This window comes from Panthera tigris, chromosome B4 (assembly GCF_018350195.1).
Source record: "Panthera tigris isolate Pti1 chromosome B4, P.tigris_Pti1_mat1.1, whole genome shotgun sequence".
Taxonomy (NCBI): domain Eukaryota; kingdom Metazoa; phylum Chordata; class Mammalia; order Carnivora; family Felidae; genus Panthera; species Panthera tigris.
This window is the reverse complement of record NC_056666.1, coordinates 41,082,355-41,332,931: the sequence shown is the minus strand read 5'-3', so window position 1 is coordinate 41,332,931 and position 250,577 is coordinate 41,082,355. Positions and strand designations below refer to the sequence as shown.

The window sequence follows — 250,577 nt, the reverse complement described above, 5'->3', positions numbered from 1 at the left end:
GGTAGTGTCTTGTTGGAGTGGGGAAAGGAAAAGTCCATGTGGCTTGATATAGCCGAAGGGAAAGGATATGATTTTCCTTGGCCCCGAAGAAAGAAGAAGACATATTAGGTGGGAAGAAAAGACGTGACAGAAGGATTAGGGAGGTGTCACTGAGCATATTTTTGTTAAGCACTTACTCTGTGCCAGGCTATAGGTACTAGGCCCTCATGGACAGTAAAACAGTCCCTGTCATCTGGAACCTTACAACCCACTGACGGGGTTAAATAAACGAGTAATTCCATATAATGAGACAGATGTTATAATGATACCTGAGCTTTTACTAAGCACCAGTGGATAATTTTATTGTACAAGTGTATACATAATATCATATACTCAGGGCAGTGATTCCAGACAGAGGAAGCACCTTTGGTAAGGCCTGGAGGAGAAAGAGCCCAGCCAATACCTGTGTAATGAAGGCTAGATACTCTGTGTCCTCTTTGATGACATCCTTCCCCCTAGAATGGTCTGAATAGAATCTCCTTGAGTTGTAAAAGTAATATTTAACTAACATTAAAATGCAAATAATACAGATGCCCGAGTAGCTCAGTTGGGTAAGTGACCGACTCTTGATCTTGGCACAGGTCATGATCTCATGGTCATACTGGGCAGAGAGTCTGCTTAAGATTCTCTCTCTCCCTCTTCCTCTGTCCCTCCCCCACTCACACTCTCTCAATAAATAAATAAATAAACAAACAAAATGCAAATAATAGAGAAGCATATAGAGAGGAACATACAAGTTCATGATCTCCCTCAGCATGACTCTCCTTTATTAGAAAAGATATAGATTTTTATTTTTTGTTAAATTTTCTTAATGTTTATTTATTTTTGAGAGAGAGAGAGAGAAAGAGACAGAGTGCAAGCTAGGGAGGGGCAAAGAGAGAGGGACACACAGAATCCAAATCTGAGCTGTCAGCACAGAGCCAGACATGGGGCTCGAACCCACAGACTGTGAGATCGTGACCTGAGCCGAAGTCGGACGCTTAACTGACTGAGCCATCCAGGCACCCCAAAGATATAGACTTTTAAAAAACAAAAATGGCATCACTCATACATACTATTCATCAACTGAATTATTTTCATTTAATAATATGTCTTGGACATCTTTAATTATCACTAAACATACATCTACCTCTTTCTTTTTTATAGTTGTCTAGTCTCTTCCATTATATGGATATATGGTAATTTTTAACTGTTTCCTATTGATGGATTTTATTTTTATTATTATTTTTTTAATGTTTATTTATTTTTGAGAGAGAGACACAGAATGCAAGCTGGGGAGGGTCAGAGAGAGAGGGAGACACAGCATCCGAAGCAGGTTCCAGGCTCGGAGCTGTCAGCACAGAGCCCAATGCGGGGCTTGAACCCACAAACAGTGAGATCAGACCTGAGCCAAAGTCTGACTCAACTGACTATCTGGCTCAACTGACTGAGCCACGCAGGTACCCCCCCCTACTGATGGATTTTAACTTTAAAAAAATGTCAACATTGGGGTGCCTGGCTGGCTCAGTTGGTAGAATATGCAACTCTTGATCTTGGGGTCATGAGTTTGAGCCCCATGCTGGGTGTAGAGTTTACTTTGAAAAAAAAAAAAAAAGGCTTTTCAAATTGTTTTTCCTGTTCCTGCCAAGTCTTTAACAAAATTTTTTTTTTAATGTTTATTTGTTCTTGAGAGAGAGAGAGAGAGAGAGAGAGAGAGAGCATAAACAGAGGAGGGGCAGAGGGAGAGGGAGACATAGAATCCAAAGCAAGCTCCAGGCTCTCTGAGCTGTCAGTACAGAGCCAGAGGCGAGGGGCTGGGGGGGGGGGGGGGGGGGGGCAAGGGGCAGTGGTTCAAACTCACAAACTGAGAGAGATGGTGACCTGAGACGAAATCGGATGCTTAATTGACTGAGCCACCCAGGCGCCTCTAACAGAACTGTTTTTAAACAGCTTTATTTTATTTCATTTTTTAAAGATTTTTTTAAAAAGTAATCTCTATACTGAACATGGGACTCAAACATGAATTTGCATGAGTTGCACGCTCTATTGACTGAGCCAGCCAGGTGCTCCTAAACAGCTTTATTAATACATAATTTGGGGCACCTGGCTGGCTCAGTTGGTAGAGCGACCGACTTTGGCTCAGGTCATGTTCTTGGGGTTCATGAGTTGAAGCTCCGTATAGGGCTCTGTGCTGACAGCTCAGAGCCTGGAGCCCGCTTTGGATTCAGTGTCTCCTTCTCTCTCAGCCCCTCCCCTGCTCGCACTCTGTCTCTCAAAAATAAATAAAACATTTATACATATATATAATTCACATAACATAAAATTCACCCATTTGAAATGTACAGTTCAGTGGCTTTTAGTATATTCAGAGTTGTGCAACCATTACCACAATCATTTTTAGAATATTTTCATTATCCCTGAAGGAAACCCTGTGCCCCTTAGCTCTCATGTCCCTACCCTCCCCCTATCCACCTCTGCTGCTGGCAAACACTAAATTACTTTCTGTCTCTAGATTTGCCTATTTTGCACATTTTATGTAAATGAAATCCTATAACACGTTGGGCCTTTGTGACTACCTTCTTTCACCTTAGCATCATGTTTTCAAGGTTCATGTGTTGTAGCATACATCAGTACTTTGTCCCTTTTGACACTTGAGCAATATTCCATTGCATGGTTTATACCACATTTTATTTTTTCATTCATCACTTGATGGATATTTGGGTTGTTTCCATTCTTTGGCTATTATGAATAATGCTACTAAGAACAGTCATGTACATATTTTTGTGTGGCCATATGTTTTCATTTCTCTTTTAATATCAATACAAAATTAATTAATATCAATACAAAAATAATACTTTTCGTATCAAAATACTGAATTCTATATTACAATGAATGGATTCCAAAGGAGGACATTATTCTTTGCCACATGGAGATTTCATTCTAAAATACTTACAGTATCAACCTAGTCATTCATTTATTCAGCTACATATATCGAGTGTTTGCTATGTACTAAACATTTACTAAGAGCCTAATACAATCCCCCTAATAAAATATTATATGCAAATTCCCAGAAGGAAACAATTTTCATTTGAAAAAATCTATTACAAATACAACCTGACCTCAGACATTTCAACTTAGTTTATTGGCAATTTTTTCCTAACCAGTGGAACTGTAAGGAGTGGAATCGCCAGATCCTATGGTAACTCTAAGCTTTTAAGGAACTGCCAAACTGTTTTCCAAAATGGCTGCACTATTTTACATTTCCGCCAGCAGCATATGAGAGTTCTAATTTTGACACATTGTGGCCAACATTTGTTATTATCTGTGGTTTTGATTATAGCCATCCTAGCAGATGTGAAGTAGTATTTTATTGTGGCTTTGATTTTCATTTCCTGGATGGTAAAGATGTTGAGCATTTTTTTAATGTGTTTTTTAGCCATCTGTATATCTTCTTTGGAGAACTGTCTATTCAGACTGTTTATTTTTTAACTGGGTTTTTGTCTTCTCATTATTGAGCTAACTAACAGAACTTTTATATTACTGGGAGCAACATTGTGCCCAGTTAAAAAATATGTCTCAGCCTCCACTGCTGACAGGTCAATGATATATTAGTGAAAGTCATCGGGTGAAACATCTAGAAAGCCCCTTTTTCCTCCTTCCTTTCCTCTTACTGTTTAAAACAGGAATGTGATGGCTGGAGTTGTAGCAACTACATGGGACCATCAGAGAACCCCAAGATTATAAGTCCCATGCTGAGATGCCAGAACAAATGTAGAGAGCAGCTTAAAAAACACAACATCTCATGAAGCTGTTATACCAACCCTGAACTGCCTTTCCAGACTTATTTTATAAAAGAGAGAACCCACTAGGTCTGGGGGGAATCTATGTTGTAGCCAAATGCAATTCTTAACTGATTATAACCAATTGTCGTAAACTTAGTATGTTAAAATGACATTCATTATTTCAGTTTCTGTGGATCAGGAATCTAAGAGTGGCTTAGTTGGTTTTCATCCAACTGCTAGCTGGGCCTACAGTCATTCTGAAGGCTTGACTGAAGCCAGAAGGTTTGCCTCCAAGAACGCTCACTGATATGGCTGTTGGCAAGATACTTCCTTGCCATATGGGCTTCTCCATAGGGCCGCCTGAGTGTCTTCACAATATGGCAGCTGCCTTCCTCCAGAGCAAGTGATCCAAGAGAGAAAGAGACCAAGATGGAAGCCACTGAGCCTTCTGTGACTTAGTCACCAAAGTCACATATGACCACTTCCAATTTATTCTATTCTTTACGAGCTAGTTGTTAAATCCAGCCCACCCAAGTGGAGGGGAATTAGGCTTCACCTCTTGAATGGAGAAGTATCAAAGAATTTGTGGACATATTTTAAAACCATACACAGATATATTAACTTTGTTTTTTACATCCTGAAAATATTTTCCTGGGTGTCCTATCACTTGGTTTATAGAGTGTCATCTTACAGTAATTTGACATTTGTATGTAGTCTTTACTGTCCATCTCTTCAATAAGGCTTCTGAGTTGTGTGTCTGCTTTAGAAAACCCTAGGGGCACCTGGGTGGCTCGGCTGGTTGAGCATCTGACTTTGGCTCAGGTCATGATCTCATAGCTCATGAGTTCGAGCCCTGCTTTGGGCTCTGTGATGACAGCTGAAAGCCTGGAGCCTGCTTCAGATTCTGTGTCTCCGTCTCTCTCTGCCCCTAACCCATTTGCATTCTGTCTCTGTCTCTCTCAAAAATAAACAAGCATTAAAAAAATTAAAAAAAAAAGAAAACCCTTTCTCCACCCCAAGGTTATGAAAATATTCTCCTGATATTTACATTTTTAAGTCCTTAATTCATCTGCAATAATTTTTGTGTATAGTGTGAGGTAGGGATCTAACATTTTGCCAAAAGTGGAGCCAATTTTCTCAGCATCATTTGTTGAATAATCCCATCTTTACCTACTGATTTGAAATACCTTTTTATCATATATATATATATATATATATATATATATATATGTGTGTGTGTGTGTGTGTGATATATGTTATATTGTGTATATAATGGGTATACATTATATTGTGTATATAGTGTGTATATATATACATATGCATATACATACATATGCATACATACATATATACGTATGCATATACATACATATACACATATATATGTGTATACACACACACACACACACACACACACACACAATATATTGTGTATAGTATATTGTTTCCAGACTGTTATTTTCCACTGATCTATATCTACCTATCTATCTCTTTCACTATTTCTGCTCTAGTACCACACTGTCATAACTATTGATATTTCTCTATATGTCATGTATCCTGCTACCTTATTAATTCTAATAAAATACCATGTCTATTGAACAGAGAGAAGTGGAGGAATAATAAATTTTCAGATGGTAAGTTCTTAAAATAGAAAATACAGATTTTATATGTATATATATAAACTATACATAGTTTATCATACACCATATATATGTGTGTGTGTGTGTGTGTGTGTGTGTGTGTGTGTGTGTGTATGAGGGCCTGGAGCAAGGAGGTAGGATGAAGAGGAAAATTTAACAATACTCAACAACTAATGGACACAGGGTAGGGAGAAGAGGACTACAGCGTTCCTGAGAAAATAGTATTGACATTGAAAGGAATACAGAGATCTGAATTTGGAGCTGTGGAATGTGGTCAGTTTCTTTGGGACTTACTGAGATTGAAATGATAGTTGAACATCCACATGAAGATGTCCACAGGCCACTAAAGACAGAGCTAAAGCTGAGCCTCAAAATTGGCTCATCTTTCCATTTCACTATGTTTTCCAGGACCCAGTCCACATACTGTCTTTTTTTTTTTTTAAGTTCATTTATTTATTTTTCGGCAGTGGGGGGGACAAGCAGGGGAGGGGCAGAGAGAGAGGGGGCAGATGATTTGAAGAGGGCTCTGTGCTGATAGCAGAGATGTGGGGCTCAAACTCACGAGCAGGGAGATCATGACCTGAGCCGAAGTTGGACGCTTACCTGACTGAGCCACCGGGGGTGCCCCTGCAGTCCTGCCTTCTATGACTTAGTCTTCCCATAGTCATGTGATGGCTGCAGGTAGCAATCAAGGACCCGAGTGAAGCCATTCACATTCTGCCAGAGTTCCTTACTGCTGCTTTCTCTTAAGAGTAAGGAACCCTCTTTTCCAGAAGCCCCCACTACCCCTGGATTTATTTTTATGTGAAATAACAAATGTCTTTATGAAATGTCCTTTAATACCACTTGGTCAGAGTTTCTGTGACTCAGTGGAAAGTATCTTGATACACTTCTCCTTGCGAATCACTGACACACAGAAGACTTTCTCTGTATCTGTACCAGTCATAGCTTAAAGTACTTCAGCAAAATAGTGGTGTGTGTGGGGTGTGTGTGTGTGTGTGTGTGTGTGTTTCACATTTTTCAAATTCAAATTATACTCTAGAGACTAAGTAACACCTATAGTTATGATGTGTGGTGTGTTGGTAAATGTCTAACAACAGCTGCTCCAGGGATAACAAAAAGCCTTAATTTTTAGCATTTGCCAATTTCTCTGGTGTAAACACTCCCACCATGGCTGACTTCACAAGGTAAATAACTTCAAGAGCATACATAACAGTAACATTGTTAGGGGCTGAATTTGCTCCCTCATCCATATTTTGAAGTCCTAACTCCCAGTACCTCTGAATGTGACTATGTTTGGAAATAGGCCCTGTAAAGTGATGGTGACATTAAAATGAGACCTTTATTGGGCGCCTGGGTGGCTCAGTTGGTTAAGCATCCAACTTTGGCTCAGGTCATGATCTCACGGTTTGTGAGTTCGAGCCCTGTGTCGGGCTCTGTGCTGACAGCTCAGAGCCTGGAGCCTGCTTTGGATTCTGTGTCTCCCTCTCTGTCTTGGCCCTTCCCCTGCTCATGCTCTGTCTCTCTCTCTCTCAAAAATAAATAAACTAATTAATTAATTAAAAAATAAAAAATAAAATGAGACCTTTAGGGTGGGCCCAAATCCAATCTGACTGCTGTCGGTTTAAGAAGAGGAAATTTGGGCACAGAGAAAAAGACTGTATGAGGACACGAGAAAGTACCTTTTCTGCAAGAAAGACCTCAGAAGAAACCAAACCTATTGACACCTTGCTCTTGGACTTCTGGCTCCAAAGACTTGTAAGTACTTTTTAACCTTTTCTAAGAAAAATTCAATTTATTTAGGGGTGCCTGGATGGTTTAGTCGGTAGAGCATGCCACTCTTCATCTTGGGGCTGTGAGTTTGAGCCCTCCATTGGGTGTGGAGATTACCTAAAAACTAAAATCTCGGGGCGCCTGGGTGGCTGAGTCGGTTAAGCAGCCGACTTTGACTCAGGTCATGATCTCGCGGTCCGTGAGTTCGAGCCCCGTGTCGGGCTCTGTGCTGACAGCTCGGAGCCCGGAGCCTGTTTCAAATTCTGTGTCTCCCTCTCTCTCTGACCCTCCCCTGTTCATGCTCTGTCTCTCCCTGTCTCAAAAATAAATAAAATGTTAAAAAAAAATTAAAAAAAAACCTAAAATCTCAAAAAAATAACAAAATAAAACATAATTCATTTAAATTTGTGTCTACGCACTTTTTAAAAACATAATGGCAGCCTTTAACAACTGGCTTAGCTTACAGAATTCATGAAAAACCATCGGCTGTCACAAGCCCCTACAACCGAGTTTCGGCACACCAGCGCGTATCCCGCCGAGTTCCAAATTTCTATTTCCAACCAAGAACTCTTTACTCAGTGCCAGGCTGACATAGCTAACCTCCTACTTCTCCATTTATGTAACTCACAGACATCTCCAACCAAACACATCCCCCGAACAAATCCTGTATCTTTCCCCCTACCTCTGCTTTTCTTCAGCGCTCCTTATACCACCATTCAGATGTTCAAAGCAGAAACCTTGGGGTCATCCTTGTCATTATTTTCTCCTTCGGTGACACTTTTCCCCACTGGCCTCCCAGTGAACATATCACAGAGTGCAATCCAGTCTACCTCCAAATGTATCTTTAATACATCTACTTCTCTCCAGCTGCTGTGACACCTCTCTGACCTTCACTTTTGGGCCCAAGCCACACTTGGACCACATAGCCCTCTCTTCAGTTCTTCCCACCACGAAGCCCCTTCCTCCTTCAGGGCTTTCACCTCTACTCTTTTCTTCTGTGTGGAACTCTTCACCAGCTCCTGCTCATCGTCCAGGCCTCAGAAAGGTCTTTCCTGATCTGGAATCCAAAGTAGGATCCCCTCTTACAGTTCCCTGCCTTTCCTGGATAGCAGTAAACACAATTTCCCTTAATCATCAGGTTTGCTCCAGTCTAGATGTCATCAAGGACTTCTAAGTTGGCTTCTTCCAACTCCAGCAGACCTTGAGTTTCACTCTGCATCCTGCTGCCTGGCACAGTGCGTGCCACATAAAAAGTGCTTAATAAATACTGGCTGAATCAGTTTTTTAAAAGTTGTTTTTGTCTTGGGGGGGCGGGAGGGGGTTTGAGAGAGAGAGAGAGCACGTGCATGCACATGCGCAAGTCGGGGAAGAGCAGAGAGAGAGGTAGAGAAATCCAAGCAGGCTCCATGCTGTCAGCACAGAGACTGATGGGGGCTCAATCTCACCAAATGGGAGATCAGGACCTGTGCTGAAATCAAGAGTCATACCCTTAACCCACTAAGCCACCCTGACTGAATGAATATTAAATGTGCTTTTAAAAAGTAATCAAGGACAGGGGCGCCTGGGTGGCTCAGTCCGGTAAGCATCCTACTTCAGCTCCAGGTCACGATCTCACAGTTTGTGGGTTGGAGCCCCGTGTCAGGCTCTGTGCTGACAGCTCAGAGCCTGGAGCCTGCTTCGGATTCTGTGTCTCCCTCTCTCTCTGCCCCTCCCCTGCTCACGCTCTATCTCTTTCTCTCTCTCTCAAAATAAGTACACATTAAAAATGGTTTTTTTTTTTGTTTTTTTTTTTGGGTTTTGTTAAAGTAATCAAGGACAGGGGCACCTGGGTAGCTCAGTGGGGTAAGCATCCAACTTCAACTCAGGTCATGATGTCACAGTTTGTGGGTCCGAGCCCCACATTGGGCTCTGTGCTGACAGATTAGAGCCTGGTGCCTGCTTTGGATTCTGTCTCTCCCTCTCTGTCTGACCCTCCCCAACTCGCATTCTGTGTCTCTCTCTCTCAAAAATAAAATAAACATTAAAGAAAAGTAATCAAGGACACCATTCCCTCAGTTTGGATTTGCACCTATAATTGAAACGTCCTTCTCTCCTCAAGGCTTCCACTTTTGAGAATCAGTGAGGAGGAATGAACCAAGGACAAGCCTGGGAGACACCCAATTAGGATTCACTAGAAGGAGGGGCACCTGGGTAGCTCAGTCCGTTAAGCATCCAACTTCAGCTCAGGTCATGATCTCAGGTTTGTGGGCTGGAGCCCTGCGTCGGGCTCTGTGCTGACAGCTCAGAGCCTGGAGCCTGCCTTGGGTTCTGTGTCTCCCTCTTTCTCTGCCCCTTCCCACTTGCAGTCTGTCTCTCTCAAAAATAAATAAACATTAAAAAAGAAAAAGAAAAAAGGATTCACTGGAAGGAGTAGAGGCCCTGAAAGATATAAAGGTGGAAGAAAAATTAGAAAAAGTCAGTATTTTTTAAATTAGCACGCATAAACAAAAGGGTATATTTGGCAAGCAAGACATTTGATGACTGCCTAATCTTGGTGAGGTTTGCAGAGCTGAAGAGGTTGTGGTTATTATACTAAGTGTGCTCCTTTATACTAGTTTCTAACATAACCTGTGTGTCTCCTACTTCTGATCTCCCTCTTCCAAGGTGAACAAAAAGATTCTCTCCTGTGGAGGGCCCCTAGACGTTACCTACTACCCTGAAGGAAGAGAGATGGAGATGCAAAGGAAAATTTTTTGAGGGATGGAGGAAGTGGGCCCTTTACTTGTAAAGATGTAAGCCTCGAATTGGAAACTGGCAGAAGCACCGGTCCCTTCCACTCGCCTCTGGAGCCCTGGACTGGAGCCGCCCCTCAGCGGCCGGCTTAAGAGGCCCTAGCCTTTCAAGCGTCAGGCCCTCGCTTCCGCCCTGGGGCCTTTGTTCAGGCGCAGAACTTTCCAGACGCTCCGGAAGGCGGGTGGCGGGGGCGGGAGCTGCAGTGCCGGGGCGGGCGCTAGCTTGAGGGCTCCTACCTCCGTCGGGGCAGGCAGGTGGGACGCGAGGAGCGCCCGGCAACGGGTGCGGCCGCTGGGGGGCGTGCGAGCCCTCGCTCTGGCGGCCCGCCCACGTGACCGCCCACGTGACCGCCGGCGGGCCGGGAGTCAGCGCCCCGCCCTCCGCCGCGGTTACGAAACGAGCGCCCGGGGCGGCAGCGGAGGGCGGGGCGGGGCGTCTCGCCCGGGCTTACAGGTTTTCTGCGGTCGCCATTTCGTCGCCGCCCTGGTGTTTTGCGAGTGGCTTCCCGTTTTTAAATCCTTGACGCTGTCGTTTACCAGCCCTGTAGTCTTGGGCGGGTCGCTTAACCTCTCCGAGCCGCGGTTTCCGAATCTGTAAAAATTGGGATATCGTCAGTGTGAGGACTTAGTGAGATACGTTGGGGTTTAATCATAGACGCACTTAACGCGAACTTCTTAAATAGGGGGCAGAAGGTTGCCTGCCACCGTTCCGCGCCAGTGTCAGATGGGAGACTAGGCCATGTTCTCTTTGGCTCCAGTTCTCGGCCTCTCCGTGCCTGTATCTTAGGAGGCTGACTGCGACTCCAGTGTTTCGTTTTTAGAACTAGACTCCAGAACAGATGCCTCTTTTCCATATAACACGACCCATGTGAAGGCAATCCAACCATTTTACCAAGGGGTGGTTATGTCCACCTCCGACGTGGCACGTAAATAGAACCTCAAGAAATTCACATGAGCGGTCAAGATTCAACAAATTTGTGAAGCCAGGTAGTAGGTCTTCAAGTTCTTGCGTAACTGCTTTAGCGACACCAAAGTAAGTGTGATGAACCTTTAATGAAGACTCAAAGAGCACAAATTTATTCCTGGAAGAAAGGAACCAAATATATGAGCCTAAGAATGGCAATACGTGGCAGAAACAAAAACACCAAAAAACAAAAACGGGGGGGGGGGGGGGGGGGGGCGGGGGCTCTTGGTCTCGAGGCCTAGTTCAACGTCCTGCCAGAGAAGAAGAGAGCTTCAGATGGAAGGATTTCAAAACCAGGCAAGGATGGCCTAACGTTCAGAAACCACTTCATCTTTTAAAACCAGCAACCGGTTAGTGAGGCTGTGTCTGTGGAGAACAGAGTAAAAGCCACCCAGAGCTACTAAAAACAATTGCTGGCCAAATGGCTATCTTTTAGAATATAATGAGGTTGGTATCTTGGGGGTGGGGGGGAATGCCCAACTGCCTTTATATTTCCAAACTAGAAACACAAGGCCCTGGATTGAAAATCATTAATGGCCTTGTGACCACCATTCTCCTCCTCTGTCATGGTGGCAGTGTAGCCCTTTCTTTAATAAAACCAGACGTGTTCTACAGGGATACAGATCCGGTGCCCTAAAACACAAAGCAAAACCAAACAATAAGCTTGTACTCCAGCAATCACATGCAAACTGCTAGGTGACCGCAGCACTTTCCACAGCTGGGATTTACAGTTCTACATTCTACAAGTAAGACCTCATAGAGGAAGGCCTTGGCATATCATCTGAAGTACCACACTCTTTATGAACGTGCTCCTAGAGTCATCGAAGACTACCTTTCCCAACATCACCGCTGTCCATCAGTTTGCTGACCTAAGCATGATTTTTCAGTCACATCCACGAGGCTGAGATTCCGGACTCTGACTCTCAGAGCCATGAATGCTGACCCTAATCTAAATGTGGTAAGGTTGGAAGAGTTGGACATTCTTCAGTCTTGCCGGTTACAACACTTCTATTGAACAGTCATGGCAATAATCAAGCTTAAAACAGGCCATGCATGTTGGGAAGAATGTGTTTAGGATTTTAAGGGTTTTCTATTGACAGGGAAGTGAAACACACTGGAGTGCCTGGGTGACTCAGTCGGTTAAGTGTCTGACTCTTGATTTCCATTCAGGTCGTGATTGCACGGTTGTGGACCAAGCCCCACATCGAGCTGTAAACTGATCATGGAACCTGCTTGGGATTCATTCTCTCTCTCTCTCTCTCTCTCTCTCTCAAAATAAACATTTAAAATTTTAAAAGGGGCACCTGGGTGGCTCAACTGGTTAAGCATATGACTCTTGATTTCGGCTCAGGTCATGATCTCATGGTCATGGGTTCTAGCCCTGCATTGGACTCCATGCTGACAGTGTGGAGCCTGCTTGGGATTCTCTCTCCCTCCCTCTCTGCCTTTCCCCTGCTTGCTCTCTCTGTCTCTCAAAATAAATGAACTTAAAAAAAAAAGTGAAACACATTGTTAAAATGGCCTAACAAGTGGGTCATGTTGGCTTTGTGAAAGAAATTGAAGGGGTGCCAGGGTGGCTCAGCCGGTTGAGTGGTGAACTTTGGCTCAGGTCATGATCTCTCAGTTCATGGGTTCAAGCCCTGCATCAGGCTCTGTGCTGACAGCTCAGAGCCTGGACCCTGCTTTGGATTCTGTGTCTCCCTCTCTCTCTGCTGCTCCCCCACCTGCACTCTGTCTCTCTCTCAAAAAATGAATAAACATTAAGAAAAAAAAATTTTAAAGAAATTTAAGAACTTTTTTTATTAAAAAATTTTTTTGAAGTTTATTTTGAGAGAGAGACAAACAGAGAGCACAGGGGAGGGGCAGAGAGAGAGGAAAGAACCCCAAGGAGGCTCCACGCTAGAACCAGACATGGGGCTTGCACTCACAAACCGAGACAAGAGATCATGATCTGAGCTGAAATCAGGAGTCAGATGCTTAACCAACTGAGCCACCCAGTCATCGGTGAAGAACTTCTTGAGAGCCACTGAGAAACGCTAAGAAAAAGCTTGAGGAACTGATAAAATCATCCCAGAAGACAAAAATATGATGAACAGGAAGGGATGACCAGATCAAATCATAAGTAGATTGAAGTTGCTGCAAAAATGCTGAAATACCTGACTGATTTAATTTCTGAATAAAATCTCTATGGAGGGAAACTGGAAAATCACATGTGATTAACATTATATTCCTTATAACTCAGCAATTCTGCGTGTAAGTATGCGCCCAACAAAAGTGAGTGCCTAGGTCCACTAAAAACTTATACAATACTGTACATAGTAGCTTTATAATAGCTAACAACTGGAAACAAATGGCCATCAAAGGTAGAATAAATTGTGGTATGTCCATAGGATGGATTAATGTATAACAATGAAAATAATGAGTTACCATTTCATGCAACAAGGTAGATGACTCAGTCATCATGCTGAGAAAAATAAGTCAGACACAAAAGAATAGACTATACCATATATATAATATATGGTATCATATGAAATTGAACAGGCAAAACAAATCTATACTGATAGAGGTCAAATAAGAGTTACCTTTACAGGTGCAGTGTCAAGGAAAAGGCAAGAAGGAGCCTTCTGGGATGCTAGAAATGTTCTTGATCTTTTTGATGACAGTCATTCAGCATACATAAAAATTCATTGAATTTAAGATTACATATCTGGGCGTCTGGATGGCTCAGTCAGTTAAGCTCAGGTCATGATCTCATGGTTCGTGAGTTCGAGCCCCTGCATCAGGCTCTGTGCTGACAGCTCAGAGCCTGGCACCTGCTTCGCATTCTGTGTCTCCCTCTCTCTCTGCCCCACCCCTGCTTGCACTCATCTCTCTCTGTCTCTTAAAAATGAATAAACTTTACCCAAGGGATACAGGAGTGCTGATGCATAGGGGCACTTGTACCCCAATGTTTATAGCAGCACTTTCAACAATAGCCAAATTATGGAAAGTGCCTAAATGTCCATCAACTGACGAATGGATAAAGAAATTGTGGTTTATATACACAATGGAATACTACATGGTGATGAGAAAGAATGAAATATGGCCTTTTGTAGCAACGTGGTTGGAACTGGAGAGTGTTGTGCTAAGTGAAATAAGTCATACAGAGAAAGACAGATACCATATGTTTTCACTCTTATGTGAATCCTGAGAAACTTAACAGAAGTCCATGGGGGAGGGGAAGGAAAAAAAAAAAGAGGTTAGAGAGGGAGAGAGCCAAAGAATAAGAGACTCTTAAAAACTGAGAACAAACTGAGGGTTGATGGGGGGGTGGGAGGGAGGGAAGGGTGGGTGATGGGTATAGAGGAGGGCACCTTTTGGGATGAGCACTGGGTGTTGTATGGAAACCAATTTGACAATAAATTTCATATTTAAAAAAATGAATAAACGTTAAAAAATTTTTTAAAGATTACATATGCTACATTTCAGTAAAAAGATAAAATGTAGCATTATGTAATATTTGAGCTATTATCAATACATTTGAGGGGGGCCTGGGTGGCTCACTTGGTTGAGCGACCCAGTCTTGATTTTGGCTCAGGTCATGATCCCAGGGCTGTGGGTTGAGCCCCACCTCGGGCTTGGTGCTGAGTGTGGAGCCTGCTTGAGATTTTTCTCTCTCCTTCTGTCCCTCTCCCCCACTTGTGCTCTCTCGTTAAAACACACACACACACACACACACACACACACACACACACACATACACACCCCAAATGTTTGAGCAGTTCAAGATTCTGGGGTAACAACTGGTGAATATTAAACAACGAGCAGCTGAGCAGGTGCACTTCTGAACCTGAACTAGACTCATCATGACCGAGGCTTGCTCTTTGTCCCCTAAGCCTTCAACCACGCAGTTATCACACAGCTCCTGCACTAACATTTTATCATAGGCCACTATCCATGGTCATGATGTCATTATTTTTGTCATCACACTGGCAAGATTATCTAGGTTAGGTGGATGACAGGTATTCAGGATCACATCTTTCCTTTTAATATGTTTTCTTCTTTGTCTTCAATTAAAATTATACAATTTTATTAATACGTCATTGTAGAATACTGCCACATACTGTGTTTTACACAAAACTAACATACGCTGTATCTAATAGATGGGGTAGGTAAGGGATTTTCAAGGGTAATTTTGACTACGAGACATGATTTCACCCTATCTCTCCCAACTCTCTATCCCCCCAAAATGTGAAGCTTGTAGCACAACAGCACCTGACCTACAGAAAATGCCAAGTCAGCCTCTTCAACCTAGACTCCCACCTCCCACATGTGCTCTCTCACCAAAGTTGCTAATGACCAAAAATTTCTTGTGAGTGATCAAGCTTGCATTTTCTGCTCACTGTGTCCTCCTTAACCCTCTTCTCTCTCTACACACTGTCTCTGGGTCCCCGCACTGATTCTCCACAGTTCAGCCTCTGGCTGAAGGCTGCGTCACCTCCCAAATTTATATCTCCAGCCCAGGCCTCTTACTACCCTTCAGACCTGCAGTTTTCACATGCGTTCTGAATGGTTCTATCTGGTTGTGGCTCAGGTCGGGCACCTCAAAAACATGTCCTAAAGTGCATTCATCTTCCCCCCACCCCCCTGCCCCGTTCCAATTGCTTTTCTTTCTGCATTAGCGGTACCACTTTCCAACAGTCTTCCAGGCTAGAAACCTCCCTTTCTCTCGCCTCAGCATTTATCAGCCACCAAATCTTGCAGTTTCATCAGTGTTTGTTGAATTCTTTTCTTCCTTATTTCTACTGCCTTATTTCAGACTCTTGCCACTTGTCATCTGGGCTGCTGTAACCGGTCTCTTCGCTTCTCATCGTATTTCCCTTGAAGCCTCCTCTACATTTGCTATGCCAGGGTGGTTTTTCTAATGATTTTTTTTTTTTTTTAAATAATCTCTACACCCCATGTGGAGCTTGACCTCATGAGCCCAAGATTAAGTGTCTCATGGTCTACTGACTGAGTGAGCCAGGCACTCCCAGGAGGGCTTTTCTAAAACGAGTATCTGACCATGTTCCTCTCCTGCTTCCCTCCTATGTGTCTCCCCATTACTGGCCTGTCCAACAAGAGAACGTTTGCCTTCTTTAGCTTGATCTACAAGGTCACTGTCAACCGGCACTGACTTTTTTTTTTTTTTTAACATTTATTTATTTTTGAGACAGAGAGAGACAGAGCATGAACGGGGGAGGGGCCGAGAGAGAGGGAGACACAGAATCGGAAACAGGCTCTAGGCTCTGAGCAGTCAGCACAGAGCCCGACGCGGGGCTCGAACTCACATACTGCGAGATCGTGACCTGAGCGAAGTCTGACGCTCAACCGACTGAGCCACCCAGGCGCCCCCGCCCCCCTACCCCCGGGCACCGACTTTTCTAGGTTTGTCTCTCCTGCTTCCTTTCTAGTTGCAGGGACACCAAAGTCTTCCCATCTACTGCTTCTGGCTGTTTTCATGCTACCCCTCTGTCTGGAGAATGTCTTCTCCATGCAGCACCCCAAACCTAGCCCCCATCCTGCAGAACCACCTCTCAAGCCAATTCCTAGTCATTCTTTAAGATTCAGCCCAGTGTTAACTTCCTCCAGGACACTTGCCTAACTGCTTGATCCTTGGTTAGGAGTTCCATCCTTTTGAGTCCCATAATACTTTCTTTGTATCTCCATAATTTCATCTACTACATGATAAACTGTTTTATAAATGTCCCTGTAACCTCCTTGGGATTCACTGCTGCATCTTCAGTGCTTAGCACAAATGATTAAATTTGAACCAGAAGCTGCTCTGAGTTTACATATATATAACCTCGCTGAATCCTCACTATGCCCTTTGCAGTAGATACCAACAGTATCTCCAACTTACAGAGGAAGAAACAGGCACTGGGGAGGTTAAGTAATTTGCCCAAGGTCATGTGCATACTGGGTTTCAGGTATTCACTCCCAGTTAGCCTGGCTCCACATTTGGCATCTGTCATCACTATATTACATTGCCTGTCTATAGAGTGGACACTCAGTAAATGTTAACAATAATAGTTATGCTTTGTGATTGCATGAATACACACCAGGCTCTGTGCTAAGTGCTTTACCTGGACTATTTCAACTCCACAACGACCCTATGAGGTGACTACTATCATTATTCCCATTTTACATAAGAAAAAACAGGTTTAGATAAGTTTGGCAACCTCCCCAAGGTCCTAGAGCTAATGAGTGACATAGCTTCACTCACAACCAGTCTTAAGCACTATATTCCACCATTTGAGACCAACAGCTCAGGAATGGATTGACATCCAAGATGAAGACTAGACCTAGGACACCTACCTCTGAAAACACAGTTCAAAGCCTCAGGCATAAAACAGACTCCCTTACAAGTGGGGCAGAAAGCGACCGGTCCAGAAACAGTGACCCAGAATCAAAAGGACATAGACATAGATGCCAGCACAACGAAAGCCCCTCCTTGACCCCATGCCCCTCATCTCTAGGGGCTCAGGAGTTGAGCGGCTCAAGCGGCTCAAAGGTCTTGACGATGGCGAATGCACTTCCTGGGATCCCAAAGCGGTGATCCCGTCAGAGTTCATTCTGAGCCTCGACAGCCTGGTGCAGACTCCGTGGCTGCCAAGGAGGGTTAACCACCCAGGAGGGTCTCCACGCGGGGCGGGACCTCGGGGCGGGCGCTAGAGGGTAACCGTCCGGGGATGGGTCCTGGGGGGGGCGGGTCCTCGGGGCGGGGCGTGCCCTCCGCAGCAGCGACCCTACTGGAGTGTAAACCTCCCGCGAGGAGCCCCGCAGGGGGGTGGCCACGGGGCGGGGCGCGACCTGGGGCGGCGACGAGAGGGTTAACCGCCCCGGAGGGCCCCGTGGGGGCGGGGCCTGGGGGCGGGGCGAGGCCGAGGGAGGTGCTGGAGGCGGAAGCGGCCGGCAGTCTGCGCCCTGCGCGGTTCGGCTATCTTCGGCGGGGTTCCTCCTGAAGGCCTGTGACTCCCGGCCTGGAAAGCCAAGCGAGGTGCGGGGGCGGTGACGGGGCACGGGGTGGGCGGAGGGGACGACCCCTGGAGAGATCCAAAGGGGGTGAACCCGCGAGAGTCTCGGGAGACCGGGACAGATGGGCGAGGGCAGGGTGATGGGCCTAAGAGCTTTGGGGCGGGGGTGGGGGGCGAAGAGGGAGTGGAGCGGTGGTGGGCAAACATGCACGAAAAGATGAGACGCCTGGGTGAGGAATCCCCGCCAGAATCCCGCCCTTTACACCCTCTTCTCTCCCAAGTCCTCTCCAGGTCAATCCCGAGCCGGAGATCAACTTTCAGAAGAGAGGAGCCCCAGCAAGATTCGGGGAGTCCTCCAAGCTCCTCACCTCCATGGGCCAGACGGCCCTGGCAGGGGGCGGCAGCAGCACCCCCACCCCACAGACCTTGTACCCTGACCTCTCCTGTCCCGAGGGCTTGGAGGAGCTGCTGTCTGCTCCCCCTCCTGATCTGGGAGCCCAACAGCGCCACGGCTGGAACCCCAAGGACTGCTCGGAGAACATCGAGGTCAAGGAAGGGGGGTTATGCTTCGAGCGGCGGCCCGTGGCCCAGAGCACTGATGGGGCCCGGGGTAAGAAGGGCTACTCGAGGGGCCTGCACGCCTGGGAGATCAGCTGGCCCCGGGAGCAGAGGGGTACCCACGCCGTGGTGGGCGTGGCCACGGCCCTCGCCCCGCTGCAGGTTGACCACTATGCGGCGCTGCTGGGCAGCAACAGCGAGTCGTGGGGCTGGGACATCGGGCGGGGGAAGCTGTACCATCAGAGCAAGGGGTTCGGGGCCCCCCAGTATCCAGCCAGACCTCAGGGTGAGCAGCTGGAGGTGCCGGAGAGGCTGCTGGTGGTTCTGGACATGGAGGAGGGAACTCTGGGCTACGCTATTGGGGGCACCTACCTGGGGCCAGCCTTCCGAGGACTGAAGGGCAGGACCCTCTATCCGGCAGTAAGCGCTGTCTGGGGCCAGTGCCAGGTCCGCATCAGCTACCTGGGCGGAAGGAGAGGTGAGGCCTGGGGCAGGTGTGGGGAGAGTGTTCTGTTACTGGTGGCTGTGGTTTGGGATGGAAGCTCATCACCTTACAAGAGCAGAGGGAATAGCCTGACCTGCCTCCAGTGTGGGGAATGGCTAAGGGTCTTCACGCATGTTACCTAATTGTCCCAGCAGCAATAGAGGTGAAAGTGAGGCTTGGGAAAGCAACTTGCTAGTAAGTGGTGAGTCCTCACAACAGAGGGAGGCGCTCCAGGGATTAGGGATTCACCGCAGATATCAGCTTCCGGAGCAAGAGGTGCACAGGGTTAAATGGGTGCTGGGCGAGGTGTAGGAAGAGAACTGGCAGTGCCAGACGCCCAGGGTGTGTACCAGATTCCCTGGGTTCTGATCTGTCTGTGCTACTTCCCTCCTCAAACCCCAGTAAGGGGCCTTTGGGGCCCTGGGCACCTGGAAGGAGAACACCCAAAGAGGCAGGGCCCTGGGAGGGGACTTTAGAGGAGGGGCCTCCTCTAGAAAGGGTTGGGGCCAGAGCTGGGGGCTGGTTGAACTGTTCTCTTGCAAGTTGCAGAGTACTGCTCCTCCCATGACCCATGGCCAGCTGTTGTAGAGTGGAGGAGGGAGGGCTCATCAGCCCCAGCTCCAAGGCTTTACGGAATCAAAACCTAGACGAGCTCCACCACTGTCAGAACTTGCTTGGCCTGTTGCTTGGAGGGCCTTAGCTAGAGCTTCACCCCCAGCTGCCCGGGATGTGTGAAGTTTGCAGAGCCTCCCAGCCCCGGGGGGCCTTAGATCTCCCTCTCAACGAAGACTCAGGGCAGGAAAGCAGAAGAGAACTTGGGCAGGACCCCGTAGTTTGAGGAGGTCGGGCCAGTGGCTGCACCCCTACTTACCTTCCCCTCCTTCTCTCTCCCAGCGGAGCCACACTCCCTTCTGCACCTGAGCCGCCTGTGTGTGCGCCACGCCCTGGGGGATACCCGGCTTGGCCAGGTATCTGCTCTGCCCTTGCCCCCTGCCATGAAGCGCTACCTGCTCTACCAGTGACCCCTGGGATACCACAGATTGTGCTGGGGCCTTAAAGCCATCCCTCCCCTGGGGAGTGGGGAGGAGGCACCGCTGGCCTAGACCAGCTACTTAAAGCCAGGAGGTGGGGTGGGGGGAGGTGAGGCTGGGCCCCTCCCCCAACCCTAGCTCTGGGGAGCCCTAAGGCCCTAGAGCCTTCCTGAGGGGCAGAAGGGAGGGAGCTGTTATCCGAGGCTATGGCGGCCTGGGCCTGGTATGCAGGACATTTTTTCAAGTAAAAACAGTAAGAGATGTGCTGTCGTAGAAACCTGTTTGTGTTTTTTTTTTTTTTGTTTTGTGCACAAGTGTCCTACGGCTGCCTCAGAAAGGAAAAAGAGGGGATGTGGGCAAGGACAGTGAAGAAGGACACACCACAAGGCTTAGTGCCAGGTGTTTATTTCCCCCACACGTGGGACTGCTCACATATACAACACACACAGGCGTTGGCACCATGGGAGAGAACAGCACCCCTGGCCTCTGAGGGGAGAACAGGACTTTCTCTCAGCCCTTGGCCTCATGGTGGGAGATGGGAGAGGAGGATGGCTTCTCTCTCCTGCCCTCACTTGGGGACCGAGCGGGGACCCATGAGCAAATTCCACCCCTTCCACCTCTCAGCCAAGGAGGAGCCACCTTGGTGACCTGTTTAGTTCCAACCACTATAGTCAGTGGAGAAGGGATTGGCCTGGTCCCAACCATTACAGGGTAAGGTGTAAACAGTAAGGAAGAGGTATAGTTTGGCCACGAGGGGGGCAGGTGACACCATCAGAAGCATGTGCGGGGTGGGGATGTGTGTGGGGGGATAGGAGCACAGTCACTGGGCTTCTGAGCTACCTAGTCCCTGGCTTAGCAGGAAGAGGAGGGGAGACGGATGGGCTTATTGTTTGGCATTGATGATATCCACAAACTCAGGCTTGAGGGAAGCCCCGCCCACGAGGAAGCCATCCACATCAGGCTGGCTTGCCAGTTCCTTGCAGGTTGCCCCAGTCACAGAACCTGGGAACGGAGAAGAGAGAGGGAATTGTCAGGGATGGGATAGGAGGGCTGAGTCCACCCCCATCTCAGGCTGGAGCCAAACCCACTTACCTCCATAGATGATACGGGTGCTCTGAGCCACCGCGTCAGAGACATTGGACTTAAGCCATCCCCGGAGCTTTTCATGTACTTCCTGGGCCTAAAACAAGACCCCAGACTATGTAAGCCTCTTTCTGCCTTTCACTCAAAGGCTAAAAGACCCTGGGCCCCACTGAAGAGAGGCAATGTGGTTTTGGAACAAGAACCCTGAGATCTGGGTCAGAATACCACAGCTCCAATTCCACCCAGGCCCTGGAATAGATGTCCTTGGACAAATCACTCTCCTTCTCTAGGCTTGGCAGGGGGTGGGGGGTGGGGGTGGGGGTCTTCATTATTATCATTATTATTTGGGGGAGATTTTATTTGTTTTTATTTTTTATTTTTTTATTTATTTTTTTTTTAATTTTTTTAAACATTTATTTATTTTTGAGACAGAGAGAGACAGAGCATGAACGGGGGAGGGTCAGAGAGAGGGAGTCACAGAATCTGAAACAGGCTCCAGGTTCTGAGCTGTCAGCACAGAGCCCGACGCGGGGCCCAAACTCACGGACCGCGAGATCATGATCTGAGCCGAAGTCCGCCGCTCAACGGACTGAGCCACCCAGGCGCCCCGAGATTTTATTTTTTAAAGTAATCTCTATACCCAATGTGGGACTTGAACTCATGACCCCGAGATCAGAGAATCAGACGCACTACCGACTGGGCCAGGCAGATGCGCTGGGGGCTCCTGTCTTTAAAATGAGGGGTTGGCTCAGGTGATCTCTGTGGCAGTCTAGTCCTACTGAGGCAGGGTAAGATAAGGGCAGAATTCCTGGGCTTGGTTACCTGTTGGGGTGTTGCAGTCTTGCCAGTACCAATGGCCCATACAGGCTCATAGGCCAGGACAACCTTGCTCCAGTCCTTGACATTATCTGTGGGACAGAGATCACAGATGGAAGGGTGAACGGGAAGGAGCTATCCAGCCCACAGCCCAGGGAATGATGAATGATGGTGGCCTAATGCCCCCTGGTGGTTGTTGGAGGAACTCCAAGTGGCATCTATACCATCCACGCAGGAACAGAAGTGGTATGGATGATGCAAGGGTTCTAACCTTCCTCCTTCCTTTCCTGTATCAGCATGGGATGGGGATCAAATTAGGCTGCAGGGCATCTCACCCCACCTTCTGTGCCTCCATAGCCCTGTCCAGGCTCAAAGGTCCCTTTCTACTGAGTTACCTGCGATGACCTTGGTTTGCTCGAAAACGACCTTCTCAGTGATGCCAGCTTCCCTCTCATCTAGCTTCTCCCCGATGCAAGCGATTACTCCAAGTCCCTCTGCCAGGGCGTGGGCCACTTTCTGTCCAATCAGCTGTTGAGTAACAGATTTGGTGAAGACGCCCCTCTTGGAATAAGGAATCTCCTACCTCCTCTCCTGATTACTAACCTCGTCAGACTCCCCAAAGACATGCCTTCTCTCCGAGTGCCCCAGGACTACCCACGTGGCTCCACAGTCTTTGATCATGCCAGGGCTAAAGGAAGAGACAGAAAGCCATGCTTCAGCAGAGAGCCCACCCTTTGGCTTTCCCCTCAATGAGGAAAGTGAGGGCAGAGCCCCCACACACCCCTCTCCTGCCTGCATCTCACCTGATCTCCCCAGTAAAGGCTCCATTAGTCACTTTGTAGCAGTTCTGCGCAGCCACAGCAATCTTGGGATCTAGCTTCTGCCTGGCAAAGTCGATGTAGGTGGTGGGGGGTGCACAAACCACTTCTGGAGAGAAGACAGCACAAGGGGATGAAGTCATAAGGAAGCCATTCTCCAGACTCCCATCTTGGGTTTTGGAGTCCCCTCACCTGATTTCTTAGTTCTGCTTTCCACTCCTTTTCATCCCGGCAGGATAACATTTGTCCACTTGCCAGTTCAAGCTGGGCCTGTACCCAACTCCTTGAGCCTTCCAGGTGTCCCTGGGAGGCCATGGCCCTTGCCCTGCCCTCTGCTCTTTAACAGCTGTGGTTCTGATTTCCCCAGGCTATTCTGGGCCTGGGCACCTCCTAGACTCAGCATTCTCTTGGAGCCAACCACGCCTCCCTTCTAAAATAGCCCATCCTTACCACCCCCAGGCAAGGATTTTTAGCAAAAGCAGAAGCAGCCAACTCCTGGGTTTGCACTGGGGTCTTTGGGGAATAAACCAGGGCCCGTTTTGATGAGGCCCGTGGTTCTGTGATTTAGGTGAGTGGGAGGGTAAAGACTCTGCCCGTGGGTGGCAGTGAGATGACTAGCTCATAGAGAGGCCTTGTGCTTTCCCGTTTCCGGCCTGGAGAAAAGTGTAGGATAGCTCCTCATTCCCAAATGGCCCATCTTGTTTAGCACCTGCTCAGCCCCTTCGTCGGAAGGCAGCAGTCATCCAGGCTGCCGAGGGCAAAGGATAGAGCGTGTAGTTCAGCAGGCCGCAGCCGCTAGTCTGGGGAACTCGGCCCTCCCAGCGAGGAGCAGGGAGGAGTCGTGGGCTACGTGCGGCGGCGCACGGAGCAGACGGTCGAGGGGGCAGGTAGCTGGAACCCTGCACGCAGGCTCAGCCTCCTCCCCCACACTCTATGGCTGTCACCAGCCTCCTGCGATCGTCCGCAGGGGCTCCGCTCCTATCCCCGGCTCCTGTTGGGTGCAGCCCAAGCCCGCGCCCCGGGGCCATCTTCCTCCCGGTGACCTAAGAAATCCCTTCCCGCCCCGCGGTCGGAGGGCACCATTAAATGTGGCCCCACCTTTCTTCCTCCGACGCACCCCCGGTATTGCGGCTGCAGGGACGAAGTCCGGACCCCCCAATAGCCCTTATCCTCACCCCTGCATCCGGGTCCACGCGGACACCCGGCTAACCGAGCTCGGGAGAGGGCGCTGCCACGCCCGACCTTCCCCACACCCCGGCCCCGGCCCCGATCCCGACCCCGACCGGGCGAGGGCTTACCGGTGTCGGCCGGCACCTTGGCCGCGTTCAGAGTGGTGATGAGTTCCCCCAGGTTTTTCTTCCGCCCATTCATCTTCCAGTTCCCCCCGACGAAGAACTTCCTGGAGGGCGCCATGGCGCTGGAACTGACACACTGAAGGTCAGTATCACCGCGCAGCCGCTGCCACTGCCCTCTTATATAGAGGGCCGTGAGGCAGAACTCCGCCTTCTCCCCGCCCTCGGCCATGGTTAGCCCGGCCCCCAGTCTGGAAATCCTTCCCGCCGCCGCCCCCACCACCTCCCTCCCGCCGCCGGTGTTGCAATGTTCTGACGTTGCCCCCGTTATTGTAGCAACGTTCCAGGGGCGTCCGGGGGCTCAGTGGCTTCAGCATCCATTGCGTGACTTTTGGGAGAAGGCGAGAACCTGCACTCAGAAGAGCCCCCGCTTCACGACTACAGTCTCCCAGAGGGCCAGAGGTGGCCTGAGATCACATTGCTCGCTGGACGGAGGAGGCTGTGAGGGGCACCTCTCCAACTCTGAGAAAAAGCCCTCCCTTCCCCTGTCAGAGGGGGAAGGACCGCCCACATTGCCTAAAAAACTGGGCCGCTAAGAGGGAAGCAGTTCAGAACCCCCCCACCCCTCCTCCTCTGGGTGTCCCACTCTCTGCTCCAGCTGGCCAACCCAACACACCGCAGGGCCTAGCGGATCTGGGACACTTGGGAAATACCCACTTGGGCCCCCTCCCAGGGAGACCGCCGGAAGGAAAGCGGGGCTCTTCACCCCCCATCTTTGCTCTGACAGCCCCCACCCCTCCGCCGTCTTCTTTTGCCCTAGTGCTCACTTCACCTCGTCTCACACCCAATTTCCCAAGAGTTCTAGAACTAGTGAAAAGTTGAGAAGTGCCAACGGAGGCGGCAAGGGGCAGGAGAGTGTGCGTGGGGTCGGGGGGGAACCTGGCAGACCCACTCACCTGCTAATCTCCCTTAAGGTATCAAACAGGACACAACTTAGCCATTGTACTTTTATTCACATCGTGTATTTTGGCATTTTCCAGAGAAGGGCAGGGAAGAGACAGGGTGGGGGAAAGACGGGCGGGAGGGCGAGGGGGATCCCCATTTCCCTCCCAGCCCTCCTTGCCTGACCACACAGGGAGCAAACACAAAGGGGGAGGGGAGGCACAGGCGCCCCCTCCTGTGGAAGAGGCTGCACAAAGCTACACCCACGCGCACACACAAACAAGCCCCCCTCCACACCAGGGGCCGGCAGGATTACACAGAGAAGCAGAGCACTGTGGGTTCAAGGGGCGGGGAAAGCAACAAAGTCTCCTCACTGACAGGTGGCCAGCCCCTCCCATCCCCTTCCTGCCCTATCCCCAAAGTCTCTGGAGTGTCCCCCGCTTTGCCTGGCCATTCTCCTATGGCCTCTAGCTTCTTCCCTGCTGCTGAGGACAAAAAGAAAAAGGGAACAGAGCAGGGGTGGGGCTGAAGTCCATTCCTCAGCCCCTGTCCCGCATGCCAGATGGTCTGTCCCCTGTCCTCAGTGGTAAGGGGTCAGGGCAGGCTCTTAGCTGGCCACTCTCTGGTAGAAGTAGATGTAGCCCAGGTCCTTGGGCGGCTTCTCAGAGGCACACACTTTCTGGTCATTGTAGATCACCCATCTGGGGAAGCAGGGGAGGGAGGAGAAGGATGAACACACAGGGCATCCACTCTGCATCAGCTTAGTCTCTGACATAGCCCCTGGTCTTGGTCCTGCTGATTCTGGAGCACAGGTTCCCAACATTCTCAGCCTGGGCCCCCACAACCTACAGTCTAGCTGCTACCTGCCTGAAGGGGGCATCCCGTTCTCATTCCCTACTCCAAGCCTTCAAATCCTCCAGTATCTCTACAGCCACCCCCACCCAGTCCTGCCAGGCCCCCGTCAGGTCCACAAACTTTTTCTCTAAAGGGCTGCACAGTAAATAGTTTAGGTTTTGGAGGCCATCCGGTCTCCGACACAATGACTCAATTCTCCTGTTGCAGCATGAAAACAGCCACAAATGATACATATGTGAGTTAAGTGCGGTTATGTTCATTAAAACTTTATTTCTGGGGCTCCTGGGTGGCTCAGTCAGTTAAGCGTCTGACTCTTGATTTCGGCTCAGGTCATGATCTCACAGTTCATGAGTTGGAGTCCCGTGTCCAGCTCTGCACTGACAGCACAGAGCCTGCTTGGGATTCTCTCTCTCCCTCTCTCTCTGCCCCTCCCCCTGCTCATGCACACTCTCTCTCTCTCTCTCAAAAATAAAACTTAAAAATAAAAATAAACCCTTTATTTACAAAAGCAGGTGGCCAGATGCAGCACTTGGGCTGTAGTTTGCCGATCCCTGCTGTCAAACATTCTAAAAATGTGTGGTGTATCTGTGCCCCCCACTCAGCAGGCCTTTGCCTTCTCCTGCAAATATTCTAAGGGCTCCAAGGATGCTCCCACTCATTCTCACCACCGCTCCCCAGTTTGGAAGGTACACGGCCAGCCCCTCACCTGCCTTCCTTCTTGATGTGGCAGACATAGTGACCACACATGGTAGAGGTGCCCATGTGGCTGATGAAGGCAAAGAGCTGATACTCTAGAGAAGGGGGGTGCAGAGAAGACACTGAGAGGAATCCTTGAGCGACATCCAAAGGTACATCCAACAGCTCAAACTCAGGACGCAAGTTTCAGGGAAGGTGGGGCATGTACTGAGTCACAAGTCTGTCTCCAACTCCCAGAATCCCCCCTTCAGAAGCCATGTCAGCAGAAAGAAGCTTCTGCCCCCCCCACCCGCCCCCCGCCCCCACCAGAGTTGCCTTGGAATGAGGATCTGGTAGCTGACTGGCTAGATTCCACTGGCCTGTTTCCCAAGGACACTCACTTCCAGGGCCATCCCGGACTTTAGGTCCCACTGGTACAGACTCGGAGATGGAGTCAGCAGCCGAGCGGCCCTCCGAGATGTCCATGGCGGCTTCTGCATCCAGGTCATCAATGTGACTGAAGATCCAGTCCACAGCCCTTTCTAAACTATTGTTCTTGGAAAGGAGGGAAGCATTGCTCTTTCCAACAAGTTCGGGGCAAGAAAAGCACCAGTGAACGGCTCAGCTCCTTCACCACGGCCACCAAAGGGTGGTGCCTCAGCCCTGGCCATACCACACCGGTTGCCCTCGGTCTTGTTGACAAAAGATGGAACCTCACCCGCACCCCCTTCTTTCCCACAGGCCCCCCAGTCCTCAGCCGGGGGACAGCCCATACCGTGGCCCGAAGAGCTTTCAGGGCCTGGTCCCGGGAGAAGCCCATGGAGACGATGGTGCTCACGCAGTCTTCCGGCGGGGGGTCAGCTGCCGCACTGGTGGAGCCAGGCCCGCTGGAGCCAGGCAGGATGAGGGGGTTTGCGAAATCTGCGGGGGTTGAAGGGGTTGAAGTGTGTGGGGGAGGACGGTGGCCCTGTTCCGCCCTGCTACCCACCCCCGCCTACCTGGATCGTCCATGTGTGACATGACCCAGTTCATGGCGGCCTCAGCCCCACTGTTGCCTGTGTAGTAGACAGCTTTGCGGCAGGCGTCCATAGGGAAGCCCATCTCCACCAGCTGGATAATGACGGACTCGTCCAACATGGGTGCTGTTGGGGGCAGAAGCAAGACGGTGACCCGACTCCTTGGGCCACGATCTGTTCCTTCTCCCTCCCGAAGTGCAGTCCCCCGGCCCTCTCCCAACCACCACTCCTCCCCTCCCCCCCGCCCCCGTTCCATGCATTTTTCTTCCACGGGGTGGCACCTTACTCCAGAACCTAAATGACAGCATGACATAACATGGGTCCAGCAGTACTGAAGATACAGAACTGAGGCTAAAGATCTCCCATGGAGATCTTGCCGTTTCTCACAGAATGGGCCCTATTTCTGGAGTATGATGCCTCGCCCCACCCCAAGCAATGAGGTAACGAAGTAGAGAGGCAGTTAGCCAGTGCTGCTGCAGTCCACACAGACAATGTGGCTGGGAGCACTCTACTCAGTCCTCACATCCATCAAAAGAGGGCAGGGGAAATTGGAAAGGGAGGACAGGAGAAAATACGAAGGACAGGGTCAAGGGGAGGCAGGCAGAGAAGACCCCCATCGGCAAAGGAGAGAGACAGGCAGGAAGAAGAGTCACTAACATGTCGGAGAGGAGAAGTGAGGGGAGCAGAAGGAGTCTTCGTCTTCGTTGCCATAGAAACCAAGGCTACCTTTGGGCTCATCCGGAGTGACCAGGGGTGGGGCAATGTCAGGCAGCTCCTCCTCTCCAGGCTGCAGCCCTGTACCCCTCAACTGGGAGATGTCTAGTTCCTCGGGCATCTCGATGGACACATCTGTAATTGGCATGGCAGGAAAAGGGTCACTTCAGCAGCTCCCTGGGGCCCTCCCTGAAAAAGCACTTTGGGAATCTCAAAGCCCTGCCCCATACCTTGGCCCTGCTCTGTAATAAGTTGCTGCTCAGAGCAGCACAAGTCTTAGGGGTCCTGGTGTAATACAATGGTGGGCCTGGGAATCCGGAGACCTGGATTCTAGTCCTAGATCTACCACACATGAGCTATGGACAAGGATAGGGGCTTCCCACATGTACAACAGGAAGACTTCCTACCTCTGCAGGCTCAACTGATCTAAGGAAATGAAGTTCAATTAGCAGCTCTCCAAGTCGGCAGGGGCTGTAAGACTCATGAGAACTGTTTCAAGATTATCTAAATGACAACATCTTCCCAAGTGTAAACGTAAAACTACGAAAATCGCTTTGAGTTGGAAATCACTGCTATGACAATCAAGTGCTTTCATAGTTTTAGTCTACGCTTTTCAAACGTGCCTTATCTTGAAACACTTAGGGTAATGTTTTCCTCCTTCAGAGGAAAGTTGGAGAAACACTCGTTTATACATGTTAAGGTCCCTTCTTTTTCTAGCATTTTCTGCTTCACCTCCCTCATTCGTCCCAGCCACCATACCCAGTTTCTTGGGCACCCAGTCCAAGCCGAAGGTGAACTTCTTGATCTGGATGACCAGATAGTCAGGGAAAGAGGCAAATCGTGTGGTCCTGGGGAAGAGAGAATGTCCTAGTACCCAAAGAATCCCAAAGTCCTCCTCTCCTGAAACCCCCACCCTGAGGTTCAGCCTCTCCCCAGTAGAAGCCCTGATGCCCAGAAGATACTCCACATTCTTATCTTGCCCTTGGCAGGCATCAGAGCATCTGCAGACAAGGAGCAGCAGAAGCCAGGGGCCTGTCAAAGGGTAGGGGGTGGGGGGTGGGGTGGAGTGGGGAATGGCTGAAATCCCTTGGAACCAAAGCACTCCTTCAGATCCCAAGCTTATGCTCATGACACAATTGGGCCCAAACTAAGTCCATTTGCTAGAAACCCAAATTCTGTCCACAACGGACACTACGTGCTTTCACCCTGACTGAGTGGACAAAAGGTGCACTAAAATGTGACCCCATACCACAAGAGAAGAGGGAGCCTCCGGCAGGGGCAGGACAAGGTAATATGGTCCATCATCCGAGTCTACTCCTGCCAGGGCCTCTTGATTCCCTCAGGGCCAGATTACCAGCCCCAACTGATGCTAGCTCTGAGAATCCAACCACAAAGGGACAGAAGGATGGGAGAGAGGCAGACAGAGTCTTTGGGATTACCCTGACATTGGCCCAAAACCTTGGGCGCAGACCAACTAGACTTACTTGACGGCTACTGATTTGGCCTGCAGGGCGGTGCTCCAAAAGTCGTCCACCTGCTCAGGGGCCCCATAGGCCTCCAGGCAGGAGCTGAAGGGCACCTGGGCCCGAACCAGTTCTGGTAGTGGCAGCTTCTCCTCTTCGGCTTGCCGCTTCTTTTCCTCATACTCCAGAAGCTCCTCTGGGGACAGAATTGACAGGTGAACCCTTCAGAGGGCACTGCCTCTTTCCCTCCTTAGCCCTGCCAGACTGGCTCTCTGTCCGTGACTACTTGGGCTCCTCCACTCTCCCCAAATCCACCTGACACACATCCACATACGATCTTGCCTCTCTTCCCCAGCACAGGTCTGACAAGCAAAGGTGATCCTACCTCCCCGAGATGCCCCAGCTTCGGCCCTCCAGCTGGGGGAGCAGGGCATACTGTGGGCTCCGCTCCCATTAAGGGGCCCAAGCACTCCTACACCCTGGAGCCCCACTGCACCCAGGCCTCACTGAGGGCAACCTGCCTTTGTTAAGGGCCGCGTCCATGGGCACAGGCAGCTGCATGATGTAGTCCACTCGCTGGGTGTACTTCACCTTCTCTGTGGCCAGGCACTTGATCTTTTCCTCCACCAAGAAGCGGAACACTTCGTTAGGATTTTCAGAGCTCCGGCAATTCCTCTATGGGAAAGAGGCAGGGTGGGGAGGTCTGGGCGGCCAGGGAATGAGATGGGGGCCTGAAAGGGTCACTAGGGCTCAGGGAGAGAGAGAGAGGAGCAGAAGGGAGTCTACCACTAGGAGGCTCTAGGGACTCAAGAGTAGAATCCTTCCCTAATTAGCTCCCCCTCTCCGACTCTGGTGTCTTCATGGCACTGGGAGACCGTGGTGGAACACGCTGGTATTTTTCTTTATAAGCAATAGGCATCTCCCTATCAGTTTCTTGGGTGCATCCTTCATTAGGCCGCAAGCCCATCCAGTGTAAGGATCACTGCTTGGCATTACTGTCCTCCCCAGGGGCAACTGCTACTCACAGGGAAGGCCCAGTGCATGCCCGCCGCCAGGTTCCAGGGGTGGGGCTGGTGGGGGCTGACAGGAAAGAATGAGCAGGAGGCAGAAGGGAGAGAACCACGGGCAGATGGAGGGACCATGGAGTGCCCTGCCTTGCCATCTTCCCGGCCCTTACCTCCACCATGTTGATAAGGTGAAGAAAGAACTCCTGGGCATCCTGCTGCCGGTTGGTGGAGAACTCGGGGTGACCCTTGCCAATGAGGGCCTTGAACATCCGAGGGGCAATGCCATCTTGAACTTCCTAGGCACAGCCAGGGCAGCGATTCAGCTGGGGCTCAAGTAGGCCACCAAGGGGCCTTCTTTAGACATCTCCCAGACCTCAGTTTCCCCATAATTCCAGAGCCTGAAAGGGATAGAGTCCCAGACTCACCTTTTGTTCTGGCACCTGCTCCCCATCGCCTGACTCCGGTGCTGGCTTGGAATATTCTCCCGAGAGAAGGCCATGGCCCAGTTTGGCCCTGCATTGACATCCAAGAGAACCACTTAAGCTTCAGTCAACTGTTGATCGTCTGACATCTATCTGTGCCTTTTCCTCCCCAACTCAACCCCGGCATATAGACCTCAGACAACTCTCTAGAACGTGAAAAACCTGAGATTCCCCAGGAACCCAACTCAGGGCAGACAGCATGGCCAGAGGCAAACGTCCTGAACTGCTGCCCACTCCAGGTGGTCATGGAGGAGAACGAAGGCATACAGGCTGCGAGGCTGTACACAGGACCTGGCTACATACACCTGGGTGCTGAAGTCCTGGGTAGGGTCCGTCGGGGCATTCTGGAAGATCTTCTCCAGCTTGTCCACATACCTAAGAGCCAAGAGAAGGATAATTGGAGGTGCTCTGGCATGGGTTCCAAGGAAAAGGGGACTATTATCTATTAGATTGGGGGAACAAGCAACCTTCAGAGTAGGGAGTCATGTGGTTAAAACACGGGAGTCCATTTCTTTCCAGCAACCTGCCCTTCCTCCCCTTCTCAACTATGCCAGCATGCAGTGTACCCTGATGCATTTTTTCCCCCCCGGCCTCCTCCCCAGGAGTGAGCCAGGGGAAGGGAGAAAGTTGCCTGGAACAGAACGTGTCACCACATTGCTAAGTTTTCACATGTGCATCAAGTCCTTCTCAATTAGAAAGCAGGCTCACTTATGCTCAGAATCTGCCGTTTTGGTACCTTAGTGACCCAAGCCCTCCCCTCCCCCAAGTGCTACATGTCCATGTCAGGTACTCATCTGATGTCACTGGCCTCAAGTAAAGACCACCACCTCACCCTTGAGTAGTCAGGAAGCCAGGGAGAGCCCCAGGATTTGGTGTTCTGCTCCCAGTGGGGCTTGTGTGGCTGGGTGACAGTGGGGTGGTTCTAGAACTAATGGGAGAGCGCTAGCCACAGTATAACAGGAACAAAGACGGAGCTAGCACACAGAGGTACTGAGGGTGGCTGAAGGAGGAGTGTGCCTAGAGGCTGGTGTCCAGGAGGAGAGCTGTGGAGTCAGGGGTACAGGGCCAAGGGGCCAGTCATGGGGAGAGGGCACCACTCACTTCCTCTGGAAGTCGGGGATGCTGAAGAGGACCTGGACCACGGAGTTGAGGTAGCAGCTGTTACCCAGGTTCCGGATGCCCGTGTAGCCAGGCCCAAACAGGGGCTTCAGTGGCACACTCGACTCCTGGATCAGCTCCCATTCGCCAATCCGCTGGTTCATATCTATCTCCAACTCAGTCATGGTCTTGTCCGTCTGCAAGGGAAGGGACGCTTCAGACAGGGCGAGACACTCAGCCCTGAATTTTTTACACTGATCCTTCACAGGGTCCGGGACGCTACCCTGCTGGAGCTCAGAATGTGTTCAATTATGGCCTCTAACATGGAAGACGCACTAGCTATTTCCAGTCCAAGTTCCAGAAGGCCTTGAGCGATTGTCCCGGAGGCAGTTTAGTGGTCAGGCCTCTGCCTGGGGGAGAGGAAGAAATGAATGCGAGTCCCTCCACTTGAAGTGTTTTTTTTCCATTCCGAAGCTGCCCCTTCTCACCCTTCAGGTCTCCGCTCCAGGTCTTCCTGCCATAAGCTACTGCAGCACCCTCTCGGTCTCTTTCACAGCGCCCTTCGGTTTGTGTTCATTCACTCATGTGCCTGAGCATGTGATTAATATCTGCCTTTCCATCTAGAGTGTAAGTCCCTGAAAGGCCACACCTGTCTTATTCACGCAGTGACTAGCACAGAGCAAGTACTCAGTAGTGGTCGATGAATGAATAATGGATTCTAGAAACCTTTTCAAAGGAAGCCCACATGTGTTGGGGACCGGGATAACCGTGGCAGCTCGCTCCAATGCGCTGCTTCAGCCTCAGGCGAGGCAGGGCCTGGCGGGCAGGGACGAGAAGAGTCTGAAGCTGCAAGGGGTCTCACCTTCTGCATCTTCAGCATGTCGATGCCGAAGTGGGACAGGTGCTCAGCCAGGTTGGGGTCCAGGACCATGTCATCCTCATCATAGGAGTACACATCTAGGGCAGGAGGCAGGGGTATCGTCAGAAGCGGTGGCTCTGGCCTGACCACCAGTCCCACTCCTTGCCCCGGGGTTGGGAGGGGGGGGGGGGTGGAGCGCTGGTGGGACAGAAGGATGAGCCTGTAAGGGTAACCCTCTTGGCTCCCTGACTATTGGTGAGGTCACAAGCCCTTCTGAGACTGGCTGTCAGGGAAGACGGGGTGAAAAGAGGCCAAGGGCTGGCGTTTCTTGGGGGCCCACCCCCAGGATAAGGTGCTGGGGTCAGATGGTTTGGGAAGGATACTCACTACACAGATTATCTTGGTAACCTCTAAGGAGGGGGGACTCGTATTTGGGGGGTTTAGCTGAAGCTCTAGTCTCGTCTGCAACATTCTCATTGTTTATCAAGAGGAGGTATTCCCGTGCTCCCCGAGTAACGGTTAAAGCCCACTCTAGCGTGGAGGCGGCCGGAGGAGGGGAGGGAGTACCGGCTCCATCAGGTGTGATGGTGCCCAGCTTGACGGCCAGCGGGTAGTTGGTCTCTCTGTAGTGTTCCACGGCGTGGTTGTTGCCCCCACTGCCATCGAAGTAGCGGCGGCCACAGAGAATGGAGCCGTCTGTCAGGTTGAGCCACAGGTTCTCTCTCATGTCACACTTGGAACACTTCCAGCCGCTAACCAGGAAGAAGAAAATATGCTGAACTATGGGGAGGGGGATATATGGGATTGGCCTTTCCAGTGTGAGAGCTCTCTCTGCTCCTCTCCTCTGGACGGCCCCTGGCTGAGTTCATCTCCCTCAGCGCCCCCCTCCTTAGCCTGCTCCCGATGCTCTCTCCCACCAGATCCCCCAGGAGGGTGGCCTCTTTGCCCCTGCTCTGGGGGTGGTGCCCCAAGGTGGAGGGGCCAGGCCTCACCAGGGAGGGATTCGAGCAGGGTTGTCCAGCTGCTTGAGGTTGAAGGCATGCTTAGACACCTGCCGTACTTCCCCATCCCAGGCCTGCACCTCCTGCTTGCGGGAGGCCGAGTCGGCTGACAGTAGGGCCTCCACCGCACTGGTCACCTGGGGGAAGCAGAGGGTCAGAGACGGGACCCAACCCCCGCCCTCTAGTCCCTCTAGCCCCTCAGTCTCCAGCTTTCTCAGTGCTTGCCCAAGACGTCACTGCTCTGGACCTGCCTGCCCCAGAGTCCCCGGCAGGGCAGGAAAGCATTCGTACCCGGTCTCTGACAATGTCAGGCAGTCCCCCCAACCCATCTCGGGCAATCTCCAGGTAATCCGGCAAAATAACAATCTTCACATCCTCATCATATTCATACTTCTCCTCGCTGAGGTCAAACCCGCCTTCAACACCTGGTGAGGCAGGGAAGAAGGAGGAGGGTAGAACAGCCACCACGGGTAAATGTCCCTCCTCCCAAACGGCATCTCGTTTTGTCCCCTCCAGAGCTCTAGGGCCACTGGTCAGGCCCATTCTTTGGGGGCCTTTCGAGTGCCTCTGAGGCCAGGAAAGACCAGCTCGGGAAGAACAGGGCTGAAATGGTGCTCACCAATAGCCAGCCGGGTGGGCTTCTTTCGGGGGGGGTCTCCAGTGCCTGCTGTGGTGTCCTCCTCTTTCTGCAACGAGGCAAGAAGGGCAGGATCAGCAGTGAGTGCCAGGGAAGGGACAAATGGGGAAGATGGACAGGACAGGGTGGGTTAATTTCAGAAGGGAGTGAAGCTAAATAAAACATGTGTGCTAAGTTTTAATGATACCAACAGAAACAGGCAAGAGGGGGAAATGCGGCCTCTGGGAGGTCAGAACAGAAGAGACAGATTCAAAATGAAGACCAGTGGGATGTGCCTGAAAGTCCCCGGGCCTTGCCCCCAGCTCCATGCCTACCGGGCGCCGGGTCCTCCGGAGGTGCAGGTAGACGCGCTGGCCCGTCTTGTTGAAATGTCTCTCCACATACTGTTTCCCAAAGCCCAGGAATGTGTTCATGCAGATGTAGAGGCCACCCTCAGACTCCTGCAGTGCAACAGGTAGGGGAGGAGACACAGGGAGGATGAAGCCTGGCTAGGTGGGGAAACCAAGACCTGGGGTCAGAAACTGGTTTCCACAAGAAAGGCTCTGTTCTCTACCACCATGTGGCTGTTGGCAAGTCATTTAGCCTTTTGGGACCTGGTACATGGCTAAGATTCTCCCCATTCTCCTATGACTTTGATACCAACCAACAAGGACACCAGGAGCTAAGCAACACCTGTCAGTCACCATTCCTCTTCCTTCTCGCTCCTTCTTTGGGCTTTGGAGCCTTCCAATCAATTGCAGAGAACTCCCTTTACGAGGCCAATGGGAATCAAATACCATGGACTTCCAGGGCCAGTGCTTACATTCAGAGGGAAAAAGGGTCCTTTCCCGGGAGAGGAAAGACCTGCATGTCAGACACTGAACCTACTCCCCACACACAACAAACCCTGCCTAATCTCCAGGATTCAGAAAACTTTCCAGACTGGAGGAGCAAAGATTCTAGCACCTGAACAATACACCCAGCTCCTGAGCCTGCCAGGAAGACCAGACTTCTCCTTTACAACATTCTACTAGGTCGTCAAATCCTGGTCCATGCTGAGTCCTCTCCCTCCTCTCCTGCTAAAGCCTGGAGCCAGGCTAACAGTGCCTTGTCTGGGGCTCACTGTTATACCTGGACCTGGTTCAGCAGGGACACGAAGACCAGCATTCTCCAGGCACTGCCCTGCTGCCTCCCCTCTGACCAATAACTAAATCCCGCACTGAAGTCCATCAACTGCCAACCTCAAAGCCAATCCCTCTCTAGAATAATCTAGCAATACCTGCTGAGACAACTCAAACACATATAACGCAGGGAGAAAACAGGGAGAGAAGGGTCCACCCTAAATCACAGCTAAGGAGGGAGGATGAGCTTCTCGAACACTGAGCAAGTCTCCCAGTGTCTTTGTGAATAGTGATGGATAAGGTAGAGGAGGTAACTGGAGAAAACAACAGTCTTCTTTCAGATCCAAACAACGACAGGCATCTTCTTCCTCGAATAAACGCCTCAGTGGCCTTGAAAAATTCTCTGCTGCGATATGAAAAATAGGGCACCGTCTAAGGCAGTTCTTGGTCCCATAGATTGCTCTGTACCACTCCCTAGAACAGTGTGGATTACAATGTTCATGGGCAAATGGAGCATTTTTCATCACAGGGGTCAAACAAGCTTTCTACCATAAATTGAATTTGAAGGTAATCAAACATGCTGGAAGTTGGTCAGGAAAGCAACAAGGCCACATTGGAGATCTCTTGACTTGGGATAAAAGAAGCAAAGTATAATAAGCTTACAAAAACACCATTTGGAAGCACTTCCTAAGGAGAGGCAGACAGGAGTGTGAAGAGGGAGCCACTGACTTCTACCATCTGTTGGTAATTAAGAGAAACCTTTCTCTCCTGAGAAAGACAGGACCAAGCCATGCACTTGATGAACTAGATGGCATGCAGGAGCTCTGCAGTAACCAAACTCCTCTGCTGGAAATAAAAATGCTGGGTTTCCCCAAGTCTTGGGAGCCCTGGAGCTCTGCTCTGAGCAGTCAGTCCTCTTTTGGCTCTGCCAAAGCCAGACTCCAGAGAAGCAGCACATTGTCTGAGGCCCAGATCAAAGCCTAGCAAACCAAGCAAACCACAAATCACAGTGATGATCCTGAACTGGGCCTTAGATCATGCTGCTATACTCAGCACTGGCGATGCATTAATGAAGCCTTTCCACTCTGACTTGCAGTTTTCCCTGCCACGAGCTGGTCTGGCTGAACACCCTGGGCAGGGCCCAGCGACCGCTTGACGGGAGGGGTGGTAAGGGGGGCGGATCCCAACCAGGCTGCTGTTGCCTTCTCAGCTCAGGCTCTGGCCAGGCCAAAGGCTAGTCTCTGCTTGACGGTGACACAGGAAGGCAGAACTGCAGGAAGGGAGGTTCCGGGTGGAGCCTACAAAACGTGAAGCATGGTGTGGGTGGAGGCTTTGTCTAACCAGTCAAGAGTGGGAGCGGGATGGGAAAAGGGTCTTAGTATCCTCCACGAAAGACACCGTCTCCCTGGGAATACTTTTAAAAGGGTTCCCTGTACTCTCTGTGATGGGCGGGAAAAGGGGGGCTGCGGCCATAGTTCACCTCAAAGGAGAAACGACTAGAGCTTTCCTCCCTTCTTTCCTCTCCTCCCTACCACCAATGACCCACCTCCCCGCCCCCTGTCCACATTAACCATGGGTGGAGTCTAAGTCGGCCTTTCTCAGAACCGCCCTTCTTCATGGTCACTTCCAGACTACTAGGCGCCCAGGAACTGCAATCCCCACCCTCCAACCCAAACCCCGGCCCAGAACAGTGCAGGGTCGCCCCATCCCTCCCACACGAGACTACAAAACCCGGAGAGCCGCGCGCGGCAGGCAAGGCCAACTCCCAGGCTTTCGCAGGGGTCCACTTGGGGGATGTAGTCCAGCGAGAGGGATGCGCCTCTACCTTGGAACGGCAATGAGGGGAGTGAGCGACTACGATCCCCACAGTGCTCCACGAGACGGGGAACGGGTGGGGCGGACGCGGAGGCTTCCGGGAGCGGTAGTCACACGACAGCGCCAGCTAATTAAAAGCAACGGCAGGGAGGAGCGTGGGAGACTACAAGTCCCATGGTGCATCGCAGGGAGGCGGTAGCCCAAGCCTTGCAGGCCCCGGCAGAATGACCAGGGCGATGGAAGGAAGTCGTGCTCGCTGCGGGCGTGGGGAATGGGCTTACCGGTGTGTCGAAGGAGAAGGCGCACTCGTCTTTGTGGACCCGGTCTCCAGCCTTAGGAACCCGGATCGTCGGTAATACTGACAGCAGCGCCTCCTCACTCAGCTCCGCCATGACACCGGCAGCAGCTCCTCCACACACAGCGGCTCCCACCGTTCCCAGTCCCCCACCCCCTAGTCTGGCCGTCCAATGAGCACTACTCGTTAGGTGCATGCGCTAAAAGGAGGACGCGCGAGAATGGCAGTTGGACGCAGCCTGCCTACTAGTGCTCCGCCCTCTGCCCTACTCTTGAGTAACGCCAATGAAAAGCGCTTCTAATGCAACCGATGGTCGGAAGAACCAATCCCACTCTTCCAGGGCAGAGCGCATGTAGAGCAGCGAGGTGGGTCCGGGAGTTTTGGACGCTTGTACTCTGGGACCCTTACAGTCCTTTCGCGTGCCTTCTATCAGAGCAGAAACTGACGGTTGTTTAAACCAATCAATCCCAGAAACTTTCCTGGGTCTTGTCCAATCGGAAAATAGAAGGGCAGTTGTAGTCTTTTTATTTGAAAAGGGGCTGTCCAATGAGGCGGAGTTTGAGAGGGTTAGTGTCGAGTGATTGATAACTCCGTCGACCAATACGGATTACCATCTCGCCTCAGAAAAACCTTCATAACTACAGCGCCAGCCAGTTATGTACATAATAGCGTCATAATTCATGATTCTATTTTTTAAATAAAATAATTTGGTTCTGAAACTGGAGGTCTGAAAACCGAAGACTGGCACTCCTCAGAGTCTCACGATGGACAACTCGCAGCCGGTGGTGGAACAAAAGTCGCGTATTCGGGGAGGTGTCACCCCTGAGCAAGCCAGGCCGCTGCTCATTGGCCCCACTGTCCTCATGACAGACGTCCTCCGAGCCCAATGGCCTCCTCACAGGAGGCGGGTCTCATATAGGGGGCCTATTGGCGTCTGCGTCGGCTCAACCAATAGGGTCAAGGCAGGGGGCGTGGCGGGAGGTTTGAAACTCGGCGTCGGGAGTTGAGGCTCGAGCTTCTGTGCATCCCAAAGAGGAATTGGGGCCCGGTAAGTGATTGGAATAAATTAATAAGTTAGAGGGCCCAGCAGGCTCACAAGGAGCTGGCTTGTCAGCTGCAACAGTCGTTGTTTCCACAGAGGCCTCTGGCCCAGCGGCGGGGAGGTTCCTGAGCTGGGAGCAGGGAAGATCGGGTGGTCTGGAGGCAAGAGATCGGACGCGGTCGCGGTCGCGGTAATGGCTGAGACCTGAGTCATTTCTCACAGGCGTCCCCTCCTCGCCCCGGGCCGGGCCCCGCCCCACCTTCTTTCTCCTGGTTGAGATGGGCTCAGCCAAGAGCTCCCCGGTCACTCCGGCGCGGCCTCCGCCGCACAACAAGCTTCTGGCTCGAGTGGCGGACCCCCGTTCACCTAGTGCCGGCATCTTGCGCACTCCCATCCAGGTACTCTGGGGCGGAGAGGCGGGGAGGGACGGGGGCAGAGTCTGAATTCTTGGGCCTCTGCCTAACCTGATTCTGAGAAAGCCCTCACACCCTCCTCCTCCCTCTAATTTGACACCTTATTTTCCACTTTCTTAATCCGGTTGGGGTAGGCTGAATGCCTGAGGGCCCTGGCAATACCTGCCTGGAATATCAGCCTGGGGCTAGAGACCTGGGAGGGAAGAAGAGTCGGGGTCCAGACTTGTTTTAGCTTTTGGTTCTGCCAGGTGGAGAGCTCTCCACAGCCAACCCTACCAGCAGGGGAGCAGTTGGAGTGTCCTAATGAGGCCCAAGACTCAGATCCCCGCTCTCCTACCCTTGGCATTGCACGGACACCTATGAAGACCAGCAGCGGAGGTAAATGGTGGGCCCAGGGAATTTTGGTAAGGCTGTCACCTAGCACCCTTGGGTTGGGCCAATGAAGCCATTTTCCCAGAGCTCCTGCTCAAAGGAGCCTCCATTCTTTTGATTGAGCCAATCTCACTCTTCTCTCAACATGTTCTCCCTCGATTTCTCTCTTCCCAATCAATCCCTCACCCACTAGAGCCTGAGTCCTAAAGTTCCTGTATGTATTCTTCTTGCTGAATGATTTGTATCATAGGGTCACTATCTCACTTGACTTCTGTTTAGAGCCCCCAAGCCCACTGGCGAAACAGCTGAATGAAGTCTTTGAGAAAGAAGCCTCCAAATTGAATCTTCCTCCAGAACTTGTTCTGCCCCTAGAGGCAACTTCACCTTCCGAATTGAACTTGCCTCTGGGCACCCAGTTTTCCCTTGAGGACCAGATGCCACTCTGGAGCCAGACTGAGCTCCCCTCCAAGCAGGTGTCCTCCAAGGAGGAAGCAGGACAGCCCTCACAACCCCCCACGGCCAGCCAGGGCTCAGACAAGCCCTTAAGAGACCCTGAGACTCCCCGATCTTCAGGTACAGAACCTAAGGGCAAGGATAGGGAAGAGAAATTGGGATAATGTCCACGGATGAGTGTAGGAGGAATAAACTGTAAACCCCTAATTTGGGTTTTGGCTTTAACTCCTTACCCACCCTAGGTTCTAAGCACAATAGACGGAAAGGAAATGGCAAGGTACTAGGGAGATCTCCCCTCACCATCCTACAGGATGACAACTCCCCCGGAACTCTGACACCACGACAGGTAAAAGGAGAGAGGGTGAAAGCTGTTACTAGGAACCCCAGGATAGAGAGGTAGAGGGTGGGAGTCCTTTCTACCCAATCTTCCCTGTCCTGAACAACCCCCCTCCCTCCTCCAACTCACACACTGCTTTTGGCAGGGTAAGCGGCCTCCTCCCCTGAGTGAAAATGCTAGGGCACTAAAGGAAGGGGCCATTCTGGGAACTGGACGACTTCTGGAAACCGGAGGCCGAGTGTGGGAGCAGGGCCAGGACCAGGACAAGGAAAATCAGCACTTTCCAAACTTGGTGGAGAACTAGGCCGTGCGTGGCCCCAGCACCGGGTTCACCAGGACCCTGGTGATGTTGTGTCCTCACAGCCCCTTCTTTCCCTGGGAGACTGGAAAGGCTCGTTGTCTTCCACTCCCCCTAAACTACCAACTCGGGGGACCGAGCACTTTCTTAGGCTTTATTTGTGTCTCGTGTGTTTCTTGTATATTAAAGAAAGTGATTTTAAATTATGCTTTTAAGTGTTATGCCTAAACCTTGTGCTGGGCTTCTGTATGTAGAAAAGCAGCCTGGGAAACTTGCATTCCCTGTCCTCCAGGCCTCTTCTGCACACTTCCCTTAAATCCTAGTGTTCCCCCGGGGCTCTTTCCTTGGCCTTTTCCTCTTGCTCTCTCTAGGTGTTCACTTCTAGGGTTTAGGTATCACTTTCTTATATTCTAGTAACTTCCAGATCTCTCTATCTAACCCTGACCTTTATCCAGGTGCCCCAGGCACTTCACAGGTAATTTGTCTACAGTTGAATTTGTAATCCGCCCTCCCCCCACCCCTGCCACCCCCAAAGCTATTCTTCATCCCCTGCTCTCTATCCCTGTAAATAATAACCACGTTATCCACCCAGTTGCCCAAACCTGAACCTTGGCCATTATCTTGAATCCTTCCCTCTTAACATCCCATATCCTGGCACTTGGCATTCAATCCTGGTGATTCTGTATTCTTTAACCTCTTCCCCATCCCTTTCCCTGCCCCCTGTCCTATGGCTCTTGCATTTCTTGCCATCTACCTCCTGCCTTGTTTCTAGCCAGTCTCGACTCTCACCTTTTCATCAACCTACACCGCTGCTAGGGCAACCTTTCTTTTTCTTTTCTTTTTCTTTTTTTTAGTTTTCTTTTTTTTTTTTTAAGTGGTATTTATTTATTTTGAGAGACAGAGCGTGAGCAGGGGAGGGGCAGAGGGAGGGAGAGAGGGAGAATCCCAAGCAGGCTCCTCGCTGTCAGCACAGAGCCTGATGTGGGCCTCGAACTCACAAAATGTGAGATCACGACCTGAGCTGAAATCAGGAGTCGACCGCTTAACCGACTGAGCCACCCGGGCGCCCGAGGGGTGACCTTTCTGAGAAGCACGTGACCGTGAAACTACTCTGCTCAAAACTCTTCAGTTGTTCCCCATTGCCCTTAGGATAAAGTCTACACCCTAGCCTGGCATTCAGGGTCTTTTATAACCCCATTCCTTCTCAACATAACCTTCCTGTAGAGACGCACCATAGGCAGGTTGTAGTGAACCATTGTGTGTATGCTCCCCCAGCCACCTGGTGAGCACCTCCTCCACCTGACCTGTCTCAGGCCTTCTCTGTGAGGCTTGGGCTTCTGCCTCCACCCTACTCTGCCCACAAGCTGTCTGGTACCCAACCTTCATCCCTGCACCTATAATGTTTTATTACTTGAGTTAGACCTGCATCTTTTTGGAACAGAAGTGGGGCAGAAGCCAGACATCCCAGACATCCCAGGCCTGTACACTTTATTGCAGGTGCTTTATGAGAGAAATAAAGAAGGTAGAAAAGGGAGAGATCATGAAGGAGACAAGGGACAGGATCTTAGTGGTGCCAGAGCCATAGTCACAGGGCTGAGTGCTCTCTGCCACCCAGATCTGGATAAAGGTAGTGGCTCTGGGGGGAGGAATTCTAGGGCCTGGGGCTTCAGACTGGAAGCCTGTTAGGCTTGCCAAGGGCTGGGGAGGGGTCAGTTGTCCTTGCTTATTAAGGGAGAAGCTGCAGGACCGTGGGGAGGGGAGACCATGGGAGGAGATGGGGCAGTTCTTTGCCCCCGTGTCCCTGATAATGCCTCCCAAAGGCAGACTCCCCATTTTTCCCCACCGCCCTCAAGGGACAAAGCTGGGTGGGAATGGCAGCTAGGGTATAGAAGAGAAAACTTAAAGAAACCTTAGAAAAAAATTGGGCAGGAGAGGGGCAGCTGAGTGTCTTCGTGGCCTTTTACCTCCCCTCCTCCAGCCTCCTTAGTTCCAGACTTTGAGGAAGCTGTCCCAGGAGCCAGTGGCCACAGCCATCCCATCCGCTGTGACCCCCAGGCAGCTGACCCTGTTGTCGTGGCCAGAGAGGACGCCTGAGAAAGAGGGAGAGGAGTCAGCCTGCTTTGGCAGACAGTTCATGTGCACATGTAGGAATTCTAGGTTAGACTGGCCATGGACTCTGAGCCCCTGGTGGGGACTGAAAGAGGATTAGCCCTAAGGGGCAGGATTTCTCTCAAGGCCAATGTCTGTGGAGGGTGGGCGGGGTGCGGGGCAGGGAGGGACAGGAGAAGGCTGGCAGTGTCAGTGTGCTGTGAAAAAAGCCAGGGGCACCTTGATGGGCCCTAGAAAATGGGGAGGTAGCTCTTTAGTCTCATTACTATGTTTCCAAATAAAGAGACTGAGGCCCAGAGAGAAGTGACTTGCCCGAGGGCCCTGAGAGCCTAAGGGACAGAATTCAGATTTGGATCCTGACCCTCTGGCCAGTGTTGTTTTCATTCAGCACGTGGCCTCTCCCAAGAGAAGAAGCCACCCCATCTGATTCAACTTCAGACCAGGGTGGTCCTAGATAAAGCCCCTAGGTTGGGGTCAGGGCCCTCAGGTCACTCTAGACCTCCCTGATGGGGCTTCTTGCAGTTTCCTGAGATTGCCCTTTCCTTCAGTGGATGCCCCTGAAACTGCAGAGGCCCTGGAAATCCAGAAGTGACTGGACATTCAAGGTTCACAGGTCTGGGGTGACACAGAAGCTCCTTTCACGGGAAGCAGCTATCTCATTAGGTGGTGGAGAAGGGCCACTAGAGAAGATGGCCCTAGATTGGGAGCCAAGGGGGACTAGATTCTAGGGATAGAGCTCAGAGTCATCCAGGAATTAGGGAACAGTGGTGAGAGGGTCCCAAGGAAGGGAGCTAGTAGGAAGGTCCTTCCAGCTGAGATGGCAGAAGTGGGGGGGGGGGGCGGCCCTTACCCACACGCTCGCCCTTCATGGAGTCCCAGATGTTGCAGTTGAAGTCATCATAGCCTGCGAAGAGCAGGCGGCCGCTGAGGGAAAAGGCCACAGATGTGATGCCACAGATGATGCTCTCGTGGGAGTAGGCAGTCAGCTCCTGATCTGCCCGCAGGTCAAACAGGCGGCAGGAGGCGTCGTCTGAGCCTGTGCAGATGGCCTCTCCGTTGGGGAAGAACTGAGGGTACAGGTGGCAAGGGGGTCAGGACTCAGACTTGGGCAGCCCGCTATCTCTCCTGCTCTCTCCCTGGCTCCCGCCCTGGTGGCTCCAGAACAGGCTCTTTCCCTCAGCCTCTCTGCCTATCCGTCCCGCAGCGCTCTTCACCGCTGACATTTATCCCACGCCAGCCACATGCCAGCGGCTCCCCTACACCCTTCACCTGCCCCTCACTACAGCGCAGCAGGCAGGCTTTATTTCCACATTGCAGGCGAGAGCCTGAGGCTGAGGGAGGGCGGGCAGCTTGCCCAGGGTCACATGGCTAGAAGGGCGGCGGCTGTCCCAGACTCCAGGCTCCAGGCTGGATCAGAGCCTGGAAGTACGGGGCCAAGTGCAAATGCATGACCTGAATCTCATCACGATGAAATGTCAGATAAACTCAAACGGATGGAAAGCCTAAAGAAAACTGGTTTGTACTCTTCAAAAATGTCAGTGTCATGAAAGACAAAAGTAGAAAAAAAGTTCCAGTTTAAAGGTAACTGAAAAGATATGGCAAGGAAATGCAATACACATCCCTGGACAGAAACGAAACAAAGCCAAACCGTTGCTATTATTTTTGGGATAACTGGTGAAATTTGAATATAGACGATAGACTATATCATGTCAATGTTAAATCTGATTTTAAGAAGTATACTGTGGCTACAGAAGAAAATGGCCTTGTTTTTAGGAAACATGCACTGAAGTATTTAAGGGGTAAAGAGTCATGATAATCTGCAACTTGCTCTCAAAAGACCGAGGGGAAAAAACTAATAAAATGTATCTGTAGCCACATCTAGGTGTATGTGTCTGTCTGTCTTTCCATGCTTCCTTCCCTCCCTCTACAGAGAGAGAACGATAGAGCAAATGTGGTAAAATGTTAGCAGTGAATCCCGGTGAAGGGTAGACGGGAACTTTTTTGGTTACTCTGGAAACTTCTGTAAGGTGAACTTATGGCAAAGAGGAAAGTTAAAAAAGAAAGGGGTAGGGAGCTTGGGCCGGGATGAAGGATGCATGTGTTGGGTGTGGTGAGGGGTTCCCGGGAGCTGGGGTGCAGAGCGGGGCTCACGCAGATGGCGTTGATGTCCGACTCATGGCCAGTGAATGTCTGCCGACAGGTTCCCTCCCGCACGTCCCAGAGCTTGGCGCTGGCGTCACAGGCCCCGAAATGAAGAGTTTGAAGTCAGGAGAGACGGCCAGACTCATGCAGTCCCCTGTGTGTCCCACAAACACAGTCTTCTGCTGCCCAGTCTCGATGTCCCACAGAGCACTGCCGGAGGAGAGGAAGCTGTCACACTGTCACAGAAAGGCCAGGACAGAGCTGCGCCCCAAGCCCCGGCACCCACGGTGTTCTGTCCTCACCAAGTGGTGTCCCCGGAGCTGGTCACAATGTTGTTGTCGTCCAGGAAGCGGCAGCAAGACAGATAACCTGGGGGTGGTCAAGACAGCGCCCTGGCTGCAGGCCCACAGCACCCTGGTGCTGGGGCTTCCCTGGGCTTCTCGCAACAGGGACTGGAAGAGAGGGTCTCCCACTTACCTGTGTGAGCAGACAGCTCCCGGCTGACCTTGACATTGCCCTCACGGGATTTGAGGCTGTAGATGGAGCACATGTTGTCCAGCCCCCCACATGCCACAAAGTTCCCTGACGGGGCATAGGCACAGGTCATAACCCAGGAGGAGCGCAGGGGGATGGCATGCACCTGTGGGAGGGTGGGCAGAGGCAGGACCTGAGCAGAGCTCCCAGGTGGGGAGGGCAGGGGAGGGTAGGCACAATGAATGCCCCAAAGGAAGGACAGGGGGATGGAGGGGTGGGGGGCAGCTACCTTATTGGTGGTATAGGTGTCCCATACGATCAGCTTCCCGTCTTGCGAGGCACTTACGAGCAGCCTGGGCAGAGAGCACCCCACGTCACCCAAGCCTCTCCTTCCTGCCTCCCCGCCCCCGACCTCTGGGTGCCTCTCAAGTCTCACTTGGAGTCGGTAGCCCAGTGCATGGCATAGATCTTGGCCAGGTGTCCCCTTAACGTCCGCCTTGTCCGCATCTGGACTCTCCCCACGACCTCTAGGCCAGACACCAGCTGTAGAAAAGGGGGCACTAGAAATCAGGGTGAGTAGAACACCTACCTAGATGTCAGTGTCGCAACCACTGATCTGCACAAGTTTCTGTTCTGTGCCAGGCTCTGGGTCAGGCCTCCAGCCTTAGAGAAATAAGTCTCTGCCTTGGAGTGGCTTCAATTGATGTGGGAGAGACCATGCATGGCTAGCGGCACGTCGCTAGGTGTTTGACAAGCACCTCTCCAGTGCGGGGTGGGGGAGGAGGAGACAAGAGAGAATGATTTCTGGCATGTAAATAGTCCCACCTTGACCAGTTTCAAGCTGCCAGTGTGAAGTCACCAAACACGGACTTGGGAAGAGACGCACACATTCGCGGTCCCAAGCCACTGGGAGCTGGGTCCCATACAACACCTACAGCATGGTTATCTCTTTCCCTGGGCACCCAGGGCAGCCCCATGACCCTGAACAGCACCTCCTGAAATTTGTGGTCCTATGTCTCTTAAACTCTATCCAGCTTCTAGACTTAGGCTCAGGCTCGAGTCAGTGGCCTTCACCTGTCATTTACTTGCTTTGGTATCTTGGGCAAGTTACTCGCCCTCTCTGATCCTGTTTCCTCATCTGCAAAATGAGGTTTGTAGCATCAACTCATGGTGTCGTCGTGAAAATTAAACGCAGTTACGTATCTAAGCAACTTAGCCCAGTGTTTGGCTCACGGCAAGTGTTCAGTAAATGTTCCCTCTTACTATTAACGTATTTAATCCAATATAAGGTGCCACCAACTCCTAGAAGCACCAGGCATCTAGGTATCACTGAGAAAGAAAACATGTTGCCCATTATAAATGTAAGGCATCATCTATTTTTGGACGCATCTTGATCTCAGAGATGTCACAATGTGAAAAGATGTGCCCTTAGAATTGGTGAAGGACACGATTAGAAAACTAGTAACTGGTCTATAAGGGCTTTGTGATTTGCAAAGCACCGTCCCTCTCCTCATCCTCACCACCCTGTGAGAGCATGTGATCATTCTTGTGTTATGGGTGAGGATAGGGACATCATCTGCATTCTTAGCTTCCAGTAAGGGGCCGGCCCACAGCAGATCTCACTAAATGTTTGTTGAATGAATTAATCAATGTGGTTCCTCATTCTAGGGACACGCTGTACTAAAGCTTGGGCACCAGGGAGCTTCCCTCCCCTCCCCTGCCGTGCCCTCCGGCCCTGCCTTAGCGGGTAGGACAGGAGGTCTCACCTCTGCCAGAGTAATGTCAGCACAGGCTTTCCGGGCATCCTGGGGAGGGGGCAGGTGGAGAAGCAGACATCAGGGGAGCATCAACACAAGGTGAGGGTAGTGGGTGCATGGGCCTCTGAGGTAGGTGGGCTTCGGGGCTCTAGGGTTTGGGGGACATCTCAAATTTGAGATCCACGTTCAGAAAGTCTCTGGCCATTCCCAGGTCAGGGGTCTCTAAGGTGTCACTCAAGAGTAAATCCAGCCCCCTTCCCCCACCCCATCCACACTCCCTCGTGTCCCCGGTTCCATGTTTTCTGGGGTCCCCTGTGGAAGGGCTCTGGGGTTACGGCAATCTGCTTCTTGAGCTGCTCCGCTTCCTGCCTCAGCTGCTCCATTTCCCCCATGGCTGATAGGTTGAGGGGTAGCTCCGGCTCCTGTCGGGAACAAGGGGTAAACATGGGGGGGGGTCCCCACCAGGCCACGTTTCTGTCCTCTCCCCCGCACCTGACTCAGGGGCTGGAACCCACTACAAGAAATTGAGAGACGACTGGGTGGCCTGCACCACCACCCCACCAACCCCTTCATGTTTGGAGCCCTGCACAGCCAAGCCCAGCCCTGCCCGAGCCCTCCCTGCAGCCCCAGCCCCAGACAGCCGAGCCAGGCCAGCCCCCTCTTACTTGGACTCTGACTGGACCTCTCCCAGGTTTCCAGGCGCTTCCTCACTCCCTCAGCTGCGACGCCAACCCGTCACCTGCCCCGGCTCTGCTGCCAGAGGAGCTGGCCTGGCCTGGCCCCAACTCTGGGGGGGGGGGGTCAGGGGGAGCACTGACAGAGAAGGGTAGGGCAACGACAACGACGACGTCAGGCAAATGAAATCAGCTGGCAACGGTGTGGGGAGAGGGCAGGAAGGGAGGTGTGCGGCTTCCAGAGAGACTTGGGCCCAGCCTGGGGCGGTGGGTAGGTGGGAACAGGGATGTGGGGCTATAGAGAGGAGCAGTCCCTCACAAGCCCTGGAGGGAAGAGGGGCTGAGGGGTGCTTCCTGGGCCAGTCTCCCTGTAGGCAGAGATAAGAGCATCAGGCCCCATGGGATTAGAGCAAAGCTGTGAGGATTAAAGTTTGGGGTTTGGGAGGGGGGCAGAAGAGCAGAAGCAAGCACAGCTCCAGCCCCCCCACCCCCCACCCCGCCAGGCCCTTGCCCCCACCAACGCTGATGATCGTGGCAGTCAGGGCCTGCCTAGCAACCAGTCCAGGAGCCAGAATAGGAGGGTGAGAGGTGGCTCATTGTCAATGCCCAAGATTTTGACTCTTAGTTCAGAGTTGTGGGGAAGGGGGGTAAGAGGGTTACGGTGAATATGGGGAGGGTGCAGGCAGGAGCTGAGATTAGAAGGGACTGATCTGGATAATCCTTCTTCTCAACAAACCCCAACCAGCTGCCCCTGGGTCTGATCCTGGGGGGTGGGGAAAGGCACAGGGGATCCAGAGAGGAAGATGGACGGGCCTGTCCCTGCTTTGAGTGGACCAAGGGTGGGAAGCGGGGAGCAACCCCGACCCCGCTCCCATCTGGGGTTTGGCCCACTCCTTGCCCCCATGACTCACGGAGTCCTGCTGGGGCTGTGAAGGCTGGAACCAGAGGGATCAGGCTGCCCTATGTCTCGGTCAAGCTCAGAGAGGGAAGACGGGGCTTAGAGTTGGAGGCCCAAGGAGCAGCTGTCAGGGGTTTAGGTCCATTTGCATGCGGGGAGCAGGTGGCCGAGATTTCCCTGACAAATCACAGGCTTTGAGTGGCCCCGCCTCTGGGAGGCCCAAAGACACCTGTCTCCTCCCAGGCCAGCCACAGCCACTCCCCTCTGCAGACACCAGAGAAACTGTGATACACTCCATCGGGCCCTGGCTGAGGGATCTTCAGCTCTTTATTACAGGCTGGGACAGGGCACTGGGGCTATCCTCCCTCTCATCCTCCACATTGGAAGCAGTCGGGTCCTAACCCTGCCATTTCTTTCCAGGGAGGCATAGTGTCCTCGGTCTGTCCTAGGGCTGGAGGTCCATCAGCCAGGCCTCGTGAGCTCTAGGCTCGTCTGTGCACTGTCCTCTGAGTCCAGGGCTGGACAGCCCTCGTGATCCCCAAGGGAGTAGGGGTGCAGGGACAGAGAGCTCGCTGTTCTGCTCTCATCACATGGGGGCTTCTCGTGGGTCCTGGCATCAAGGTGGCCCTTCACAAGTCAAGTGGCCACCTCCCCAAGGAGCTGGCTCAGTCCCTCACAGCTCCTCTCGGACCCGAGGTGGTTTCCCAACTCTGTCCTGGACCCGCTGAAGCCTGCGGCTGGGGGGTTCTGGGGAAGGGTCTCTGCTTGGCGTTTCTTCCTCTTCCTCCTCCTCCTCCTCTTCCTCCTCTGGCTCCTTCAGTAGCTCTTTGGCTTCTGTCCACTCCTAGGGAGTGGGGAGGAGAGTCTGGCCCAATCCCCTACATCGCCTTGCCCCAAGGACCCTCCCTGGGGCATCTCAGCCCCTGCCCCTCATCCTTCACACACCAGGAGGGCCATCCCTTCCTGCTCCCGCTCCTCCTCACCTGCTCCCTGTGCTCAGGGGCCCAGGTGTGCCACAGTGCCAGGGCGCAGCGCCGTCCCCGCGTCACAGCCCACACACCGTGGGGATTCTCCCCACCGGAGCTGAAGGCCACAAGGCGTCCACAGCGAGGACGAACCTGAGCCTGGGGGGTGAGGGCAGGTTCAGCTCCAGGGATAGGTGCTCTCAGAGAACTTGGCCCCGACTGCCTAGAGCAGGATGGGGGCAGGGGCACAAAATGTTCAGCTCTCCTACCCATCACTTCCCATTCCTGAATTCAGAGCCTATCTTGGGAGAAATGAGAAATCGGCCTCAATCTGAGGAGCACAAGTGCCAGACCAAGGCTAGAGGAGTTGGGAGCTAAAGAAAAGGGGCCTCCATGGAAGGCCTCCTGCCGGTCCCTTCCCAACCCCTGCCCAACCCTTTGGACCCAGGGTGATGCAATCTGAGGGTGCGAATGCAGTACCAGACTCTGGGTATTAGGGATAAGGGTCTTGGGGACATTTTTCCACCTCAAGGAGGCCTTGGATTATCAGTAGCTGGCATTAACGGAGAAGAAGCTAAGTGGGTAAAATGGAGAAATAAATGATGAAAACTCACTGCCCCTCTCCTTCTGCCCAATTCTAGCCCCTGGTTTATGCCTGGAATAGGGTTGGGGGTCCTGTGCTTTACCCACTCTACCTAAGGAGGTGAGGAAAACACTGAAGGCAGGGTGTGGAGGGGCCACTCGAGATCCCCTGAGGAAGGGTAATCAACCTCTAAGAGAGCCCCTGAACACAGACCAGTGGTGGAAAGGGCTGGGGAGGCCAGGAAAGGAAAGGGTTAAGGTGGTCCCAGGCCATTTCCCTGCATTTGCCTCTGGGAACCTTCTGTTTTGAATCCTGAGTCCACAGCTGGGCTCCCTGTGACACCCCCACACCCCCTACCCTGCTTACTGTGACCGTGAGGGCGTTAGGCTCTGTGAAGAACAGGTCCCCACCATGGAAGTCATCATTGAGGTAGAGGAGCCCACTGGAAAGGGAAGGAGACAGCAGGCAGTGAGACCCCCAACCCAGGCCCGCCTGCCTGACCCCTGGGGGTGGGGGGCGCCCACCTATAGTCACGATAGGTGTAGGCCGGGGGCTCCCTCCAGCACTCCCCAGTGTCGGGGTCCAGCACGCAATTGTCTGCATGCACCGGGTGACTCAGGTCCATGCGCTGCTCTTGCTCTCCTGGGAAGCAAAGGGGCCTGGTAAACACCCCCGGGGCCCATCCACTGCCATCCACACCCACCCTGCGGCTTCGGGGGATCACTGCCGGGCCGAGCAGCCAGGCCCTCACCGGGGCAGGGGAGTCAGAAAACCCACAGAGTGCGGGGGCTGCTGAGGGTGTGCAGTGCCCAACAGGGGCTCGAGGTTGGGGAGGAACAGCTGGGGTCCCTGGCGATTACCTTCTATGGCACTCCGGCACACCAGGTGGGTGAAGGAAAGATGCAGGGGCCGCTCCGGGGAAAAGTAGGCCTGTGTCAACGTCCGGACGCGCTCGCTCACCTCCAGAAGCAGCTTAGCCCCCTGACTGCCCACGGCCCCGGCCCGGGCCAGCTGCAAGCGGAGAAATGAAGGGCGGGAAAGGAGGGGACCATGGAAGGACAGCCCAGACCCAGCCCCTGCCCTACTTCCATTGCTCTCCACCCACGGGTTTGGAGTCTCAGCAACAGGCTCTGTCCATCAGCCCAAACTGCCCCTTCCATTGGCTCTGTGACCATAACCCAGGTCCCTACGTCTCAGAATGCCTACCCCACCCCCAACTCTAGGCAGAGGACTCGGGTACTCTCGGTCTCTGGAGAGCCCTTCCACAGGAGAGGCCCAGGCCCGGGTTCCCAGCCTCCTGCATACCCTCTTCTCCGGTTCTGGGCTTCAGACAAGGGCAGGGGGGCTTCCTCTCACCTGTGCAGCCTTGAGCACTGTGAGCCCCTCAAAGCGTTCATGGGGGGTGTGAGGGGAGCGGCGGCCACGATAGCCGGACCTGGCTCCAGCCTCAGCGGCATCCTATGGAGGGAGAGAGTCGGCTGTGGAGTCACACTCCCTGGGTCCCAGGCTATCTCCCACCTCACTGCCCACAGGGATACAAGACCTTCCTCCAATCCTCCCGCTTCCTGCAAGAAGCTAGAAGCCCCCAAGGTTCTCTGGTGGCCCCCCTCCCTGAGCTGCTGCCCTTCACGCAGAATGACTATCTTCATGTCTGTATTGTCACTCTCTGGTAAAGATATGGAATCCCACTCACGGGGCTTCTATGCCCAGAACGCTGGAGAGCTTCCTACAGTGGGGAAGGGGCCTCTGAGAGGCTAAGGGCTGTTGGGGAAGCGGGGCAGGAAGGGCTTGAGCATTCACTCCTGATGAGCTAATAATACAGGAGTCTCTCCAGAAACAAGGCCCTAGCAGGAGGTTTGATAGTCAGGCAAGGTCCCAACCAGCTCAAGGTGGGGAGACAGCAGGTCTCTGACCTTTTCCCACCTGACACACTCTTGGAGAACGTGAGGACCCTTGATGCTGAGTCCCAATTACCCAACCACCTACGCGAGTCTCATTACCTGGGGGTCTCCCGGTATTTGGATGTCCTTTTCCTGACACCTACCTGTAACCCTTTTTGAAACCACTACCTGTAACCCTGCATATAAACTCCATGGTCACCCAAGCCATCTAACCTTCTCTCCTTGTATTTATTCATTCAACAAATTTGTACTGAGTGCTTACTATATGTCAGGCACTGTTCTAGGAACTGAGTACACAACTGTGAACATGAAAAGGTCCCTGCTCTCATGCAGTTCATATGTTGAGATAATAAATGAATAAACAAGCCAGATCAATTCAGATGGTGACGAGTGGTATAAAGGAAAAAACGGAGGCATCTATGTGGCCCTATCAGCTTTAGCTCAGGTCACAATCTCATAGTTTGTGAGTTCAAGCCCTGTGTTGGGCTCTGTGCTGACAGCTCAGAGCCTGAAGCTTGCTTCCGATTCTGTGACTCTCTCTCTCTGCCCCTCCTCTGTGCATGCTCTGTCTCTCTCTCCCTCAAAAATAAAATAAACATTAAAAAATAAAAAAAAAAAAAGAAAGAAAAGAAAATTAAAACGGGGTTTCAACCTTGAGAGTACCCAGGCAGTGGTTAGGGGACAGCTAATTGATGAGGTGACATCCAAATTGAAAGCAAATGGTATGAAGGAGCCACTTCAACATGTGAGAGAGAAAATGTTCCAGGCTGCAGAAATAGTAAGTGCAAAGGTCCTGAGGCCTGAATGAATATAGTGTGATGAAGGAACAGAAAGAAAGTCCGATACTTGGGAGTTATCCCTGACTCTATTCTTTAGTCCTGAACTTCTCTATCTTTGACTTTCTAAATATTTTCTCATCTGTCCCCTCTCTCCATTTCCTTGCAATAAAGATCTAACCTAAGGCAGTGGCATGCTTGCATCACCCCAGAAGCCTCTCCCCTTACTTTCCTCGCCCACTGCATTCTCCACAGTGTCACTAGAGGGATCTACCAATTCTGCAGGATGGTGACTCAGGACCCTGCTCCTGCTGAGGGATGGGAACGTAAAAGTCAACCCCTCCTTAAATTCTCCAATAAGCTGTCCACCACCTACAAACTCCCTGGTAGGGTACAGGAGGCCCTTCGCCATCTCTTCTGTACCTCCACCTTTGGGTTCTCTCCCCTGGACCTCTTCTGGATGATCCACAGCCTGATGATAATAGCGATAAAATAGACAATGGCTAACCCTAAGCCCTTTTATATTCTTCTAACACCTTTACCATGTACTACCTCACAACAACCCTAAAAGAACCACTGCCTTTATCCCTGTTTTACAGCTCAAGAAACTAGGCTCAGCTCAGAGACATTAAAATCACTCACCCAGGTAATCACTGTCCCATGCTCTTAACTCCCGTGCTCTACTGCACTTGCCAGAGTACCCCCTGTCCTTCTCCCTTCCAGCCTGGCTTTCTTCCCCTTCTCTGCTTGTTAACTCATCCTTAAGACTGAGCTCAAATGCCAGCTCACCTCCCTCCGCCCAGTAAGCCTTCTGTGACTTTGCATTTTGGTGCTTCTGTTTGGATGGGTACATGTAGCAAACTTACCCCTCGCTCTAATTATGTGTCTCTGTGTCTGATTCTTTCTCTATGCAGTGAGGTCCTGAAGGCAGGTCTACGTTCATCTACCTCCCCCTGTAACCCAGTAGTTCTGAGTGCACAGCAGATACTCAGTGAGTGTGTGTGGAAGGCACACTGAGACTCAACCTGGTGAATATGGATCATTCAACCCAAACGAGCAGGGGATACAATGGATGGAAGAAGACGCCTGTGCGTCTGCTAAGCTATCAGCCAAGCCGATAATTAAACTCTCGGCTAATCAAGGAATCCTCGCCTGCACACTCACCCTTTTTTATCCCTTCATGGTTTTTGCTTTGTTCTTCCTATCAATTTCTAGCAAAATTCCTTTGTAAAGAGTGTCCACCCACCCCACCTCAGCTAAGAGGAAAGGAACTTGTCCACAGCGGTGAGGTAGTGGCAGGCGCAGGGCCCCTGGAGAACCAGAGATGGCAGAACAGGGGGCAGGCTGGGTGTGCTGAGCCTGAGGTCCCTAACTAGCCAACAGTGCCTACTCACAGGTCTTCTTACCTTGGCCAGCTGCAGCAGCAGCCCACACTCAGCTGGGGTGAGCAGCCCATCCAACACGGCCCGTTCTGACCCATTCAGCTGTCTTGCATCCTGGGTCAGGGTGACTCCCTCCAGGAGGAGGACATCTGCAGGGGAAGGAACAGGACAGAGAGTGTTGAGTGCCCCCTGGGGGCAGACCCAGCAGTAGCTGGCGGCCCCGGGGCCCTCTCAGCTCCTGCTTCCTGCTCTCCTGGGAACTTACCCTTCCAGTGGGTCAAGGGCTTTGGCTGTGGCGGCTCATGGTCCCAAGGCCTCTTCTCTTGATCCTCTCTCAGGGGTGAGAGACATACTCAGTGGATGCACAGGCCAGTCCAGACCTTCCAGGACCCCTCCCTCACCTTCCAGCTCAGGCCAGGCCACTCCCACCACAGGGCATCTCCTACCTGAGCTTTTCTCTAAGTGCCTCTGGGATGACAGCTGCTGGGGTCCAGGAATCCTGGGACAGTCAGGAAAAGCACCATCACCCACCACATCCAGCCTGAACCCCTGACATTAGACTCTGAACTTTCAGAGAGGAAGGTAGAGGTGAGAAAAGCCCCAGACTCATTGTCAGGAGCCCTGGGTGCTGGGCCAAACTCTGTAACAACAACTGCTTACATAGAACTATTTGTCAGGTGCTGTTCTAACAACTTTATACACAAAAGTGGACTACATGAAACTTTATTGTTTAATGTCCACAATAGTCTTATGAAACACCTTTTATGAAAAAAAATTTTTTTAACATTTATTCATTTTTGAGAGAGCGAGAGAGAGAGAGAGAGACAAAACATGAACAGGGGAGGGGCAGAGAGAGAGGGAGACACAGAATCCGAAGCAGGCTCCAGGCTCTAAGCTGTCAGCAGAGCCCGACACAGGGCCCGAACTCACAAACCGTGAGATCATGACCCAAGCCGAAGTCAGATGCTCAACTGACTGAGCCACCCAGGTGCTCCAGTCTTATGAAACACCTTGTCTTAATGTGCCCATTTTACAGTTGAAGACTCTAAGGAGTGTCTAGGTGGCTCAGCCAGTTAAGCGTCCCGACTCCTGATTTCAGCTCAGGTCATGATCTCACGGTTCTTGAGTTTGAGCCCCACACTGGGCTCTGCACTGACAGTGTGGAGCCTGTTTGGGATTCTCTCTGCCCCTCCCCTGCTCATGGGCTCTCTTTCTCTCTCTCTCTCTGTCTGTCTCCCTGTCTCTCTCAAAATAAATAATAAAACTTAAAAAAAAAAAAAAAAGACAGGGGCACCTGGGTGGCTCAATCAGTTGAGTGTCCAACTTCAGCTCAGGCCATGATCTTGAGGTTCGTGGGTTTGAGCCCTGAGTCGGGCTCTGTGCTGACAGATCAGAGCCTGGAGCTTGCTTCGGATTCTGTGTCTCCCTCTCTCTCTGCCCCTCCCCTGCTCATGCTCTGTGTCTGTCTCTCTGTCTCTCTCTCAAAAATAAACAAACATTAAAAAAAAAAAAGACTCTAAGACACAGAGAAGTAGAGTAACATGCCCAAGATCACACAGCTAGTTGGTGACAGAGTTGAGACTCAAACTAGCTTTAGAGGGGCACCTAGTGGCTCAGTCAGTAAAGCATGTGACTCTTGATCTTGGGGTCCTGAGGTCCAGCCCCATGTTGGGTGTGGAGCCTTCTTAAAATCCATCCATCCATACATACATACTAAACTAGCTTTAGAGGCTATGCTTTGAACCAGAGGATCTCAAACAAGGAGATTTTGCCCCACAGGGGACATTTGGCAATGTCTGGAAACATTTTTGATGGTCATGACTCAGAGAGTGCTATTGACATCTATCGGGTAGAGGCCAGGGGAGCTGCTGAACATTCTACAATGCCTAGGAAAGCCCCCTTCTGCTCCCCTACAAAGAATTATCAAGTCAAAAAAGTCAATGGTGCCAAGAAGGTTGAGAAAACCTGCTTTATGCTGTCATCCTAGCAATGAACAAAACTCTGCCCTTTCGTTTCCTCGTATGACTACAATAAAAAGAACAGTAACGAAAGCAGCAGCAACAGAACTTTCTCTAATTTCTAGCAAGTGCTATGGTTTCAAGAGTCCCATGAGACAGGTGTGATGTTCCCATTTTACAGGTAAGGAAATTGAGGCTGAGGCGAGTGAGGGTCCAGAGCTTGTTTATGGCAGAGAAGAGACCAACACCTAGGCCTGCATGACCCCAAAGCTGCCCTCTACTACAGGTACCTGCCTCTGTCCCTGAAAAACTGGGAATGCAGACTCCTCTCCAAGCCTCCCAGGGAGGGTGGGAAACAAATGGAGGGCATCACTGTTCTCCTCCTCCTGGGGGCGCACTGAAGGGTAGGATGGAGAGAAGGAGAGATACTCACAGGATCCTTGAAGCTGGTCCCCAGGTGCTCCATGGCGTAGTAGAGCTGTCTCTTCTCCCCCAAGGATCGAAGGATGAATTGCCGGATGTCCTGAGGCAGGGTGGGCAGCAGGGAGAAGGGGGTGAGACAAGGAGAGTGGGGCAGGGAAGTTAAGGCTGGAGGATGGTGGGGGGAGGAGTGTGTGTGTGTGCACGCATCTGTGTGCGCGCACAGGAGGACACATAAGGCAGGGGCAAGGAGTGGTGAAGTTCAGGGAAGGGGGATGGCTGGCACATGGACTCGGGAAGGAGAGTCTGAAGTGGGGAGCAGGGAGCGGAGACAAGTCCGATGCGGATCTGGGGTTGCCTGTAGTGGACCAGATGGGGAGACAGAGTCCGGGTGACTCCGCAGGTATATTTGATTTCGGGTTACCTCACAGAGTAAGGATGGAGCAGGGGGTTACCTCTCTTGGCCCGAGGCCAGGTCTCGGCTCTCCCAGCTGGGCCTGATACTGGTTGAGAGCCTTCTTGGCAGCCTCATCTTCCGGGTAGAAGAGCAGGACACTCAGGACATTTTCCATAGCCTGGGACAGATTCCCCACTGGAGACAGAGCAAGAGGGTGGGGGCGGGGCCCAGAGACTGAGAAGGGCAGTGATCCCTGGGCAGAGGCAGAGAAGACGGGGAGACAGAGGCCGAGCCAGAGAAGGTGGTCTCCCAATGCCAAACGACTCCAGAGCCCCCATTCCCCCTGGAAGACACACTCATCCATTGCTTCTTTCCAAAGCTTACTCAAACATACCTGAGCTGTACAGGCAGAGTTCAAAGGGGAGGAAGAGAGGAGAGATTAAAGGAAGGTGAGAAGCAGCAAGGGCAGAAGGAGCCCTGTGACCCATCTCCCGAGCTTTCCACAACGGCGCCAAAGGAGAGCAAACGAGAGTTCTCCTGAAGTGATGGTCCCCATGGAGCCCTGACCGACTAGAGATCCAGAGACAGATGGGAGGGATGCAGAGATGGGGCTCAGGATACCATCAGAGGCAAACCTTCACTTCCCCTGTTTCCAACCCCAGTCACCCTTCCCCAACTGACCCTGAGCATGGGCCTCGTGCAGCCGCCTCAGCTGGCTGGGAAGGAAGTCAGGGACAGGGAAGCTGCGGCCAGGACGTGTGGCTGCGTCCCCCACACAGCGCTGCCGGCACTGTAGGACCCGAATCCAGTGCCCTGCAGAGGACACAGGTGAACCATTCAGCTTGTGATGCCTCTCTCCGTGGCACCACGAACCCCCAGCTCCTTACCTGCAATGGTCTCATAGAGGCCCCCCTGGCCTCCAGTCCCTTCCTCCTCCTCTTCCTCCCTTCGCTGCTCCTCAGGCCCCTCGCAGCCAGCCCGGCAGCTCTCCACCTGGGCCAGGCTCTCCTGCAGGGCCTCCTCTAGCCGGGGCAGTGCCAGTCCTGCTTCCTGACGCCCCAGTAGCTCCAGGCCATCGTCATAGGCTGCCTGTAGGGGAGGGGGGTGGGCGGTCACTCGAGATCCTGGGGGCAGGGTGCCAAACAAGATTGGGGGGGTAGAAAGAAGGGGCGGGGCGTTGGTCTCATTTGGGGCATGGACTCCAGACCCCACTTCACCTTGGGGAATATAGGGTGGGTCTCAGGATCGGAATGGTAGAACACGGGACTTGAGTGATCCTCAGGAAGAAAGCTAAGTCCCAGAGAGGGACTCTCCATCCAGGGTTACTGAGGACACGCATCTCCTGACACCTGAGCTACACAGGTCAGAGCCCAGTGAGCCCCATGGACCTAGCCAGTCAAAGAGTCTCACCCAGTATGGGGGAGTCTCCAGGTCCCGGAAGCTCTGGGGCCGCACCCTAGACATTCGTCTGTACTTGGCCATGTCCTCCCGCATCTGGAGGTGTGTTGGGTTTGCTACAAAGAAGGTGTGTGCTGCGGCGGCTGCCAGGTCCAGCTTCTTCAGCTGAGAAGTGGGAAGGATGAGGAAGTTAGTGCCCTCAGGTATTGGTGTCAGACCTCTCTCTCTGCCCCTTCACTGGCCTTCCCATTCCACACGCACAGCAGGAACTGCCCCGAAACCATCTGGAAGACTTGTCCATCTCTCAACCTCCAGACCCCCTAGAAACCAGTATTCTGGGGAAGTTCAGGAGTCTGGTTGCTAAGGAAAGAGGGGTTTCAAGACTTTGGAGCAGGTGTGATATGGGCAGAGGGACCTCAGGGCCTCAGTTTGGGAGATAAGGTGCAAGTGATGGCTAAGTGCGGTAGGGAAGTGGGGGAGACCTGAGCGGCCAGTAAAACCCGCAGGTCTCTAGGACCCTGAGCTGAGGTGTGTGGGACCAGCGCCCCCCTCTCCCCAGCCACGTAGGCATTAGCTACTGAACTAGTAGCTGCGGCCCGCCCCCCAGACGTCCGGCCTCACCGCTCCTCAGCTTTGCCCCTGCCAGGCAAAGGCTCACACTCAACGCACCCATTCCCCCCCCCCCCCCGCCAATACTTCCAGTCCAACGGTGGGGTTTCCCCCCATCCCCTCCGCTTCGCTCCTAGGAAGAGGCTGCTATCACCCCACGTAGGTCTCAGGAAGACCTAACATTTCAGGCCCGTTCCCTCCGTCTCCGATCTATTTCCACCCTGTCTCAGGAACCCACCCAGCCCCGCTCCAACTTTGCTCCCACTCTCCCTTAGGCTGTCCCTCGGCGACCGCAACAGGCACTTGACGTGGTTTTCATGGGACCTGCTCAAAAGGAGAGGTCCGTTGACCGCCCTCACCCCCCCCCCCCCCGGCCCCACCCGGAGTCCCGGGCGCCGGCTTTCCGCCCTCTCCTGGCGAGCTCCAAGTAGCAGCGCAGCGCGGGTCGGGGCAGGACCCCGGAAAGGGCCCGGGCGGCTCCCGCACCTGGTAGTAGGCCCTCTGTAGGTAGTTGTAGGGCTCCCGGCGGCGGAAGGCGTCCCGGAGCGCGCTCCCCACGCGGAGCCGCGCCGCGCCCCCGGGGCCCAGCCTCTGCACCCCGCACTGGGTCAGGCACTCGGCCCGTCGGAGCGCGGCGCGAAGCAGCAGCCGCTCCCAGGCCCCCTGCGCCGGGCCGGGCCCGGAGTCCGGGGCGTCGAGCAGCACGGCGGGGAGTGCGGCCCCCGGTTCGGCCGCACAGCGCGCCCCGCAGTCCCGCCGCGCGCGGCCCAGGGCCGCCTGGCTCCGCAGCGCCTCCCGCAGCAGCGCCACGGCCGGCGCCCAAGCCCCGGCCGCGTAGGCGCGCAGCCCGTCCGCGTAGAGCAAGTCCGGGGCCTGGGGGGGCGCACCCGGGGACAGCCGGGCCAGGCCTGGGGGCTCGGGGGACCCCGGCGGAGGCAGCAGCAGCAGTAGCAGCAGCAACCGGAGGAGCCGGAGCATGGTGCCGGAGGCGCCGGCCGGCTGCCGAAGCGGAATGCGGGAGCCCAGAGGGAGAGAGAGGATAGGGGGATGGGAGAGGGAGGGGAAAGGAAGGAGAGAGGGAGAGGAGGGAGGAGAGATAGAGAGAAGGAATGAGCGGGGCCAAGGAGTGCTGATGGAGCCCAGATTCAACCCATATTGGCCACTATGAGAGCCAGAGAAGTCAGGAAGCCTGGCAGCGAGTGGAGAAAGCAGTCTTTAAGACGAAGGGTAGTGTGGGAGGCCGAGAAACAGGCGGGCCGTGAAGAGCAGATGGCAAAGGGCTGGAACTGGAGCGGGACCGGTGCTTTGGAAAACAGCATGGGGAGCCTGTTAGGACCCTCGACTCCAACCCTGAGGCCCATGGGGTGAATGTAGCTACCGCAGCTGTGTTCCCCTCCACTCTGTGCCCCGCCCACCCCCGCCCACACACTGTTGAGTCCAGGACGAGGAGTGTGGAAGCCTCCCATACACCTACCCACACACACTTTTGGAAAAAGACCTTTAAAATGCAACATGGGATGCAGGCCTGTGATACCAAGTCAGGCCCAAATCCTTTCCTGCCCAGAAAGTGAGGCCTTAGGTGGATCTGGGGGAAGGAGGAGAGCTGGAGCATGGCAGATGGAATCACACCCTGAAACCACCTTCCACCAATCTGAACAAAGATCCTTCACGCCCCAAACCAGCACACTCAAGTGTCCCCCCATGCCCATGCCCAGCACAAGATGCTCTTATATGCCCGTCCCTGTGGATGTCTTCATGTTTGAGTTTGTCCTTCTCCGGGTGTATTTCTGTGCCTCTGTCCACAGCCCCTGCTCTATTTTGTCCTCGCTGAGCCATTCCACCGCCCAGCCTCCAATCATATCCTTTACCACTCTAGTACAATGGACACCAAGGTTTCCATGGCAACACTTCAGGCTTTAATACAATTTGCTAAGGATGATGGAAGGTGAGTAGGACATCTCTGGTCATCGAGATAGGAGACAGCGGGGGCTCCGGGCCCCAGATCCAGCGCCCATCTCCCCGGAGTCTGGAGGCAGCTGCCCTAGGCTCAGGGCCAGAACAGGTGATACTCAGGGCCCCTCATCTGAGTCCTGAAGGCCCACTTGGGCTCACAGCGTCAGCTGGGGGAAAATGGGATTACCTGGGCCCCAGGATCCTCCCCAAGGTCTTGCACTCCCCTCACCTCCTGTCAGGGAGCAGCGTCTCCCTGCACTTAAGCCCAAAGGAAGTCCAGCGGCTCTGCTGTCAGGGGACCCAAGGGAAAGCCTGCGGGGTGAGAGGCCCAGGGGCCTGGGCCGGCGAGGAGAGGGCCCCGGTGAAGCAGTTGGAGAAGGCAGAGGTGTCTCATCAATGAAGGTGGTGATCTCTTCCCGGAAGAAGCCAGGACCCCGTGGGGGTCCCCCACCTGACCCCAACATCCCACCCTCCAGGAACTGGCGAAGGCTGGCCAGCCCCCCACCTTCAGCTTCTTCCTCATCCTCCTCATCCTCCAGCCTTTGTCTTCGTCCCAGGTACTCAGGAGGGCCCCCCAGGGCTCGGCTCTGGGCTGGGAGGACCCGGATGTCATCAGAGGATGACCACTTATGTAGGATGGAGCCTGGTGCCCGAGGTGTAGAGAAGATGTTGGTCTCATCATGGGACAGACGGCGGGACAGGGGGACCTGGGGAGAGGAGCAAGTAGACCCAGAGGGGCTATAGGGACAAAGGGGGTAAAGGCAGGAACCTAAGTGGGGATGCTGCAAGATGGCTTCACCCCCTTAAACTTTTGCAAAACATCCTCTGGGGGCTGCTGGGTGGCTCAGTTGGTTAAGCGTTAGACTCTTGATTTCAGCTCAGGTCATGATCTCCGGGTTTGTGAGTTGGAGCCACGCATCCGGCTCTGCGCTGACAGTGTGCAGTCTACTTGGGATTTGGGGATTCTCTCTCTCCCTGTCTCTCTGCCCCTCCCCTGCTCTCTCTCAAAAATAAACTTAAAAAAAAAAAATCCTCTGACGGGCAAACCTGGTTCTGAGAGGTCTGAAGGGAAGCCTCTCTTGCCACACTTTTCTTTCACCTACCCCTTAGGTGCCCTGCAGGCCAGGGCTAGGGAATGGGGAGTCAGGATGGCTCTCAGAGACTGGACACGAGAAGAACGGGGATACCCAGAATAGGAGGTTCATTCCCTAGTCCCATACCTGTAAGTAGTGGACCCTCTCAAGAGGGGGAAACAGCATGTGCCTTCCAGGCAACAGCTTCACCTGGGTGGGGTCCCTGCCCCCTGGTCCTGTGGCACCATTAGCATCAAAACGAACTTTGCACACTCGGCCATCTGCATAGTCATCACAGCCGCCATCTAGGAGAGAAAAGGGGCAGAGTGGTTACAGGCAGGGAATACCCACTCCCCTCCTCTCCCCCCCTTAAAACTTCCTGCGCCCTTTTTAAGCTCCCCAGAGAAAGGATTCTCTGTTCACACTAGTCTGTAAGCTCCAAGAGGAAAAGCAGGAGCGTCTAACATCTGTTGCATTCAGTGCTTAGTCCCTGGTGCTTCATACATACAGACGTATTTATTGAAACAGTTACAAGCCCACCCCCAACAACTGTCCCTGTAGCTGGGGGTGTGTCTCAGGGAGGCTAACCTCCCCTTAATTCCACAGCCTTCCTTTATGGTTGTGTTAGGACTCTGGCCTGTTTCTCAGGCACTCTTCCTGGAGAGTGGAGGCAAAGCTGGGTAGTGTGGGCTTCCAGGGGGGAACCGACGCCCAGTGGAAGGAGCTCCCAGTACATCTGGTTGCGTGATTAGGGAAAAGGGAGCCTGGAGTCAGCCCAAGGGTGGCGCGGGTTCCGTCCAGCAGGGGGCACTCAAGGACAGCCCATCCCCACACGGAGAAGGGCTGGTAGAAATGGGTAGAAGAGGGAGTCCAAGCCCCCGGGAAAGCCAAAGCCCGGTCCCTCCTCTGACCGTCGTCGCCATCCTCCTCCGACATGATGGCCACGCACTGCTCCCACACAGTGCGCACGTCGGCACGGTAGCGCTCGCAGGACCAGATGAAGGAGGGCAGCAGCAGCGTCTGCGCCATGGAGCACCACAGCACAGCCAGCACCATCCACGGCGGAGCCGAGTCCGACTTAAGGGAGAAGAAGCTCACCACCTAGCGGGAGGATGGGGAATGGCGCGGGGTCACGACCCAGAGCTCAGAGGTCCCACTTGACCCCAGATCCAATATCCTAGTGCAGTGGGTGGACAGGAAGGAAAGGATGGCCCGGTTCACAGAGGATCGTGACAGAGGCAAAGTTGGAGGTGGAATGGGATGAACAGAGGGGAAGGGACTGATTCAGAGGAAGATCAGGGGCAAGTAGTGAAGATAAAGCCCCCGAGGGGTTGGGGGAGAAGCAGAGGTGGTAGAGAAAACTTGAACACAGAGAGAAATTCAGGAAGAGGGACTAGACGGGGATGCAAAATGCTGGGGTGGTGGGTGAGCTCTCTGGGGTTTCCACCCAGAGTGCTGAGAGGCCCTGTGGTAACCGCAGAGTGGCAGGGAATGGAGAATGGAGGTCCAGGGGCTGAAGCAGGGAGACACAGGGTACCTGGTGGAGCTGGAAGATAGGTGGAGGCAGTAAAGGACGGATGACAGGGTTGAGCAGCAGCAACTGGGAAACAGATGATGAGGCTGGGGGTGACAGGAACCAGGAGACGGATGATAGAGGTGGGGAGCTCACAAATGTAGCAGGGGTGGGCAGAAAAGAGGAAGGTGGACGGCGGAGCTGCTGTATGGCTGATGACTTCGAGGTCAGGTGGTTGTGCTGGGGCCTGGATATTAAGGATAGCAGGTGGGGGACCCCAATCTCACCAAGATGGGCACCCCTGTGAGTGAGTCATAGAGAAAGACGATGGCGCTGACCAAGTTGGTGACCTGCAGGGATGTCTTGGCCGACTCAGAGCCGTCCAGCGAGGACCGCCGCTTGCCTCTGGCATCCTCCACCACAATGGCTGGCACCTCAAAAGCTGGCCGGGTACCCAAACCCCCTGGCCCACCCCCCTTGGCCCCACCCCCAACCCCCGCTCTCCGGGCCAGCCGAGCCCTCCGGGGCCGGGCCCACAACGTCTGGTAGAAGGTGATGGCCACACAGACCAGCCCCATGACAATGCCCCCAAGGAGCAAGAGGCTGAAGCAGACGCCAAAGCCCAGGCCAATCTTGGAGACTATGAACTGGCAGCCACGGGCGTAGTACCGCTCGCCATTGTTGTGCCAGCCAATGGAGGGCAGCGTGGAGAGGATGAAGCTGACCATCCAGATGCCCATGACAGCATGCAGCGCCTGCTTCTTGGCGTTGCTGAGGCGGTAGTTGACGGGCCAGCGCACCATCCACATGCGATGATAGGAGAGCGAGGCGACTGTGAAGCAGGTGGCCAGGGCCAGTGTGTAGTAGGTGGACACAAAGACCTTGCAGATGCTCTCGTTCCAGTCATAGTCAGAAGAAGCCTGCCGCCGTAGCTGCACCACGGCGAAGGTGGTGAGGGGCACAGCCGCCATGAGTATGTGTGTGCCCGCCAGGAAGCAGAGCAGTAACTCCAGCGGCTTGTGCTTTTGCTGCTTGGCCGAGATGCTGAGGATGATCCAGGCATTGGCCAGCAGTGCCAGGAGCCCACAGGCCAGCCAGGACAATGCGTTTGAGCGCAGGGAGGCCTCCTCTGCCCCTGCCCCGCCCCGAGCCATCCTATCCTCGGTCCCCCCACCCCCCCTTGAACTCCTGGGGGTGGGGGCTAGGTCTCACCCTGGAGCCCCACTCACACACACACCCATTATGTGTACAATCCTTGCCCTGTAGTGAAGCAGGCCACGGCTAGGCCTACCTTCCTGCTCAGCATTGCATGACCGACCCAGCTAAAGTCAGGTGTGGAGGGCAGGGGAGGAGGCTGAGGGTCAGCAGAGGTGATCCTCAGCCTCCATACCGGGTGGGGCCCTTCCTGAAGTATCCCTATAATTGAGGGGAAGGGGGAGGGGGAGGAGGAGCGGGAGGAGCAAGCTGACTGCTTTCCCAACTACGAGGCTGGCTGAGGAGCTCTGGTCCCCATGCCGGGACTTCCAGTTCTCTTCTTCCTCTGGTTCTTGACCAGCCTGGGATCTTCTGGGCACCCCAAAGGGTGTGGGGGTAAGGGTCAGCCACCTGGACAAACTGCAAAGGAGAAACGACATGTGGTGGGGGGAGGGCAAAGGTAGGGCTTGGGCTGGTCTCCAGCTGACTTCCTGTGCCCCCTTCTCTGGAAAGTATACGCAAACAACCTATTACTAGGGGTCATAGGGTCATTCAGAACATTCTCCTGGCTTAAACCAGATGGCCAATCACATAGCCCACACAGGTAAGAGCCCTGCTTTCCAGACCTTCAGGGAAAGAAGATATTCTGACCTCCTGTCTCCTACCCTTTTTCAGCCCTTTTTCCTCCCTCTGTCATTCCCTGGTCCCTTCTTCTTATATCCTCTGCTCAGTAGTATTCAATCCCTATCTTCATGTCCCTGAATCTCTCTTCAGGGCTACTGATGGCAGATACATGACTTGTTTCTTCTTGAGGGTTCATGGTAAACTGGGATATGTGTGCTAATACAGCTCCTCCCCGATGCTCCAGCTCCTGGGCCCAGGGCTCTTGGTGCTCAGCCCCATTTCCCCCAAGCCTGCATGATCCCCCTCTAGCTCACTAGGGACCTGGGAAGATGGGAGAAAGGAAGCCAGGGATGGGGGGGGGGGGGCTAGGGAACCCGAAGGCGGGGAAACCGCTGACATCAGAAGCATCCAGAAATGGAAAGATGGGGAACTAGGGGGAAGGAGGAGAGTTTGAGCAGAAGAGAAAGAAGGGGCAAAGTGATAGTATCTGAAAATAGAAGGAAAACCCCAGAGACCCTTCACAAGAAGGCTTATGAAGGAAGAGGGGTTGCATGGAACGAGGGAGCAGGAAATAGGAAAAAGCCCAATGTTGAATAAGGTGCAGCATCCCACTGGTAGACCTCCACTCTTTCCTCCCATGCCCCAGCCTCAGTTTCCCTCTGATGGGAAGGAGGATAGTCCTGAATTTCCTGAAGCTGAGCTTCAGTGAGCCCTTGGGAGGGGACTAAGAGGAAATCAGATGAAACCCTGAACAGAGTGGAGGCAAGAAGGATGAGCTAATGGCTTTGGGGGCAAATAGGGGTAAAAATGGGGCACAGAAGTGAGAGGGTCTACTTCCTGTGGAAGAATCTCAGATCCTAGCCCTCCCTGAGAGGTCCTAGTCGCCCCCCACCTTTGTTCCCTCCGGAGCCCAGCATACCCTAGTTGCCATGGCAATGGCCAGCCAGAGGGAGGTGGTGGAAGGAATTGGTCAGAAGCGCTCCCCCCCCCACTACTCTCCCCTACAGCCTGGCACCCCTTCCCACCTACCCTCACCCAGGCCCAGAGGGTGGGTTTAGGAAAAAAGAGATGGGGAGTCAGAGAGGGAGGGAGGGAGGAAGGATGTGAAGGACAGAGAGGAGGTGAAGGACAGAGAAAGATCAGAGGAAGGTGGGAGGGAGGATCTGGGGGACTCCACCGCTGTCAGGGGTCCCTCGCCCTTCGGGGTGAAGGGGTAAGGTCAGGCGACTCCTCCCTCCTGCCACCCACCGTGTTCTCCAGGGCAGTGACAGCAGGTGGCTGGGGAGGAGGGGCCGGCCGGAGGGGAGAGAAGGCGGCTGGGGTAAGGAGAGGAGGGGGCCGCGGGGGACAGGGCAGGGGTCGTCTTACCTCTGGCTGTGCCCGGCACTGCCATGGAGACCGCACTCCCGACGCGGCTCGCCCGGGCTCCCGCCGCCCGCCGGCTCCAGCTCGCCCGCCCTCCTCCTTCCCTCCCTCCTTCCCTCCGGGCCTCCCTCCCCCTCCTCGGTCCCAGCCTCCCGGGCTCGGTCCGCCGCTCACTCAGTCTCTGCCCTCCCCAGATCTGTCCAAGCCCCCCTCTCCCGGAGGCATGCCGCCCGTGAGCCCCGGGTCCGGGTCCGGCAGGGAAGCGGCTCGGGGGGCGCGGGGGCGAGTGCGGGGCGGGGAACTGGACGGCGGTGACTTGGAGGGGGAGGGGCAAGGAAGGCGCCGGCAGGGAGGGGGCGAGGACGCTGGCGGGGAACCGGCTTCATTGGTGAGACGGTTCGTGTCCTGCCCCCACCCCACCCCGGTTTTCCGCACGAACACAGGCTCAGAGAGGCAGCTGGTGGTGTTCGGGGACTGAGGAGCTGGCTGTTCGGGCGGAGGAAGCGTGTGTCACTGTGTGTATCCGTGAGGGCTGCGCCCTGGGTGTAGCTCAGTGGGGTATGTGCTGGAGGCTGTGATGGAGCTGGGGCTGCTGGGGGCGGGGCTGGTGGACACAGGTCTAAAAGAATATATCCACCCCCCACCTCCCCCCACACACATACTGCTTCCTTCTCCTGGAACACAAACTCACACTTCTGTTGGGGATGCACACCATTAGCATGCACACATTACAGTTTCTCTTGGTCCTTTTTTCCCACCACGCACATGTATGTGTAGAGCACACACAACCCCTGCGGCCTCTCCCTCTCAGTACATCACACGCACAGGATTACAAGGTCTTGGCCTCCTGCACACACAAGGCCCTGTGGGGTGGGCAGGTGGGTGATGGGCCTCCAGAGAATTTTTCCCTCCCGGAGGGAAACTTCATCTCCTTTCCCTGGAAGCCTGGCACCTCTCCTCTGGGTCTGTCTGATCCCAAAGATTGGGAGATCCAGGTAGGTCCCCAGAGACGAGTCTGTCTGTGGCTGTCTGTCTGTCTGTCTGTCTGTCTCTCTCTCTCTCTCTCTCTCTCACACACACACACACACACACACACACACACACACAAAGAAGAACATCTTCTTTACAGTAAGTTTATTGTATTTTTCTGTCAGCTCAGGGAGGCAGGGCGGGAGCAGGCAGGAATACGAAGCAAGCAGTGGGGAGCCTTGGTGTGAACTGGGTGTCCTCCCTGGAAGGGGCAAGCTGGAAAGAGAAGACAAGGGAAAGGGTGTAGGGACTGACACAGGTGGTGAGAAAGGGAAGGAAGGAAAGGCAGAGGAGGCTGAGGGTTCCTGAGAGAGATGGTTCAAGAAGAGGAGGAAAAATACTTGTAACCCCAATTTTCCTGCTTCCTGAATGGTTTGGAGGAGGGATGAAGGAAAGTGCAGGGCAGAGGGACTGAACCCTTCCACGAGGTCCTCTCAGAGTATTCTCTCTCCAGCCAGCTCCTCGCCCCCTCCCCCTGGCAAAGCTCACCTTCCAGAAGGTTCCGCAACAGGGTGAGTGGTAGGTCACTGGTCACTCTCTCCCACAGGGCCTGTGTTCCCAGCCTGTGCTCTGGTTAGGAGAACTGCCAGCTTTTGTCCTCTGGTAACAGGATTCTGCCACCAGCAGGTGAGAGAGAGGGATTTTAGGCAGGGAGGCCCTCTTCTGTGTTTCTGAACTCTCTGAGGCAGACCCTGAGTGGGGTGGTGTGCTTTTATGAATCCAAAGGTGGGTACTGGGCATCAGTGACTAACCAGATGCAGAGATTTGCGTGGTGTTTGTGTCTGTGTTCAGGAAACAGCCACAGAACTAGGGGTTAAGAGACCTGCGCTAGTCCTGACTCTGGCACGTACTAGCTGTGTGACCTTGGGCAATCATCTGACCTCTCTGAGTTCCATTTCCGGTCTATAAACTGGAGATGCTAATCTTGGTCCTGTCAGTACTAGCTCCGTAAGAGTTTCATAAGGTTTAAACAGACAAAGGATGTGAGACTGGCTCATAAACTGAGACGTACTGCTTGGGTGATAAAGGAATTGTGTCTGTGCACAAGGGTGGGCTATGTACATGGGTTTGTGTCCGGCGGTGCCTGTTTGTGCACAGGTCAGGATGTGAGTCCGTGCCCTGCCAAAACAGAGTGAGGAAGCGGGGAGAATAGAGCAGTGGACACTAGCAGTCAGGAGGCTTTTGATCTGGATGTGCCCTTGACTGCCTGTGTGATCTCGGGCTAGTGCCTGTCCCCTCTGGTCCCAAGGTCCTGTCCAATAAAATGGCAGCCCTATCCTTCATGCTTCAGATACCCACCCTTGCCCTCCATGCCAGGTACGGCTGGTCGCATGTGATTCCCTGGGCCCAGGAGGCAATGGGGGAGGGAGCTGGGAAGAAATCATGGATCAGGGGTAGGCTTGATGCAAAGGAAATGGGGAGGAAATGGTGTAAGCGTCTGCAAGAGGAGAGCCAATGGCCAAGTGTGGACAAAGAGAGCAGGAGACGGCCGGAAATGTTGGGGTCTGCTACATTCATCTGGTCCGCAGGCCCAGAAGCCCAGCAGGAAACGCAAGGGGAGACAGCTGGCGAGGCTGCACTGCAAGTGGGAAGCTCCCTGGTCCTGTGCCTCAAATGGGATTACATGTCTTCTGTAACCGGCTGGAGGAAAAAAGAAGAGCAAGTTTATTTCTCCCCAACTCCTTTGCCTCCTCACAGCTCCGTGTCTCCCATACTGCACTTTCCCTTCGTGCAGTGGTGGCCTCTGGGCCACAGCTGTAGGGCCATATCCAGAAATATCCCAGGCCCTCGGCCCCTTCTCCTCTGCCCTCCTCCTTCTTCCTGCTTCCTACCCCTGCCCCCCCCCCCACCCCTCAGCCATCCCCTTGTGCCCTTCTTTCCTCATCCATCACCTCCCTTTAACCCCCCTCCCCTTCCCCTGTATCCCTCCTCTCTTTCTTCTTTCCCACTCCTGCCCTCCTCTTCCCCTTCCCACTCTCCCCGGCCCCCTCAACCCATTTCCTTACTGGGAGCATTGGCAGGTTTTCTTCTCACTGAGGAGTCTCTTGATCTGAGACATCCGAGCTGCCTGGCGCTGTCCAGGAAGAAGGAGAGGAGTCATGAGGGTCCCAGGCCTCCAGAAGGGAGGTGCCCCTTGGAGGCAGGAATGGGGAAAGCTGGGAGAGGAGAAGCAGTTACTGTGGCTGAGGCCATCTGTCCCAGAATTAACCCTTTGCTCTTTCCAGTCTCTCCCTCTGCATGGGACCTGGGACAGGGCCCAGTCGCCCGTGAGGGAACTCGGTGCGCGGGCGGAAAGAGCCAGAGCACGAGTGCGTCGCATATACAGGAGATCCTTGTTGCTGTAAAGGTCTCCGGTGTTCACATGCCCTGTGGGAAGTGAAAGGGGGTTCTGGGGAGGCTCACTCACCCTGCGGTGCCAGCACTTAACACAGCAGTAGGCCCAGAGCCCAGTGAAAAGCACAAGGCCTAGGACCCCGCCCAGCACGATGGTCAAGAGATTTGTCCAGGTCCTGGTGAGCACAGGAGGCAAAACTGCAAGAGAGAAAGATGTGTTCAGCTCACTGCCCGCTGTCAGGGGGCCAGGCATTCTGGAGGGCCCTAGGAAGGCCTTACCGCCCAGTTACGCTTGGGTCTCATCCTTGGGCTGGGAGAACAGGATAGGGTTTGCAGGGCTCTCGTGACCCCCAGGGCTGAAGGGGAAAGGCTGAGGAAGGGGCCTTAAGGGTTGAAAACCATACAGGACACCCTGGGGACTAGAAGCAGCGGTTTCAGGCTGTATACAGTGCATGCGTGTGTGTGTGTGTGTCCATGTGTCCGTGTGTCAGGAAGGAGGCAGGGCGGGGACTCTTGGTCAGGTGGGCCCTATTCCAGGACTGTAGAGCTTAGGGAAGTGGGAACTTGTGGGACTCCAGGTAAGAACCTCACCTTGCCTTCCGTCCTGGCCTCTGTGTGTCCAGGCAGCATGAGAATAACCCACCTGTCTCAGAGGGATTGGGGCGCTGGGACTCTGGGTGGTGTCCACCAACCTGGGGAAGGTCCCACAGATGAAGAGAGAGGGGCTTGGGGTTAGGCCATGGAACCTGGATCCGTACTCACCCTCGGCCTTGGATGCCAGCAAGACTTTGTCCTTGTGACTCAGTAGACATTGCCATGTTCCCACCTCGGCGTCCTCCACCCTTACCATCTTCTGCTGCTTTGAGACCTTGGCAGCCTGCTCTTCGAGTTTCAAGCTCAGCGTCAGCTCAGGGGAGGTGGGTCCCAGCACCTCACAGGTCAAATTGTTCCCAGACTGAGTCACTGCAGAGGGACAAGAGCCTGAGGCTGGGAGCCTGGACCTCTGAGTTCCTGGCACCTCCTTGCTCTAAGGGGATTCGGTGGAACAATCAAAACACTTTACATGGCTACTCTTCCTTGAGCCTCTCAGAGCGCATTTTCATGCGGTTGTATAAAGCAAACACAGCTTTTGAGGCCGAGGGTCTTAGATTTGGATCCCAACCCCACTGCTTGCTGTGTCCTGCAGTCACCTGACAACCAAGCCTCAGAAAACAGTTAAATACACAATAAATTCACAGACACATGTAAAACGCTGGAGTGGGTCTGGCGTGTACTAAGCAGCAAGTATTAGCCGTGATTATTTGTGGAGTTATGATGATGGGGGAGATAAGGAAGCAAAGAGCTCAGTGGGTAGCCTGACACTACCCTCATCACGATCACCCTAAGAGCAGATTTTGTTATCTTCATTAGAAGAAAGAGGCCCACAGAGGCAGGGAGTTCAGTCAGGATCATAGAGGGTTGGCTGAAGGCAGAATTAGAACCCTGGTTCTCAGCTCATGCCCTTTGGGGATTCTCAGCAGATCCCACCCCAGGCCGGCTCATGGAGGTCAAGGAAGGACATGGGGACTCCAGTCTCAGTTTGAAACCAGAAGACCCTGGATCAGCTCTGTCGGGCCACCGGGCCTGTCCTGCTGGGCCTCACCCCTCCACCTTCGGCCCCTCTCCTCTGCTGCTCGGCCTAACTCCTCACCTCTCATCACCACGAGTTTTACTTCCTGCTGCAACTGTCCCTTGTCAAGGACCAGGGTCAGGTTTCCAGAACCGGCATAACGAGACAAAACGTTGGGCAGGGTAAAGTGGAGCGGGAGTGAGTCCTTCATCTGGAGTTTGGAGTACTGGTCAACCTCTTTCACAGATATCTTCTTGTTCTTCAAGGTGAAGGAGATCCAGAGCAGGGAGGAGGGAGCCCCCTCTGCCTTCCACCTCAGCTTCCCCGTCAGGTTTTCATCTTCGAAGTTGAGCGGGAAGGAAAACTCCACCTGCTCCCCTTCTTTCGCATAGACCGTGTTAGAGACCTTCTGGAAAGCTGGAGGTGGGAAGAGAGAGAAGCTGGGTCAGGAGATAGGAAGATGAGGGTGTATGGGGTAGGGAGGGCATGTGGTGGGGGCAGCAAAGAGATGGAAGGGGGCCGAGTAAGTTCAAACACTTAGGTTGCTATTTCTGGCCCTTAAATTCCCATCTACCTCTCCAAATCTCTCTGGTCTTTCCACCCCAGCAGATTCCCAAGGCAGCACCTCTGCCCCCTGGAAGCCCTCGTAGAACAGCCCAGCCACAGGGTCCACTCTGTTCTCAGGATCCCTGGAGCACAGGGGATGTTTGGCATGTGCTACTTAGGTGTATAATTCATCAGCCTTCGTAAGATAAGAGCAAATGCCCGACTAGGGCTTACTATGTGCCATGCACTGTTCTAAGTGCATTACATGAATCAATTCTCGCTGTAACACTACAAGGGAGGTATTATCACAGCGAGCATCATCTCTGAAACCAAGGCACAGAGAGGTTCAGTAACTGGCCCAAGGTCCCCCGGTGAGGTCAGAGCCAGGACTTAAGTCAGTCTGTGCACTTAGCCACCACATTACACTACCTTGTGTCACATAAGTACAGAGGGCAGGATCTGGGGTGGGACTTGCCTTCTGGGCTCTTGGTACCCGGCATCCCCCAACCAGGGTGCCTGGCTCACGATTTAAATTTTTTTTTTTTAATGTTTATTCATTTTTGAGAAAGAGAGAAAGAGAGACATACATGAGTGGGAGGGCAGAGAGAGACAGAGACACAGAAACTGAAGCCGGCTCCAGGCTCCAAGCTCCAAGCTGTCAGCACAGAGCCCAACGCCGGGGTATATGGGGGAGGTGGGGGGGGGGGGCAGATCTGAGATCATGACCTGAGCCAAAAGACAGAGGCTTAACTGACTGAGCCACCCAGGTGTCCCCCACCTCCCCCGCCGGCTCACGATTTAAAGGAGCAATGTAGAATTTCATCAGGGCTGGCTTGCTGGTGTTAGGGTCCCTAAGTAAGTGGATTTACAACTTAGTGGGACTGGGGAGCTGAGACAACAAAGAAAACAGATGCCCTTAACGTTGTTCCTCCTTTGGGGCCTCCTCCAGGGGGTTTGGGGTCCCTCACATCCGAGGCAGAGGGGAGACGGCGGGGGAGAGGAGCCCCTCTTACCCAGCACCAAGATGTTTGTGTTGAACACCAATGTCTTCTGGCTCTGGGAGACAGTGCATGTGCAGGTGCCACTCTCCTGCAACTCCAGCTGGGACAGTGAGAGGCTGTGGACCCCACTCTTGCTTTTATTCCCTGGACCTTTCCATTGCACCGAAGGGTTACTACCGGAGGGGCTCTCCAAGGTCAGGGTCAGGCTCTGCCCTTGCAGCAGGTGGATGCTGGTGCTGCTGGTGCTGCTGCTGCTGCTGCTGCCGCTGGGGTCCACCTTGGCAGTCACTGTGGAAAGGAGCAGGCCACCTGTGTCACATACACACTATCCCCAAGGGGAGGGAAGACCAGGAACCAAGAGTGTCTCTCCATCACCCCTGCTGACACCTGTGGGTCCAACCCCACCCCCACCCACCCAAGGCAGAGTTTCCTCCTTCTCCTCCTCTCCCTCCCTTTCTTCTGTTGCCTCTCTCCCTCCTTCCTCTGCCCCCTGCCCCTTCCCTCCCCCCACCAGGTTTCTTCCTCTCCCATTGCCTGACCCAAGGCCTGAGGAGGATTTGAGGAGATGTGGTGGCCAGTCTGACCCGTCTCTGGACTGTTGAGGTACCACTAGCTCAGGGCCTGGTTTGGGGGCACTAATGGGAGTCAGGGAGGGAGGCAGCCTGGCTAGGTGGTATCCCCGTGTACTCACAGCTGAACACCAGCAGTTCCACCTCTTTTTTCTTGTCCTCCACTTCACAGGTGTAAATCCCTGAGTCTGCGATTTGAAGGCTCTTGATGACCAGAAGAAAGGATCCTTGGTCCCACAGGATTTTTTTGCATTCAAAGCGAGTTTTCAGCTTGGAGGAGCCTGGGAGCAGAAGCCACGTGGAGGAGGTTGGGGTACCCTGAAGACACGACATCGCCGGAGAGGGCAATGCCCACAGCCTTTCTGATCTCAGTCACTAACTTTCTGCAGAATCTGTCCCTAATCCGAAAACCCCAGACTGGAGAGGAGGTCCCATCAACATTCACTTAATTGGCCAGGACAATGTCTCACTAATCCAAAATAAAACGAGACCCTTATTTCAAGACCACCAACTCCTACATGCCAAGTACTTTCCACGCATCATCGCAAGTGATCTTCACAATGATTCCAAGAAGTAGGTACTGTTTGGCTTGTTTTGTAGATAAGGGAACAGAGGCTCAGACTCTTACTTTACACATTGCTGGCAGGAACATAAACCAGTACAATTTCTTCAGAAGGTAATTTATAACATGTACCCGAATTATAAATGTGCATACAAAAATAACTGTCCACCAGGAAAGAATAGGTTAAGTAAATAATTCACCCATTCAGTGGAATGCTGTACAAGAAGGAAGCTCTTTCACGGTTAAGAAAGGAATAATAATTAAGACACGTCATTAACTGAATCGAGCAAGATATTGAACAGGCTACCATTTGTTTAAAAAGAAGGGAGAAATCTATCTATCGATATCTATTTCTCTATCATCTGCCTTGTATAGGAACAAATATTTCTAGAAATAAATGTAAGAAAATGGTAACCTTGGTTGCCCCTGGGGAGAAGTGAATACCTGTGAGACAGGTGTGGGAGCAGGGCTTTACACTTTTCTACCTTTTTTTTTTTTTTTAAGTTTAATTATTTATTTTGAGAGAGAGAGAGAGCCAGGGAGGGGGGAAGAGAGAGAGAATCCCAAGCAGGCTCCATGCTGTCAGGGCAGAGCCCCGACTCGAGGCTTGATCTCATGAGCATGAGATCATGACCTGAGCCAAGATCAAGAGTTGGATGCTCAACCAACTGAGCCACCCAGGCACCCCACTGTTTTCTACCTTTTAAATTTGACTTCAACAAGTAGCAGAGACAGGATTAAAATCTGGGCCTGTTGGGTATACTATACAGTACTGTCTCTGGAAAGTTCCCCAGACAGGGACAAGTGGCCTCCTCCGGTCTCTTCTTTCAGTATCCAACAACCACCACCATGAGGAAGTTCTTCTAAAGAGAAGAACTAATCACTTTCTGGGTGTGGCTCCAGAATTCCTGTAATGGACGGCTGTAAAGGCTAATCTTACATAGAAAATGCAGTTTTTACTTAGAATACATGTTTAGAGGGATGGGGCAAAGGTGGCTGAGAAAAAAAAAAACCCTACCCTCAATGCCTTGGGCTCTACTTCTGTCTCCCTGAGCAGTCACGGGCCCTCTCCCTGTTTCTACCTGGTGTGCAAGACTGGGTGTCAGACTGGCCTCTTGGCCCCTTCCCCACTGCTCAGTCTTCTCCTCTTTGGGAGACCTTTCCGGTTGAGCTGTAACCCTGGGCTCTCCCTCAGCACTCCCCCAACCCCCTTGCCCTTGATGCTTTGGGAGTTCCTTACCTCTGGCTCTTTCCCTGGATCTGCACTTGGCTTAGTTCTCCAGGTGCTATGAAATCCTGCTCCATTCCATTCACAGTTTACCAAGCTTCTTGGAGGAGTGCTCCCCTCTGGTTTTGCCCCCTTTTCCACCTTTTTTGTTCCCTCCTCCTATGTAAGCACCATTTCCTTTTCTTCCTCTTGGGCTCCTCTTCTGACATCTGCATTTAGGGGTTACCCCAGATCCTCTCCCCCATTCCTACAGATGTTCTAAATTCCAGGGCACCCCCTGTCAGTGCTGCGGCTGACTCCCAAATTGATATTCCCAGCCCCAACCTCTCTCCTCAGTTCTGGACCCACATTTCCAGTGACCCAAGGGATAACGTTATTTGAAAATCTTGCCATCACCCAAACTCACTTGGTTGAAAATGAAGTGTGTCACCCTTTCCCTAAAATAACGCTTCCTCCTTGCTCTCCTTTTCCTCTTCTGGGCCCTGTCATGGCCCTGTTACTTGTGCAGGATGTCACATACTTTGGTTTTTTGTTTTTTTGTTTGTCGTTTTTAATTTGAGAGAGACACAGAGCATGGGCAAGTGGGGAAGGAGGCAGAGGAGAAAGAGAATCTTAAGCAGGCTCCACACTCAGCATGGAGCCTGATGTGGGGCTCAATCTCATGACCATGAGATCATGACCTGAGCTGAAATCAAGAGTCTGACGCTCATGAGGCTCAACTGACTGAGCCACTCAGATGCCACAGGACGTCACGTGCTTTGAAAAGGAGATCACAAGGTGGTGTGGAAGGTCTAAGAGTACGGGTGAGTCTGGAATACGTCGTGGAGAAGACCTGTGTTGCACCAAATCTTAAAAGAATAGGCAGCGGGCCAGAACGAAGATGAGGAATGAGCATATCCAGGAAGTGGAAATGCTCCAGGAAAGTGGTAGAGGCAACCACCTCAAAGCAGTGAGGAAAACCCCCGGGTGTCCAGGTTTCCAGGGGGAAGCTGTGGGAAGTGGTGCCGAGGTGGTGAATGTCTGGCAGAGCCTCCTGGGCCTGGTCCAGTGGACTAGGGAGCGACAGGTAAAAGGCATTGCTTTGGAAGTCAGTACTGAAGCGGGTGGAAGAAAACCAAAGTAGGAGGGACTGGGAGCAGAGAGAATTGCCAGGAAGCTTCCACTGTAATCCAGGTGGGAGTTCTGTGGCCTTGGCTAATGATGGTGCCATTCTCATGGGAACAAAGATTGTTAAATAACAAAAATTCAACCGAGTGAATTGTAGGGATCTTACTGGCTTCATAATCCAGCCATGCAGGGGGCAGCATCCCATCTAGCAAGTGGAAGGGAGCTCCCAAGGGCTACAGAAAAAGAAAGGTTTTTAAAGGTAGAAAGGAAGTGGAAAAAAGGAAATTATTAGGGAAGAATCCGTTGTTTTAGGCAAGATCGCCTTTCCTAAGGAAAGCAGAAGGGGTGCCTCAGTAAATATCCTGGTGTTGACAAGGAAATTCCCATGTTGTCTGGTTAAAGGTTACATTTCTAGGGGGTTGAAATGGCAGTTAGGTTAGGTATTAAGTCTTGGTTTACTGACCAGGGGTTTTAACCTAAGTGACACCATTTTGGGCCTGTGGTTCTCACTTTAACAAGATGAAACAGAAAAACACTTTCAAACGAAGGAATCACCATCGTGGGTGACTGATGGGAAACCAGAGATTGAAGAAGAGAAAAATAACCTCTGACTCTCTGGTTCAGAAATTGGGGAGGTCAGGAGAGTGAAACTGCCCTTGTCAGAGATCAGGAAGTTGGGAAGGGGAACAGTTCTGGAGGAAAATCAAATCCTAGGAACAGAACAAAAGCACTCACACAAAAGACAGGAATTTTTAGAAAGGAGCACCTTGTTTCAACCTCAGAGGCAATCAAAGAAATGCAAATGAAAACAACAGTGATATATTTTTCAACTGTCAAATTAGCAAAGAAAAAAAAGCATTAAATACTACTACTCAGTTCTGGCAACATGCAAAAAGCACACAGTTAACTGGACTTAGTGTAAACAGATGGAACCTTTCTGGAAGCAATCTTACAGTATATGCCATCCATTATTAAAAGTTTATATCTTCAATCTCATTTCTAGAGCATTATCCTTAAAACAATAATTTAAAAATGCAAACTAGGGGCGCCTGGGTGGCTCGGTCAGTTGAGTGTTGAACTCTTGATTTTGGTTCATGTCATGATCTCACAATTGTGAGATCCAGCCCTGTGTTGGGCTCTGAGCTGGGTGTGGAGCCTACTTAAGATTCTCTCTCTCACCCTCTGCCCCGCCCCCCTCTCCCCCCCAAAATAAAACTTAAAAAATAAAATAAAATAGCAAACCAAAATGTAGATACAAAAAAATAGTGTCGTCAATAGGGTACAACATTAGACCAAAAGATAATGGCTGTATATTAGAGTATATTAATTTGATGGAATATTAGGTTAGCACCAAAATAACTAAAATAATTTATTTTTCTTTCTTCCTATTTAACCCATCCTCTCCACCCACTTCTGCTCTGGTAACCATCAGTTTATTCTCCATAATTAAGAATCTGTTTCTTGATTTCTCTCTCTCTCTCTCTCTCTCTCTCTCTCTCTCTTTCTCTCTCTTATTTTTTCCTTTTGCTTATTTTGTTTATTAAATTCCACACATGAGGGAAATCATATGGCATTTGTCTTTCTCTGATTTATTTCACTTAGCATTATACTCTCTAGCTCCATCCATGTTGTTGCAAATGGCAAGATTTCATTCTTTTTTTATGGCTGAATAAGATTCCATTGTATGTATATACCACATCTTTATCCACTTGTCCGTTGATCAGTGAATCACTTGGGCTGCTTCCATATCCTGCTATTGTAAATAATGCTGCTATAAGCATTGGGGTACATGTATCCCTTTGAATTAGTGTTCTTGTATTCTTTGGTTAAATACCTAGTAGTGCAATTACCAGATCGTAGGGTAGTTCTATTTTTAATTTTTTCAGGAACCTCCATATTGTTTTCCACAGTGGCTTCACTAGTTTGCATTCCCACCAACAGTGCAAGAGGGGTCCTTTTTCTCCACATCCTCGCCAACAGGAAACTGTTGTTTCTTGTGTTTTTGATGTTTGACTTAGCCATTCTGATGTGTGTGAAATGATATTGCATTGTAGTTTTGATTTGCACTGATTTGCATTTCCCTGATGATGACTGATACTGAGCATCTTTTTTTTTCTCCCTTTTTTTCTTCCCTCCCACTTCCACCTGGCTGCTAACGGAGTATCTTTTCATGTGTGTGTTGACTGTATCTGTCTTCTTTGGAGAAATGTTTGTTCATGTCTCTTGCTCAATTTTCAACTGGACTATTTGGTTTTTGGGTGTTGAGTGGTATATATGTATTCTTTATATATTTAGGATACTAACCATTTATGAGTATGTCATTTGCAAATATCTTCTCCCATTCAATAGATTGCTTTTTACTTTTATTGATTGTTTCCTTCACCATGCAGAAGCTTTTTATTTTGATGTAATCCCAATAGTTTATTTTTGCTTTTATTTCCCTTTCCTCAGGAGACATATTTAGAAAGAAGTTGCCACAGCTGATGTCAAAGAAGTTACTGCCTATGTTCTCCTCTAGGATTTTTATGGTTTCAGGTCTCACATTTAGATTTTTTTTTTAATTTTTAATGTTTATTTATTTTTGAGAGAGAGAGAGTGTGAGCAGGAGAGTGGCAGAGAGAGAGAGAGAGAGAGAGAGAGAGAGAGAGAGAGAAAGAGAGAGAATCTGAAGCAGCCTCCAGGCTCCAAGCTGTCAGCACAGAGCCCAACGGGCTCAGACTCATGAACGGTGTGATCATGACCTGAGCCGAAGTCGGATGTTTAACCAACTGAGCCACCTAGGCGCCCCAGTATTGAGTTTTGAGAGTTGTTTACATATTCTAGATACAAGTCCTTTGTTGAATAGGTAGTTTGCATATATTTTCTTACATTTTATAAGTTGTCTTTTCCTCTTCTTAGTAGACTTTTGCAGAGCACAGTTTTTAATTTTGATGATCAATTTGTACATTTTTCCTTTTATAGATCATGCTTCTGGTATCAAGTTTAAGAACTCTTTGCCTGGTCTAGATCCTGAAAATTCTCTCATATATGTTATACTTTTATACTTCACATTGAAGTTCATAGTCCAATTTGAGATAGGAGTTGTTGTTTTTTTTTGTACTTTTTAAATGTTTATTTATTTTTGAGGGGGAGGAGGGGCAGAGAGAGAGAGACACACACACAGAATCCAAAGCATCAGCGCAGAGCCCAATGCAGGTCTCAAGCTCACGAACCAAGAGATCATGCCCTGAGCCAAAGGCAGACCTTTAACTGACTGAGCCACCCAGCAGCCCCTTGAGTTAGTTTTTATTTATTTATTTTATTTTATTTATTTTATTTTTTTAATTTGTTTTTTCTAACGTTTATTTATTTTTGAGACAGAGCATGAACGGGGGAGGGTCAGAGAGAGAGAGTGGGACACAGAATCCGAAACAGGCTCCAGGCTCTGAGCTGACAGCACCGAGCCCGACGAGGGGCTTGAACTCACAGACTGTGAGATCATGACCTGAGCCGAAGTCAGACGCTTAACCGACTGAGCCACCCAGGCGCCCCAAGAGTTAGTTTTTAAATAAGGTGTGAAACTTAGGTCAAGGGTTGTTGTTGCCAATGGTGGTATTGCTTTTACTTATGGATGTTCAATTATTCTAACACCATTTGTTGAAAAGGCTATCTTTCCTTCAATGAATTGCTTTTGCACCTTTGTAAAAAAAATTTTTTTGTTGTGCATATTTGCAAGGATCTATATCTGGGTTCTCTATTTTGTTCCATTGATCTATGTGTCTACCCCTCCCCCAATACCACACAATTTTCATTACTCTAGTTATATAATAAGTCTGAAAGCAGATAGACTGATTTTCCATACTTTATTCTCCTTTTTCAAAATTGCTTTAGCTCTTTGAGTTCCTTGGCTTTCCATATAAAGTTTTGAATAATCTTATTTACATCTACAAAAAATCTTGTTGGGACTTTGATAGGAATTGTGTTAAGCCTGTATATCAATTTGGGGAGAATTGACTTTCCAATGTTGAATCTTCTGATTATAAACATGGATGTCTCTCCACTTATTTAAATCTTTGACTTGTTTCATCAGTGTTGTTTAGGGCATGTCCTGTGCGTGTTTGTTACATTTACATAAGTATTTTTTGAGCATTTGTAAATGCCATAGTACTTTTAATTTCTGTATGCACACATTCATTGCTAGTATATAGGAAAATAATGGATTTTTGTATGTTTCGCTTATATTCTGTAACCTTACTAAACTCACATATTGGTTCTAAAAGGGTTTTTTTTTAATATAGATTCCTTAGGATTTTCTACATAAATAATGACGTCATTTGCAAATAGGAACAGTTTTATTTCTTCTTTTTTAATCAGTATTTCTTTTATTTCCTTTTCTTGCCTTATTGTCCTGGCTAGGGATTGCAGTACTATGTTGAATATGGGTAGTAGAGCAGACATCTTTGCCCTATTTCTGATCTTAAGGGAAAGTATTCAGTCTGTCATTATTAAATAAAATGTTAGTTGTAAGATTTTTTTTTAGATGATTTTTAAATGTTCTCTCAATTTAGTATACTTTTATTTTTCTCTTGAGACTTCACTGTTGACCCACAAAAGCTGTTGTTTTCAAGTATTTGGCGATTTTCCTGTTACATTTCTGTTATGGATTTCTGGCTTGATTCCATGTGGTCAGAGAACACACTGCACAATTTCAATTCTTTTAAATTTGTTGAGGTGTATTTTATTGGCTCAAATATGGACCATCTTGGTATATGTTCTGTGGACCTTTGAAAAAGATATGCATTCTGCTGCTGTAGGGTGGAGTGTTCTAAAAATGTCAATGAGATCCTGTTGATTGATGATGTTGCTGAGTTCTTCTATACCCCTGCTGATTTTCTGTGGAGCTGTTTTGTCAGTTGTTGGGAGAAGGGTGCTGAAGACTCCAATTACCGATGTGGATTTGTCTATTTCTCCTTTTGGTTCTACCGGAATTCCTTCACATATTTTGCAGATCTGCTGTTTGGTGCATACCAATTTAGGATTATTATGTCTTCTTGAGGAATTGACATTGCCATTATTATATAATGTTCTTCATTGACTCTAATAGTTTTATTGATCTGACATTGACTTTATCCAATATTAATATATTGATTCTTGCTTTCCTTTGCTTAATGCTTGCATGGCATACCCTTTCTCCATCCTGTTACAGTCAACTCGCCTGTGTCATTATTTTTTGAAGTGGGCTTCTTTCTTCCTTTTTTTTTTTTTTTTAAAGAGAAAGAGAGTGTGAGTGGGGGAGAGGGGAAGAGGGAGAAAGAGAGAAGATCATAAGCATGCTCCACACTGAGCATGGAGCCTGACACAGGGCTTGATCCCACGACCCTGGGATCATGACCTGAGCCAAACCAAGAGTCGGACGCTCAACTGACTAAGTCATCCAGGTGCCCCTGATGTGAATTTCCTATAGACAACATATTGTTGGGTTTTGCTTTTTATTTATTTTATTTTATTTTTTTTAAATTTTTTTTTCAACGTTTTTTATTTATTTTTGGGACAGAGAGAGACAGAGCATGAACGGGGGAGGGGCAGAGAGAGAGGGAGACACAGAATCAGAAGCAGGCTCCAGGCTCTGAGCCATCAGCCCAGAGCCTGACGCGGGACTCGAACTCACAGACCGCGAGATCGTGACCTGGCTGAAGTCGGACGCTTAACCGACTGTGCCACCCAGGCACCCCGGGTTTTGCTTTTTAATCTACTGTGTCAACCAGTCAACCTGTTTTTTGATTGGTATATTTAGACCATTTACATTTAATGTAATTATTAAAAGTTAGGGCTTAAGTCTGCTTGTTCTGTTTTTTGTTTTCTTTTTCCTGTCTTCCTATGGGTTACTTAAACATCTTTTTTTTTTTTTAAAGATTTATTTTTATTTAAGTAATCTTTACACCCAGCATGGGGCTTGAACTCTTGACCCTGAGATCAAGAGTCACATGCTCTTCTGACTTAGCCAGGCAGGCACCCCTTGAATGTCTTTCTGTAACACATTTTCTTAGAAAAGTTTTAGTTTTACAAAAATATTGTGAAAATGATAGACTTTCCATGTACTCTATACCTAATTTCTCCTATTATTGCCTTACATTAGTATAGAACATTTGTTATAATACATCAATATCAACACATTTTTATTAACTAGCCCATACTCTACTCAGATTTCCTTAGTTTTTATCTAATGTCCCCTTTTCACCCCTAGATCCCATCTAGGAGACCATATTACATTCAGTTATCATATCTCCTTTGGCTCTCCTTGGCTGTAACGGTTTCTCAGACTTTCCTTGTTTTGGATGATCTTAACATTTTTGAGGAGTACTGGTCAGTTATTTTATAAAAGGTCCCTCTATTGGGGGGATTTGTCCAATGTTTCTCTCTCTCTTTTTTTTAAGTTTATTTTAAGAGAGTGAGAGAGAGCAAGGGAGAGGCAGAGAGAGGGAGAGAGAGAATCCCAAGCAGGCTCTGCACTGTCAGCACAGAGCCCTATGTGAGAAACACAAACTGTGAGATCATGATCATAGCTGAAATCAAGAGTCAGATGCCCAACCGACTGAGCCACCCAGGTGCCCCTCCAATGTTTTTCTCTTAGTTAGACTGGGTTTATGGGTTTGGGGGAGGAAGATCACAGAGATAAAGTTCGATTTTCATTACATGTCAAGGATACATACCATCCATGACTTACGACTGTCGATTTTGATCACCTGACTGAGGTAGCGTTCTTCAGGTTTCTCCACTGTAAAGTTATTCTTGCCCCCTTTTCCATACTATATTCTTTAGAAGTTAATAACTATGCACAACTCACACTTAAAGAGTGAGGAGTTAATGCTCCACATCCTTGAGAGCAGATTGTTTACATGAATTATTTAGAATTCTTCTACATGGGAGATTTGTCTCTTTCCCCCATTTATTTATTTATTCAATCAATTATTTTATCAGTATGGGCTCATAGGTATTTATTTTATACTTGGAGATGTAAAAATTTTATTTATTTATTTATTTTGAGAGAGAGAGAGAGAGAGAGTGAAGGAGAGGCAGAGAGAGGGGGAGTGAGAGAGGGAGAGAATCCCAAACAGGCTCTACAATGTCGTCACAGAGCCAGACGCAGGGCTCAAACTCATGAACTGTGAGATCATGACCTGAGCCAAAACCAAGAGTCAGATGCTTAATTGACTGAGCTACACAGGAGCCCCTGGGATGTAAATATTTTTAAATGTTTTAGAATCCATTTTAATTTATCTGTGGTAGTTTTGAGTGTATCTCTTTGTATACTTTTAGTGATTAATGTAGGTATTACATTATATGTATATATAACCTATCACTTAGTCTACTTGTGTTATAATTTTACCTTATGCCCCTTTACATCTTTTTAACATCCCCATTTATAATTAGTTATCTTAAATATTTCTCCTACATACATTTAGAAACACATAGATAATGTTATAATTTTTGTTTCAAATGTCAAACTTAGAAACTTAGAAAACTTAGAAAACTCAAGAGGAAAAGGAAAGCCTAATATATTTATCCATACATTTGTTTACTTTGTTCTTTCTTCTTGATATTCTAAGATTCCTTCTTCATTATTTCCTTTCTGTTTAAAGAACTTCCTTGAGCCATTCTTTCACGGTAGGTCTGCTGGCAACAAATTCTTAGTTTTCTTTCATCTGAAAGCGTCCTGACTTCTTCATTCCTGAAGGATAGTATAGAATTCTGGGTTTACTGTTCTCTTCTTTTAGTATTTGAATAATATCACATCACTTCCTGTAGACTTGCATGGTTTCTGATGAGAACTCTGTTGCCATTTAAACTGTTACCCTGTAGGTAAGGTAGTCAATCTTCTCTGGTTGTTTTGAAGACTTTTTTTCTTTTGTCTTTAGTTTTCACAAATTTCATTGTGATGCGTTTTGATATGGAATTCCTTTGGTTTATCCTGATTAAGGTTTGCTCAGCTTCTTGAATCAATAGGCTAACATCTTACCAAATTTATGGCATTTTAAGCCATTACTTTTTTTCAGCCATTATTTTTTAAGTATTTTTTCAGTTCCATTTTCTTTTTCCTCTCCTTCTGGGACTAAACTGACACAAATACTAGATTTTTTGTTATAGTTCCACAGGTCCCTAGGCTTGGTTCATTTTTTTTTTTTTTTTTTAGTCTATTTTCTGTCACTCAGATTGCACAATTTCTGTTATTCTGTCTTGTAGTTCCCTGATTCTTTTTTTTGTCCTTTTCATTTTTCTGTTGGATCTATCCGCTGATCTTTATACTTTGGTCATTATATTTTTCAGTTCAAAATTTCCATTTGTTCTTCTTTTATCTTTTATTTCTTTGCTGAGTCTTTCCATTTTGTTCATTTGTTTCAAGTATATTTGTAATTGCTTGCTGAAGGATTTTTTTTTTTTATTGTGACTGTTTTAAAATCTTTGCCAGATAATTCTAACATTTCTGTCATCTCATTGTATGGGCATGCATTGATTCTTTTTGTCATCTCCAGTTTGAGAAACTATCTCCAGTTTGAGATATTACTGGTTCTTGGTATCATGAATGATTTTTTAAATAACTTTCTTTTTTTAAGTTGTTGGGTTTTTTTTAATCTATATACCCAACATGGGACTGGTACCTGTGACCCTCAGATCAAGAGTTACATTGTTCTCCAACTGAGCCAGCCAGGTGCCCCTGATGAATGATTTTTTATTGGAACCTAGGCATCTGAATGTTATATTATGAGAATTTGGATGTTCTTTAAACCTTCTATTTTAACTGGCTTTCTTTGACATCACTCTGACAAGGGAAGAGCATGGTGCCACCTTACTGCTGCCAGGTGGAGATAGAAATCTGGGTTCCCCTCTCATCCTCCATTGCCACTAGAGGGGAGTGCTCCTTATCACTGGACAGGGTAGAAGTTCCAGCTCCCACAAGGTGTCCATCAACCCTGTGTTAGTGCCTTTGTTATTTCTGGGTGATGATGAAAGCCTTGACTCTCCACTAAACCTCTTCTGACAACCACCCAGCAAGGAGGGGTGCCTCATGACTGCGGGTGGAGGTGGAAATCCAGGCTCCTTATGTGATCTTTACTGACAATGCAGGGGGGTTAGGACCCTTTCCACTGGCTGGTGCCTCATTACAGCCTCAGGAGGGTTCAAGTTTAGGCTCTTCACTCAGCTTTTTCTGGCATGGGAAAGGGTGGGGCCCTTCTTCTGGTGTTTGACAGGAGTAGAGCAGTTACTGTCTATTACTTTGTCTTGCTAGTTTGCTCCTTTCCTGGTCCTTTGGCTAGAGAGAGCAGGCTTTTGTTGATGCTTATTTTTGTCTGTGTCCGTTGAGGCTTCTAGGTTGCTGGCTTCTTTAGCTCCAAGACTGGGATATACAAGGCAAAAGAAAATTCCCCACCATGTTGATCCTTAGGCCCCTGGGTCCCTACCAGTCTGCCCTCTTCTCTACATGTTTCAGAGTCTTCTTATGTTAGCTCTATAGGTAATGTCCAGGGTTTCCTGTTGTACTTAGTGTATTTAGCAAAAAGTATGTTACTAGGGACTGAATTGTGTTCCCTCCAAATTCAGATGTTGTAGCTCTAATACTCAATGTGATGGTATTTGGAGATGGGGCCTTTGAAAGGTAATTAGATTTAGATGAAGTCATGAAGATGGGGCCTTCGTGATGGGATTTGTGCTAAGAGGAGACACCAGAGAGCTTGCTTCCTGTGTCTCTGCCATGTGAGGACACAGCAAGAAGCCACCCCCTGTAGGCCAGGAAGACAGTTCTCTCCAGAACCCAACTGTGTTGACGCCCTAATCTTGAACTTCCAGCCTACAGTACTGTGAAAACATAAATTTCCACTGTTTGATTACCTAGTTTATGGTATTTTGTTATGGCAGCCTAAGCAGACTAATACATATGTCTACTCTATTTTCCTGAAAGCCCTAATTTTTTTAATTACCTGAATAACTTTCCACCATTGTACCATAGTTCAATTCTTTCCTCATTAATGGATATTCGGGTTGAATTTTATTCTTTCATGTTATAAGCAATGCTTATGACAACATTCTTGTGCAGATATCATGAAATATTCACAATTTTATCTCTGCCAAGTAAATTTTACAGAGTAGCTAGTACTTCATGTAAGAGTTTATAATTTTGTATTTACTAAACATTGGCAGATGACTTTAAAAATTTTTTAATGTTTATTTTTGAGAGAGAGAGAGAGACAGAGTGCAAGCAGAAAAGGGGCAGAGAGAGAAGGAAACACAGAATCTGAAGCAGGCTCCAGGTTTTGAGCTGTCAGCACAGAGCCTGACGTGGAGCTCAAACTCATGAACTGTGAGATCATGACCTAAGCTGAAGTCGGACGCTTAACCAACAGAGCCACCCAGGCACCCTGGCATATTACTTTTAAAAAATAGTCTAGGGGCGCCTGGGTGGCTCAGTTGGTTGAGTGTCCAACTCTTGATTTCGGCTCAGGTCATAATCTCATGGTTCATGAGTTTGAGCCCCACATCAGGCTCTGCACTGATAGTGTGGAGCCTGCTTGGGGTTCTCTCTCTCCGCCCCTCCCTTGTTCATGCACACCTGAGTGCTCTCTCTCTCTCAAAATAAATAAACTTAAAAAAAATAGTCTAATAATTGATTGTCCCATCATTATAAAATGTTATGAGGAAGTAGGTTAAAAACTATATACAGCATGATATCATCTATTTAATAATATATATATATCATATTTTCCACACTAAACAAAGCCCAGTAGGAAATAAATAAAAACGTTAACAGAGGGTATCTCTCAATGGTGGAAGTATGCATGCACTTGATTTGTTTCCTATTTATTTACTTATTTATTGGCCTCTGAGGAAAAGGGAATCTTCATTATTTATTCTTTTTTGCATTTGCCAAATATTCTGTAATGAGCACATAATACTTTTTAAATCTGGAGGGGAAAAAAACCAGCAACATCAATAAAACTTGGCTAAAGGAAGTAATATACTGGAAGGTGCAAATTAATATATAGTCAAATCTTACAGCAGACACCATTTGAGAGAAAGTTGTATACCAGAAGATATCTAAAGATCAAGCTGACCTGGCCCATCAATATTGCTTCTAGGAATTCATCTTGCAAAGACATTTGCATATATGCCCAGAGATGCAAAGTTTGATTCACTGTTTGTGATAGCAGTAAACTGAAAATAGCCTAAATGTGCAACAGTATGGGATTAGTCAAATAAATCATGGTCTAATTATGAAAAAGAATTATGCAGTCCCTGAAAATAAGTGAGGTAGAAATATAGACAGATATATATATATGTGTATATATATATACAAACACACATATGAAAATAGAAAAACCTTCAAAATATCTAATTTAAAAGAAAAAAAAGCAAGGTTAGAAACACTATACAAATTCTTCTTTTGTTTTCCACTATATTATATCCCCGGCACCTAATGTAGAACATTACCTAACCCTTGTAGGCACTCAATATATACATACCCATATATACATACGCATATATGATGAATTTATTATTTTATGTAAGAAAAGAAGGAACGGTATACATATATGCATAGATCATCTCTTGAAGGAAACACAGAAACTGGTTAAAAGCTGCCTCTGGGGAAGGGAACTGAGAAATTGAGGATCAGGAGTAGGAAGGAGATTTATTGTCACATATTAAAAATGAGACAATAAGCCCAAAATGGAGTCACTTATGCTAATCCCCACATCAGCAAACCAAGACTCTCCTAGGAATGTAATCTTTAATTAGTGAGTCTGGAGCTACCTGGTCAGCACTAGTGAAGAAGTCTGCCTGATACACACTCTCTGTCCCCCTTAGGAAGGTGACCTTGCCTGAAACAAGAGTTCTTTGCTGATAAACTTCCTTTTTTCTGCCCTCTTTCTGCCTTTAAAGCCTTTCATTTTCTATAGCTCCTTGGAGCTCCTATCTATTTGCTGGATAGGACACTGCCCAATCCATGAATCATTGAATAAAGGCAATTAGATCCTCAAATTTACTCAGTTGAATTTTGTTTTTTTCATAGATTTGGAGGCAGTGGTGGGATAGAAGGAAACTTCTGACAGCTTCAGGGACAATGAGAAACATAGGCTTGGTACTTGTGAACCCTTTTGAGTTCTCTGTATTTCTCACCATTTCCGAGAGCCATAGGTGAGTCCCTCTCCGCTCTGAGCTCTGCTCTCTTTGCATCAGGCTCCTGATCTAATTAACTTCCCAGTCCATTCCTCATTTGTCCAGAAACACTAGTTCCATGTTGGGTATTGCTGGTAATTTGGACCACAATTGACCATTTAATTGGAAACCCCAGCCCTTGATTCTACCTCTAGATTCCAAACTGGGAACTGCTGGCAATTTCGTCTGCAATTTCTCATTTACTTGGAATCCTTCCCTAGATTCCACTATGGCAACTGCTGTTTGGAATCAGCCCATGGTCCCCATTCTTTGGGGTTTTCTAGTACAATCCCTTCGCCAAACCCCAGTTTCACCTCAGGAGTTGCTGGTGGTGCACACAGGGCCTTGTCTTAGCCAGGCCACAGTAACATCTCTTGCTTAAGGCTGGTATGTTAAGATGCACCTGTTTGTTTTGTTTTGTGTAAAGGTTATTGCTAATGGAAATCCCAGAAGTAGCTGCAGAATTGATGAGCACGGGTTGAGCACTTAAAAGCTGTCAGAGGGGGCGCCTGGGTGGCTCGGTCGGTTGAGTGTCCAACTTCAGCTAAGGTCATGATTTCATGGCTCATGGGTTCAAGCCCGGCGTTGGGCTCTGTGCTGACAGCTCAGAGCCTGGAGCCTGCTTTATATTCTGGGTCTCCCTCTGTCTCTCCGCGTTCTCCCGCTCATGCTGTCTCTTACAAATAAATAAACATTAAAAAAAATTTTTTTAAACTATAGTTACATGATCTTGGTAGACTAACTGGAATTATTGAACTGGTAAGGCTTTCTGCAATATAACACAAATTCAGGACTTTGTGTGGATCGTTGGCATTGCTTTCTTCTAAATGAACACCCCTCTGTGAGTCTGGCTGTTCTACCTGTTGGCTGGCACATTGTTGAACAGCCTACACAAAGAGCATGGCTGAAAACCATGGTAGTCTTCTAGCAACCTGGACATTTTACATCCATAAAATAGGAATTTGGGCTTTGAACTAGCTGTTTCTTTTTATGTATTTTTCTTTTCCTCTTCCCAGGCTGGATGTAGTAAACCTCTAGCCAAAAGCATGTTGACAGGACCCAGCCGGTCCTGATCTCTAAGGTGACACTGCTAGCAGGCAGCACGTGATCAGGAGAATGGCATCAACTCTTACCAAGTGTTCTAGGAAGAGTTAGTATCTGTTCTTCTCAAACTATGCAAAAAATACAAGAGGAAGGAAAACTTCCAAATTCTTCTGAGGCCAGTATCACCCTGAAACCAGATAAAGACACCACAGAAAAGAGAACTACAAGCCAATATCACTCATGAATATAAATGCAAAAATCCTCGACAAAATATCAGCAAACTGAATCCAACAAGACACTAAAAAAATCGTACACCACTATCAGATGGGATTTATTCCCAGGATGCAAGGGTGGCTTCAATATTTGTCAAACAGTTAACATCATACATCACATCAATAAGAAAAAGGATAAAAGCCATGTGATCATTTCAATAGACGCAGAAAAAGCATGTGACAAAGTACAACACCCATTCATGATAAAACACTTGTGCAAAGTAGGTCTTGAGGGAATATACCTCAACATAATAAAGGCCTATATGAAAAATTCACAACCAACATCCTACTCAATGGTGAAAAACTGAGACCTTTCCCCCTAAGATCAAGAACAAGACAAGGAGGATGTCCACTCTCACCACTTCAATTCAACATATTTGCTTAAATCACAGCAAATAGACAACATAAAGAAATAAAAGTCATCCAAATTGGTAAAGAAGAAGTAAAACTCTCACTATATGCAGATAACATGATACTGTATATAGAAAACCTTAAAGACTCCACCAAAAAGCTAGTAGAAGTGATAAATGTAGGGGCGCCTGGGTGGCTCAGTCGGTTAAGCCTCCGACTTCAGCTTAGGTCACGATCTCTCAGTCTGTGAGTTCGAGCCCCATGTCGGGCTCTGGGCTGATGGCTCAGAGCCTGGGGCCTGCTTCCAATTCTGTGTCTCCCTGTCTCTCTGCCCCTCCCCCGTTCATGCTCTGTCTCTCTCTGTCTCAAAAATAAATAAATGATGGGGCGCCTGGGTGGCGCAGTCGGTTGAGCGTCCGACTTCAGCCAGGTCACGATCTCGCGGTCCGTGAGTTCGAGCCCCGCGTCAGGCTCTGGGCTGATGGCTCGGAGCCTGGAGCCTGTTTCCGATTCTGTGTCTCCCTCTCTCTCTGCCCCTCCCCTGTTCATGCTCTGTCTCTCTCTCTGTCCCAAAAATTAATAAAAAACGTTGAAAAAAAAATTAAAAAAAAAAAAAAAAATAAATAAATGTTAAAAAAAATTTTTTTTAAAAAAAAAGAACTGATAAATGCATTCAGTAAAGTTGTAGATACAAAAGCAATGTACAGAAATCTGTTGCATTCCCATACACTAATAATAAAGCAGCAGAAGGTGAAATTAAGAAAACAATCCCAGGGGCACCTGGGTGGCTCAGTTGGTTAAATGTCCGACTTTTGATTTTGGCTCAGGTCATGATCTCACAGTTCGTGGGATCGAGCCCCACGGCAGGCTGTGTGCTGACGTCCCGGAGCCTGCTTGGGATTCTGTCTCTCCCTCTCTCTCAAGCCCTCCCCTACCCAATCTCTCACTCTTTCAAAATAAATATACACTAAAAAAAGTTTTTTTTTTTAAAGAAAGAAAACAATCCCATTTACAATGGCACCAAAACCAATAAAATATCATGGAATAAACTTAGCTAAAGAGGTGAAAGACCTGTACGTTGAAAGCTATAAAACACTGATGAAGGAAATTCAAGATGATGTAAAGAAATGGAAAAACATTCCACGCTCATGGGTTGGAAGAACAAATATTAAAATGTCGACACCAGGTCACCTAGCTGGCTCAGTTGGGAAAGCATGCAACTCTTGATCTTGGGGTCATGAGGTCAAGCCCCACGTTGGGTATGAAATATTCCATAAAAATAAATAAATAAATTTACAAAAAAAATTTTTTAAATGTCTATACTACCCAAAACAATCTACATATTTAACACAATCCCTATCAAAATACCAACAGCATTTTTCACAGAACTAGAACAATCTTAAAATTTCTATGAAACCACAAAAAACCTGGAATAGCCAAAGGAATCTTGAAAAAGAAAAACAAACTGTAGATATCACAATTCCAGATTTCAAGTTATATTACAAAGCAGTAGTAATTATAACAGTATGGTACTGGCATAAAAATAGACACATAGATCAATAGAATAGAACAGAAAACCCAGAAATAAACCCACAATTATATGGTCAATTAATCTTTGACAAAAGAGGAATGAATATCCAATGGGAAAAAGACAGTCTCTTCAATAAATGATGTTAGGAAAACTGAACAGCCACATGCGAAAAATGAAACTGGACCACTTTCTTTCACTATACACAAAAATAAACTCAAAATGGATTAAAGACCTAAATGGGAGACTTGAAACTATAAAAATCCTAGAAGAGAGCACAGGCAGTAATCTCTCTGACATCAGCCATAGCAACATTTTTCTACATAATCTCCTGGCACAAAGGAAATAAAAGCAAAAATAAACTATTGAGGCTACATCAAAATAAAAAGTTTCTGCACAGTGAAGGAAACAATTAACAAAACTAAAAGGCAACCCACGGAATGGGAGAAGATGTTTGCAAATGACATATCTCATAAAGGGTTAGCATCCAAAATATAGAAAGAACCTATATAACTTAACACCCAAAAACTAAATAATCCAATTTAAAACTGGGGAGAAGCAGGGCACCTGGGTGGCTCAGTCAATTAAGTGTCCTACTCTTTTTTTTTTTTTTTAATTTTTGGAAATTTATTTATTTATTTTGAGAGAGGGAGAGAGCACAGGGCAGGGGCATAGAGAGAAAGAGAAGAAAGGGAGAGAGAGAATCCCAAGCAGGCTCAGCACTGCCAGCATGGAGCCCAATGCGATGAATTCATGAACCGTGAGATCATGACCTGAGGCGAAACCAAAAGTCAGACACTTAACCGACTGAGCCACCCAGGCACCCCTAAGTGTCCGACTCTTGATCTCAGCTCAGGTCTTGGTCTCAGGGTCATGAGTTCAAGCCCTGCATTTGGCTCCATGCTGGACATGAAGCCTACTTTAAAATAAAAAATCGGGAGAAGATATGAACAGACATTTCTCTAAAGAAGACATAGATGACCAGAAGACAAATGAAAAGATGCTCAACATCACTCATCATCAAGGAAATGCAAATCAATGTTTATCAAAGCTATACAATGTGACATCACCTCACACCCTGATGGAGTGTGAATGGCTAAATCAAACATCAAAAACACAGGAAACAAGTGTTGGTGAGGATGTGGAGAAAAAGGACCCCTCTTACAAACTAGTGAAGTGGTGGGAGTGCAGACTGGTGAAGTCACTACGGAAAACAGCATGGAGGTTCCTCAAAAAATTAAAAATAGAACTACCCTACTATCCAGGAATCGCACTACTAGGTTATTTAGCCCCAAAATAGAACACAGGGTGCCTGGCTGGCTCAGCTGGAAGAGCATGTGACTCTTGACCTTGGGGTCATGAGTTTGAGCCTCATGTTGGGCATAGAGATTACTAAAAAAAATAAATAAAACTTTAAAGAAATGCAGGAACACTAATTCAAAGGGATACATGCACCTCTATGTTTATTGCAGCACTATTTACAATAGCCAATCTATGGAAACAGCCCAAGTGTCCATCAACAGATGAATGGATAAAGGAGAAATGGTATGCATATAATGGAATATCATTCGGCCATAAAAAAAATAAGGGGGGATGAAATCTTGCCATGAGCAACAACATGGATGGAGCTAGAGAGTATTATGATGCTAAGTGCAATCAGTCAGTCAAAGACAAATACCATATGATTTCACTCATATGTGGAATTTAAGAAACAAAACAAACGAACAAAGGAAAAAAGAGGGAGAAAGAGAGAGAGAGAGAAGGAAACCAAGAAACAAACTCTTAACTCTAGAGAAGAAACCAATGGCTACCAGCGGGGAGGTGGGTGGGGGGACAGGAGAAATAGGGGATGAGGATTAAAGAGCACACTTGTCATGATGGGAAAAAAAAGAGGTTTCAAAATTCCAAAACACCTTCATTAAAAGATTCGTTGCAAAAAAACAAATGAGATCTCACAGTTCCTACGACTGAGCGCAGTGTTGGGGTCTGCACTGATAGCCTGGGATTCTCTCTCCCTTCCTCTCTCTCTGCCCCTCCCCCATTCATGCTCCCTCTTGCTCTCTCAAAATCAATAAACTTAAAAAAAAGGCAAATGAAAAATTAAAGACACAGGAGGTACCTAAAACAAAAGACTGTAAGACTGATGTAACCCCTGCTGCTCCCCTCTATCCTTCTTTATTTGAGTACTTAATGCTAGTAAATCCCCCACCTGAATTGTCTTGCCCCTCTGAAGAGACTACAAGACTGTAAACAAAAGTCAGCCAAGGGGACATCTGGGTGGCTCAGTCAGTTAAGCCTCTAGCTCTTGATTTCGGCTCAGGTCATGATCTCATGGTTTGTGGAATCGCAAGCTGAACCTCAGCCGGGAGTCTGGCTCCGTGCTGACAGTGAGGAACCTGCTTGACATTCTCATGCCCGTCCCCCCCCCCCCACCATCCCCCGGTCTTGTGCTTGTGCCTTCTCTCTCTCTCTCTCTCTCTCTCTCACCCTCTCAAAATAAATAAATAAAACATTAAGGGGCACCTGGGTGGCTCAGTCGGTTAAGCTCAGGTCATGATCTCACAGTCCATGGGTTCTAGCCCACGTTGGGCTCTGTGCTGACAGCTCAGAGCCTGGAGCCTGCTTAGGGTTCTGTGTCTCCTTCTCTCTCTGCCCCTCCCCTGCTCATGCTCTGTCAACTCTCTGTCTCTCAAAAATAAATAAATAAACATTAAAAATATTAAATAAATAAATAAAACATTTTAAAGCTTTTTTTTATAAGTTTATTTATTTATTTTGAGAGAGAGAGACAGACAGAGGGCAAGCAGGGGAGGGGCCGAGTGAGAGAAAGACACAGAATTTGAAGCAGGCTCCAGGCTCCAAGCTGTCAGCACAGAGTCCGACATGGGGCTCTAACCCACAAACCGTGAGATCATGACCTGAGCCGAAGTCAGCTGCTCAACCGACTGAGCCACCCAGACGTCCCAATAAATAAAACATTTTTTAAAAATCTGCCAAATGAGTGATCTTAGAGACGCCCCCACACTACCCTCACAAGAGGCTCCTGTCTGGACCCCTCCCAGAGTTGATGAAACTCTATGGGATTTTTCTGGTAAACTGCTATGTTATTCCCTTCAACAGCCAAGGGAAAACTAAATTAAAACTAATGGAGAAATTCTGGTAGATACCAGAGCTACAGATGGGATCCTGGAAAAACTGGCAGAGTCAGCTAAAGATAAGAATTCCTACCAGGGTCAGCTGTTCTGTATCTCTGACTGTAGTACCAAGTAGAGACAGGAAAATAAAATACCTTTTGCACCCTCTGTGGGGCCACCTCTTGCGTCTAAGGGGTTGTTCAATACTGCCAAGAATATTTACTGTTTGTCCTAGCTGAACACTGGTAAGATGTTTAAAAGGGTTCCTTTTAAGTTTTTCTCTCCTTTGCGCTAAAATGAAACTTTGTGCCCAGAGTGGGTGGGGGAACAACTTGAAGATAATGTAATTAGATGGCCACAGAGGCTTCTTGCTATCACTTAAGTTACAACCCAATTCCTTGGGGGAATTGAAAGCATCTGCCCTTACCTTCTCTAGAAATAGTTCAAATTCCGCCTATTCTTTTACCCATCCCCAAACCTCCCCTATTTATCTCGAAAGGCTTGTAGGAACTGCAAAAACACGGGGCCTTAGGAAACAAAAATTCTTCTTAGGGGAACTTGCCTTCTTCCCCTGTGCCTTTTCGATGTAAATCTTGTACCTTATCTATAAACTTAAGGCAGGTAATTCTTATCTATAAAAGGGAAAGAAAGGTTATTTGGGACTTGGGCAAACATCAAACTATTGTATTTGCCACTAATGTGAATAAAAAGCGTTAGCCATCTGACCAGGTGATCCTCACTTTTTCCAGCTGTTCTTTTAAGCTAGTAAGTTTTGTATTATCATACCTGTCTCATGGTAGTAATTTTAAAATGAAAACTATAGGTTTCTGTGTCTGTCTGTATGTTTACATCTGTCTGTATATATATACATGTTATATATAGATGTGTGGTATTTTCTACCTCCAGATGGTATTATCAAAATTCATTTGTGGAGGAGCTCTATTTAATTGGGCTAAAGAAAATTAAGTGCCTTTATGAATTATATGTTCATAAAATTCTTAGGAATGTGATAAAAAATGAAAGCGAGGGCTTTTCAGGTTCACATGATCTGAGGGAATCTTTAGTAATTAAAAGCTAGTTTAAGGTTGTTGGTTTAATTAAAATAGGCATGTCTTTAGAATTATCAACATTAAGGGGCGCCTGGGTGGCTCAGTCAGTTAAGCGGCCGACTTCTGCTCAGGTCATGATCTCGAGGTTTGCGGGCTTGAGCCCCACGTCGGGCTCTGTGCTGACAGCTCAGAGCCTGGAGCCTGCTTCAGATTCTGTGTCTCCGTCTCTCTCTGCCCTTCCCCCACTCGCACTCTGTCTCTTAAAAATGAATAAAACATTTTAAAAAAATTAGAATTATCAACATTAAAAACAATGCAGACATACAGCTTTTATTCTACCTGAGTTTACTAGTCAAATAAGTTCATGTTATCTCTGTTGGAAAACTTGTCAGCAAGAAAAAATAACCTGGTATGATGAAATTTTTATAATTAACCTAAAAATAATTGTTGAGAACAAGTACATTAAATAGATGTGAGATAAAAGTTTTTAGGTGAATTTTTGATAGTTTCCCCAAATCTTTTTAGTAACCTGAAACCTTAAAGTTTTACAAGTTAAATTAACTGATGGCTAGTCACTAAATGTCTATATATCATTTCTAAATCAGATAAGATACTGAAACATTAATTACTGAACATAGGCTTATTCACTTTTGGCTTCCTTTTTACAGAGGAACTACAGATATTTTCATGGATTACTAAAACATGTTTTGTGCCACATTAAGAAATTTACTATGAGAAAGCATATGTTTCTAGAAATTAGAAACATTTACTAAGCCATAGAATGCTAATGTGAAGAACACAGTTGCTTACTTCAGTTTCTGCTAGAAACCAGGTTTCTAGGGGCTAAAACAGTCTAATATATGTAATTAAAACTACTTGAAATAATAAGGGAAACCTCTCCATGTGCAAGGAGAGTAGGATGTGTGTTTTTGGTAAAAGAAGGTACAGTAACAGGGCAGCTGGGTGACTCAGTTGGTTAAGTGCCCAATTCTTGATTTAGGCTCACATCATAAGCTCATGATTTATGAGATTGAGCCCCACCTCTGGCTCTGCCCCGGGCATGGACCCTGCTTAAGATTCTTTCTCCCCCCTCTCTACCCCTCCCCCATGCATGTGCTCACATGAGTACTCTCTCTCTCTCTCAAAAAAAAAAAAAAAGTATGGTAAAAGAAAAAAGGGAAATGCTTTTTTTGTTGAGGGCAAAGAAAGTAATTTTGTCCTAAAATGAGGCTTCGGTTATTTAAATGTTATGTTTCACAGAAATGACCAGATTTCTTTGTCAATTCCATTACCATGAACTCTCATCAGATCTTTAACACTGAGCATTTTTTAAAAGTCTTCTGTCATTTACAGACGGTTTATGTTTTACTCAGATGCTTTTGCAGAAGTGTATCTACAAAAGTGCCTCATCAAGAAGATTCTTTGAGGGGGGCCTGGGTAGCTCAGTCGGTTAAGCATCCAGCTTCAGCTCAGGTCATGATCTCACAGTTTGTGAGTTCCAGACGTTCATTGGGCTCCCAGCTGTCAGTGTGAACCTATTTCCGATCCTTTGCCCCCTCCCCCACCCGCGCGCACGTTCTCTCTGAAAAATAAATAAACATTTAAAAAAAATTTATTGAAAGGACCCTAGCCAATACAGTTTCTGATAACTTTTAGATAAAAAAATGAACTAGGTAAGAGTCTCCAGAATTAATGGAAAAAACTGGATTCAAGCAAGAATTAATAACATGAGACTTAATGAGCTGAGGAGGATGATTATAATTTTTATGACTTCTTAATTGAAACATTGCTGGTTCTTTAATGTTTTATTTTTCCAGATTGAGGAAACTTTTTCACTTAAGTCATTTATGACCTATAGCAAGTTAGTAAAGTATGCCTTTGTAAACACAGATGAAACATTTACTTTCTTTCTCTAATCAATCCCTCCAGGATTTGAAAACTCTTGAGTATTCTTTTTATGACAAAATAGTTATTTACATAAGTTTAATGAGAATATGTTCTCCCTTGTAACAGGACATAAATGGAAACATTGGTTATATTACCAAAGCTTTGACTGGAATGTTCTATTTAAGAGAGATGGGCATAGACTCAGATATGACCAGACAGCTTTGAAGAAATAAGGTTGACTTTAAGGAGCTAATAAAGCTTCTTGGAAAAATTGTCCTGGTATCTTGTTTATAAGGTTCCAGCAAAACAGTCTTTAAAAAAAAAAAAAAAAAAAAAAAGCAGCTTATATGGTCAACTGCCATTCTTGCCACACTTATGTAAATAACCAGACCAAGTTTAATGCAAACAAATACGTTTTACCGTGATTATTTTTGATAAAAATTGGGATAATCGTAGAGAGAAAAATGCCGTTTGTACCTTCTGTCCACACTAGATTCTAATCCTGTTGTCTTTGAGGTTTTCTTATACACTGGACTGGGTCCTGAATTCTCGTTTCCTCAACTATCTGGCTACAACTCTCCGAACTAACATTTCCAATTTGCTTTCCTCCTTTTGATTTGGAATCACAAAGAACAAAGACTGCCTTTGAATCTCCTTGGTTGGAGCTAGGAATCTCCTTCCTTACCTAGCTGGCAGCCAAACTTCAGGGACCTGGGCCTTGGGGACATGTTTACAGCTGGAGAAGTCTCCTCCTGCCATTTGGCCCTCTGCACATCAAAATCTTTGAGCTGGAGACCTCAAAATCAAATTGTCTAAGAAGAGAAGTAGCTGACATTAAGGTAAGCTTCTTCCACCCAAGAAGCCGGATCAAGACTTCATACTTCAACTGAACACGAAACTCTTTATTCTTCTCTTTCTTTCCTTTACTCTGGCATTGGCTTGGAAAGGTAACACCATCATCTGTATCTCGCAGGCTGTGTCTAAATGGGGGTAACCCTTCAGACTGCTGGATTTGTCATGAAAAATTTTGATCTGTCCATGATGCTGGAAATGCCCTGGTCCATTTCCCTGTCTCTGGTTAACAATCCCAAACCTGGGAATCTTGCATCCAGGTTCTGTACAAAGAAAGGGACACAAAGCAAGGGTAATCAGAATGAAACCACCTGTGTGGTCTACAGAGCCTTAAATTTTACCGGTATCCACAGACTCAAACAGGAATTACCAGGAGGCATTTGTGACTCAATATTAGCTTGGTAGATGGATCAGTGTTTCCCCTGGCTAGTAGTAAATGCAAATGAGGCTACAATCAGGAACTTCTCATTAACCCTTGAAAGTATTGCAGAACCCAGTGTGAAAATAATAACAGCTGCCCAACAAAAATCTTTAGATTCTCTTGTCAAAGTTATTCTTGATAATAAGACAGATCTTAATTATCCTTTAGCTGAGCAAGGAGGTGTCTGTGCTGTGGCCAACTTCACTTGCTGTGCTTGGCTTAACACTTCTGGGGAAGTTGAAACTCAGGTACACAAGATCATTGAGCAAGCCACTTGGCTTTAAATGATCTCTTTTAATGGGGTCTTTTAATGCTGACTCTTTAATGGGGTCCTTCTTTGCCTTATTTGATTTTTATTGGTTTGGGTCTTAGGGATCATGACTCCGAAGTACACTCCAAACATTGGGAATTATCCTTCTTACAATAATCACAGAAGTTTCCCTGGTGCACTGTATCCTCTCAAAGGCTTGGAATACATGTTTGCAGCTGCTAACCACCAAACAAATGATCTCCCTGGGACTGGAACATCAGGAAAGTAACAAAAGGAACAACAAACTTAAAAATCGGTGAACCTGAAGTTATAACCTGTGCATATCATGGAGATTCGGGAGAAAAGTCATGACCTGTGAGTACCAAAGAATCAGCAGAAACTTCAAGAACTTCAGAGTAGTAGCTGGGAGTGGCACAAATGCCTTAGATTTTGACCACATCTCTCAGTTTAGCCAACAGTCGTGATCAAAAGAGGGGAACTGTTAAAAAAGAGCCAACAGGCCCAAAATGGAGTCACTTATGCTAACCCCCACATCAGCAAACCAAGACTAAATACCTAACCTAATTACATTCAGCTTCTCCCAGGAATATAACCTTTAATGAGTCAATCTGGAATTATCTGGTCAGCACTAGTGAGGAAATCTGCCTGATAGACCTCTTCCATGCACTTATGCAGGTCATCCTGCCTGAAACAATGCACTCTTTGCTAACAAGCTTCCTTTTCCAACCGATTTTCTGCCTTTAAAGACCTTTCCTTTCTACAGTTCTTGGGAGCTCCTTTCTATTTGCTGGATGGGATGCTGCCCAACTTATGAATCATTGAATAAAGCCAATTAGATCTTCAAATGTACTCAGCTGAATTTTGTTGTTAACACATTGTGTATCATTTGGATGGTTTTAAATGTTTACCATGTATCTGTATTACTTTTTTGAATCCTTTTACTTTGAAATTAATAAAAATAAATAGTCTCAGGTGATGGGCATGGAGGAGGGCACTTGTTGAGATGATCACTGGGTGTTATATGGAAACCAATTTGACAATAAATTATATTTAAAAAATAAAAATAAAAATAAAAAATACAGCCTCAGCTGAAAGTCTGCTTATTTCAAGAAATTTAGCAGAATAAATTCTAGGACAAGAAAATCACTTGCTGGGTTTGTGGGAGTTGTTCTGAGCTCTGCCCAAGGATGAAAATTACATAATGGGCACCGGGATCCCACAGGCCAGGGAAGGACGCAGGTTAGTTTGATCACAGAGTTCTCTTTAAACAGGGACATGAGGGAGAGGACATGGGCAGGCAAAAGGCAGTTGACCCGCTTGGTGTGTCTTTAACAGAAAGAGATCAGGAATTGGGGGTTTTGTTAATTTTAGGGAATGGCTTTGGGTCACTAAAGATCCAGCCCAATGTTCCCCTTTTTCTTCATGTCCAAACATGAAGAGTGGACATGGGTGTCTGAACTGTCACTCTAGGAGCCCAGCAAGAATCTCCTTGGCAAAAATAGAGGACTTCCTCCCACTGGACAGAGAGGCAGGAAGAGGAGACATCTGTTTTCAACAAAGATGGTTTTCTATGCACTGTGGCTAATTCAGTTTGCACTGAGGATAACTTTCCACAGGAGAGCCTAGGCCTGAAGGTTGAAAGACCAAAGCTCTAGCCCCAGTTCTGCCTCTCATGGGGCACAAACTTGGGGCAGGGACTTCTTCCTGGGTCTCAGTTCCCTCACTAGCAAAATCAGAGTCTTGGACTGGAGCCATATTTCCCAGACTTCAATCATTCACATATCTTACACATGATTTTGTCCAAATCTGCCTGTCCTATTAATGTAACATCTTTAAATGCATTCACTTTTTTGGATTAAATGAATTTATTTTATTTATTTTCTTATTAAAATTTTTAAATGTTTATTTATTTTTGAGAGAGACAGGGTGTGAGTCGGGGAGGGGCTGAGAGAGAGGGAGACACAGAATCCAAAGCAGGCTCCAGGCTCTGAGCTGTCAGCACAGAGCCGGACATGGAGCTTGAACTCATGAACCGTGAGATCGTGACTTGACCTGAAACTGGATGATTAACTGACTGGACCACCCAGGCGCTCCTAAATAAATTTATTTTATTATTTTACTTTATTTTTTAAATTTTTTAATGTTTATTTTTGAGAGAGACAGAGCGTGAGCAGGGGAAGGGCAGAGAGAGAGGGAGACACAGAATCCAAAGCTGGCTCCAGGCTCAGAGCTGTCAGCACAGAGCCCGACTCAGGGCTCAAACCCAAGAACTGTGAGATCATGACCTGAACCGAAATCAAGGCGCTCAACTGATTGAGCCACCCAGGCACCCTACATAAATTTACTTTAAAAGAAAAGTTTATATCACTATAATAAACAGAAAGTCGATACCATTTGATATAACCAGAAGGCAACTATTTAAAAAAACAAAAAAAATAAAAACAACGTTATTATAATTATCACTTAAAGCTAACCCTTGAGCCCATTAATTAATTAATCTTAATAACAGAAAGAGAATGATAGACATCACATAGCTTCTGATGTGATTAAATTGGTAGTACAAAACACTACCTATGAGACGATCTAATCAAAAAAATTAAATATGAACTTGATCAAGTCTCTAGATTTAATCATCAATCTATAGGAGATTCAAGGGACAGAGGAACATGGTGTTAAATAACACCATGGGAATGTAGCCACCTCCTATTCAAACATGCAATACTCCGCAGGACAATTGCCTAGCTTCTTCAACCAATGAGTTGCAAGAGGCAAAAAAATCTGAGGGAGCAAATATATAAATTCAAAAGGATTTGAGGGACATATCAATCAAACACCATGCATACATTTTCATCTGGATTCTGATTCACATAAACCAACTGTAAAAATAATATTATGAGGTAATTGGGAAAATTTGATCACAGACTGGATATTTGTCATCATTAAGGGATTATTTTTAATTTTTAATTAAAAGTAATGTGTGTATTTTAATTAAAAATAAAACTGTGGTTATGCTTTTTCATTTGTTTTTTAGGGTTTTTCTGTGGATATGTTTTTAAAGAGTCATTACATTTTATGGGGCGTCTGGGTGGCTCAGTTGGTTAAGGGTCCAACTTTGGCTCAGGTCATGATCTCACGGCTCATGAGTTCAAGCCCTGCTTCGGGGTCTGTGCTGACGTCTCAGAGCCTGGAGCCTGCGTCAGATTCTGTGTGTCCCTCTCTCTCTGCCTCTCCCCTGCTCATGCTCTGTCTGTCTCTCTCTCTCTCTCTCTCTCTCTCTCAAAAATGAACGTTTTAAAAAATGTAAAAAAGGAGTCATTACATTTTAGAGATACATACTGAAGTATTTACAGATTAAATGATATCATGTTTGGTGTTAGCTATAAAACAACGTGGTGGGGCATTGAGGGTGTAGATGAACCATTAATTGACCATGAATTGATCATTGTTGAAGCTGAGTGTGCTATGTGGGGGTTCATTATATAATTATTCTACTTTTATAGATGCTAAATTTTTCATAATTAAAAAGATGCTCAAAAAAAGCAAGAAGGGGCACCTAGCTGGCTCAGTCAATGGGGCATGCAACTCTCGACTTGGGGTTGTGAGTTTGAGCCCCACACTGGGTGTAGAGATTACTTCAAAATAAAATCTCTATAAAAACCTAAAAATCATAAAAATAAGCAATGAAATACAAGCAATGATAAATCTAATAAACTTTAAAATTAAAAAATATGTATTTACAGGGGTGCCTGAGTGGCTCAGTTGGTTAAGTGTCTGACTCTTGGTTTTGACTCAGGTCATGATCTCACAGTTCGTGGGTACAAGCCCTGCATTGGGCTCTGTGCTGACAATGTGGAGCCTGCTTGGGATTCTCTCTCTCTCCGTCTTTACCTCCCCCCTCCCTCCCCCCAAAAAAGAAAAATATGTATATTTATAAAAATACATTCCATGCCGGTGAGGTTTTTCTCATATGATGCTTCTCTTCAAACATGTTGAATTTAGAGGCCAAACATACAAGAAAGAAGAGTTATTTAAAGAAGAGTACTGGAGGGCAAACCTTAATGTGACAGTAAAACTCCTTTATTGCAAAACAATTGCAAAATACTTCTTAAAAAGTATTGAGATCTTAATTCCTTTTACTTTAAAAGGTGTAAAAAAAAATCCTTCTGTTGCTTTTAGTGGAAGTAAACAACACATCATCATGGGTCTGTAACAATAATATCCATGAAATTCGAGGTTATTTTCCTAACATCTGTTAAAATAAGTCTGTTCATATTAAAATCCTGAAACGATAACAGACCACCAAAAGCCATTCCCTCGGCCACCTGCAGTTGGCACAGGGAAGCTCTGGACTGAGAGAGAGTCCCTGAGTCTCTGTCAACCCCAACCCCCTGGGATCAGAGTTTACTAGGAGCAGGGCTCTGACACCAGGGATGTTCAGGCCATAGTGTTTTTCTCTCCCGATGAGGAGCTGGGCCATCCTACCTGTAAGGCATAAGGAGGGGTGCTGACTTTCCAGAATCTTGACCTGGGAAGAAAGTCTCCAGGTAAAGGTCATGTACTTCTTCTGGGATGCTTGGCAGGGCAGCTCTGCTGTGCCTCCTGCCTTCCCCAGCACCACTTCCTTTCCCTGAGTGACAGCTGCTTCGAGCATCACTAGGCGGAAAAGGGGGAAGTCAGGCCTCAAGGCTGTTAATGCCCATCCTTCACCCCATCCCCCCACCTTTGCATTTCCCAATCAGCCCCTCCCCGCTCTGGGACCCCAAGTCTGAGCACTCACCCAACTGCAGCACCAGGAGCAGGTGCCTAAAAGCAGCTCCTTGATTCATTGTGGCCTTGCTGAGGCAGGCAGGGTCCTGGGCCTTTGCGCACAAAGGGCAGGGCCTGAGGGAGATAATAATTATCAGTCAACAGGCATTTGTTGGGCCTGAGGCACACAGGGGTGATATGCACCTATATGGGTGATATGCACCCATACAGCCTAGCCAGGGACCTAGATGCCCATACTTGTAAACAGACGGCCACCAGTACACGCCACACGATGCTGTGCCCAGGCCAGGGGTGAGTTCTCTGCCAAGTGGAATCAGGAAAGAATTCACAGAGAAGGTGGCAAGCTGAAGGGGGTGGAGACGGGGGGACCAGGCCAGGTCATGAAGGTCCTTGAACACCATGCTGGGATGCTGGGCCGTGACCCTGGGGACTAGGGAGCCAGTAAAGGATTTTATGTCAAGAAGGACATGACTCGGGGCATCTGGGTGGCTCCGTTGGTTAAGCATCCGACTTCGGCTCAGGACATGATCTCATAGCTTGTGGGTTCCAGCCCCACATCGGGCTCTGTGCTGACAGCTCGGAGCTTGGAGCCTGCTTCGGATTCTGTGACTCCCTCTCTGCCCCTTCCCCACTCATGCTCTGTCTCTCTGTCTCTCAAAAATAAATAAACATTAAAATAAATAAATAAATAAAAGTTGTTGGGGCATGTTGGTGGCTCAGTCAGTTAAGTGGCTAGCTTAGGCTCAGGTCATGATCTCAGGGTCCCGCATCGGGCTCTGTGCTGACAGCTCAGAGCCTGGAGCCTGCTTCAGAATCTGTGTCTCCCTCTTTCTCTGTCCTTCCCTGCTCATGTTCTCTCTCTCTCTCTCTCTCTCTCTCTCTCTCTCTTTCTCTCTCAAAAAAATAAACATTAAAAAAAAATTTTAAGTTGTTATTAAAAAAATAATAAAGGATGATTCAATTTGCAGATTGTTTCAATTTGCAATTTCTCAGCTCCTCTAAGAAAGACAAGTTGGAGGAGGCTGAGCCCAGGAGGCAGGATTGCAACAATCCCGGTGAGAGAAGACAGGCCTAAACTCGGACAACTGAGAACTATGGAAATGTGGAAAAAAAAGATTGCCTTGAGGAGCACATCTGAGGGAAAATTCTCAGAACTTGGAGACAGGTGCTGTGTGCAGGGTGAGGGAGAGAGGAAGCAGAGGATATCTCCCTTCTCACTGTCAGACCAACCCTGTAAGGCCTCCGAGAGAAAGCAGAAAAATGATATTTCAGCGTTGGTTTCTGGGAGCACCTGAGGTGGTTAAGACCAGGGGAAGGGAGGCGGGAGGGGTGTAGACAGGCTCTGAATGGACTCTGAACAATAGGCAGCCCTAGGTTACAGCAACGACTCTCAAAGTTTGGTCCAGGTCAGCCGGTGCCAGGGTCACCTACCAACTTGTTAGAAATGCAAATTCTCAGGCCCCACCCCAGACCTGCTGGGTCAGAAACTGGGGGTGGGTCTAGCCGGCTGTGTTTTCACAAACCCCTGGGTGACTGGCACAGGCTCAAGTTTGCAAACCATGAGTTAGATGGAAAGGAAAGGGGAGGGGCACCCCACCTGGCAGCAGGGGGGCAGGCAGGGGGGCAGGCTGCGGGGTTGTGCTCTGGGCTGGGGGTCTAGAGGGGGCTCAGGAAGGGAGGTGGTGGGACGAGGGAAGGGCTTGGAGGCCTGATCGAGAATCCTGACAGGTAGGCTAGAAGGTCAGGGCTTGGTTCTGCAGGTGATTGGGAGGAACGGCTGACTTTTGAGCAGAGACGTGACATGGTCTATGTGGAGCTTTAGGAAGGGGACCAGATGACATGGAGGGAGTGGAGACTGGAGGAAGATGATGTCTGGAAGGTGGGCAGGAACAGGGCTCGTATCTTTGAGCTCCCCCTCCAGACTGTAAGTGGGCCTCAGAAAGGTGGCTGCTTTGGGAGCAGTGTCAGCGCGAACCTGGTCCAGAGCTTGGCAAGATGAGATCCCGCACCCAGATGTGTTTTTCTCTCCCCGCCGTCCAGCCTTTGCTGTATGAGTGCTGCAGCTAGCTGCCCAGTCTGAACTCCCACAGCACCCAGGTGACACCCTCAAGGGCACGTTCCCTCTTCCACCTCATGATGCCCTGATTCGGGTTCCCATCTCTCCCCCTCGATGCTTGATCTCTTCCAGATGATAGTCCAGCCAGCTCCCGGACTTGGGGTGGGACTTGGGATGTGTTTGGTTAACTTAAACTAACTTGAATTGCATGGAGGAGGGAAAATCATTGATTTCTTCTTTCTGTACTCAACATATTAATTCTGTTACTAAGGTGGGTCATTTAAGGGCGTGTACACACCCAACCCTGGCCTGGATGAAGCCAAATCATCCAACCCGTGCTACCTGTTCTTGTGCACCACCCACCACCCCTCCCCCCCCCACCCCTGAGCCACTCTCCATCCTCTCTGCCCTGCCCTCTACAAGGAGGCTGACCTCTGCAGACTCTACTGCCCAGGCTCCCTTGTCTTCCTGCTACTAGTTGGGGTTGGCTAGTGGGAAGAACCCACAAGAGATGGGAGGGTCAAGGAAAGAGGTTGGGGTATTTTTCCTACTCTCTTCCTACTGTGGCATACTTTCTGGCAATGGCTATTCTCCCTCCCTCCCCCTTCCTCTCCCCATGCCTCAGCTATAGCTCCTGTCATGTGGCCCTTTATCCACAGCTCACACCCTCACTGGGTTCCAGAAACATCATTTCATTCTTGCCCCTCCAGGACCCTGCCTGCTACTGCTGATGCCTGTGTGCCTCCACGTGCTGGCTGGTTCCCCCTTCACACCTCTGTAAATAATCCCCTTCCTGCAGTCTCTGAACCATCTGAGGCAGATTCTGTTTCCTGTTGGGCACTGACCCATGAGAGGGATGAAGTACTCAGATGGGTTCTGGGGTCCTGGGCCTCCTAATGAGGTTTCAGGGAAGATAGAAAAAAGAAAAATCCTTCTCCAGTCACTCCATCTGCCCGAAAGAGGAATTTCCCAGGGCCTAACACAAGGTAGGGGCTTGATAGAATTTTTTTAAAGGTTATTTATTTTTTCAGTAATCTCTAAACCCAACTTGGGGCTTGAACCCATGACCCCGAGATCCAGATTTGCATGCTCTTCTGACTGAACCAGACTGGCACCCCTGATCGAATTTTTTTTTTTTTTTTTGTAACCAGGGAAATAGGAAGTGAAGAGATCAAGAAGGTTTCCAGAAAAGGAGAAAAGAGGCTAGTCATGGGTGCAGTTGTTTACAAGTGAGCATGGGGCACGGGGGTGCTGAGGGGAAGGCTGCGGGGAGACAGTGCAGTATATTTAAGAGTGGTTCTCACTGTCCCCCAGTCCCAGACTCACTGTCCTTCGTGAGAAGAGAGTATAGGAGTCTCTGGGATATCCCTTCCCTGGGGTCTAAATTCAGTGTAGATGCCTCAGGAAGGCTAGGGACCTTCTTGACCCTTCCCCAAATGGTGGTCATCTCTTCCCCACACCAGGATCCTAGGGTCTGTGCAGAGGGCCACCTCCCCGCCTCCAGCTCCTTATACTGTGCCAACTCAACCAGGGTTCAGCTCTGTGGAGGAGGCTATGGGTTTCCAGCTGCTGCTTGCTTTGGTGACTTGGGCTTCCGCTGCCGCCCCAGAGAGCTGGCTTTTGATTCCCACTTCCTCATCCTCCCCAGAGGCGCTCTGCCCCAGTACAGTAGCATCCTGTACACCAGAGCCACTTGAGAGAGGCTGGGAGGGCTTGCTGGTCCCCCAGGTCCTGGCATCTCTCTCTCCCTCTCCCTCTTTCCCTCTCTTCTCATTTCTCTGCTCACATCTGTGCACTTCTGTCTCTGTGCCTGTCCACACTGATGCCTCCTGTCTTCAACTCCCCACATCTGTATCTCTCTTCCTCTCGGCCTCATATGTCAGGAACCAATTCTGGCTCTGTTGGTCTTGCCTACAGTGCCCCTTGCCTCTCCTTTTTCATCTCCACCTCCAGGGGCCACTAAGCTCTAGCCCCTTTGTGCCTATAAACAGGCATCCAGGCCTCTGGCAGGAAAGCAGCTTTCAACAAGCTTTGATGTGAAGGGAGCCTGCAGAGCACAGCCTGGAGCCGAAGGTGGAGGCAAGGGAGATGGCTGTAGGGTGGATGAAGGGAAAAGGAGAGATTATAAGAAATGCAGAGGTCCTAGGGGAGGATGACTGAGGATAAGAGGGAAAGAAGGAGGTAGGGAGAGATCCAGAGCAGCTCATTCAAGCAGCAGCTAGCTACACTCCACACAATCCCCAATCCCACACCAGGTCCAAGGCTCTACAAACCAGGTCGAGTTGGAGGGAAAGAAATGAAGACATTGTGGAAGGCAAGACACATGCCCAGAGCAGTAGACCAAAAAAAATCAAAAGAGACTAAGAAAACCATGAGCCAAAATGGCAACACACACACTCGCAAACTCTCAGAGCCCTTGAGGTACCTGTTGCCCTTGCCCTGGCCCCCCAGATGGGATGAGGAGCGAGACTGGGGAGAGGAAGAGGGCACAACCCCACCACAGCAACAGTCTGTGGTCCCACAGACACTTTCATCTTCTCCCCAGAGCCCCCAGCCAGCCCCTCAAGCCCCACCGCCGGGGGATGTGCCCCCCCCCCCCACTGCATACACCTCTCTCCTGCTCATTGGCTTCATATAAACTTCCTAGAGACCATGACCCTCTAGGGGACCCTTGTGGTTGAGTGGTTGCAACCTCCGCCATCCTCTTCTTTGCCTCAGATGCCCACCTGGGGGGAGCCGTGCCCTCCCTCCTTCTCCTATCTCCTCCAAAACGTGTGGAACGGAGCTCGGCCTTAGAGCCCTACAAACCCAGGCCCCTGTCTGCCCCCTCCCAGCACCCACCCCCTTCAAAGTTAGTTCATTCAACATTTATTGAGTGTCCAAAATGTGCAAGGCCCTTGGTCTACTGAGCCCCCCTCATTGCCACCTTACCATTATGGCCAGGATCGGGGCATAAGATTCTACAAGGCTTCTGCCTAGAACCACTTGGTGATGGGGGAGTTTTTATTTTGAGGTAGACCTCTTCTATATAAGTGCCCCTCCCCCAAACTGAAAGAAGGAAATCATGTCAACAGTTCTCTCTGACCCTGTCCTCTGGGAACCCTTTCATCTGAGGTTAAGAGGGCGGCCATTTTGTATGCGCCCACAGAATCGAACACAGCACAAGAAATTATTTTGTCAAAATATGAAATGGAGTGATCTCCCCCATCAGGTTTTACTCTCAGCCTTGCACCCCTGAACATTTAGGGACATTCAGGAAGAGCTAGCCCACCCAGAGGGAAATCTTTTGAATTAGCAATAGTAAGGCCTTTCTATTTGGAGGAATCTGACTGTACCGAGGAGGTCCCTCTCCCAGCATAAGTCTAGAAGAGAAGGCAGAGGACACCTGGGGGACAGTGCTGCAAGGCCATGGAGGTCTTAGGAGAGGGAAAAGGACAGAGAGAGTGCAGGTGGGAGAGGGGGAGTTGCACAGGGCATAGCATCTTGAGGAGTACCCCCTCCTGCATCCCCCCCAACACCCTACCAAGCTCAGGGCCTGCAAATCCTTTTCTAAATCCCATAGCCTCCTTTTCTAGAGCAAAGGAGACATCTAAAACTAATCTCTTAGAACCAGTTTTTCTAATGACGTACTTACCTAAGAAAATGTATCTATAACTTTTATAGCACTGCATACCTACAAGCTCAGTTTCAACCCTTTTTGAGAATTTCGCTAATCCTTTTAAAGCTCATGGAAATGGACATATTGTTCAAAAGTCCTTAAAAAATGCCCCAAAGTAGACAAAAATGTAGAAATACCGATAGACAGAAAAGATAGTTAAAGGAGGCTACCTTAATCACAGGGCTTATGAAATGCTGCAACGGTTTCTGGTGCGAACGTGGGGAGGTTGCATCTTTGGGAAAATTGATTTCGGGAGAATTGCCTCTAGACCGGAGTCCACTTCTCTCATTTTCTTGTTTTTCCTTTGTTGCCTCTTTTCATTTCTGTTTTTTTTTTCTTATAAGCATCCTTCCTCCTTAACATGTATTTACTCTTGCTATTCCTTTCCCACCCCTTCTTCCCTCTTTTCTCTCTCTTTCCTCTCTCCCCATCTTCATCTCTTCCAGTGCCCCCTTGACTTGTTGCCTCCCATGGCCTTTCTCAGCCCAGTGTGGCCTCGGGTCTCCATGTCGCCTCTGATCTCGCAATCCAGCTCAGCACCCCTCTGAGGAGCTCCTTCTGCTCCAGGCCCTGAGCTGCCATCACCCCGGCCTCTTGAAGCTCCCAGTTCCAGTGTGGAACACAAGAGAAGGTGGCCTGAGTTGTGGACAGAGGACTGGGAGTCCAGAACATTCCAGCACATCTGCTGCCACCGTTCCCCCTCCCCTTGCCAGACCCACGGAAAGGCATGGAGCTGAGTCCGTCCATCTTACCCCTGGGCCTGTGTCTTTCTTCCCCTCCGGCTTCTCGCACAGGTGTGTCTATGTGAAGGCTGGGTGCTCCGCAACCAGGAGCCCACCCAGGAGAGCGCTTGTGACTTCTGCAGAGACGTATGTAAACCTAGAGACAGGAAGCCTGGTGGTGAGGTTCCTCCACACCCCAGACCTGGGCCAGCCCCCAACGTCACCATGTTGGGCTGGGGTCCCCACCCCCTGCCTCTCAGGGAAGATGTCAAAGTAAAAATGCCAAAGTCAAGGGGAAAAGTTAAGCAGACTGAGGCTGGAACATAGTGTCTCTGCACTTCTCGTTGCATAACAATAAAAAGCTCGCATCGTGATGTTGTAATGGGATTTGGGCTTCAGGGAAAGAAGTAGGAAGGGAGTGGAGGGAGGGCACAGAAGGTAATTTGTGGAAAGTCGCAGACAGCTTCTCACTCTAGGGCCCTGAGGACATTTGTTCAGTGGCGTGGCACCAGAGGCATGATAGGTGGTTCAGTGTGGCAGAGAGGGCCTGGGCTGAGAGGAGGGTACCTGAGACCTGCAGAGTGACCCCCAGAGTGACCATGGACCAGACCCTTTTCCTCTGGGCCTTCGTCTCTGGCAGGCCCTCAAGTGTTCCTCTACCCAGGTCTCTCTCGAGCTCCAGATGTGTAGATCCATCCATCCATTGGACATCTCCACTTGGATGCTCACCCCACATAGCAAACCCAACATATCCCAAGCTACATTTATCTCCTGCTTCCCACTACCCTCCAGATCAACTTCCTGCAAGTCCCCCACTCAGCAGGGGCTTTGCCGCCTACCAGCTGCTCACGCCAAATAAACTGGGTGACTGGGTGTAATCTCTGACTCCTTCACCCACCCCCTCCCATGTGTTTATTTACCATTTCCTGTGGATGTTACCTTCACACTATCTCAGAAGTCTCTCCAAGTCACTCTGCCCAGCTACCACCATCCCATCCCCAGGTTACCACCCTGTGCCTGGACAACAGCTCCTGCCTCCTCACCAGCCTTCTGGCCTCCCCATTCTGTCTTCCTCTAGGCCACCCTCCTCACAGCAGCCTGACTGAGCATGTAAATACGCACAGGTGACCATACCCTTTCCCTATTAAGAAAAAAGTGGCTAGTTGAGCTTGCAACTCCAACAATTATTGCAGGCGCTTCTAACTTGAGACAACATTGTGATTCATTTGCAGCAGAAAGGCATTGTGCTACACCTCATTTTATAACACAGTGTACTGAAGGTTTGAGAGTCAATAAAATTAATATTTGTTGCTCATCAGAGGCATTCTTAAGTGAAACTGGCAGCAATATTTTTATTTATTTATTTATTTTTTTGCTGCAAATGCCTGGTGGTGAAGAACACAATGACTATAGCATGGTTTGGCTCCACTGCCTTGTTTTGTGCTAAGGCAGCGTTCTAGCCCAGATTGCTTTTGCAACATCATTGGAATGTCAACATAGTGACAAAAGCCAATAATGCCCTATTATTTTTATGAAAGTAGCTTGACCTCAAAATCTCCCTGCAAGGGTCTCAGGGACCCCATGGGCTACGGTTTGAGAACTGCTAATCTTGGAAACCTGTGTTCATTCTTTAGCTCTTCACTCTTTCTCGGCACAGACTTTAGTTGTCCCCCAGATGTTTTCTCTCTCTTCCTTAGTAACAGAATCCTCTCTTCTTAGCTGAGCTCATGGCTGCCCAGATTTAAGTGATGCTTAATCGTGGCCTCCCTTGCCTCTGGATTTGGCTAAATGACTCAATCTTGGTCAATGGATGTAAGTGCAAGTGTTAGGTGCAACTTCTAAGGACTGTCTTTCCAGGGAGGGTGTGTGTCCTCCTCAGGCTTCATCCCCTTCCTACAGGCTTGTTTGCGGCGGGCCTGCTTTTCTCATTTACATTACCTGGCAGAGGTCCTAATAGGCATTTATTCTTCTAACCCCTGATCTAATCCAGTTCTGCCCACTCATTCACATATTCAGCAAGTTGCATGGTTTTTTTTTTTTTCTCAAGATTTTGTTTGCAAGTAACCTCTCCACCTAATGTGGGGCTCGAACCCACGATCCCAAGATCAAGAGTCACATGCTCTACCCACTGAGCCAGCCAGGCGCCCCTACTCAGCCAGTGTTAGGTGTCTTCCGGGCCCAAGGGACTCTGTGGGTGCTGGGGATGTGATAAGGCTGACATGGACACCCCTCCTGCTTGTGTCATAGACCCTAAACCATTAATAATGCCATCACAATTGGACAAGTGCTACCAAAGAGAAGCTCAGAGTCCTGGGATCTTATCAACTCATTTCAACTGGGAGATCAAGACAGGCTTCCCTGGGAAGTGCGTATCAGAGAGCGTGTGCTCTGCTACAAGTGGAGGAACAGTCAACATAAAGTCAACAGCCCCTGGCTGTTGAATACTTAGGCTAAAGGTGATTTCTCAAAGAGGTCTGGAGGCAGGTGCTTCAGGGGTAAGGGAGGTGAGGGGGCACCCCGCCGTACCCTGCAGCAGGATTTGTGTGTCTGGATCTTGTTGCTTCGCCATCCTCGGTACGTGACCCCTCGTTTCCCTTAATAAGGTAAGACCTCCCAGGCCCCCGTGCTTCTTCGCCTTTGCAAGCACTTGTCCAAACATAATCATTATGAAATTACTGCTTAGAGTCTGTCTAGCTAGCTTGAGTGGTGAGTCTGTCTGACTTAGCACCCAGCAGAATGCCTTGGGCCTGGTAGACCCTTCATACTTTTTGAATCCTTTGTTCAAAATATTGAATCGTATTGATATTTATGGATGTTAAATGTGTTGTGGTAAAAGAGGAACACCGGAAAACTTACCCTGTTAACCACACTGAAGCCTACAGCTCTGTAGCATTAAGTACACTCATGTTATTATTATACATCTGTCTCCAGAACTTTCTCATCTTCCCCAGCTGAAGCTCTGGACCCTTTAACACTGACTGCCCATCCTCCTCCCCCAGCCCCTGACTGTTGATTCATTTTTGAGTGAATGACTGGAAAGCAAGGATCACAAAATCAAACGCCTGCAGGAGCCCGCTAGGTAATACAAGTGAGAAAGCAGGTTGACTGTAAACAGTAGGGAGGGGTGGGGACTGAAGGAAGTCGGCAGGGGGCAGGGAGGGGGCTACCGGCCTCATCTAATGAGGGCAGCCATGGACCACACAGCTCCAGCTGATAGGAGAGGTTGCACCAGAATAGGTGAACCCAGACTAGCCAGCTCTACCAGAATGTCAAGGGAAGGTGGAAAAAACAAACATTTCTATAATATCCCCTAACTCTAATGCTGGTGACAAACTTTCTGTTGTTGTTCTAATCCTGAGTAAGTCAAACAAGGCATTCCAAGGACTGGATCTAGCTTAGGGCCACCAATTTGCAAGCCATGGACCCGATGGACTGTGGGATGGCATCCAGCTCTTGGGTCTGTGACCTTGTCAGCCCATGATGATGGATCCTCAGGAGTCAACAGTCCCCAAGAACCTGGCTCTCCCTCTGGTTTCCACGGGGAACGATAACAGAAAGAGAGGAAGTTTATGTTGAACATTTAGGACCGCCATGTGCTTGATATGGTGATATATTTTATTTAAGCCTCACAGCCATGATAGGGCATAATTTTTATTCTTCACATCATACAGATGTGGAAACTAGGCTCAAAGAGTTTAAGAAAATTGCTAACAGTCACAGAGCTAGTAACTGTAATTGCTGGAACTGGGATTCCAACTTACCTACTGGGGCCCCATCCCTGGATTGTCCCCCTCATCCCACTGCCTCTCCTCTGAATTGAGAAAGGCCAAGATGGGAGCACCTGGATGACTCAGTTGGAAGAACCTGCGACTCTTGATCTTAGGGTTGTGAGTTTGAGCCCCATGTTGGGGGGTAGAGATTACTTAAAAATAAACAAATAAATTTAAAAAGAAGAAGAAGAAGAGAAGAAAGAAGAAGAAGAAGAAGAAGAAGAAGAAGAAGAAAGCAAAGGCCAGGATGATGGCTAAGAGAAGTCTTCTCCCAAGGTGACAGAGGGGTATGAGGCCAACAATCACATTTGGGGCTTCTGAGACTTCACACTACCACGATCCCTCATATGTATGGAGTGATTTTCCATTTTCAAAGCACTTTCATGTACATTAGCACAGGCCAGACTTTTTGGTAGGTATTACTATTCTTGTTTTACAGAAGAAGAAACTGAAGTTAAGTTGTCTGCTCCATCATAGGCCTATACCCATGGACCATGGGGATTTCCAGAAGAATCCTGCTTCTTGGCAGAGAGCTATTTTTGCTGCCTGTATTCTGTCTCCAGACTGGAGGAGGGGAAGGAGGCCAAGGCAGGAGAAAGATGGGGCACATCGTGGACTGCTGATGGAGTGTCGGGGACCAGGCTGTTGGAGAAGGGGTAGGGCAGCCTGTGGAGTAGAGAGTTGGAAGCCACAGGTGCAGTCTTGTGGTGGCCTCCTTACCAGAAACATCTGCAGCTTCACTGACACCCTCCGCAAAGGGGGCTGGGGGCAGGGCTTGGAGATGGGGGAGGTACCGGAGGGGCGACAGAGGCTGTTCTTTGGGAAGCAGAGTCTTGGAGGGCTGCCCCACCCCCAGCACAGCCATATTGTCCCTAACACCATGACCACTTTTGGAAACTCTGAGGGAGGTTCCTGGGCCTCCCACACCCCATGGGAGGTCTGAGTAGGCAAATTTCAGAGTCTGGCCTGGGCTCAGCCAGCTGGCACCTGCAGCCCTTGAAGAAACTGCCAGCCACAGAGTGGAGCAGCTGGAACCTATCCCCACCCCAACCCCCTTCCCTTCAAAGGGTTAACTCCACCTGGGGGTGGGCCTGAGCAGGGACACCTAAGCTCTTTGCTCACCTCCTTTGGTGGGGGCTAGGGGGGCAATAGCAGGGGCTCAGGCCTGAATCCTAACACCTCTGCCTGTCAGGGGAAGTGGGGCAGGGAAATTTCTGGGCCTGCCCTGCCCCAGGGAGATGAGAAGACCAGACCGAGGGTGGGGGACACCTGGCAAATGTGACCACGGGTATGAATGAGCACAACATGGCCTCTTGCCTAACACACTTGACTTGGCAAGGCCTTGGACCTCATTTGGCCTCCAGAACTTCTGGACAGTAGACACTGGAAGAGGCTGTTGGGCCCACTGCAGAGGCTAAGGGTGGAGGAACTCAGAGTTGCTCCTTCTCCTCATTTGGCCTCTCTTTCAGACACTGTTCCCCCATGAGAGCCAAGCTATCATAAGCAAGATGGCCCCCAATGATTCCTGCTACCTCCAGTTCACACCTTTATGTTGTCCCCTCCCATATTGTACCAGCGCTGGCCTGTGCAACCAATAGAATAGGGCAGAAGTGATGGTATATCACTTTCCAGATTAGGTTTTAAAGACATGGCAGATTTTATCTTGGCCACTCTCTTCCTCTGGGAAAGCCAGTTGCTATGTGGTGAGCAGCCTTATGAAGAGGCCCACACACCAGGGCACCTGGGTGGCTCAGTCCATTAGGCGGCCAACTTCGGCTCAGGTCATGATCTCACAGTTCGTGGGTTTGAGCCCCACATCAGGCTCTGGGCTGACAGCTTGGAGCCTGCTTCAGATTCTGTGCCTCCCTCTCTCTCTCTGCCCCTCCCCCGCTCATGCTGTGTCTCTCTGTCTCAAAAATGAATAAACATAAAAAAAAAAAAAATGGAAGAGGCCCACGCAGGGCGGAACTATAGCCTCTGGCCACCAGCCACCTGAGGGAGGCTTTTTGGAAGCAGATCCTCTAGCCCAGCCAAAGCTTCAGATTGACCATAACCCTGGCCCACATCTTAACAACAGCCTCACAAGAGATCCTGGAGCCAGGGTGCCTGGGTAGCTCAGTCAGTTAAGCGTCCAGCTTCAGCTCAGGTCATGATCTCGCGGTCTGTGAGTTCAAGCCCCACGTCAGGCTCTGTGCTGACAACTCAGAGCCTGGAGCCTGCTTTGGATTCTGTGTCTGCCCCTCCCCTGCCTGCTCTCTGTCTCTCAAAAATAAGCATTAAAAAAGAAAACTACTCAGCTAAGCTGCTCTTAACTTTCTATGTGAGATCATATGTTTATTGTTTCAAATTACTAAGGTTTGGGATGATTTGTTATGTAGCAGTAGGTAACAAATAGAGCTTCTGTCCTCTTTAACAAGTGTTTAAGATGAGCCCTCACCTCAGCCCCCACCAAAGGTTCCTGAGTTCCCTGCCTCTTTCATGCCCTTTCCCCTCAGGACCTCAAACTGGAACACTGGTTTATCAATAAACTTGGAGATGCAAGATGAATTCACCTAGCTCCCTGGGAGAGTTAAGAGGACAGCAAAAGGCAGGGAAGGAGGAGGTGCCTGGGTGGCTCAGTCAATTGAGCGTTGGGCTCTTGGTTTCAGCTCGGGTCATGGTCTCATGGTTCGTGAGTTCGAGCCCCACACTGGGCTCCATGCTCACAGTGTGGAGCCTGCTTGGGACTCTCTCTTTCCCTCTCTCTCTCTGCTCCTCCCCCTCTGTCGGTCTCCCTATCAAAATTAATTAATTAATTTTTAAAAAAGAAGAAGAAGAAGAAGAGAGGGGTGCCTGAGTGGCTTAGTTAATCCTCCAACTCTTGATTTTGGCTCAGGTCATGATCTTGTGGTTGGTGAGATTGAGCCCCGTATTGGGCTCCACGCTGAGCTTGGAGCCTGCTTGGGGTTCTCTCTCTCCCTCTGCTTGTCTACACTTTTCCCCTACTTACGCTTTCTCTCAAAATAAATAAACATTAAAAAAAAAAAAAGAGGTCAGCAAAACAGTCAGTGGTTATCCTGCTGGATTCAGTGGGGGGAGGTTGGGGGAGCTGAAGGGGGGAGTAGGGATGTGTCACCCCTAGAAGAGACTCCACAGAGGAGGGGGTGAGAATGAATAAAAGGAACCCTGTATGCACAAGCCCCATGCCCCCTCTTCCTTGTACCCTTTGCTCTTCTCTTCCTTATTGGGTAGAGGAACAAGGTGGCCTTTCACTCTGCCTCTGTCCCCTCCCTGTCCCCTTCATTCAGGAGCAAGGGGAAGTCCCCACATAGACGACAGTGAATCCTTGATGACTACTCTCATAAGCCCAAAGGGCATAGGATGTTACCCAGTAGAGAGGAAAATTGCCACCCACAGAACTTTCCAGGAAACCCCTGCCCCCATTAAAACATGGGGGCTTCCATTACAGCTGTGGAGAGCAGGGTCCTAGGGCAGAGCCGAGGGTCTCCTCAGCAGCTATCCCCAGGCCACAACAAGGGGGGACCTCAAGGCTTCTCAAAGGAACTTCAGGACTGCACTTGACAGTGTCATTATGGGCCAGAGTCTCTTTCTGTGCCACTGTTTCTCAACCTGTGACAAGATCACCGCCATACTAAGGCTCAGAACTTCAGGTTGCCTTAAATGCTTTGTTATTCAGGCTTCAGAGGGTGTCCCTCTACTTCTAAGGCTCTGCACAGAGGGATCCCAAAGGTATCCCTCTGTCCCCGAGTCTCTGGCCATCGTGTCTCCACAGGGATATGTCTTCAGCCTCATGGTTCGTGTCACCGTGCACATGGCACCCAGGCTCAGGGGGTACCTGGTGTGTTTGCCACAGTATGTGCACGTGACCTCCTGTGCCTCCTGCTCCTGCAGACTCACTCCCACTGCCTTTCAGTGTTTTTTCCCTCCTGTCCGTGCCCTGCCAGAGCTGTCTGCAGCCAAATCCAGAGCCCAGCACATGTAGCAGGCGGAGGTCTAGGTCCCTGGGGTGGGAGCTGCTGGGGGCTAAGGCTGTGTCCTCTGCTGCATGACCGTCTGCGTGGCCCAGGTGAATGTTCTCTCCAAGAGAGAGACAACACGGAAGGCAGGCAGGCTGGTGGGTCTTACGTACACTTCCTGGCATGACTGGAACACGGAGGCCGGCTGCCTCCTTCACAAATGGGTCATTAGACAAGCACACCGTGAATGGGGGACCTCAGTCTTCAAAGCCCTTTTACTATCTGGTACTCACGGCAATCCGTTTTAATGGGTCATTATCATTATTCCACTGAATATGAGGAAACTGAGGCTGAGAAGATCAAGCCCTGGTCACATCAGCAGAGATAGAATCAGAAGCTGGGTCTCGGGACTCCCAAAGCTGCACCATAGCCTGCTGTCTTGCTGGCCATTTTTCTCCCCACGTGGGGCCTTTGTTCACAGCACGTCCCTTTGTCAGACTTGGATCATAACCTTGCCAGGTCCGGGGCTATTTGTCCTGAGGCATGCATCGTTCAGTGCCTCTCCTGGATAGCGTACACGGTATATGACCACCGCTTGGTGCACACTCATATGCGGACCACAGAAAGTGAATAGCACAAAGATGGTGACTGCACACCAGGGATCTGTGCCTGTCTGGACCCCAGCGCCGTTAATCTCCTCCAGCCCGCCCCAGCCTGCCCGGTGACCTCCTGTGGTATGACAAACAGTGACCACTGGGTGGCAGTGTGTTCTCATGCCTGGGACCAGACAGGTTGCCCAGAGCCAAGGAACATGGGGGTGGGGTGGAGGCAAGCAGGATCCACACTGCCAGCTGTCCAGAAAGGTTGCAAGACCTGATCCCCTGGAGGACGTGACATGGCAGGGCTCCCCCGTGTGTGCATGTGTGTGTGCGTGCGCACCCGTGCCCTGCAGCAAGAAGGCCAAGGACAATGTGAAATGGAGCCAAGAGTGAGGTGGGGTGGGCCAGGGGAACAAAAATACGAAGGAAACCAGGGCAGCCAGCGTAATAGCAAAGGACACAGAAGAGAGCTGCCGAGGTAAGGGGTGAGGGCTTCTGGAGCATCAGAGAAACAACTATCCAGGAGAGAAAGAGAGCAAGAGAAAGACCAAGGCAGAAAGAATCACGAAGAGACCAGAAACAGAAAAGAGGAAGATAAGAGAGATTGGCTGGGGAAAGTAGGTCGGAAGGCTGAGGTGGGAGAAGGGAGCCCCCAGAGGCTGGGCAGAGACTAGAACCTTCACTGGACAAGAAGAAGCCAGACTCAGGATTGCTGCTGACAGGGAGTTTATTTAGACTGAGTTGTGAAGATCTGGCTGCCTCAGCTCCAGGTCAGAGCTGCTCGGGCTCCGGCTCAGGCTCCGGCTCAGGCTCCGGCTCGGGCTCCGGCTCGGGCTCCGGTTCCAGTTCCGGTTCTGGCTCCAGCTCCCCTATCTTGCTCTGGGTCTGAGGTGGGTGAATCTCATGCTCCAAGGCAGAGAATCTTCTTGGACGCCACTATGGGAAGACATGGAGGGTGGGTGGGGAGAAAGATGAAGGGAATATGGAGAATACTGAGTCTCTCTATTCTTTCCCAGTCCCCTGTGTTCCCCATCTGGTCCCAGGCCTTTTCTCAGTCCCTTCAAGCCTCTCTTGGGTCGTTTGGGCGCAAGGGGTCCTTGGAGAGGCTTATGAAGAAGGGGCTCTGCAGGCAAGATCAGGAGTCCACCTTGGTCATCTTCCCTGAGGAGAGGGTGCCAGACAACACTCAGAAAACTAAAGGGAGGGGAAGCCAGTTGCCAGGGCAGGGGGCCGGGGGTGGGGAGAGGCAGGGAGAGGTCCCTGGCTCACCTGTCTTCTCCAAAAGTGAAAGCCAAAGGCTCCAGTCATCAAAAGGAGCAGAAACAGGATACCAAGGATGAGAAACAGAGGGAGCTGGCCTGTCTTCAGGGGACCTGAGGCCCTCCCAGAGTGTTGGGCACCTACAGGAGTACAGCATTAGGCATAGGGTCATAGTTGAAAGGATATCTTGCCACACCCTCATATGTTACAGATGCCAATGAGACAGTGAGACCCAGAGTGTAGGGACTTATGCAGGATTGTTAGCTAATTAATAGCAGAAGTGAGTTCAGGCCTGGACAAGAGCTGGAGGTTAGAAAGAAAAGAGCTGGGATGGGGCAGGGGAGGGGTCTGGAAAGCGGGATCAAGATGGTTGGTCTGGAGCTGGCGCTGTGGCGCTGTGGGGTCTCAGACCTGGGCCAGACGGCTCAGCGAAGGATACCGCTGTCCCGAGAAGCCTCTCCCCCTGGTACACGTGGCACTGCCAGGGCTGAGAAACGAGTCTGGCCTGCTGCAACTCCAGCCAGGGTCCTGGGGAACTTCCCCAAGACGGCTTATCCAGGGGGCTCCACACAAAACGCTCTTGTCCGGATGCTGGAGTCACCTCACAAAGCAGTTTTCTCGGGTTGCCAGGTAACCCAGAGGACTTGGGAGTCACTGAAAAAATCAGAGGGAAGAGACCTTTGGGGGCCCGACCCCCTCACTTGAAACCACAGAGTCAACTCCCAAGTCTCAATTGCCCTGCACTCACCTGGGCTCTGATTGGGTGAGGTTGAGGGGAGGAGATCAGGGTCATGGCCAAATTAATCTTATCAAGACAAAGCTCTGGGCAGATCACTCTGCTTGCTGCCTCAAAGCTTTCCAGGCTCTCTAGTGCCTTCAGGGGACAGTTCAAACTCAAACTGGCCCAGAAGAATCACATAGCAAATACTATTTTGGATTCTTTTACATTACTTTCTACCCAAATGTTCAGGAACCCCAATATCAGTCAGGTATGTTGCCCCCCCCCCCCACCATACACCTTCCACTTTTCTTGTTTCCATGACTTGGCTCACATCAGTGTCCCCTGCCTTGAGGTGCCCCTGAATGAACTCTACCCCCCTTTCCGAACGTTCGGAGAACAGTGAACTGACCCACAGATGGCTGATCTACAGACAGCATCTCAAAGCTGTACAGTGAGAGATAGCACGGGTAAGAAGACACCAATGGTGAAGGGTCTTGAGTTGAGCATGGTGTACAGGCACCTGAAGACTTGGTGACAGACACACCTGACCTTAGACCCCGAGGCTGGTACTTCCCAGCTGTGTGATTTGAGAAATTCTGTCTCTGTAAAACAGGAGTAACAGTCTCTCCCAGTGAGCTGTCATGAGATAGCATGGAACACTAACACAAAACAGCTGACGCTCAAGAAGACCTGAGACAGGGGCAGTTGGGTGGCTCAGTCGGTTAAGCGTCTGACTCTTGATTTCAGCTCAGGTCATGATCTCATGGTTCATGGGTTCGAGCCCCGCGTCGGGCTCTGCACTTACATTGTGGGGGCTGCTTGGGAGTCTCTCTCTCTGTGCTCTTCCCCATCCCTCTCTCTAAATAACTATAAATAAACTTAAAACAAAAGAAGAAGAAGATGAAGACAACCTTGGATGGAAAGAATTGGGAGGCTTTGTCAACTGACTGGATGTGGAGGAAGTGGGAGGCTAAGTGTCAGGGCAAGTGGGATTGGGGCGGGGGGTGGGGTGGGGGGGGGAGTTACTGACAGAAAGGCTAAGTCAGCAAGAGGGCTCAGTGTGAGGAAAAGATGGGGTTCAGAGTGAGCCTGAGGTGTGGGTACCATATCTAGGTATCCTGGAACAGGTGGAAATTCAGCACTGACCCTCAGGAAATGTAGGACTGTTAACATATTCATTTATTCACTCAACCAATGTACTTTATTAAGCACCTACTATTCGGTACCACTATTTAGGGGCCACAGGTGAGCACGGCAGGACACAGCCAAGCTGCTGTGGCTCATAGTTACCAATCAATCAACACATACTTCTGAGTTTTGAGGGTTTTTTTTTTCTTCCTGTGTTTGTTTTATACTGTCTTAAAAAAAAAAAAAAAAAGCCCTTGCTCAGTAAATATTTGCTGACCAAGGGACTGATTGATTAACTCCTCCCAAATCCAGGCCACTTCCTGCAACTTTAACCCAAGCCCTGGTCCCAAAGTAGACAAGGATTCCAGAGCTATATTCCACCTCTTCTGAACCATTCAAGCTTTTGCCACCTGTCCTTGTAACTTCTCAGACCCTGCCCCCCCGCCCCCCATTCAGAGCAGGGTGGAATGTTCATCTAGTGACTCAGGGGAGACTTTCTGTTTCGGTGGTTCCTTATGTGGGGGCGAGAAAAGAGGAGGCCACAAGGGCAGCCTCTGCGACTTGTGCCCAGTGGCCTGGCATCCTGAAGAGGATTTGCCCAGTCTCTGCCCAGCCAGCCTTCCCTCCCTGTCCCAGCTCCCCTGGGATGGGACCTACTCCTTTCCCACCTGGGGCTGACCTGTGATGACTGCCAAGATGACAGTGACACTGAGCTGCTGCCCCTGCAGATGGACGTGGCAGGTGTAGGTCCCAGCCTGGGCCTGGCTCACAGCCTCCAGTGGAAGGGTAAAGTTGCCATTGTCTCCAGCCACCAGGAGGTCGGGGCCTCCACCAGGAGGGGCCCACTTGGCAGTGAGAGAAGACAGGGTCCCCAAACCGGGAGGCAGGTGGCAGGGCAGCTCCACCCTGGAACCTGCTCCAGCATACACAGTCAGAGGCACTGAGGGCTCCAGACCTGGGAAAAAAGAGAAGCCAAAGTTGACAGGAGGCACAGAGGGGCTGGAGCCCTGGAGCTGTAGGTAAGGGAGGCAGAAGAGGTGGTCAGGCTCTGAAGGGTGCAAGGGAGCAGATAATGTGGATGAGCTGAGGATGCTCTGAAACCCCCATGTGGGCTGGGCCAGGGGGGAGACCAAAGGCTGGCCAGTGAGGCCACAAGGAAAAGCCAGAAGAGGGGAAGGCGGTGAAAAGGCTGCAATGCGAGATACGAGGGAGTTGGACAGTGAGGCCCAGGCAATCACAGTGGGCACCAGCTGCCGGAGACCTGGTTTGGGGACCCATAAGTCAGGGGGAGGTGTCAGGGGGGCAGGAAGGGGTTGTGGTCAAGTATGAAGTCAGACTGGAGGAGTTACCCAGAACAGTGAGGTTGTATGTAATGGAGACATTGAAGCCATCTCTGTAGGTGAGGAGGCAGCCCCACGGCCCAGAGTCCAAGGGGCTCACTTGGGGCAGGAAGAGGAGGCTTCCAGCTAAGTGGTGATGGGGGGACTCCTGGACAGGGACTCTGCCTCGGAACCAGTGCACAGAGGCTGGCAGGTCAGGGCGGCTGAAGGAGCAGTTCAAGATGACCCAGTCAGAGATCCGGAGAGACCCTGGGGGGCTGGCAGTCACTGCTCAAGGATAAAGAAGGTGTGATTAGCTCCACCAGAAACACCTTCCAAACGCAGCAGGCCAACTAGGCTGGAAACAGGCCCCAAGCTGTAGACTTCTTTGTCTTTTCCACTCCAGCTCTCCTCCAGCCACCCGCCCCCCGCCCCGCGCCGCCCCAGTCCAGTGCCTGGCACATGGAGGCGCTTAGAATGGATGCTCAGGAATCTTCTGCCTACTTCCCCCCACCCCTGCCTCCAGTGCCTCCAGTTTACTCGGCTGGGTCTACCCTCCCCTTTCACCAGGCCTTGCCCGAGGATATCCACCAAGCCCACCCCCTGAGCTACAGAAGTCTGAAATGAGTCACTCTAGCCCAACACTCTCCCCCCCCCCCCCCCCCCCCCCCCGCCCCCCGCAACCCAGGGGTGCCTCCCCTCCTCCACCCTGGCACTCCCAGGGTGGGTGGGGGAGGGGAGTTCCAGGGGTGATAACAATCTCTCCCTAGGGTCCTCCCCTCCCCCACACACGTGCTTCTCTGGGGGCACCTTCCACTCTGCCCCCCCACCCCCTTCCGCTACCCTCCTGGAGGCGGGGGGGGGGGGGGGGGAGGGGGACGCGGGGGGGGGGAGGGGGGGGGCCTCTCCCGCCCTGCCCAGGGCGCATTCTTAGAAACACAGCCCCTGCCCCAGCCCTTCCTGCCTCCGGGGCGGCGGGGAACGCGGCGCCCTGCTCCAGCCCCCCTCCCCACGGCCCGCCCCCACCTACTGGAGGCCTGGCCCACGCGCAGACGGAGGCGGCAGGCGAGGGAGCGGTCTCGGAGGTGCACCGCAGCGCGGTACTCGCCGGCGTCGGCGCGTCGGGCCGGGCGCAGCCACAGTGAGAAGTCCCCGCGCTGGAGGCCGCGCTCTTCCAGCTGCACGCGGGGCTGCAGGGGCGGCCTCCCGCTGCGCAGGCCGCCGGGAGCCTGCATCAGCACCACGTAGCGGCGCGGCCCCGGGCCCTGGGCGGAGGGCGCCGCGGGGCGCAGGCTGGGCGCGGGAGCTGGCGGACCACTGGACGGGAGAGAGGGACGGGACTGAGAAATTCGAGGGGGAAGAAGCCCGGGGCGAGATGCAGCCCAGCCCCACTTCGAGGATGAGGAAACCCACCCAAAAGATCTCTTGACCGCTGACCGTCCCCATCCTCGTCCCCCCTCGGGTGGGGCCAGCGCCATCCACGCTTGGAGAGGCGGGCATAGAAGGGATGCAGGTGTGAGGGGAGCAGTCTTCCAAGGAAAGGCAGCGGGGGAGACCGAGCCACTGGGTTCTGGGGGATCGACAGCTCAGGGCAGGAGACTGGAGGCTGGCTTCGGCCTTGGGTTATGAGTCTGGGTGCCATTGCTGTTGGATTTGGGGGTTCTGTTGCCCAAGTTCGGGGTGCATACCTGTCTGGTAGATGGTGCCAAGTGACCCCTGCTGTTCTCAGAAGGCTGACATCCTGGAGGGGGATTGTGGGGCTGCAGGGGAGCTGGGCAGGAGCCCCCTCCTGGGCCCACACCACAGAGACCTCTGTCTCAGACCCTGGAGCCTCCACTGGGTAGGAAAAGAGAGGTCAAGGTGAGGGGCCATGAGCCAGAAGACAGGAATAGAGGAGCCTCAGCTACCTGAAGGAGAAACAGGACTGAAGTAGACATTGGGCTGCCCCTTCCCCACCCAACGGGAAGACCATGGAGAGGCTTTGGGACAGAAAGACTGCCCGGAGCAAGGCCTTAGAAGAATCCACCGAAGCTAAGGACCTTGGCATCTGTGAGGTCCAGAAACCCCTGCTGACCACCCCCCACCCCCGTCCCCATGGGTCTGGAGGGCAACCCTCCCAGAGGGTCAGCCCCATCTTACCTGGAGCCACCCGCTGCAGCTGCAGAAGCAGCAGAACCAGGAACTGAGCCTCCCACATCTCCCCCTTAGGCCTGGGCCACGCTGAGCCCCCCAAAGGGAAGAGGTCAGAAAGAAGGGAGGGACAGATGGACAAAAGAGGGGTTCTGCAAAGATACCAGGTAGAAAGGAATCTAGAAGAGAGACAGGGACAGAAGCCTGGTACAAGAACCAATGTACCAGACTGGAATCCAGAGGCAAGTCAGCCAGATTGGGCAGCAGGAGTTGGGGGAGGGGGTGGGGGTGGGGGTGTCCCAGCCAATGGGGCAAGGCAGTGGCAGAGAGCAGAGTGGAGGCCAGGTGGCTGTCTTGAGCTGGGAGGCAGTTCTGCTGCTCCTAGGGCCCTCGCCCCTGTCCTTCTGCCTTCCCTCCACCTTCCCCACTTCCCCTCCCCGTTGCCCCCCCACACACCCCAGGGCTCACAGTTTCGCTTCGCAGTGGAAAGTCTGAGGGGGTTGATTCCCAGCAGCATTACCCTCCACTTCTGTGGTGGCGCTCCCCTTGTTTATTTCCTCAGTCCTGGGTGTCCCCGCCAACCCTTCACCCCCCCTTCTCCCCCCCCTCCTCCCTCCCTCCCTCCGAATCCTTTCCCCAGGGACCTTCTGGTTCTCTCCAAAAGCCTTTTCTGCCTGGAACTACCTGCCGGCCCATCTCTAAGCTGCCACTCCTGTCCCACCATTAACACTTTTTTTTCTTAGCAAGCTCTTCCCTTGGTGCCATCTCCTCCCTCATTCCCTTAACCCCCCCAGACTTTCACTTAGCACAACACCGGACTCCCCACCTGCCCAATGGTTCCTGGGAGTACAATGAACCTAAAAGATGGTAGGTATGGGGAAGGGAACCCCAAGTCCGGGGGGCGGGGGAAGCTACATTATATTGAGCTTTCATTATATGTCAGGCACTGTATAGGACACTTTACATACAGTAACTCATGAAATGTGATATTTCCCCATTGTACAGATGAAGAAACTGAGGCAGGTTCAAAGATTAATTTGCCCTGGTCAGTTAGGGAGTATGAGCCAAAAGGTGTGTGTATCTGGGTGTGTAGTCCTGACGCTGGGTGAGTTAAGGGTGTCCTCTTGAAGAATGATGGGGTTGAGTCGCACACACCCCCCTCCAGCTCAGACCACTGTGTCCTCATCAGCTTCTCCCAAACCAGAGGCTTTGAACTGTGAGACAGGGCAAGGGTGATGTGGTGAAATGCAGAAATCCTGCAACAGAGATCAAACTCGAGAAAAACGGAGACAGAACTAGGGAAGGAAGCCCTGACTGAGAGGGGAACTCTTGCTCTCCACCCCACCCAGCCTGAGGAGCCCAGCCCAGAGGGGTGGAGTGCAGGTGCCAAGAGCCCCCACCACACCTGGGAACCCCAAGAGGCCCTGGACTTCTCTCCTCGGCCTGCCCAAGGGCTCATCTCGTCAGTGCCAGGTTAAGGGCACGTTTGATGCCAGGCAACTCTCACTCCCTGTCCTAGGAGGCCGAGACCCAGGCCTCCCAGCCCTCTCCCACTTCAGGGGCGGGACTTCCTGTTTCTGAGGCTGCTTCTTTGCCTGGTTCAGCACAACAGAGCTGGTAGCTTTCCACTGGGCTCAGCAGTGTCTAGACCTGGTGTGGGCTAGCAGGGAAGTGTGTACGTTCTGCTGGGGAGGAGAATCCCCAAGAATTCAAAACCAGGACAGAAGTTAGCTCTCAGAGAAGCTGTGCTCCCTGTCCATCCCTGGAGTGCTGATCTTGTCTTCTTGAGTGGTGGGTGGTAGGAGGGTGCAGCTGCTTTTTTACAGAAGAAAAGGGTCCTGATAGAACCTGACGTCAGCCACCCTCCTCCCTCTGCCCCGGGAAAGCAGGAGACAGGTTAAAAACAGAAGCGCGACCGTTTCTTTATTAAATTATACAAAAAGGGGAGGGGAGGGGAGGGGAGGAGGGCAGCTGTGGGGCTCGGCCCCAACCCTGGCCCCACCCCGGCCTGGCGCTGTCTGAGAGAAGGGGATCTGAGGGAGACTCAGGGATCAGGCAGGGTAGGGATGGGCAGGACACGAGGCTGGGATGCAGAGGTGAGGGAGGAGAGGCTACCCGAGGAGGGGTGGGGAAAGGAAGAGGAGAGCAAAGACAGGGAGAGGAGCAATTGGGGACCAGCTGGGGAGCTCAGATGGAGCAGGTCGGGAGGTGGAACAATGGCAGAGTGAGGATGGAAGGGGCAGTGTCTGGAGAGGCGGACATGAGAAGGCTGGGGACAAAGAGGGTGGCAGTTCTGGTGCAGGGCCCAGAGCAAGGAACCAGGTGAAGAGTGGCTGCACTCGTCTGTTCCCACCCCCACCTCCAGGCCCCGAGGGGCCTCCCACCCCCAGCCCATTGGCGGGGGGGCTCATGCCGACGCCCCATTTTCTGTCTTCTGCCGCTTGGGATCCGCTTCATCCTGTGGAGGGAGAGTTGGGGTAGCTGCAAAATGGGAGAGGGACCTCCCCCTGTCCCTGCCCTGCTCCAGCCCCCGCCCGGGCACCACAGGCATCCAGGTCCAAGTCCAAAGGGCTCCCAGCCCCTGCTGCAGCCCTGACAGCCCCTCAGGCCCCACAACCCAGCCCAAACCTCCTCTTCAGCAGCTCTCTTCAGCGCGGGCCCTTCGTCGTCATCTTCTTCTTCTTCCTCATCTGAGGAGCCAGAAACGGGTCATTGGGGAAGGGCAGGAAGCTCTGGCACAGACCCCCTGTGGTCGCCCTCAGCCCTGCTTCAGGTCTTCAAGCCCACCCTGACTCTGTTCCTTTGAGCCCAGCCTCCCCTGCCCCTCCCCACCTTCTTCTTCCCCCTCATCCTCCTCCTCTCCGTCCTCAGCAGTTTCTTCTTCTTCCTCCTCAGCTCCGTTCTCCTCCTCCTGCGGGGGACCAGGAGGGAGAGCAGTGTCAGGCTGGCCAGGCTGGCGGTATGCCTCCACCACCACCAATGGCAGGGGTGTTGAGGGCCCAAAGGGTGGGGCGCGGAGGATGGGAGGGGCCAAAGCAAACGCAGGACCCAGCCCCCCGCCCCCCCCCCCCGGGGTAACTGGAGGGGGGATCTGAGTCTCCACCTGACCCCTGCGCACCTCCACCACTTCTTTCTTTCGCTCTTTCCGGCTTGCCTTCTCCTCCACCTTCTCTTTCTTCTCCTTCAGGTCCTGCAAGAGAGAAAGAGGTCACCTTCCTCTCACCACAAATGAGCTGCAGCCGGTCCCTCTCGCCCCGTTCTCCCTCTGCAGTGAGCTTAGAGGAGTGTAAAAACGGAGGAGTTGGCCACAACAGCTCAGAGGCAGAACAGAGGTCCCCGGGTCCCTACGGCCACAAAGGGGCTGAGACCAGACACCTTCCCCAAGACTCAAGGGAGGAGAGAAAAGTGATGAAGATAGAGGAATGGACAGCCAAGGTAACTGCTCATGACCCCCATCAAGTTCTCCAAAACCTCCTGGGCTGAAGAGTTCAGCTCAGCAAAGCAAATCCCCTCCATCTGCTGGCAGCCCTGATGCCCCACCCCCTCTTGAGGTCCCTCCGCCTTCCTGGCCTGCCCCCTCCCACAGCCTGCCCTGCTCTGCCTTTTGTCTACCTCTGGGGCCTTTTCCTGAGTATTCTCTCTCCTGGGCATCCCTCTCGGCTTCCCCTCTCAGCCTTGAATGCCTTTGTTTGTCTGTGTGTCCCCCAACTCCTCAGCCTCCTACTTGGCCAAACACGACAGGAATAGGGAGAGCACCCCAGCCTGATGCACACCTACTCCAAACCAGTTCCGAGTAGTTTCCTCCTCCCTAAGCCCAGCCCCTGGTGCCAGCAGTGGTGTGGAAGGGTAGAAGTCACCATTTCCAGGGGGAACATAGGTAAAGTATGATAAAGGAAACATGGAAGGGAGAGGGTATCGGACATCGCAGATGGAGAGAAAGACAAACAAGGTCTGGGGTGGGATGGGAATGTAGTAGGGGAAGGTACCTGCCTAGAGTGCCCTCCCTCCACTGCCCCCCCTCTGTCCTTCACCCCAGGAGCCCACCCAGCAGGCACACCTTTGATGTCTTATTCTGATGTGGCAGACAGGAGTTGTGCATGGGTCCCTTCTCTCTGGACATCACACTGGCCCTTCCAATTTAGATTCCAGTCCTCTTTCCACACCCCCCCACCCCCACCCCAACCGCCCTTGGCAGGCACTGTTCAACTGTGGATGTCCCTGTGCCATCTGATGTGGTGCTGGTGTGCAACTCTGTGTATCTGATTCCATGTGGATGGAAGTTTTCTGTGTGAGTGGCTCTCCCGGGAGGGTGTGTCCTTTCTGGAACAGGATCGGGAATAGGAGTAGAGGTTGGTGCAGAATGGTTGACCTGGAGGGACACTCAATTCCCTTTTCCCTTTAAGAGGAACACAGAACACTGGACCCTCTCACTCCAGCTAGGTTTCTTCATGCCACTTCCCTGCCCTCATTTCCTTGCCACATGGTGGGGATGGCATTTCTACTACCTGGTGGGCTCTCCTCTACATCCTGGGCCTAGAGAGCCAAGGGCTAGTCAGCTTCTCTCTGGGGGCCCCAGCACCAGGTCTGTGCTGCCCTGGCCTGAGTTTCCCATCTGGCCTGATAAAGAGAGAGAGGGAGGGAGGGAGGGAGAACGTCAGGGAGGGAGGGAGACTACCAGAGACCAAAGTCCAAGGGGCCGGGCCCTCTCCTCCCCTGTCCTGTCCTTCTGGTCACTGTCCTTCCATGATCCCTTTTCCAGGAGGGTATGTGACCTAGGTCTTGTGCTAAGCAGCTCCCTGGCCTCATTAACTCAACACAGGCACACACACTGACACAGGCTGACACCGATTCACACACACAGCTACAGAGGAGTGCCCACGAGATCCGGAGACACATGGCCCGGTGTTTGGGCATCCTGGCACACACTCTTGAGACAGCACGAGAGCACAGCAAAGCCATTCGGCACTCACAAAGCGGCAACATGGCTCCAGAACATCTACGTCTCCACATGCACACATGTAACTGACACGGGCAGTCCCACACACTCGCTGGATTACAGACATACAAAGACACCTACTCAGTGAAGTCACATGCCACCGCACAGCCCACCGGAGGGCCACACGGCACACCTTATCAGCTCTCACACATAGCCCCTCTCTGCCACTGCCTTTAATCCCACTGGTTGCCCTCTTTCACTTCTGGGGCCTCTAGGAGACCTCTGTGACCTCCTCAACAACCAACCCTACCCCCTCCCCCAAAGTCGGGCTCCCAGCCCCCAAGCGCTGGCCGAATTAATTTCCCAAAGCGACACTCAGCAGGTTCCCTAGGGAAATTAGAGGAAGGCTGGAAGAGAGGCAAGGGCAAAGGGATGGGGCCAGGGAAGGGAGCTGATGAGAGCAAGGACGGCTCAATGCAATGCCATGTAACGCTGAGCTTCAGCTTTCTCGAAGGCTATTCCCGCCCCGCTTCTGATTTTTAGGAATCCAAGACTCTTTAAGCGTGAAGGGGGCGGGAGGGTGAGGGGAGAGGCTGGAGGGAGCTCTGGAGAGAAAAGAAAGCTGAAGGCCAGTGGGGTAAGAAATGGATATAGATGGAAGGGAAGGAAAAGAGAGAAGGAGAAAACAGACACAGGCAATAGCTGTCCGAGCACAGAAGCAAGAGGCGGTCGGGCCTCGAGGGGAGGGGCCCGAGAGCGGCAGCCTCCCAGGAGAGTCCTGTTTACTCTGGAGGATCTCAAACCGCTTAGGAGAGGAAAGGTGAGGTCAGACTGGAAGGAGAGCCGGGGAAACGGGGAGCGGAGAGACGGAGCGGGGGAGGGGCACGGTAAAGTGAGCCGGGGCGCGCTCCGACGGGAAGCGGACGGGGTAGAGGCGCGCGAGCCGGAGCCGGAGCCGGAGCCGGAGAGGGGTGGGGACGGCGGCGGGGGCCGGGCGCGGGCCGAGCGGCGAGGCCGGAGCCGCGGCGCGCGGCGCTCTGGAAGCTAGAGGGCGCTGGCGGGAGCCGCGCGAAGCGGGGTAGGCAGCGCCGGGCAGGGGAGCGGGGGGGAGGGCGGAGTGGGGTCCGCCGGGACCCGGCGCCAGGGCAGCGTGGGGCCGTCGGGGTTAGCGTGGGGCGCAAGACCGCGCGGAGCCCGGGGATCGCGCGCGGTCCGGGCCGCCGCCGTCCCCGCCCGTACCTTGGCGCTCAACTCGGCCGCTGCCTCCACGCTCTTCTCCGACATGGTGCCGGGGCCGGGGCCGGGGCTGGCGGGGAGCCGGGGTCCCGGGGCCGGGACGGAGGGGCCCTGGACGGCGGAGGGTGGCCGCGGCCGGAACCTGGCGCGGTGGCGGCGGCGGCGGCGACAGCGGCAGCGGCGGCCGCTCAGCAAGCTGGGTCTCTGGAAGAGGCGGCAGAGGCGCGCGGGGTGGGGCGGGGGTGGGTCTGGAGCGGAGACCCGCAGGGCTGCGGCCGTCCGGAGGGCGGGCGGAAGGGCGGTGCGGGCGGTGGCCGGCGCGCTCCGGCCGCGGTCGCTCGGTCCTCGGCTCGCCGCCCCCGCACCAGCAGAGCTGCCGCCGACCAGCCGCTGCCGCCCCCGGGCAGGGAACCCGCTTATAAAGGCGGCGCTGCCCGACGGGAGGGGCTTCCCAGGGGTGGGGCTGGCGGGAGCGGGGAGGAGAGGAGAGGGGAGGGGGATGAAAGCGGAGGTTGGCGAGGTGGGGATAGGAGGATGAAAGCGAGGGGAGGGAGCGCGCGAGAGGCGGGAGGGAGGACAGGACCAGGAGGGGAAATGGAGAGACTGACGGTCGAGGAGAAAAGGAGTGGAGCGAGGAGGTGGAAAGGGGTGGGGTTCCTGCGGGGAGGGACCTCTCCGAATCCCGACCTACTGCCTGCGAAAGTGGAGTCTGTCTTTTGGGGGCGGACTGGAGGGATGGCCAGAATCCTACTGACCCTCCCCCAACCTCCCCCCGCCTCCCCGCAAGAAATCCTGAGATTTTGCCAAGGGATGGGGTGGGAGAAGCAGATGGAAAGGCCGGGCAGGTATTTGAGAAACCAAAAGCTTAAAGAAGAGGAAGAGGGTGGCGGAGCTACTTCCACATCGCGCTGGCTTTCCCTTCCCGTCCTGCATCTCCATTCTCTGGCCTTAAGATGGAAGGGCCAAAAGGGCAGCCCACTCTCTGTCCTTCCCTAGGCTGACATTTGTGACCCCTACTGGGTTCCTCCCGTCCTGGATCTTTCTCGAGATCTAGAGGTGTCAGAGGCCCTCCAGGTTCCTTCCTTCTCTTCCATCTCGGACCGCTCTTATTCGCCCATCTCATCTCACTTGTCTTCGCCTGGTCCTTCTTTTTCTCTTCATCCCTGTTCATTCATCTGTACCCAGACCCCTCCCTCACAATTTATACCTCACATCTCTCATTCTTCGGTTGCCTCTTCACCTCTCATCTCCCTCTTCTACCCTTCCATCTCTGATCTCTTCCCCCCCCCCCCTCCCCAGACCACACTGTTCCTGTCCCATGTGAGTCTGTCACCTGGCCTTATATCCTTCGCTGATTCCCTCCAACTCCTCTCCAGGTCTTGATTGTCCACATTTTCCCTCTGTTTCCTTTTCTCTTTCCTCGGTTGCCATCTTCCCTAGCCTTTCTGGATTGTATTTGCCCCCTTTGCAAGGGGTTCAGGTCTGGAGTTCCAGCCCCGCCCTGTACCACTCATCCTCAGTTCCAGGCCCTCAGTCTTGGTATCTTTGGATGATTTTGAGAAGCTTGGAATTTCAGGAGCTGGGTGTGTTAACCGTCAGGAAGGTGGATGGAGTGGAAGGCTAGGGTTTGGAAAAAGATATCTTTGGTGTGTGTACACTCCCATATTTGTCTATCATTATCATTATTTGTCTTATTATTTTCATTTTCTTAAGAAGGACACACTGATCAATCATCATCATCTGGTATCTGAGTGTTTAAAAATACCATCTTTTGGGCCCGTGGTGTACACACTTCCCAATTTCTCTTTCTGACTCTTCTATCAGTTTCTCGGTCTCCATCTCCTCAAAAATCTTGGAGCCCCACCCAGGTTTTTCCTTGCCGGACAGACTCTGATCATCGTTCTCGGAGATCTTTCCATCTCTATCTCGATCTGTTTCTCTGACTCACTCACTGATGTCTTTAGCGATCTCTGACCCGCTCCATCTCTGTACTCTTCTTGCTTCATTTCTCTCCCTCTCCCCTCTCCTTTACCCCCCACCCAGTCTCCCAGTCTCGCTCCCTCCTGTCAGTCTCTTTCCTCTCCTTCCCACCCTCCTTTCCTCATCCCCTTTTCCACCTCCCAGCCCCGCCTGCCGTCTCGGACACCCTGCTGGGCTCTTACCCTGTTGCCCTGGTAACCGCCCCCCACTCCGGTCACCTCCACTCCCCTCCCCCCTCCAATCACCGCCACCAACAACCTCCATCCACCTTCCTCCTATTTTTCCTCAGAGCCAATAGAAACCCTGTTGCCAGGTGGAATGCTCATTTGAATCAGCCAATCCAAGAGTCTAACTGCTTGCCCTGCCTTATATGGGGATTTGAGGAGGGCCACTCCCCCCACTCCAGCCCCACAGGGGACCAGCCCCTCCACTGTCCTTTCTCCCCGCCCTGGAGAGAGCCTGGGACCCTCCCTCTCACCCTTGTAGGAGGGCCTGGCCTCCCATTTCTCTAACTGGGACCACCGGGGTTAGTGTGGGGAGTGGGCCGGACTGTGGGCTGGGCCTCTGGGCTGGGGGTGGGAATGAGGTGTGATTAGGAAGGGGAGGCGGAGGGAGCCGGGAATTTTGCCCAGGGAGGGGTGTCTGGGAGCGGAGGCAGCTGCAGTGGAAAATTCCAGGGAGATGGAGAGGCAGAGAATGGGAATCCTGCCCCAAGGCCCAAGGGAGTGCCTTGAGAATCTAAGAGTTTGGACACTAGGGTCCCCAGGGACCACAAGAAAAAGATCCAGGAAGCAGAAGGCCTGGATCTAATTCCCTTCCTGCATGGGAGAAGCATCTCTTATGCTTTCCTGTCTGGTTGGACAGCAGACCAGTCTCCTGAAGTCTTGGCTTCAGGAGAAAGAAGCTAGAAGTGAAACTTAGGATGAATTTGGAGTAAGCCGAGAGCTGAAAGCCTAACCCCATACCCCTTAGGGTTAGTCTCTGGGCCTCTGGGGCCAGTGGTGTTAAATGATGCCAGCTTGTGTTTGGTCCTTTCCAGAGAACTATTTCTGAGACCTTGTAGAGGCTTGCCTATTCATAGGGTTCTATTACTCCCCAGTCCAACTGAGATTTTCTCCCACTAGTTGAATGGGGAAACCTGGTGCTTCTTACAAATTTTCTGGAGGTTGGAAAAGGGAAGCCAGGTGAGAATAAGGGAGGCATGAGCCCCTGGAAACCAGGACTTCTGGCTTGACATCCTAGAGATGTACTTCATTACCCTCTGGAAGGTGTTCAATTCTAATTATTACCTTCTCAGTCTTTTGAAATGTGGCAAGTGGTTCTTCAGTTTCCCCACTAGAGTGTCAGCTCTGTGAGGGAAGGACCCAGGCAGACTTTTTATTTTTTATTATTATTTTGTTAAGTAATCTCTGCACCCAACCTGGGACTCGAACTTACAAACCAAAGATTAAGAGTCACATGCTCCACCGACTGAGCCAGCCAGGCGTCCCAATTGCTATCTTATTCCTAAGTGAATTCTTCCCTCTCTCCAGTTTCCTGAGGTTTTTCAGCTTGCCTGTTTATCTGATAAGTTAAGTGCTAAGGAAGGGCTAGTTATCAGTGAAGGCATTGGACAACAGAAACCTGAAAGTTGGACCTCCCCACTCCTCACTGCTTTTTTTATTCTCATTCCACTTACAAAAACTCATTTTCTATTCCTCATTTTTCCTTTTTTTTTTTTTTTATCTTTGCAAAATTCAGTGGAGAGTTGAGAGGAGAGGGACCCCTAGAGAGATGCCTAAACCAGCCTAAGTTTGCTCACGTTTGAGTTCATTGCCTACAGGAATGTTCCTTAAGAAATCCTCTTCACAGCGCGCCCCGTGGCTCAATCGGTTAAGCATCTGACTCTTGATTTCAGCTCAGGTCATGATGTCACAGTTCCGTGGGTTCGAGCCCTGTGTCCAACTCTGTGCTGACAGCGCAGAGCCGGCTTCAGATCCTGCCTCTCCCCTGCTCATGTGTGCGCACCATGCTCTCTCATTCTCTCTCTCTCTCCATCAAAAATAAATAAACATTTTTAAAAAAGAAAAGAGGGGCGCCTGGGTGGCTCAGTCGGTTGAGCGTCCGACTTCGACTCAGGTCATGATCTCGCAATTTGTGAGTTTGAGCCCCGCATCAGACTCTGTGCTGACAGCTCGGAGCCTGGAAACTGCTTCGGATTCTGGGTCTCCTTCTCTCTCTGCCCCTCCCCCACTTGTGCTCTGTCTCTCTCTATCAAAAATAAATAAAATATGTTTAAAAAATTTAAAAAAAGAAAAGAAAAAAAAAGAAAGCCTCCTCACAACAGTAAGGCACATCCATCATGAACACTACCCGTCCAGTTGTATCCATCATCATGTTCTATGCACTTTTAAGTAGAGGTAAACTTTTTAAATTCCAAGTTTTCTTTTTGCCCCCTTTATGAAGCCTGAACCCTTGCATTTCAACAAATTTTTATTGAGCTCTTCCTTGGTGTCAGCCACCACGCTCTGTGATGGAGACACAAAAGCTGAAAAATGGTCCCTGCCCTCAAGGAACAGATGGGGAGATTTCAAGGGCAACCTGAAAAGGGACATGTGTCCAGCACTCTATCTACCAGGCAAACCAGACAGCACATGGTCCCCTCTATCAGTACACTTTTCCAAAATGCCTCCCAGATCTCTCCTGGTTTTCCAAATCCTTATACATTGTTCCCAACTCCAAACAGCCTCTGTTGGTTCCTCCACCCTTACTGATGGTCTCCCCCATCCCTGTGCACTAGACCTAGCACGACTGGAGGCACCACAGAGGAAGAGCTCAATAAATCACTGAATTCCAAGCCCTGACACATCATTTCGGACCCATTCTCTGAGCCTTCTCTACCTTCTTCTTTGAGCAGGCCCAGGAAACACACAACCCACTCCCAGGACACAACCCACTCCCAGGACACTCCCAGGCCTCTCTCTCTGACTTGGGATTTTCTAACTACTGATGTCCTGGTGGTCACTGTCTTTTTATGCTATCATCGTCACAAACAAAAGTTGTGGGCTTTCTTACTTCCCCATGAACCTTCTCTCCAGCAAAAAGAATTGGTTTTACCATCCTACGTCTCCTCCAGATTTTTTGATTGGCTTCTTTAATTCTCCATGCCCTCTTCCTGACCTCCTTCACTTTTAGACCAAGCATAGTTTGCCACTGCCCGACCCTCTACTGTCCTCCTTTAATTTCTCTCCATGTGCGCTCTTTTCAAAAAGGCTTCACAGACCCGCTGAAAAGTCCAGAAGGAACATTTATAGGTGCTTTCTGGCTCTGTCCAATAAGATTTTCTGTGATGATGGAAATGTTCTATATCTGCACTTTCCAATGCAGTGGCCACTAGCCACGTGTGGTTATTGAACACTTGAAATGTGGCTAGTGCAACTGAGGAACTACATTTTTAAAAAATTAATTTATTATTATTATTATTATTATTATTTTATTTTATTTTAATTTGAGAGTGAATGCAAGCAGGGCAAAGGAGCAGAGGGGGAGAGAGAGAATCTTAAGCAGGCTTCCTGGGCCCCGGGATCCTTACCTGAACTGAAATCAACAGAATGTCCAGAGCAACTCTGGCTGCTGTGTTGAAAGTCACATGGGCCATTGTTGTTGTATACTTTACCGTAGGTGCACGTCCGCTCAGGGTTTCCACAGTTTCACAAATTTAACACACCATGTGGCTGAGGCAGAGGACAGAAAGTAAAAATGAAAAAGCTACAGGAAAATGTTACCAGGCATGACAGCTAGAGACTCATTTTGTGCAGAGGGAGGACTCAGTAACCAGGAGAAGGCAATGAATGACAGTGTTGCCCGAACACTTGCCTGTGACTCAGCCTCCCTTAGCGATTCCACATGTATTTCCCTGGTTTTAAGCCCCACTGCCAGCAAAGACCTCAAATATGGATGACTCTCAAACCCCTCTCTCTAACACTGGGACTCCTTCCCTTCTGTTCATCAATTCTTGGATCCTCTGGAGCTCTTCAAACCTGACGTGATCCAGGTGAAATTCCCTTGTTTTCTAGTTCAGTTAAAGGTACTGTCCTTCACCAGTTCATTCCTGCCGCAGAGTCATCCAAGACCACCTTTTCTTTCGCTCCCCAGGACTCCCACATTTCACTTTCTAAAGATTCCTTAAGTGCCTCCCCTCTCTCCAAACTCAGTCCTCACACTTGTTGACTTTAAGCTTAATTCACCAGGGTTTTCAACCATGATCTAAGAATGTTTGTATCTCCAGCACTGACCTCCCTATGGCATATTGGAGAAGCTCAAAAATGTTTCCTGAAATGCACAAACTGACTTTCTACCTAAAATACAAATGGACTGTTGTCATTTCCCTACATAAAACCTCTTGATAGCTTCCCCACACCTATAGGATGAGGTCCAGAAGCAAACAGGGCCCTTCAAGTTCTAGTCCCTTTAAACCTATGTACTCTTATCTCTCAACACTGTTCCCTCAAAAGTTTTGCTTCATTCAATGTTTTCCTCCTTACAGTTCTTCCCAAATGGAGCAAGCGTACTTTTGCACTGATCGCATATCCTGCCTGGAGTACTCTCCTGGATTCCCTACCCCAGTCCCCAGGTCACTGACTCCTTCTTCTGAACCACTTTTGCACTTTTAATATACACTTTTCTCTTGCAGCCTTCATCACAGGATTATAATCAAATCCATGCTGCCTACCCTTGCTAAGCTGTGAAACTTCTTGGGCAGAGACCATGTCTTCCTTGTTTTTTTATTCCCAGCACCTAGCACCATGCCTGGCACATAGTAAGAGTTCAGCAAATATTGACAGGAGCTACCGCACAGGTAGCACAAACTCCAATCCTTATGTCTATGTTAATCACAAGGCATTCTGCCTCCTTCAGAATGTCTTCTTGAAAAGATTAGACAATAGGAAGTTCTTAAGACTTAAAACCTCAAATTCTAATGCTGATTATTCACATTACCATATCTACTCAAGATGGTCTAACAACTAATACCTGTGGTCAAACTGCGTATAGAATTCACTTATTTATTTTTATTTTTTTAATATTTATTTATTTATTTATTTATTTTTTTGAGAGAGAGAGAGACACAGAATCCAAAGCAGGCTCCAGGCTCTGAGTTGTCAGCACAGAGCCCGACGCGGGGCTCCAACTCATGAACTGTGAGATCATGACCTAAGCTGACTGAGCCACCCAGGCACCCCTGGAATTCCCTTATTTCTGTTGTCTACATCTCCTTCTACTTTAAGGTAGTCAGCTGCTAAAGGTAAGACTATCTGGATCAGTTATCCTGTGTAGCCAGCCACATGGTCAGAATCTTACAGCCAGACACAATTTCAATATATTCTCAGACCAGTACTTGTATGTTCTCAGTACAATGGGGAAAGCAGAATGGTCATTTCTTTCTCATTCAGGCACCCAGGTCAAGAAACTTTGGAGTTATTCTTGACTCTTCACAAAAATAAATAAATATTAAAAAAATTATATATATGTATATATGTGTACATATATACATATATATATAATCTGACCACTCCTCCTCCTCCACTGTTTCTGATCTACTCTAAGGTACCGGCAGATCTCACCTGGATTATGGCAACAGCATGCTAATAGGTCTGTTTCTCCAGAAAGGGACTATTTGTCCCCCAACAGGGACGATTTGTCTTCCAATAGTCTATTCTCCATACAGTAGTCAAAGTGATCCTTTTGTAGGTCTTACAAAATCCCACATTATCTGGCTTCCTTCTTTCTCTGTGACCTTGTCTCTTACTACTGCCCTTCCTATCTTCCTATCTTCTCATATCCAATAGTGCTCTTCCTCAGTCTAGGCACATTGCCTTCTTTGTGGTCCCTTGAACACATTAAGCATTCTTCTGCCTCGGGGCCTTTGCTCTTACTATTTCCTCTGCCCAGACTGCACTCACCTCATCTATTCCTGAGCTTGTTAGGTCTCTGCTTAAATGTCATCTCATCAGGGGGAACTTCCCTAGTCACCCTAAAAAGCAACCACCACTTCCCAGCTACTTGCCTATTCCTCTATCCCTCGTCTACCTTGCTTTATTTTTCTCTCACTACTGTATCTCCAGAGCCAGGAATATTCCCTGACACATAGTAGACATTTAATAAATATTTGCTGAGTGGATACGGATATGAAAACAAACTGAAAAGTTGACTTAAGAAACATGCTCCTGAGTCACTTTTTAATCTTACCCTGTCCTGGTGTTCACAGTACAGCTTACTCTACCTAGGGCACCTTAGCACTAATTTTCAGGGTTTTTCTTGCTTCCCCAATACATATGTGCCTATACATACACACCGACACTCAATCACACCCATTCGCTTTGGCTCAGGCAGGAAATCCAGCCTCCCCTGACTCGGACATCATTGCCCCATCCTCATTCTGTCTTAATATCCAACTGTCCTGGGATTGCCCCAAATGCATGACCTCACAATCCAATGGGGGCTCCTTTTCTGGCCCAGCTCTACTCTCACAAGGACTTCCTGACTTTGACTCCATCAGATAGAGCAGGGAATGTGAGAACCACATTGTTTCTCTTCCTTCCCCAAATCCTATCCTCCTTGTGTTAAGCCTCACTCCTGGCAGGGTCCACACCCCTCCTACATCTTGTCATATAGAAGACAATCCAGTGACTGAAGAATTTCTGTTCATCAGAGTTCATTGGACAGAGATGGAAGGAAAGGGAAGGAGGGAAGGAAGGAAGGGAGGAAGGAAGGAAGGAAAGAAAGAAGGAAGGAAGGAAAGGAGGGAGAGAGGGAAGGTGTGAGGGAGGGAAGAAGGAAAGAGAAAGAGAGGGAGGGAAAGGGAGGGACAGGAAAGGGAAGGGAAGGCAAGGGAGAAGGGAGACAGGAACTCTGGTTGTGGGGGACATAAAGGTTACTTATAAAATTACATTCCTTCAATTTCTGGGGTAGATGGCTGCCTATGAAGTATGTCTCTGGGGACTCTGAAAACGAGCTCTTGCGCTTCCGTCTTCATCCCCACATATTCAATAATTTCTTTTTAACTTCAGACAAAGCCCAGGTTTGGAGCTTTGTCTCACAGTTAGAAGCTAAGTTGTAATTTGTAAATACTCTTAGGAGAGGTAATACACTGATTTAAAATCAGACAAAGGTAAAAATGACGGACATCAGATTCTTGTTTTGGAAGAAAGAAGAGAAAGTTTTCTACACACCTAAAAAGCAGTAGGTAGACAATAACAAGTAGTGGAAAAAGAAAAAAAAGAGGAGGCCAGATCTCCTATCCAATTCTGTGAAAGTTGGACATAATGGGATGAGAAGGGAGAGGCTGGAAGGTGAGGGACCACACTTATAAGTCTGGGCCACAGAATGCTCACTGAGAGAATAACTGATCACATGCCAAACTGCCTTTGGGGCAAGAGGAAAAGGGGCAGTTGCAGAGTGGGATGTCCAGAAATAATCTAGAGAATAAACTTTAAAGATGTGACTAAGTCTCTTCCCCAGAAATATCAATGAAAAACAAATTTTCTTTTATGCTGTCTTTGTCTTTCTTTGGTTTTGCCAGTCTGCCAGCTTCTAAATTATCTGTCCCCCTCTGTCTCCACTATTGTTTTTCCCTCTTTAATAATGATCAAGTCCAGGGGCACCTGGGTGGCTCAGTCGGTTAAGCAGCCGACTTCAGCTCAGGTCATGATCTCATGGTTTGTGAGTGCAAGCCCCACATCAGACTCTGTGCTGACAGCTGGGAGCCTGGAGCCTGCTTCAGATTCAGTGTCTCCCTCTCTGTCTGCCCCTCCCCTGCTCGCTCTCTCTCTCTCTCTCTCTCTCTCAAAAAATAAATTAAAAAAAAAATGATCAAGTCCAAAAAAACCTGACTGAGAAGCCCTGCTCCCAGTACCTTTTTCTGAGCCACCAGGAACCCCCTCCTCCTTCACCCCTAGTGAAGTACATATTGGGAACAAGTGTTTCACGTTGTCAGCCTCCACACAGCACTAATATGGCTAGCAGCCAGAGTAAAGAACCAGGGAGAGCTAGAGTTTGGAAGAGTCTGGTTTAAAGTCCCTCCCTAGACAGTCCAAATTCCCCTGACACCCAGGGGGAGGGCCCTTCTCTCCAGTGGGGCCAGATTTTATGCAAGACATTTAGTATGTCAAAGTTTCAGTCTTTGGCCTTGGAGTTGGGTCTTCTGGGTCTGATTTCAGCTCCACCCCTGGGTGATCCTGGTTAATGGAGCACTCCACCCCTTCTTCTCCCAAACTTTAGACCCTTGACCTACCAACCTACCTGCCTAAAGGCAAGAAAGATCAGTGCAGGACTCGGAGCTCTTGAGGACACAGCAGTCGGAGAAAAAGAAAGGGGAGAGACTGGCACTAAACTAAATGATTTCAGAACTACAACCTTTGCCCAGACCTACCCTTCACACAGGGTAACTGAGGGGTCCAGGAGCCTCGCCAACGCCAGTTCCCAAAGGGCTGTAGTTCCAGCCTGGCCGAAGAGCGCCATCTGGCGGCCAGCCCTCCCAACCTGGATTCTCTTTGGCCCCGCCGGAGTTCTCGAAGCCAGAGCTAGACAGGGGCAGAACTGTCACCTCCTCCTGTACGTCACTCCGAGGACCCCGCCCCTGCTTGGAACGCGCCTCCTCCCGACGGGACTGGCCCTAGCGCCTCCCCCGCAGAACGGCCGCCCTTCCTCCCTCTTGGGCTGAACGCCGCTCGGGTAGAAAAATCTGCTTAATGTTCCCCCCAGGATCCGCCCCACCCAGTCGCCCACAGGGAGCCCGCCCCTCCTCCCCATGGGAATCTGCCCCACGGTCTCTTCCTTCCCCTGAGGGAACGTGCCGCACCGCCCTCCCCCGCCCCGTCCCTCCCGAGGAAGGGGAGCCTCTGCTCCTCCCCCACACCCTCGCAGGGAGCCTTTTCCAGTCCACAGAGCCCAAATCCAGGTTAGCGATGAGGCCTCCCCTCCCCTGGTCCCCGGAAGACCCCGCGGCCGCAAGCTCCGCCGCCCGGGAAGCCGGCCCCAGCCCACTCCCCTCGCCCGCCAGTGGGCGGAGCTCCGCGAGCCCGGCCCCGGGGCGGGCTGTCCCATCGTGACGTCACTTCCGTCCGGGCCTGGCCGCGGTTCGGGCTCCGTGGGCCGAGGGGGGGTACGGAGGTGGCAGCCTTGGGAGGAGGCGGCGCGGGAGGCCGAGGAGCACCAGCCCGGACCAATCCCGCGTCCCGGGCCGCAACCCCCGATTCTGCAGCGCACCGAGAGGCGAGACCGGCCGGATGGGCCGCTGAGCCCGAATCGGGGACCGGTGAGGCTCGAGCAGAGCGGACAGCCGGGGCCAGGGCGGGAGCGGGCCCGCGGGGCTGCAGGGTCTGGGATGCGGGGAGGGGAGAGGGCCAGGCCTACCGCTCCGGCTCGCCCGGCGGTGAGGCGCGGGCCGGGGGAGCGGCAGACAGGCGCGGTGGGGATAGTGAGGCCGGCCTGGGGGAGGCCTGGAGGCGGCTCGGGGTGAGAAGGGGGCCAAGTGGCTGGGGTCATTGCTGGGGCGAGGGCCAGCCCTCGGGATTCGCATCTGGAACAGTGGCGTCGGGGGAGGGGGCTATGCTTCTGGCCAGGGCTCTTGGAAGAGGATGGCTGTGAGTGGGGGGAGGCAGGAGACTGCGAGGCTTGGAAAAATTTTCCACGGCCCTCCTTGAGAGGTTTGAAGAGCTCTTCTCTCCCGTGAGGGTGGTGTCGACCACCACCTGGAGAAGGGTCTCACTGGAGTTTGGGGGGTTCAGTTACAGCATTTGGAAGGGACAGTGTCCTGAGTCCCTTCACTGAGCCAGGTGTGCAAAAAACCTGGCTACCTCCGAGTATCTGAGCCTCCACATCTTTACAGCGTGGAGCCCCCTGGAGCTAAAATCAGGATGTTCCGTTTTATGAGGGACGTGGAGCCCGAGGATCCTATGTTCCTGATGTGAGTATTCCCTCCCCCTTGTGTTCTAGGGCGCTCATCCTACTCCAATTCAGGTCTCTAAGTGATTCAGACAGACATCTGGGTTCCCATTGCTGGCATTGGCTGGAACCAGCTGGATACTCAACTCTAGCTCAGACATGGAGAGGAAATAGGCGTCTGTGCCACTGTTTCCCCATGACTTTTCTTTTTTGCTGGGGGAGGTGGGGAGTGGGTGTTGACTGTTTGGCCCTTCTGCCATCCACACTGTATACTCACTCCACAGGGACCCCTTTGCTATTCACCGTCAGCATATGAACCGAATGTTGTCAGGTGGCTTTGGATATAGCCCCTTCCTCAGCATCACAGATGGCAACATGCCAGGGACCAGGCCTGCCAGCCGTAGGATGCAGGTAATGGTGCTGCAACATACCTGAGACCCAAAGGAAGCCTGGAGGGTGGTTAATAAAGTCCTTGATCTTTCTTGCGCTTTAGCCAGCTTAGCAAGTGGAATGATCTTTTTTTAGGAGTGGGGGAAAGGATCTGCCAAAAGGGTTTTGTGATCCCCTTTTGAGAGGAGGATGGAAAAAAAGCTGGACCCATGGGCTTGGGATTGTAATGAATAGGATGTGGTCTCTAATTTGTTCTTTGTGTTTTCCTGCAGGCTGGGACTGTTTCCCCCTTTGGGATGCTGGGAATGGTGAGTCCTAACATCTTTGTGTCCTTCCATCTCAGACACACTCTAGGCCCTTAGATATTATTTACAAATGTGGCTCTCTGGAATAGCTTTATGGGTAACCCTAGAATCTTTTTAAAGTTGATTTATTTATTTTGAGAGAGAGAGAGGATGAATCCCAAGCAGGCTCCGTGCTGTCAGTGCAGAGCCCGACTCTGGGGTTCCATCTCACAAAGTGTGAGGTCATGACCTGAGCCGAAGTCAAGAGTTCTGTCACTTAACTGACTGAGCCACCCAGGCGCCCCTACAATCTTTTTATAGTGTTCACAAAGCTCTGGTCCTGTTGTGTGCTCTGAGTCCTGTGGGTTAAAGATGTTCACTTACTGACCCCTGCATTCTAGGAGCAATACCTATTAGGGAAATGTGATTGCCTAGCAAAGTTTGTCTTCCTGAGGATTGAGACGCAGTTGAAGGGCCAGCAAGAGATGGCTTTTTAGAGTTTTTTTTTTGTTTTTTACTATTTCATGCCCATCCCTTTTTTTGTAGGTTATAATTCATTTACTTGGGTGTGCTTCTTTTTTTTTTTTTTTTTTTTTTTTTTTTTTTTTTTTTTTTAACGTTTATTTATTTTTGAGACAGAGAGAGACAGAGCATGAACAGGGGAGGGGCAGAGAGAGAGGGAGACACAGAATCTGAAACAGGCTCCAGGCTCTGTGCTGACAGCGGGGCTCGAACTCACGGACCGCGAGATCGTGACCTGAGCCGAAGTCGGCCGCTTAACCGACTGAGCCACCCAGGCGCCCCAACTTGGGTGTGCTTCTTAAAGATAGGAGGAAATAAGGCAGTCAGGAGAAAGAAGATGGGATCAGAGCAGCCATAGAGACTGAGGAGGAAGGTAGCAGTATGTGGGAAGGGAAACAGAGAGGAACATTCCATGTACTGGCCATGCTAATGAAGAGACAGAGCTGTTGCTCCGTGTGAGGGAAGAGGAGAAAGGGAATGTGTAGCCATGTGTCTAGTGGGTGCCTAAACAAGATAATCTGAGCACTGACTTTGCTTTCCTGACTCTGTTTTCCATCTCTTTGCTGCAGTCAGGTGGCTTCATGGACATGTTTGGGATGATGAACGACATGATTGGGAACATGGTGAGGCTCTTGCACCATACACTTTTGCAGTCTTGTTCTCAGTGATGGCTGGCGACACCTTCTTGAGTCCTCTGAGGCGGGGGCAGTCAAGAGTGCGCTAGGGAAAGGCTCAAGCCGGATAAAGTCATTGAACCCAGAGAGCATTGGGTTCCTTTATCTGTTCTCGTGGCCTAACTAGGAAGCAGCAGGAGTAGTCTTATTAAGCATACGATTAAGGCTCAGTCTCTAAAGGTCTTTCTTGTTTATTGTTGGACTCAGAGGAATTTGGGGGGTACTGATGAGTCCTGATGTTTTCTCATTTCTCATGTTTTGTAAGAAAGATACAGACAGGAACAGGCAGCTGAAATGTGGGATCCCTTCGCCAGAGGGACCGTTCAGTCCTGCTGTGTGTTTTCCTCCACAGGAACACATGACAGCTGGAGGCAATTGCCAGACCTTTTCATCCTCCACTGTCATCTCCTACTCCAATACGGGTGATGGTGCCCCCAAGGTCTACCAGGAGACGTCAGAGATGCGCTCGGCACCAGGCGGGGTGAGTTGAAGGGCTTCTGATATCCCAGAGAAGGCAGGGTTGAATGACACGCACGGAAACCCTGGCTTCTTTTTTCGTGATTGGGTTGGGGGTGGTTTGTCTATCCCGGCTTGGTGTAGCCAGGCTTTGGAAGGGACAGCTGTGTGCTGTGTTCTGCTTCCTCCCAGATCCGGGAGACTCGCAGGACCGTACGGGACTCGGACAGTGGGCTAGAGCAGATGTCCATCGGGCATCACATCCGAGACCGGGCTCACATCCTTCAGCGCTCCCGAAACCACCGCACAGGGGACCAGGAGGAGCGGCAGGATTATATCAACCTGGATGAGAGTGAGCCTTCTTTTCTTCTCATCACCCTTCTGGCTTCCGGGCCGGTAGCCACTGGTTCCGTTCCTGCGAGCTAGGAGACACCAACCAGCTTTCTCTCCTTACCTCTGTAGATATTTCTTGGCAAAGTTCTGGGTGGACCTCCTAGACCTCCTATTCTTTTTTTTTTTTTTTTTTAATTTTTTTAAACGTTTTTATTTTTGAGAGACAAAGACAGCATGAGTGGGGGAAGAGCAGAGAGAGAGGGAGACACAGAATCCGAAGCAGGCTCCAGGCTCCTAGCTGTCAGCACAGAGCCCAACGTGGGGCTCAAACCCACAAACTGTGAGATCATGACCCGAACCGAAGTCGGACACCTAACTGACTGAGCCATCCAGGCGCTCCAGGCCACCTATTCTGACCTCACTTGAGCCCTGTCCTGTCAGCTTTAGGGGCTAAGTCAAGCCCTGGCAGTCTCCTCGCCAAGGAGAGGCCAACTGTCGGGATCAGTTTTTTTCTTTCTCAAGTCAATAAGTATTTATTAAGTACTTATTGTGTGCATGGCACTGTGCTCCTTAACTTCATAATTACCCCGTTCCTGATTTCCTTCTTGAGTAGTCCTGCCTTAGGCCTGCTGGTGGCTTCCACATTGGAATCGCTGTTGGCTATTAGCTCGTGGAACCATATGGAACCCCAGACTACTAAGAAAAGAAATTGTTGGTGTCCCTCAACATGTCCCCACACATAGTTTCAGCCTTTGCTCTATTTGTTCATCTGAGAAGGCTGTGGCTCATGCTTGCCTCTGCTTCCAGAAGCCAGCCTGTATATTTAAATGTCACGTCTGGTCTCTGTGCTCTTCAGGTGAGGCTGCAGCATTTGATGATGAATGGCGGAGGGAGACATCCCGATTCCGGCAGCAGCGCCCTCTGGAATTTCGACGGCATGAGGCTTCAGGGGGTGGGGGACGAAGGGCTGAGGGGCCTCCCCGCCTGGCTATACAGGGACCTGAGGACTCCCCCTCCCGACAGTCCCGCCGCTATGACTGGTGAGGGCCCTAGGCCCTCAGCCTCTCTTGTAAGTATTGAGGGGGAGGAATTGTAAGGTGTCAAGCACGGAGGGGGGGTTGAGGCACATACCTGTGCACATTCCTTTGTCATGAGGCAGAAGGAGTCCAGGTGCCCAGCAATTACTGCCTTTGATGGTGTAAGTTTTAGTTGGTGTGAAGAGAAGAATGCTGCCACTGGAATGGGAGAGTAAACCCAACTCCTGGCCTTTACGTTTTGTCTTTTGACTCGCTCTTCTCTCTTTCCCTTCCAGGTACAGGCTGAGAGGCTGAGAAATCATCCCCCAAATAACTTTTTCCTCTCCAGCTCCCACTCCCAATTTAATATTAAATTAACAGGCAAGCTGGCCCCCTACCTCTCCCTGGGGGTCTCAGGGAGAACCTTTCACTGCCCCCTTTACCTACTTTTTCCTTCTTTAATCCCCTACCATGATGAGTCCACTTCTCCTGTATCTGCTAACTTGATTTTTCATTTTGCTGCTCCATCTTTGAGCCTCCTCACCTTCCCCTTTCTACCCTCGCCATGCATCGAAGGGGCTTTTGGGGTGAGCTCTGGGTTTAGGGGCTTCCTCTATCCCTCAGCTGCCCTGGATCTTTGCCCACCTCCTCCTCAGATCCCCCACTGCAGAGGCCATAGCCCTTATCCAGGGCTGTGTGTGGAGGGAGAGGACTGGCTCCCAACCCTTTCTCCCTTCCCACTCCCTGCACATCACAGAAACCTTCCCTACACCCTTCTCTGCCTTTATTTTTTGATTTGTGCAACTTGTAACTAGGTGTTTATGGAATAAAGGAGAATGGAAAAAAGAGCAAGTAGGATTCTGGCTTTACTTTTGATCTTTTCCCTGTTCAAATTCAACCCTCCTGTCTTCTCGTCACCTTCTTGCCTTCCCTCTGTCTCCACGTGTGGCCTTCTTAACTTGAGTTCTAGCCCAGTACTTCCGTGGTAACAACAGTGGGACAGTCAGAGCCCAGAGCAGCAGCAGCGGAAGTCAGTTGGGCTAGGCTGATGGGTGAAGACAAGCAGTTTTACCCTTGGCTGCTGTCTCCCTTGCTTTTACTGTAACTTCACATGTCAGGGAGAATGTAAGGCGTATCTCCTAGGTGCCTGAGGAATTTGGTGCCCCTTGTCCCTTGGGCATAGATTCTCCCCTGGACTGTGGGTGGGAATACGTGTGGTACCGAGCAGGAAGGCACAGGCCTTCGAGGGGGAGGCGCTTTGGAGTCAGCAATGTCCTTCCACCCTCAGTTGTTGAGAATTTGAGCCCAGGGAAGGAGACCAGAGAAGAAAACCAACCTGGAACCTGAGCAGTACTGGAAGGGCATGAAGTGCTCAAATTTCTCAAGACGTTGACTCTTGGCTTGACCTGGCTCGGCCAAATGGGTCACTCTGTTCTTGGGAACTTACTTAATGATAGTAAATGCTGGTAAGGGTCTGGTGATGGTTTCTTTATAACAATCTTTGGTTCTTCTCAGTTTATGGTAAATCAAAGTCAAAGAAACAAAACAGCACAGGCACCTGGCTGGCTCAGTCAGCACAGCATGCGACTCTTAATCTCAGGGTTGTGAGTTTAAGCCCCATGTTGGGCGTAGAGCTTACTTAAAAAACACCACACACACACACAAAAACAACTCCAGGCTCTGGTTCCTCTTAGGGAAGGGAAGATCTTTCCCGTGTCCTCTGTGAACAAACAGATTCAAGAGGATCTGTCTAGTAGCTGAACGAGCAGAGGGAGGAAGTAGAGAGCAACGATCGTGCATTGACGTCCTATTCCAGGACACGTGCCAAATCTCATTACATAGGGCTGGTGAAGATCCATGATCAGGGTCAAGGGAACCAACCCTGTGGCCAAAAGAATCCAGGAATCTCAGAAGTCAAACAAGTACACGCTCCCCCCGCTATCCGAAAATAGAGTGTTCCTGTGAAAGCTTTCGGAAGCTGAAATGGCATAAAGCGAACCGATTACTATTAACTTCTATGGAGAAGTGTTTGAGCATTCCCAGACCCAAAAAATAACGTTGAATTTTCTGAAACCGTCTTGCTAAGGGACGCACAGAGCAAACGGATGCTCACAAACAGCTCAGAGCTAGGCCTGATGCAGAGAAGCTGAGTATAGCTCTGGGGGAAGGAGCGTGGTGACCGCCCTCTTGCCGCTCTGGGCATATGGCACCTCTACAACTTGCTGCAAAACCAAAAGCTTGCCGAAAGCTATTTTCACTTTGTCTGGCAAAAGCAAAAATCCCCTTTGTATTTCTTTGTGTTAGCCCAAACCGGTCTTCTGCACGTGTGAAGTGGCTTAATGTAAACTTGTCAAAGGTGAGGGGTGCCTGTATAGATAATTCATCTCCCGGGTGGCTGAGTGGCTGAATTGTAGATGATGGGACTCAAAGCGTCCACAGCCGTCAGTCCCAAGTGTCAATCTGTGCTCTGTCCAAACACATATATGTCCTTCTTCTGGGAGTGGGAACAGCTTTCGTGAGTCTCCCGTGGAGCCCACAGGACAAAGAACCCTAGACTTGTAAGGGATGCCCAGAGGCTGGGTCCTCGGCTCTGCCACCAGCCCAGCCATGTGGTCTTGGGCAAGTTATTCACTTCCCTGAAGTTTCCGGCAAGCTGTAAAATCTTAGGCTGCAGTTCATGGCCAACCTGGTCAATCTGGATTTCACAATGCCCACACTCACAGGTATGGTTCTGAGTGGGGGCTGGAGCAGGGCAAGGGTTACCCGGATTTCAATCTAGGTGAGTCAACCTAGTGTTTCATGAGCTCTCCCATATGGGAACTGGCTTTCAGACACATGGACTGATTTTCACCCCTACTTCCTGCACTTGGGTGAGGACCACCCTTCAACTCAGTGCTTCTTACTCCTAGAACCCGTGACTGGTTCTCAGCAGGGATCTGTTGTGGGGAGTTAGTGAGCAACATTCTCCTAGTGAGGTGCCCAAGAACCAGCCCCCTGGCACTTGTTGACCTGTCCGCCACTGCAGGGTGAGGGCCAGGGGGCAGAAATGGGAAAGGAACCCTCGGGAAGGAAGCCAACATTTTATTTCTGGTCAACTCTCCAACTGGGCCCAGCCTCATTCACAACAGCCATCCCCCCAGCCCTTGGCCCCAGCATCCGGAGGACATGGTTGGACGCATTATTTTCCTCATGGCTGATATTTGGCTGGAGGTTAAGCTATCTACAGGAGTGAAATTATGAACGCAGCCTGACATGAGTAAGACCTGGCTCCACCACTTAGCATGACCGGGAAGAATTCTTAATCTCTCATCAGTTTCCCACTTTGTAAAATGGGCCTTTCTAGGCGCTTGCTGATGGCAGTGGAGACATGGGTCCATCCTGCAGAACTGAAATCCGTGATGTAGTATGCAGAAAGCATTTGACACAGTGCACGGGTTACAAATGACTGATTTCTCCCTGATTCCTCTGTCTTGCTCTTTTGATGCTCTCTGGTGATCCTCATCTCTGTGCCCATCCTCAGGACTCCTAAAATACTCCCAGCCACAACGTGGAAATCATCATCCTGGCCTCCAGCCCTCTGTGGTGCCAGCTACCCAATTATTATCTTCTGCCCTTTCTAGGCCTCAGCTTTCCAGACCAACAAGTAGAAGCAAATGTTTTGGGCCACTCTGACCCAGGCCTACTTGCAGTTTGGGATGTTTTCCTTCCTATGGTAACAAAGGGCCTCGGGTCCTACTGACACCCTTTATCCAATGTCCCTTTCCTCCCTTCTTCTGCAATCCAATGCCCAAGTCACAAACCGGTCACCCAGAGGACCAGGAGTTGATCCACAACAATAACCCAGTATTCAGGTCTCCCAACCCACATACTCCAAGTCCACTTAAATACTCCACATACCTGCCCTGCCCCGATGCTCCCAGTCCTGAGCATGGGGCCTCCCAACAGCTGACGGAGCAGCAAGGGTCAAGGTTTCCTTCTCCCAGTCCATTCCAGTTGGGATAGGGATTAAAAAAAAAAAAAAAGTCGTCTTTATTTCTCTCCTTAGACATTACTGGGGTCTTCAGATTAGAGGGGTGGGATCCAGGTGGGGCTGCACTGGAAGCTGGGGAGGTGAAGACAGGGACAGTTAGGCACAGGAGGTGCTAAAAGGTAAGAAAAAAACAGGGGACTGGGGACATGGGGAGGGAAGGCCTTGGGTATCAGTTCCCCCAAGCAGCCTCCCAGCTAGCCTCCATCCCTGAGGAGAGCCTGTGGGGGGCACAGAGCTGGCATGGCGTGAGGGACGTACATGGAGGGGCCTGGGATGCAGAAGGCCGGCAGAGCTGCTTTGGAGGGTGGGCAGGGAGCGCTGGCAGCTTTGAGCCTTCCCATCCTCAATGTCCACCCTTAAATGGGAGCTCTAGGGAGACAAGGACAAGCAGGTGGTGCTTCTCCCTCTGGGCTCAGCCCTCCCTGTCTGCACCCCCCTCCCCACCCCCACGCTCTGCTCTGACTGTCCCTGGGATAAGTTAGCACTCCAAGTTCCTTGGCCCTTGTCTGCTCTTTAGGATTTTTTTTCTTCCCTGAAGACATTATCTTTGGCATAGGAATAGGGTGCTGCCCCCAGTTCCCCTCGGCATCCCTCCCACCCTCTTCATCTGCTGTCACCTGCCACCCGGAGGGCTTGCAGGTTCTGGAGAATTACCTCCAAGATGTAAGTGTTCGCCAGCCAAGCGGCCAACCGAGTGTCCGCAGCTAGGACATTTGGACACATGGAGCTGGAAGATAGGAGAGGGGGGCATGGGATAGGGCCCTAGAGGTGGACTTGAGTCTCTAAAAAGGGGGGAGCAGAAATACCTTAGGAAAGGTCAAGGTCACACTGAGGTGGGAAATGGTTTGATGGAGAGATTCTTGGAAAACTGCTGGTGACTTTAGTGAAGATATCCTGGGTTTGTGTGTGTCGGGTGTGAAATTCCCAACTGACAGGCAACATGGCAGGGAAGGGCAGAAGCAGGTTCCCAATTCACATAGACCTTAATGTAAGCAAACCCCAGTTTGCTATATGCTATAAATAACATGCTATATGCTAAATATATGCTATGAATAACGATACGCTATAAATAACACTTTTAGTGTTAGAGACCTTGCGGCTCACCTTCTCTGGATGTTACCAAGTGTGGTAGCAGATGGGCATCACCACCCCGGACCTCCTGAAGCGGAATCTTGAGGTTGAAGAGGATTCCACACAGCTTAGCAACAATTACAGATGTCATCCAAACCCCAGCTCCTATGTCACTGCTTAAGAAACAGAGGTGACTGTTGACCACGCAGTTAGCTAGCTAGCAGCACTGCAAGAGCCAGGGCTCAAAATCCGGATTGACACAAAGGATACTAATGGGTTGTACAGAATGTGTCACCATGGGGTTCCTTTAAATAGTTCCTTGGTAATTTTTAAAAACTTTTGTATTAGGGGCACCTGTGTGGCTCAGTCGGTTAAGCATCAGACTTTGGCTCATGTGGCTCAGGTCATGATCTCGTGGCTCACAGGTTCAAGTCCCGCATCAGGCTCTCTTCTGTCAGCATGGAGCCCGCTTCGGATCCTCTGTTTCTCCCCTCTCTCTCTCTGCCCCTCCCCTGCTTGGACATGCTGTCTCAAAAATAAACATTAAAAGAAACAATTTTTAAAAAAATTTTTAGTGTTTATTTATTTTTGAGAGACAGAGCGTGAGCAGGGGAGGGGCAGAGAGAGAGAGAGAGAGGGAGACACAGAATCGGAAGCAGGCTCCAGGCTCTGAGCTACCAGGACAGAGCCTGACACGGGCCTTGAACCCACGAACCTTCAAGCTGTGAGATCATGGCCTGAGTCAAAGTCAGCCATCTAACCGACTGAGCCACCCAGGCGGCCCAAAAAGAAACCATTTAAAAATTACTCAAGTAATAACATTGCTTAAAATGATGAATACCAGTAGCCTATATGCCTGTTTTTTAAATCTTGTATTTGTTTTAAGTTTATTTATTTTGAGAGACAGAGAGAGGTGGGAGGAGTGGAGAGAGAGGGAGAGAGAGAATCATGCAGGCTCCATGCTATCAGTGCAGAGCCTAATGTGGGGCTCCAACCCAAACTGTGAGATCATGACCTGAGCCGAAATCAAGTCAGGCACTCAACTGACTAAGACACCCAGGTGCCCTAAATCTTGTATCTTTTAACATATAGTTAAATTGCTCTGTGTGTGTGTGTGTGTGTGTGTGTGTGTGTGTGTGTACAGTTCTGTGACTTTTAACACATGCAGATCTGTGTAAGCACCACCACAATCAGGATCAAAACAGTCCCATCACCCCAACCCCATCCTGCTGCTCCTTTGTGGTCACACCCTTCCTCCAATCCTAACCCTGACAACCACCAATTTGTTTTCCACTGCTATAATTCTGCCATTTCCAGAATGTCATATAATGAAATCATACATGAGAGAAGCTCTTTCTTTCAGCATAATGCCTTTGAGATTCACTCATGCTGTTGCGTGTATTAATAGTTTACTCCTTTTTATTGCTGAGTAGTATTCTGTGTGCTTATAGTCTGTTTACCCATTCACCTGTCCAAGGACATTCCAGTTTCCAGTTTGGGGCAATAATGGACAGAACTGCCATAAACATTTGTGTACATGTTTTTGTGTGAACATGTTTTAATTTCTTTAGGAATGAAATGGAGTGGGATTGTGAGGTCATATGGTAAGTGTATATATATATTTTTTTAATTTTATTTTTAATTTTTTAAAATTTACCTCCAAATTAGTTAGTATATAGTGAAAATGATTTCAGGAGTAGATTCCTTGATGCCCCTTACCCATTTAGCCATCCCCCCTCCCACAACCCCTTCAGTAACCCTCAGTTTGTTCTCCATATTTATGAGTCTCTTCTGTTTTGTCCCCCTCCCTGTTTTTATATTATTTTTGTTTCCTTTCCCTTATGTTAACCTGTTTTGTCTCTTAAAGTCCTCATATGAGTGAAGTCATATGATTTTTGTCTTTCTCTGACTAATTTCACTTAGCATAATACCCTCCAGTTCCATCCACATAGTTGCAAATGGCAAGATTTCATTCTTTTTGATGGCTGAGTAATACTCCATTGTATATAAATACCACATCTTCTTTATCCATTCACCCATCGATGGACATTTGGGCTCTTTCCATACTTTGGCTGTTGTCGATAGTGCTGCTATAAACATGGGGGGTGCATGTGTCCCTTCGAAACAGCACACCTGTATCCCATGGATAAATGCCTAGTGTAATTGCTGGGTCGTAGGGTAGTTCTATTTTTAGTTTTTTTGAGGAACCTCCATACTGTTTTCCAGAGTGGCTGCACCAGCTTGAATTCCCAAGGTGTATATTTAACTGTATAAGAAAATGCCAAACTTTTCCAGGGTGGCCGCACCATTCTGCAGCATTTTGCATTTTTCAGCATTCTCAACAGCAATGTGAGAGAGCCCAGGTTGCTTTGCATCCTTGCTAGCACTTAGTATTGTCATTTTCTATTTTATTTTACCCCATTCTATTAAGTGTGTAGGCATTCTTCTATTTATTCTAATAGACATCTTGTCTATTACAAGTTTTAATTTGTACTTCCCTAAAGACTAATGATGTCGAGCATCTCTTCACGTGCTTATTTGACATCAGAGTTCTTTATATATTCTGGTTAGAAGTCCTTTGTTAAATAGGGATTCACAACTAATTCTCTCCAATTCTGTAGCTTGTCTTTTCTTCCTCTTGACATTTTCTTTTTCAAAGCAAAAGTTTGTAATTGAGATGAAGTCCAACTTACCACTGTTTTCTTTTATATCAAATTTTGGATGTCATATCTAAGAACACTTTGCCTAACTCTGGATAACTAAGATTTTATCCTATGTTATCTTTCAAAAGCTTTGTAGCTGTACATTTCATATTTACATCTCTTTCTTTTTGGATGAGTTTTGGTAGCTTGTGGCTTTCAAGGAGTTGGTCCATTTTGTTTAAATTGTTGAATTTATGTGTGTATTATTGTTTGTAGTATTCCCTTATGACATTTTAATGTCTGTGGGGACTGTAGTGATATCCCCTCTTTTATTCTTTTTTATTTTTAAGTTTTTTAAGGATTTTTTTTTAATGTAATCTCTACACTGAACGTGGGGCTTGAACTCACAACCCCCAAGGTCGAGTCACATGTTCTACTGACGGAGCCAGCCAATTGCCCCTCCTTTTATTCCTGATATTAGTATTTTGTGTCTTTTCTCTTTTTAATTTTTTAATTTTATTTTTGGGGTGCCTGGGTGGCTCAGTCTGATAAGTGTCCAACTCTTGATTTCAGCTCAGGTCATGATCTCACAGTTGGTGAGTTCGAGCCCCACGTTGAGCTCTGAGCCGACAGTGTGGAGCCTGCTTGGGATTCTTTCTCCCTCTCTCTCTTTCTCTGCCCCTTCCCTGCTCACACACTCTCTCACTCTCTCTCAAGCAAAACAAAACAAAACAAAACAAAACAAAACAAAAAACCTTTAAAAAAAGATTTTATTTTTAAGTAATCTCTACACACAACATGGGGCTCAAACTCACAACCCCAAGATCAAGAGTCACATGCCCTACTGACTGAGTCAGCCAGGCTCTTCTCTTTTTTTTTAATTAAAAAAAATTTTTTTTTGGTCAGTATGGCTAGAGGTTTATCAATTTTATTGATCATTTCCAATAGTTGACCTCTGGTTTCATTAATTTTTTTCTATTTTTCTGTTTTCAATTTCATTAATTTTTTTTAAGTTTTTTAAAATTTATTTTTATTTTTTAATTATTTTAATTTTAATTTTAATTAAAATTATTTTTAATTTTGAGAGAGAGAGAGAGAGAGAGAATCTCAGCAGGCTTCACACTCAGCACAGAGCCTGACATAGGACCAATCTCACAACAGTGAGATCATGACCTGAGCTGAAATCAAGAGTTGGGCAATCAACCAACTGAGCAACCCAGGTGCGCCAAGATTTTTTATTCTTAAGTAATCTCCACACTCGATATGGGATTTGATCTCACAACCCTGAGATTAAAAGTTGCACACTCTACTGAATGAGTCAGCCAGGTTCCCCTCAATTTCACTAATTGATACTCTTATTATGTTTTCCTTCTGCTTGCACTCTTATTATGTTTTCCTTCTGCTTGCTTTGTGTTTATTTTGCTGTTCATGTACCTTCTCAAGGTAGAAGTATAGATTGTTGACTTGAGACCTTTCTTCTTTTCTAAGATTTTGATGCTATAATTTTTCTTCTATATGCTATAATCATTGCCTTTAACCACATCCCACATATTTTGCTACTTTGTATTTTCTTTTTTGTTAAGTTCACAATATTTTCTAATTTCTCTTGGGACATCCTTTTTGATCCATGGGTTATTTAAGAGCATGTTGTTCAGTTTCCATGTGTTTGGAGATTTCCCTGTTTTCTGTTCTTGAGTTCTAATTTTAATTCCATAATGGTCAGAGAGCATACTTTATCGGACTTCTTTTAAATTTGTTGAGATTTGTTTTATGACTCAGGATATAATCTATCTTGGTAAATGTGCCATGTACCCTTGAAAAGAAGTTGTGATTCTGCTGTGTTGGGGACATGTTCTATAAATTTAAGTTAGATCCTGTTGGTTGATGGCATCATTCAGTTCTATATACTTCGTTACATCTGCTAATTTTGTTTATTTGTTCTGTTGGTTACTGGGAGAGGAGTTTTGACATTTTTAACTATAATTGTGGATCTGCCCATTTTTTTCTTTGATATCTATCAGTTTTCACTTCATGTATGTTGAAGCTCTGCAGTTACACACAAAGTCATTTAGAATTATGTCTTCTTGGAAAATCAAACTTTTCTTCGTTATGTAATGTTCATCTAGTAATTTTCTTTCTTCTGAAGTTAATTGGCCTGATATTACTATAGCTACTTCAGGTTTCTTTTGATTAATATTTTCATGGTGTAAGTCTTACCATTCTTTTACCTTTAACCCACCTATTTTATACCTAAAATGGGTTTTTTGAAGGCAGAATATAGTCAGATCTTTTGTGGTTTTTAAAAACCCATTTAGATAATCTTTTAATTGATATATTTAGGCTATTTACATTTAATGTAAGTATTAATACGTTTGGATTTACTTCTATAACTTTATTATTTCTGTTTGCTCCTCCATTGATAATTTAGCTATCTCCACTTTCCAGCCTTCTTTTGGTTTATTTGGATATTATTTAGTATTTCTCTTTAACCTGTTTTCACTGAATTTTTCTTTTAGTTTTTGTTTGTTTGTTTTTGTTTCTTAAGTGGTTGTTCTAGGGCAGGAATGGCAAGCTGTTATCTGTAAAGGGCCAGATAACAAACATGTTGGCCTTCGAAGGTCACACAATGTCTCTTGCAACACTCAACTCTGGTGCCATACGCTGGTGCAGGCACTGTGGAAAACAGTATGGAGATTCCTCAAAAAGTTAAAAATAGAACTACCCTATGAGCCAGTAACTGCACTACTGGGTATACACCCACAAAATATGAGAATACTAATTCAAAGGGATACACGCACCCAAAGAGACGCACTCCTCAGGATGCCCTATGTTTAGAGTAGCATTATTTATAATAGCCAAGATATGGAAGCAGCCCAAAGAGTCCACTGACTGATGAATGGATAAAGAAGATGTTGTATGTATACACAACGGAATATTAATCAGTTATAAAAAGAATGAAATCTTTCCATTTGCAATGACATGGAGCTAGAGAATATTAGGCTAAGCAAAATAAGTTAGAGAAAGACAAATACCATATAATTTAACTCATATATGGAATTTAAGAAACAAATGAGCAAAGAGAAGAGAGAGAGAGACAGAGAGAGAAGCCAAAAAACAGACTCTTAACTAGTGAGAACAAACTGATGGTTACCAGAGAGGAGGTGGGTTAGGGACTGGATGAAATAGGTGATGAGGATTAAGGAGGACATTAGTCATGATGAGTACTAGGTAACATTTGGAATTATTGAATCACTATATTGCACACCTGAAACTAATATAACATTATATGTTATCTATCTTGGAATTAAAACAAAACAAAACATCTGGTGCTATAGTGTGAAAGCAGCCAGAGACAATATGTAAATGAGTAAGCTGTAACTATGTTCCAATAACATTTTATTTACAAAACAAGCCTGTGGAATATGGCTTCCTAACCCTTGCTCTAAGGCTTATAAAATACACACTTATCATAGTCCACTTAGATTTTGTCCTTCACCACTTCAAATTAAATGTAGGCTTTACCACCATGTAGGTCAGTCCCTTTATTGTCTCTCCTTTATGTCGCAATTGTCTTATGTATTACATCTACAAATGCTGAAAACCCCACCACAGTTTCATAATTTTTACTTTCAACCAGTATAGACATGTTAAAGAACTTAAAAGGACAATCTATATTTACCATTTCTGTTGCTCCTCCTTCTTGATGTCCCCAGTTTCCTGTTATCATTTTTCTTCTGTTTGAAGAACTTTCTTTAGCATTTCTTGTACAGCAGCTCTGCTAGTGACAAATCCTTATGCTTTCCTTCACCTAAGAATGTCTTTATTTTATATAACTGCTGATTGACATTTTCATTGGATATAGAATTCTGACTTGACACTTTTCTTCCAGCACTTTAAGTGTTGTTCCAGCTCCCTCTGGATTCCATAGTTTCTGATGAGAAATCTGCAGTTCTCTGAGTCACTGATTCCTTATATGAAATGGATTCTTTTTTCTAGATGTTCTTTGGATATTTTTCTATATCTTTGATTTTCACCAATTTGATTATTATGTCCGGTCATAGGTTTCTTTGAGTATATTCTGTTTGCCGTTCACCAAGCTTCTTGAATCTGTGTGTTTCTGCCAAATTTGGAACCAAACATTTTAGCCATGAATTCTTTCAATAATTTTTCTAAATCATATTTTTTCTCCTCACCTTCTGGGACTCTGTTGACACAAATGCTAGATACTTGGTCTTATCCCGCAGGACTCTGAGGTTCTGTGGGTTTTTTTTTTTTTTAAACCGGTTTTTGTTTGTTGTTTAGGTTGCATAATTTATATTGATTATCTTCAAAGTCATCTCCATTCTGCTATCCAGTGAATATTTTATTTTGGTTACTCCTATTTTTCACTTCTAAAAGTTCCACTTGGTTCTTCCTTATGTCTTCTATTTCTTTGCTAAAACTTTCTATCTTTCCATTTATTTCAAAAGCATTTCTTCTTCCAGTATAGTTATACTAACTGCTTTGAAGTCTTTGCTTTAAATTCCAACATTTCTGTCATCTTGGGGTTGGTTGTCTTTTCCCTGGAGAGTACTTTGTAGGCTGAGTAATTTTATGTTGTATCCTGGATATTTTGAATATCGTTTTGAGCCCCTAGATCCTATTAAAATCCTAGTGAGAGTGTTTTTTATTTTACCAGTCTATCGACCAGGTTTGGTTCAAGCAGCCACCTACCTTCTTTGTATTGTGGTTCTGATGTCAGTTTAACTTTGTTTGTGGTGCTATCTAGATCAGTCCTTTATGTGTGCCACCCAGTGGTCAGTCAGACCTAGACAGTGGTCCACCCTGTAGCTCGTTTCATAAAGCTTTGGTAAGATGTTGAAGGTCAGATCCATGCTTGTGCAGCTTTGAGGTGAGCCCAAGAGTTCACACACAACTCTATGGGACTCTCGATTTCCCTCCTCTCTGTGATCTGACACTCTGATTCTCTCATTCTTCTTTTCCCAATCCTTTGCCCAAAAAAACTGGGGCTTTAACTTCTCTACTTTGCTGAGCATTTCCCACTATATGTCTGGGCTAAGCATCAAGAGAACAAAGAAAGAAAAAAGCAGAGGGATTTGATTCACACTCTTGGGACCACAGCTTGTGTGGTCAAAGGAGTTCTCAGTTTTCAGTGCCTGCGCAGTCACTGTTGCTGTCATTGTGCTACTATAACTACACCACCATGGTACTGCCTGGGGCTAACGGGGGAAGAGAAGGAAAAAAGAAAAGCAACGGATTTCCCCATCTCGGACCCTTAGAAGTCCCTTTCCTGCTCCTCAGACCTGCAACAGAGGGCTCCAAGAGGAACTCTTTCAGTTCATACCTGAGGTACACTTCCAGGTTTGGGGAGGCCTTTTAGTGCATTCTGGGTGATAATGGAGTTAGGGGGAGGGGATGGTAAGCTCACCACTGTTTTCATGGAACTTCAAATTCTGGTTCCTTCCTCCCTACCATTTACTTCTCTGAAATCTCAGATAGCTGTCCCATGCGTTCTGTCCCGGAACATGGGAGTGATGGGCAGAGGATGTGCCTTCTCCACTTATGATGTGTGTAATCTCGAGCAAATTACATAACCTCCCTGTACCTCTTTTGTCATCTTTAGAAGAAAATAATGGCACAAACCTCAGTAGGTTGTGTAAATGAGTTTATATACATAAAGCATTTAGAATAGTGCTTGACTAAGCACTTAATAAATATGTCTTTATAATTATTAGCAAATATCATAAAAAGATTGGAAAACAGAGACAGGCAAAAAAACAAAAATCACCCAAACCCCAAAGCCAAGAGGTATAACATACACATCGCGGTTTATTCTAAATTTTTTTTAATGTCTATTTTTGAGAGAGACAGAGTGTGAGTGAGGGAGGGGTAGAGAGAGAAAGGGAGACACAGAATCTCAAACAGGCTCCAGGCTCTGAGCTGTCAGCACAGAGCCCGATGCAGGGCTCGAACTCAGGAACGGTGAGATCATGACCTAGGCTGAAGTCGGACGCTTAACCGAGTGAGCCACGCAGGTGCCCCCACTGTGGTTTATTCTATTTCAGATTTTTCAGCCAAGATATATTTGCCAATTCATTGAATAGACAAATGAACATTTAAGTAAAAGAATAGAATTATATTCCCTGCCCCATTTCCCAAATTATTTAATTGGGGAGAGGCAGTAGGTCACAGGATGGAACCTTTCTGCCTCCAGGTCTTCATCCCACTATCCTCCCTCCCTTTGTCAGGCTAACTGCCACATGGGCTTCTAGTTTCAGTGGAAAGATCACATCCTTGAAGGCTTTCCTGACCCCAGGTTAGGTGTAGATCCCTATGTTAAATGCTGTCATGTCACTCTATACTTCTTAGCACTTATCACACTTTTAATTATATCATCATATACTTAAGAACCTCAAAGGACAAGTCTTCTCTCTTGTCCTGTACTTGAAGTTTCACCTTTGCACATCCTTCTCTTCCAGATGGTGACCTTGGGCCTACTTACCTGTCCTCCAAGGCCCTGCAGTAAAAACCTTTTCAGCTGATCCAAGTTGGCACTGATCTGGGTAAATCTGCTTATATAAACGGGACTTCACAGCTCAGAGTGGAGTCAAAGAGGGCAGTGAAGGGATATTTCCAGTCCACATCCTGGAGATTCGAATTCAGTAGGAACTGAAGTGGGAGGAGGCTCCAGGAATATGCATTTTCAAGAACTCCCCTGATGTTTCTGATGCTGGTGGCCCACAGAAACATTGCCTGTAGTAGGAAAATTCCAATATGGCTTCCAATGATCCCTGACTTCTGACGGTCACTAGACTGGACCTGGTGACTAGAAGTAATGAGATACCTCTTCCGTGATTAAGTTACAAGACTGATTCCGCTTTCCTGATGTGGTCTCTCTGGCTCTTGCTCTGATGGAGAGGGCTATCTGGGGTGCCTCTGACCAACAGACCGGAAAGGAGGTCCTCAGTCTGGCCACCTAGGTGGTAGTAAATCCTGCTGATAATCAAGAGTGTGGCTGGAAGCAGGTCTTTCCCATTGGAACTTTGAGGTGATATGGCGCCACCTAACACTTTGATTACAGCCTTATGAAGGACCCTAAGGCAGGAAATAGTGTGCCCAGATTCCTGAATCACAGAAACAGGAAACAGATTAAAAAAATGTGCATTGTTTTAAGCCACTAAATTTTAGAGTAATTTGTTACACAATGTTAGATAACTTAATACACTGCCTAGACTGCCCCTCTAAGCTCCCGAACATGTTGGAAGACACATCTAAATGGAGAATTTCTAATCTTTCTTCAACAGGATTTCATGAATACTGACTATAGACGTTGTCTTTGCTCTTCTTGTGCATAAAGATGTACACTAGTCCAATTGCTGTTTTTAGCGTCAGAGACTTTGGTTTAATCTTTTAAGTGTCACCTTTTCATATGCATGAACTCTGAATTCTCATAAAGGCAAGTCTTCTTCCTCCTTTTACCATAGTGGGCCAGCCCTAAAGATCACCTAAGACTGCTGTACATTAGGGATCAGTATGAGAGTATGCCAGTGGTGGTAAGAGTCTTGGTTGGAAATTTTCCTGGTGCCTTGTGCTTGATTATATACGTAGGATCCTTAAATCCTGAACCAAACTTCACGGTCAAAAACTGAGCCCCCAAATAATCTGTTGCCCCATCTTCATGCTTTGGTAGCCAAGGGCCCTGTCTTTGTAAGTCAAACACAAACTTCATTTGCATGTCCTTTTGAATGTGAATGGTTCCCCTCCTGCTTTGGGTGTTAAGCAAGGAGTCCCAGCTCAGCCCACAGTAGACTTTGGAGCCATCCACTGAAGGCTGGCACTAAGAGAGGTCAGGGAAGTAATAGAGCCATTTGCTGGAAGTAGCTTACAAAAAAACCCAAGATACTAAGTTCAAGTGAAAAGTTGGGGCAGGGGCAGAGGTGGGGGGACAGGTTCAAAGTGCCATGAATTAGCAACTTCTACACATTGGAGGGTGTGGGAGGAAGAAGGAGTTTATTTTAAAAAAAAATTTTTTTTTAAATGCTCATTTATTTTTGAGAGAGAAAGAGCACGTGCAAGAGGGGGAGGGGCAGAGAGAGAGGAAGACACAGAAACTGAAGCAGGCTCCAGGCTCTGGGCTGTCAGTACAGAGCCCAACACGGGACTTGAACTCACAAGCCATGATGAGATCATGACCTGAACCAAAGTCAGATGATTAACTGATTGAGCCACTGAGGCGCCCCTCACCCAGTCCACTTTTAATCAAAACCTCAGGATCTCACTCCACTTTCTAATTCTATGACTGAGACCTTTAGCACCAGTGAAGAGTGGTCTATCCTAAATCTCCGCCTAGAGAATAACACAACCTCTGGAAAGCAGCTCAGTCAATAGTGGGACCCTCAGGAGGCAATTGCTTCACGTGCAAGTGGGAGGAGGGGAGTTGTCCCTTACACCAGAGTTCCCAATTCTAAAGAGTGCACAGCACTACACTAGACGGAGGAGACCAATCCTCCCAGCACAGCAAGTTCTGCCTTGGACAGCAGACAGGAGCCTGCTGCTTCCTACTAAGATCTCAGAGTTCTGTGTGGTTCTGATGCAAAACCTGAAGGTTATTATCAACTCCCCCCTGTATAAGTCTATAAGAAGGAAGGCAACAGGCTGAACTCAAGCTCCTTGAAAGAAGGGGCAGTGACTGTCATTTTGCATCTCCAGCACTTATCACATGTTGGTGCTAAGTATCCAACTGCTTCTGACTGAGTGCTGGGTTACTGAGCAATTTGTCCCATCATACAACTCAAGATCTAGGACTCTCGGCTCCTAGGCCAGGACTCAGCACATAGTATCTGGTTCTCTTCTTCTTCCAGTACTTTGCTTTAGAGGGGACTGACGATGAACCTTCTTCCCAACCATGAATACCAAAGACAAAAGATACCCATTTCAGGACATGTTTGTAGATAGACTTCTCATAGATTTATTTCTGTTTCATGTTATATATAGATATACGTATATATACTTTTTTTTTTTTTTTTATACAATCTATATCCCCTTCCCTTCCCCACCAAACTCACAAAAGGAAGTATAAATCCTTCCAGGATTGCCATCAGGCTTTCGAAGATAGCCAGGGCTAAGAAAGAACCATCTCTCAAGATCTCAAGAGACAGCTGCCCTTCTTAGGCTCTGGGGTCATTGAAGCAGCAGCATTCCCAGGACCCAAGCGGAGGAGAGAGGAAAGGAATAAACTGTAGTGTGACAGGATTCTAGGATGAAAGTGTCCAGTGACTCCTAGAATGGCAGACTGGCTCCCAGAATTCTCCGGGTGGGAATAAAGATGGGAGCCCTATGGCTCTTCAGATGCTGCCCAAATAGGCTGGGGGTAAGGAGTACAAACTGGGCATTAAGCATGCAGGGGTGGAGAGGTACCAGAAGAAACACATGTGGGTTATGCTGGAGAAGCAGTCCCACCTACTCAATGATATATAAGAAACAGGGAGAGATGTTGCTGCCCCCCCCCCTTAAAGAAATAGGGGGAGAGTACAGCAGGGAGGTGGAGGGAGACAATGAGACACATAAGAAAGCCACATAAAGCAAAAGTACCAACAAAATCATGACTTGTACTTGCCTCCTCCCTAGAGAAGGTGTGATATATGCTTGGGGGTCACGGAGAGGAGAGGGAGGTTAAGGGTCATGAACCTAGGATTATCAGCTGGCCAGGGGCACAGGAAGGCTCTCTGAGGACTCCTAAGGGACAGGCAGGAAGCTGGGACCCCACATCCCCAGGGAAGAAATGACAGTCCTTTCAGTTCGACTTGGACCAAATCTTGGCACTCCCTCGGAGCCTGGCAAGGGGAAGAGAGAGAGAAAGGCTGCAGGGAATCCCCTAACGCCTGAGGGCTCCCCCCATATCCTACCCCCATGCAAATGACTGAAGGGCTGAAGACAGCTAGGTCTCTAAAGTAAAAGCAGGGCACCCCAGAAGCAAGTGGTTCCTGCCACAGTGGCTCACCCCTTGCCCTTTGAGGCTTTCTTGCTGGGCTGGCGCTGGTTGGTGCCAGGAGCAGGTTCCCTCAGCTCAGTCAGGTGTTGCTCAGGGTCCTGAGAGGTAGCCGCGGCGGCTGCTGCTGTTGTAACTTTAATGGTTTTTTTAAGGTTGGCGACCTGCCAGGATGAAAAGAAATGGGGAACAGTGAGGGAAGTTCCAGAATCTGACAGTCCCTGCCTGTCTTGTCTATCTGCTACAGCCACGGTGCAAACCCCCCTGCACAGGATGACTGGCCCAGGCTGGAGGAGCCTGGGTCCGTCCTGATCCCCTGCCTGCTCACCTCGCTCTCGATCTGTTGCTTCAGGCCTAGCTGCTGCTCCTTGTGTTGGTTGGCACGGCTCACCTGCTCCTCAATGCCTGACAGCACCACCTCACAGCCCACACACCTGCGAGGATCAGGAACGAAGAAGTGTCAGTGGAAGGCAGCGGTGATCACGCACTCGTGAAAAACAGACTCAGGATATCCTGCAGCCAAACCCTTGTCCGAGTAAGGAACCCTCGCCAGGGCACCTGGAAACCACCGGCAACAAGAGTCCCAGGAGCCACAGAGACACTCAGGTCGGATACGAGAGGTATAGGAAGTGCCTGGAGTAACGTGTAACATGCGAGTAGGAACTTAAAACAAAATTGGGTAGACGTTGGAGAAAAAAAATAAAATAAAAAAGGTATATTAATGAATTTAAGCTAGACAAGAACAGAAAGAGAAAAACGGAAGTGGAAGAGACCCATGGCCTGTAGACAGTGCAGGTTACAGTACCGCTCCTCCTCCCTTCCCCCACTTACTGTACCAAGGACACTGCCTCTGGCCTCCTGCCTCCCAGGCCCTCCTCTGCTCCCTTCTGCCCTCAGAAGCCTTTGGAGGAATGAGCTCATTTCCCTTCAACGTCTAGGATTCCACCGCTGCAGCCCAGCCCAGCCCAGCCCTCCCTCCTTCAGAAGCCCTCCCCCTTTCTTGGAGTGAGAAGAGAAGGAACAGGGCCAGGACACAGGTCTCACCACTCCTGCAGGGTCCGAGCAATGGCACTGAGGTCCTGGCGCTGGATGTCCCGCCCAATGCTGTAGTCAACCTCTAGCCGCTGATTGCGCTGGTCCAGGGAGCCGCGGAGAACGTCGGCATACACAGCTTCAATGACAAGGTCTTCCAGCTGCCGCACATTGCGCAGGGCGAGGGCCTCCAGCAACACTGCATATGGGATACACTGGGGCCAGGGGCGGGGGGGGGGGGGGTGGTTGGGCTGGGATTTGTGCAGTTCTGCAAGCAGACAAGGGCTTCCAAGATTTTTCCCTCCTTTCCCCTCCTGCCCAGGCTCCCCTACCTACTCTCCGCTCCTATTCCTGAATGATTTCCTCTAAAAGGCTGGTTCTAAAGCAAAATAAGTAAACGCACTGCCACCTGAAAAATAACATCCTGAGAAGAATAGCCAGAAATAAAATAGAAGATTTATATTCCCCTTCGACCTTATTCCTCCCACGCCACAGAGGAAGAAAGTAACATCTGCCTGGGTGTCACTCCTCTGGCCACAGCTCAGGACAGCACACAGACCTTGGTCCAGATAAGCCTGACAAAACGGGAGTATGTGGTGTGGGAGGGATCTGGAGTTACTGTGCATCATTTATACTCCACCTCCTTCCAAAGAGCATCTCACAACAGAGAGACACGTGATTTATGTAAAACCATGAAACAACAAGAGAATCAAATAATAATTGGGAGAAGGTAGACAGGTGGAGAGGGTATTTAAAAAACTGAACCTGCAGAGATATTTCTAGCAAACAGAAGCCTAGCACTTCACCAGAAGAGAGAGTCTTGTTCTCAGATCTGCAAGCTGAGGCTGTTGGTGTGGGACTTTCTCTAGCGGGGAGGGTGATTGTTAAACAAAAGAATGGCATCCCAGTTGCTATTTTGACCCAAAAGGCAAAAAGTGTTGAATGAAAAACAGAAACAAAACAGAAAACTAAGAGAATAATATTCAGGCTGAAAGGCTACAGGCAGTAGAGTTTACATACCTTGGAGGGACAGGGTGGGGGTGGGAAGGCAGAACTGTGTGGACATAGGCTGTCTGAGTGCAAATTCCCTTCAAATAGGCCCTTTGTGAAGGGATATAACTCTTGGCTCAGGACTGGGGGCAGGGGGGTGGGGGCAGGACTCTTACTCACCTTGACTTTGGCAGCCAGGGTGACAACTGATAGGTGTCGAAGCTTATTCTTCTGAGCCTCTGTGAGTGGGGGAAGATTCCGGGCTTCAGCTACGAAAAAAGGAGAAAGTGTAGGAAGTTCAGATTACGCTTTTGTGGGAAGCCCTAGCCTCTTCCTTTGCCTTCTTTTTTTTTTTTTTAGTTTTCTATGCCAATTCAAGTCTTAACCTTGACCTATGTACCCCAGGAGGGTATCCCAGCAAATCCTTCTAAGTTCTTTGAGAAATTGCCCTTCTGGGGGCACCTGGGTGGCTCAGTCAATTAAGCATCCGACTTCGGCTCAGGTCGTGACCTCACAGTTTGTGAATTCAGGCCCCACACTGGGCTCCACGCTGACAGCTCAGAGCTTGCCTGGATGCTCTGTCTCTGTCTCTCTCTCTCTGCCCGTCCCTCACTCACACAAGGATGCTTGTGCGCGGTCTCAAAAATAAATAAACATTTAAAAAAAAGAGAGAGAAATTGCCCTTCTCCCACCTCCACGACGCCAGAGCTCTAGCCCTCCGGTTACCTAAGTAATCAGCATATGTCCCATAAGCAAACACTGTGAGCAGCCGGAATGTGGAAGCGAAGTCACTCTCAGCCAGCTGCAGGAATAGGAAGGAAGATGTGACAGGATGGGCCTCTCCCCAGCCTCCCAGCCTTACCCTGTTTTGAATTCCACTTTCTGGCCCCATCTGGCCCCTCTCCCATCATCTCTCCCAGCTCACCGAGAGGACCTCTCTGCCTCTCTGATCACTCTCCCTACGGGAAGGCCTCATTTCTACCTCACGGCCTTTGTTTACACTATTCTCCAAATTCACCAGGCCCTCTTCCTCCAAACATCTTCAATTCCTACCCTAAATTCTGAATTGAAAACAAGTGTTCAGCAGCACGTGCACATGCATGTACATGTATACACACACACACACAGTGTTCTGGTCCTTAGGGTGTGTTTCATATTTCCGAATCTGAATATCCTTTAGGCAGTCTGCTGTACTTTCTAATTCACCCAACACTCCTGCATTAGCCTTACTCATCTCTGACAGCTGCATGGCCTCAGCAGGTGCTGGAATTTGTGGCCTCTGTGTCAGACCTGCTGCACCCAGGAGGCTTTCATCACCCAGGTCAGTGCACCCAGATCTCCTCTCCTATCACTGATCACTCATACTGGCACTTAATTTAGGCTGTTACCTAAGAATATCCTTCTTTTCAGTAAGATTACCAGTCCCTGGTATCCCGCTTAGGTCCCTTACCAGTCCCTGGTATCCCACTTAGATCTAGAAGAGCTATGTGTGTGTTTGGCTCTCAATAAATACTTGCTAAATAAATAATTTACACATCTATATCCATTTATCTTATCTCTGCAACTGGAATATAAGTTTTAGAAGAGTAATAAGCACTGTGTCTGCACTGTGTCTTGTATTTCTCTGGTATTCCCAGATGACTAGCAGAGAGATAAACAAACACCCAATAAATACTTCTTTTTCTTCACCTTAATGGACCCTCTTTAGTTCCACGGCCTAGGAAAGCAGGGAGAGAAAGCCAGTTTTCTCCATACCAGAGTGGTCCCAAAAGGTTAAATCCATTGACTCAGTCAATCACTGGCTCTCAAAAACTTAACACAGTTTGCCCATATACCAATGCCATAGCATCTCAGGACTTGGGCTAACGTCAAACATTTTTGTGATCCACCCACTCTAGACTTTAACTCTTAACCCTGCCTCTTCCGTGTGAATAGTTCTCTCTGCTCTGTTCCTAGCATCTTGCCACACATCTCTGGGGAAAAGACACCTTCTAACACTTCTAGACATTTACCTCACTTAAGTGAATTAGCAAAGGGGACAAAGTGGGGAGAGGAGGGCATGTCAGTTTCATGTTCGTTCCTTCCATTTGTACTGGACTTTATACTTCCCATAATCTCACCTGATTTCTATAACAGTGAAGGGCAGTGTCCACTCCAATTTTAAAAGAGAAAACTGAGGTCCTAAAGTAAAAATGACCTGATCAAGGTGACATGATTTTATTAAGGGCTACTACATTGGTGGAGACAGGCTGGAATCAGGTCTCCTTTTCTGAACCACATGTTCTTTTGCTTAAAAATGAAAAATACTGGGTTTTACAGATCACTCATCACCAAAGGGAACTAAGAGGTTTACCTGCCTACTTATTTATGCCAGCTGCTAACTAATCATCATCATATTCTAATTCAACTGAATGGTTATGGGGTTGCCAGTGAGTCCTGCCCACCCATTCTCAAATTCAAACTTAGACCCAAGCCTCCCTGTGGGCTATCCAGGTCAGGAACCCACCTCTCTAACATTAGGCATATCCAGCAGTTCCCCAAACACGTAGACACCAGGAGCCTCCAGCACCTGGTGGATGAGTGTGGCCAGCGCTGCCCCCTTGGCTGACTTGGCCAGGAGCAGAAATTGCTCCTGGTTCTGCCCTGTCACCTTCACCTCGGCACTCATGGCTGCACTGAGCTGGGGGGACCTGGGCTCAGGATATCTGGAGCTGCAAGGAAAGAGGATGTGAAGCTGGAGGTCCCTGAACACTGAGAGGACGAGAAGCACTGGGGTCAGGGGCTGGATTGCAGACGCACTGAGTCACTTCTGCAAATGAGGAAACAGAGGTGGAGTAGTTTAAAACTCGGATCTAGGAATCCTACAGTTGGCCACTTTGATGGAAACCTGACTGAGACAGGGTTGCCACGCCCCCTCCCCCATCCCTGGGCCAATCCCAAGCCCCAACCACGTGAACCCCATTGAACCCCCTAGGCACAGGATGTAGTGGGGGAAGGGGCGTTACATGGTGTACACCCCAATAACAACAGTCCCTCAAATTTCCTTGGTGCCCCGCAAGTGCCCCCAACCACGTGACCTCACCCTCAGGATCCTTCCGCGTGGCTCCGCCCCCTCCCTTAAAGAGGCCGCCCAGGGACCGCAGGCTCACGCCGACTGCCCAGTCGTACCCTGGGTCAGACTCTGCGGGCCGGCCGCTACCTGGAAGCTTCGTCTTCCAGCACACCGGGCGGGGCCGCTGCTCCGTCACCTCCGGCAGCTGTTCTGAGCCTTTCCTGCCACCTCCCTGCAGAGTCGCTCTGGCCACTAAACTCTATGGCTGGCTTCCGGGTCGTACTTCCGCTCTTAAGAGACCGGTTTGGGGCGGGACATGCCCCTCCCCTGCCTTCCGCCGGCTGAAGCTCCTGCGAGCGCCAGTCATTCTACTCTCTGACTGGCTGTTGAGGAGAATGACGGGCGCCTTTTTTCCTGTCCTGTTTCAATAAAACTTTATTGTTGGGCGAGCGCCAGACGCTAAATGTAGAGGGAACCCCTGGTCTCCAGCAGGTACCGGGTGGCTATGTGTCAGATCTAAGCTGCCTGAAATCTGGAGATCCGCGGGGCTGCACACTGTGCCTGAGGGACAGGAAAGCTGTAACGGGAAAGAGAGAGGGAGAAGGGAAAGGGGGAGGGGTTGCGGGAGAGAGAAATGAGGAGGAGATGGGAAGGAGACAAGAATCAATGATAGAAGTTTAGCAGCAAGGATCACCTGGCTATTTTAACCACTTTTTTTTTTTTTTTTTTGAGAAGCAAGAGGAAAGAAGTGGAAAAAGTAAAGGAAATAATAATAGATAACGTGTATTGAGTGGTTACTGTTGGTCAGGTATCTTATCTCATTGAATCCTCATACCGCATCCCTAGTGTGACTCCAGGACACCGTTTATCATGGTAGAGTGATGCTTTGCTGTGCATTACATCTTTTAATTCTTCAGAGAGGAAATACCTCTAGGTGGAAGGAAGGCATCTGTTATTATTCTCATTTTACAGATAAGGAAACTGAGGCTCATAAGAATTTAGAGATTTGCCTGAAACTCAGGTTTCTTCAAGCCTAGACCATTCTTCCATGTCACCATGATACTTTAGGGAAAATAATAAACAACTAACATTTCTATAGTGTTTAAATTTCATACCAGGCTTGCTTGCAGAAGGTCAAATGAGAACAAAGTTAATGACATCTCAGAGGCCTTTGTGTTAGGCGCTGAACTAAGAGCTTTACTTAATTCATTTGATATTGATAACAATCTATTATTGTTTCAATTTTCCAGATGGAAAAGCTGAGGCCCAGGGAAGTTAAGCAATTTATAAGCAATGAAATGAGAAGAAAGTGGGGGGGGGGGGGAAGAGAATATAAATGAAGGGAGTATCACAGGACTGTTAGACTGCTGGAGCTGAAGGGACTTCAAACTCAAAGTTTATGGTCCACATGGCTTGGTTTATGATAGCAAATGAGAAGCAGAACCAGAGTAAGGAGATGAGGGGCAGGGAGAGAGAAAGGATCAAAAAAGGAGGAGGAAGAGGCAGAGGAGAAAGAGAAGAAAATAAGGGAAGAGATGACACAAAAGTGAGGAAAAGGAATCAAAAGCATACCAAAATATCCAAAGTTTGAAAGAACCAAAGAATTAAGGAGTCCAATCTTACCAACTTAAAGAGGAAAGGAAAGGGGCACCTAGGTGGCTCAGTTGGTTAAGCATCCGATTTCGGCTCAAGTCATGATCTCATGGTTCATAGGTTCAAGACCTGCATTGGGCTCTGTGCTGACAGCTCAGAGCCTAGAGCCTGCTTTGAATTCTGTGTCTCCCTCTCTCTCTGCCCCTACCCCGCTCACACTGTCTGTCTCTGTTTCAAAAAATAAGTAAATAAGCCACTAAAAAATTGTTTGAAGAGGGAAGGAAAAAGAAAAATATGAGGAAAGAACAAGAGTCCACATATGTTCTATTATGTGCCATGTCTTTACTTATTTGTTCAACTTTCAGACTTTTTTTTTTTTTTTTAATTTTAGAGAGTGGGGGAGAGGGGCAGAGAGAGAGAGAGAGAGAATCCCAAGCAGGGTCCAGCACAGAACCTGACATAGGACTCCATCCCACAACCCTGGGATCATAACCACAGCCCAAATCAAGAGTTGGACACTCAACCAACTGAGCCACCCAGTCACTCCAAGACTTTATTTTTTAGGGGCACCTGGCTGGCTCAGTTAGTAGAGCATGTGACTCTTGATGTCAGGATTGTGAGTTCAAACCCCATGTTGGTATGGAGCCTACTTAAAATAATTTTTAAAAAATTTTTAATACTTTATTTTTAGCTTTCGGTTTACAATAAAATTGAGAGTAAAGTACAAAGATTCCTCATAATAAGTCCTGCTCCCACATATGCCTAACCTCCCCATTAACAACATTACTCACCAAAATGGTACATTTTTTTTTTTTTTTTACCAAGGATGAATCTATATTGACCACATCATAATCATCCAAAGTCCACAGCTTATCTAACGGTTCAGTCTTGGTGGTGTACATTCAGTAGATTTGGATAATGAATAATGACATATATCCATAATTATAATATCATACAGAGTATTTTCACTCCCTGAAAAATTCTCTGTGCCCTACCTGTTCATCGCTCCCCACCCTGGACCCCTGGCAACTACTGATCTTTTTTCATTGTCTCCACAGTTTTGCCTTTTCCGGAATGTCATAGATTGGAAAACATACCATACCATATGTGGCCTTCTCATATTGGCTTTTTGCACTTTAACATTCCTCCCTATCTTTTCATGGCTTAATAGCTCATTTCTTTTTATTTTTTTTATTTTTTTTATTTTTTATTTTTTTTTAATTTTTTTTTTTTTTCAACATTTATTTTATTTTTGGGACAGAGAGAGACAGAGCATGAACGGGGGAGGCACAGAGAGAGAGGGAGACACAGAATCGGAAACAGGCTCCAGGCTCCGAGCCATCAGCCCAGAGCCCGACGCGGGGCTCAAACTCACGGACCGTGAGATCGTGACCTGGCTGAAGCCGGACGCTTAACCGACTGCGCCACCCAGGCGCCCCAGCTCATTTCTTTTTAGCACCACTAGTATTCCATTGTCTGGATGTACTACAGTTTATCTATTTACCTACTGAAAGACTTCTTGTCTGTTCCAAGTTTTGGCAATTATGAATAAGACTGCTATAAACATCTATGTGCAGGTTTTGGTATAGACAAAGTTCTCTGTTCCTTTGAGTAAACATCAAGGAGCATGATCACTTGATCATATGGTAAGAGTATATTTAGTTTTGTAAGAAACCACCAAACTGTCTTCCAAAATGGCTGTACTCATCAGCAATGCATGAAAGTTTCTTTTGCTCCACATGCTGGCCAAACTTTGGTATTGTTAGTGTTCCAGGTTTTGGCCCTTCTACTAGATATGTAGCGGTATCTTGTTGTTTTAATTTGCATTTCCCTGATGACATATGATGTGGAACATCCTTTCATATACTTACTTGCCTTCTGGATGTCTTTAATAGAGTATCGGTTAAGGTCTTTGGCCCATTTTTTAATTGGGTTGTTTGTTTTCTTGTTCATTGAGTTTTTTGGGGTTTTTTTGTTTGTTTTTAATTTTTTTAACGTTTATTTTCTTTTGAGAGAGAGAGCACAAGTGGGGGAGTGGCATAGACAGAAGGAGACACAGAATCCTAAGCAGGATCTGGGCCCCGAGCTGTCAGCACAGAGACTGACATGGGGCTTGAACTCATGAATGGCGAGATCATGACCTGAGCCAAAGTCAGACGCTTAACCGACTGAGCCACCCAGGGGCCCCAATTGAGTTTTGTTTTTTTTTTAAGTTTATTTATTTATTTTGAGAAAGAGGGAGGTGGTTCAGAGAGAGGGAGACAGAGAGAATCCCAAGCAGGCTCCTCACTGACAACACAGAGCCTGACACAGGGCTCAAACTTACGAACTATAAGATCCTGACCTGAGCTGAAACCAAGAGTCGAGCGCTTAACTGAGCCACCCAGGGCTCCCCTTCTTGTTTGTTGAGTTTTTGTATATTTTGGCTACCAATCTTTTATCAGCTGTGTCTTTTGCAAATATTATCGACTAGTCTGTGGCTTGTCTTCTAATTCTCTTCTCTAGTTGGTCTATTGCAGAACAGAAGTTTTTTTATATTAATTAAGTCCAGCTTATAATTATTTCTTTCATGGATTGTGTCATTGGTGTTGTATCTAAAAAGGCATTAACATACTCAAGGTCATCTAAGTTTTTCCTTTTATCTTCCAGGAGTTTTGTAGTTTTGCATTTTGCATTTAGGTCTGTGACCCATTTTGAGTTAATTTTGCCAAGGGTATAAACCCTTGTGTCTAAATTTCTTTCTTTCTTTCTTTCTTTCTTTCTTTCTTTCTTTCTTTCTTTCTTTCTTTCTTTCTTTCTTTCTTCATGTGAATAATACAGTGTTCCAGCATCATTTGTTGAAGAGACTATCTTTTTTTAAGGGGAGAGGATCAAACCATTTTATTGAGGGCCTTCAGACAAAGGTCGAAGAGTTAGGAGTACAATGAGATCCAACATCCTTGGCCAGGCCAGGATCTCCCCATCTTCACAGTCACCAAAAGTGAAGAGATTATCTTTGATCCATTGTATTGCTTCTGCTTTTTTTGTCAAGGGTTACTTGACTATATTTATACAGGTCTATTTCTGGGCTCTCTATTCTGGTACACTGATCTAGTTGTCTATTTTTTCACCAATACTACACTGTCTTGATTTTTATAGCTTAAAATTTTTTTTAATGTTTATTTATTTTTGAGAGAGAGATAGAGCTTGAGAAGGGCAGAGAGAGGGAAACACAGAATCCAAAGTTGGCTCCAGGTTCCGAGCTGTCAGCACAGAGCCCAATGCAGGGTGTGATCCCACAAACCACGAGATCGTGACCTGGGCTGAAGTCGATACTTAACCAACTGAGCCATCCAGGTACCCCTTGATTACCATAGTTTTATAGTTAGCCCTGAAATCAGATAGTTTCAGTTTCCTAACTTTATTTTTCCCCTTCAGTATTGTATAGGCTATTCTGGGTCTTTTGCCTCAGTTAATATCCTTAAGATAACTTTCTGGGATTGGGATTGCATTGACTCTATAGGTCAAGATGAGAAGAACTGATATTTTGATAATATTGATTCTTCGTATCCATAAAGATGGATTATCTTTCCATTTATTTAATTCTTCTTTGGTTTTGTTCATCAGAGTTTTATAGTTTTTCTCAGATAGATCTTATGTACATTTTGTTAGATGTATACCTAAGTATTTCACTTTTGGGGGTGCTAATGTGAATGTTGTTGTTTTAAATTACAAATTCCACTTGTTCATTGTTGGTATATAGGAAAGCAATTGACTTCTGTTTTTCGTTTGTTTATTTGTTTGTTTTTAAGATTTTATTTTATTTTTAAGTAATCTCTACACCCAACTTGGGGCTCGAACTTACATCCCTGAGATCAAGAACCACACACTCCACCCACTGAGCCAGCCAGGGACCCCAAAACTTGCTATACTTGCTTATTAGTTCCAAGAGAGTTTTGGGGTTTTTTTAGGAGAATTTTTTTTAATCAATTTTTTCAGATTTCCTACATGAATGATTATGTCCTCCGTAAACAAAGACAGTTTTATGTTTTTGTTCCCAATCTATATACCTTTTATATTTTTTAAAATTTTTATTTATTTATTTATTCATTTATTTATTTATTATCTTATTACATTAGCAAGGATTTCCAGTGCAATGTTGAAGAGTGGTGAGAAGGGACTTCCTTGCCTTGTACTTGATCTTAATGAGAAAGCTTCTAGTTTCTTACCACTAAGTATGATGTTAGCTGTAGGGTGTTGTTGCTGTTGTTATTCAATCTTTACAACAACCCTTTGAGGTGCATATCAATATCTTAGTTAACCTGTGGGGACACTGAGGGTCACAGAAGTTAAATAATTTATTGAAGGTCAGTATAATTAGCTGAGATCCAAATGCAAGTTTGTCTGATTTTGACACTGTGTTAAGAAAGAGAAGAAAAAGGGTTGCCTGGCTGGCTTAGTTAGTGGAGCCTGTGACTCTTGATCTCAGGACTGTGAGTTTGAGCCCTATGTTGGGTGTGGAGATTATTGAAAAAAATAATAAAATAAAATCAAGAAAGAAAGAAAGAAAGAAAGAAGAAAAAGCAGAAAGGAAGGAGGGAAGAGAGAGACAGAGATAATCTGAGATCTAGTCCTTGGGCGCCTGAGTGACTCAGTTAAGTATCTGACTTTGGCTCAGGTCATGAGCTCGTGGTTTGTGGGTTCAAGCCCCACATTGGGCTCTCTGCTGTCAGCACGGAGCCTGCTTTGGATCCTCTGTCTCCCTCTCTCTCTGTCCCTCTCCTGATCTCTCTCGGTCTCAAAAATAAATAAACATTTTTTTAAAATCTTAAAAAAAAAAAGAGGGGCGCCTGGGTGGCTCAGTCGGTTAAGCGTCCGACTTCAGCTCAGGTCATGATCTCACGGTCCGGTCCCTGAGTTCAAGCCCCGCATCGGGCTCTGTGCTGACCGCTCAGAGCTTGGAGCCTGTTTCGGATTCTGTGTCTCCCTCTCTCTCTGACCCTCCCCATTCATGCTCTGTCTCTCTCTGTCTCAAAAATAAATGAATGTTAAAAACAAATAATTTTTTTTTAATCTTAAAAAAAAAAAGAAAACAAAGGAATAGAGATGAGGAAAGAGGATAAGGGCAGAAAAATAAAGATCTCCAACAAGAAAATGGGAGCTAATGAAATTTAAGCAAAGCCTACAAAGTAACCATGCATTCACATGTTACTGACAGTTATGTACAAGGTCAATGGGGAGAGGGGCTGTGCTCTGTTTTTAATGTTAAGGATGGAAAACAAAATGCACTGAAATAAAGCTAGAGAAGCTGACTGACACCAAGTAGTCAGACACATAATAATATATTCATCGTTGATTCAAAAGGTTATACATTGAGCACCTCTTATAGCCAGGCATTGTTCTAGCTACTAGGCATATAGATAAAATACCTTGGTACTTACATTCTTGGTATTTACATTCTTGTGTTGAGACTCAGGTAGTACATACATATGTACATTAATGGTCAGGAGGTAATAAATATTATGAAGAAGAATAAAGCAAGGAGAGGGGTAGGGAGAATGTAGGAGACATTTGGTATTTTATTTATTTATTTTTAAATTGTAGTTTATTTTAGAGAGAGTGTGCACATGTGAGTGGGGCGGGCAGAAGGAGAGAGAGAATCTTTTTTTTTTTCAATTTTTTATGTTTATTTATTTTTGAGAGAGAGAGACAGAGTGTGAGCGGGGGAAAGGCAGAGAGAGAGGGAGACACAGAATCTGAAGCAGGCTCCAGGCTGTGAGCTGCCAGCACAGAGCCCGATGCAGGGCTCGAACCCACAAACTGTGAGATGGTGACCTAAGCTGAAGTCAGACGCTTAACCGACTGAGCCACCCAGGCACCCTGAGAGAGACAGAATCTTAAGCAGGATCCACACTCAGTGTGGAGCCTGACGAAGGGCTTGATCCCATGACCATGAGATCATGACCCGAGCCGAAATCAAGAGTTGATGGTGCCCCACTATTTTATATATTGTATATATATTTTATATATATATTATATTTTATATAATATATAATTATATAAAATTATATAAAATTATATTTTATATATTATATAAATTATATAAAGTATATAAAATTATATAAAATTATATAAAATTATATTTTATATATTATATAAATATATATTTTATATATTTATATAAAGAAAAGACCTCTCCGATAAGGTGACAATGGAGCAGAGATGTTAAAAGAAGACAAAGGAGCAAGTCCTGGGGATTTCTATGGGGACGATATTCCAGGTAGAGCCAACTACAAATATAAAGGCTCAAGATGAGAACATACTTGATGTGTTTGAGGAACATCAAGGGGGCCTCTGTGGTTAGAGCAGAGTGAGCAAGGGGAGAGACTTAGGGGATGAGGTCAGAGAGAGAACAAGGTGACTAGCTCTTATCAGGCCTTGTGGATCATTGTAAGGACTTTGGTGCTTACTCTGAGTGAGATGAGCAGCCATTGGAAGATTTGAGCAGATGAGTAACAGGTTCTTACCCGTATATTTAAAATAGGAAGGCTGTGGGGCACCTGGCTGGCTCAGTCAATGAAATGTGTGATTCTTGATCCCAGGGTCATGAGCTTGAGCCCCACACTGAGTGTAGAGATCACTTTTCAAAAATTTTCTTTTTTAGTATGATGGCTGCATGGACAGAAACAATGAGTCCAGTCTGGAGTCCACAGTAATTACCCAAGTGAGAGATGGCTGTGGGTTAGATGAGGGTGGTAGCAGTGGAGGTGAGAAGTAGTTGGATTTGGAATTTAATTTAAAGCTCGAATAAAGAGAATTTGCAAATAGATTAGATGTGAGGTGTGAAAGAAAAAGAAAGAGTTAAGAACAACATCATACAGGCAAGTAGCACCAAACTGCCAAAGTGCAGATCACATTAATCTTATATAAATTTTGCAGAAAATAGGAAAAGAAAGGACTCTCCTCAACTCATTATATGGGACCAGAATTGCTTTCATAACCAAACCAGAAAAGGGCAATATTAGAAAGGAAAATTATATAGGCCAATTTCATTTATTAATAGAGACACAAAAATCTTCAATAAAACACTAGCAAACTGAATCCAGCAATGTGCTAAAAGATAATACACCAAGACTAACTTGAATTTATGTCAAGAATTCAAGGGTAGCTTAATATTAGAAAATACACTCATTCTATTCATCATATTAGTACCTTAAAGGAATAAATCACACAATCATCCCAATAAATACAGAAAAAGCATGTGATGAAATCAACATGCATTTTTGATAAAAAAATTTTTTAGAGGGGCACCTGGGTGGCTCAGTCAGTTAAATGTCAGACTTTTTTTTTTTAATCCAAGTTAGTTAACATAATGATACATAATAATGTATCATAATAATAACATAACATAATAACATAATAATGATTTCAGGAGTAGAATTTAGTGATTCATCACTTACATATAATACCCAGTGCTCATCCCAACAATTGTCCTCCTTAATGCCCCTCAACCATTTATCCCATCAGTCCACCCAACTCCACCACTAGCAACCTTCAGTTTGTTCTCTGTATTTAAGAGTCTTTTATGGTTTATCTCCTTCTCTGTTTTTATATTATTTTTACTTCCCTTCCCTTATGTTCATCTGTTTTGTATCTTAAATTCCACATGTGAGTGAAATCATATGATATTTGTCTTCCTCTAACTTATTTTGCTTAGCATAATTCACTCTAGTTCCATCCACATTATTGCAAATGGCAAGGTTTCATTCTTTTTTTTTTTTTTTATCTCTGAGTAATATTCCATGGTATATATATACCACAACTTCTTTATCCATTCATCAGTTGATGGACATTTGGGCTCTTTCCATACTTCGGCTATTGTCATTAGCGCTGCTATAAACATTGGGGTCCATGTGCCCTTCGAAACAGCACTCCTGCATCCTTTCAATAAATACCTAGTAGTGCAATTACCGGGTCATAGCGTCGTTCTATTTTTAATTTTTTGAGGAATCTTCAGACTGTTTTCCAGAGTGACTGCACCAGTTTGCATTCCCACCAGCAGTGAAAAAGGGTTTCTTTTTCTCTGCATCCTTGCCAACATCTGTTGTTACCTGAGTTGTTAATTTTAGCCATTCTGACAGGTGTGAGGTGGTATCTCACTGTGGTTTTGATTTTTATTTCCCCGATGATGGGTGATGTTGAGCATTTTTTAAAGTGTGTGTTAGCCATCTGGATGTCTTTTTTGGAAAAATGTCTGTTTATGTCTTTTGCCCATTTCTTCACTGGATTATTTGTTTTTTAGGTGTTGAGTTTGATAAGATCTTTATAGATTTTGGATACTAACCCTTTATCTGATATGTCATTTGCAAATATCTTGTCCCATTCCATAGGTTGCCTTTTAGGTTTGCTGGTTGCTTCCTTCACTGTGCAGAAGCTTTTTATCTTGATGAAGTCCCAATAGTTCATTTTTGCTTTTGTTTCCTTTGCCCCCAGAGACATATCAAGTAAGAAGTTGTTGCAGCCAAGGTCAAAGAGGTTTTTGCCTATTTTCTTCTCTAGGATTTTGATGGCTTCCTGTCTTATGTTTAGGTCTTTCATCCATTTTGAGTTTACTTTTGTGTATGGTGTAAGAAAGTGGTCCAGGTCCATTCTTCTGCATGTTGCTGTCTAGTTTTCCCAACACCATTTGCTGAAGAGACTGCCTTTTTTTCCATTGGATATTCTTTCATGCTTTGCCAAAGATTAGTTGGCTATACGTTTCTGGGTCCATTTCTGGGTTCTCTATTCTGTTCCATTGATCTGAGTGTCTGTTTTTGTGCCAGTACCACACAGTCTTGATGATTATAGCTTTGTAATACAGCTTGAAGTCCGGAATTGTGATGCTTCCAGCTTTGGTTTTCTTTTCCAGGATTGCTTTGGCTATTCGGGGTCTTTTCTGATTCCGTACAAATTTTAGGATTGTTTGCTCTAGCTCTGAGAAAAATGTTGGTGTTATTTTGATAGGGATTGCATTGAATATGTAGATTGCTTTGGGTAGTATCAACAAACATCTGACTCTTGATCTCAACTCAGGCCTTGATCTCAGGGTCATGACTTTGGCCAGCACTGGGCTCTGTGCTGGGTGTGAAACCTACTTAAAAAGGTATTTTAGAAAACTCAAAGAGAACTTGTTAATCTGATAAAGGAATCCCTGGTATCACTAATTCTATTCAGTCTTGTAATGGGGATCCTAACCACAGCACTAAGACAAGGGAAAAAAGGATAAAGGATGGGATAAAAAAGAAGCAAAGCCATTGCCATTTTTAGAAAATATTAAAACGTGATAGCATATGTAGAAACTTCAAAAGAATGGAGGTGCCTGGGCGGCTCAGTTAGTTAAGCATCCAACTTTTGATTTCAGCTGAGGTCTTTTTTTAAATTTTTTTTTTAACTTTTTATTTATTTTTGAGACAGAGAGAGAGCATGAACGGGGGAGGGGCAGAGAGAGAGAGGGAGACACAGAATCAGAAGCAGGCTCCAGGCTCTGAGCCATCAGCCCAGAGCCCGACGCGGGGCTCGAACTCACGGAGGGCGAGATCGTGACCTGAGCTGAAGTCGGCCGCTTAACCGACTGAGCCACCCAGGCGCCCCTCAGCTGAGGTCTTGATATCACAGTTTGTGAGATTGAACCCCGTGTCAGGCTCCACACTGACAGTGCAGAACCTTCTTGGGATTCTCTCTCTCCCCCTCTCTCTATCCCTCCCCATCAATAAATAAGTAAACTATAAATCAATCAATAAATAAATACCTTGCAGAAGATAATATAGAATATATTCATGAATTCGGAGTAGGGAAGTATTTCTTAAGACTCAAATACACTAACTATGAAGAAAAATATTGATCAATTTTACTACATTAAAATCAAGAACAGGAGCCCCTGGGTGGCCTAGTCAGCTGGGTATCCAACTTTTAATTTTGGCTCTGGTCATGATCCCAACATTGTGGGATCAAGCCCTGGCTGAGTTCTCTTTTTTTTTAATTTATTTTATTTATTTTAATTTTTTTTAACGTTTTTATTTATTTTTGAGACAGAGAGAGACAGAGCATGAACGGGGGAGGGTCAGAGAGAGAGGGAGACACAGAATCTGAAACAGGCTCCAGGCTCTGAGCAGTCCGCACAGAGCCCGACGCGGGGCTCGAACTCACATACCGCGAGATCGTGACCTGAGCCGAAGTCGGACGCTTAACCGACTGAGCCACCCAGGCGCCCCCCGGCTGGGTTCTGAACTGAGTATGGAGCCTGGTTGGGATTCTCTCTCTCGTTCTGTCCCCTCTCCCCTGCTCATCCTCTCTCTCTCTCTTTTTTTCTCTCTAGAATAAAAAATATTTTAAAAAGAATGTTTAAGCCTATGATTAAAAAAAATCAAGAACATCTGTTCACCAAAAGACAGGTCCCAGAACAGAAAGAAGTATTTATAACATATATAACTAACAAAGGATGTATCCAGGATGTATATAAGTTAATAGGAAATATTACAAATTAATAGGAAAAAACTTCCTAACAACAGAAATTATAAGCATGAACTAAAGATTTAAACTACAACTTCACAAGAGGTAATCCACAAGGTCAACAAACATGAAAAGTTGCTCCCCTTCATTAGTAACCAGGCAATGCAAATTAAAGCCATAATGAAATATCACTGTATGAACAAAAATAGCTAAAATTGAAGTCTGAAAAAATCAAATGTTGACAAGAATCCAGAGTAAAAGCAATTCTCATATATAGTTAATGAGAGTACAAGTGGTTAAACCACTGTGGAAAACTGGTTAGCATTATTTAATAAAGTGGAAGATGCCCTATGATGCATTAATTCCACTTCTACATACATAACAAATACATACAGTTTTATACATATATCTTCAAAAGCAGACAAAAGAAACTATATAGTTAAGGAATGTACACACATATGAGGAAAAGCAAGGAAGTAATTGCCGTAAAAGTCAGAATACTGCTTACCTATGGCGAGGAGGGAATGATGTATGAGCAAGCAGGAACACACAAGTCCTTTTTGAACACCGGTAAGGTTTTTTAGTTAGCCTGGATGGTAGTCACAGGAGTATTTCCTCTGTAAGTTTTCCCTTTGTAAGTACTCAATATATTTTATATTTATTTTTGTTGCATTTGTCTTTACATGTGTCACATTTCACAATAAAAATGAGCTTTAAAGAGCATTTAATTCAACACCCATACAGGACAAAACTCTTAGCAAACTAGGAATAAAAGGGATTTTTCCTTAACTTGATAAAAGTTATTTTTAAAAAACACACAGAAAACACTATTCTTACTGGGAAAACATTGGAAGCATTTCTTTTAAAACCGGGAACAAAAGGAAGATGCCAGCTATCACTGCTTGTATTCAACATTGTACTAAAGATCCTGGCCAGCACAAGAAAAGGAAATTATAGGCATAGTATCAGAAAGGAAAAAGCAAACTGCCGTCATTTGCAGATGACATGATTGTCTTTGTAGAAAATTTAAAAAGTCTATAGAAAAATTATACAGCAGAGAGAGCTTATCAAAGTGGTTGGCTCTAAAACCAATATTGAAAATCAATTGCATTTCTATTTACCATCAAAAACCAATTTGAAATGTCATCTTAAAGATACCATTTACCATAACACAAAAGCAATGACGTGCCTAGGAATAAATAAAACCAAAGATGTGCATAATCTGTATGCAGAAAATGACACAATATCATTGAAAGACATTAAGGACCTAAATAAAGGAAAAGATATCCCAAATGCATGATAGGAAATTTCAGTATCCAAAAGATGTCAGACTCAAATTGGACTTTGGATTCAGTGCAATTCCAATCAAAATCCTGTGGAACTTGACAAGTTGATTCTCAAATACAGCAATGGCCAAGAAATGGCAAAATATTCCCCCCAAAGAGTGTATTGGCAAGGTGGCATTTGCTCTAGGAGATATCTAGGTTTATTTTAAAGCTGTAGGACAGTGTGCTATTGGTGCAGGTTTTAAAAAGTTGACTAATGAAACAGAATAGTGTCCAGAAACAGATCCAAGTAGATATAGAACTTTGATACATAACAGAGTTAGCAAAGCAGATCAGGCAGAAGGGAGGGACTATTTAGTAAATAAAATTGGGATAATTGATTTTCCATATCAAAAAATGCAAAATAGATTGTCATAAAAATCCATTACAGAAAATCAATTCTAGGTAGACTTAGGACTTAAGTATAAAGAGCAAAAGTTTAAAATCTTTTGAAGAATATGTAAGAAAATATTTTTCTGACCAGGAGGGTAGAGTGATTTTTTTATATAAGATACAAAAAGCATAATCATAAATTAAAGGTTGATGAATATGCCTATATTAAAATGAAGAACTTCTGATAATCAAGATACATCATGAAAAAAGTAAAGGACAGGTCACAAATATCTCACAAAAGAGAAGATATTTGCAATATATAAAGCTGACAAAAGATTTGTAGCCATAATAGATAAAGAACTCCTACAAACCAGTAAGAGTCAAAAAGAAAAGGTGTAGGGGCGTCTGGGTGGCTCATTTGGTTAAGCATCCAACTCTTGATTTCGGCTCAGGTCATGGTCTCATGGTTCATGGGTTCGAGCCCTGAGTTGGGCTCTGTACTCACAGTGTGGAGCCTGCTTGGGATTATCTCTCTCCTTCTCTCTGCCTCTCCCCAGCACTCTCTCTCTTTCTATCCCCCTGCCTCACAAAATAAATAAATGAACTTAAAAAAAAAAAGGAAAGATGTAGAATAGTATACACAGTATGCCGATTTTTATGTAAAACACACAGGGGAATAAGAATTTATATTACTATTTGCTTGTGCATGCAGAAACTGAAAGAATGCATAGAAATTAGTCACACTGAAGGCAGGGTTGGGAACTGGAAAGATGGTGGGTGGGGGAAAGAATGAGAACTCTCACTATACAATATTTTATATATTGAAAACTTCTCTTGCACATGTGAGTGTATTACCCACTCAAAATAATAAGTTGCAAAAATTAAGTAGTTGAATTTAAGTTAGTAAAAGAGAAAGAGAAGGACTGGGAGGAGAAGAGATGATGAATAGAGACCATCTTCTGAGATGCTTTGCTATAAAGGGAAACAGAGAAGGGCAGACACGGAAGGGGAAGGTGGAGCTAAGGAGGGCTTGTTTTCAGCTGTAATAAATTACAATACGCTTACATGCTGCTGCGATAATCAAGTAGAAAGGACAGTGATGCCAAGGAGAGGGAGGAGAGCCACTGGAGTGAAGACTTTGGGTGGTTGAGAGGCCTGAGACCTCCCCTCACCCAGAAGGAGACGTGGGCTAGGATGTGGAGGCAGGGGTGGGGGTGAGGAAGAGTTCTCTTCTGTCTGCTTCTATTTTCTCAGAGAAACAGCAAGCAAGATCATCAGCTGGGAGTGGGAAGAGTTCAGAAGGGCGTTGGACATTTGAGGACAGGAAACAGACAGAAATTTACCCTGAGAAATCCTGGGAAACCCCAATGAGCACAGAGATAATGATAAAGATACCAGCAGAGGCAGACACAGGGAAAGAATTTATAGATTGTGGAGTGCGGGAAGGTTCTCAAACTCATCTGAAGACACATTTATCACTCTGTATTTCATTGTCTCCTTCTCTAGATTCTAAGTTCCATGAAGACAGTGGTGACTTTGTTCTTGCTCTCCACTGTGTCTCCAGCCAGCAGCACAGTGCCCAGCACGTAGTAGGTGTTCCAAAAAGAGTCGTCAAAAGAAGGAAAGAATCAAGAATAGTAGAAATATGGGGCACCGGGGTGGCTCAGTCAGTTAAGTATCGGACTCTTGATTTTAGCTCAGGTCATGATCTCACAGTTCATGAGATAGATCCCTTTGACAGTGTGGAGCCTACTTAGGATTCTCTCTTTCCCTCTCTCTCTGCCCCTCCCCACTCATTCTCTCTCTCTCTCTCAATAGAGAAATAAACTTTAAAAATAAAAAGAATACTAGAAATAATTGATAATGATCCAAAGTCCTCGGTGTGAAAAGCACTTACACGGGTAGTGAATACTGACTTGATAAATTTCACCCACACCCATCATTTAATGAGTCCTCTTACAGCATATCCTCAGGCTATGGGGCTTAGTGGGGCCCAGGATATGGCATGATTTGCACACCCTGCCTCACATAGTCTGGTTCACATTCACTGTGTACTGTTTTTCCCTGACCACAGGGAAACACTAGGAGGGTGGCTCACTCACTGCTGTTTCTGACCATGGAATGAAGGGCTGTCAGGGACAGACAAACAGGAGGGCAACCGCTGCAGATGCTGGTCAGAACAGCAGGCTTCCTTCCGGGAGGCGGGAGTGCCAGGCTAATGACAGTAATAATGCAGACGATGGAGGGCAAGAATCTGGAGGAGCGTGGGTGTGAGCAGAGACTCAACCTAAAGCACTCAGCACAGGGCAGAGATCAGGGATGGCAGGCAGACAGAGAGGAAAGGCAAGAGGAGAGCAGAGAAGAGAATGAAGAATTCAGAGTGGGCAGGGGTCCCAGGTAAAATTTACTAAGCAATAAATATTGAACATCTACTATGTGCCAGACTCTGAGGTAGGATACAGGGTGAACTAGCTAAATGAGATCTTTGTTCTCTAGTGTATGGCTGGTAGGGGTGGGGGGAGGCAATGAACAGTAAACAAATATAAGATCATTTCAGAGAGTGATGAGTTGGAAACATATTGATGAAATAGGGGTGCCTCGGTGGCTCAGTTGGTTAAGCGACCAACTCTTGATTTTGGCTCAGATCATGATCCCAGGGTCATGGGATCAAACCCCACATTGGGCTCTGTGCTAAGCAAGGAGCCTGCTTGGGATTGTCTTTCTCTCTCTCTCCCTCTGCCCTACCCCCTGATTGTGTGCACGTTCTCTCTCTAAAATAAAATTTTTTAAAAAGGAAAAAAATCATATTGATGAAATAAAGTGACTGAATAACAAGAGGGAGCCAACCAGGTGAAGAGCATGAGGGGTGGGCAAAGGTTTTCAGGAAGAGAGAGTCAAAAGTGCTGGGGTGCTGAGGAAATGATTTCAGATGTTCTAAAACATCAAGAAATCTGATCTGGCAGGAGCATTGTTTGAACACGGAGGAGGAGTACAGGTTAGAGGGCCTCTCCTAACAATGAGTTCAGATTTATTCCAAGTACAATGAAAAGCCACTCAAATATTTTAAGCAGGAAAGAGCATGATATGATTTAGATTATAAAAATATTACTAGATATTGTGAAGACTAGTTTGTAAAGGGCAAGGGCAGAACCAAGGGGCCAGCTAAGAAGCTATTGCCCTCTTCCAGATGAGCGACGATGGCTTGAACCAGGATGGAAGTAACATAGAAGGAGAGAAGTGGAGGGATTCAGGATATATTTTGTATGCAGAGCTCACCTTGCAGAACTTGCAGGTGAATTAGATACAGGGCAAGAATCAGTGAGAAAAGGGAAAGGTGGGGAAAGATGTTTCCTGGGTTTTCAGCCTGAACAACTAGTTGCCATGTCCCAGCATGGGTCACACGGAGAGCAATGGATTGGCAGGGGAAGACTTCAAGACATTTATTTTAGCCACATTAGTTTCACATGGCTATTAGACGTCCAAGTGGAGATGTCAAGCAGGCTGTTGGGTAAATGAGTCTGGAGCTTTGGATATAAATTTAGGACTCGCTGACATTTACATAGTATTTAAGGCCTGGGACTGGATGACATCACTGGACAGAGAATGTGGAAAGAGAAGAGAGCCAAGGACTGAGCCCTAGCAAGCACTAACATTTAGAGGTCGAGCAGAAGACTGGGGAAGGGAAAGCCAGTGAGGTTGGAAGGAAAGTAGGAGAGCGTGGCATCCTAGGAGCACAATCAGAATAAAACATGGTAGAGAGGGATGGGGTAGGATAGAGTCAGAGGGGAAGCTACTTTTGATAGAGAGGCTAGGGAAGGCCTCTCAGAGGAGGTGACATTGGATCTCAGTGAAATTTTAATGAAAAGAGTGAGTCATTGTGAAAAGCCAGGGGAAAACATTCCAGGCAAAGGGAACATAAGTGCCAAGGCCCAGTGGCAGGTTAAGATCCTCTAGTTCTAGGAACATAGATCAGGTTCAACGTGGCTAGGGCATAAGGAGGGTTAGGAGAGGAAATCAGAAAGCAAACTAGTGGACAGGTCATATAGGGCCTTGTAAGTCACAATAGGGAATCTGGATAATCTGAGTGCTAAAAAAGCTGAGTAATGCAACTCGATCTACTTATTTTAAATAGCATTCGCGTTGCCTCGGAGAGAATGCATTGTAAACAGGACCGGAGTGGAATGGGGGATCAAGCCTTGGGATAATCCAAGGATGGTTCGAGGTCTTCACCACCACCCTCAGCCCCACCTTGATCCCCAGAGCTCTGCCATCTCCACCAGGGACCGAGACGCGGTTAGGGACGCAGAGCCTTAGGTGACTCAGAATCTCAGACGCCGACGGGGATGAACATGGATGTCCACGGAGTTGGGTGCAAGGGGTGGAGAAGCCCGCCACCATAACCCAGGGGATCAGACTGGCGGTCATCCTCCGCTGCCCTCTCCAACCCTCCACCTGGGACCCAGCTGGGCGCACTCCTGCGGCACGGCAGCAGGAGGGTTAAACGGTGCGGGGCCCACCGCGGGAGGGGGAGAGGCGGAGACCGTGCTCTCGGAGCTGCCGCGCCGAGCCCAGCCGAGCCGAGCGCAGCCCGAGCCGAGCCGAGCCGAGCCGAGCATCTCCCGCCGCCGCCGCCGCCGCCGCCGCCGCCGCCCCGCGCCCCGGGCGCCCACCCCCCCCCCCAACCCTCTCCAGCGCCCCGGCTGCCGGCCAAACCCCCCGACCATGCCCCGTGCCCCACAAGCCCTCTCGACCCCCCAGCCCCGCGCAGCCCCGAGCGCCCGCAGCTGTCGCGCCGCCGCGCCAGGCATGCAGGTGAGCGAGAGGGACCCCCCCCACACACACCCCCGCCCGCGGGAGCCTGGCCCTGCCCTTCCCCACTCGGCGCCCTCCGCCCCCCGCCCCTGCCGGCGCGGTCCTTCGCCCGGGCTCGAGCAGCCAACCCCTAGGCGCGCCTTCCCCTCCGAGCTCTCCATCCCTCCGCTGGTCCCGACTCCATCCTGCCCTCCTGGCGCAGCGGTCAGCGTCCCCGCGGCTGCCTCCATCCCGCCTCCGGCTCAGCCCTCGGCTCTGTGCATCCTCCTGCCTCGGGTTCCCTGCGCTCGGCGCTCCCTCCCTCGGAGTCCGTTCGCTGACCTCCCGGTCCTCGCCTTCCCCCCACTCTCGCCGCTTTCCAGCCTGTCCGGGGAGCGCGGGCCCGTGGGAGGGGTGGGCCCGGGGCAGCCCTGGGGATGGGGCCCAGTTCCCCCACCCCAAGGCTCCCGCCCCACCCCCAGCTCGTCTCCTGCGCACAACAGGTCGGTGAGAATCGAAGAGAGGGTGGGGGTGGCGCGCCAAGCTAGGGACTGCGGGCTTCCTGGAGGGGGTGGCTAAGAGGGTGCGGGGCTCGGGGATTGGAGTTGACGTTGGTTTTGAGTGGGGGGGATGCACAAGGCAGAGAGGCAAGTGAGTCCTGGAGTCAGCTGGCCACAGATGTCCCCTTCAGCCCTTCTTCGCTTCACTGGTTCGCTCTAACCTCCTTCCTCCCTCCTTCCCTCCCTCCTGCTCCCTTCCCTTCCCGTCCCTCTCTCCCTTCAGCCCATCAGGCTGAAGGCTATCTCTTTCCATAGCTCCATATCCCTTTACATTTGAAGAAACAATTTCCAACTCCTCCATCTTTGCTGCTCCGTGTTTCGTCCCCCATCCCTTCCTCTTCTCATTCTGTCCTCGGTATTATGTTCTCTCCTTTTTCCATTTCTTTTCTCCCCGTGCCTGGTCTTCTCCACCCCTTTTCTCTCTTCCCCTTCCACTCTTTACACTTCCCATTCTGCCTGGACCTTTCCTTCCCTGTCCTCCTGCCCTTCCCTCTTCTTCCCCTGATCCTGCGACCCCTTCACCCTCCCGGTTTCCCTCTCTCACCTGTATTCTTATATTGTTCTTCCTTTAGCATCCTCCAAGCTTCCTGTCTTCTGTGCCCACCTCCTTCCCAGTCGGTTCTCTTTCGGGACTGATTACTCTCCCTCCCCCTGTGCGCTGTGCCGGCTTCCTCTTCACCTTTCTCCTCTCCTCACTCTTAACCACCCCTCCCTCTCTCAGCCTCTTACCCCTTCACCTCTTCCCCCCACCCCCGGCCGCTCCCCCTTTCCCTTCCCCAGAATCTCCCATCATATTCCCCTCTTATTCTCTGGGGGTACTTAATGTGCAGAATCCAGAGGACCCCGCGTGTCATATCCTCATCCACTCTGGGGAGCCTGGCCCCCCAGACCCACCACCCTCAGCTCCGAGAACATGTCCTTCCTCTCTCAAAACCAGCCATCCAGATTCTCCCTGGACTCTTCACCCAGGAGAGTTACATTTGAGGGGGTGGCCTCTCCTTAGCTCCACCTCCCTTCAGAGAGCACCTATGCATTTGGATGATTTAACATTAAGCGAAAATTATACTCTGTAGTTTTTTCCCCACCCACCTCTGTCTTTCTTTCTTTCTGGTCTTCCATCCCCTATTCTCCTTCCCCGGAAGATGCAGATTCCCGGGCCCAGCATAAGAGAAATGCTTGGGACCCCTAGCCCGGTGGGCAAGCTGGGAGGCTCCCCTTGGGCACACCACGCACACATTCACACACTCGCTCAGATTGACTTTCTCTTCCCTCCCCCACTCTCAGACTCCCTCCCTAGTGGTAGGTGCTCAAGGAATCACAAGGTTCTTGGCTCTAAATTAAGCTCCAACAAGAGCTTGGAGCTGTGGGCAGAGGAAGTGAGAAGGAAGGAAGCCAGAGAAGAGAGAGTAGACCCTGAGGTGGGGAAGTTACCGGGATTTCTGGGCAGTAGTAGATAAGGGGCTGGGGGCTAGACAGGAACCACTCTTTGAGTCCCCTCCCCCCTCCCCGCGCCCCCCCCCCCCCCAAGGATGCTAAGCGGCAGCTGGCAGCCTGAGAGGGCAAATGGGGATAGGACTGGTGGCTGAATGAGCTGGGGAAGCACTCAGGACAGGGTTGAGATGTGACGACCCTCCCTTTCTCCCCCAGTAAAGGCTGAAAATCTGGGTCACAGCTGAGGAAGAGCTCGGACATGAAGTCCAAGATGTGGTAAGTTTGGTACAGCAGAGGGAGGCTGGGGGCCACTTCTCCTGGGGTCTGGGCCCCTTCCCTCCTAGGTCCACCCAGGGCCTTCGATCCCAAGGGCCAGACCCTAGGAAGGTAGGAAATGAGGCCAGTCTTTCCAAGGCCCACCTGCTTTTCCAGAGAAAGCTGGAGGGAGGCAGCCTGGGATCTCTGGTAGGAGCCTGTGCTCCCCACATATAAACCCAAGACAGCCTTGAGTCGCACCCACTTTCTCTCCCTTCTTGCAGGCCTGCACTGCTGCTGTCCCACCTCCTTCCTCTCTGGCCACTGCTGTTGCTGCCCCTCCCACTACCTGCTCAAGGTTCCTCCTCCTCCCCTCGAACCCCACCAGCCCCAGCCCGGCCCCCCTGTGCCCGGGGAGGCCCCTCTGCCCCACGCCATGTGTGCGTGTGGGAGCGGGCACCCCCACCAAGCCGATCCCCTCGGGTCCCAAGATCTCGTCGTCAAGTCCTGCCAGGCACTGCGCCCCCTGCCACCCCATCAGGCTTTGAGGAGGGGCCACCCTCATCGCAGTACCCCTGGGCTATTGTATGGGGCCCTACAGTGTCTCGAGAGGACGGGGGGGACCCCAACTCTGCCAACCCTGGATTTCTGCCTCTGGACTATGGTTTTGCAGCCCCCCATGGGCTGGCCACCCCACACCCCAACTCAGACTCCATGCGGGGTGATGGAGATGGGCTCATCCTTGGAGAAGCACCTGCCACCCTGCGGCCATTCCTTTTTGGGGGCCGTGGGGAAGGTGAGTAGGAGTGGGGGAGGCTGGTAGGGGGATGAGGGGTGGGGAGGCTGGTTGAAAGCTCTAAGGGCGGGGACAGAGTCCTTGTCTGTTAGTTCTTCCCACAAACGTGTCAGGCACGGTGCCGGCACAGGAGGCAGAGATGAACTGCCATCTGAGCCCTGGAGGAGCTCAGGTCCACTGGAGAAGACAGATGTGTAAACACTCAGGGATGAGTCAATGTAATAAGTGCTCTAATAGAAGCATACACAGCATGTTTTTAGGAAAAGAGGGAAGGGAGAGATTACTTTTGCCTGGGGATCAGGACACCTTCCAAGAATTGACATTGGAGCTGGACCTTGAAAATGAAGTGGGAGTATTCCATGCAGAAGAACACCGTGGAGGACAAGGGCCTTCAGGGTGACATCTCAGCTCAGGGAATGCCAAGATAGGGCCAGTAGTTTGGGGGTGGGGCTAGGACACAGATGAACATTCCTACCCCTTAGTGTCTGTGCAGAGAGAGGGGTTCTCTCTGACCTTGCAGCCTCCTCCTCGTCACATGCATACAGATTTGGGAACGTGGAGGAAAGGAACTGAAAACTCCAGGGAAAGCGGATGATAAGAATAAAGGGGGGGGGGGAGTCCAGGAAAGCAGAAAGAATTGGACAATGTGGATTCAAATGGCGACACTCTCTAAGTTTAAACCTGAAGCCTAATCCCACCCCCACCCCCTCTTGGCCCCTACCACTTCAGGCCTCCCTAAAACTTTCTCCCCACCCCAATCAGGTGTGGACCCCCAGCTCTATGTCACAATTACCATCTCCATCATTATTGTTCTCGTGGCCACTGGCATCATCTTCAAGTTCTGGTAAGCTGCAAGGAGGAGGGTGCTGGCAGATGGGGACCAGATGTTTAGCAACGTTTGGCTGGAAGGAGGGCAGGAGCAAGGGCAGTGTTTTTGCTGGATGTGGGATAGGAAGTGGTGGGCTATGGCAAGGAAGACCTTGGGAAAAAGTGGTAAGAATTTGGGGTTGGGGAGACAGAAATCAGGGCAAATTACTTTTCCCAGGGAAATACAAGGATAATGGGAGGCAGGGGACTTAAGTGCACTGGGGGCTAGCAAGGGATGCCTTGGTGGGCATTTCCTCCAAGACAGAGAAAACTGACCTGTTCTGCACAGCTCCTTCCTGGGGCTGCCTGGGGGGGGGAAGGGAGAAAGTCCAGAGCTCTTTGTATGCATTTAATAATGGGTCGCTCAGTCCTTCACACTTTACTGAGAGAATCATTAGACTCAGGTGTCCAGGTCATTAGCTGATTTTGAACTAGAACTAAACCTGCCAGGCGCCTGCTGAAGAGAGAAATGGGTCTTCTGGGTACACATGGGGGAGGGAGCAATTCTGCGGGACTCTGTGTTGGTGGGGAGGAGGTACTGATTCTGTGGACCTGGACCAGGTCTGGAGGGTTTACATCCCTGAGCCCCCCCCCGGGGGGGGGGGCGGGTAGGGAAAGTAGCTTTATGGACACTTGGTCTCCAGAGATTTGATGTAGGGAACTGTTAAGAGGCCAGTTTTTCTGCTGTAGGATGTCGGGGTGTCTGAGGGAGGGTGGGGGTGGCCAGCACTGCAGGCCCAGGATGGGGGCTTCTTAAGTGTGTGAGAGAACCTCTTTCTTTCTGGTGCACCAGTTGGGACCGAAGCCAGAAGCGACGCAGGCCCTCTGGGCAGCAAGGTGCCCTAAGGCAGGAGGAGAGCCAGCAGCCACTGACAGACCTGTCCCCAGCGGGGGTCACTGTGCTGGGGGCCTTCGGGGACTCGCCTTCCCCTACCCCTGACCATGAGGAGCCCCGAGGGGGACCCCGGCCTGGGATGCCCCAGCCCAAGGGGGCTCCAGCCTTCCAGTTGAACCGGTGAGGGCAAGGGCAAAGGGCTGGGAGGGCCGGGAGGGCCGGAGCGTTGGTTGGGGGTGCTCCCTACTGGGTGGGTGGGGAGGAGACAGACCTACCCGCCACAGCTCCTGGCCCTTCCTAGGACTGGACCAGCTCCTCTCTGGGGGACCCTTCCTTCTCCCCCTCTCTGTGGATCTATGTCCTGTTCTCGCGCTGCCATTTAACTCAGCTCTGCCCTCTTCTCCTTGAGTCCCTTTCTTTGCCTCGGACTTCCTTTTCAATTCTGGCCTACCCCGTGGTTCCTGACTGTGCCCTTTCCCTCTTCCTCTCAGGATTCCCCTGGTGAATCTGTGACGCCCCCCAATGTTGGGGTGCCGCCAAGCAGGAGGCCAAGGGGCCAGCACAGCCCCCATCCCACTGAGGGTGGGGCAGCTGTGGGAGCTGGGGCCACAGGCACTCCTGGCTCCTGCCCTTGCACACCACCCTGGAACACTCACTGGCCCCATAGGTGATCTTACCTGCTCACCCTCCTTCAGGTGGGGGCCTCACATATTTGTGGCTTCTGGTCCCCCATCCCCGCCCTTGCACACTCACATGAAAGCCTTGCACACTCACCTCCACCCTCCCGGGCCATTGCACACACTTGTGCTCTTGTACAGCCAGTCTTCTGCACCCTCACTCCACCCACACCCCCCCTCCCCATCCCTCACCTTCTCTGTTTCACACTTTCACTTTCTCTTCTTCCCACATTCCATGCTCAGTTCAGTCACTCAGTGGTCAGCGGGTGACTTTCCTGTTATGTCTCACATGCACTTTCTGGCCCCATGTTGTGGTGTTGTATGTTGTGCTCACACTCTCCCTCATGCACACCCACTGACCCGGTTTCTGTGGCCCCTGCATGCTGCCCCAGAGGTGGGTGGGAGGTGAGCTGGGGGCTTCTCATGCCCCCACCTGTCATGGTCCCATCCCAAGCCATGTTGTGTTTCATCATCTTCCCCATCCCACTCCAAGGGCGTGCTCATTACCCTGAGGGCTCCCCCATGGGAATGGGGGTAGTGAGGCCCCAAAGTCCTCCCCCACTCCACTGCTATATTGTTGTCTGGGAGATGGGTTTTTGGGGAGTCACCTGCTGCACTACATGAGAAAGGGGCTCCCATTTGCCCTTCCCTTCCTCCTAAGTCCCTCTTGTCTTGTTTGTCCTGGCTGTCTGTGTGTGGGTCACTCTCTGGAATTCAGAGCCCCTGAGCCAGTCCTCCACTTTCCAGCTTCCCTAAGGGCCTCCCTAACTCCACCTAGGCTGCCAGGGACTGGGGCCAGCTGGTTCAAGGCCATTGGGAGCTCTTCCTCCCAATCTCTCCCTCCCCTTCCTGGGCTCCCTCACCCTCCTTCTCCCCTCCCTCCATGGTTCTTCCACTCTCCTTCCTTTTGCCTGTCCCCCCCCCCAACCCTCCCCTCACATTTGTCCCTAATTCTCACCATTTTTCCACCTTCCTCCCTTCTTCCTCTCTTACCTGGCTCCTATGCTGTGATATATATTTTTGTATTATCTCTTTCTTCTTGTGGTGATAATCTTGAATTCTTGTGGGATGTAAGTTTCAAAATTTTCAAATAAAGCCTTTGCAAGATACCTGAGTCCCCTGGTTCTGCTTATGAACCCTGGAGAGGGGAGAGGGGAGAGGGAGAGGAGCAACAGGAAGCCAGGAGGGAGGAAAAGAAGGGTGGTGGGTGGGTGGGCTGGGGGGGAAACCTCTTAAGCCCCAGTGTGACCTGGCCTGCTTTAACCTGGAGTTAGGATTCTGGGGCTTTGACCTGGGATAGAATGGAAGGAGAAGCTGAAGGGAGCAGCCAGAACAGGAGGAGAAACTAGAAGAGTGGCTTGCCTTTAACTTGCCGGTGAAGGTCAAGAGAGACCATGAGAAAGAAGACAGAGGAAAGGGAAAATTATGTAAAGGGACAGGCAACGGAGCAAGCAAGACAAGGAGAGAGCTGATAAGACAGATGGAGGGTGAAGGGTGAAAGGAGAAGGAAAAAAATGGAGCAATGGGGAGGAGATGGGAGGGGCCACAGGGAGGAGGCTGCTCTGCCTGGTTTATCTGAGCCTTGCTCCCTAACTTGCCCGCATCCACAGCTGCCCCCCCAAAAGATGTGCAGCACCGGAACCCCTGTGGTTAACTCTCACTAGCTTTCCCCACTCTGCTCTCTCTTGAGAGAGAGACACTGCTAGGGTGTGGGAGTGGAATCAAGGGGTATATTTGGGGGAGGGAACACAGGCTGCCCAGCTGGGATCAAGTCACCTCTGAGCCCCCATTCTAGGTTTGGCTCTAGTGACAGCCCTACGAAAGCCCACACATCAGCCTCTCAGCTGTTGCTAGGCTCTGTTGCCATGGTAACCACCCAGGTCCCATTTCTCCCCCGCCCCCCATCTGTGCCCCACTTGCTCCCTAGAAATGGGGAGCTCCAGGCCGGAGAGGAGACTGTAATGTGCCAGAGCTGGGCTGCCCTGGACTCTGACCACCTCCATGTGTTTATCTTTGCAGCTTCAATTAGGACGGTATGGGTGTTGGTAGGTGTGTGTTTTAGGTGTTGGGGAGCTTTATTGTGTACTCGAGGAAGTGTGGCTGAATCCATATTGCACACAATGGTAAGTGGGGAGGAGGAAGCCTATTTCTCAGGACCAGAGCAGTATGTGCAGTCAGAGGATCAGACTCCCTAAGAAAAACAGACTGCTACAGAGGAAAAAGGCAGAGCAGGGCCAAGGAGTGATGAACCAACTAAAAGCAGAGGTGCAAAGCCAACAAGCTGCTGAGGGCTCACAGTCAACCTAGTGGGACCTGAAGAGATCCCAGCAGGAGCTGGGGGAAGGGAGAAGGCTGGATGGAACACGAGGGTGCAGGAAGAGGTGCTGAGGACATGGGTGTGTGGGGGGGGGGGCAGTGAGGGAGGGATCCGAGGTGGATTCCCCTCAGGAATCTAGTCCTTGTCAGGTGAGGGTGGGGGAGAAGAGGAGCACTGGCTTAGAAGGGGGAGGAGCTCAAGTGCCTGGAGAGCACACCAGGGCTCTCTCACTCTCTGCAACTGTAACTCTTCAGAGGGACAGTGTGACCCCGAGGCTCATCCATATGCAAAAGGCACGCATGAAGGCCCCTAATGAAGAGGGAATTAATTATTGCCTGATTAGCCTGCTGTTTCTCTAAATTTAAATAAATTAAAATACACCAGCAAGACACTGGGAAATCCTCACCTGTTCCTTCTCCCTAAATATCCTCCTTCCCCATGGAAAGTCAGAAGGCAGGGAAAGACAGAGGAGAAAGGAGATGTCCTAGTCTTTCCAATTGTTCTGAAGGAAATATCTCAAACCAAATCACATTGTAGTGATGACTATGAAGCGTTGGGCAGCCATGGGGACAGATCTTAACCTTTATCACTCATAAAGGTGAAACAGACTATGGGGCCTTTGGAGGTCCTTGCAGGCTGTAAGTGGTAGAGGCAGAGTCATTGCTTAGTTATAGAACTCAAACAATGGCCACACTACCCTTTTGGTTCTTGGAGGCCACACCTCACAAGCACCACTGGGACCAACGTCTCTCATCACTATGCTTTTTTTTTTTTTTTTGCCTCCTGAGCTGTGCATCAAATGACTCAGCCAGGCTTCTCTTAAGCATTTTTCTGGAATGCTTACCATTATGGCTCAGACCGAACCAGGAAATGGGGAAGCCCCCAGGAGGAGGGATCTCCCAGGCAGAGCTCAGGGTGTGGAAGTGATTCAAGATGGAAACAGCGTGCCAGCTGGAAAACCCCAGGCTAAAATTAACAGCCCTCCTCCCCCTACGCCCCACATTTATCTCTAAAGCTCTTCTCTAAGGAGTTCAAAGCACTTAAAACTTGCTTCTTACAGCAAGGGCAGGAGCAAGGGATGACAGTTGGAGACACTGAGGCTCAGGGAGCACCCGTTAATGTAAACAGGAAAAGAAGAAGATGAGAACTGGGACTGAGAGTGATCACCATTATTTTGCTCCCACTTCTCTATCTCAGCCTTCAAAGTCGACGTTTCTGGAATCAGCAATTTCTAACCCATGTAGCAACTAGGTCTGGTCACAACTGAGCCCTTAAGATCTTATCCTGCCAACTGTTGCTACTCAGTTTAACATAGAATGAGTGCCCAAAAATGTGATCAAGAGAGTAGACACTTCCAAAAGGATACAAACTACAATTACAAACCAAAGAAACATATCTTCTATTTAAACATTTAACTTAATATTTTTAGGTGTCCTTTGCTAACTTCCTTGCTGTGACTTTGAAAAAAAAATCACTTAAATCTTCACAATCTTATTTTCATTATCTGTAAGGTGGACATTACAACTGTTTCTATTAGGGTTATTTTGCTTTCTAAGCAAGGAACTATTGCTGTCAATAGGAGGGACTTCAACTGCTGCGGTCAAAATAGAGCTCAGCCCAGGGGGATTCTGGTCAGATCAGGGAGCAGGCTGGAGGCAGCATTCATTTACTCAAATAGCTTATATTTCTTCAGCATCTACTATGTTCTCAGCAAAGCAGTGGGAAGGATACCATGTAGGAGACCGTTTATTTCCTGAGGAGCTGACAAGCTTGCTGAAGAGTCCTATATACGAAATAGTTAAAAGAGTAACAAAAGGTACAGACTAAATGCTGTGGAAATTCAGAGAAAGGGAACCATTTATACGTTCAAGCAATCCGGCAAGGCTTCCTTAAAAGAGTTCATAGTAAGTGTTCATTTATGCGACGACAAACGTTTACTGACCACTCACTAAATGCCAGGCTCTGAGGATACAGCGGTGAACAATTCACAAGCCCTTGCCCTCACGGACTCGGATATTCCAACGGGAAGAGGTGGACAGCAAACAATATAATATCAGGTGGTGGCGAGTACAATATTTAAAAGTAAAGCAGCGTGAGGAGATAGAGACGTGGACGAAGGCAACAAGAACATAGAAACCCAAAGCCAAGAGTACGTGATGTGGTCAGGGAGAGGTTACCAGTTACTCTTCGGGCCTAAGTAGGGACCTCAAGAAAACAGGTGACACATCCTTATCCTTTCCGGCATATTCAAAGCATGGAGACATTCTTAAGAGTGTAACAAAAAATAATGGTAACTTCCTATATCAACCTATTCTACGCTGAAGGAAGGTTAACGGACCCATAGTGTTTTAAGAATTCCTACCTCCTCTCGTACCTGATGCATAATTCATAAACCTGTCGGTTTCCACCCTCCCACTTCCCCAGAAGTCCCTTCCGGAAGCCCGGGACCGCAGTTCTGAAGGTTCAACTTCTGCCCTTAACGGAACCCGCCTTCGCTTCCGTTGTGACGTCACATCCACACAGGGCTCTACCGCGTCGCTGGGCAGAAGCCACTTCCGCCCTTACTAGTCGTAACTTCTGCCCTGAGGATGTCGGAGCGCAGGCAGCGCCGGATGTGCTCTGACGCTCCCGGAAGTGACTCGACCTTTGCGTTTCCCCCCCCTTTTCCCATTGCCGCCCCCCCTGCATTGCCATTTCCCTCCCTCCCCCCTTTTTCGTTTCCGGCGCTCCCGCCTTCTCTCCGCCGCAGCTCTACTCTGAGCCCGTGGGGGGAGGGAGGGAGGGAGGGGGCGTGGAGGAATCGGGGTTCTCGGGAGCACGAGCTGCAGCACCACTTCCGGGTGAGTGTTAGGGGAGGGAGGGAGGGAGGGGGCCACCCACTGCCTCGCGCCCCCGCCCTGCGGGTGTCTCGCGCGCATTCCGTGCGTGTGAGTGTGTGGGTCTGTCTCGCGCCGAAAGTGCGTGCCCGCGCGCACCGCCTCGCGCTCCCCCCCTCCCCTCGCCCCCTGCTGGTCCTCCCGCCCCATTCGGCTCCCTCCTTTCCCAGCAAACGCCGCCCCTCCCGCGCTCTGGCTCAGGCTCTGGCGCCGCCGCAGCCGTCGCCGCCGGGTGAGTCTCGCGCCGCTGCTGCCGGCGCGCGCCAAGCTCTCTGCTCCTCCCCCCTCCCCTTTTCCTTGGGGGGGCGTGGAAGGGGGGGGTCCTCGGTGTGACTGTATGTGTGTCCGTCCCGGAACCGGAAGTGGTTGTGGAGGAGCGGGCGATGGGGAGGAATGGGGGGGCTTAGGGGGCGGGTGTCTGTCTGGTGGGTGGCAGAGTTCAGCTCCCTGGAGGGGAAGGAGGGACGTCCCAAAGAAGGGTGTTTGAGGAAGGGGTGGGGGGCGACATCAGGAGGAGGCTCCCAGGGGCTGTCTCAGGGGAGCGAAGGTTTTCTGGGAACAGCTGGGGTCTCCAGTAGATAGACCACTGTGCAGGCTGAGGGAGGTACTTCTTGGCGCAAGGCCTTGGGTAGGCAGGGGCGAAGTCCTCGTAGAAGTGGGGGGGAGGCCAGAGGAAGTGGCTGGGCCTGAACTGGCACTGTGCCTGACACAAGGGCTTGTGCATCCCCCTAGTCTTCAGCTTTGCCTTCTGAGCCAGTCCTCAGGGGCAGGGGCCCTTCTCTTCTGCCACCTCTTCTGTTCTCTGACCCCTGGTTACCTGTGGCCCTGTGGAACGAAGAAGAACCAGTGCCTGAGCCCAGGAGTGGAACCCAAGCACTGGTGATAGAGTTCATCTTAGTTCCTGAGAATTGGATTTATTTCCCTGTATCCACATAGTGGGTGGCACTACACTCCTTATTATACGATTGCATCTTTGGATTGCTGGTTGGGGGTCCGCCTGCTTTCCAGACTAACTGCTGACAGTCCAAGAATTCCTGAGGTTCTTCGCAGTTCTCAGGTGGCTGCACCCTTACTGGTCCCTGTAACCCAGACAATTTGTTCACAGAAAGTTCAGGAGCCCTGGAAAGGAGAAGGAATAAGACGACAGGAGGAAGAGAGAGAGAGGGTAAGACAATTTTGGCTTAATGGCTTTTCTGGATTGGGGGGAGAAGGGGTCATGATTAAATGGGCTTCTTGGGGACACTGTGACAGAATTCTTCAAGTAATAGCAATTGTAATACTGGTGTTAGCTGGGAGAGAAAAATTATCTCCTGACAATACCCAGGAAGTTTTTGCGTAAAAAGGTAGCGCTGTATCTCATCCATTCCCACTAGTACTCAGAAATGAATTATGAAATGCTCAAGTGAAATCACTAAGCGGGGTTACATTGTGTCCAGAGGAGAAATTTATTCTGCTTTGGGGACAAATGGGCCCCAGTCTCCAGTGTGGTCCTTGTCGTAAAGCTTACGGAATTGTTTTCCTGTATTTGGAACAAGCAGAGTTGAGTTTAGCGTGGGGTTCATATTCTCAATATCGCAGTGGAGTGCTTCAGGTGGATCTGTTGAGTGGTTAGAATCTGACACAGGGTTATTTTAATTTGGTGTGTCAGGATGAAGTTTTCAGGAAAAAAAAGAAAAACAAAAAACGTGGTTTGTGGGTAGTTTGAAGTAAAGTAGATAAAGTTGTATGGAGTGGACTCCAGAACTAGGTCTGCAAGAATTCAAAATATGAAGCTTGATGGGGATAGTGTGTTAGGTACTCTGAAAATGACAATGTTGAGACCCAAAAGAGTTTGAGTTCCAAGCTCATAGAAGTGTCTTCTAAGAACCGATTGCAGGCTGGTTTATAAAATTTATTTCCCATAGGTTTCTGAGCCAAGTTGATGATTAAATATTACGTGCATATCCCCTCTCGTCCAACTGCCCCGCCCCCTTTCCCCTGCCCACTTTATTTATTTATTTATTTATTTATTTATTTATTTATGGCCTCACATTTCCTGGATCCATCATTTATAATGGCATGGGCAGGACCAGGGGAACCACTGTGCCCTTCTTCCCACAGGGTACTGAGTACCATTGGTCCAGCAGTCCCCAGGATAGAAGTTGCTGGCTCAGATTAACAGCTGTGGGGTGGTAGTGGTTCTGTTGGTGTGTTTGGGATAAACCTGTTCTGGTTTATTTTGTACTTGGAAGAGTTCACAGGTAGTAGGAAGGCCCCAAGTTCTATTGGGATGGTCCTTCTTGAATGTCCTTAGAACTGGAGGAAAGAGATTTTGTTTCCTTACTGAGGCGGGGGGGGGGGGGGGGAGTCATTGTCTGTGTTTCTTCAAGTTGTTAGCTAATATTGCAGCCTATCTACAATTGTGCTTTTTGGGACAGTTTTTCTCACTAGAGTGTCTGAGATCTCTGAGTCAAGTTCTTTCTGTAGTTGAATTTGAGCTGATTGTTCTTTGCATCTCTATTGTTTGTACTTCTAGTTGATGATTACTAAGCTGTAGGCTATAGATCTGATACTTTTGGGTAGTACCTTTGTCATTATGTGGTTTTTATGTAATTGTCAGTGATTGTCACTGGTAGTGCTCATCACATGGAAGTATTTCTCTAACTCTCTTCCATTCAGGAACACTTCAAAGCATTTTATTTAACCCCCCTCCCCTTTTTTTTAACTGCCTCCCATCACCATATACCTTAGGAATTTGTTTTAAGGGGTTTATTCTCCTCCATCCTCTACTCAGATAGAAACTTAGTAGAATGATAAATTATTCAGAGTCAACCACTGATGTGGGACCTAGAATTAAATTCCAGAAGTCTTAGTTTCTAGGTTCATTCTCCAGCTACTGCACTTGGTTGGCACAAGTCTTTCAAGATTTTGTAAAAGTTTGTTGTGTTAAGAGAATATTGCTTTCCTGAGGAAATGCTGTGCTTTATTTGAAAAACAACAATTGTAGAGAATGTAGTAAGTACCAGGAAAGAGATGGTGGTCTTAACCAAGTCTACCAAAAACCACATGCTGCAGGCAGTGACATCTTTATTTCTGGATGGCGGGTGGCACTATGGAAGGGTGGACAGATGGACAAAGCTCTGGTGCAAGAGTTCAAGTCCTACTAAACGTTTCATGGGTGTTACTTAACGTCTTTTTTTCTGCACCTCATCGGTGCTTTTGAGATTTTGTCTGAGATTGGAAAAGAAATATGTAGTTCTCTGACCCTCTGAAAAAAAAATACCATCCAACTTAATTGTAGTAAACCTTATATTAACAGGATAGTTGAGGTATAGTGCAATAGTAAAATTGAAATTAGAACTCAGATTTTTAATCTGCCAGCATTCTTTCTACCTATTGTTTTTCCTTCTTTCCTGTTCTTCGGGTCTATAATAAAAGCCTTTCACTTCCTTCCCAATGTAGGGTAAACTAGTTCTTTTTATTATTATTAAAATGTTGGCATAATCATCAAAAGTGGCACTCTAGGGGCGCCTGGGTGGCTCAGTCGGTTGAGCATCCGACTTCGGCTCAGGTCATGATCTCACAGTCCGTGAGTTCAAGCCCCGCGTCGGGCTCTGTGCTGACAGCTCAGAGCCTGGAGCCCATTTCGGATTCTGTGTCTCCCTCTCTCTCTGCCCCTCCCCTGTTCATACTCTGTCTCTCTCTGTCTCAAAAATAAATTAAAAAAAACGTTAAAAAAAAAAAAAAAAAAGAAAGAAAGATTAAAAAAAAGTGGCACTCTATGTAGAAATGAGGTTTCCCTGTACTATCATTGGGCTTCTTCAGGTGTTAAGAATGTTGGTATATACCTGCTTGGATGTTGGGATGGTTTGGGGAGAGTTCCTCCATGAAAGATAGAAAGTTAATGGGGCGCCTGGGTGGCTCAGTCAGTTGAGCTTCCGACTTCGGCTCAGGTCATGATCTCGGGGTCTGTGAGTTCGAGCCCCACATCGGGCTCTGTGCTGACAGCTCAGAGCCTGGAGCCTGCTTTGGATTCTGTGTCTCCCTCTCTCTCTGCCCCTCCCCTGCTCATGTTCTGTCGCTCTCTGTCTCAGAAATAAATAAAACATTTAAAAAAAATTAAAAAAAAAAAAAAGAAAGAAAGTTAAGAGGTTAATTGGTAAAGTGGACAGTAAACAGCTATTTGAGTGATCTGGCACCTGTTGCCCTGTTACACAACTCCAGGGGGCGCCATTTACATGGTATTCTGGCAAGAGCCTTCCTTCTTGGCTCTCCATTTGATCTCATTTCAGGAATACAGAGATCTAAGTCAGCCTTTTTAGAACAGTAGTATAGCATTTCTCAGATGTCACTTTCCAGGCAAATATTGCTTCTAGTTGGGTGAGCAGAACTTTCCATGTACCCTTCTTTTGGGTGGACATATTTATCAGAAGCCCACAAGGCACATTTATCATTTTGTCCTAGGACTAGCTGTGGTTTTCTGATCTTCAGTTTTGTTCTCTTAAGAACCAAAGCAGAGGGACAGACTGGGTATCCAGGGAAGCAGAGGAATCTTTTATTCAGTTTATCCCTCTGGATGGTCTGTTCTTTTTACTCTGATTCCATCATTAAGGTGTTTTGTTTTTTCAATGTTTATTTATTTTTGAGAGAGAGAGCGCAAGCAGAGGAGGGGCAGAGAGAGAGGGAGACACAGAATCCACAGCAGGCTTCAGGCTCTGAGCTGTCAGCACAGAGCCCCACGCGGGGCTCAAATCCATGAACCACAAGATCATGATCTGAGCCGAAGTTGGATGCTTAATCGACTGAGCCACCCAGACTCCTCCCGATTCCATCATTCTAAAATCAGTTATCTTAATGGCCAAGTGAAGTCTTACAGGTTGTGAACAGAAACTATCATCTTTAACTACATTTTGCTCTTACCAAAATTCCACTTTTGGAAACATTTATAGAGAACTACATGGAAAATGTATAATCCATTCCTGGACGTGTTGTAAATTTTAATTGATGCATCAAGTCATAATATCAGAGAGTATGTACTTCAGTTGTAGGGTTTGGTCTCTTGTAGCACCCCCATTCTTAACTGGCTCTTTGGTATCTGCATTCAGATCTCTTTTCTGATATTTACTGTTTGACTCTGTGACTTCAGTTTCTTCATTTGAAAAATGGGGATTACAGTACCTACTTCATAGAATTGCTGTGGTAATTAAATGATACGATAGTTGTGAAGTGCTTAGAACAGTGCCCTGAACACAATAAGCACTTAATAGATGTTGATGGTGATGTTGACCTTGTCCTGTCCTCCACATCACTTTGTATGTCCCCTTTATAAGAACCTGCAGGGTCTATTTCCCTCAGAAACTTTCTCCTGAGCCACTTGTAGGACAATATGAGTGGATGTAATCTTTTTTGGTGAGGAGGGGCATTGTACACAGGAATTCTATCTGAAGATATTATTTTCAGGCTTTCAGTTCCTGCCTCCTAAATTTTCACATCCGTAATGTGTTTACTTCCTTGACTTTTTAGGGGGAAATTATAATTAGATCCTCCTTTCTTTATTCTCTGGCCTAATTCTCTACTTCATTTCCACCGTATGTCATGACTTTTCTGTATCATTTCTCTCAGCTCGAAGGTTAGACAGATGGGGGTTGTGGGTTATGGTTTGAGCCCCTAGCATTGTTTTCAAAATCTGTGTGTACAGAGTCCAGTGTCCTTCAGTTTACTAAATACAGAATTGCTTACTGGGTGATGAGTCCTATCTTCGAGACAATGGGTAGGTCCAAGATGTGATCTCTGCTTCCCAAAAAGCTCGGCAAGATTGGATCCCCTCAAACCGTGATTTGGTCATTTCTTTTTCAATGTTTATTTATTTATTTCTGAGAGACAGTGCACGTGTGCACGCAGGGGAGGGGCAGAGAGAGAGGGAGACAGGATCTGAAGTGGGCTCTGTGCTGACAGCAGAGAGCCCAATGAGGGGCTCGAACTCACAAACTGCAAGTCCATGACCTGAGCCAAAGTTTGACGCTTAACCAACTAAGCCACTCAGGCGCCCCTATCATTTCTCGATTTCTGTTGCCTAAGAAGGACCTGAGTTAATGCTGGAAGTTAATGCTAAAGTTAATGCTGAAAGGAAAAGGTTAGCACCTGTTTTGGAGACTGTTCTGATGTGTTTTATGAGTTGGGGAGCAGGATTTGTCTGGGGTTGATCCTCAAATCAGTTAATAATGAGCCTTATTTGTGTGAAGTTGTAGTCAGATTTGATGCATTCCTCTCCTCTGCTACTTTTTAGGAAAGAGTAGGTTGAAATTCAGTAGTGCTTCCCTTTATAGGTTTTATGAACATTGAGAGTGCTGTTTAATAGAGCAAAACATGTGATGAGATTTCTGGAGAAGGATAAGGAATGCGGTTACGTCTAGAGTGATGTCCATTCTGTTTCTCCTCCTTTGTTACAGATCTTTCTTAGTTTCCTTAATCTACTTCTAACCTGTTTCTGTGTCCAGTGTACCTTCTAGCACTTAGTAGCTCTGGTATCTATCTGCCTCCAGAACATCCTCAGCAGGAACCCCCCATGGCTGTAAGCCACGGGTCCTTCTTTCCCACCTGAATCTTGGTTGCTTCTGGTTCGAAAAGCAGCATAACGATAATGTTTATTTCTTGTTGTTCGTCATTTCCCCATTCCATCAGTCTCTTACTCCCTCTTCACCTGCCTTCTGCTGGGCTGGATCCAGAATTTGGGGAAGCTGTTCTTGAATAACTGCAGTTAACATACGGTCTTGCTAGGAGAAGTGATCAGAGTGGGAAAATGAGCGGTGGGATGCCTAGGTTCTGTACCCATCATGATTCTGAGGGTTACTTTTCTTGCTTATTCCTCCCAAAGTTTTAGCTTAATTATCATCCACATACAGAGAAGAATTTGAACGCTTAGAAGCATCATGTGTGAGATATACAGAGCAGGAGTCTAGTACTGTGTATGTGTTTTGGTGCACTGTTGTCCCTATTCTGAATCCCTGTAGGTAGAGATGTGGGGTGCTGCTACTCCCGGCACTGGAACCCTCTTTTAAACTGGTAGTTCCAGGTTCTCACTGCTTGGCTTCGCATGTGTGGTACCCAGTGTGGCACCGTGGGTGTTCTTGGACCTTGGTGGGATCAGTGGGGCATGGTCCCCAGGTAGCATCTGGTACTCAGAAAATATCTTGGTTGTGATTTCCTGCCAATTTTGCTCTTTAATTCCCCTGCGCATTTTGTGTTCCAGCCTAGCTATGTAGAACGACAGGTATGTCAGTTGAAACTCTTTCCCAAGGAAGCTATGTTTGAAGGATAAAGGAAAAGAGCGGGGATAGGTACCCCGACTGTTTTTTAGCCAGTCAGTGATTTGCTTTGTGTGACCTTGGGTACATCCCTTCCCTGCTCATGCCTTCAGCTCCTCTTTTTGTCACCGAAGAAAAGTAATACTGAGTCTCTTTCTAATGGAAGACATTCTGTGGTTAAGCGAGATGTGTTTAAGTTCTTCCACCAGCATCTTGAGAAGGATAGGCTCTGTTGCTCTGTTGGATTTCATGCTGAGTGGCTCTCTGGAACTAATATGGTAGATCCAGAGATCTTCACCGCAGATTCTCAGCCATGTGGTCAGGTCCTGAAGAGGAGGTCAGGAACTCCTCATTGTCTCCTTCTCGGTTGCCAGGTTACTTCAGATTTATTCCTCACTATGATGTGATCTCTCTTTCTTTCTTCAGGTAGAATGGAAGAATCTCACTTCAATTCTAACCCGTACTTCTGGCCTTCTATCCCCACAGTCTCAGGACAGGTAGGTGGTGGTGGTGTTTTTCTCCTCCTTCCCTATCATGTACTTTTTTCAACTTTTGAGTAGTGAGTTCTAGTACTGTGGAGACTGAAGCAAGATAAATCACGTGCTGCTTCACCAGGTCCCCCACCACCGAGAATTCTAGCGTTTCTGTTTTGGCTTCTCTGGAAGCACAAAGATATGAACTATTTACTCCTTGGAGGACGGACATCGTAAAGAGCTCGGGGAACAGACAAAACCAGGTTCTTTCTGAAGAGGCCGCTCGCCTCCCCTTTCCTTTTCTTTTAGATTGAGAACACGATGTTCATCAACAAGATGAAGGATCAGCTGCTGCCGGAGAAGGGCTGTGGGCTGGCTCCACCCCACTACCCCACCTTGCTGACAGTGCCTGCCTCCGTGTCCCTGCCCTCAGGCATCAGTATGGACACAGAGTCCAAGTCAGACCAGCTGACCCCACATAGCCAGGCGTCCGTTACCCAGAACATCACCGTGGTCCCTGTGCCGTCTACAGGACTGATGACTGCTGGTGAGCCACTCTGCTCTTCTCCAATCTGAGGTGTTGATCTTCCATGATCAGTACCCCAGGCTGGAGGGCTCCAAGGACATGGGGAGTGGGATATGTGTTTGATTACTCAATCACATTTTTATTAAGTGCCTACTGTGTGCCTAGCAATGCGCTAGGCATTGTGGGGGATACAAAGAAGTAGAAGATGCGGTCCCTGCCTTTGAGGAGGTGACATTCTTTCCTTCTCTGAATCAAGGAGTCTCCTGTTCTCAGAGGTGGAGAAGAGAAGGGAGTCAATCAAGGGGTAAATCTCACTGTTACTGGGGGTGGGGTGGGGACAGGGGTTAGGAGACCATTATTTTTCTATAGGGTTTGGGGTTTCCTATATACTCTGGGCTGGGGGGGCGGTGGTGAGGGGTTGATTAGACAATGATCTGGGGGGAAATTAAATAGGATTAGGATGAGGACTGGACAACATGACACCATCTCCTTTTTCTCCCAATCCTAGGTCCCGGTTTGGTAATCACGTCCCCCTCAGGCTCCCTTGTGACCACAGCCTCATCAGCTCAGACCTTCCCCATTTCGGCTCCCATGATTGTCTCAGCTCTTCCCCCTGGCTCACAAGCCCTGCAGGTGGTCCCTGACCTCTCCAAGAAGGTAGCATCAACCCTAACAGAGGAAGGAGGCGGAGGTGGTGGTGGAGGTGGCAATGTGGCTCCTAAGCCCCCTCGGGGCCGGAAGAAGAAGCGGATGCTGGAATCAGGGCTGCCTGAGATGAATGACCCTTATGTCCTCTCCCCTGAGGATGACGATGACCATCAGAAAGACGGCAAGACCTATAGGTAAGAGTCAGAGCCAGGGCAGTGAGGGGCAAGGATCACGGTCTCAGCTCACCTACCCCTTTGTGTCTTGCCCCGGATCAGGCTCCACGCCGACAGCTTTCCACCTCAGGTCCACTTGCATGTCAGGTGCTCTCTTGTGGGGGAGGAAAGTGGGGCTCTTAGCACTTCTCGAGTGACTCTTCCCCAGGATGCAGACCCATTTTACTCCTTCCCTTTTGGGGTAGTCAGCAGTGACTAATTTTTGAATGACATAATGGAGTTTCTTTCTTATGGTAAGGTGTTAGGCTGGCTTTCAGACTCTGTCTCCAGCTCCTTTTTGCTTTCTGCATTTTCCATTCCTATTTTTCTAAGAAACTTTTCTGAAAAGCCCCTGACCTTAACCTGTCTGCCATCCACTGGTTCTTGGGCCACATTTAAGCACTGACCCTGCATGGTGGGGATGATGGGAGGGGTCTCTATAAAAAGGTGGGAGGAATAAGATATCACCCTTTGGCCCTTGGAATATATGCTTATAAAGTGCCTGTTTGCTCACTTTCTAATTCATGAAAGTCATTTTGATTCTGGACTTCCCTTAAGTTGTCCATTGCCAAAAAAGTGTTCTGTTTGCATGTGGTGCTATACGAAAATAATTACAGAGGTAGACTCCCCGCCCTTTGAAAGTTGCAAGTCTTTTAATCCCCTTGAGAACTATCAAGGGCCCTAGTGGGTTTGGGAAATTTGGTCCCGGTGTACAGAGTGGGATAACCACTGTCACAGCTTTGGTGCAGACAGGGGCAGATGTGCATGGCTGGGAGACTGGGTCTGTCCTTAGTGTACCGAGATGGGCAATGTTGTTCCCATTTTAGGAGCGAAGGGAACTGCGGCACAGGAAATGGACAGAGCCTTGGGCTCATGGATTCAGTTCCCGGCTCCACCACGAACTTGCTGTGTGACCCTGGGCAAGTCCTTTCCCCCTCTCTGGGCCTCAGTTTCCTCATCTGTAAAATGGGGAGAATTCTGTTTATGCCTCCCATTTGTTGGGAGTATATATCAGATAAGATTTGAAATGTTGGGAACTTCAGAAGAAAGAGATAAGAAATAGTTGTCATTTAGCATTTATTTTTATTTCTGCTGTATACGTCTACTGTGGAGAGTAGCCACAACTACAGAGTGTTTAAGTTCTTCTTTGTAAGTGAAGAGGAGGGGAGTTGCTATGTAGAAAGTATTGAGCATTGCAGAATCCCAGCCCATAATCTGAAAGTTCATTGCAGCTTTATTATTACAGGTGTATCCCACCTTATACAATAAAAGTGTTCCTGGAAAATGTTTACATCATATCATTTTATAAAGGTACCTGACAAGTTTGATTCATTTAAAAGCATCTTCTATATATCATTTCATAAAATGAAAGTCCCTTTTATTTTATATAAATCCGGATTTTTATGTATTTGCTTAAAGTGAGGTCATTGTGACATGGAGATACACCTATATAAAGTGTGTCATTGTAAGACTGATGGGCTAGGTCCCTGACATCCTATGCTGCTTTGCACATGGATCAGGGTCCTCTGATTCTGTCAAGGGTTTTTTTTGTTGTTGTTGTTTTGTGGTTTTTGTTTTTTGTTTTTGTTTTTTTGCTTGCTTATTTTTTGGACCCACATTAAAGCTATTTCTGGACTTCCCAAAGTGTGTCTATGGGAAGAAATGTGAATATGCAATTGCAAGGAAGTCCTGGTAGCATTTTCTACACTCTCAGTGTATTGGGAAGTCTTGAGAGGCCCCACACCCAGGTGACTAAAGAAAACTGAAATTTAAGGGCGCCTAATTATATTCTAGGTGAATGGAATTTCTTCAGAAACTCAGAACTCTGAATTTTCAAAGCAGTCTTTTTAATCACAAAAAATCCCTATTTCCATGCATGTTTGAGTCAACCACATTCATTCCTGTGGTCAGTGACATTTGACTGAGTATTGTTGGACTAGGGTTCTATTAGTCTGGGCAAGTCAACTTATTTCTAGTTCTTTGTTCCCATCTGTAAAATGGGAAGATCAGTCATGGCCCCCATCTATCATGTGTTTTTGAGGGAAAATCAAGAGTATTTGAAATTATTTTTTAGTATCTTAGGGAAAAAAATGGGATGGTAATTCAGTTGTTATTGTGAACAAGGTCATTGCACTGTGTGCTTCCAGAAGGGCCCCATTAGTATGTTGGATGTGAATGGTGCCCCCTGGAGTTGTGCACCTAGCTATATGGGGTGGTAGCTTTTCTGCCTCCTGCTATCTGCCCACTGCCACAATACTCCTAAGTCGGATTTCTTTCCAGCTACAACACCTTGCATTAAAAGACTTGGACTCTTTTATCTGGCTTCATAGCATTTCACAGTTGGAAATACTTTAATGGTCACCTAATCCAGTTTCTTCCCTGTAGTTTAGTCTTCTACACATTCCTGGCAGATGACAGTCTGCCTCTCCTTGAATACCTCTAGTGTGAGGAATCTTTAAAATTAGGTTAGAATCATAGCTTTGTAGTGAATAGCTGTTTGCCCTTTGGCAAATTACTTAACCTTTCTGAGCCTTCGTGTTCCTTTCTGTAAAACAGGGATAATGCTTGCTAGGCTGTTGTGAGGAGTGGAGACAGTGTGTTTAAAGTGCCTAACGGGTGTGGTGCCCTCACAGTATCAGGCACAACAACAAATGGCAACTATGATTTTCATTACTCTGATCATTGCTGTACCTTCTACCTTTCGAGAGGGCTTATTTTGTTGCCAGTCCATTGTCTATGACTTTAAGTTTTGCGGATTCTCTAGTTGAACTTTGATGAAGAGGGTTATTTTCTCTTTTATAGTTAATTTCATACTAAGGGTGCAGTTGTGTGTTCCACACTCACACACAAACTATGAGCTTGTGTTTGAGTTAAAACGGTACATGTTGTTCCACTTGTCTGAGGAATTTTAGCAACCAAGGGAAATTATTTTGTATCTTCAGTACTGTTCCCCTCAAGTGACAATGTGTCCAGTTTCTGACTTCAGTGAAATGTATACTAGCATGAGCTCATCCGTCAGCACTGGTATGTTAACATTAGTGCAATTGAATTATTAGAGAACACTTGGCTTACCTTTGTTCTGAATATTTGCTGGCCCTGGAGGCAGATATGTATCTCTCCATTTTACAGACCAGAAAATTGAGGTCTAGATTGATGAGCAAGCCTGTAATCGAACACTGAGTAGAGCCCAGGTGTCCAGACTAACATTGGCTGTGTCCTTTGGGCCATACTAACTATAAACAGAACCTCCCCACCACCCATATAATGGCTGGGCAAGCCAAACAACAGCCAAGGATTGGTAAACTGGGAATTGGATTTCCTTCATAGTTACCAAGTGACCAGGGAAATAGAAATTGACCTTAACGATTGGAATTTTAGTGGAAGCATTAATATAGGAGCCACACCTCCAAGTACCGTGATATTTTTTTTTCCTCTGAGGAATGCAGAGTTCTTTTTAGTCGTGATCTCAGTTATTTTCTAAAGATTTCTCCTGGGATCCGAAAAAAGCCGAAACCATCACTCTGCACCATCCCCAGCCCTGATGATAGGGAGAAGTTGAGGAGGAACCAAAGCAGAGGGACTTTTTCCCCAGTTGCCTGGCTTCCAGGTGCTGCCCTTTCTGCCAGCTCACACTGTGCACTGTGGGGTTGTTTAGGAATGAGAGCATTCCAGCTCACACACAGATAGCACTTCCTCGATAAAGGCTGAATAGTTGTGGCTTATCCTGCTCAGAGGCCTCCTTACTTGATGCTGTTGGGCAATGTCAGAACAGGAAGGATTACCAACCAGGTGATGGGGGAAAGTGTACCAGCTGCTGTTGATGTTATCCCCGAGTGCTGACTTGAGCTCCATGTGCTAGGGAAGAGGAAAGGTTTGGCATGGAAGCTCAGACATGGAAGCTTGGAAGATTTCACAAATCTTTTCCTCCTCAGTGTTTGAGGGCGACAGCCCACTTCCAACAGCAACCTCAGCTCTTTGTAAAAGCGGTTCCCTCACTTTATCGCCAAGGGGCTCAGGGATGGTGGTGGTCGGTGGAACATCAGATGCACAGTGGAGGCCAGATGTATATGATTTGGAAAAGCCCCTTCCACGTAATTCCGATCCTTTTCCACCCCTATCCCTCTAGGAATCACTGGCAAAAAGGAAGTAGGAGAGAATCTGAGAGAAGACAATTATCTGAGGAGACAGGAGAGAAGCCCTTCTGGGGAATGTAGTCAGTTTGTCCTCATTATCGTCTCAGGAACTTGGGAGATACCTGAGAGATGTACTTTATGCATGGGAAGTTGGGGGAAGGAGCTCTCTTTTAAAGTCTGAAATAAAGTTACAGGCAGAAGGAAAACAGAAGTTAGCTGATATTGCTGGCCCGATGAAATCCGCATCAGCCTAGAGCCGATAATAAGATTTTCCTGTCTTTTCTGGTTGAATTCTTGTTTCTGTACACACTTAGGGAGTCCAGTCACTCAGCAGACATGTACTGAATATTTGTATTGTGTGGGTCTGTATTAGTTTAGTCTATAAAGAGGAGTAGAACAGATCCTCCCCTCAGGGGCCTTACAACATAGTTGTAGTAAGAGAGATCAGATAGGCTGGCTTCTGTGGAAGTGGAGGGAGGGTTCAGCAGTGCTCTGTCAGTGGGAAGGTTCTAACCGCTGCCCTCGCTTGGCCCAGGTGCCGGATGTGCTCACTGACATTCTACTCAAAGTCGGAGATGCAGATCCACTCCAAGTCACACACCGAGACCAAGCCCCACAAGTGCCCGCACTGCTCCAAGACCTTCGCCAACAGCTCCTACCTGGCCCAGCACATCCGCATCCACTCAGGGGCCAAGCCCTACAGTTGTAACTTCTGTGAGAAATCCTTCCGCCAGCTCTCCCACCTCCAGCAGCACACCCGGTAAGGCTGCTCTTGGTTTTATCCCATCGCCCGGCTGCAGACCCCTTACCCTAAGGCCACGTTGCCTGAGCCTTCTCTTCTGTCCTCGTGGTTTCTTTTTTCCCTTGTGACTTTGCCCTTTGGGAGCCTCAGTTCGCTCTCATTACTGTCTGTGAAAAATAAACTATGTATTTTAGCAGTTTGCAGGGGCCTGGGAAATTGTGGTCTCCAATCCCAAAGTCTGGAACGGTTTTTGTGGTTTCTCTCTTTGTTTGTGTTTGGAAATCTTCTGCAGAGCAGGCCCTGCTTATACTGTATGCTTCAGTTCAGAGCCAAGGTGTGCATTCAACTTCAGGTCCATGGGGAACAGGCGGTATTTGGTCTTTGTTGAAAGTACTGTTTGGAATCAGGGTATATGTGGTGAGTGTGTAAGCTTAGAACAAAGCAGAGGGCTGACAAGACTGAGACCGTTAAGGTTACCAGGAGCCAGGGGCCGCGGCTCTGCATCACCTCACTGCCATTCTAGCCACCGACGTAAGATCAGCAGCGACCTAGATCTGGGTGTCCTCGCCATTAGCCTCTCCAGGCCGGAGTATGTTTGGGAGGAGGGAGGAGGGGGTGCTCTCATCCGTCAAGCAACATCATTTCACCCAGCAGAGAGCTGAGCCCGTGGTGTCGAACTGCTTCCTCCTCCCCCCTTCCCTCCTCTCCTCTCCTCTCCGGCAGGATCCACTCCAAGATGCACACGGAGACCATCAAGCCCCACAAGTGCCCGCACTGCTCCAAGACCTTCGCCAACACCTCCTACCTGGCCCAGCACCTCCGAATCCACTCGGGGGCCAAGCCCTACAACTGTTCCTACTGCCAGAAGGCCTTCCGCCAGCTCTCCCACCTCCAGCAGCACACACGGTAAGGGAGAGTGGCGGGCTACTGCCCCCGCCCCGCTGGCATGCCCTCCCCACCCCCGCCCCGGACACACACAACAACCCGCATGCGGGGGGCGGGGGAGAGACCTGGCCGGAGGAGCATACGACTGGCGTCTGGGAGAAGAAGAAACAACAACCCTGGAGTGGACGCTCGAGAGAACCTTTCTGGGGCACAAGCTGCGCTGGGGAGATGCAATGACTGTGTGGCTTGGGAGGAAGAGACTCAGCTGGAGCAGAGACAACTTCTGCCTTCATTTCTCTCCCTGAAAACACCAATACGCACATGTTGCAAGATTTTCTCCTGGATGCCGAAGCAAGGGCATTTGGTTGGAGAAGACCATACCTCTAGCCCTTAGGGCACCATGTATGAACAGAAAATGTAATCAGACTTTTTTCGCTGGGTCTCAGCCTGGTGACACTTACGGCAATAAGCAAGGCTCTGAGGGATGCCAGGAATAGAGAAGAGAACGAAACATGTCTGAAATGATCACAGAGAACCGGCAAATGAAATGAAAAAGCTCCTGCTTCATAAGGATGCCCACTGTTTGTCCCATGAATCTGGAGTGACTAGGAGGGAGTGAACCTGCCACCTGGAAGAGTTGATGACATCCTTCATCAGTATCTCAAGTTGAACTGCAATCCAAAACTCTTACTGGCCAGAGGCCTTCTCACCTGGCTGTTTCTGGACATGGTGATCCCTCTCAAAGTGGTCAGATACCTTGTTTTGCGAAGAGGAGAAGTCGGGCTTTCCTCACAAGGAGACAGACTCGTCCTGTGATGTTTCCAAGATTTTATACTGGAGGTCCAGAAAAGCAGCTGGTCACAAAGATAGTTCTGAAGTCCCCGATAAGTAGCAGGTGTCTGCGGACCCTCAAGTCCTTGGCTTATCTCAGTGGAGGGCCCTGTAGTGTTTGGGAAAGAGGTCAAATTGGTACTAAAGTAGGCATCTCCTGCCGTTAGGGGGCTGGACTCGGAAAAGCCCCAAGGAGTTTCCATGAGTATTAATATCACTGCTGCTCTCCATAATTAGCATAACTCTGCTGTTCTTTGACACCAGAACTTTTTCTGGGAGTGGTGCTCAAGGCTGAGGGCATAGCTTCTGGTTGTATTGTGGGGGCCAAGGAAGAAGTGTTCTGTGTTTCTTTTCAGTGTGTTCACCGTATGTTTTTGAACATTCATCAGGGACAGCTACTATAGTCGCTGACTTGTATGCCAAATTAGGGACTGCCTGTCTCTTGGCTGCCAAGCTGCCGGTTCCTCCTCCCCCGGCAGAGGAGCCCAGCTTGAACTGAGTGATGGAGACAGTGAGCAGAGATCAGGCACTATGGTGTGATCCGTGTCAGAGAGGAGCTGAGGCTGGGACCTCCTGGAAACCCAGCTTGAACTCCTGTAGGAGGGCAGGCATGACCTTGAGGAGGTTTGTGAACGAACTGATCCCTGAGTGGCCTTGCTGACCTCCTTTCCCTTTCTTCTTTTCTCATCCTATGCAGAATCCACACCGGTGACAGACCATACAAATGTGCACACCCAGGCTGTGAGAAAGCCTTCACGCAGCTCTCCAATCTGCAGGTAAATGTTCCACCTTCCACATGAGGCCTTGTGTCTGACACTGGGCTCAAAGTGCCATTTGACTAGTACAGTGGTTCCTGAACTTTTTCAGGACCTGTTTACACCCTTAATAATTATTGGGAAACCCAAAGAGTTTTTGTTGATGTGAGTACAGAGAATGTAAAACTGAAAACCTTGAAAGCATATTTAGTGACTCATTTAAAGATAACAAACCCATTGCATACTAACATTAACCTATTTCCAAACATATGCCCACTCCCCCCAAAATGGAAAGAATGGCATCGTTTTACACTTTGCATGTTTTTTAGTGTCTAGCTTACCAGAAGATGGCTACCTTCCTGCTGCGTTCAGTCTTTGTGACATCACGCATTGTGTGATCTCTGTACAGTCATGAGAGAATGAGCATGAAAAGGCCAACATAGTCTTATTATCATTTTGAAAGCAGTTTTGACTTTGGGGGCCCTGTGGAAAAGTCTTGGTATTCCCTAGTGTCCCCTCCGCTTCGCTTTGGGAACCACCGGGCCGGTGGAGCCAGTATAGCCATCCTTCTCACTTTCCAGGATCCTGGGATGTGCTGCAGGAGATACATACACCTCTTCCCTTTGCCTGTAACTCCTCAAGTTTTACTGAGCAGCTTCCCAGGGCGCCTGGGTGGCTCAGTCGGTTTAGCATCTGACTTTGGCTCATGATCACACGGTTCCTGAATTCGAGCCCTGCATTGGGCTCTCTGCTGTCCACACAGAGCCCGTTTCGGATCCTGTCTGCTCTGTCTGCACCTCCCCTGTTCACTCTTTTCCCTGAAAAAGAAACATTAAAAAAAAAAAAAAGGCAATTTGCATTGCCTTCCGATGGAAAGAGAATCTGGAAGGCTGACACCCAGCTCGGGGCTTTTCCATTAAGGTCACAGAGGCAGGAAGGAAGAGCCCAAGGTCCTCATCCTGATTCTTTCCTCATTTTCCCAGTCCCACAGGCGGCAGCACAACAAAGATAAACCCTTCAAGTGCCACAACTGTCACCGGGCGTACACGGACGCAGCCTCACTAGAGGTGCACCTATCTACGCATACGGTGAAGCATGCCAAGGTGTATACCTGCACTATCTGTAGTCGGGCATACACGTCGGTGAGTGCGCAGTGCCTTCCCTTTACTTCCCTCTGGGCCTGTGAGACCACACGGTCCACTTCGCCCCACCTCTCTGGATAAAGAGCTGTTGCCTTGAATATGCTTGCTCCCTAGCTCCCAACTTAACTGGAATCGATAAAGAGAACAGAAATGACATAGACATGTAGCTCGGGAATTGAGGGGGATGCCTGAGCTCTTAAGCCTATAGAGAAAGATTGCTAAGCAATGATTCTTTGTTTTGTTTTGTTTCGTTTTTTTTTTGTTGTTGTTTTTTTTTTTTTTTTGGCTAAGCGGTGATTCTTAATTTTACTTAAATACAAGGCAAAATAATGCAACTTGCAACTTGCAGTTTTGGGAGAAAGATTTTTTAAATGGCTCCAGGAAAAGGTGGTAAAGTTGTTCCATTCAAAGATCTTTGAGAAAATGACCGCTTTCCCTGTGCCAACTGAATGCCCCCTGTGACTCCAAAGGTCTCCCTCTCCTTTCTGCCCAGTATTGAACACTGAAAGAGTCTTCTGGAAAGAATTTGCCCGTGGCTCCAGAATGTCCCCGTATAAGTATGGCTATCTATTTGAAGTAAAGTAAGAGCCCAGGATGCCAGTTATAAGTAACCTCTTTTCTTCTCTTTAATCCCTCAACTCTTTTTCACATCTCCTTCAGGAAACGTACCTTATGAAACATATGCGCAAACACAACCCTCCTGATCTCCAGCAACAAGTGCAGGCGGCAGCGGCGGCAGCGGCGGTGGCCCAGGCCCAGGCCCAGGCCCAGGCCCAGGCTCAGGCCCAGGCCCAGGCCCAGGCCCAGGCCCAGGCCCAGGCTCAAGCCCAAGCCCAGGCTCAAGCCCAGGCCTCCCAGGCATCGCAGCAGCAGCAGCAACAACAGCAGCCACAGCCACCACACTTCCAGTCCCCTGGGGCAGCCCCCCAGGGTGGGGGTGGTGGGGACAGCAACCCCAACCCTCCACCCCAGTGTTCCTTTGACCTGACCCCCTATAAGACGGCGGAGCATCATAAGGACATCTGCCTCACTGTCACCACCAGCACCATCCAGGTGGAGCACCTGGCCAGCTCGTAGAGACCTGTGCTGCCACCCACTGGGAAGAGGGGAAAGAAGTTCTGGTCCCTTCTTTCTCCAACTTCTCTTGGTGGGAAAAGTCTTCTTCCTTGACAGGCCTTGCCTCCATCTCCTTGGGCCTCAGGCACGGCCTTCCTACACAGGATACCATGCTTATTCTCAACTCCTCTTCAAAAGGAATATCAGCCCTCCTGATTGGCAAAGGAATAAGGAGCTGGTAGTGTAATCCAGCAGCCTCCCCTTCCAAGCATAGCTTTTCAAAATTGGGGGTTGGTGCTCAAGGGAGGGATTTGCTATGACCTCATAGAAACGTTTCCAGTGTGGGCACTTACCCTCTCGTTACCCTCATAATCCTCAAAAGTTGGGGCTGGTGGAAGACTAGAGGCTGGTCCTCCCAGATCTCTGAGAGAAGGGAGCCCTAAATGCAACCAGCCTCCTGTTCTGTTCTTGCCTGCAAAAGAACGGAGGTTTCTCCCACGCCCCGATGAGCGGGAGCCGTCTTCCCCTCGTGGTCTCACTTCACTTCCTACCTAATGCTGGAAGAGGGAGATTTCAGTGGGGGTCAGACCCCCTTTATTTGTAAAGGGGCAAGGGCTGAGATGTGGTCCCCAAGGGGCCAGAGATCCCCAAAATGGTCAAGGGTGGCTTAGAAGCGTGGGTTATGGTTTTCCTTGGGGCCTCCCCTTCTCTGCCAGCCAAGGCCCTATACTCGGTCTCCCAGTCCCAAAGCCAGAGGAGCTGTGGGAGCTTTGTGTTCTTTATGAAAGCCCAAAACAAAGGGTGTTGCAGAGAAGGGAGAGTTCAGGGCAAACACAAGGACTGGACTTAGCTCCCTAGGTGCCACGGTCAATTGCCGGACACGGATTTATATATAAATATATATATAAATATATATATATACCCACTCATCACGGCCATCTTTGTTGTAACCATTTCTGTGTTTATAAATGCATTATCTCTCAGAATTTTCATATTTGATGTTTTGTTTATTTTTGTCTTTTTTGTTTTTCTCCACCCTGTCTTCTGGCCAACGGCATTTTTATTTCCTTTTGCCCTTTTTGTTTGTTTTTAAACCATGGCAGATTTCAGAGAAAAGACAAAATGAAAAAAAATCAGGAAATCAGTTGTTATAAAGCAATTTAAAATGAAGAAAAAAAAAACTTATGTACAAACCAAGGGGTGTTTTTAGAACCTTGTATAGAAATAAATTCGTGTAAAAGGATCAGAGGCAGTGGAGCTACTGATGTGAGCGAGCATGGGAAGAAGCTATCTGGGGAGATGTTCAAGGACAGTACTAAGGATTTACACTAGAGTGTGTGTCTGTGAAGAGTGAATGCTGTGTGATGAGGCTCTGTGTGTGTGTCCCCTAGTGTAAAAGGGCACAGCTTTGATAATTCAAGTGAAATCTTGGTTTGAGTTTCTACATACAGATCTTGTCAAGGGGACTGTGATGCCTAAGTCTGTGACAGCAAGGTTTCAGTCATGTGTTAATAAAACCACGAAGCTCCCTGTCAAAGAAATAGAAGCATGCCCTCTTGAAAGGGCCTACGCTCCTGCCTGAGCATCACTGGGCTCGGTTGTAATTCCAACTGGCAATGTGTGTACATACATGTATCTATTATCCTATCCATATACGTAGGTTTGCAGTGGTGGAAGCCATAACCAGAACTGAGTAGCGAGGCAGGACAGTTGTAGTGCTGAGCAGAATGTGGTCAGGAAACCTGGACTTTCGCCTTGGCTTTACCGCCAACCGGTGTTGACTGAGAAGCTTCAGCCGTTAAGGGATTGGACTAGATCACCTCCAAGATTCCTTTTTGAGAATTAAAAACCTTTAAGCACTGAAAAAGTTGTGACAAAGCGCCCAACACCCAACGGTGTGGCTGTCCTCTGTGTACGGCTGGGGAACTGTGCTCATTACCTGGTGGGATTTGTATAGTCAATGAAATGATGCCCACTTAAGTTTTGGGCTCAGCTAGTCTGTTGGGTGGACATCCAAGATCTCTCAATCTGTGGTGTGGCACTAATGAATGTATCCCATATGACAAAATATGTCCGTGTGTGTTAGCTTCCTGAATATTACTTTTTTCGCCTGCTCTCACCAATTGCTGAAAATGCCCTGACCGTCCTATCTTCACCACAAGTATTAGAACCAGAATCTACTCTTTTTAAGAATTCATTCACACTCACTCGTAGCAGGAACTCTATGAGGTAGGTCCTGTTATTCTCACAGAGAAGGACATAGGCACAGAGATTAAATTGCTTATCCAGGGACATGACAGAGTGGTCTTCTAGATCCAACTGCTGTATCTTACCACCTGCTCAGTAGTAAACCTGAGGTTTCACCTTACCCTTCTTCACATACTTGGTCTAAATTAGGTGGTTGAAAATCTGTATCATTAAAGCCCTGCCCTGCGGCATTGATAATTATCAAGAATTTGTGAGGGGTGACAATCTCCATAATGCGATTTTACTAACGCCACTATTAGGTTATGTGCTTTGAGTTGTCTCCCAGTGTGGTGGCAGTCAGTCGTGCACTGGATTGCTTTCCATCCTCATAGAGGATGAGTCCTCATGAGGAAGAGTCCTCAATCTGTAGCTGACTGGGACGACAGCTGTCATCTAACTGGCCCAGTTGTGAGCTCTGTGCTCCAATCCTTTCCAAATCGTGGTGTTAGTTAACATCATATATAAACTGGGGGGGGGGGGGGGAGGGGAAAGGCGGGGGGGGGGGGAGACAAAAATAAGAGGGCAAGGCCGCAAGTAGTATGTCATTTTGTGTGTGTGTATATGTATTCAAGTATAAAAGGACATGAACCCGGACAAGAGGTGTGGAGAATTATAGCTTTATTGTGTAACTCTTAGTAAATAGAGATTATACAAAAAATAATCCAGGAGAGCTGATGTGAGTGTGAGTGAACAGAAAGGCGGAGGGTTTAAATCTCACAACACCAACTATGCCTCCCCAACTTCGTTAAGAAACTAGCTACCTTGAAGAAAGTCTGGATTCAGCCGGGACCTGCTCTGGTCACTAGACTCATACCCGGCAAAAAGGAAAAAAGAGTCTCCAGACGCTGAAAAGGGATATTTATGGAATACAATCCTAAAGAGACAAGGATTTTTTTCTCTCACATTACCGCACATCGCCTTTTTTGGAGGGAAAAAAAGTTTGATAGGTAATGCAAAATGGCGACCTGCAGTGACGTCATGCCTGCCTCGGTCGCGTACTGGGGCCTCAGTAAGGGCGGAAGCGGGCTAAAGCTGCCTCCAGGTACCTCAGTACGGGCGGCCCCGGCTACCTACGCAAAAGGGAAAGTATGAACGTCGGGCGGATGTGTCCCAGCGGATAATTTAGTGAGGGCGGAAGCTCTTCTTTTAAGGGCGGAAAGGCTCCAACCCAAGGATAATAGCTTCAGCGCCTGTTGCGATTCAGTCACTTCCGGGGCGGATCGGAAGTTGCTTTGTTTTGCTTCAAGATGGCTGCGGGGATGTATTTGGAACATTATCTGGACAGTAAGAGCAGGCTGGAGGAGGGGGTCAGGGGTCATAGAGTGGCGGTGGGGGGCGGGAATCGGGACTGAGGAGCCGTACGGCCCCGAAGTCCCGGTGGTCAGAAAGTCACAACTGTGAAGGGGTTCGGTGAGAGAATGTATTGGACGGTGTGAAGAAAGAGGGGGCGGGGCAGCAGGGTCGAGGCCTGGCTTTTGGGTGTAGACGAGGGAGGGGCTGCGCGGTAGGACTGAGAGGATGGCTCTTGAAGGACTAATGGGCAGAGCTGGAAAGATATTTGCCGACCCCATCTCCAGGGCCTCCAGCTTCAGGATATTTTTTTTTTCACCCCGAATCGTTCCGAATCGATTGTGTTAGTGTATCACCCACTGCCATTTGGAGCGGCGACAAAGACCTGCTCGCAGCCACTCCGCTCAGTTCTTTCTCAGAAGCGGTCTCTCCTGGGCTAGGGGGCTATGAGTGGCTGTCAGATGATCAACTGGAACGCTTCTCTTCTTGGATCCAATTCCTTTCAAATAGAAATCTGGTGTTATGTTTGCCATTTGTGTAATCCACCCCTTCACAAAGCCTGTCACCCCTACGGGCTTACATTTGTCTTAGTGTTGGGAGTCGTTCATTCATTCATTCATTCATTCATTCATTTATTGAGGCCCTGCTCTGGGTCAGACTTAATGGCAGCTACTGCGAATATAGCAAAATGAGTAAGACAAAGACCCTGCCCTCAAGTGCTCATAACAGATTCTGATAATAAATGATTACAAAACAATGTGATGAGTGGAATCATAGAAATACATTAAAAGGACTTGGTAGCACTGGAGAAAGAAGGGCTAATTACCTAGGGGTGTAGGTACAGCTTTACCAGAGGATGTGATATTTGAATAGAGTTTTGAAGACTGAGTGTTTATTTGCCAGTGTGGAGAGAGAAAGGAAATTGCTGGTTGGGAAAAGCATCAGCAAAGGTATGATGGGTTTATGGCAGGTCAGGGAAAAGTGAAGTCAGAGTGTTTGATACATAGGACTCTAAGGTGGAGGATTGGGAAGTGGCTAGAAAAAGAGGCTGGGGCTGGATTGCGCAAGGTCTTTTAAGCCAAGCTAAGAGGTTTGCATTTTCAATAGTGAAGAACCAACAGATTTTCTTAAGTAGAGTGATTTTAATAAAGGAAAATAACTGATGTATGAGAAGGTCAGGTCTGAGAGAGTGACAGGAATATTTAGGAGCAAAAAAGACAGCACTGATTGAATGAGTAGTTGAGAGAGAAGGAAGAATCTAAGGTGATTCCTTGATCTCATGCTTGGGAAATGAGATAGACAGGATGCCATCAGCAATATACTTAATTCAACTTCAGGAGTATAGCAATATACTTAATTCAGTTTAGACTTAAGTTTAGGCATGGACTGTAGGAGTGGATGAGATCAAGTTCATTCAGGGAATACAAGTAAAGTGAGAAAATGAGAGGATTAAAGTATAACCTCAAGAAAGCATTAACATTTAAGGGACAGGTAAAGAAACCATCACTATTGGAATTATCAGAAAGTATGTGATGAGACTTGGAATCCTAAGAGGAGAAAAAGTTGCTGAAGGCAAGAAGATGGGGCCATCTGCTGCAGACATATTTTTTTTAAGATAGGACTAATAACAGATCGTTTGATTTGGTAAGTCATTGGTAACTCAAAGTAATCTCCGTAAACTAGTGGCAGCAGACTTGAGATTATAGGTTAAAGCAGTGGAGGCATTTTAGAAGTTTGAAATGGAGTCACGAGAAGAGATTTTTCTTTCATGGGGAGACAAGTATAGATGCACTTGTTCAGGTATTTATTTAAGACCCTCTGTCTGCAAGCCATAGCAAAATAAGAGAGAAGACAGACACTTCCAGAAGGAAGGCTAGGGAGATAGATACCAAATAACTGGTTGCACAATTAATTATTAATTGCAGTTGGATAAATGCGAACAACGGTAGAGATAGAATAACTTGAGAGCATAATCCAGGACACCTGGAGTCTGGAGAAGTCCAGGTTAGGCTGAGCTTTGAAGAACGAAGAGTTTAGTAGGCCAACAGATATGGTGGAGGTGGGATGAAGAACCCCAAGCAGCGCATTCCAGGCAGAGAAAGCAGGAGACAAAAAGCCAGGTAGCAGGACAAGCCCTGGCAAGTTGGGGGCACTCGGAGAAGACCAGTCTGGTCAGATCAGACAGAGCACAAAGGGGGACTGACGTGAATGAAGGCTGGTGTAAGATGAGCATGGGCCAGAAAGTGCAAAATGGGAATAGGAATTGTGTGATAGGAAGTCACCAGGTGATTTTAAAGCAGGAGCATGACTTGACGAGGTTTACATTTTTTTTTTTTTAAAGCACATTCTGACTACGATCTGAAGACCAGAGTGGAAGTGTGTGTGTGTGCACGCACGCGCGTGTGCATGTGTGTGTGAGGAGTGCTAGAGGATACCAGGAGGGTATTTGGGTTAACGGCAAGGAGCTTGGAGGCAAAGTTTGAAAGTCAAGGAAAGGGAGGGGCTGATTTGTAGAGTAAGGTCCTTGAGGGGACAAATGGTGGGAAAGCTGTGCAGAAATGGCAAAGTTAGTTGTGGAGAGACACAGACACAGCCTCCTCTGAGAAAGGAATGATGAGTGCTGTTCCAGATAAATCCAATGGTTCCAAGGAGGGAAAACTGAGTCCCGTTTTGGACCTGCACTTTAAAAACAACTGTTAGGCCTATGGAGTCCAGTGATTCTCAGTGTCTTTTCTTCTCCCTAGGTATCGAAAACCTCCCATTTGAACTGCAGAGAAACTTTCAGCTCATGAGGGACCTGGACCAAAGAACAGAGGGTACGTACAGAGTAAGGGGTTTGTGTGTATAAGGAGTGTGGATGATCATTTCTTTTTCTCTTTGGTGTTACCATGTCATCTGGTCTGATCTGGAGAACTGTGGCTTCTCTCTTTTTTACTCTCTTGGAATTCTTAAAAGGAGAGCAGTGATGAACTGCATTTCTATATCCGCTTCTCATAGTAAATAGAGTATTGCGACAATGCCTCAAGAATTCAAAGATGTTATGTTCTTTATATCTGCAAGAAGAATTCAGAGATAAGGCAACCCTAGAATCATTTCTGTTCTCTATGTTCAATATGTCTATAGGAAGATTGTCGGAAGACTAGGATGTTTCTGCTCCACTGGATTGATAACGTTACTATCAAAAAATTCATTGTGGCTGTAGACCGCAAGTCATGTTGGTAGAGAAGTCCTTAAACAGAAGGAAAGAGAGAAAGAAAAAAAAAGAAGAAGGAAAAGCAGCAATTAACATCAGGATCTCTACACTGTATTCTTCAACCTTACAGAAGCAGTAGATACCATCTGTGGCTTCTTTTGGATGTTGAGCGAGTTTGGCTGCATTGAGGCATTCACTTGGAGCCTGAGGCTACTCTACAGTGGTCAGGTTGGTCTCTTCAAGGTCAAAGATGTCGTCCGTTGGAGCCAACCCCCGTACCTGCTAAAGGATATATAGGTCTTATCTTCCACCCTTAAGTAGCCATGCTCAAAGATGTGACAAGCTGGTGTTAGAATACCCAGAGCTGTGATTTCAGCTACCCTGGGTAAGTTTACTCACGAAAAGGTGAACATCATCTAAAATCCTGGATGCAGACCCCTGAGAACTGGCTGCCAAATGCTGGGAACCAGCTTCGCATCCTTTGTAACTCAGTTCCAGCTCTTGAGTTCATACACAGAAAGACAGTTGGAGATTATCAAACTATGTGCATTTTCAGCTTTCTCCAAAGGCCTCAGATGAAATGGGGCACAAACATAGTATGTACACAGATCCTGCCAGCTGTCTGTCGCTGCACCATGCTACAGTCATTCTTTTGTCTCTTTTCATCGACATGCTTTATGAGCCTTACCAAATATTAGGCAGTAGAAAACTACACTCTCGCTGTCTTGGGACATCACCAGCCTTCCAGTATGAAAATGTTCGGAACAATGTCTAAGATGAACAAACAGAAAAAAAAGTGATGGGAAATACGAACAGGTTGATGAGCAAAATAGGGTAGAAGAACTGTTACATAAATGAACTAGGGCCTAGTTTTAAATGATGAGTCACAGATGTACAGACCTGGAAGCCGGCAGCAGCAGATGACCCAGCCGGGTTCGTAGCACTCAGAGCTGTTGCGGAATGTTTTTGAGACAAGGAATCGGGAGGCTGTGAGACAAAATTCATGGTTCGAGAAGCAGCCAGCCCTGCAAAGAAGCATCTTCAGACATCAACAAAAATATACTTTGGTGTTAATGTGGTGTGCAAAGGCTCCCTCCCTCCTTATGTTTCAATAATTTTAAGTTCCAATGGTGCTAGCCATGTTTTCAGCACCTGAAGGCACCTCTAAGACAAATACTGTCAATATGTTGCATTACTTGAGTAAATGGCACAGTACCTATGAACTTTCAGGGCATTTTAGTTCGAAGGTTATGATGATCAGTGGAAAAGGTCCAAGAAACAAGAGGAAGAAGTGTGTTTCACCTAGCCAGTCAGGGGCCATAGTGACCAGGCCTCTGTCTCTGTTGTAGACCTGAAGGCTGAAATTGACAAGTTGGCCACTGAGTATATGAGTAGCGCCCGCAGCCTGAGCTCCGAGGAAAAATTGGCCCTTCTCAAACAGATCCAGGAAGCCTATGGCAAGTGCAAGGAATTTGGTGACGACAAGGTGCAGCTTGCCATGCAGACCTATGAGATGGTATGGCCCTGTTCACGGCTCCCCACTTACCTCCCATCTAATCCTTGGGGTCCTAGACCCCTCCTTCAGCTGTATTGGGATCTGTTTTGGGTCTGGGAGATACATAGAATCCGCCTTAGCTTTTTTGTCTTTTACTGGGACTACCCCTGTACCTCTCTCTTTTCCTTCCTTCTACCTAGGTGGACAAACACATTCGGCGACTGGACACAGACCTGGCCCGTTTTGAGGCTGATTTGAAGGAGAAGCAGATTGAGTCAAGTGACTATGACAGCTCTTCTAGCAAAGGCAAAAAGAGTGAGGAGGGGGGCGGGGCTTGAGAGGTGGGCGAGGATTCAGAGGGAGAAGAAGCAGCTCTTCAGCTCCTAGGGAGGGGCAGCCGCGTGGAAGGAGGTGGAAGAAGGAAGAGTTAACCCATCTTTCTGTCTCCCTGCCTTCTGGCTTCCCCCCTCTTTCCTAGAAGGCCGGACTCAAAAGGAGAAGAAAGCTGCCCGTGCTCGTTCCAAAGGGAAAAACTCAGATGAGGAGGCTCCCAAGGCTGCCCAAAAGAAGTTAAAACTTGTGCGCACGTGAGTATATAAGGGAGCGCTTCGCCAAATGACGTATTTTTTTTTCTCCCGCCCCACGCTCATGCCTCACGCTGCCCCTTGCCACTTTCTCCGTCTTCTGTGCCAGTAACTTCTCCTTATCCCTGTGGTGTCTGCTGGATGGAGAAGAGAAGCCACAAATCCCTTGCCCCACCAGGATGTCTTTCTACCACCTGTGTAGTTTCCCTGCCTGCGGATGACACGTTCTCTTCCTCTTGGCATGCAGAAGTCCTGAGTATGGGATGCCCTCAGTGACCTTTGGCAGTGTCCACCCCTCTGATGTGTTGGATATGCCTGTGGATCCCAACGAACCCACCTATTGCCTTTGTCACCAGGTCTCCTATGGAGAGATGATTGGCTGTGACAACCCTGATGTGAGAACCAACCGTTTTGCCTCCAGATGGGGTTCTGGGGGTCATGAGGGAGTGGGTACAAGAGGGGAAGACATGGTTGAATAGTGGGACTCCAGGATAAGACGAAGGCGGAGTTGGTTGGCCTTGGGACCTCCAAAGAGGTATTCTCCAAAGAGAATACGGAATACGGGAACACTGTTCTCAGGAATCTGTGGAGGGAACTTCTTTTCTTTCCTCTGCCCTTCCCTGGCCCCTGACTTCTGCTTCTTCCGTCTTCCTCCTTTTCAGTGTTCCATCGAGTGGTTCCACTTTGCCTGTGTGGGGCTGACGACCAAGCCTCGGGGGAAATGGTGAGTGAGAGAGTTGCGGTAGGCGCTGGGCTGCCCAGGAGCTGCGTGGAGGAGGGCACTCTCCCTTTCACTCACTTTCTCTGCCCGCCTCTCTATCACGTTGCTTTCTAGGTTCTGCCCACGCTGCTCCCAGGAACGGAAGAAGAAATAGATAAGGGCCTTGGATTCCCACACAGTTTCTTCCACGTCCCCGGCCCCGGGCTAGTGGGGAGAGGAAAGCCTGTGTTGGGGCCCGGGGGCTCAGGGAGAGCGGATGGCGCAGTGTTGTCACCCCTTCTCCTTCCCTCTCCCCACTCCTGGTGCTGAGGCTGCATCCAAACCCTGGTAGGGAGGGGTGCTGCAGCCGCTAACTGTTTGTGCTCTCATTCAGCCTGCCCCCCTCAGAGGGAAGTGGTTATGCCCACTGTCCTTTCGCCTCCATGCCGAGGTTGGTGCTGTATTTCCGAGGAATGGTCCTCTTTACTCCCCTTGTTTTGTATTTAAGGACTTGGGGCAGTAGCATGGGGGCACTCCCCAGCCCTCCTAATTCCCTCCCCTGTGGGGGGCTGTGGTGTGATAAGCTTTCTTTGTTCTCCTCCTGCTTTTTCCATGGTAGGGGCGCCCCCAGAGCATCTGGGCAGTGGCCTTAGTTGAAGGGGCACCGCTTCCTCTGTGCCAACAGGATTCATCCTGGCCTTGTGAATGGGAGAGGGGGCAAGGTGGAATGCAGATCGCTCACATGTAAAGGAATTTGAGTAGGTGAATAAAAGCTCTGCGTGTTGGTCTGCTGTGTTTACTGTAGACACTATTTTAGTACATGTGCTAATTAAACTTTTTTTTTTTGCATCCTCCGGGTTGGACTAGAGGGGGGAGGATGACAATGCCAGAAGTAGAACGAGACATAGAACCAGAAGTGGTACCCCTGCTCCAGAGTCCACAACTCCTCACCATGGGGAGGACAAAGCTGGCTGGGGGGTGTGCCTCCAGGGCTTTCCAAAACTTTTTACAATTATGCATCTTTTCTCCGTAAACCATCTTTCACTTGATTTCCAATAAACGTGTATTTGTGTTTTGTGCATGTACCATTACACTATTAGCTTGGTTTCTTGTTTTAAACACAAAACAGAAAAACACTTTTCCCGTATGAGGATGGATTGTCTTGCTCACTTCCCACTGGGAAACCACTTCCTTAGACTGAACCAGCCTAACGCCTGAGCACCTCCTCACCTGGACCCTGCTTGCTTCCCCTTTTGGCTCATTTCTTACCTTAAGGGCCCCTCTTTAGTTCCCACGCAGGTAGACCCGGACCTTGTTTTGTACATTCCGTCCCTGCCTGCCCCAGAACCCTGCCTACATTCACATCTAGGCCTCTCCAAACCCCGGTTTTGTCACCTGTGATCTAGGGATAATAGTATCCGCTTTATGGGATTACCTTGGGAATAAGGGAACAACGTGCAAAGAACAACACATGTCCCGCTCCATCGAAGGTACCGAGTCAATGACAGCTTTTGCCATCCTTATCCTCTCGAGTTGGAATATGACACGTGAGGACGCATCCACCCCTGCTGGCGCGGTGAACCCCGGAGCGCGCGTCAGTTTCCGAGGCCCCGCCCCCAGCCCTTTGTGACGTCTGGGCCGCACCTTCCACTCCCCGCAGGCGAGCCCGAGCCCGCGCCCGCGCCCGCAGACTGTCTCTGGCTTGGCCCGTTAGAGGCCGCTTTGGTCCGGGAAACGCGGGCGGATCGACTGGGGCCATGAGGAAACTACTCGCTGGCTTCCTTCTCTCACTCCTGAAGGGTGAGAGGTTCCCGCCCACTGGAGCAGTCTCTTTCACCCGGGGCTCCGTCCTCAGACCCCCAAGAGCCCTTGCTGCAGGGTTTTGAAACGCTTTCTCAGAGTGGTCGCGTTGGCTTTGCTCCCTAGCTACTTCTGGGGTCACACCTTAGCCTCTGCCCCTGGAATCTCCTCACCCTGATCGCCGGCCAGACATCCCCCAGTTTCCAATTTCCACGGGGCCCCACCTGCCATTCGGTCTGTCCAGGGACCGGAGCCGGTTTTGGAGTTCGGTCCATCCATCCGTCTGTTTCCCTGCCCCGCAGTGCTGCTCCGGCTTCCGACATCTGCCCCAGCCCAGGATTCAATTTCGGCCTCCACTCCAGGCAGCCCCCTCTCTGCCACCGAATATGAACGCTTCTTTGCACTGCTGACCCCAACCTGGAAGGCAGAGACTACCTGCCGGCTCCGTGCAACGCACGGCTGCCGGAACCCCACCCTCGTCCAGCTGGACCAATACGAGAATCACGGCTTGGTGCCCGACGGTGAGGACCAGAGTAGTGGGGGCAGCCCCGTGCTCACTTGAGACCAGGGAAGGGTATGGGCTGCACCTTACCCTGAGGCCATATTCTCCACTCTGCCGACCATAGGAACCCACAGCCCCCTCCAGGAGGGAGATCCCCCTAGTGTATTCACTTTCTGTACCCCCTGCCATTCTCAGGCGCTGTCTGCTCCGACCTCCCTTATGCCTCCTGGTTTGAGTCCTTCTGCCAATTTACTCAGTATCGTTGCTCCAACCACGTCTACTACGCCAAGGTGAGGCTCCAGAAGAAGGTTGGATCTGGTGTCCTAAGATCTCCGGAGACGTGGAGGGGGTGAGGAGTTGAGGAAGGGTTCCACCAGAGGCCATCCTTAGATCCTCCCTCCCTGCCTCTTTGCCAGTCATGTGCTCAGACTACACATGAATACGGTCTCGCCTTGGGCTTTCAGATCTGGGGAACAATCTTGTTACTGCGAGAAAAGTAGGGATGAGGCCAAGAGACAAGCCCTCCCATTTCTTCCAACACTTGAGTGACTTCACTCAAGTCAAACACCAGAGTGAAGGCAGAGGTGTGGCCTAGACACAGAGTCTTATCTCACAGGGGAACCCTTTCTCAGGTCTAGAGGGTTCCACCAGGGACCATATCCCTTCATCCCTGCCCAGCAACCGAGAGAGAGGACACATGCCAGAAGAGGACTGAGGCGTATGCGGGAGTAGAAGTCTGCCCTTTGGGAAAGGCATGCCCACTGTCCTTCTCTTCTTGCAGAGAGTCCGGTGCTCCCAGCCAGTCTCAATCCTCTCACCCAACACTCTCAAGGAGATTGACGCTTCCTCTGACATCCCACCCACCACGATGACCTCCCCCCTCTCTTCTCACGTCACAGGTGAGACCCTCCCAGCCTCTGGGAGGCTACCAGCAAGCCCTTCCACAAATCCCAGACCCCCAGAGTTGAGTTAAGGCATCCATGGTAGGAAATGGGGAAGAACATTGAGCAGGGTAGGGGGTTGGCCACAGGCAGCTATTTATGTAAGCGAGGAACCTGCCCTTTATGAATACAAGTTAGGGCTTTCCCCTCCCAGAGTATCATCTGACATTGCTTACAACTCTAGGAAAAATTCACTTTTCCTAGCTCCCCCAAACATTCCTGCATCTGGAAGTCCTCTGGGACTTTCATAAGCTCACAGTTTCACTCTCAAAAGGATTAGCTGCTCGCTTTTCAGAATCTTTGGTGTTGCCTCAGTGAGAGGGACGCGAGGTGGGATTTGAGATGGGAGTTAGGGAAGAGGAGCACTTGTAAGGGAGGTGGAAAGGAGACGCCACAATCGCCATGGTAATTATTCTTTTGCTGTGGTATTTGTACCCCCCACGTTTTGTGCGCTGCACGGTGCAAGTAAGTGTCATTTGGGCTGCTGTCCTGTGCTGTTGTGTCTGTATGCGTCCCCCTGTAAACAAAGACACTCAGGGGCCAGAAACCTGACTGTTCCTTTCCGTTCTCTTTCTCGGTCTCCCAACCCCTGCTGCAGCCACAGAACGACAGGCCTTCCAGCCCTGGCCCGAGAGGCTCAACAACAATGTGGAGGAGCTGCTACAATCCTCCCTGTCCCTGGGGGGTCAGGAGCAGGGGTCCGAGCGCAAGCACGAGCAAGGGCAGGAGCACAAGCACGAGCAAGGGCAAGAACATAAGCAGGAGGAAGGGCAGGAGCAGGAGGAACAAGAGGAGGAGCTGGAGGAGGAGGGAAAGCAGGAGGAAGGACAGGGGACAGAGGAGGGGCTGGAGGCCATGGCTGGGCTGCAGTCAGACCCAGAGGTCAAGTTCCAGTCTGAGTTTATGTCTTCCAACCCTTTCTCCTTCACTCCCCGGGTGCGGGAGGTGGAGTCCACGCCTATGATGATGGAGAACATCCAGGAGCTCATTCGGTCGGCTCAGGAAATGGATGAAATGAATGATCTGTATGATGAAGAACCCATCTGGAGAAAGCCAACCCGTGACAGGTACAGATGGTTCTGACTCCCCCCACCAGCCCTACCTTCCCTGCTGCCTTTTTTTGGGAAGGAGAAGCTCCCTGTCCCTGCCTTTGGCTTCCAAGACCCACTAAGGCCTGGTTCAGCTTCTGGGCCACCTAGCAACTGTCTGCCCCACCTGTTCTGTCACCAGTCATTGGCTTGAGCGCTACCCTAAGATGCCCATTCTCTACATGATGTAGCTCCTGTTCCCGAAGCTACTAGGCTTGGGGTCTGGTCTTGTCTCTGCCTCTGATGAACACTGCAACTTTGAGGAAGATTACTTCCCCTTTCTGGACCTCAGTTCCTCATTTCTAAAAGGAGGCAGTTGGGCCAGAGGCCTCTAAAGCTCCGTCGGCATGCTGAATGTGTGTGACTAAGAGCGGACACCAAAGGGGAGGGGAAAAGAGTGGATGTGGCTTTCTGCTCCGGTCCTCTGTCCCATCCCCACCAGCCAGTGCTGTCTTCTTGCAGCCTCCTGCAGATGCCTCATGTAGAGGCCTTGTTGGTGCTGTGCTATTCGATTGTGGAGAACACCTGTACCATAACCCCCACAGCCAAGGCCTGGCAGTACATAGAGGAGGAGATCCTTGGTTTCGGGAAGCCGGTATGCCTGCAATGCCGTTTAATGGATACATGCTCATTGACCATCCTCTGGGCCTGGCACCGGACTGGGCCTTGAGAGTAGGGGGAAGGCGGGGATACAGAAAGCCCGGGCATCATTTCATTCTCTCCGAGTGAGAATCCCTTCCTTGGAAGGATATCTCCAGTTCACCTTAAAGGAAGAAAGCTCAGTAGGGTGCCTGGGTGGCTCACTTGGTTAAGTGTCTGACTCTTGATCTCAGCTCAGATCTCAGCTCAGATCTTGATCTCAGGGTCATCAGTTCAAGCCTCGCATTGGGCTCCATGCTGGCCTACTTAAAAAACAAAACAAAACAAAACAAAACAAAAAACAAAAAAACGGAAGAAGACTCAAGACCTAGTCTGGAATCTGTTCCAGTCTGGAGTTCATGCTTCAGCTGAGTTGTTGTTAGGCTTGAGTCATCTCCTGATCTAGTTCACCATCTTCAATACTTGGCCTTGCCTTAGATGTAGCTCCCCTTTCCAGAGGAGCGATAGGACCCATTCCAAGGATGTGTAGAAAGATCCCAGTCTCGGTGTTTTTTGAGTGTAGGAAGTTCGGGAGTCATGGAGAGGTCCCTGGATATCAGGGTCTGGTTAAGGGAACAGCAAGAAACATTTTACCTGGAGCAGAATGGCAGAAGATAGAGTGAGAGAGAGAGTAAGGGTCATAAGGCGAAAAATCTCAAAGGGCAATCTGAAGCATGTGCTCGGGTCATGGTCTCATGGTTCGTGGGTTCGAGCCCCGCATCGGGCTCTGTGCTCACGGCTCGGAGCCTGGAGCCTGCTTCGGACTCTGTGTCTCCTTCTCTCTCTGCCATTACCCTGCTCGTGCTCGCTCTCTCTCTCTCAAAAATAAATAAGCATTTAAAAAAAAAAACCCAACTATAGAACAGGGCTCTGATGAAAGCTAAAGGAGGTGAGGTGACAGCATTTATGGCCATGGTGCCTAGCACTGGGTCAACTCTGTAAATGATAGCATTATCATTAGCAGAGAGAGGGAGAGACAGGGAAGGTCAGGAGTCTTTTTCAGAGAGTCTAAGTTAGGAGTGATTGTAGGTCATCCGGTGATCGACATCTGTCAGGCACGTGGCAATGAGGATTCGGAGCTCAGGAGGGAGATCCGAACTGATGATGAAGAGTTGCGTGTTGCCTGCAGAAAGATGAAGCTTACCTGGGCGTAGACACCTCATCCGGGAAGAGGGTGAAGAGATAGAGAGCTGAGGAGAGATCCTGGAGGAGCCCTGGGGGAGGGGTCAGGGAGAAAAGCTAGAGAAGCCTTTGCAAAAGCTTGAACGCTAAGAGGTTCTGTGGGGACAGCGCTGCAGAGCTGAAAGGGTCTCGGCCTCAGTCTGTCAACCACACTCCTGCCCCAGGTCTGTGACAGCCTTGGGCGGCGGCACTCAGCCACCTGTGCCCTCTGTGACTTCTGCTCCCTGAAGCTGGAACAGTGCCACTCGGAGGCCGTCCTGCAGCGGCAGCTGTGTGACAACTCCCACAAAACACCCTTCATCAGCCCCTTGCTCATAGCCCAGAGCATGTCCATCGGTACCCAGGTACCTTGCTGGGCGACCTGCAGTGGGGGAGGCCTCAGGCTCCAGGCAGGACTGGGCAGTGGAAAGGGAGGCCTGCTGGCTGGGGGGAGGGGGCAGGGGCGTGCATGTCTCCTCTGTCCCCTGTGCCACAGGTAGGGACCCTAACATCAGGCCGCTTTTACGGGCTGGATATGTATGGTGGGCTCCGCATGGACTTCTGGTGTGCCCGGCTAGCCACAAAGGGCTGTGAGGATATTCGAGTCTCCGGCTGGCTCCAGACTGAGTTCCTTAGCTTCCAGGATGGGGATTTCCCCACCAAGGTCAGAGCCTTTCCCCAAAGTTCAACTCCATCCCACTGATCCCATTTCCTTGCTCTAAGTAGCCCTAGGATGTGCAAGGGGGCTAGGCCTCGGGCTTCTGGGAACCAGTCCTCCCTGCCTGCCTCTTTCCAATAGACGCCCTTCCACCTCCCCCACCTCCAAAAAAGAGAGCAGGATTGTGCTTGTCAAAGGAGCAGGAATCAGAGGGGCGGAAGGGTGGGAGAGCACAGGAAGGCAGGAGACAGGGGTTCTGCTCCCAGCTCTGCCAGTTAAGGGGCTTTGGTCAAGGCGCTTCCCACGCTGGCCCAATGTTCTACTCACCTCTACAACAAATGACTAGGTGATGCCCGAGGTGTCACTGACCTGTGACCCAGTGTTTCCCTGCTTCAGTGGCATCAACTTTGCTCCCCCTCTCCCCAAAGTTACCTCCCCTATGGAGCTCCCCCTGTAACTGACGGCCAAGTCCCTCCCTTCTGTGGCTTAGCAGGGAAAATCCAGGCAAGGCGATAGCCAGAACACCTTAAGAAAGGGCTGATAGCTGAGCCGACAGACCCCTGCTCAGCTCTTCTCCCTGGGCCCCTAGATCTGAAAAGGTTCTCCGAGACTGTCCCTGTTCCTCCCCTGGATTTATGTAGAGATGGGGAGGTGAGATCCACAGAGGAGGGTGATTCACCCAAAGTCACACATGATTCTTCTACCCTCTCCCTCACTTAGCCATCACTAGAAGGCTCCCTGAGACTGGACCACGAATCAGACCCCCTTCCCCCTTCCTCAGCTGCTTTCCCAGCAAGCTGACCAGCAGGGCGGCCACTTATTCTCCGGCTCCTGGCTTTTCAGCACCAAACTGTGACTGAGGGTGGGGCAGGAAAAGCCAAGGGGACAGAGGCCTATTCCTCAGGGAGGGGGCACCCCCATTGTGGAAGGTCGGTTCTGGAGGGCTATACCCCTGGCCCTGGTTCTGCCATTTTGGGCATTCACTGAAGGGCTGGTGTCCTATAAGGTTTCTCATGTCTCCCCGCCTCCCCATTCCTGGCTCCTGGCTTAGATTTGTGACACAGACTATGTTCAGTATCCAAACTACTGTGCCTTCAAGAGCCAACAGTGCCTGATGAGAAGCCGGGATCGTAAGGTGAGCCCCTCACCCCGCCCACCCCCTTCTCCCATTGGCTCCTCGATCTGTCACCACAGATCGGTCTGTTCCCAGCACCCCCACACCCTGCTCCAAGCGGCAGGGATCAGAAGAGTTCCCTGTTTGCATCTCTGGGCAGAGGCCTCCACCAGAGCACTCTCTCCCACTCCTCCTGTCTTAGAGCGAGTGAGGCCCTCCCAGGCCAGGGGGTCCAGAAGGGATGCAGGGGTGAGGGCCCAGAGGGCATGGCAGCAAGAATCCCTAGCCGGGTTGGGCATTGGCTGTTGAGGTCTTGCTCTTGCCTCCCGCTCTTACTCACCAAGTAGTCTGGAATAAGTCACTTCCTCCTCCATCTTGAGACTCCTGGCTTCTCAAAGGAGGGGGTTGGTCTCCTTGGTGTCTCTTGCCAGCCTTAAAAACCCACATCTGTTTCCTCCTTCCTTCTACTGCCCTGCACCCATGCCTGCTCGTCTCTGGTTCTTGTGGGGATGTCTGACACCTCCCCACCCCTACGCCTCTGCCTCCAGGCTCTGTGACACAGGCTGTGTGTACCCAATCCCTGTGTAGGTGTCCCGTATGAGATGTCTGCAGAATGAGACTTACAGTGCTTTGAGCCAGGCCAAAAGCGAGGACCTTGTGCTTCGATGGAGCCAGGAATTTAGCACCTTGACTCTAGGCCAAGCAGGATGAGCTGGGATCCATCCTGTCTCCACCGCAGCCCGACCCTTCCACATTCTCCATTGCTTTTAGACCCCATCTTGTCAGTTTGCTTCCTGGCTGCCCCTTATGGGTCTCTTACCTGGCCCCTACTCACGTTTTCCTTGGGTTGGGGCAGCAATCCCAGAAGGGTCCATGATGGAAACTCCACCCACCTTAAAGGATGTCTTTACATAAAGTGTTTATTTTCAACCTGTGTGGCCTACTTTGGTTACGATTCCATCCTCAGCACTGCCTTCCTGCCCCCTGGGAATCAACATTCCAAACCCTGGGATTTATGGATCTATCTGAAGGTGAAAGAACCTCATGAATGGTACTCAAAGAAGTAGCCATATTCCCGGAGAAGACCTAAGAAGTCAGGAAGTTGGATTGAAGAAGGCCATGACTGGGGTCTGAGGGGTTGTGTGGGCCATGCGGGCATGTGTCTTCATTTCTGAAGTCCATGACCACAGATGAGTATGGGCTTGTCCCTCTGGAGGATAAAGGCCAGAGCCTGACTGAGATAATGTCCTGGGGGTGGGGGTGGGGGGACAACCCCAGGGAAGTAGGGCAGAACTTACATTTTATCAAGAGAGAGGAAACGGCTGGGGCGGGGAGCTCAGGAAACGCTTGATTTCACATCCAGTGATGGGCCAGATGGTCTGAAGGTTGAGGTGGTCACATTTTGACAATATACATTGAAATGTGACTCCAGCATTGGCCTTTAATAACTTGGGATCTCCCAAAATGTGTTCTAGGGACACGTATGTTTGAGAACCTGTATAGTCTCTCCTTCTACAGGAGCACCGTGATTAAGAACATTAAAAAAAATTGGGGAACCTGGGTGGCTCACTTGGTTGAGCATCTAACTCTTGGTTTCAGCTCAGGTCATGATCTCATGGTTTGTGAGTTTGAGCCCCGCGTCAGGCTCCATGCTAACAGCTCAGAGTCAGCTTGAGATTCTCTTCTCTCCCTCTCTCTCTCTCCGCCTCTCCCCTGCTCACTCTCTCTGTCTCTCTCTCAAAATAAATAAATACACTTTTAAAAAAATTTAAAAAACAAAAACAAAAAAAACCCCCAACTTGTTTATTAACAGAAAAGTTGAAACACAAAAATATAGTATAATGCCCCCATGCACCTTCATCCGCTTCAATTATGAACACATGGTCAATCTTTTAATGGTATGTTAAAGGCTCTGAGAAGCCCTGTAACAGAGAAACCTGTTCAGTCTGGTGTGTCTCAGACTTATTTGACTACGACATCCTTTTTCACCTACCACTCAAAAACTTTAACTTGTTTTTGTGTATTGAGCATGGACAACATGCCTAGCCTTGTTGATACAGAAGACAAGGGGCTCAGCCAGAGGGCACAGAGACGAGGGACTGTCCCCCAGCCCTCAGAGCTCACAGCCTGAGGGAGCCAGACAGAAGCAGGGCGGAATGGCCCTGGGAAGGGTGGGGAATGGCCATGAGTGGATAGAGTGAAACCGCCTGCTGGAACCCAAAAGAGAAAGAGACACCCAGGGGGAACTGGTGAGTACAGTGAGAGGTTGGTGGGTTAGTCATCTAGCATCAGTGAGTGGGTGTGCCAGTTAAGCTTCCCGGAAGCTAGGGAGTGTGTGAGCAATGGGTGGGGGGAATCATTAATAGGCAAGGGTTGGGGCTGGATTAAGTACCATTCTCTGCTGGGATTTCTTCTCTGGCCACCTCCGAAGGCCACTGAGGGCGCTGCTTCCTCTCTCTCCCAATCCCGTGTGTGGGGTTGGGTGAGTGCAAGGAGCTGGGACCTGCTGAGATCTGCCAGGAGAGTGTGTCCCCACCCACCTCAGGAGCAGGTCCTACCAGCCCAGCCCAGCTCAGAGCAGGCAGCGGAAGCCACAGGGAACACAGGTATGGGGGTGTCACGGGGTGGGGGGGAGGGGGTTGAACCTCGTAGGGGGCACGATGGGGAGCATCCCTCCTTCAGAGTGGGGTTTGTGGGTGGGATGGAGATGAGGGTGGGCCATGGGCCCTGGAAAACCTCTTTGAATAGAGTAAAAAGCTAAAAGGGGCTGCCTCAGGCAGACAGGCCTTTTGGGGCCAAGCCAGGGGAGACAGCCACCACGCTTGGCACACCCAGGAGTGCCCCCTCTGAAGTCTGAAGCCCCTACACTGGGGCATCTTGGGGGAGATGTGACCTCCCCTTCACACTGTAGGCCCCCACCATTATGCTGAACGTTGGGCTTCCCACGGCCACTTAGGAGGGCTCTCTGGTGGGGGGCGTCCAGCCCTTCCCCACCCTCAGATAAAACTTAACCCCCCACTCACCCTCCGAGGCCGGGCCCTCTGCTAGATGACAATGAACTCATCTTATCGGACTCCACTAATGGGCTCACTGGCACAGATGTGTTCTCCTAGTTATCCTTCCCAGCTAACCAAGGTGCGTTTTAACGGGGCTTTGAGAAACACCACCTTAACCCGGTGCGCTCGTCTTCTATATGAGAAGATTAGATGAGATGGTCTCTAATGTCCCTAGAATTCTGATAGAATGTGACTCATGAGTGGCATGAAGGGGATGAAATTTCAGATATTGAGCACAGGTGGGGGAAATATTTGAGGGTCAGCAAGGCCTTATGATACCCTCGTATCATACTACTAAGGGCAACTGCCTACCTATTACCTGTGTTTGGGGCGGGGGGACGTCCCACCAGGTTGTATCTTGAGCTCCTTTTAGGCCGAGTAAGTCTTAGACCCAGGGGGAGATGGAGGTAAGGATTGGGGGGAAAATAGAAACTCACTCATACCTGTAAGCCTCACTTCCCGGGAGGCACCAGAGCCCAGCTCCTGCTGTTTCTGCCTAAGGCTGTCAGCCCTCTCTAGCCTGCTGCCCTCTAGCCTGTGCCCCAGCCACATAAACGCCTTGTATGCCCGGGCACCCGGAGAAGGAGGGGACGGGGGAAGCCGGGGTGCACAAATGCCTCCCGAGGTCAGAGCAAGGTCAAAGATGCCCAAGGGCTCCAGATTTCTCTGAGGGGGCAGGACCCACCCAGCCCCCAAAGCAAGGGTAAGATGCATATAGACTACTCCTGAGTGTAGGGCCGTATAGGGCTGAGCCGGTCTGAGTGACTTCTCCGGATTGTAACTTTATTTCCTGTTTTTCCAGCTCTTGAAAGCAGGGTGGAGGGAGATGTGCAGGTGGTGAGGCGACATCCACACACAGGGGGAAACGAATTACTGAGCTGTAGGCCACCTTTGCTTTCTGCTGTTTCCCAGAGAAGAATGGGAGACAGGAGGTCAGAATACCCAGGGAGGAAGAAGACGTGGCTGAGAATGATATCAGATGGGGAAGCCGGGGGGGGGGGGGGGGGGGGGGGCGGCGTGAGGTGGGGGAGCGAGGAGGAGGGATGATGGAAAGAGGACCCAACTCCCCCCTGGAGGCCTGTTTCTGAGGCTCTTCTCCTTGAGAAGAATGTGGCCCCTCGGGTAGGAAGAGGCTGTCCACTGAGCCTGGCGACACTGTACTATCTCCACACCACAGACCCCTCAGATGAGCACGATTCATCTGTGTCCTCCAAGCAGCTCCAGGACAGAGCTTTTCACAAAGCCTTCAGACTTGGTTAAGCTTCTGCTGGAGGCTCCAGCATAGTTTGGACCCGTTGGAGGAGCGCGAACATTCAGGTAGTAAGAGGTATAATTTACAATTAAGCCTGTCTGTGGGTAAAGGGTACATCCTCCTACTGCTGCCTGCACACAACAGCAGAAGTGGATTTAGCCGACAGGATGGTCAGAACCCACACCGTGTAGGGATGGGACACACTGGCTGGCCATGACTCCCAGCTGTGGCCTCTGGCATCGAAAATGAGGTTTGGGGCTATTCTAGAACGGATCTTCCAGGGCAAGGAGGAGGAGATCTGAGATTCCTTCTTTTCGAACTTCTGGAGGATGTGAATTACTAAAAAAGAGGAGACAGAGAGAGCAAGGCATTTGGTGGATATGCAAGAGGGACAAGGGGGGTGTGCACAGGGAGTGTGGCGGACAGGAGGAGTCTGGCCGAAGAGGAGTTATTTCTCTTCCCCGCCCTGCCCCCATCACTGTCTGGGATCACCTATTCCTTTCTCTTCAGCCCTCTCTGCATGGCTGGTCAGCCGCCAGAAGGGTGGATAGCACAGGCAGGTTGCGTGGAGAACAGGGAGGAATGGCCATGACCTAGCCTCCTGACCATTTTGACTCACATTCTCACTTCCTGCCTGGCAGAAAATAGCTCTGCCCCTCTGGCTTATCTCAGCAAAGAGCAGCGCCCAGCCCAGCTCAGAGGGCAATGGAACAGGTCCAAGAGGACTAGAGGACCTAAGGAACCTGGGCCTTGGATGTGCCCACGGGAAGCTGAAAGAGACCGAGGGAGGAGGAAAGTGGCCGTCCACGCTCTGGTGTGTGAGTGGTGTGGAGGGCGGGTGGTGTGGAATGGCCAGTTCCCGGGGCCTCCATATGCAGGGTCCCTTTTTGCCCCTCAGCGTCTTGGCCCTGGGATCTATTTGTGCACCTCTGCATGGGTATGTGCTCCTGAGGCTGCCTGACTCTGTATGTCTGGATGTGTAAGAATATTGTCCCTAAGGCAAGGGCTGGGTCTACTCTTCCTCCTCTGGCCCAGTTGTCCGTGCCTCCACACATGCACATACTTGTGTGGGAGAGGGTGTGGGCGTATAGTGATTTGTACGTTACGAGGGATCTCGTGTGCACATCTCCTAGTGTACCTACACCTCTCTGTGTCCTTGGCACATGCACGTGTGCGTAGTGGTATGCTTGTTACCACATCCGTGCGTGTTGAGGTTACTAAGATTATGTGGGCCTCCCAGTCCCTCCTCCTCTCTGGTGAAACGGAGCCCCAGTGTTCATTTTTTTCTGGGGCAGCTGCTGTTTTTGCTTCCTACGTTTCCCCCACAACCTGACCTCTTTCTCAAGGCAGGACTGGGGAGAGATCCTGGGGCTGCCCCTCCCCCCCCCCCCCCCCCCCCCCCCAGCTAGAGCCCTCCTTCCATTTCCTGTTTGCCTTCTTTTTGGCAGTTTTTCCCATCTTTGCCATCTGGCCTGGCACTGTGCCCATTCAGCTCCACTGACAGGAGCCCCAGGGAAGCAGGCAGATGGGGTGGGGACCAGGGCAGGGCCTGGCAGCCTCTCAACACCCAGCTTGGGCCATTGTGTGTGTGTGTCTGTTAGAAAGGGGTGACTTTTTGACAGAAAGGACTTCTCCACTTTGGAATTCAGTAACGAAGGCATAACCATCTGCTTTATGGGTCTCTAACTGTACCTTTATTTTATTTTAATTTTTTAATGTTTATTTATTATTGAGAGACAGAGAGACACAGAGTGTGAGCAGGGGGAGGCGTAGAGAGAGGGGGAGACATAGAATCTGAAGTAGGCTCCAGGCTCTGAGCTGTCAGCACAGAGCCCAACGCGGGGCTCGAACCCACAAACTGCGAGATCATGACATCATGACCTGAGCCGAAGTTGGTAGCTTAACCAACTGAGCCACCCAGGCACCCCTCTAACTGTGCCTTTAAGCAGAAGCTCACCTAGTACCTTATGGTCTCTTTAACATTGTAACTTTATTGACAGAAATACTTGGGATTCTTGGAAAATAATTACTCATTCACTCATTCATTGTCATGCATGTGCCTCCCAGTTGTAAGAAGCTATTGATTCTTCAAGCAATGGTTCAGAATGATAAAGTGTTACTGTAGTTATAGTGTAAACTGTTTTTGAAATTTTAATGTAGGCTGTTCCCGAACAGGCCTTTTAGGGGACATGGTCCTTTACTAAGTGAGTTAGACACGTGGACAAGATAGGAGTGTGATAAGAAGCGGTTGACTGACTGATTGATACAAAAGATATTGCAGCAAGATTACAGGATAGGTGGATATTGGGGGTGGGGGAAGATTTCCTTCCAGGGGGCCAATGACTGTCACAAGGGCCTGCTAAGCAGACTGAAGTGTTAGTGAGCTTGGGAATAAAGCGATGGAAGATAGGGCCCCACCCAATGACCTTACCATCTAGGTGGGGATAATGGAATCAAATAAACACACATAAAACAACCGGAGGAGTTCAAGGCAGCAAACTAAGTGCTTAAGTAGGTAAGAGGACATCCTAAGGAGGGGCACACTTGTGTGTGTGTGTGTGTGTGTGAAAACAAGAGGACTCTGTTACCAGTGTTTGAAAGTCGAGAAAAAGTGGGCTATTAAAAAGTATATATTGCACCTGGGCAAATAAGGAAGTAAACACAATTTATTTGTGGGCACAGATTTCTTTTTTCTTTTTCTTTTTAATGTTTATTCATTTTTAGAGAGACAGCATGAGCAGGGAAGGAGGCAGAGAGAGAGAGGAGGACAGAGGATCCGAAGCGGGCTCTTGCGCTGACAGCAGTGAGCCCGACTTGGGGCTCAAACCCACGAACTGCGAGAGCATGACCTCAGCTGAAGTTGGACCCTCTGCCGGCTGAGCCCCCTGGGCGCCCCTATGGGCACAGATTTCTCATGGGCTAAGAGACCAAGTGCTCCATGCAACATGCGTCCTCACATCCAACCATCCACTCTTGTTGCAAGCAGCGGGGCAGCTTGGAGCTGGGTTGGAATCCTGAGTTTGAATGCCAACCGGAGCTCTAGAGCTTCTGTTTCCTTTCCCGTAAAAATCAGGATGAACCCCTAGCTCAAAGGACTGTTGGAAGGAATAAAGATGAAGCGCCTAAAATACCCCAGGATGTGGCGGATGGTCAGTAAATGATCGCTAGCAATTTTCACGCAACATGTATTGAGGTAGTGGCTCGGACTACAACGATGACTAAGTCCCAGTCCGCAGCCCCTCCCTCCAAGAGCTCACAGTCTAGTGGGAGGGGCAGACCAAGAACAGCTCATTACAATACAGGTGGGACACCCAAGGGAAACCTGTGCACAGAGTGGAAGCACCTGTGAGGGAACTACAGCTGTCCTGTGGGGAGGGAGGGAGTCAGGCAAGGCTTTCCGGAGTCCTAAGAAATGATTGACTTTGCCAGCTGGGGAATGGGAGGCAGAGCACGTGCAAAAGGCATGTGCCCAATTATCATTAGCTTGGTGTGACCGGAGCAAAGAAGCATGGAAGCGGAGGGGGGGGACATGGGTCAGGGAAAGAGTCTCATTTCATTTGCCTTTCTGTGTGTTTCATCCCCCTGTAGTATTATTTTCATTGTTGAAATGGGTATTTTGCAGAGGAAACGTTTATTTCCTTTATTCTACTAGACCTCTCACAAGTCTTAAACTGCTGGTAGTCGTAGTTGGGGGGAGAACAAATGAGCAAAAAACCCACAAGAAAACTCTTAGAGTCAGGTTTACAATTTGGTTCCATGCAAGAAGTTAAGCAGTTCCAGGGCTCGTGGCTGGCTCAGTTGGTGGAGCACGAGACTCTTGATCTCGGGGTTGTGAGTTTGAACCCCATGTTGGGTGTAGAGATTACTTAAAAATAAAATCTTAAAAAAAAAAAAGAATTTAAGCAGTTTCTTTTGAAAGGAATAAATCCAGTATCTTGGAATAATTGCTCAGGGTCTCCAGATGACCCTGCTCCCTCAGATGGCATGTGGACCCCACGTTCACAGCATTATTCACAATAGCCAAAACGTATAAAATTCCAAGTAACCATTGCCAGATGAATAGATTAAAAACAATTTATGCATATATTATTCCGCTATTAAAAAAAAGATTGCAATTCTGATACGTACTACAACATGGATGGACTTTGAAAACTTTATGTGAAGTGAAATAAGCCAGACAGAAAAGGACAGATACTATATGATTCCACTCATATGAGGAACCTAGGATAGGCAAATTCAACACCAAAATACCTACTAATCTATTTTTAAAAATGGGCAGAGGACCTGAGTGGACACGTTTCCAAAGAAGACATACAGATGGCCAGTGGACACATGAAAAGATGCTCCACGTCGCTCATCATCAGGGAAATGCAAGTCAATCTCAAAACAATGTGATATCACCTTACATTTGTCAGAATGGCTGGTATCAAAAAGACAAGAAATAAGAAATTCTGGCGAGAATGTGGGGAAAAAGGAACCCTCTTGCATTGTTAGTGGGAATGTAAATTGGTCCAGCCACTCTGGAAAAGAATATGGAGGTTCCTCAAGTAATTAAAAATAATTTACCGTATAATCCAGTAATTCCACTGGCTGGGTATTTACCCAAAGAAAATGAAAACACTAATTCAAATAGAGTAGGCAAATTCCTGGAGACAGAAAGTAGAATAGAGCTGGAGAGAGTGTGGGGAGAGAATAGGCAGTTATTATTTAATGGGTATAGCGTGGTTTGGGATGATGAAAAAGTTCTGGAAATAGACGTGACGGTCACGCATCATTGTGAGTGTACTTAATGTCACTGAATGTCACAGTTAAAATGGTTATTTTGAAGTTCTGTGTATTTCAGCTCCCTGCCCAAAAGATGGCATTTGGGGGTTAAAGATGGAGGAGTAGCTTCTGTGGCATTAGGACATTAAGGAGGGTGGGATCCTGTGACCATGTCCTGTCCCTCTGACTCCTCTACCTCCTGGCCATATCCATTGTCCACCAGCTTTTGCCTGAGCACTGTGGCTGCTGTGGTCTGCTCTCTCCAGCAGCCTCAGCAATGCCCTTGGTACCTCCTCGCCCCACTGTCACGCTTTCTGGACTTAGGGTCCCCTCTGAACCCTCATTAAAACAACACCTTCTGGGGCACCTGTGTGGCTCAGTTGGCTAAGTGTCTGACTTCAGCTCAGGTCATGATCTCGCAGTTCATGAGTCCAAGCCCCACACTGGGCTCTGCTGCTCTCTGCCTGCTTTGGATCCTCTGTCTCGCTCTCTGCCCCTCCCCCACTTGCTCTCTCCCTCTCTCTCTCTCTCTCTCTCTCAAAGATAAAATAAACTTAAACAACCCCCCCCCAAAAAAACAAAAACAAACATCCATCCATCACAGACCCCATTTGGGAAGCTCCCTAGTCAGATCCTCCAGGGAACACTTGGAAAAGTACAACCTTCCCCTGCCTGGCAGGACCATGCTGATGTGCGATCCGCCTTTGAGAGCGCTTTGTGTTATTATCCCCAGTTTACGGATGAAAAAACTGAGAGAGGTCACACAAGCTGCACCTCTGACCACAAACCCAGCGTACGCAGGAGCAACTGTGATGTAATGAGTGAGGCTCAGGATTTTGTACTGCACTGGGGAGTTTGAACTTTATTCTTTAGATAACTGGGAGCCAGCAGAGCTGGGGAGTTCCAGGGGAGGTGCTCCATCATAATTCTCACCATCTGACATAATACCTATTTACTTGCACTTTATTATCTGTCTCCCCTCAGTGGAATGTAAGGCAGATGGGGGCAAGCGAGGCCTTTATTTCGTTCAGTGCTTTGAACATGCCTGGAACCTTCTAAAGGCTCAGTAAACATCTGTAGAAGACAGAAAGAAAGGGAGCGATGTTATTTGATAATAACAGCAACCTGTGCACTTTACACATATCTCATTTCATCTAACAACCTCATGACGTAAGGGACCCCCTCTTTTTCCCCCCAGGTAAGGAAAACGAGAGATTAAGTCACTTCTCTGAGGACAAAGCTAGGCAAGCTGGCAAAACCAGGATTTAAACCCTGGCAGTCTGACTCCAGAGCCTGGGCATTTAACACTGTGCTACACAGCCTTCCTGCAGAAGGCTATTCTGGCCGGATGGAAGGTGGGGGAAAGACCCAAGAGGCCAGCCAAGTTAGCTAGATAAACATTTGTGACTTCTACCCTGTCTTTGCATACTCTTGACTTTGGCTTCCCTTGCTATTCCAGGTCTCCACTGCTGATGAAGCTGTGACCCAAAGAATCCAACCCCTGGCAGCCATCTGCTCCGCAGCCATAGCCCACATTCCCATGCCCTGCTTGCTTTGGGGCTCTCTCTGTGCGGCCTCCAGGCCCCGCCCTGGAGATGAACGCGATGCCAGGGTCCTAGTGTGCCTCATGATGCCCCCAGCCTAGCTCCTCCCCACACTTCGGTACGATGTTGCCCAACTCTACCAACAGTTCTGTTCCCTCTGCCAACGGTTCTGTTCCCCCGTGCCCCGACTACCGGCCCACCCACCGCCTGCACATGGGGGCCTACAGCCTGGTGCTGGCCGCAGGGCTCCCCCTCAACGCGCTGGCCCTCTGGGTCTTCCTGCGCGCGCTGCGCGTGCACTCCGTCGTGAGCGTGTACATGTGCAACCTGGCGGCCAGCGACCTGCTCTTCACCCTCTCGCTGCCCGTGCGCATCTCCTACTACGCCCTGCACTACTGGCCCTTCTCCGACCTCCTGTGCCAGACAGCGGGCGCCATCTTCCAGACGAACATGTACGGCAGCTGCATCTTCCTGACTCTCATCAATGTGGACCGCTACGCGGCCATCGTTCACCCGCTGCGGCTGCGCCACCTGCGGCGGCCCCGCGTGGCGCGGCTGCTCTGCCTGGGAGTGTGGGCGCTCATCCTCGTGTTCGCCGTGCCCACCGTCCTGGTGCACAGGCCCTCGTCCTGCAGCTACGGCGGCGGCCAGGTGCGCCTGTGCTTCGAGAGCTTCGGCGACAGGCTGTGGAAGGGCGGGCTGCTACCGCTCGTGCTGCTGGCCGAGGCGCTGGGCTTCCTGCTGCCCCTGGTGGCCGTGCTCTACTCGTCGGGCCGGGTCTTCTGGACCCTGGCGCGGCCCGACGCCACGCAGAGCCAGCGGCGGCGGAAGACCGTGCGCCTCCTGCTGGCCAACCTCGTCATCTTCCTGCTGTGCTTCGTGCCCTACAACGCCACGCTGGCGGTGTACGGGCTGCTGCGGGGCAACCTGGTGGCGGCGAACAGCAAGGTCTGCGATCGGGTGCGCGGGGTGCTGATGGTGATGGTGCTGTTGGCCGGCGCCAACTGCGTGCTAGACCCTCTGGTGTATTACTTCAGCGCCGAGGGTTTCCGCAACACCCTGCGAGGCCTGGGCACTCCGAACCGCGCCAGGACCTTGGCCACCAACGGGGCTCAGGGGGGGCTCGCCGAACAGCCCACTGAGACCACTTGCATCACCACCCCGGCTACCGCCGAACAGGGGCTGCTCAGGCCCTCCAACGTGGGGACACCCTTAACCCAGCTCCCCGAGGACTCGGCCCTCTGACAGCACATCATGCCATCGCGCGGTCACCCCCACCTCTCACCCCCTCGCCGCTGACACGCATTAGGGTGTGTACATGAGGGAAGTGGATTGGGCACTTGGGACTTCTGGAAGGCAACTCCCGCCCAGAAATGCAGAAAAGAACAAAGTGTGGGGAGCCTGGGAAGGAGGAGCACTGTGCTAATGGCCTTCTTTAATTTGGTGGTGATGGTGAGCCTGAGGCCGACCCCTTCCCCAGTCCCTAGGAAGTGAAGCTGTGAGCTTTCCCAATGCAGAGGCAGATGACTGGATGGCATGCCCTTGGCGTGGTCATGAAACACTCTTGAGAGCTGGGAGATGGAGCAGAAAGTGGGTGTCCTGGATTTACAGCCACCACAGTAGTCTTAGGACCTCAGGTGCCACCCACCCTCATTTCCACCTGGGCTTCCCTTGCCCAGAACTTCCCTTGCCCAGTAAACTCAACGATACAGAGTTTAATGGATACAGACAGAATTGGTTTCCTTCTTGGTTAGTGACTTGTAACAATTTGGACCTGGCACCCTAAGTGGGGTGGTTGGGGGCAGGACAAAACTGTGTGTTGGAGGGTATTTTTTTCCCCAGATCCAGTCCCTGTAGCCCTTTTCACCTTTCTCTGTCCACCCCACACCGCTTTTGAGACTGCCTCCATTCTAGGTCCTAAATTCTCTCTCTCTGCCTCAGGTGCATCATCTAGAATTAAGGAGAAAATTCTTTGTACTTAAGTAGCAGTTCTTAAACTTTGTTCCCAGACCCTTTAACAACTCAAGGATTCCAAAGAGCTTTTGCTTGCACTTTATTCTTTTGAGACTTAACCATAACAGAAATTAGAACTCACGAGTGTTAACAACAGAAACACACAAGCACACTTTCCATTAGCTGTGAGAGCAATAATGTCATCACATTTCATGAAGCCTCTGGAAAACTCCACTGTATACCTGTGAGAGATGAGAATGCAAAGAACAAATGACATGGTGGGAGAAGCAGGATTCCAAAAATAACTTTGACCTTGTGGACATCCTTAAAGAGCCAGTATTAGAGCTCACGTGTAATTTCTTCCCAGGGCATATACATACATTGTTTTTTATTACTACCAGGGACAGGGCAGTACTTGGGCAAATCAATTGCTAATTGTAGTCCAGAAGGCTTGAGGGTTTGCAGGGGATAGGTGGGAGTTGCACACCCGGTGTAACACCACCTTGCACTTCCTGGAGCGGCAGCCCTGAGGTGGGGGTGAACTAGTCACACAAACACTCTGAGGAGGGGCAGGGCTCCTCTCTCCCTGGGAAGGGAAAAAGGAACTATTGCCACAGCCAGGAAAGAACTTTCCAGCGAAAAAAGAGTGCAATGGGAGGACAGGAATAGGCTGGCTGTTCTTTGCAAGCTGGAGGCAAGGGACATGGAAGACTGGTTCATGGGCCACCTACTGTTTTCTTCCCTCTTTACAGGAGTTGGGCTGGGAGGGGTTGCAGAGTTGGCATCTTGAGACTCTGTGTAACTGAGGAAGTTGCTGCCATGCGTGTGTCCTGTATGCATTTCTGTCTCTGTGCCTCTCAATGATGTATGTTTCTGTGTGTGGGAGTGGGGAAAGAGAGATGGAGAGAGAGAGAGAGTAGAAAGAGATTGAGAGAGACAGACAGTGTTAGGGTTTTCCTGTGTGTGTCTCTGTGTGTTTTAGTTTGGAGCAAGCCTTTTGTGTGTCTTTAAGCGAGTGCTTCAGATGGTGATTTACAGGGGTAAAATGACCCCTGGTGGCCAAAGCAGAGAAGTGACCCAGATTCCTCAGTGATAGCTTTCAAGTAGAGCCTTCCACCATCAGGTGCGATGATACAGCCCTGGGCCAGGCCCTCTGGTTGCTCTAGAAGAGGCCTGATGGTTAGCACCTGACCCATCTTGCTTCATCCTTAGGGTTCAAGACCCATGCCCTCCCAGCCCTAGGAGCATCAAACGTGGTTGTATTCCAAAGTCTCAGAACTTTGCCCTACCCAACCGAACTGGATTGAACACAGTTGTTAAAAATTACTTGAGTATTTTTATATTCTGATATGTGAATGGATTCCAAAGTACCAAAAATTCACATAGCAAGCATCTAACATTCTATATAATTTACTTATTTATTTTTATAATTTTTATAGTTTCTTGTCTGTTTCCCCACCCCTTCCCTCCCCCCCCCCCCCACCCCAGGTATGATGTAAGGTCCCTGGAGGCAGGGATTTTGGTTTGCTTGGTTCTTTGATGTATCTCCAGCATCTAGAACAGCTCCTGGCACAAAAAAAGTGCTCAATAAATACTTGTTGAATGATAAACAGTTGAATTTTGGTGTGGAGTAGTTTATTATCTAGTGGGGGAGCATAGTCAAGTCAGTAACTACCATTCAAGATACAAGATTCAAGAATGGGGAGTCAGGTGTTGGCAGTTAATTTAGTTGGCAGTGGGAAGCCCGTAAAGGTTCCTGAGTGGGGTTTTGCTCATTCTGGCAAACAGTGTGGGATAAATTGTAGGGAAGTGAGGAGGGGAATCTAAAGGGAAAGGAAGACGGGTCAGACTGCTGTTAAAATTGTCGAAGAGAAGTGTGACCATACCCTGTGGAGGTGGATGGAAATGGGTCCTCTCCAGTGTGAAATCTCGGGTGTCTAAGTTCTGGTGGACTGTTTCCCCACATTCAGCACATCCAAAGAGTTTCTATCATGAGTACAGAGAGGCAAGACTAGATTAAGGAGATGTGGCAGGCAGAGGAGGAATGAACAGAAGAACCTGACAAGTAACAGGCTGGGGAAGTTTAAGAAGACCCGTAGCCACT

At 49.2% G+C, this 250,577-nt stretch overlaps 18 protein-coding genes, 2 long non-coding RNA genes and 1 pseudogene across 53 annotated transcripts; 9 read left to right on the top strand and 12 right to left on the bottom strand.

The window, feature by feature from the left end:
* The first annotated feature begins 17,861 nt into the window (after window positions 1–17,861).
* Window positions 17,862–20,293, top strand: SPSB2 (splA/ryanodine receptor domain and SOCS box containing 2). Its single transcript, XM_042991683.1, has 3 exons — window positions 17,862–17,966; window positions 18,225–18,979; window positions 19,880–20,293. The coding sequence occupies exons 2-3, from the start codon at window positions 18,316–18,318 to the stop codon at window positions 20,005–20,007; spliced, it is 792 nt and encodes a 263-aa protein (XP_042847617.1). The 5' UTR covers window positions 17,862–17,966; window positions 18,225–18,315; the 3' UTR covers window positions 20,008–20,293.
* A 112-nt stretch (window positions 20,294–20,405) lies between these two features.
* Window positions 20,406–24,272, bottom strand: TPI1 (triosephosphate isomerase 1). The gene is made up of 7 exons (XM_042991682.1): window positions 24,032–24,272; window positions 22,719–22,842; window positions 22,519–22,603; window positions 22,311–22,443; window positions 21,922–22,007; window positions 21,109–21,196; window positions 20,406–21,018 (listed from the first exon to the last, which is right to left on the bottom strand). The coding sequence occupies exons 1-7, from the start codon at window positions 24,255–24,257 to the stop codon at window positions 20,900–20,902; spliced, it is 861 nt and encodes a 286-aa protein (XP_042847616.1). The 5' UTR covers window positions 24,258–24,272; the 3' UTR covers window positions 20,406–20,899.
* A 746-nt stretch (window positions 24,273–25,018) lies between these two features.
* On the bottom strand, window positions 25,019–38,180 carry USP5 (ubiquitin specific peptidase 5). Of its 3 annotated transcripts, none has more exons than XM_042991678.1 (20): window positions 37,971–38,180; window positions 35,089–35,214; window positions 34,757–34,823; window positions 34,429–34,562; window positions 34,129–34,274; window positions 33,704–33,888; window positions 33,140–33,234; window positions 32,281–32,474; window positions 31,483–31,554; window positions 31,123–31,210; window positions 30,868–30,993; window positions 30,212–30,365; window positions 29,712–29,886; window positions 28,987–29,075; window positions 28,171–28,362; window positions 27,496–27,639; window positions 27,273–27,418; window positions 26,899–27,052; window positions 26,529–26,613; window positions 25,019–25,668 (listed from the first exon to the last, which is right to left on the bottom strand). In XM_042991678.1, exons 1-20 carry the CDS (start codon window positions 38,178–38,180, stop codon window positions 25,575–25,577), a joined length of 2,676 nt encoding a protein of 891 aa, XP_042847612.1. In that variant the 3' UTR covers window positions 25,019–25,574. The 3 variants fall into 3 exon arrangements, with proteins under 3 accessions (XP_042847612.1, XP_042847613.1, XP_042847614.1); XM_042991679.1 differs by having other exon boundaries at window positions 28,240–28,362; XM_042991680.1 differs by lacking the exon at window positions 37,971–38,180 and adding an exon at window positions 37,446–37,529.
* Window positions 38,181–38,236: 56 nt separating this feature from the next.
* Window positions 38,237–41,105, top strand: CDCA3 (cell division cycle associated 3). 3 transcript variants are annotated; one of them, XM_007089594.3, is made up of 6 exons: window positions 38,237–38,349; window positions 39,249–39,424; window positions 39,688–39,817; window positions 40,091–40,384; window positions 40,507–40,610; window positions 40,747–41,105. In XM_007089594.3, the coding sequence occupies exons 2-6, from the start codon at window positions 39,305–39,307 to the stop codon at window positions 40,903–40,905; spliced, it is 807 nt and encodes a 268-aa protein (XP_007089656.1). In that variant the 5' UTR covers window positions 38,237–38,349; window positions 39,249–39,304; the 3' UTR covers window positions 40,906–41,105. The 3 variants fall into 3 exon arrangements, with proteins under 3 accessions (XP_007089656.1, XP_015396319.1, XP_007089654.1); XM_015540833.2 differs by having other exon boundaries at window positions 39,123–39,424; XM_007089592.3 differs by lacking the exon at window positions 38,237–38,349 and adding an exon at window positions 38,370–39,032.
* An 817-nt stretch (window positions 41,106–41,922) lies between these two features.
* On the bottom strand, window positions 41,923–48,547 carry GNB3 (G protein subunit beta 3). The gene is given in 11 exon segments (XM_007089597.3): window positions 41,923–42,989; window positions 43,859–44,075; window positions 45,160–45,257; window positions 45,260–45,360; window positions 45,453–45,519; window positions 45,628–45,790; window positions 45,914–45,977; window positions 46,061–46,167; window positions 47,391–47,429; window positions 47,717–47,803; window positions 48,047–48,547. Coding segments are annotated over 10 exon segments (1,020 nt in total). The 5' UTR covers window positions 47,774–47,803; window positions 48,047–48,547; the 3' UTR covers window positions 41,923–42,882.
* A 715-nt stretch (window positions 48,548–49,262) lies between these two features.
* P3H3 (prolyl 3-hydroxylase 3) lies at window positions 49,263–60,355 on the bottom strand. Its single transcript, XM_042991681.1, has 15 exons — window positions 59,829–60,355; window positions 58,746–58,898; window positions 58,223–58,424; window positions 58,017–58,148; window positions 57,394–57,530; window positions 56,952–57,041; window positions 55,007–55,059; window positions 54,826–54,893; window positions 54,585–54,709; window positions 51,858–51,959; window positions 51,362–51,512; window positions 51,026–51,143; window positions 50,868–50,943; window positions 49,937–50,077; window positions 49,263–49,797 (listed from the first exon to the last, which is right to left on the bottom strand). The coding sequence occupies exons 1-15, from the start codon at window positions 60,318–60,320 to the stop codon at window positions 49,627–49,629; spliced, it is 2,211 nt and encodes a 736-aa protein (XP_042847615.1). The 5' UTR covers window positions 60,321–60,355; the 3' UTR covers window positions 49,263–49,626.
* Window positions 60,356–61,235: 880 nt separating this feature from the next.
* On the bottom strand, window positions 61,236–65,061 carry GPR162 (G protein-coupled receptor 162). Its single transcript, XM_042993749.1, has 4 exons — window positions 64,169–65,061; window positions 63,280–63,469; window positions 62,516–62,673; window positions 61,236–62,002 (listed from the first exon to the last, which is right to left on the bottom strand). The coding sequence occupies exons 1-4, from the start codon at window positions 65,033–65,035 to the stop codon at window positions 61,451–61,453; spliced, it is 1,767 nt and encodes a 588-aa protein (XP_042849683.1). The 5' UTR covers window positions 65,036–65,061; the 3' UTR covers window positions 61,236–61,450.
* A 3,652-nt stretch (window positions 65,062–68,713) lies between these two features.
* CD4 (CD4 molecule) lies at window positions 68,714–113,205 on the bottom strand. The gene is made up of 11 exons (XM_007089599.2): window positions 113,186–113,205; window positions 111,278–111,404; window positions 104,822–104,925; window positions 104,527–104,697; window positions 74,275–74,433; window positions 73,596–73,871; window positions 72,118–72,453; window positions 71,190–71,390; window positions 70,501–70,625; window positions 70,100–70,167; window positions 68,714–69,734 (listed from the first exon to the last, which is right to left on the bottom strand). Exons 3-11 carry the CDS (start codon window positions 104,868–104,870, stop codon window positions 69,704–69,706), a joined length of 1,416 nt encoding a protein of 471 aa, XP_007089661.2. The 5' UTR covers window positions 104,871–104,925; window positions 111,278–111,404; window positions 113,186–113,205; the 3' UTR covers window positions 68,714–69,703.
* Window positions 89,970–90,372, bottom strand: LOC102950107 (annotated as a pseudogene).
* Window positions 113,206–113,599: 394 nt separating the features above from the next.
* On the top strand, window positions 113,600–115,706 carry LOC122240586. Its single transcript, XR_006220375.1, has 2 exons — window positions 113,600–113,850; window positions 115,495–115,706. It is a non-coding gene; the product is annotated as an uncharacterized LOC122240586 (long non-coding RNA).
* A 4,575-nt stretch (window positions 115,707–120,281) lies between these two features.
* On the bottom strand, window positions 120,282–126,664 carry LAG3 (lymphocyte activating 3). 2 transcript variants are annotated; one of them, XM_042993748.1, is made up of 8 exons: window positions 126,599–126,664; window positions 125,689–125,836; window positions 125,031–125,317; window positions 124,031–124,288; window positions 123,361–123,636; window positions 121,244–121,486; window positions 120,842–120,972; window positions 120,282–120,508 (listed from the first exon to the last, which is right to left on the bottom strand). In XM_042993748.1, the coding sequence occupies exons 1-8, from the start codon at window positions 126,645–126,647 to the stop codon at window positions 120,344–120,346; spliced, it is 1,557 nt and encodes a 518-aa protein (XP_042849682.1). In that variant the 5' UTR covers window positions 126,648–126,664; the 3' UTR covers window positions 120,282–120,343. The 2 variants fall into 2 exon arrangements, with proteins under 2 accessions (XP_042849682.1, XP_042849681.1); XM_042993747.1 differs by lacking the exon at window positions 126,599–126,664 and adding an exon at window positions 126,140–126,528.
* A 1,363-nt stretch (window positions 126,665–128,027) lies between these two features.
* On the bottom strand, window positions 128,028–134,141 carry PTMS (parathymosin). Its single transcript, XM_042993672.1, has 6 exons — window positions 134,091–134,141; window positions 132,306–132,989; window positions 129,234–129,320; window positions 128,963–129,041; window positions 128,759–128,820; window positions 128,028–128,588 (listed from the first exon to the last, which is right to left on the bottom strand). Exons 1-6 carry the CDS (start codon window positions 134,139–134,141, stop codon window positions 128,538–128,540), a joined length of 1,014 nt encoding a protein of 337 aa, XP_042849606.1. The 3' UTR covers window positions 128,028–128,537.
* Window positions 134,142–143,366: 9,225 nt separating this feature from the next.
* Window positions 143,367–148,726, top strand: MLF2 (myeloid leukemia factor 2). The gene is made up of 9 exons (XM_042991676.1): window positions 143,367–143,574; window positions 144,148–144,225; window positions 144,488–144,614; window positions 144,866–144,901; window positions 145,969–146,022; window positions 146,426–146,554; window positions 146,722–146,881; window positions 147,719–147,931; window positions 148,175–148,726. The coding sequence occupies exons 2-8, from the start codon at window positions 144,176–144,178 to the stop codon at window positions 147,904–147,906; spliced, it is 744 nt and encodes a 247-aa protein (XP_042847610.1). The 5' UTR covers window positions 143,367–143,574; window positions 144,148–144,175; the 3' UTR covers window positions 147,907–147,931; window positions 148,175–148,726.
* Window positions 146,249–153,142, bottom strand: LOC102955152. 5 transcript variants are annotated; one of them, XR_006219771.1, is made up of 6 exons: window positions 153,013–153,142; window positions 152,563–152,635; window positions 152,167–152,277; window positions 151,776–151,980; window positions 147,994–148,097; window positions 147,197–147,783 (listed from the first exon to the last, which is right to left on the bottom strand). XR_006219771.1 is itself a non-coding variant. In XM_042991677.1 (5 exons), the coding sequence occupies exons 1-5, from the start codon at window positions 153,128–153,130 to the stop codon at window positions 148,845–148,847; spliced, it is 651 nt and encodes a 216-aa protein (XP_042847611.1). In that variant the 5' UTR covers window positions 153,131–153,142; the 3' UTR covers window positions 148,727–148,844. The 5 variants fall into 5 exon arrangements, 1 of the variants encoding a protein (XP_042847611.1); XR_006219769.1 differs by lacking the exon at window positions 152,167–152,277; XM_042991677.1 differs by lacking the exons at window positions 147,197–147,783; window positions 147,994–148,097; window positions 152,167–152,277 and adding exons at window positions 148,727–148,923; window positions 152,715–152,890.
* An 11,421-nt stretch (window positions 153,143–164,563) lies between these two features.
* COPS7A (COP9 signalosome subunit 7A) lies at window positions 164,564–199,375 on the bottom strand. 5 transcript variants are annotated; one of them, XM_042991674.1, is made up of 10 exons: window positions 199,293–199,375; window positions 195,607–195,751; window positions 170,800–171,260; window positions 170,138–170,342; window positions 168,358–168,433; window positions 167,812–167,900; window positions 166,654–166,856; window positions 165,938–166,043; window positions 165,622–165,773; window positions 164,564–165,454 (listed from the first exon to the last, which is right to left on the bottom strand). In XM_042991674.1, the coding sequence occupies exons 4-10, from the start codon at window positions 170,297–170,299 to the stop codon at window positions 165,415–165,417; spliced, it is 828 nt and encodes a 275-aa protein (XP_042847608.1). In that variant the 5' UTR covers window positions 170,300–170,342; window positions 170,800–171,260; window positions 195,607–195,751; window positions 199,293–199,375; the 3' UTR covers window positions 164,564–165,414. The 5 variants fall into 5 exon arrangements, with proteins under 5 accessions (XP_042847608.1, XP_042847609.1, XP_007089665.1 ...); XM_042991675.1 differs by lacking the exon at window positions 170,800–171,260; XM_007089603.3 differs by lacking the exons at window positions 195,607–195,751; window positions 199,293–199,375 and adding an exon at window positions 183,252–183,307.
* Window positions 189,155–195,613, top strand: LOC102956110 (PILR alpha associated neural protein). Its single transcript, XM_042991673.1, has 6 exons — window positions 189,155–189,213; window positions 191,400–191,459; window positions 191,723–192,234; window positions 192,997–193,078; window positions 193,895–194,116; window positions 194,428–195,613. The coding sequence occupies exons 2-6, from the start codon at window positions 191,443–191,445 to the stop codon at window positions 194,447–194,449; spliced, it is 855 nt and encodes a 284-aa protein (XP_042847607.1). The 5' UTR covers window positions 189,155–189,213; window positions 191,400–191,442; the 3' UTR covers window positions 194,450–195,613.
* A 207-nt stretch (window positions 199,376–199,582) lies between the features above and the next one.
* On the top strand, window positions 199,583–219,543 carry ZNF384 (zinc finger protein 384). 12 transcript variants are annotated; one of them, XM_042991667.1, is made up of 13 exons: window positions 199,583–199,770; window positions 199,977–200,038; window positions 200,912–200,971; window positions 207,516–207,586; window positions 207,872–208,109; window positions 208,345–208,392; window positions 208,597–208,930; window positions 209,776–209,868; window positions 213,617–213,841; window positions 214,547–214,729; window positions 216,237–216,315; window positions 217,278–217,436; window positions 218,097–219,543. In XM_042991667.1, exons 4-13 carry the CDS (start codon window positions 207,521–207,523, stop codon window positions 218,511–218,513), a joined length of 1,842 nt encoding a protein of 613 aa, XP_042847601.1. In that variant the 5' UTR covers window positions 199,583–199,770; window positions 199,977–200,038; window positions 200,912–200,971; window positions 207,516–207,520; the 3' UTR covers window positions 218,514–219,543. The 12 variants fall into 12 exon arrangements, with proteins under 12 accessions (XP_042847601.1, XP_007089674.2, XP_042847600.1 ...); XM_007089612.3 differs by lacking the exon at window positions 199,977–200,038; XM_042991666.1 differs by lacking the exon at window positions 199,583–199,770 and having other exon boundaries at window positions 199,793–200,038.
* Window positions 219,544–221,340: 1,797 nt separating this feature from the next.
* LOC122240288 lies at window positions 221,341–229,587 on the bottom strand. 2 transcript variants are annotated; one of them, XR_006219768.1, is made up of 4 exons: window positions 229,437–229,587; window positions 226,123–226,247; window positions 225,911–225,993; window positions 221,341–222,528 (listed from the first exon to the last, which is right to left on the bottom strand). It is a non-coding gene; the product is annotated as an uncharacterized LOC122240288 (long non-coding RNA). The 2 variants fall into 2 exon arrangements; XR_006219767.1 differs by having other exon boundaries at window positions 226,123–226,209.
* On the top strand, window positions 221,962–229,092 carry ING4 (inhibitor of growth family member 4). Of its 5 annotated transcripts, XM_042991665.1 has the most exons (9): window positions 222,005–222,023; window positions 224,774–224,845; window positions 225,153–225,450; window positions 226,572–226,738; window positions 226,918–227,032; window positions 227,196–227,304; window positions 227,549–227,696; window positions 227,964–228,025; window positions 228,137–229,092. In XM_042991665.1, the coding sequence occupies exons 4-9, from the start codon at window positions 226,610–226,612 to the stop codon at window positions 228,174–228,176; spliced, it is 603 nt and encodes a 200-aa protein (XP_042847599.1). In that variant the 5' UTR covers window positions 222,005–222,023; window positions 224,774–224,845; window positions 225,153–225,450; window positions 226,572–226,609; the 3' UTR covers window positions 228,177–229,092. The 5 variants fall into 5 exon arrangements, with proteins under 5 accessions (XP_007089677.1, XP_015396335.1, XP_007089676.1 ...); XM_007089615.3 differs by lacking the exon at window positions 225,153–225,450 and having other exon boundaries at window positions 221,962–222,023; window positions 226,918–227,023; window positions 227,199–227,304; XM_015540849.2 differs by lacking the exon at window positions 225,153–225,450 and having other exon boundaries at window positions 221,962–222,023; window positions 226,918–227,023.
* Window positions 229,588–229,674: 87 nt separating the features above from the next.
* LOC102958479 (acrosin binding protein) lies at window positions 229,675–236,834 on the top strand. The gene is made up of 10 exons (XM_007089617.3): window positions 229,675–229,801; window positions 230,104–230,322; window positions 230,499–230,593; window positions 231,085–231,202; window positions 231,843–232,311; window positions 232,795–232,927; window positions 234,318–234,497; window positions 234,629–234,796; window positions 235,842–235,925; window positions 236,493–236,834. Exons 1-10 carry the CDS (start codon window positions 229,759–229,761, stop codon window positions 236,613–236,615), a joined length of 1,632 nt encoding a protein of 543 aa, XP_007089679.1. The 5' UTR covers window positions 229,675–229,758; the 3' UTR covers window positions 236,616–236,834.
* Window positions 236,835–237,786: 952 nt separating this feature from the next.
* Window positions 237,787–249,940, top strand: LPAR5 (lysophosphatidic acid receptor 5). Of its 5 annotated transcripts, XM_042991661.1 has the most exons (4): window positions 238,628–239,892; window positions 240,138–240,277; window positions 240,854–241,026; window positions 246,436–249,940. In XM_042991661.1, the coding sequence occupies exon 4, from the start codon at window positions 246,644–246,646 to the stop codon at window positions 247,763–247,765; it is 1,122 nt and encodes a 373-aa protein (XP_042847595.1). In that variant the 5' UTR covers window positions 238,628–239,892; window positions 240,138–240,277; window positions 240,854–241,026; window positions 246,436–246,643; the 3' UTR covers window positions 247,766–249,940. The 5 variants fall into 5 exon arrangements, with proteins under 5 accessions (XP_042847593.1, XP_042847595.1, XP_042847594.1 ...); XM_042991660.1 differs by lacking the exon at window positions 238,628–239,892 and having other exon boundaries at window positions 239,996–240,277; XM_042991659.1 differs by lacking the exons at window positions 238,628–239,892; window positions 240,138–240,277; window positions 240,854–241,026 and adding an exon at window positions 237,787–238,510.
* Window positions 249,941–250,577: the final 637 nt, after the last annotated feature.

What these genes read in the sequence shown, in the direction of transcription:
- SPSB2 (XM_042991683.1), top strand. Translation starts at nt 18,316, where the DNA reads ATGGGCCAGACGGCCCTGGCAGGGGGCGGCAGCAGCACCCCCACCCCA. An exon ending in CTACCTGGGCGGAAGGAGAG is followed by an intron (nt 18,980 to 19,879) that starts GTGAGGCCTGGG and finishes TCTCTCTCCCAG; the next exon opens with CGGAGCCACACTCCCTTCTG.
- TPI1 (XM_042991682.1), bottom strand. Translation starts at nt 24,257, where the DNA reads ATGGCCGAGGGCGGGGAGAAGGCGGAGTTCTGCCTCACGGCCCTCTAT. An exon ending in TCTTTGGGGAGTCTGACGAG is followed by an intron (nt 22,444 to 22,518) that starts GTTAGTAATCAG and finishes GTTACTCAACAG; the next exon opens with CTGATTGGACAGAAAGTGGC. An exon ending in AGACTGCAACACCCCAACAG is followed by an intron (nt 21,197 to 21,921) that starts GTAACCAAGCCC and finishes GTCTTGTTTTAG; the next exon opens with GCCCAGGAAGTACATGAAAA.
- USP5 (XM_042991678.1), bottom strand. Translation starts at nt 38,180, where the DNA reads ATGCACCTAACGAGTAGTGCTCATTGGACGGCCAGACTAGGGGGTGGG. An exon ending in GGACGCGGCCCTTAACAAAG is followed by an intron (nt 29,887 to 30,211) that starts GCAGGTTGCCCT and finishes TTCTGTCCCCAG; the next exon opens with AGGAGCTTCTGGAGTATGAG. An exon ending in TGAAAGCTCTTCGGGCCACG is followed by an intron (nt 27,053 to 27,272) that starts GTATGGGCTGTC and finishes CTCCTTTCCAAG; the next exon opens with AACAATAGTTTAGAAAGGGC.
- CDCA3 (XM_007089594.3), top strand. Translation starts at nt 39,305, where the DNA reads ATGGGCTCAGCCAAGAGCTCCCCGGTCACTCCGGCGCGGCCTCCGCCG. An exon ending in TATGAAGACCAGCAGCGGAG is followed by an intron (nt 39,818 to 40,090) that starts GTAAATGGTGGG and finishes ACTTCTGTTTAG; the next exon opens with AGCCCCCAAGCCCACTGGCG. An exon ending in TGAGACTCCCCGATCTTCAG is followed by an intron (nt 40,385 to 40,506) that starts GTACAGAACCTA and finishes TACCCACCCTAG; the next exon opens with GTTCTAAGCACAATAGACGG.
- P3H3 (XM_042991681.1), bottom strand. Translation starts at nt 60,320, where the DNA reads ATGCTCCGGCTCCTCCGGTTGCTGCTGCTACTGCTGCTGCTGCCTCCG. An exon ending in CTGGCCTCGGGCCAAGAGAG is followed by an intron (nt 57,042 to 57,393) that starts GTAACCCCCTGC and finishes ACCCTGCCTCAG; the next exon opens with GACATCCGGCAATTCATCCT. An exon ending in GTGCCGGAGTGCCATAGAAG is followed by an intron (nt 51,144 to 51,361) that starts GTAATCGCCAGG and finishes TTTGCTTCCCAG; the next exon opens with GAGAGCAAGAGCAGCGCATG.
- GPR162 (XM_042993749.1), bottom strand. Translation starts at nt 65,035, where the DNA reads ATGGCTCGGGGCGGGGCAGGGGCAGAGGAGGCCTCCCTGCGCTCAAAC. An exon ending in GGAGGAGGATGGCGACGACG is followed by an intron (nt 62,674 to 63,279) that starts GTCAGAGGAGGG and finishes TTTCTCTCCTAG; the next exon opens with ATGGCGGCTGTGATGACTAT. An exon ending in AGAGGGTCCACTACTTACAG is followed by an intron (nt 62,003 to 62,515) that starts GTATGGGACTAG and finishes TCCTCTCCCCAG; the next exon opens with GTCCCCCTGTCCCGCCGTCT.
- CD4 (XM_007089599.2), bottom strand. Translation starts at nt 104,870, where the DNA reads ATGAATCAAGGAGCTGCTTTTAGGCACCTGCTCCTGGTGCTGCAGTTG. An exon ending in CCCCTCCTTATGCCTTACAG is followed by an intron (nt 74,434 to 104,526) that starts GTAGGATGGCCC and finishes TTCTGCTCCCAG; the next exon opens with GCTCCTCCAAGCTGAAAACT. An exon ending in AAAACCTGCCAATGCTCCCA is followed by an intron (nt 69,735 to 70,099) that starts GTAAGGAAATGG and finishes TTTTTCCTCCAG; the next exon opens with CCGGTTACAGAAGACATGTA.
- LAG3 (XM_042993747.1), bottom strand. Translation starts at nt 126,197, where the DNA reads ATGTGGGAGGCTCAGTTCCTGGTTCTGCTGCTTCTGCAGCTGCAGCGG. An exon ending in ATACAACCTCACTGTTCTGG is followed by an intron (nt 123,637 to 124,030) that starts GTAACTCCTCCA and finishes CTTTTTTCCCAG; the next exon opens with GTCTGGAGCCCTCAGTGCCT. An exon ending in TTCACTTTTGGAGAAGACAG is followed by an intron (nt 120,509 to 120,841) that starts GTGAGCCAGGGA and finishes GTCTTCCCATAG; the next exon opens with TGGCGTCCAAGAAGATTCTC.
- PTMS (XM_042993672.1), bottom strand. Translation starts at nt 134,141, where the DNA reads ATGGAGACCGAGAAACTGATAGAAGAGTCAGAAAGAGAAATTGGGAAG. An exon ending in AAAGAGAAATTGGGAAGTGT is followed by an intron (nt 132,990 to 134,090) that starts GTACACCACGGG and finishes CGCAGGCAGTAG; the next exon opens with GTCGGGATTCGGAGAGGTCC. An exon ending in TGGAGGTGCGCAGGGGTCAG is followed by an intron (nt 129,042 to 129,233) that starts GTGGAGACTCAG and finishes GGTCCCCCGCAG; the next exon opens with GAGGAGGAGAACGGAGCTGA.
- MLF2 (XM_042991676.1), top strand. Translation starts at nt 144,176, where the DNA reads ATGTTCCGTTTTATGAGGGACGTGGAGCCCGAGGATCCTATGTTCCTG. An exon ending in CTGCCAGCCGTAGGATGCAG is followed by an intron (nt 144,615 to 144,865) that starts GTAATGGTGCTG and finishes GTTTTCCTGCAG; the next exon opens with GCTGGGACTGTTTCCCCCTT. An exon ending in CCTTTGGGATGCTGGGAATG is followed by an intron (nt 144,902 to 145,968) that starts GTGAGTCCTAAC and finishes TCTTTGCTGCAG; the next exon opens with TCAGGTGGCTTCATGGACAT.
- LOC102955152 (XM_042991677.1), bottom strand. Translation starts at nt 153,130, where the DNA reads ATGACATCTGTAATTGTTGCTAAGCTGTGTGGAATCCTCTTCAACCTC. An exon ending in TGACCTTGACCTTTCCTAAG is followed by an intron (nt 152,636 to 152,714) that starts GTATTTCTGCTC and finishes CCTATCTTCCAG; the next exon opens with CTCCATGTGTCCAAATGTCC. An exon ending in GGAGCATCGGGGCAGGGCAG is followed by an intron (nt 148,924 to 151,775) that starts GTATGTGGAGTA and finishes TTCACCCATCAG; the next exon opens with CCTAGCCCAACTGACTTCCG.
- COPS7A (XM_042991674.1), bottom strand. Translation starts at nt 170,299, where the DNA reads ATGAGTGCCGAGGTGAAGGTGACAGGGCAGAACCAGGAGCAATTTCTG. An exon ending in CCCTGGCTGCCAAAGTCAAG is followed by an intron (nt 166,857 to 167,811) that starts GTGAGTAAGAGT and finishes CCCTGGCCCCAG; the next exon opens with TGTATCCCATATGCAGTGTT. An exon ending in AAAGCCTCAAAGGGCAAGGG is followed by an intron (nt 165,455 to 165,621) that starts GTGAGCCACTGT and finishes TCCCCTTGCCAG; the next exon opens with GCTCCGAGGGAGTGCCAAGA.
- LOC102956110 (XM_042991673.1), top strand. An exon ending in TTTTGGGGGCCGTGGGGAAG is followed by an intron (nt 192,235 to 192,996) that starts GTGAGTAGGAGT and finishes CACCCCAATCAG; the next exon opens with GTGTGGACCCCCAGCTCTAT. An exon ending in CCAGCCTTCCAGTTGAACCG is followed by an intron (nt 194,117 to 194,427) that starts GTGAGGGCAAGG and finishes TCTTCCTCTCAG; the next exon opens with GATTCCCCTGGTGAATCTGT.
- ZNF384 (XM_007089612.3), top strand. Translation starts at nt 207,521, where the DNA reads ATGGAAGAATCTCACTTCAATTCTAACCCGTACTTCTGGCCTTCTATC. An exon ending in TCCCCACAGTCTCAGGACAG is followed by an intron (nt 207,587 to 207,871) that starts GTAGGTGGTGGT and finishes CTTTTCTTTTAG; the next exon opens with ATTGAGAACACGATGTTCAT. An exon ending in TACAGGACTGATGACTGCTG is followed by an intron (nt 208,110 to 208,344) that starts GTGAGCCACTCT and finishes CTCTGAATCAAG; the next exon opens with GAGTCTCCTGTTCTCAGAGG.
- ING4 (XM_007089613.3), top strand. Translation starts at nt 221,987, where the DNA reads ATGGCTGCGGGGATGTATTTGGAACATTATCTGGACA. An exon ending in CCTGGACCAAAGAACAGAGG is followed by an intron (nt 224,846 to 226,571) that starts GTACGTACAGAG and finishes TCTCTGTTGTAG; the next exon opens with ACCTGAAGGCTGAAATTGAC. An exon ending in CCATGCAGACCTATGAGATG is followed by an intron (nt 226,739 to 226,917) that starts GTATGGCCCTGT and finishes CCTTCTACCTAG; the next exon opens with GTGGACAAACACATTCGGCG.
- LOC102958479 (XM_007089617.3), top strand. Translation starts at nt 229,759, where the DNA reads ATGAGGAAACTACTCGCTGGCTTCCTTCTCTCACTCCTGAAGG. An exon ending in ACCACGTCTACTACGCCAAG is followed by an intron (nt 230,594 to 231,084) that starts GTGAGGCTCCAG and finishes CTCTTCTTGCAG; the next exon opens with AGAGTCCGGTGCTCCCAGCC. An exon ending in CCTCTCTTCTCACGTCACAG is followed by an intron (nt 231,203 to 231,842) that starts GTGAGACCCTCC and finishes CCCCTGCTGCAG; the next exon opens with CCACAGAACGACAGGCCTTC.
- LPAR5 (XM_042991659.1), top strand. Translation starts at nt 246,644, where the DNA reads ATGTTGCCCAACTCTACCAACAGTTCTGTTCCCTCTGCCAACGGTTCT.